The sequence below is a fragment of the Theropithecus gelada genome, chromosome 17, assembly GCF_003255815.1.
Source record: "Theropithecus gelada isolate Dixy chromosome 17, Tgel_1.0, whole genome shotgun sequence".
Taxonomy (NCBI): domain Eukaryota; kingdom Metazoa; phylum Chordata; class Mammalia; order Primates; family Cercopithecidae; genus Theropithecus; species Theropithecus gelada.
The window spans coordinates 76,904,569-77,167,678 of NC_037685.1; the positions used below are offsets into that span (position 1 = coordinate 76,904,569).

Below are 263,110 nucleotides of genomic sequence, written 5' to 3' on the forward strand. Positions count from 1 at the left end.
ACTTCCAAAAAAAAAAAAAGAATAACAGGAGATCCATGAAGTTTTTAAGAGAAGTAAATTGGCAGAAATGTCAGGAGCTTGGACTGAAAGCTTGCATAATCCATATAAAATTGAAAGAGGCCTTTGAACCCTCAAGTTTCTACCGGCAAGAAGCAAGATCAGAAAACTATTCAGCAGAGAACATAGGCTACCTTTCATGGAAAAGAATGAATGACCTAATGGGTAGAACCAAGGGCTCAGATATGGGAGCTGGGAGCTATGGAAACTCATTCTCAGGTCTTGTGTTCTAATTAAGGAACTTCCAACATTTGCCCTGATGGATTTCAGAATTGCTGTGGGTCAGGGACTCCTGCAGCCTCTGCCTCCTGGGTTCAAGTGGTTCTCCTGCCTCCTGTGTCTCCTGGTCTCTCCTGTTTTGAACGGGGTGAGTCTATAGCAGTCATCCTGTGTTTGTGCTACGATTGTATTAAGTGTATGTTGGAGAGCAGGTGGCAGATAACTTTTCTCTTTAGATCACAGGTCCTCAGATTGTGAGAAACTGTACTCAAGGAGCTGAATTCAAGGAAGTTGAGGAGTCTCTGCCATGCTTGGATCTGACTTAGATAACAAGATCCTAGACTGTGAGGTGGTGCTGTAAAGGAATAAGATTTTGGGGATCTTTGGAAGTGGTGTGTGTATATTGCATGTGGGAGAAATGTAAGTAAGTTGCAGCCAGAGGGTAGGAAGAAATAGGTCTGCAAATTCTTTAACATTCCCCTTTCAACAGGAAGAGATGAATTCCTTCCCGTTGAAAGTAAGCCAGACATAATGACTCACTTATAACAACAGAAAGTGATAGACACAAAAATGTGTGATTTCTGAAGCTAGACAATCAAAGGCATTGCCACTTACATCTTGCTCCCTAGGATCACTCACTCTGGGGGAAGCCAGACATCATGCTATAAGGACCCTTTTGCAGCTGTGTAAGAGGCCATGTGAAGGGCAGCCGACGTCTTCTGTCAATGCCAGCATCAACTCAGCATCAACTCACCAGCCATGTGAGTATGCCCCGGTGGGAGCAGATCTCCCAGCACCAGTCAAGCTTTCAGATGACTGCGGCTCTGGCCAATATTTTATCTGCAGTCTTATGAGAGACCTTGTTCCAGAGTCATGCAGCCTTATGACTTAGGGATGTATGGAAACTGTAATATAATTAGTGTTTGTCTTTGTGGCAAGTCATCAAGTTTTGGAGTAATTTGATGTGTGTGTACTGTTGATGAAGCAAATGAGTAATTATGTTGGTGTCATTGAAAGAAAGAAGTTACAGGTATAAGATGCATGAAGTGAGAAATACATATACTGTAGTCTTGAATTTGAATTGCAATGATTGCAGTGATGTATTTTATGTTAAGGAGGTGGAGGAGGTGGAGCAGAGGTAAAGGAGATGGAGGAGAAGGAGAAGAGAAAAAGGGAGGGAAAGGGGAAGGAAAAAGGGAAGGAGGAGAAGGAGAAGAAGATATGTTACTTAGTTCTGTCTACTGAAAAGACTTTTAAAAATGAGTACTGTAGGGCCAGGCATGGTGTCTCACACCTGTAATCCCAGCTCACACCTGTAATCTGGGAGGCTGAGGTGGGGTGGATCTTTGAGCTCAGGAGTTTGAGACCAGCCTGGGCAGCACGGCGAAACCCCATCTCTACCAAAAATAAAGAAAATTAGATGGACGTGGTGGTGTGTGACTGTAGTCCTAGGTACTCAGGACGCTGAGTTAGGAGGATCGCTTGAGCCTGGAAGGCGGAGGTTGCAGTGAGTGGAGACCGTGTCATTGTACACTGCACTCATACCTGGGTGACAGAGTGAGACCCTGTCTCAAAAAAAAAAAAAAAGAACACAGATTGTGGTTTCCATGTAAATTTTCCCAACAACAAACAAACTAGTTATCTTTGAAGAAGTGGCTAGTTCTAGGTGTCTGGAGCAGAACATGTATTAGATGAGCCTGGAGCATCCCATCACCACAGAAAGTAAGGAAGCAATTTAAAAAGACAAGGGAAAAAATACTAGGGTCTTGTGAAAGACTCAGAAGTGATCATGAAGAGGTTCTTACTTGCTGAAGATGGGACAATTTTGGAGCGTCATTAAAATGACAGCTGCAATGGATTAAAACACATCAAACATGTTTAAGTCCTTGCATTCATAATGATACTTAAAACCTAGCTTGCTTTGGATTATGTGTGGCACTTAATTCATTCATTGTTTTGTTAACTGGCAAACAAAGGGAATAAATTGAGCATTTATCCTGCCTTTCTTGTATGAACGGCTCCTTAGTATAATCAAATCATCAGTGAGAAGTTTTCTCTTGCAGCAGCATTCCAGTTAATAAATGAAGAAATAATGGTCAGATGAGAATACTTTTTGAGATTCCTAATGAAATAATGGTTCTGGGCAGTGACCCTCAATGGCTGCTGACCACACAGAGACAGACAACCAGGTACCGTGTGTCTCCCGGGAAACTTATCATCCCACTTATAAAGTATGCTTGCCAAAGTACCAAATGTGAATCTGATCCAACCTTTAGATTTAGTTACCATTTTTTAGCAAGTATAGGGGACAGAGGAACATTAGCAATGACAGCATGAAAATCCAACTAGCAAAATCCAGATTGTAAGGAACCCTACGGGAAGACTGACCCACTTTTTTAACAAATAAGGAACACATTGCAAAGAGAGAGAGATGGGGAGGGAAGAGAAAGAAATCATGTTTACATGATCTTCATAATGTGCAAAAAAGTCCAACATATATTAAGTTAGGAAAATTAGGATATAAAATTGTATTTATAAAAAAGTTCATCTTTTTTAAAAAAGAAGTATGCTGTACAGTATGAAAGAAAAAAATACAAATGTAGTAACAGTCATTGTCTTCAGGTAGCAGGATTATTGGCAATTTAAAAAAATTATTTTTAAAATCTGTTTTAAGAAGCAAATATTATTTTTGTAATCACGGTATTATATCCCTTTTCTAATAAGGAGAAATAGATAACTCGGTTTTAAAAATCAGTAAGAATCATACAATTTTAAAACACTCTTTTTTTCACATGATGGCCCCATCTATGCTTTCATCCATTGAGATTCTATATTCTACAAGAAAATTGACTAATCCCATTGGATTGTCATGTGTCGATGGGTCCCGTCTCCCTGGTAACAGGCATGTATTTTACCAGGGGTCTTGTGGGAAAGATCTGAATCCGAGGGAATGAATCAGGGCTCACCTTCTGGCTCTGAGATGGGAATGAGAAGTTCAGTTAGCCCTCATAGAACTGTTCAGGACGGTCAGCAGCTGAACTAGGAAGTCTGATTTTTGGTAGATAACAAGCAAAGGAGGCAAACAGCCTCCACACAGCCCGGTTGGGTGCAGATGGTCCACGAGCAACAAGTTTATTCTGTAACGTTGCCAAGGCAACAGCAGCTGCTTCTGGCAACAAGGAAGGCGGTGGGAGGGGGAAACTGTGGGAATAAAGAGGCAGATGATTCTGTAAATTTTTCCTAGGGAAATGGGAAAGAATATGATAAAACAGCAAACACTTTCTGGGTGAGCCTACTCCCCAGCACTTGATGTGTCAACAATGAAAGGCAAATGGTGTTTTTCATATTATAATCCTCCTAGAACCGAATGGGAGCCTAGGGGCTCTTGTCATGTTGTCATTTTCCCTTCCACGTCTCCAAACAGTGGTGGACAGGCTTCCTTACAGCTTTATCCCCTTGAGTGCTACAACACATTGATGTTTCTCTGTGACAGTTGCCGCGGCATCTATTCACATGGTTGAAAGATGCTTATTATGCTTTTACTTTGCCTGGACTTGAGAGGGAAGAAGAGAGGAAAGAAATAGCATTGGTCTTCTTCCTCCTCCTCCTCCTCCTCCTCCTCCTCCTTCTCTCCTCCCGCTCTCCTCCTTCTCTCCTCCCCTTGGCTCTTGCCTACAAATCTTTCTACCTGCAAAGGAAGAGGATGAAGTCAGAAGAATGCGGCGGCAAGGAGGGAGCGAGAGATTATGAGAGGGTGCTAAAGAAATTTCACCCAAAGGAGAGAGTGGCCAACAGGATCCCCTCCAGAAGGCAGCCCTGAGACGGCCACTGGGAACCTGTGAAGCTGGGTCAAGGGCTCTCTAGGCAGGGCAGAGGCCAGTTCTACCTGTAACAGGCCCTAGAGAAGGATCAGAGCTGGGCAAGAAGAGAGAGACATGGAAACAATCAGTGTGGAGAGGCTGAGCATCTAAATATTCCCACACTGGAGAAACAGAGTCCTAACACAGATATTGAGGTTACATGCAGCTTTTCACAATGAAAAGAATACCCTAATAAGAATCCTTGTATATGTATTTTGTTTTCTTGTCTGTAATTTTTTAAGATAAATTTCTTAGAGTAGAATCGCTAGGTACATACACATTTTTGAAGCATTTGCTATATATTTTCAAAGTGTATTCCAGGAATATTGTTCTGAGTCTCCCTCGGAACCTCATTTAGTGTGTTCAGAACCTGAAAGAGTCTTTGGGTGGTTTTCACTCACTCACAAGTAAGAGCATTTAGAGTCCTGCTGGTGCCCAGTTGGGACTGAATATGTTTTCAAATGCCAAACCACTTTACAGCAAGGCAGGATGGCATAGGGAACAAAACCTGAACTTGGGAATCAGGCAAGTCAAGGGAACCTGAATCTGAACCCTGAGCTCAGAGCTGTTCATAGTCACACATATGAGGCTAGAGGCAGGGAGCCCACCCGCTGGGGTCTTTCCGCTTCTATAGACAGGGGCAGCTGAGGCCATCCTCGTGGTGTTGGGCAGTGACTTAGGTGCGGTGTCTGGGACATTGCTAGGATTATCATTCTCACTGGAGCAGGGGAAGGAATGGAATTCACCTGTGCTTGCTTCCTGGACTTAAAAGTAAGTTTAGGTGAGGTAAAACCCTGACCAGGATGCTCTGTTACAAATTGGCACTGGACCTGTGTTAGGTATCTTCAGAGAAATAGAACCAACAGATAGATGGATAGAGAAGGGTTTGTGGGGAGAAAGAGAGAGAGAGTTAAGGAATTGGCTCATGCAGTTGTGGAGGCTGGCAAGTGCAAAATCTGCAGATGGGGCTGGCAGGCTGGAAACCTAGGGAACAGCCAATTATGTGGTTCAAGTCCGAAGGCTGTCTGTAGGCCAAATTCCCTCTTCTTCAAGGGAGATTAGTCTTTTTCTACTAGGGCCTTCAACTGACTGGATGAGGCCCATCCACATTAAAGAGGATAATCTGCTTTACTCAAAGTCTACTGATGTTAATCTCATAAAGAAAAGTACTTTCACAGAAACATCTAGACTGGTGTTTGACCAAATATCTGGGTACTGGCCAGGTTGACACTTAAAAATAACCATCACAGGGCCCCATAAAGCACTGTCTAAACATCAAAAATTCTCATCTCACATAAACCCTCTGTGAAGTCAGTAACCGTGACCCTAATAACTCACTCACACAATGAATAGGGTCCTATTGATGTCATTAATGGCATAGAGTAGTTGGGGCCAGACCTTAGATTTTCTTTATTTGTGCTTCCTTAGGAGGAAATAAAACAAAGGACAACAAAAGTTTGATACCGAGAATAATGTCAAAAAGGCAACTTCTTCCACAGATTTGGGGGTTCATAGATATTCATGCCAATATCTTACATATTAAATGAAAAAGGAAGATATCTAAAGGGACCACTGGACTCGGGACCAGAGTCTCCCTCTCCACTCTGCCATTAGGCCAGCCGTAGTGAAGTAGACCATCAGACCTACGCTGAATACAGTAGCAGGAAGATTTGCTTCAGTCATCTACATAAAAGTGCATGAGTTTTTATTATACTTGAATCTGGAAAAGGATTGAAAGCCGAGACCTTGCTGGGGTGATTTGATTTTCTTAGAAGGGTGATACTCTGTAAACTCAAGGTATTGCTTCCTTTTAAGACAGAAAAAAAGGAAAGAGAACTGAGCCCTGTATCTCTGAGGATGACACCTTGCTCTTTTCTCTCTTTGTTTCTCTGGAGCAAAATTTCACCAGGTCCTGACAGCCCATCTCAGTTATTCCCCCAGTTTATGGCTGCTTGCCCATCTTTCTTTGTTTGGTGCACATGAGAGGTGCAGAGCACTTTCTGTAACCTGCTGTCAGAAAAGCCGCATGTCCTGGTTGGAAGTCCAAGGGCAAAGATGATACCCAGCATTTTAAAAGGTGCCTCTCGTGGGTCTAGGGAAAGAGGTTCTCTTAGATTCTGTTGCTAAAAGTGTAAATGAGAACAATATTCCTGGAATACACTTTGAAAATATATAGCAAGTGCTTCAAAAATGTGTATGTACCTAGCAATTCTACTCTAAGAAATTTATCCTAGAAAAAATGATGGACAAGAAAGCAAAATATATATACAAGGATACTCATTAGAGTATTCTTTTAATTGTGAAAAGCTGCAAGCAACCTAAATGCCCAATAATATGCAGGATTGAATAAATGAATGACAATTCATCTTGAGAATAGAATATTATGTAACCGTTAAAAATGATAAAATGATGATATACAAGTGTGTGTCTGCTTGCAGGCAGAATTCCTGCAGATAGGAATATAATGAATGTATGTATATATACATTAAATCAAGTTTAGCCTAAAGCTGCCTCCTTACATATTTTAAATTCAGCCTAAAGGTTTTTCTCTACATAGTGAACTATAACCTATATGGGGTTGTAAACAGACTGCAACTTACTTTTGTGTCAATCACCAACTTTTAGCCAATCAAAAAAGGGGGCCAACTATTCAAACCATGTTCAAATAAGGCAAACACCAAGCCATAAGCAGTCTGGCTGTTTCTGTACATCACTTCAGTTTTCTGTCTGTCACTTTTCTTTTTCCATCCATAAATCTTCCACTGTGGGGCTGCACTAGAGTCTCCCTGAGCTCACTCTGGCTCAGGAGGCTGCCCAATTCATGAATTGTTCTGTGCTCAGTTAAACTCTGTTGAATTTAATTTGGCTAAGGTTTTTCTGTTAACATTTATATGCAAAGGAAATTAGGTCATAAAATACTATATATAAAAATAATTTCATTAAAACCCACACACAGATTTTGATTGATATATACCAAAATATTTAGAATGACTTTCTCTGGCTAGTAGAAATTTGGCTGGTTGTTTTTATCTTTTTACTTATCTGTATTTTTAATTTTTCTCCATTGAATTTACTCTTACGTGTATGTTTTAAAAAATAGGGGAAAGTGCTTTTCTTTTCTTTTTTCTTTCTTTTTTTTTTTTTTCCTGAGACAGAGTCTCACTCTGTCGCCCAGGCTAGAGTGCAGTGGCGTGATCTCGGCTCACCGCAACCTCCGCTTCCCTGGTTCAAGAGATTCTCCTGCCTCAGCCTCCTGAGTAGCTGGAATTACAGGTGCATGCCACCACACCAAGCTAATTTTTGTATTTTTAGTAGAGACGGGGTTTCACCATGTTGGTCAGGCTGGTCTCAAACTCCTGACCTCGCGATCTGGCCACCTCGGCCTCCCAAAGTGAAAGTGCTTTTCTTAGGTATTAATTGCTTGCTGTCCTATGACCTCCTTTCTCTGATTAGAAGGGCAGATGCTAGGTTTCCTTGAGGTCCGTGAGGGCATCCAGGGAGGAAAATTGTTCTCAGCATTATCTGTTATTTTTCACCTCCTGCTGGCATTTTAGCATCAACGTTGATGGTAACCTCTCAGATTGGTTTTCCTTGTCTTTTGTAAAAAAGAAAATGCTCACGGATACCAGTACCAGACAGCTCCTTGTAACGAGTCTGGATCACCTACTATAGTGAGTGAAGGCAGCCGGTTAATTCTAGGAGAGGCCCTGCCACCATGTTGTCATAAAAACAGCATCTCTTTGAGATTTGTTAACCTAAATTCATCAAGAAGGTTCTGGGGCTAATGACAAAAACAAACAAACAAACAAACAAAAAAACAAAGTCAGTAATATAAACAAAGGTAGTACTGAGAAACTGTGTGTGTGTACGCGCGCGTGCACACGCGGGCATGTGTGCATGTTTCAGTGAGGACAGTTGATTTCTTTTCCTCCTCTTTGCAGACCCTGAGACCTGATATTTTTAGTGTATGTAATGGCAGGGCTTGAAATGATGCTATTTCTTGATAATGCTGGGACATTTCACCTTGAGTGCTCATAGAATAGATAAGCTAGAAAACAGCCAGCACTTTTTCAGATTGGACACTGCAGAAATGTCAGCATATAATCGCGTTACCCTGTTCCTTTCTTGGACTGCTGACTTGTAATCAGAGATTTAGTCTCCTGACTGCACAAATGTTAAGAGTACTTGAAGTAGTCTCAGACTTTTAGAACCTGAGACACAAAGCAGAGGGCCAAAAGTCACTGTTTCTTAAAGAGTGAGTTCAGGTGGGGGCAGGAGGGGGTTGAAGTGGGGGGCAACACATTGGCCATACACCTGCAGTGTCAGATCAGCTTCAGGACCTGGTGGTCAGCATTCTCATGGGCTCCTTCCTTCTTCCATCATCACACAACAATGGAGATGGCAGGTTTCTTCTCTCGCCACATCTCTATCACCTTGGAGCACCTGCTAGCTTTCCCATGCAACTCTCTCAGGACATTGACCTTATCCTGCCTTGTGCTGAAGTGATATATAAATTCTTTTAAAACTCTTACTAGATTGAAAGTTCCCTGAGGGCACCAACAATTTCTAAATTGGCTTGGCATGAATGATATACAGCACCTAGCAGATATCTAGTTAAACAGAGAATCATTGCACGAAGGAACGAGCATTCATTCATTCATGAGTGCTCATTCATGAGCGGAATGAGCAGGCGCTCAAAATCCACTCACTTCCATCAACAGAGAGAACAAGAAGTTGGACCTCTTTAAGAGAAACAAAAGCTAACTTTTCACACTCCTAATGGTTCGGTGGTAGTGTGCGATTCTCCCTTGTTAAGGAAGGCGTTGTCTCTGACATCATAGCTTTGATGCTTTCTTACTCTTCCCCTCACAGCAGAAAAGGTGGACTTAGCAATGGAATCAAAAAAGCTCAGTATTCAAGGACCGGTTCTCCATCTGGGATCCTGCCTAATCAATTTCTCTTTGCACACCACTGCTAACAAGCTGCCTGGAGGTGGAGCAGCCTTAGTTTTTCCACTCACATTCCATTAAATAGATTCATAAAATCAGTTAATAGGTATTTATTATTCAATGATTATAGGCGCAACACCGAGAGGTAAAATACTAGTATTTATAGAATTTGGGACCAGCATGAAAGTAAAGTAGTTTGTCATAGGCTACAAGGAATAGTATAGATCATTTAATTTACCCCTTTCTGCAGAAAAGACTACAACCACCATTCCAAGGCCTCATCACCAACCTCTCCTCCTCCCTGTGCTTCTCTTCCTTCTCCTCCTCTACCTCCTTCTCTCCCTCAGTTCTTCTTGATCCTTTTCTCCTTTTCTTTCTTCTTCCCCTTCTCCTCCTCCCTCCTCCCCCTCCTTTTCTCCCCCTCCCTTTCTCCTTCAATCATCAGCCACAACCTTTGCCACAGGCCCTGTGTACAGGGTACTATGCTAAGTGTGTAAAATGAATACAGAGAACTGTTAGATTAATTTGTGTGTGACCTTGGAACTGTTTTACACTGTGGACTGAAATAGAGACCGTGTCTTCCATGTCTAAATGACACTCTAGTACTTTGTTGCTACTCTGAAGGTCATGCTAACAATAGTAATAGAACGCACCACAATTTGCCGGCCCCAAGCCCGTTTTCCTCTCCCAGGACCCAAAGGAACATGGCCAAAGGCCAGCTCTGAGTGTTTCTATTAAAAGTGGCCATGGCATTCCTGGTAGAGGCTCCTGGGAGAGTGCCTCCTCCTTGCATTCCTTCAAGAAGTGTGAGCTCTGCAAGTCCTCACACGCATCCACCGTTCCTCTACTCGCCGTTGCCCCATAGTTCATTCTGCAGTAAAGGAACTCCATCCTCCCTGCTTCAGATTTAAACGCAGCCTCACACATTGTACCAATCACCAGGCCAAACCCTCCAGGAGTCATAAGGAAGAAAAAAGATGCTTCAAAAAATGAGTTATACATGGCAATGGATTCATACGCCTTATGTAGCTCCTAGTTCCCTTCCGTTATGTTAATTCTTCCAACTCAATAACCAAATTTCCTTCCCCACCCACCACACACATTTTCTTTTTTTCCTGGTGAAGAAGCTGATTAATGCTGAAGTCAGAATCCATCTAATTTTGCCATGATCTAAGAACCAAGGCGATTGGCCTGAAGCTGCCAGGGACTATCTGAAGCCCACGTGAAAACCACCACCATGGTTTCAGCAGACTCTATTGGGGCTCCAAGGAGGCTGGTGGTTATGTGCTAGTTCTGTATTTAGGAGTTTTCTTGTGGCTGCACATCCTGGACAAATGCCAAAGTCATAATATAATCTATAATGGGTTATCCTAATATTTCCTCTTTGATCTGTCGCAACCTGCCTTTGCCCTGCCCCAGGGAGGTGCTGCCTCAGCCTGTTGGCATTACTCTCTCACAGTGTGTCCTGATTGCGTGCTTATTTATTATTCGATTATTAGAGTTATTGGATGTGCTCAGGGCTTATTACCCTCCAGGTACATTTACAGGTAGGACAGGAGAAAGCCACAGCAGCTTCATCTCCACATTTATCAATATGTGTGCTCCTATGGTGAAACATTGTCTTTGTTTAATAAAGCTTTGATGGCGTACTTCTCAGACTTGGGTTTTCCCTTTAGGGGGCTACCTAAAATGTATATTTGAGCCCTCTCTATCCAGTAGGTTAGAAACAGGCATTACTATTCAGGAGACTGGGCTAAGAGCCAATAGCCACGGCTGTTGGGGAGAAGGCCCCGAGAGCTAAAAGCCCCACCCTGAAAAGGAATATCTGGTTCTTGATTATGCCAACATTTGTGTTTCCTTTAGTTTCTGGTCTTTCTCTCTGAAACTTGTTCTTTCTCTAATTTATGAAAACACACACCCACCCCTGCAATATTGCAGTCCTATCCACAACACAAAGCATTAAACAGTTTTCCGGGGTGAAGGGAATGCGTCTCGTGTCATCTCAGCAGATCCTCCTTCGTGAACACTTTTGGAGGACAGAATGCTCCTAATTTTCTACATTACTTGTACCTGATGCAAAATTAAGGCTCTGAGTATATTCAGGCGAACTGCCCCTGGAGACTGTCTTCTCCCCTACATAAAAGGTGACAAAAGATTTGTAGTTTTGATTTGGTTACCCCTGTAAGATTTTTTTTTTTTTTTTTTTTTTTTTTGCTTTAAAAAGATTTGTAGAGAGCCAATAATGTTGCAGAACGCCGCCTTCCTACTTAGGAAGAGAAATACTGCAGTGAAAGGAATTTGAGAACCCAGATTTTATGACTCTGGCTAGAAATTTTCAGCGACTATGGAGAAAATAGAGAAGTGCGAGAGTGCTGTCATTTCTTCTTCCTCATTTTCTCCCATTGCTGCCCTTGTCCTACCAAAACCCACTCATACAATGAGGCCGGACTCTGGCAGCCCTGCCCTCGCTGCAGAGACCATCTGGAGTCCAGATGATCTCCTTGCCTCCTGGCAGCTCACACCAAAGGTTCTGACCCTCTCCACCAGCCGGGATTTGTCAGAATGACACGTGGTACTCTACCTCCTTCTGGTTGAGTGTGGGAACTGGGTAGCAGTTAACTCTGACCCTTCCTGGAGGGTAACACCTGGATGCGCCATCCACTTACCTTCTCAAAGCTTCAGTAGAGTGCGTCCCAAAGTACTCAGAAGCAGCCAGAGCCTCCCCTCCTCCAGTCACACCCTGAAGAAGGGTTTGAGACCAACCAAGGGCAGAGGCCATCTGATATAGCCCATGTGGGGCTTTGCTAGATGAGCCAGGGGGCCTGGAAATAGCACCCCACAGGCTCTCGCCCTGGCCTAGCTGGGTTCTGGAGGCTGTGTGGAAGTCACCATTTGCCGAACTTGCCCCTTCACCCCAGAACACTGTTCATGCCTCTTTGCTTGTATTGTCCTATTGAATAGGACGTATATTCAGTTCTGAACTTGGGAGTGTCCAGGAAAGCTAGAGGGCAGCAAGGCTTTTACTCCAGGGATCCTGAAAGGCATGAGACCATCCAAGCAGGTACCTGGTCTTTCTGATGTGGCTGGCTTGTTCTACCTTGGATCATTCTCAACCTTAAAAGCAATGCTAAGCCAGGCTCAGTGGCTCATGCCTGTAATCCTAACACTTTGGGAGGCCGAGGCAGGAGAATCTCTTGAGGCTAAGAGGTAAAGACCAGCCTGGGCAACAAATTGAGATCCCATCACTGCCAAAAAAAACCAACAAGCCAATAAGCCAAGCATGGTGGTACATGCCTATAGTCCCAACTGCTTGGAAGGTTGGGGCAGGAAGATTCTTGATCCCAGGAGGTCGAGGCTGTTGTGAACCAAGATAATGCCACTGCCCTCCAGCCTGGGCAACAGAGCGAGACATCGCTTTTAAAAAAATGCTAAAGCTGAATCACTGGAGAGGAATGTTCTGAGTAATCTAGGCACTGAAGGATTGTCTATTGTTCGCCCGTTGTCTACTGATTGTTTCTATTGCCACCCTGTTATCTGGCCAGCGAGCCGCCCTTCCATCCACAAGCCGTACCTTGGACATACTTTGCCAGCCACAACAGGACAGCACTGAAGAACAAAGTGCTCTTCACGGGATGCACTCTCCCAGCTCCATTTTCATCTCAACATTCCTTGTCTTTTGGATGCGCCTGCTACAGTTCTCACTCCTGCTGCCTCTGCAAATAGTTTCTGTTGCTTATTTCCTAATGATATACTTTGTCTCTTGGCAATACTGTTATTCCACCCCAGAAACACAGCACCTAAACCGTTGCATAGGGTCTTTTTTTCTTCTTCTTCAACTGTTTGAAAAAGATGATAAGGGCATCTGAATCTGCAATACAATAACCAGCAGCCACTTATTGGACGAGCTTCCTGGGGAAAAGCTCTGCTGTTGAAATGCAAATACCGGATCAAAACAGGTGAATCCCTTCTGAGAATAAGGGCTGCCCATGGTAACTGGGCTTCACCAAGTATTTCGGATTGCCTTTCTGAGCTAAGCAAGGAGGAATAGTGGTATTTATCATTAGTCTAAAGCAGTGTTCTTAAATTATACTTTGTAATCCATTAGTGGGTTCTGAAATCAGCTTAGTAGTTTATAACTAGCATTTTAAAAGGGGAACAAATAGAATAGGATTAAAATATGAGTGTACTTCTTATAATAAAGGTACTTTTCTTTGTGAAATTTTCATTTTAGTGTATCCACATACACACAGATATATGAATGTGTGTATTAGAGTAAGACATACCGTGTATTTCTGTTTATTTTTTAAACATTTTTTTTTTGAGACACAGCCTGTTCTGTCACCCAGGCTGGAGTGCAGTGGTGCAATCTCAGCTCCCTGCAACCTCCCACTCCTGGGTTCAAGTGATTCTCATGCCTCAGCCTCCTGAGTAGCTGGGATTACAGTAGTGCACCACCACACCCAGCCAATTTTTATATTTTTAGTAGAGACAGGGTTTCACCTCATTGGCCAGGCTGGTCTCAAACTCTTGACCTTCAGTGATCCTCCCGCCTCAGCCTCCCAAAGTGCTGGGATTACAGGCATGAGCCACTGCACCCAGCCTAACATTCATGTTTATTGTGAAATAAACATCCAGCAGCATATATACGATTTATCTATTTTAGAGTCTAAGGAAGCAGGAACCTGAATTCCTACTGCTATGATTGAGAACCAGAACAGAGCTGGTGCCTTAGAAGCCATCTCTGGACTCTCCTTCCCTCCCTTGCCTCCATCCCCTCAGAGGCAGCCATCATCCTAACTTTTATGATAATTCCCTGCTTTTCTTTATGATTTTACCACCCATGTATACATCAGGAAAAAGAGAGTTTTGTCTGGCCTGTCTTTGAGGTCTGTGTAACTTGTTCTTCTGAGATTTGCTTCCTCTGCTCATGGTGGTTTGTGAGATCTATCTCTGTTGATGTGTGCAGCTGGAGTTCATTCATTTTCACTGCGGTACAGCATTCCTTCCCATTATTGCACCACGATGTATGTGTCACTCCATGGGTGATGGACATGGAGCGTGCTCCAGATTGGGGGTTTACAAACAGTGCTGCTCTGAACCTTCTCCCTCATTTCCTTGGCATGCCTTTGAAGGAGTTTCTCTGGTTACACATGAGACAGATGTTGGGTTTGTGGACAGATACCATCCACACTTGTAACTCTCTGATTTGTCACTGGGTTGCTTAATTTCCATGTATTTATACACATACAAAGTTCCTCCTGTTATTGATTTCTAGTTTTATTCTAGTGTGGTCAGAAAAGATACTTGATATGGTTTTTCATTTTTTAAATTTATTAAGACTTGGTTTGTGGCCTCACCTATTACCTATTTTGGAGACTGTTCTATGCGCTGTTGAGAAGAATGTGTATTCTGAAGCTATTGGATGGAATGTTCTGTCAACAAGGACAACAGACAACGACAAGTACTTAGAAGAGAGAAATGTTTTGAGTCCTTATTTTTATGTATCTAACTTCTCTGAAAGCTCTAAGGTGGCTACATGTAGCCAAGGTACTATTTCCCTTCATTGAAAACAAAATCCAAGATGGAGTGAAAGCTCATTGTTATAAAGTTTCAGTGCCACAAAAGAAATAGCATTCGAATATAAGATTTTCTTTTTAATTCTCAGCAAGGCTGATACTTCTATAGAAGGGTGAGATGGAGCAATGGTGAGTGCACACCTGGACAAGGGAGGGAAAGGGGTTCTTATCCCTGATGCACGTGGGCCCTGCTGCTGTGTCCTTCCCCTACTGGCTAGGGTTAGACCGCACAGGCTAAACTAATTCCAATTGGCTAATTTAAAGAGAGTGACGGCGTGAGTGGTTTGGCGGGAAAGAAATGGTTCTACAGGGTGGAGAATGAGTCAGGCAGGAGCAGGTAGCAGGCAATAGGACTGAGTCAGGATGGGGCAGGTGATCAGAATGAGTCAGGGTGGAGCAGGTAGCAGGTAATAGGAATCAGTCAGGATGGGGCAGGTGATCAGAATGAGTAAGGATGGAGCAGGTGATTGAAATGAGTCAAGGTGGAGCAGGTGATTGAAATGAGTCAAGGTGGAGCAGGTGATTGAAATGAGTCAGGGTGGAGCAGGTAATCGAAAAAGGTTGCTTTATGAGGAAGTTAAGTTTAAAAGTAGAAGGCAAAGAATTGAACATACTGACACTGATTCTTTGAAAAGAAATTTAGAACTCATATCTAACACAGTGAAATAACATTCATTTATTCATTCGTCAAACATTCAATGGTCACCTAACCTAATTCTAACTTTGGAGTTCTTATTTCAATGTGTCTAACACAGAAAGAGGTTTCCTTTGGTGTGAGACATTCTCCTGGCCATGAAAAGAACAGTCTTGGGGAAGATGTTTCTTTACCAAGGTATTCTTAAAATGGTCTTAGAGTGTTCTAAAAGCTTTAGCAGTTCATGCCATAATTAATATATTCAGACAGATTAGTCACTTGCCAGCGTAACACTTGATTTCTCTAGCACTGCTAGAGGCAAAAAATCCTCAGTGTTCAGCAGACTTAATTAGTAGCCCGGAGTCACAGTTGAGATCATTTATAAGGCCAATGGACAAGATCAAGTGGCAAGGAGCACTGACCACCAAAGCCTGAGAAAATGTGTTATCTAGTGAAATAAAATGAGTTTCCATTTTACCAAAAGGGGCTCACTTTCAAAAGGCCAGTCCCTATTGAATAAAATGTATATTCAGTGAGCTACTCTCACTGACATTCCCACCACTTTCTCTCCAACCTGGCTCCACTCACAGAGCATGCCCTGACTTCCCAGCTGTGGTGCCCACAGCCCCTGGGCAGCACGACCTGCAGAGCCCCAGGCACGAGGCCGGAAGAGAGGTGTGCATGGCGCTGCCCTCTCTGGCTCTGTAACCTCTGAGAGCCACCAAGTCATGTTGACATGCTGAACCTGTTTCCTCAACTGAAAATAAGGGGTAATACATTTCCCCTTATTCCCTCACAGGGTTCTTCAAAGAGAAACTAAGATAATTGCTAAGTGTATCAGTCCGGGTTCTCTAGAGAAAATCCAGCTATATATGTTCAAGTATACAACTAATATGATATAGATATAGATATTCTATTAGCTATATACCATATGTATTTAAAATATACCTATAAAATATATATCACATATAAAGTATACATATGATAGACATAAAGAGATTTGATTTAAACAGTGAGGTTCTGGCTGGGCATGGTGGCTCACGCTTGTAATCCCTGCACTTTGGGAGGCCGAGGCAGGTGGATCACGAGGTCAGAAGTTTGAGACCACCCTGACCAACATGAGGTAACCCTGTCTTTACTAGAAATACAAAAATTAGCTGGGTGTGGTGGTGGTTGCCTGTGATCCCAGCTCTTCAGGAGGCTGAAGCAGGAGAATTGCTTGAACCTGAGAGGCTGAGGTTACGGTGAGCCAAGATCGTGCCACTGCACTCTAGCCTGGGTGACAGAGCAAGACTCCATCTCAAAAAACAAACAAAAAGAGTGAGGTTCACATGATAGTAGGGACTGGCAAGTCTGAACTTTGTAAGACAGGCTGGGAACTCAGGCAGGATTTCCATGTTTCAGTCTTGAGGCAGAATTCCTTCCTTAGGAAACCTGCTTTTGTTCTTAAGGCCTTCAGTTTATTGGATGAGGCTGCTATGGACTGAAATGTGTCTTCCCAAAAGTCGTGTGTTAAAGCCCTCATCCCCGAAATGATTACATTTGGAGACAGGGCTTTTTTTTTTTTTTTTTTTGTGGAGACAGTCTTGCTCTGTCGCCAAGGCTGGAGCGCAGTGTTGCAATCTAGACTCACTGCAACCTCCACTTCCTGGATTCAAGAGATTCTCCTACCTCAGCCTTCCAAGTAGCTGGGACTACAGGTGTGCATCACCACGCCTGGCTAACTTTTGTATTTTTAGTAGAGACAGGGTTTCACCATATTGGCCAGGTTGGTCTCGAACTCCTGATCTCGTGATCTGCCTGCCTTGGCCTCCCAAAGTGCTGGGATTACAGGCGTGAGCCACTGTGCCCAGCCTAGACAGAGCTTTTAAAGAGGTGAAGAAGGTTAAATGAGGTGAGAGGGTGGGGTAATGGGAAGAGACACCAGAGAACAGGCCACGTGAAGACGCAGGGAGAAGGCAGCCATCTGCAAGCCGAGAACAGGCCTCAGGAGAAACCAACCCTGCCACCATCTTGATTTGGACTTCCAGCCTCCAGAACTGTGAGAAAGGCCTTTCTGTTGTTTAAGCCACCCAGTCTGCATTACTTGGTTGTGGCAGCCCTAGCAAACCAATATAGGAGTCCACTCGCAAGTTAATGATTACCTCCTTTACTTAAAGTCAACTGATTGTAGATGTCAATCACACCTTCCAAATATCTTCACAACTTCTAAACTAGTATTTGATGAAATCCTAGGCACCACAGCCTAACTCCGCATTAGCAAACGCATGAACACTTCAGCAGCAAAATGTGTCTCACACTAAGTAAGATAAAGCCTATCATTAGCCTTCCTGACTTTGGGTCAGGTTTGGCACCAAATGAGTTACAAAACAATCATTGGTCTTTGGAGCTTGGAAGATGAGAATTAGATTAATTAAGTAAAAGATTAATTTTACTTACTTCATAGTTTTGACTCTAGTCAGACCTGCCTGCCCAAGTATACTGAAAGAGCAAAGTACTTTTATCCATTTCTAATAGTGATATAATGGCTGCCATTCGTAAATATGTAATACTCTGCTACATATTAAATAACCTTTTTCTCAGATATCTTTCAGAGTAATCCTGTGAGGTGCATGTTATGATGCCCATTTTATAGAAGAGGAACCTAAGCACAGAGAGGGAAAGTAGTTTGCCCTAAATCACACAGCTATAAAAAGGCAGAGCTGGGTAGTACATATGACCAGCTCACTGTGCTGCCTCCTCCCATGAGAGGATGTGTACAGAAAGAAAGTCTCGCTGTTCAGAAAACAGCGATAGTCCAGGCTCTGGAGCCTACATCATCACCACGTGTTCTCTGGTGTCTCTTCCTAGTGCCCCACTCTTGTCTGACACTCTCTTAAAGCCCTTTCATTTTGGTTTGTCCTCAGATAGCTGTGGGAAGAGACTCCCTAAAGATCTGGTGTGGACGCTGCCTTCCTCACAGCTCCTCAGTGGCTCCCCGTTAATTATTCCACACAGGCAGTGAGCCTCATCATAGCACTCAAAGCCCCTAGGACTTGGCCTTAACTGCTTGTTTGGTTTAGCAGCACCATATTTTATTGCTGCTTTCCAACTTGCATGTGTTCCACTGAACTGGAAGAACCTCCTCTCCCAAGAGCTGCTGCGGCTTCTCCTCTGAGGTTGCTGAATGAAGCTTGTGATATAGCAGAAGCAGGGAGGGTTCCAGAGTCCTACTGGCCCCCTGTTTCACCATCGGCATTAACTTCAGGAGTTATTTTCTCATTCTGAGCCTTTTTCCACTTGGAGGAGATGGGCAGAGTTGTATCTACTGCACAGAGTTGATGTGAGGACTCAGAAGGATATGGAACATAAAGCACCAATTGTCCTGTGTTAATATAAGAAGGTTGAGAAATACTGTTCTTTCTCCCCGACAGGGAGCCTGTGAGCCAGGCAGGAACAGGCTCATCCATGTCACGCAGGGTCAGTGTTTAGTGCCTCTGTCTTTGGCCAATGAGTGGCCTCACACCTCTGGCACATGGCCTCATTCACTCCCAGAATAGAAGAAGCCACCCGGTGGTTGCTGGCGCTGGTCCTCACGCCTTGAATCAGAGCTCCCCTAGAAAGGTCTTCCTTCTTTCGGCTCCTTTCAGTTACATGACTGACATGCTTTTTTCTGGCAGTAAAGTTGGGAATGAAACTCCACAGGCTTGGGAAACATTGAACGGTGTCTTGCTGAAATTGCTTTTTTTTTTCTTTTTTAATTTGAAGAAAACAAAAGCCCAAACCTTGCAGTGGAAAAGTCATTAAATAATTTACTGCATTTGCCATTTTAAGTGGTAATTTATTACAAACATCCTTGAAGCCTCCTTTACGACGGAAATTTTGAGACAGAAACAAAAAATGGCAGAGTAGCTATGTTTATATCAGATAAAATAGACTTTAAGCCAAAATCTGTAAAAAGAAACAAGGACATCCTCTAGTAACAAAGAGGTCAATACAGCAAGAGGTTATAACAATTGAAAAAAATAATATCTATATTCAACATTGAAGCACCTAAGCATGTAAAGCAGTGAACAGATCGAAAGGGGGAGATAGACTGCAATACACTTGTAGTCGGGTACTTTAACACCCCGTTTTCAGCAATGGACAGATCATCCAGACAGAAAATCAACAAAGAAACATCAGAATTAAACTGGACTCTAGACCAAATGGACCTAACAGATATTTACAGAAAATTCCATCCAACAGTTTCAGAATACACATTCTTCTCAACAGCACACAGAACATTCTCCAGGATAGATTGTAAGTTAGGCCACAAAACAAATCTTATCAAATTTTTTAAAATCATAATCAGAATTACATCAAGTATCTTTTCTGACCACACTGGAATAAAACTAGAAATCAATAACAGGAGAAACTTTGGAGAGTGTATAATTACATGGAAATTAAACAACATGCTCCTAAACAACCAATGGGTCAACAAAAAAATTTTAAAGGAAATTTAAAAATTTATTGAGACAAATGAAAACAGAAACACAGCATACCAAAACCTATACAACAAAAGCAGTTCTAGGAGGGAAGTTCACAGCGATAGACACTTACATCAAAGAAGGAGAAAGATCTCAAACAACCTAATGTTGCTCCTCAAGGAACTAGAAAAACAAGAACAAATTAAACCCAAGATTAGTATAAGGAAAGAAATAATTAAGATCAGAGCAGAAATGAGCAAAGTAGAGACTAAATAAACATTATAAAAGATAGATAAAATGAAGAATTGGTGTTTTGAGAAGATAAACAGAATAGACAAACTGTAAGCTAGACTAACAAAGAAAAAAGACGACTCAAATAAAATCAGAGATGAAAAAGAAGACATTACAACTGATACCACAGAAATACAAAGGATCGTAAAAGACTAGTATGAACAACTATATGCTAACAAATTGGAAAGCCTGGAAGAAATTAATAAATTCCTGTACACATACAACCTACCAAGATTGAATCATGAAGAAACAGAAAGCCTGAACAGACCAATAACAAGTAATGAGGTTGAATCAGTAATATTTAAAAAGTTTCCTACCAAAGAGAAGGCCAGGACCTAGTGCCTCCCTAGGGCCCATTCCATAAATGAGAAGTAGCCTTCCTCTAGGAGGCGGCCATGTTTTCTGGAATCGGGAATCTGGGTAGTATGAGAAGCCAGAAGCTCTCACATATTTTCTGGCAAAACGCAGTTGTCTAATGACTTTGCAATTCACGCAGTTGTCTAATGACTTTGCAATTCCATGGAGATTAATTTACCTTCAGGGGTAAAATATGGAGACATTTAGAGAGAAAACCAAATGCCGATGTTTTAAAGGTAGCCTGAAGCTTTATCGGTGTTGTGTGTGCATAAGATCCTGGTTCAAGGAGATTTGAAAAGACATTTGTGATTTGTGGGATTTGATGATTTTTCATTCTCTCACTGGCTTTTCAAAATGTACAGCAACTTTTTTCCTTGCAGAGCTCCAGTGAAGCATGTCGCTGTTGTTATTAATGAAAAACCTAAATGGATTTGTTTCTTAGTTTAATGCATTAATTTCATTCTACATTATTATTATTCCATCTGGTACAAAATCCTCAAGAATCCACTTGTGATCCTTTTTAAAAAAAAATTGCAGTAAATACATAGAACATGAAATGTACCATCTTAACCATTTTTAAGTATACAGTTCACTGGCATTAAGTACATTCATATCGTGCTATTTGTTACAATTTTGCCCTTCCTCCTACCCCCACCCTTACCAGTCTGGACTCACATAATGGTCACAGAAGACTCTGTTGACTAATTGCTATTTCTACTTGTCCCATTCTAACTCTATTGGAGGATATCACACCTTTGTCCTGTGAGGGTCTCTCCTCCATTTGAACAGTAATACCACCAAACGCTTTAATTTCAGCCAACCTCCCACAGAACCATGGTGAATAACATGTTTATCTCTAATTTGTAGTCATTCTTCTTTACACAAAGACTACATAAGAAACGTTATAAGAGGGGAAGGAGCCAGTGTTTATTGGATAGCACTGTGCTCCTTTTGTGCTAAGCCATTTACAGATCTCATCTATTTACTGTTTTCAAGTATCCTTTACCATAAGTGGTATCTCCTTTTAACAGATGAGAAAATTGAGACCCAGAAAGGTTAGGTAACAAGGTCACACAACTGGGATTGAACTCCATTTCAAATGAATCCAAAATCCAACATGGTACACGGGCTAAGAGAAAAAGAACTTGGAAAGACAGGAAGATTCTGGGAGAGAGATGGGAACAGTGAATGAGTGAGGAAGTGAGTAAAAGAAAGAGAATGCTGGTCTCCCTTTCTAAAATCAGCATCATTAACTCTGCTCTTGACAGCACTAACAGGGTCTTTAGCTGACTGGGCTGCTTTCTTAAGAAGAGTCCTCCCACAAAGGGCTTTGGGCCCTCCTCTCCCCCACTGGGAATCTGATTACAGACATCACAGGTTACTTTGATCACTGACATTCTTCTTCTCAAAGGATCACTCAGAGATGCAGGGAGAGTTTCTGATTCTGCCCCAAATTAAAACGTCAACTATTTGTCAAGATAGACTTTTCTTAACCAACAATCTCCAAGTATTGGAATGTCTCTGTCTAGTTGAAAATGCCCCCCCAGGGAGTTACCATGGCAACCCCTGTCTGCAGAATGGCAGGATCAAATCCTTAAAAGAGACTTCCAAATTGGTGTGGCCACTTGCAGCCAGAGGCCCACACTGGGTTTTGCTGTGGGTATCTATCTGATGATCCTAGCCTAAGGCCTGAAAATTCAGGAGTCAAACTCAAAGTTACTGAAGACATATGAAGCATCTCCCCCAGCCTCAGGGTCTTTATCAGGCTGTGCTTATTTTCCTCTGTCTTTGCCTCATCTTCCAAATTCAAAGTCAAACACTTAAAAGATTTATCTGTTATAGAAATGGACTGACATGCAAACTAGTGAAGAGGTAGCTTGCTCAATGAAGGTAGATAAAAGAAGATAAAAACATTTGAAGATTTGAAAATTGGAATTTGTTTTTGATAAGGGATTAAGATAATTTTCAAGAGATCTCAATAATTGTGCCTGTGGGTACTTTGTTTTGTTTTGTTTTTGTTTTAAAAAGTGGAATAGAAATGTAAAAAGCAAAGAGGTTTGGAATGCATAGTTTGACACAGGCAAGTTTCAAAATTATACACCCTCCAGCAAGTCAGTCTTGTGCCAGGTTTTGATAAGTGCTGTGATCCACCTAAAGTGGACAAACAACATACCTTAGCATTTAAAAGATGTACAAGGTCAGTTACCTGTGAGTGTAGGGTTTGTAGATGTGTGTAGAAAGATCTGTAAGTGTTACAGAAGCATTAGGCTTTCCAATCCTCTCTTTGTAATATCTTGTTTCATTGTTATTTTCCTTGGCTCTAACCACCCAGGAAGATTCCAGAAAAATCCATTCATCTCTTTCTTCCATCCCCTCTGCCTGATCTCTCTGGCCATCGTAGTCTGATGCCACAGCAGGAACAATGTAGACCCCTGCTATAAGGGACTCGGGAGCCCCAGACTCCTGGAAAATTCAGAAGAATGAAATACTTTTGTCATAGGATGGTGTATTCGTTTCCCAGGGTGGCTTAAAAAAAACCAAGAATATATTCTTTCATAGTTCTCGAAGCCAGAAGTCCAAAATCCAGATGTCAGCAGGATTGGCTCCTTTCGGAGGTTTGAAGGACATTCCTTTCTGTAGGTCTCTCCTAGCTTCCGGTGGCGTCTGGCACTCATTGGTGTTTTGTCTTGCAAATGGGTCATCCCGATCTCTGCCTCCATCTTCATATAGTGTTCTCCCTGTGTGTGTCTGTGTCTCTTCTCTTCTTCTTACACGGACTCCGGTCATATTGGATTAGGGTCTCCCCTAATCCAGCATGACCTCATCTTAACTCGATTGGTTACATTTGCAAAGATCTTATTTCCAAATAAGGTAACGTGCACAAGTAGGGGGTGAGGTTAGGATTCCTACCTATCTTTATGTGAGGCACAATTCAAACCACAGCATTTGGATTCCTCCTAAAATGGACCCTGAGACAAATATTTGAATGCAAATAGCTTATTGGTGAGGAGGTCTCAGAAAGCACTGGGAAGTAAGTGGGGAAATGAGAAAGGGAAGAGGAGGAATTCAACCAGTACAGAGTGCAATAACAAGCATCTGAGCACACAGCAAGACACCCAGCACCTGAGCACAGGGGCAGAGTCACAGGAGTCCTGTCGGCAGTAGACAGTCATCACGCCTGGGGGTAGTGAGGGCCGTGGACTACCAAGAATGTCCACTCCAACTTCAGGTGCTCAGAAGAGAAATCTTTTTTGTTGAGAATAAGATTTTGTTGTAAATCACCTCAATTCCTTTTTAAATGTTGGCAGGTAACCATTGTTTAATAAATTACAAGTAAGATATTTTACTCCAAAATCATTTTCTTCGAATATTGCCCAGCTATACAGCATCACAAATAATTTAAAATTAATAATTGCATTATCTGTGGTTTAAAATAACCTTGTCCCTATGTCATATCTTTCCATCTTCCCTGAGTTTGATTTTCAGTCCTATGCCTTCCTCACCCCAGTCCATGCCCATCCAGGTAAATTTCTATTCTGTCTTCAAGACCAAATTGTATCTCACCACTGACCATGAGCTCCACTCAGTCATCCGTACTACAGAGCCTTGCACATGGTAATTACTCTATAAGTGTTTGATGAATGAATGAATAAGTGAATCAATGTGGGATCACTGACTGTTCCAAGCTCTCCATCCCACACAACTTTAGAGTGGCACTCTAACGACATAACTGTGCAATTCGTTATACTTCAAAATGTGTCATAAACTAGGACATACTTTATATTCACATGAATACCTTGAAAATACTTACTAACAATTTGTTCGGGTGTCACTGAAAGGCCATTGCATGACTGATTTTTCTTCCTACAATGTGATTTGCTTTGATATGCCACCGCGTGGCTCTTTCCTCAGGGTCTGTCAGTATTCTGTTCATAGCTTCTTCTCTTCGACTCTATGTCTGCTTGCTGCCTTTCCTCCAAAGAGCCAGCCTGTCACCCATCATCTCTCAGCAGGCTGGAATCTTGGTGGTTCCAGAGCCCCAGTGTGCAGCAGCCCTGCTCTGTGTGCTGCAATTCCAATGCTGTCTTATGCAGGAGTGGGGATGATGTGAAGCTCTTTTGCAATATCATAATTCTTGTTTGGATTCTAATCCACACAAGATTAGCCTTTTCTGGATTTCTGTAGGAGCTGAGAACATCTAAAACACAGGCTATTTGTCTTTAAATAATCCAATTTTATGGTCATAAATTCACCTATGATTCTATGAATTGCAACGTTACTACCAGAACCGGTTCTAGAATAAACATCATTCCTGGTTTCAGCACCAATAACAATTTGTCAAGCACCAAAACAGTGTGAGCTGTTTTCCTTGGAGCTAGAGGAGAAGAGGCAACATCACCTTTTAAACTCGGAGCTTAAAATCTATTGCATTGGCATTTTCTACAGACATATTTTGAGCATCCACCCAACTATTTAATACATAGTGATTGCAGGCCTACTGCCCTGAGAATACAATGGTGAACAAGACCCAGTTCCCCAAGAATGTCTATAATGACAGTATTCATCATAGCCAAAAGCTGGAAACAATCCAAGTGGCCATAAGCAAATGAATCAATAAATGAAATGTGGTGTGTGTGCACACACACACACACACAACAGAATATTACTCAGCTATATAAAAGGATGATGTCCTGATATACATTACAACATGAATGAAGCTTGAAAACATATGCTAAATGAAAGAAGTCAATCACAAAAGGTCACTATATTAGTCTATTTTATGTTGCTATAACAGAATACCTGAGACTGGGTAATTTATAAAGAAAAGAGGTTTAGGCTGGGCACCTGTAATCCCAGCACATAGTGTGGATCACTTGAGGCCGGGAGTTTGAGACCAACCTATCCCACATGGCAAAACCCCACTGCTACTAACAAATACAAAAACTAGCCAGGCATGGTGGCATGCGACTGTAGTCTCAGCTACTCAGGAGGCTGAGGCAGGAGAATCGCTTGAATCCGGGAGGAGGAGGTTGCCATGAGCTGAGATTACGCCACTGCACTCCAGCCTGGGTGACGGAGTGAGACTCTCTCAAAAAAAAAAAAAAAAAAAAAAAAGAAAGGAGGTTTTATTTAGCTCACGGTTCTGCAAACTGGGAAGTTCCCAGGCATGGCACTGGCATCTGCCAAGGGCTTCTGTGCTGTCATAACATGGTGGAGAAGGTTAAAGGGAAGCAGACACATGCAAAGAGGGACAAGATGGGAGGAGGAATCTCACTTTGTAACAACCCACTCTTACAGGACGAATTCATTCCCAGAGGACAAATCCAGTCTCGTGAGAATGAGAACTAAGTACGCGAGAATGACACCAAGCCATTCCTGAGGGATCCACCCGCATGACCCAAACACCTCCCACTAGGCCCTACTTCCCAACACTGTCACATTGGGGATCCAATTTCAATATGCATTTTGGTGGAAACAAACCATATCCAAACCAAAGCAGTCACATATTAAAGACTCCCCTTTTATCCCAAATAGGTAAATCTGTAGCGACAGAACAAAGGGGCTGGGAGAAGGGCGGTATAGATAATGACTGCTTAAAAGGTACGGAATTTCTTTTTGGGGTGATGAAATTGGAGCTGGCTAGCAGTGGTGGTTGCACAGCAATATGAATGTACTAAGTGCCACTGAATTGTGCAATTTAAAATGGTTAATTTTATGTTGTGCGAATTTCACCAAAATAAACATAATTTTTTTAAGATCTAATTTTTATTCCTCACAGTGCATTATTTTCAGTTTTATGTCTGGAGTTGTATGGGCATCCAAAGAATCTGTAATGTAATGGAGGAGACAGACAACAATCTAGAAATGGAGGCAATAATTTCGATATCATTGAGAGCTTTAAAGCAGAAAGGTACATGAAAACTATTCATGGATAAAAGCTGGAAGAGGAATAATAGAGAATTTAGGTACTGTGGTGTTCATGCCTCATGCCTTAGCCCTTAATTAACAGAGGGTTTTCTTTGTTTTTTGTGTTTTTTTTGGCACTTTGGGTTTTTTAGCATCCACCAACCAAGTTGATGGAGGAAGAGAGAAATAAAATGATGATTGAGGCACAGATTCTGCCTGCCCTCAATCCCACCTGCTGTCCACTGACATTCTAATGAGGGAAAGAGACCTGCCCACAGGCAACTGGAAAATCAGGTAGAATAGTCAATGCTCTGGGAGGAAGGAGATATCAAGCTCGGTGCAAGCCCAGGAGGAGGAAGGGAAGTCATCTCCATCCAAGAGAAGGAATCACTGTCTACTCATGCAGGGCTGATGGTACATGCCAGGGCTCCGTGCCCCCAAGTCTGTTCTGAAAAGAAATTCATCCCGTCAGTAAAAGAGGCCAGTTACACGTGTGGCAAATGATTTTCTAGTTAGATCAGCAGCCTGCTGAGAATTTAGGACATGCTCAAAGTGCCGGCTTATTTTGGTCTCCTTCTTAGTTTTCTCTCCCCAAGAGTTGCCCATCTGGCTTCCCATATTCTTTGGGGTAGTATGTTGAAGGTGGGACGCATCAAGGACAAGGAAACCCTATTTCTGGGTTTTGCTGTCTGCCAGGACAGGTGCTCAGTGCTTCACTTACAGTATCTCTCACAGTCATCCTTTGAACTAGGGATTATGACCATCCCTGTTTTGCAGATGAGGCTCAGAAAAGTTCAGTGATTTGCTCAGATTCCACAGTCAAAAAGTAATGAAATCAGGGTTGGAACGAAGGCCTGTCTGATGGTCCAGGCTCTGCTCTGTGTACCTCACCCTACAGCCTCCCAGTTTGTCTAAGAATCAACACTATTGGGCATAAATCTTAATTAGGACAAGCTTTCCAGTTGAAAACATGAAAGGAAAAATTAGTGCGAAGCTGGAAATGTTAAGGACCAGTAGTTTAAAACATCATGCATAGCACAGACACTGTCCTCCCCTGGGTGACTGAGGCTGACTCCCTTGAGACCTTGGCTCTCCTTCCCACGATAGGGTCCAACTTGACATTCGGGTCAGGTTGCAGTGGATCAGAAGCCAGGAGCCTGGGGGAGGGGAGGGAGAGCCAATTCAGCCCTCAGCTAGATCATGTCTGACCTTTTAGTGTTTTTATTTTGTTTTTTTGTTCTGTTTTGTTTGGGGTTTTTTGAGACAATGTTTCACTCCCATTGCCCAGGCTGGAGTGCAGCGGCCCGGATCATGGCTCACTGCAGCCTAGACTTCCTGGGCTCAGGTGATTCTTCCACCTCAGCCTCCTGAGTAGGTGGGACTACAGGAGCATGCCACCACACCTGGCTAACTTTTTGTATTTTTAGTAGAGACGGGGTTTCACCATGTTGCCCAGGTTGATCTCGAACTCCTGGGCTCAAGGAATTAGCCTGCCTTGGCCTCCGTGCTGGGATTACAGGCATGAGTCATGGCATCTGGCCTTATTTTTTTCTTCAGAAGTTTTTTTTTTTGTTTTTTGTTTTTTTTTTTTTTTAGCATTTTTGAACTTGAACTCAGTGTTTACAATTCAGGAGATTTTACATAAATTGCCGATTTCTACCTCCTTTTGACAAGCCACATTGGGCCTATGCTCCTAAGCATTCCCCAGGAGTTGGGCAGCAGTGCTGCAGGTGGGTGGGCTCCCTTCCCCGCGGGACCTGCCTAGCTCCCTGTGCATCTGTGACCTTGGTTGCCACCTGAACTCACGCCCTCAGCCCAGAGCTGAGGCCTCAGGAGAGGCGTGATGAAGAAGGAGCAAATTGTATGCAGACCTGAGTTCACTCTTCTGTAATGAAAAGGCCAGAATTGACATTTTTAAAATTCAGTATCGTCTAATAAGAAAACTCTGTATTTACTGAGAGCTGTGCTTGTGAGAGCACCAGGCTTTGTACAAACATCACTCTGGAATGACAACGGAGGCTCAGGGAAGTGAGAAGGTGACTTGGACTAGGATCTCCATAGTTAAAAGAAACAGGCATAAAGGAAAAGTGGCCTGCTCCAGGCAGGATACAGAGAGGCCAAAGCATCATGACATGAATTCAAAGAACAAATCTTTGCTGAGCACAGACGAGTAACAGGCACTGCAGCAGGCGACGGACAAGACCGCCTCTGCCCTGCTGTGCCTCTGCCTCCCAGCTTTGGCGCTCAGTTCTCTATTCCTTGACCACAAAAGAGATGGGGGAGGAAGGCCGTCTCCGTCCCTTCCCACAGGTCCACACTGCTCTCATGTTCACCCTCTTTATCTCAGGCTCTTGCATCTGTGATCCTTGGTGCACCCTCGTCCTCCTGCACCTTGTCCAACAACTGGGGCCCTGCTCATCCCCTGGCCTTAGTCCAGAGACCACCTGCTCTGTAAAGCAATGACTGTATTGTTTTATATAAGTCTTTTTCTCTCCTCCCACTGGGCTGTTCCCTCCATGGGAGGAGGGAGCATATTTGATAGGGAAGCAGCTCTATTTTCCTGGCCATGTTTCCAGGCGGAAGGGCTTCCGCCAGAACATTCCTGCCCACCTCCCTCCCCCCAATATTAATTCCTTCTTTGCAGAAGAGTAACTGGCATATCTAGCTGATGAGCTGAAATGCCTGGTACACTGGGCTCTGCCCCTTCTCTCTGTCTCCAATCTGGCTGCCCGTGGAGGAGCCAGCGCATGCCCATCAGCCCTCAGCCTCACAGCAAGCTCCCTGGACGCACTCAGCCCTTCTGGGGAGGACACTCAAGTGGTCTGGCTCTGCGGTAATGGATTGGACAAGATTGTGAAGTAATAGGAGGTGGAACATCTAAGCCACATCCTTCAATCCAGTTTTTACCAGTAATAAAGCTGGTATTTCAATCTCCCTCCTTCAGACTCCTGAATAACTCTCCACTGGTTTCAAACTCAGAGGACGAAGACAGGAATGTGATTTCTTTCTCCCTTAGAACCCTACTAGGTTCTCCTTATCGCTTCCATCCTCATGACCAGCGCAGGGCCTGGTACATAATATATGTGCTCGCAATCTGTTGCATAATAAGTTGCTCAAAGATTCGGGGATGGGAGGCCCCTACTTTCCTTCCCCACTGTAGGAAAAGTGCAAAGCACACTCACTGTCATGCAACACTGGGTACGCGGGATTTCCAGGCAGGGGTAGGGCAAGGGTGGGGGAGGAGACACCTCCAAGTTTGATTGGCTGAGGCTGAAGTATGAGGGTCTTCTAGCTTTGTTAAGATTATCTATGAAATGGAATTCTTCCAGCCCAGGGCAAAGACCAGTAAGGAACTTTCTGTTGGAACAATAAAATTTACGTGAATTTGATTAAGTTTAATTCTTTTTTTTTTTTTTTTCCGAGATGGGGTCTCGCTCTGTTGCCCAGGCTGAGGTGCAGTGGTGCGATCTCGGCTCACTGCAAGCTCCCCGTCCCGGGTTCATGCCATTCTCCGGCCTCAGCCTCCCTCCTGAGTAGCTGGGACTACAGGTGTCCGCCACCACGCCCAGCTAATTTTTTGTATTTTTAGTAGAGACAGGGTTTCACCATGTTAGCCAAGATGGTCTCAATCTTCTGACCTTGAGATTCGCCTGCCACGGCCTCTCAAAGTGCTGGGATTACAGGCCTGAGCCACCGCGCCCTGCTGAAGTTTAATTCTTTTGAGGGAAATGGAAATAAAGGTTCAAGTTTTTCTTTAAAAAACACTCATCTGTCTAACTCAAAAGCAGCAAATGTTGAACACAGGATGTGGCCAGACTTCAAAAGATAACTCTCCTCACCTTTGTCTTCCTCCATCAACAGAGTCACAACAAGAGAAGCCCTGGCTGTAAGGAGATGAGAAACTTCATGGGGATGCCAGTGGCCAGAAGTCAGGTGTGAATTTTAATACGGCCCAGGGAGAGGAGATCACTGAAACTAGGAGAGTTTATATAACCCCCAGGGAATGACAAAAGTAAAAAAATGTTTGTTTGCTTGCTTGTTTGTTTAAAGCATGAAAATCACAAGGGAACATAATAGAGATCTGAAGACCTCCACCCACAGCACAGAGGGGCAGAATGTGGAATTTTCGCCAAGAAAGTAAACAGAAAAAAATGTGAAATTAAAAATGAATTGACAAAATAAGTAGCCCATAATCATCATATATTTCTGTCGTCTTGATGTTAGAGCGGCATTGACTCCTAGATCTAAATCTTCTGTGGGGCAGGGGCTGCCAAGGTTAGGGAGCAGGAGGTGGCAGGGCTGCTGGATGGAAAAAAGGTCACGCAGACAGGGACCCACTGATGAAACTCAAGTCTCTTCCAGATACGTTCCCACGGCTCTCTGCTCTTTTGGTTGTGGCAACTCTGTGTGGTAAGAGGTGGGGTTGCAGCTGATTCATGCCCAGTTCTAAATGTTGGCTTTGCCACTCATCCAGTTGTGATGTTAGGCAAGTCCCTCAGTTTCCCCACTTGTAAAATGAGGATAATTGCATCTATTATCTCAGAAATTGTTATGCAAATTATGTAACCTAAACTAATACTACGTGCCACAACCTAAGAACATTTTATCACCTTGTGGATCCAGAAGTTCCATCTTGTCAAAAAAAGATCCCCTCTTGTCAAAGACTTGTAGGTCTCTTAGGAAGGGTCAATTCAGGAAGTCCTAATTATCAATAGTACAGATTGCTTCCTCCCTCTCTCTCTCTGTCTACCTTGTGGATATTTTCAGTTTTTATTTCCCGGCTATCTTAGTCCATTCAGGAAGTAAGACCTTTCAGGATGGGCCACAGCGTAGCCCTAAAGTGAAGTACGATAACATGATAGTAATGCTTTCATTAATTGAGCTGTTCATCTGTTTCAGGCATGAGTTAACCCTCTCAACAATGAGAGAGACACTATTATTATTCTCCTTTTGCACATGAGGAAACTGAGGCCCAGAGAGGTTCTGTAGCTTGCTTCAGGTCCCACAGCTAGCAAGTTCTGTCAAGTCCAGCCCTGCTGGGCGTATGCCTTACCTTCATCTCCCTATGCCCTCCTCCCCCTCTCCCTCAACTGCATTCCTAGCTGGGACTGGGAGGAGAGTATAAAAGATACAAAGAGAAGCCAGTGGAAAGACCCAGGAACTCTGGGGTGGCCTCCCTGGGTCTCATCCTCCCACCACAACTGTGATCTTTGGCACATTACCTAACTACTCTCTGCTTCGTGGTCCCCTCTGCAAAACAGAGATATGGGCCTCCTAGGACTGTCATGAGAATTAAATGAGGTAATTACAGAATGTGCTTGCCAGGGTGCGTGGCATGTATTCAGCATTCAATAGATGTTGGCTCTTAGGATCATTGTTGGCTTTGTCCTCTCAAGGAGAGCAAGCCTAGAGGGAGAAAGAGAGAAAGAAGCAACAGGAGGAAGGAGGAGGGGAATAGGAGGAAAAGGGAGTAGGGGAGGGAGGAGGGAGGAGGTAGAGGAGGGCACTGGGCTACCCTTGATTGTTAGCACCCTGTAATCAGATCTTAGCAGACTCTTCTCTCAGAGATACATGGTGGTGATTGCTTGAATCTGCTAAAAGAAATAACTAGTGCTTGCAGTCACCAGATTAAACAGCTAATCATGGCTCTCCATCTGTGATTATAAAGGAGCGAAAGCTGCTCAGAATGGAAGGCTTGTTAGGTAAGAATTGAATGAGAATTAGTCACTTCTAGCGGCAAAACTTGCAATGAACATCAGAAGCTGTTGCGTCTTAGGCATGAATCAAGCAATGTCTTATGAAGTTTTATTCTTTTTAAGTATCTAAGGCCAAACCTCAAATGTCTTAAAAATGAGGACCCAGGATAGAAAATGAATCTAAAATATAGCTGGTTATTATTCAGTTCAAAAGACTAGCCTTTGGCTTCAGCTACTAATTAAAGTGTTTAAAATACTTTTTTCCTCTCTCTTTCTCTCCCTTGTGTATGTTTTTAGTTTTTATTTCACAACTGTCCTAGTCAGTTCAGGCTGCTATAATAAAGTACCTTAGACTGGGTAATTTATAAACAATGAAATTTACTTCTTATAGTTCCAGAGGCTGGGAAGTTCAAGATCAAGGCACCAGTGGATTCAATGTCTAGTGAGGGCCTGCCTGTTCCTCGTAGATGGCACCTTTGATGTGTCCTCACATGGTGGAAGGGTCAAAAAGACTTCCTCAAGCCTCTTTTATAAGGTCACTAATCCCATCCACAAGGGCTGCACTCTCATGACCTAGTCCACTCCCAAAGGCCCCATCTCTTACTACGAACTCACTGGGGATTAGATTTCAACACATGAATTTGGGGACCACGCCAATAGCAGATCATAGCACCAGTAACTCTGAGCTCACCTGTAGTGATTTCATTTCTCCCCAGGTCTCATCTGCAGTGTGTCAGAGCTTTGGCATCTGAGGAAATGAGCTGCCATATCTTCTGATCACCAGGTTTCTCTTGCTGCTCCGACTAGGGAGCAGAGTGACTTTCTTCCTCATCCTTCCCTAGTTGCAAGGTCATGGCGGAGGTGGGCATTGCTACTATTGGACGTGTCTGCTGTGGTGCCTGCCTGACCAAGCTCCCACTGCTCGCACCCATGGTGCACACCTGCCCCTGCTTCCTGGTCTCTGCTAACTGATTCAAAGGCAGGCACCTGTCCTAAGGGCTGTGATCATCTGGCTTACAGAGATGGGCAGGACCCATCCCTTTTTTTTTTTTTTTTTTTTTTTTTTTTTGCTCAGAAATTCAAACCAAGAAAGATGCAGTGCATTTGCCCACTGGTTGTAGGAATTACAGCCAAAAGGTCATGCAGCAGAGTCAGACCTTATTTAGGTGAAGAGTCCTGCTGGTGGCTCCACAGAGGAAAAACAGATGTGAAGTGTGTGGCTGCGTCCAGTCAAGGTGGAACACCAGAATAAAGTTTCAGCCCTGTGGCAGAGTCCTGTGGACCTAGAAAGATACTAAGGCATGGCTTGGGCAACAGTGAATTTATGTGAGCCAAATTTGAGTGACCACCCCAGGAAACATTTCGAAGTTACTTTGGGAAGTGCTCCTGAGAGCAAAAACGAAATTCAAACTTTTACAGAAAAAAAGCCAAACAAGAAGATGGGGCAATTACAAGAGTTGTTTTTCAAATATTACAATTGGTGTGATTGTATCTAAAGCAGGCTTGGAGTCAAGGGGTTGGTTGTAACAGTCTAAAAGGGCACCTGTGGTCAGGGACCGCCCAGCTCAGCAGGAAATAATGAAGGTAACAGCAGGTGTTTTGGCAGTTGCTCAACCAGGGGCTGTGATCTCCAGGGTCTAGTGTTCTCTACTTAAGATGTGCCTGAGGCTCAAGCTAAAATGGCCTCCTGGCTTCATTTTAGGTCCTTGACTAAACTTTTGCCCTCTTCCATCCTCTTCCGCCCTCTTCCACCCTCTTCCGCCCTCTTCCTCTGTCAGTCCCCAGATCCGGGTGAGTCCTCCAGTGGCTTGGCCTGATTGGATGGCACTATTCCTGTGGCTAGGATACTCCTCCAGACATGGGGAGGATTTCGTTCTGATGCCACTCTTCTCTTGTCTGCCCAAATCACTTCTACAAGACGTCATTGAATGCAGATTCCTGGCCTCGGAGCAAATCAGCCTGGCGTGGCCCTGGGTGTGGAGCAGGGTGATCAGTGGGAGCATGAGGCCATGGGGCAGACTCATGTGATCGCCCGTCTGCTGTGGGGTGGGTGTGCGAGTAGCTGCAACAGTGGAAACAGCTTCTAAAACAAGTGCTTTAGCCCCACTTACAGATAAGTGGCAAATGTTTCTTATTTCTGAACTTGCTTATTGGTGCCAGCATACACATTGCCATTCAACAGGTACTTTCTGAGTCCTCTGATGTTCGAGTCACTGGACTAGGTGGTAAGTGTGATTCAAAGATAAAATATTCAGGCAACTACTGCTCTAGACTTATAATTTGGAAAACAAAGGGCGTGTATTGCAGACATCAAGACAAAACGTGTTAATTGTCATAAGAAGAACAAATAAAATCCAACAGGCACTCACAGTGGGGCCCAACTACTTCCTTCTGAAAGGGTTAAGGGAAATATGGGGGCTGAGCTGACACTTTGTCTGGCTTCGATCATGGAGTAGGATTTGAAGGCTGCTGCAGGAGACATAAACAGAAAGCACTTCATGTTTAGCTGGAGAATAAAAAGCAAGAGAAGGAAAGAACTTCATCAAGTGGTAGGGGCAGATTGAGGGAAAATCCTAGGTGATGAAAAATACCACAGTGTGGAATTTGGGCTTTATTCTGAAGACAAATTTTGTCATGGAAGGTTTTTGAACAGAACAATGGAGGGCAGAGCCAGCCCTTGGAAAAATTACCAAAAGTTGTAGGAAGGAGAGAGGCTCCAGATGAGCATGAGGAATTTTCCACGTCTCACTGAGTTGAGGGGAGGGTTGGCGCACTTCCCCACCCTCGGGTGCCTCCATCTCTCTTCCCCATGCTGGGGTCTAAGCCACCTGACCATGTGCGCTTTTCCTCCATGACAAATGCCTTTTCTCTTCCTGATGGACCCCTGCCTGGCCTCCCTCCACTGTAAAACATTGCCAAATGGATTTAATTCAAATTCTGCATAATAAAAACTTAAAGTAAGGCAAAATAAATGGGAATGTTTTAAGTAACATGCTCTGGCATCTCATAAAAGCCTCTTAAATTGATTACAAAGAGAGCATGGTGTAGACTACAGAAAAAGGAGCATTTTATGGGAACTCTGGCAGAGCCCCAAAGTGGAGCTTCACTGTGGTTGCTGCAATCATAACTCTTCCTCATATCAGGTTTTGTGCTTGAAATGCAGAGCTCTGCACAATGAGTTTTCCTTCCATAACCAGGGCATATATTTAAAAACAAAACCCCACAGTGGTTAGCAATTCCAGACAGCTCTGACCAGGCACATCTCCGGCATCTAGGCTGCTGAAATCTTGAGGTCTGTTTTCCAATGATTGGGAAAACCAGGAGTGTAAAAGCATTATCCCAGTAGTTGGGAAAGATCTGTTTTTGCACCAGTCTGGCAGCCCTGGTGGGGCTGATTTTGCATGGTGCTTAGCCTTAAGCCTGGTATTCAGTACAGAGCAAAATGATGGCACTATGCCTGCCATTGGAAAGCTCCTCCAGAGATTGAAAAGACCCCCACTCTGGAATCTTCTCTTGTCTGCCCGATCCTATTCTACAAGATGCCAGTCCTGTGCAGACCCTTGACATCCGAGTAAATCAGCCTGGCCGTGGCTCTGGGCTTGGGGCGGGACTGACAAATGGAGCCATGAGGAGGATCCCTGTGTTCTGCAGTGACATAAGGACCACCTGATGGCCACACGATTGCTCTGGGAGTGGGGATACTTGGCGAGGCTTCCACTTACAGAAGCGGAAACTGGGTGTCCGACTACCAGAGAAGCTGATGTACTGCAGGTCAAACTGAAGAGGCCGATTGAGGTGTCTTCCATGGATGGTTCAGATTGGTGCTTACACAGTAACTAGAAGAAGAGGAGCAACTCCCATGGCTGGACTGTGCCCACACACTCAGCAGATACCAGTACACTTTTCTAAGTGTATCTATCTTCTGGTTTCTGTCTTCTTGGGAGATAGATCTGGTCCTTATAGCTAAACCAGAGGACATCTTTTCACAAAACTCCCTGTATTAATTTGCAGTATTTTTCCCCCAAAGGGTAAGATTCTTCCAATAAGTCTAGAACTCCTCTGCTTTCTCTCTCTTTCTCTTTCTCTCTCTCTTTCTCATTTGCTCTCACTCTCTCTTGCTTCCTTGCTCTTTCCTTCCTTCCTCCTTTCTTCCTCCTTCCTTCTTTTCTTTCCCCTCCCTCCCTCCTTCCCTTTCCTTCCTTCCTTCCTTCCTTCCTTTTTTTCTTTCTTTCTTTCTTTCCACATCACCTGGGAGTCTACTAAGTGCCACTCTTTTAAGGGCAGGGGGGACAAAAATGAACAAGGTCCAGTCCTGGCCTGCAGTGTTCCCAGTTCTGTGTAATGATTCTCAACCAGATGTGCACCTGGTCAGAGTCACCTGCTACACTTAAGAAAAAAAAAAAAAGAAAAGAAAAGATGCCTGAGCTCTACCCCAGATTGGAATCTTTAAGATTGCTGCCTAAAAACAGGTACTTTGAAAAAGTCTTCCTGTGTGTCTTTGTTATGTAATCAAGGAAAGAACTACTAGCCTGTCATAGAAAAGTAGTTACAACATTATATGGTAAGTGCTGGAATAGAGGTATGAACACAGAGATGTGTCAGCAAGGAGAGGACTATTAATTCAGTTAGGAGAGGGATGTGGTCAGGGAAAACTTCAGAGGTAATGCTTCAACTGGGTCTTGCAGGATGAATAGGAGTTTGCTAAGGGGTTATAGGGGCAGAGAAGGGAGAGTTCTTTAGATGCACACACATGAAAGGAAAACTGATTCATTGCAGGGGCTCCATGCAGTGTTGTGTGGCTGCAATGGAATGAGCAAATGGGGAAGGCTTTGGGGCATAGCCAGATGGGTTACTTCGGGCCAACTCATGCTAGTTTTAGAGATCTTGCCAACTCATGTGTATTTTCCCCTTATAAACCATAGAACAACTGTGAAGAGTTTTAAAGAGGGCATAATTGAATCACATTTACATTTGGAAAGGATAAACTAGGGGCAGTGTGATGAGGCTGAAGTAGGCAAGATCAACTAGGAAATTCTTTTTTTTTTTTGAGGCAGAGTCTCTCTCTGGCCAGGCTGGAGTGCAGTGGTGCGACCTCCGCTCACTGCAAGCTCCGCCTCCCAGGTTCTCGCCATTCTCCTGCCTCAGCCTCCCGAGTAGCTGGGACTACAGGCGCCCGCCACCACATCTGGCTAAATTTTTTTATATTTTTAGTAGAGACGGGGTTTCACCATGTTAGCCAGGATGGTCTCGATCTCCTGACCTTGTGATCCGCCTGCCTCGGCCCCCCGGAAATTCTTAACATGAATCCAATAGACAAATTCAGCATCTCATATGACCCATACCCATAAGGACAAGATGAATTCATCAGAACCTTTACAAATGTGTCCAGGTTCTTCCGTTTCCACTTATTCTCATGAAAATTTAATTAACAGTCAATTTTGTATCTCTCCATTACTCCATCAACTACACACACTTGGTGAGAGAAAAGGGTTTACAAGCCTCAACCAATACACTCACTGCTCTTCCAGTCCTAGGTCCTCAAGATTGCAGCAAAGATGGTGCCACTGTTCCTGAGCCAGTCAGCCACTCTGCTTCCTGCTCAGTATTCACCGAGTGTTTGTCGGTCAACTATGGCAGGTGATAGCCATAGAAATAATCAATGCCTTCATTTCGTGCAAAAGATGTTTTCAAGAAAGTACAAGCTTTCATTTCATGGTTAAATCAAGAACAGCTTGTTACATTTATTGTCTTGTGAACACATCCCCTATTTTATGTGGTTTTTTTTGGTTTTTTTGTTTTTTTTTTTTTTACCCAAAACATACGGAATTGATAAAGAAAATGCCAGTGAATGAAAAACTCAGAGGAATTCCCATAGAGCACACAATATTCATAAGAAGTTATTAAATAGCTCAAAGATCACTTTTAAATCAAATGCTTATCTAGATCCAAGAAGTTTGCTTGAATGTGCTTCAAAAAGCTGTATGACCTAAAATTAAAGCAAATATAAAAAGAACAAGTTAAAAACTTCAAATGAATGAGGTTAAAACCAACTCCAAGAGGAAAATTTTAAATGGAAGAGCAGATTTGTTTATGGGCCAACTACTGAATAAAACAACTAAAAATCTAAGGATTACACGTTGTGACTGAATGTTACAAAAGAGTGCTTTAGAGATGGCGACAGATACAGTGATGTTTATAATATATGCCAGGTTTGTTAATTGGGGTTTGTTATTTTGTACCCAGGTTGCTTATTAAATGGCTTTTTCTATGGTGAAGAACATGAAAAAGCAGCAAAAATGGATTGAAAATTGCCTGGAGACTTAAATTAGGCTCATCAGCCTAAATTGTGATTTTTATGTGCCTAAACAATGACGAGATCATCAGAGGTCAAAGCAAGCTGCAAAGCCCTAGAGAAGCTATTAACAATTTAGCATTTTCAGATAATGTGGAAATTTTAATTCCGTTTACCAAAGATACGTGCAGAAATGGTTTTCATGATGATTAAGACCTGTAACTGTAAAAAATGTGAAATTTATAGCATCATAAAATGGTTTGTATAAAATGCAAATATGCCAGCTGGGTGGGTTGGCCATGGAGGTCACAGTTGGGTTCCTGCCCGAGCTCATTACCATTCCAAGTTCAGCATGGGGATTGTTTGTTTTTTATTTTTAAAAAGGGCATGTTATTCTTAAGTAGCTTCTTTGATTATCTTTTCAGCATTGTGATGACCTCTTCAAATGGTGAACAGCTGTGCAAAGCAAACACATAAGCAAAAAGTATGTTAATTCAGGGAGTAAATTAGGGCATTTTCATATATTCTTGTGATTATAAAGTAGTATGTTCAAGTTTTAGTAAATTAGTATTATGTTATCTGGAATGCAAGAGGAGTGAGAATCACTGAGGTCACATGTTTATGGACATAAAAGTTGAAGGGGGCATAGAAAAATGCAAAATGAGGGAAAGTGGAAATAGAGAAAATGAAATATAGGGTTAAGGTTGAGATTCAAAGGGAAAGAGAAGGGAAAATAGATGACTTGGAGTTATTGGTTCCAAAAGTGTGGCAAGAGACAGCAGAGAAACGGGGCCTCCTGAGCAAACATGACTATTATTGTTGTAGGACCATCTCCTTAGTTCAGCTAAACACGGGGTCCTTGTCACACAACCATGAGAGATTATGCTTGCAGACACTTTGAAGGGTGAGAAAAATGGAATGTTTTAGGCAAAAAGGGAAACAGGAACTCTCAACAAAGCGAAAGTCCTGCTAGCTAGCTGGCTTCCCACCTCACAGATTGAATCCCAGGTGCTGCACTGGAACAGGAGAGGCCAGCCTCCCCCCATTCCCCTCTACAAACCTCATACATTTCAACAGGCACCAGTGAGCACTCCTCCCAGTGTGCAGGCTGGTTGGAGGTTCTCCAGTAACCCCTTTATACTTGACAGTCTCATTATCCCTTAGCTTCCATTGGCCCCATCCTTCAGTCAGTCAACAATTAACACATATTTATAGGCACTTACCAAAAGCTAGATGTCCAGGAGCAAGGAGGGAAAAAAATGGTTAATTACCTGGGATTAACTGCCTGGTCACAGACCCCTCTCTGGGAATAATCCCTCTCTGAGGTCCTGTGGAAGGGGCAGGAATTGGCAGCCTTCCAGTCATGGCTGAGTGGACCAAGGTCCAATTTAATGGTTGCAGGATGATCAGTCAGTTTCTCTCTGGAAAATGTGAACCGAAGACACTGAAACTCTGTTGGAAGTGGATGCTGTACCCATCTTATCACAGAGTTGGGGCCATTTGGAAAGGCGTTGAGGTAGTTCAGTTTGTTACAATGAACAAGTGAGGAGATGTCACTGACATGCATTGGGGGATGCAAAATATACACCAACACGTCAGACAATCAACTCAACAAAGAATTGTCCCACCGGAGCTGCCAATGGCACTTCCATTGGAAAAACACAAAGTCAAGGAAAGGTGATTTTTTTTTTTTTTTTTGTGGGAGCACAGGCATGGAGAGAAAGCAGGCTCTGAGAAGGGAGACAGTGAAACAAAGATGAGGGGGACCTCAAGGCTCTGATGGGTGGTGAAACGGCTCTGTTCCAGGCACTGCTCCTGTTGTCTGCAGGTCGGCTACTCCTCATGTTCTCCATTCTGTGGTGGTGTGAGATGTTACTATTACCTTCCAATAAGGCATTAAAAAAATTGACCTAGTTTGAATTGAATTAGTTTTTTGCAACTAAATGAGTCTAGACTTAGAAAAAAGATATGCCACAATCCCTTCCCCAACAAGCTTAGAACTCAGTGGAGAGACAGGACAGCGTAGGTGAACATCACATACCCTTACACAGCACCTCCAGTAATGAGGCTGGTGTGTCCTAGTGACAGAATTCGTTGTCAGTCTTTGCTTTACTGAAGGTAGCATAATAAGGGTGTCTCTCCGTCAATATATGGTTCAATACTCATGAAAAAATATCAAATATCTCCCCATTCCTGCAAAAAAAAAAAAGAAAAAAGATAAATAGTATATATACTTGGGTTGTGTGACAGAAAGGAGGAAAAGTAGATTTTGGGGAGGGAGTTGTTTGTTTTGTTGTTTCGGTTTGGTTTTCGTTTTGAGAAAGAGGTCCAAGCCCTGTTAGGGCAAGCAGCAGAGGGGAGAAGACCCAGCCAAACCCAAACTCTGAAACTCTGCAGGGTCCTGCTTCCCACCACCCCTAACCTCCAACCCCCAAGTTCTTGCACTTGCTGTTTCCTCTGCTTGGCACTGGGATAGGCAGCACTGTCTGCATACAAGCCAATTCTGGAAAAATAAGTATGTTTGCATTTCCCCCTTTCCGATGAAAATAGCAATACTGTGCACCACAAAAACAAAAATACAAATGTACAACCTAGATGATCTCACTTTATGTCATAAAGGTATGTCGGGGGAAAACTTGCACTATTTTGCTACACACATATTTAAATCTGAGTTTGTATCAGAAGAACTAACACGGAAGCAACTTTCAGATCCATCCTCCAGGAACTGGACTGTAGACTAACAGAACTCAATGGGTCCCGTAAGTAACGGCATAGTTGCTTGAAATGGTCCCCATTTGTACCTGCTGTGGAGCTATTAATAATTCCTCACCACCACCCACTCTAGCAATCTCAAAGGTGCCCCAATCCAGATGATACGGTCATACTAGCCATGAGGCCTGCAAGACTCAGACCAAGGAAACATGCTGAAAACCCAGGGAAGGAAGAGTCTTTGGCTCTGGAAGCAGCCAGGTATATCTTCATCTGGGTTGTTACTGTTGTTGTTTTTTAGATGGAGACTCACTCTGTTGCCCAGGCTGGAGTGCAGTGACACGATCTTGGCTCACTGCAACCTCCGCTTCCTGGATTCAAGAGAGTCTCCTGACTCAGCCTCCTGAGTAACTGGGATTACAGGTGCATGCCACCATGCCCAGCTAATTTTCGTAGTTTTAGTAGAGACGGAGTTTCACCATTTTGGCCAGGCTGATCTCAAACTCCTGACCTCAAGTGATCTGCCCGCCTCGGCCTCCCAAAGTGCTGGGATTACAGGTGTGAGCCATCACGCCCAGTTCCATCTGATTATTAAGAAAGATTTTTTTCCTCACTTAGAAAGCCTCTGACTGTGCTGGGGGCTGGAGAAACATCAGAAGTATCTGGCCCTTGAAGAGCTCCAATCTGTAATTCTTGGGATGTATCAGTGAGCAAAATGGACAAAGACCCCTCTTCCTGTGGGCCTAAATTCTAGCAGGAGGAGACGGAGTGAACCACATGCACAATAACTATGTAGTATATAATATGTGAGAAGGTGATAAATATCATGAAAAAATAAAAAATAGAGCAGAGAAAGGAGATTATAAGGGTGGTGAGGTAGGGAGATTCAGGTTGCAGGAGCAAATCAAGTAGTCAGGGTAGGTAAGCCCTTTTGAGATTTTATATCATTCAGCAATTAGCTCATTTGACGGTCCTATATTGCCAACAGGATGATCATGGTTTCCACGGTGCTTCTCAAATTGCAATGGCCATACAAATCTTCTGGGGATGTGGCTAAACTGGAGACTCTGATTTAGTAGGTCAGAAAGCCTGCATTTCTAACAAGCTCCCAAGGGATGCTGAGGCGGCCGGCTGTGAGACCACACGTGGGGCCGCGAGGAGCTACAGGGCAGGGCCGTGCCTCCCATCTCTGTTGTGTTTTTCTAAGCACCCCGTCCCCTGCGTGGTTGGAACGGGTGCTCCATAAATATGTATTGACTAAACGAACTGAGAAGAGTGACGTAGCATCGATGTCAAGTAGTATTAATGAATAGCGAAACTATGATGATTGACTCTGTTAATGGATTCCTTTTCGGAAGCAGGGCCTCATCACAATGACGTTCGTTTGCACTTCACTATAATAACATTTAAACCATACAGAATTAATTTAGTTTTAAATGGGGATGTCGTTAGTGCCCCTGAAAGATTTCTTGTCCTGGAATTTTAAATGAATTCATCACGAATTTAAATGTGTTCTCTCTACAGCCTGAGGGCTGGCCCTGTGCTTAGAAAATGACCCATCTAGTATAATTTGATGAGTGGCGGAATAGGCCATCTGCTCAAAAATACTTCCTCCTCTGACTCCAGAAAATTCAACGTTCTAGTTTCGCTTAATAAATCACAAATAATTTGATTGATAATCAGGTCAGTAAATATTTACACAACACTTACAACTTGCAAGAACCGTGGGTTGTAGAAAGACGAATAAGACAGTTCCTGCCTGCAAGGATTTCTCAGCCTGATGTGAAGAAAAGAAATAGCTATTTAAAGATGTGTGCGTGATACAAAGCTATTTGTTAGAACTTACGCAAAGGGGTAACTTTCTAGTTCCCTAGGCGTGGCAACCAATCACCAGGAAGTTTCTTGGAGAAGGAGATAGAGGGATGATACAGTCTGCCCCTGTGGGGACTTTGGAGTTAGCTATGGGTGCTAACTATGTGCAAATTGGGTACATCCCACGGAACTATTTCCCTCTCTAAGCCTGTTTCCTCATCTGCAAAAGAGTAATAATAACCTTCGCCTCCCTGTGTTATCTGAGACTTATTGCAATAGCATATTCAAAGCACTTAGGATACTACACTTTGTATAATGCCTCAGTAGACAGAAGACAAATGTTGGTTCCTTCCCCTCATCATTTCCTTGAATGGAATAAGCTGTGCACATCACTCCTTCCTTCATCAAAACTCACCAAGAATTCCCTGAGTCCCAGGTATCAGGTCAGATGTTAAGGTTAAGACGACAGATAGAAGCATGGCCCCGTCTTCACACCATCCTATGGGGTATCCAGAGAAGTAAAGGCACATGGCGCAGCCTGCTCAATGCCAGCACAAACATCAGGGAAGGATCCTCTGGACAGGCTGGAGCTGAGTGGGAGAGTCAGAGAGGCCTCCCTGGGAGGAGACACTGGAGCTGAGTCTGGAGGATGACCAGGAATTGGCCCAGAGAAGGTAGTGGGAAGATTTTAAGAGCAGGGAACAGCATAGCCAAAGACCCCCAAGCCAGGGAAAGCAAGCACCATGGGGGTGGGGGCAGTGGGGGCAGTTGGAAGCAGAGGTCAAGGGTAGGGACTTTGGTCATCCCTTGGAGACATTAGGATCTGAGGCTAACAGTGGGAGTGAGAATAGGAAGAAAAAGATGGGCACAGGAGACACCCAAAGAAGAGTAGACAGGATCCTTGAGGAAGGTGTCAAAGATGGCTCTGTTTTGCAGCCCTGCACCTGCAGATGAAAGCCTTTAACAGAAGAGGACTTGGGAGGGCAGCTGGCTTGGGCAGCGGCGATGGCCCCAGCTTCAGACCCTCTTCCCTCCCAGACCAGCCTCTCCTGGTTGCTGAGCTGACTTCGTGAGAACCCCTTGAAGTCAGGGCCATTCTCGTGAATGACTGCCATCCTTTTGAGTCTTCAGTTTCACCCTCTCTATTGCATTCTCCTTTGCCTAAAAGGATGGTCTATAGCATCCTGTCTTTAAAAATAAGCCCAAGTTCAACTGGGCATGGTGGCGCACGCCTGTAATCCCAGAACTTTTGGAGGCCAAGGCTGGGGAGGATTTGACACCAAGAGTTGGAGACCAGGCTGGGCAACATAGCAAGACCCCATCTCTAAAAAAATAAAATAAAATAACCCCAAGCCAAGTCTTCGCAAACCAGCTACCCCTTGAGTTACTGCTTTCTTTCTTCTTGCCACTTCACTGCAGGACTTTTTACAAGACAATCTTCATGCCTTGCTTCTACCTTCACCACAGGTAGAAGTTGCTTTTCATTTTAAAAGCAACTTTTTCTGTTTCCCTGTTTATAGGCATGACTCATAACTACTACAGAAATTTGGAAAATACGGAAAAATATAAAGGAGCAAGTAAAAGTCACTCATAAGCCACAGTACAGACATAACCACTGACTACTAATGTACAGGTTTCCTCTTCAGTCTTTTTCTCTATAGAGCTAGAGAAATAGATGGTAGGTGGATAGATTGACAGACAGACAGCTAGACTTTTTGCCGACTTTTTATTTTACAGATTTCTGAATATAGTGTTTTATACCCTGAAGTCTGGTTTAACATAATATTGTAATCCTAGGTGATTCAATATTTATAATAACGGTAACAGTTCACTGATATTTCATCTTTGATATTCAAATTGGATACTTGGGCAATTTTCATTTTCTCACAATTATAAATAGTGTTGAGGTAACTAACCTGATGTCTCCATCTTTGTCTATATTCTATGCCTAGAAATAAAATTTTGAGCCAAAGGATATGAGTTTTTTTATGTTTGTTTTGTTTTGTTTTGTTTTGTTTGACAGGGTCTTGCTCTGTCACCCAGGCTGGAGTGCAGTGGTCCCATCTCAGCTCACTGTAGCCTTGACCTCCTGGGCTCAAGCAATCCTCCCACCTCCTCCTCCCAAGTAGCTGGGACTACAGGAGTGTGCCACCACACCCACGCCTGGCTAATTTTGTCCTTTTTCTTTTTTTTTCTTTTGTATAGACAAGGTCTCACTGTGTTACCCAGGCTGGTCTCAAACTCCTGGACTTGGTGTCCCGAAGTGCTGGGATTACAGAGATGAACCACCATGTTCTGCTGTGGACATGCGTATTTTTGCAGGTCTCAGTTACATTGGCACATCAATGAATACTCTGTGAGCTATCTGAAGGGGCATCTTACCGGCACAGGTAACCATCCTGCACTCACTTGTTAACTCTTCCATCTAGCTTTTCCCTTTGTGATGGTGACAAAATTGCCACCTCTCCAAGTTCTCTGGTGATTTTCTAATTCTTGAATCCCAAAACCTCTTTTGGTGCCTTCTCCCTCTCTCGATCTCTCTTGCTCTGTCTCTGTAGGACTCCACAGCCTTATCTTCCCCTTGAAGTCCTCTCCTCCCTCAGCACCCATGACTCTCCACTGCTCTGCATCCCCAACCATGTCTCTGGTTGCTTCTCTCTGCCCTCGCCTCCTAGGCTACAGCTCCTCATGGGTGTCCCCAGCCTCTACCCCCCTTTTTTTTTGAGACGGAGTCTTGCTTCGTCGCCCAGGCTGAAGTGCAGTGGCGCGATCTCAGCTCACTGCAACCTCCTCTGCCTCCCGGGCTCAAGCCATTCTCCTGTCTCAGCCCCTCAGCTGGGACTACAGGTGCCTGCCACCACACCCAGCTAATTTTTGTCTTTTTAGTAGAGATGGGGTTTCACCTTGTTGGTCAGGCTGGTCTTGAACTCCTGACCTTAGTTGACCTACCCATCTTGGCCTCCCAACATTTGTTTGCATTAAATACATGAATGGCCCGTGAAGAAGCAGATGCTGCCCTCAAAGAAGTCAGGCCCGTCATAAATACACATGAGGTCAGTGGGGTCACAGGGGATTCAGCGACCTAAGTCAGGTGGAAAGAGTCTTTCACAGGAGCTGGCCGAGGGGAGGAAGGAGTACGGCTTGGTGAGGAGGAGGAGGAGGAGGAAGAAGAGGAGGAAGAAGAGGAGGAGGAAGAGGGAAGAGACACAGCAGACTGAGAAAGGAGATATGACTTTCCCCGCTAGTCCTCCAGGGCTGTCCTCATCCCAGCAGTCACCTGGGCAGGACCACTGACAGGCCACACCCTGGATGACTCCCTCTGGGCTGGGTCACTTGCTCTGCTTCTTCCCTCCCAATCCCACCGCCACTGCAGGGAATATGGACAGCTTAGCCTGGCCAGGGACAAGCAGCTCAGCCTTAGCAGAAGCACAGCAACTAAGAGAGAGGCCAGGACAGAGGCCTGTGAGGATGGCAAGGGGAGGCAGAGGGGAGCACTGAGTCACAAGCGGAAATCCCCAGGTCCCGAGCAAGTTGTGTGGCTTATGGTGGTCTCACCTCCCTGCCCCCCAGTTAGCTGTAGTTCAGGCTCAGGACAAAGTCTCACCGTGCTCTGTTCAGTGTTCAATCAGAAATAAAAATAGTAAAACCACATCTGCCATTCCTGGCAATTCTGCCACAATCCATGATGAGTCCTATTAAAACATCAGGAGCAGAAACAGCACCATCGATTGAATACAGAGATGGGGTGAGAGGCCACGTCCCTCTCTCTCCTCCCTTCCTTCCCATTACCTACAGCATTTTTACGCCAGAAGAGACCATTACTTAGAAAACCGTTTCTGTCATCCTTAGAACAGCCAAAAGGCTTCAACATCTTAATGGAAAGAAAATTATCGGTGTGATCATAATCAAAGACCTCAGCTCCCTGGGGGAACGTTAACCCTTCCGTATCCAGCCCAGCCTGCAGAGACAGCAGAGGTCTGGGATTCGCGGAGCTAACATTGAGCTTTAGACTCATTGCAAGGACTGAGGAGCTGCCTCCAGTCACTTAGCGAGCATCTCAGAGTGGCTTTGTCTGTCTTTTAAAAACTGGCTGTTCATTTTTATGGGAAAGATTTTATGCCTGCGAGAATTGTGAAGGTCTCAGTGTATCTCTCTTGCAAACATTAGAGCTGTGTATACGTTTTAGTTAGGCATTCATATTTCATTCATTTATGTAAAACTACTCTTGTGCTTACAGCCTGCCAGGCACAGTTCCAGAGGCTGGGGGTGGGTCCTGAGTAAAGCAGATAAGGTACCAGTTCCTCCAACTTGCATCTATGTGAGGATGCAGAGAAAAAACAAGGAGATAAATGAGTAAGATAATTTTAGACTGTAACGCACAGAAAATAAAACAAGGCTAGCGAGTGATTGAGGTTGGGAGGACTACGTTAGACAGGGTAACCAGGGTCTCTGAGGAGGTGACATTTGGATTGAGGCCTGGGCAGATAAGAAGCCAGCCAAAGTTGTGTGGCATCTTCAACCCTCTGAACTCCCATGTTCTCATTCTGTAAAGTGAGGGCATTGGGTGCCAGGTCCTCGGAGGGTCCCCTGCAGTGCCATCTTTCCACCTATAGAGGTGAGAAGGTTAGTTAAGCCTCTTCCGACCCTGACTTTGAGCTGTAAGTCCCTTGGCTCAAGTCCTTTTTGGAAGATACTGGTGAAGTTTTCAGGAGATCCTTGTTTCTTGTGAACAATTCTTAGGTGAGTGATCAGATTCAATGTCTGTGGGAAACAATATGACAACTCCTCAAAAAAAGAAAAAATAATAACCATAGAATCACCCTATGCTCCAGCAATTCCGCTTCTCGGTATATGCCCAAGAGAACTGAAAGCAGGGACCACACCTTGCACCTCAAGGTTCATATCAGCATTTTTCACAATAGCACACACGTGGAAACAATGGAAGTGTCCGCCAGCTGGTCAGTCTATGAATGAAATGTGGTGTGCCTGTCTACAGTGGAATATTCATCACCCTTCAAATGAACGAAACTATGACACGTGCTACAATATGCAAGAACCTTGAAGACGTGCTAAGTGAAATTAAGTCTGACACAAAAAGATAAATATTTTATGATTCCATTTATATGAAGAACCTAGAATAGAGGTAACTAGGGGCTGAGGGGTGGGAAGAATGGAGCATTATTGTTTAATGGGTAATGTGTTTCTACTTGGGGCATAGAAAAGTTTTGGAGATGGATGGTGGTGATGGTTGCACAGCAATGTGAATATGCTGAATACCACTGAGTTGTGCACTTAAAAAATCATTGGAATGGGTGAAATGATGAGTTTTGTGTTATATGTATTTTATCATTGGGGAAAAAAAAAGCCAATGGGAGATAGATCAAGCAGAAGCAGTGACAAGCTCACTCTTAGATGTTAACTAAGATGTTAGATGTTTAAAATAGACTGGGTGGTATGTGGAGGCCGAGGATCATGCCAGGTTTCTGAGGCACCTGCCAGCCCTCTAATTCCACATGCCTGGCTGTCACCTCCAGGGCAGACCTAGCAGACACTGTCAGAGGAGGAAATGGCTGGAACCTCTGAGTTGGGCAGGGCTGGGAGGAAGACGAAATCTGCACCGAGTCCCTGCTGCTCCAGCGCACCAGCCACACAGGCTGGGAAAAGAACCACTTGCCCCTGCTGTCACTTCTGGGGACTGGTGTGGCTCTCCGGGAGAGGAGGTCAGCCAGGCCACTGAGCCTAGAAAGTATGGTGAGGGTGGCAGGGTCCCTGGCTGCAGAAGCAGATCCTCCAAGGTGAGGCAGATATGCAGATCGATGTGAGGTAGGTGTGGCCCTCTGGGAATGTGTTAAAAATGCCAATTCTCGAGCCCCACCCCAGACCTTCTCAAATTATTTCACTTGTAAAATGGAGACACTCTACTCAGTTTGGTAGTTCTGTGTTTTTAGCTAAACTGTAGTCTGCCTTTGCCAGTCTTGCTCAGATGTCAACCCTCTGTTTGGGCTGATTTGCTCATGCTGGGCTGAATCACATAAACCCTGCCCCACCTTGTCTTCAAAGGATTTAGTGCAGCTTTTGAATTTATTCTTTCAACAGTACCAAGAGCTCTGGTAGCAGGCACGGTGCTGGGCTCTGTAGATATTATGGTGAATAAGAGACGCATATTTCCTACCCTCATGGAGCTAATGGCTTGGCAAATGAGTCAGACTCTAAGCAAGTCATCACACAAACAATATATTGACGAGCACGGTAATAACTGCTGAAAAGGAGTTATTCTAGGGATATGAGGTTCTGTAATAGGAATCCTAACCACTTGGATTTTCTTTTTTTGCTTTTCTCCAAATTCCAAAGCTCTCCATCTTTTCTGTGAGTTCTCCAGACAGTTACTACTGCTATCATTACCATTATTCCAGAGACATAGACATTCTCATTCACTCTATCAACTGCTGTCCCCAGAGGGCCAGTTTGTACCATCTTCAAGCTGTACTTCCAGTACTAGCCACGTGTGTAGATCATGTGAAATATAGCTGGTTCAACTGAGGATCTGATGTTTTAATACAACTTAATTTAGCATAAATTTAAAAACGGAGGCGGTAGAACGTATTTTTCCATTAAACACACTTTATTATTTTGTTAGGGCCACATTTCACTTTATCTGTTGACAATTTAGTGTCCACCTGCACTCGGACGTTTTTGCACACTATTCATAGCAGCAAAGACATGGAATCAACCCAGATACCCAACAACAGTGGATTGTATAGAGAAAATGTGGTACCTGTACATCATGGAATACGATGCAGTCATAAAAAAGAACAAAATTATGTCCTTTGCAGCAACGTAGATGCAGCTGGAGGCTATTATCCTAAGCAAACTAAGGCAGGAACAGAAAACCAAATACCACATGTTCTTACTTATAAGTTGGAGCTTAAACATTGGGTATACATGGGCTGGGAGCAGTGGCCCACGCATGCAATTCCAGCACTTTGGGAGGCTGAGGCTGGCGGATCGCGAGGTCAGGAGATCGAGACCATCCTGGTTAACACAGTGAAACCCTGTCTCTACTAAAAATACAAAAAATTAGCCGGGCATGGTGGAGGGTGCCTGTAGTCCCAGCTATTAGGGAGGCTGAGGCAGGAGAATGGCATGAACCTGGGAGGCGGAGCTTGCAGCGAGCCGAGATCGTGCCACTGCACTCCAGCCTGAGTGACAGAGCGAGACTCCGTCTCAAAAAAATAAAATAAAATAAAATAAAATAAAATAAAATAAAATAAAATAAAATAAAATAAAATAAAATTGGGTATACACGGACAGAAAGATGGTAACAATAACACTGGGGATTCCAAGAGGTGGGAGCAGAGGAGGGGAAGGGTTGAAAAACTACCTATGGGGTACTGTGTTCACTATTTGGGCTATGGAATCATTAGAAGCCCAAACCTCAGCATCACGCAATATACCCACGTAACAAATCCGCACATGGGTATACTAAAAATACTAAAATTAAAAATAGAAATTAAAAAATACTAATGATAATTCTAATGAGTAAAACCAGAAAAATGACAATGAGCGTCTTTAATATATTTATTTGCCATTCGTGTATCTTCTTTGATGTCTATTAAAATACTTTGTCCATTTCTTAATTGGGTTGTTTAGTTTCTTACTATTGATTGTAACAGTTCTCTGCATATTTGGTCACAAGTAGTTTATCAACTGGGTGTTTTAAAAACATTTTCTTCCAGTCTGTGGTTTATCTTTTCATTATTTTATTTTACTTTTGGGATAGAGACTGCTCTGTCACCCAAGCTGGAGTGCAGTGGCGTAATCTCGGCTCACTGCAACCTCCACCACCTGGGAGCAATTCTCGTGCCTCAGCCTCCTGAGTAGCTGGGATTACAGGCATGTGCCACCATGCCTGGCTAATTTTTGAATTTTTAATAGAGCAGAGTTTCACCATGTTGCCCAGGCTCGTCTCAAACACCTGGCCCTCCAGGTGATCCTCTCACTTGGGCCTCCAAAGTGCTGGGATTACAGGTATGAGCCACTATACCCAGCCTCTTTTCATTATTTTAACATTGTATTTCACAGAGCAGATAATTCTTTTTTTCTGTATTTTTTATTTTTATTATATGTCTTTATACATTCACAGATATTTATAACAGTTTTGTGAGGCAGGCATTAATATTCCAGTTTTACAGATGAAGAAACCCAAATCACATATAGAATATGTGGTAGAACTGAAATTAGAACACAGGTTATGACATCTAGTCTAGTGCTGCTTCCATTAGACCTCAGCTGTTTCTAGAGATATCACACATTCATTTAGAAGAGCAATATCATCATCTCAGGGTAAAATAACGCAACACAAATTTATATTTGAGAGAAATATATGAGCAAATTATAAGAAGATATTGGTATCACCATCATCATTCTATTAAAATGAAAAAGGAGTTAAAAACCAGATTTACCCATTTGAATTTAAGTCACAATCCCTGACTTAATTGACTTGTAGTTTGAACGTAAATAAGAAGTACTAGCAATGATAGTGTGAGGAGATGGCTGTAGAAAAGGTAGGAAGAAAAATAGAAGTCATATTTGAATGCCTACTTAATATATATTAGTTAGATGATATATATATTTAAATACATTTTTATTATAGTCATCATTGTAAGGGGACATAATTTAATCTAACTGGTTTTAAAATCTAGATTGTGGTGCTCACGACTAAATCTGACAATAAATCAAGAAAGGACATGCACATATGTAATAAGTATGGCAAAATGTCACTCCATCTCTCTTCTAAAACTGTTCTTATTCTTTTTGTTTCTAGGCACTTGGGATCCAAATTTAGCAATTGCTCCTATGTCTAATTCTTACTTACTATCTGCTTTTTAAATCTTTTGTAAGGCCATCCTAACGGGCATTTTTGATAGGAAATGGTTTTTTCTTTTTTTAAGCAAAACTATACTGAGTATATCCTCGATTTAAGTTTCACTGGTAGTTGTAGAGGGTTTATAAAAAGATACACAAGTGCCCTCAAGTATGTAGTTTTTTTTCTTTTTTAATTGAGATGGGAGGTTAAATTTTTGTATGTGAAATATATAGTACATAAAACAAACATGCATAGCATCATATCATGTATAGCTTATTATATAAGATATAGAACAGGAAAATGAGTACTTTATAGATTCAAATCAGGTATCGATGGCAGTGGCGGCCTGTCTGGGATGGCCATGACCATGATGCTGGCTGTAGTAGGGGAGGCGCTTCTGGGGCTGTCACTGCACAGAGCCTATGGGGGCCAGGAGCAGGCAGGAGCCCCACCTTCCCGGGCACAGCTGCAGCCGCCCAAGTTGGTACTGCAGACCCGGGCCTCCCTGCGCTCTTGGGGGCTGGAAGCAGGTAGGAGCCTGCTCTCCCGGGTGCAGCTGTAGGCTTAGAAATGTGTGCTCCCACTGCCCGGCCTCTCCCTGCTCCCTGCACCCACCCTGATCTTGGAGCGAGGTTGGGGCCAAGCCCAGATGCTGCTGGAGCCCGGCTGGGTGTGTGCACACCATGGCAGCACTGACACCCCAGCCCCCTGCCGCCTTGACTCCCTCACAGAGCAGATAATTCTAATTTTAATAAAGTCTAGCTTATGAAATAAAGACAGGAAAGATAATTTAGTGTGCAGACTGAGATGTGCTGCAATGTAAAGACACACTGGATTTCAAAGTCTTACTATGAAAAAACTGTAAAATATCTTATTAATCATTTTTATATTGATTATATGCTGATGCGATAATATTTTTAATATGTTGGATTACATCTATTTTAAAATAATTTGTTTCTGCCCCTTTTAATTCCGTTTATGGCTCCAGTGGTATTTCAATTATATGTTGGACAGGAGACAAGAAAATCTCTTAAACAACATATGACGCCAGGGTACTGTGATTTCGTGCTTGCGGTGTGGTAGGAATGGCGTGGGGGGATCTTCTGCCTCCAAGTCACTGTAGAAAGGTCAGGTGTTTATTTCCCTCCTTCCTCTTCTTCCTGTTCCCCAAACACCATGCTCACAGTCCTGTGTGATGGTGTTGGGCTCTTGCCAGGTGGAAGGTTTGAAACCACCCGTCCTGAAGAGCATCCACTCCCTCCATTGCCATGTGGCTGCAAGTTCTCTTCCTAGAATAAAGAAAGGGGTTTCCTTGCTGCCACCGCAACTAGCCTGAGGCTGGCCTCCCAGGTCCAGGCATAAGAAGGAGCCTCTCTGTCTCCCTATCCTTCCTGCAAAGGCCGTTGGTGACACCACTTGAGAGCTCAAATCAGATTCAGGCTAGGATATCCTGAAGGCTGAGGTGATCCCTTTAATACATTAAGCTACTTTAGTCCCATCTTGATCTGAAACCTGCAGACGGATGGTGTCAGTAGATATAGCCAGACTTAAGAACCTCATGAAATCCTAGCGTGCTGGGGAGGGAGGTAGCTATGGCTCATGGGCCTGGATTTTGTAATGTGAGCTGGCTCTGAGATAAAAACAAGAGAACCATAACTGAAGGAAGACACCAGGGTCTGGGCAGATCGGGCTTTGGGGGACTCAAAGCTTAAACAATTTGAAGGATCTGCTTTAAGAAAATAATACACAAGTGTCTTTTATATATATATAAAAGATAATATATATTATATATTATAGATAATATATATTATAGATATATAGTATAGATAATATATATTATATTATAGATAATAGATAATATATAGATAATATATACTTTATATATTTTATATATACATACATACACACACACACACACACACACACACATATATATATATATATATATATATATATATATATATATATATAAAGTCTTGCTCTGTAGCCCAGGCTGGAGTGCAGTGGCACCATCATAGCTTACCATAACCTCAAACTCCTGGGCTCAAGTGATCCTCCTGCCTCAGCCTCCCCAGTAGCTAGGACTAGAGGTTCACACCACCACGCCTAGCTAATTTTTTGTTTTTGTAGAGACAAGGCCTCGCTATGTTGCCCAGGCTGAACTTGAACTCCTGGTGTCAAACAATCCACGCTGCTTGGCCTCCCAAAGCACTGGGTTACCATTCTCTATCTATATTTTTAAATTTTACAAAAATATCTGATCAAATGAACACATTTTTATCTTTCCTCTGGTGCTGTGGAAGGAGCCTGTGCAAGGGAGGAGCTGATTAGCTTCACCACAGGGCACAGGACTCCCCAGGCCAGCAGCAGCAGCAGCTGAACTTGTTAGAAATGCCAGTTCTTAGGCCCCACCCTCCAGACCTATTAATCAGAAACTCCAGAAGCCCAGAAATCCGAGTTTTCACAAGCCTTCCAGGTGGTTTCGATATCACTCAAGTTTGTGAACCAGTGACATAGTGGTTAAATGTGTGGACTCTGGAATAAGGCTACCTGAGCTGGAAGCCTCATTTTGCTTTTTATTATATGGGAGACCTTGGCAAGTTAATCAACTGCTGTAAACCTCAGTTTCACCATCTGTAGAATGGGGCAATAATAGCATTGATCTTAAAACGTGGTTATATGGATTAAATAAGATAATGTGTGTAGTGCTACGCCTAGTGCCTGCCATGTTGTATGTGCTTAATACATTATATACAAATTGAGTATTCCCTTATCTGAAAAGCTTGGAACCAAAAGTGTTTTGGATTTCAGGTTTTTTAAGATTTTGCAATATTTACATATATATGATGAGATAGCTTAGGGATGGGACCCAAGTCTAAACATGAAATTTGGCCAGCCGTTGTGGCTCAAGCCTGTAAACCCAGCACTTTGGAAGGCCAAGGTGGGCAGATCACTTGAGGTCAGGAGTTTGAGACCAGCTTGGCCAACATGGTGTATTTCTCTACCAAAAAATACAAAAATTAGCTGGGCATGGTGGTGCGTGCCTGTAATAATCCCAGCTACTCGGGAGGCTGAGGCAGAGGAATCTCTTGAACCTGGGAGGTGGAGGCTGCAGTGAGCTGAGATTGCACCACTGTACTCCAGTCTGGGCGACAGAGCGAGACTCCGTCTAAAAAAATAAATAAATAAACATGAAATTCATTTATATTTCATATGCACCTCATACGTGTAGCCTAGAGGTAATTTTACACAATATTTAAAATAATTTTGTGCTTGAAACAGTTTGTATACATTGAGCCATCAGAAAGCAAAGGTGTCACTATCTCAGTCACGCATGTGGACAATCTCGTTGTTTGGCATCACCATCATTCCGGACTCGAATTTATTGTTACCAGTAAGCAATCATTTTCTTACACTTATTCACACACAGACACTTAACAGTGAAAACAATGACATACCATTAACATAGTGAACACATAATGTGTTCGGGGTAACTCGGCCGCACAGTAGCATTACCAGAACACCTGCATCAGCTGTTACACCACAGCAACAGCAAGTAGCTGGCTTTCGGTCTCCACCTATGATGCTGTATTTTGATTAAAAGGCAATTGCAAACTGTATATATTTTTTTCAGGTGAGAAGAAACATCAGAAGCAGCTGAAGGACCAGGAAGTGGGTCCTCTAGGGAAGACAAGGCATTCTGCTGGATGGCTTCTTTAAATGTTGCCTCCAGAGCCATCAGCCTCATTAACAATGATTTTTGTCTTAAAAGTGTCTCTTTGATTTTATAAACTGACATGATTTTCTGTTCTGTTATAAATGCACGCTGCTCTAGTCCTGCAATAAGCTCACCGCATATTTTCACCCTGTTGTCTGTCGGCACTTTTCCTGCAGTATTAACGACTTTATCATCACTATTGTCATGATCTCCTTGATTCAGAACCATTTAGGCTATTTCACCATTGGTGAATGAATGAACAACTGGACCCCGATGATCGAGATTAAAAACTTCTTCAATATTCACTTCCTCCGGCTTACTGACAGATTCTAAAGGAAGCTTTTTCGCGTATATAAGGAAGGCAGACATCATTTTTCTCTCACATGACATATGGAATCCTTCAAAGTCACCACCTTATTCATCACCATCACTGAACACAGTCACAGATCTGAGACTGTACCAGGTATGCACCACCATGTCTTTAGTCACTGTGTTCCAAGCACTGGCAACAGGAGATAGGCATCCTTCATGCTCAACTCCTTTTGAAAAAGCTTCCACACCCATACCTCTGTTCACTGCTGCTAGCGTGCTGTTCAAGAAGGAGTTCTTATATTTATTCTTCATAGATCTAAAGTTACCCTGGTCACATGGCTGAATAAATGAAGTCCCATTTAGTGGAAAGTACATGGCATCAACATTGTTTTTGATGAGAATTTTCAGCTGGAGGATGAGCAGAACGGTTGTCAAGGAGTAACAAAATCTTGCCATTGTCATCTAATCTAGCTTCCCTGTAGTTGAGCACGAGCCACTGGTACAGAATGTTTGTGAAATTAACCAGAAAAGATGTCCCTGGTGATGCAGGTCTTTTTTATTAGCATTCTATTGGACTGGCAAGAAATTCAGTCCATGAAAACAGTGAGGATGCAAACTCGCCTACCACAGCAAGATGACACTTAATGTGTGCCTGCTGCATTAGCACATCCCAGCTCAGAATACTGTCCTTGGCATCTGAATTCCTATAGGGACTGTCTCATTACCTGGAGTCAGTGTCTTTATGGGGCCATATATGCCAAAACAGTGATATTTCATCAGCATCGTAGAGTTGTTCTGGCGTCAGGTTTTCATCAGCGATGACCTTGGCAACCTTGTCAATGAATTTCTCCACTGCTTTGTGATCAGTAGATGCTTTAGCACCACGACTCCTTAAAAACTTAATGCTGTATCTTTTCTCAAATTTCTGCACCCAGCCTGTTAAATACTCACAGTTCCCTTCAACTTTTAATTTACTGTGATAGATCTTTACTTGCTTCACGATCGGCGTACCATCATGTTACGTGTGTTCACTGCAACACTGATGAATACATTCCTTTGATACATGATCAAGTTCTCCATTTTCAGCTTTATGCATTATTTTTCTGTTTTAATGAACATCTGTTCGTCACTTTCAGCATAGAATTTCGTTTATCCTTCTGTTTCATGATGGTCATTCCAACACCGTAATCTTCTGTAAGATGTTTTACACTTACACTGCGGTCCAATTTCTCCAACAGCTTGACTTTCTGTGCTATGGATAAACATAGATGCGTCCTTTTTTTCTTATCTGTGTTCCCCATAGGGATATATGCAGGCCTTTTTAGCATTTTCAACAATATCTTTATTCCACAGAGCAGAGAATAAGCAAAACAGCACAGTGTGTAATGCACGTAGGTCTTTGCCCTATGTAGGGCATCATGGGCTGCATGCTATCGTTGCATCTGGCCTGCACACATGCCATTTTATTACACTTGGTGGGTGAGCTTGCATGGGGAATCTGGGCATGCGTGGAAAAGATACATCCAGACTAAAGGGAGCTGGGGGGTCTTTTTCCCCTTGGGGACGCTGAATAAACTGTTTGTCGTGCACCTGTGTTTTAACTGTGACCTGTCACATGAGGTCAGGTGTGGACTTTCCCACTTGTGGCATCGTGTTGGTGTTCAAAAAGTTTCAGATTTTGGAGCATTTAGGGTTTCAGATATTCAGATTAGAGATGCTCATCCTGTACTATTATTCTGCAGAGAGTGTATATGTAGTGTTGGAGGGAGGATAAAGGAGGGCAGATGTGGAAGTAAGAGGGGATCCTTGGGCATGATCAAAAAGTCGCTCAAATGTGATCAAGGTCTGCTGTGAAGCCCTTCAAACTCCCTCTTTTTAAGGGTCCTGGGCCAACCTTCTAAATTGACAACATTAGTACAGCTGATTTAATGCAACTTACACAGTGGGAACTCAGGGACCCCCTTGAAAACGCAGTGAAAATTAGGGACACCCCTCTAGAGGCGTACATACATATAACACACATACTAAATGACAGGCCACATCGTGGAAGCACTGCAGCCCCAGTCTGGAGCCCCTGGTTAAGAAGTCTGAGGTAAGCTGGGCATGGTGGCTCAAGCCTGTAATCCCAGCACTTTGGGAGGCCAAGGTGGGCGGATCACGAGGTCAGGAGATTGAGGCCATCCTGGCTAACACGATGAAACTCCGTCTCTACTAAAAATACAAAAAATTAGCCGGGCGTGGTGGCGGGTGCCTGTAGTCCCAGCTACTCGGGAGGCTGAGGCAGGAGAATGGCGTGTACCCAGGAGGCGGAGCTTGCAGTGAGCCGAGATGGTGCCATTGTACTCCAGTCTGGGGACAGAGGCAGACTGTCTCAAAAAAAAAAAAAAAAAAAAAAAGCAAAAAAACAACAACAAAAAAGAAGTCTGAGGTAGTACATGGTGGTCCCTTATAGTACTGAAGAAGGAAGAAAGGGAAAGATAGACGGAGGGAGAGTTGTTTGCTAACTGTTCAACCTGCTGCCTCTTGAGGGTAAATGTATCTGACATTAGCAGATGCCTTCTGAACTCCCAAATAAGGGCCTTTGATTGGGGGAATGTCAAGCATGGTGGCAAGGAAGAAGATTTGGGACAGGGGTGCATTTTAGCGTCTTTCAAATCACATCCCAAAGAATTTTCCAACTCTTCTTATCTGTAAGGGAAACTCTGTGCAGAAATGTTCATTATAAAGGCATTCAAAATCCCAAGAAGACCATTTAGTGGCTGGAGATTATCAGTGCTGATAGAAGCATAAATGTGGTTAAATCAGACAGACAGACAAGCCAGGGATGTGTGCATGACATATTAATTTTCAGCCTGTTTCTGTCACTCTCCCTGAGCGTATGAGGTCTGCGACACATTTGTGTTGTACTTAGCTGTCACCCAGCTGCAATTTGCACCGTTCCTTGGGGTCACACTCTGGGTTGACTGGTCCAGAAAGAAATTCACCGTGACAGCTTTTGTGGCTGTGGGCATTTCAAGTCCCTCTGATGATGTTACTTGGTTTGAAATCAGATTGGAAAGAAAACAGGAGCAAGTAAACAACACCTTTCCCCGAACAGAAAGAGAGATAATTAGAACATACTGGATAGCAGGTATCCATGAATACAGGAACTTTCAAAGGGCTTTCTCCAATATTCTGAACGTTTATCCCCTCTAAGGGTACCAAGCAAAAGAGGTGGTAGGGGAGCGTGCCCAGGAACAGGGCAGCCCAGCCTGTCTGACCTCCAGCGTGTTGTGCACCAGGGCTGCCCTCAGGCTAGTTCATGGGAGGAAAGTCAAATGTCAGGTGGTCACTGGTCTAGGCAATGAACAAACAGGGAGAAAGGAGACAAATGGAGATGAGAACCATCACCTCCCTGCCCCTTACACACGCTAGGCAGGCTTCCACGGCCTAATGATGAACCTGGAATAGTCACTCCAGCCTTCCTGACCCCGCAGCTGCCACTCTCCCTGACCCTTCATCTTTCCTGACACTGACTGTGAGCCTCAGCCCCACTGCCCTTGCTCGTGTGTGCACTAAGTGCTCTCAGGTTAGCCCTGCATCTGTTCCTTCAGCACTCTGTGGGCAGACCCACCGCAGACCACACAGCTGGGTGTGGTGGGTCACGCCTGTAATCCCAACACTTTGGGAGGCTGGGGCAGGAGGATCCTTTGAGGCCAGGAGTTTGAGACCAACCTGGGCAGCACAGTGAGATTTCATCTCTACCAAAAATTGTTTTAAAAAACTTAGCCGGGCATGGTGGCATGCACCTGTGGTCCTAGGTACCCATGAGTTTGAGGCAGGAAGAGTCACTTAAGCCCAGGAGTCCAAGGTTACAGTGAGCTATGAACACACCACTGCACTCCAGTCCAGACAACAGAGTGAGACCCTGGCTCTAAAACTAAAAATAAGTAATAAATGATTTTTAAAAGGTAATGGCCAGGCATAGTGGCTCGCACCTGTAATCTCAACACTTTGGGAGGCCAAGACAGGAAGTTTTTTTGAGCTCAGGAGTTTGAGACCAGCATAGGTAACATAGTGAGATCCCATCTGTACAAAAAAAATTTAAAAATTAGCCAGTTATGGTGGTGAACACATGTGGTGCCAGTTATTCAGGAGTTAGGTGGGGGGATGGCTTGAGCCCAGGAGGTCGAGGCTGCGGTGAGTTGTGATCACACCACTGCACTCCAGCTTGGGCAACAAAGCAAGACACTGTCTCAAAAAGAAAGAAAAATATAAAAAATGAAAAGGAATGAACTGGATTCATGTAGATCTATAGTTAATACTGACAGATTATAATGTCGAACCAACAACAATAAAAAAAGCAGCCAGGCACAGTGGCTTACACCTGTAATCCCAGCACTTTGGGAGCCCAAGATGGGTGGATCACTTGAGGTCAGGAGTTTGAGACCAGCCTGGCCAACATGGAGAAACCCCATCTCTACTAAAACAATACAAAAATTTGCCAGGCATGGCAGTATGCACCTGTAATCCCAGTTACTCAGGAGACTGAGGCAGGAGAATCACTTGAGAATCGCTTGAACCCAGGAGGCGGAGATTGCAGTGAGCTGAGATCACGCCACTGCACTCCAGCCTGGGTGACAGAGTGAGACTTCATCTCAAAAACAAAAACAAAAAAGCAAGTTGCAGATCAAACACGGAGACAGGAGACCCCCCTGTACTTGTTCTCTTAGCCTTTTTTTTTGAAATGCTTGAGCAGCAGCTAGCTTGCCACGTCCTAAGACTGTCTCTGATGGAGAGGGACTCCTTCGGCTATCTTCTGCCCAGGCCCCTTTCCCAGGAAGAGCACGTGACCATTGAGTCTAACCCCAGCCTCTAGAAGAAAAAGAAAGGGAAGGGGAATCTAGCTGAGGTGCTGGCCAGCCATGCTGGTAAGGTGCCCGGATGGAGCTGCTGCATTGGAGCCACAGGTACCTTCGCTTCCTGACCATAGCTAAGCCACTCGACCTTCAGAGCCTCTGACTTCGTCATCCATGAGGTCTAATTCACAGGACTGTTGAGAAGATCAAATGAGATAGCACACGCAGCAGCGCCTAGCAGATAAAATGTGCCAGTGCCCACCACCTCCCTTTTCTTCATGTTCTCCCAGGCGGTGGGAATGCAGCCACTCAGCTGCCAGTGGGCAGTTTGCGAGTGGGCCATGGGGTGAGAGTCAGGGCAGCCCACAGCCCCCGCATGCAGACACAAGCCTGAGGGGTCCCCAGCCACCACCCGGCCTTGCCTGTCTGCCCACTTTCCCCCTCCACTTGTTTCACTGCTCCCTCTTCATCCTTCCCCATCTTTCAATGAGGAGGGGGGAAAGCAATGTACTACTTACTGCATTCTATGGATTGTGCTCTGTGAGTTTCATTAACTAATTTAGTCTCAGTAAAATCACCATTTTACAGTTGATGAAAAGGGTATGGAGTTTCTGTAACTTGCTCCAAGCCCCAGGGATAGCAGGGGTAGGACCAGGCTTTACACTCTGGCAGGCTGACTCCGAATTCTCTGCTGTTAAACTTACTATTCTATCATTCAGAAGTTCTCAGAGTGTGGTCCCAGGACCAACAGTATCAGGGTGACCTAGGAAATTTTTTTAAATGCAAATTCCTGGGCCCCTCCACCACACCTACAGAAACTGAAGCTCTGGGATGTGACCCAGTCATCAGTGTGTCCCCAGGCCCTCCAGGGGATTCTGAGCACACTGAAGTTTGAGAACCTCTCTCCACTGTGTCTCCCAGCAAGCCCAGTGTCCCATTGTTTTCTAAGTTGAAAAACAAAAAATGAAATTGGCTACGAATGATAACATCTTGTTTTTAAGGGTATTGGTGGCAAATTGATGGAAAATATTGATGTGGAGGTAAAGAGTGAGGCTGGCTGGGAAAACACAGGACTGTCTCCAGGTCCTTGTTGAGAACGGAAAAGAATCATAGGCACCAGGGAGAAACCTGGGTCTCGAATGGGTCTCTTTCCTATTCCATACCTTTGACCTGCTCATGCAAATGTTTTCTTAAACCCTCTATTAGATTGCTGTCTCCCAGGCAAGGCTTTGATCATTAATAATGCAGTTCAGCACAAAAAGCCTGGAGACGCTCATTTTATTTTATGTTTATTCTGCTTCTTTCATTCCTCTTGACACAAAAGCCCACGCATATATATACATACACTTATTACCCTTGATTCAACCTTATATTTACAAAATCCGTTTCGAAAAATTTTTGAGCATTGGTGTTTCTCAGAGCTGTCATGTATGGATGCACAGGCTGTGCACTGCACAACTAGGAGGAGCCATTTACAGATGCAACCATGCACCTGGTCCCTGGAGTTGTGTGATGCTGTGGCTCTGCTGCTAGTGCTGTTGCCTCTCACCACCCTGACAGCTGACTTTCACTGGCAGTCTTCTCCCTTCCTGGTCGGCCTCACCTTCTCATCTAGGCCTTGGCCTTCTTTTTCTTTTCCAAGACTCTCCTGCTTCAAATTCTGGTCTCAGGACTGAGGGCTACCCGCGCCCCACACCCACTGTCCCCAGGGGCCTCTCAGTCTATACAATGTTGAACTTGCCTGCTCAGGGCTCCACAGGCTCTGGATTTCCAAGATACAGCACAGTCTCCTGTGGCCTCTCCGGTTCTTCACCGTTCTCAACTCCCCAGGGCAAGTAGGAAAAGTGAGACTGTCCCAGATGAAGCCACCAGGAGGTGATGTCTGGCTGCTACTAAATATTGTTAGTAAATGATGAGTTCTATTTATTTATTTAGAGCCTGGAGTGCAGTGGCGTGATTATGGCTCACTCTACCCTCAACCTCCTGTATTCAAGCGATCCTCCCACCTCAGCCTCCAAAGTATCTGGGACCACAGGCATGCACCACTATGCCTGGCTAATTTTCTTATTTTTTGTAGAGATGGGGTCTCACTATGTTGCCCTGGTTGGGTTTGAACTCCTGGGCTCAAGCCATCCTCCTGTCTTGGCCTTCCAAAGTGTTGGGATTACAGGTGTGGGCCACCACACCTGGCCAGAGTTCTTATGAGAAGCAAAAGCCTCCATGTGTCTGTGCTATAAACATGAATGGACACGTGAGCAGCCCATGAGAAGCATGTCCGGTCCTAGACAGTGTGAGGAAATGACATTCGTGCCTACAGTGCCTTTGCTAATCCCATTCTGTGTGTGTGGCGAAGGGCTGGGCAGGAGAGGGGAGATGATCTTACATGAGAACAGCCGCCCCTTGGAAGTTTGCTTCCCTGGCTTCACCTGGGAGCTCACGGCTCCCTTATGCGTCTGTTTCACATTTATTTCTTGCGTATCTAGGGGTTGTCCGAGTGTTTGCTTTTGGAATTAGAAGAGAGAATGTAAATAAAATATCAACTCTGGATATTATAGATCCTTTTGATTGGCATTTAAAACCCTTCAGCCACGTGCTCAGGGCCGATTCCCTTCATCCAGAGGCTGAGAAGTGCTGGCCATTCACCATGTTTGAAAAAGCAGGAACCAACCAGGCAGAGTGTCTCGTGCCTGTAATCCCAGCACTTTGGGAGGCGAGAGGATCACTTGAGGCCAGGAGTTTGAGACCAGCCTGGGCAACATAACTAGACTGCATCCCTACAAAAAAATAATTTAAAATTAGCCAGATGTGGTGGTGTGCACCTGTAATAGCAGCTACTCAGGAGGCTGAAGATGAGGAACCTTTTGAGCTGGGGAAGTGGAGCCGTGAGCCATGATTGTACCACTGCGTTCCAACCTGGGCAGCAGAGGCCTGTCTCTAAAAATAATAATAGTGATAAATAAGCAAAGTAAAGGGAAAAACAGAGACTTGCTTCTGTTATTTTCTCTGAGACAAGGTCACTGGTTCTAAAAGGCATTCTCAAAGAACCACTATCTGGGGCCCACCCCTCCCTATGTTTCTGTCTCTTCAGTATAAATTCTTCCATGGACAGAAAAGCATTTGGCTTTCCGTTTGGCTCACTGACCAGTTCTGCATCCTTAAGAAAACATTTAGAGTCTCTGAACCACTTGGTTTCATCCATTTATTTTCCACTTATAACGTGGAAATAATGAAAACAATTGCATTTGCCTCGTGGGGTTGTTTAGAGGAAGCCAGCAGAGGAAGCCAGCAGACTTTTTCTGCAAGGTGCCAGATAGTAAATATTCTAAGCTTTGCAGGCCATAATAGTCTTTGTAGCAACTACTCAACTGTGCCATATTAGGGAAAGCTGCCATAGGCGATACATCAAAGAACAGAGTCGGTTGTGTTCTAATAACAAAAACAGGGAGCGAGCAGAAATTGGTCCACTGGTGGTAGCTAAATCAAGCAGATGATGCAAGGAATATATATGAAAGTAAACTGTAAAGTGCCATCTAAAAGTGAGGGTGATGAGGTAAAGAGGCCACGCAACAGGCTCAGTGATATGGACTTGGTACAGACTGGACCTGTTAGCAGAAGGCTTGGCCTTTCTGCAGACCCAGCTCTCCTGAGAGCCTGAGAGAGGTGCACTTGGGCCTAGGGGAGCTGGATGTGCTGGCCGGCAGGGGGACCTTCTTGTCCAGTGGTTTCCTTGGTTATGGAATAAGCATAAGAATGAACTTGAAGCTCAGGGCAGAAAGTGTCTAAATGAAGGTACCAAATGATCTATCAGAGCTTTGGCACCAGCTGCTTACAGCCATGGCTGGGAAAGGCAGTGCCCACATCTGGAGACCTTGGGGAAAGGTGGATCGGTCCATCATGCTGTGGAAAGAGGAGCTGCTAGTACCAGCCAGGGGAGGCAACCAGGGAGGAGTCCTCAGGCCCTTTCCAGACAATCCTGCTAATTTCCACAGAAGATGACAGGACAATTTCATCACCCCAGGCAGCATGAAGTCATGGAAAGATCAGGAGCTGTGGGGTGAGGTGGGCTCAGATCCTAGCCCCATTCCCAATTACCATATCATAAAGGTACAGTCTTCAATGGCACTTAACCACTGAGTAGAGCAGATTGCTTTTATGATAAGAATGGGCCTAGTCTGATCCGTTGAAGGCCTAAAGAGACCAAAAGGTGGAGAAAGAGAATTTGCTGTCTCTGCTTGAGTGTCTTTGAGCTGGGACATCAATCTTCTCCTGCCTTTAGACTTGAACTCAGATGAAGACTTATATACCACTGGCTCTCCTGCTTCTCAGGCCTCCAGGCTTGGACTGGAACTTACACCACTGGGTCTCCTGGGCCTTCATCTTGTTGACTGCAGATCCTGGGACTTGCAAGCCTCCAAAGCCATGCGAACCAATGCCTTATGATAAATCCCTTTGTATAAAGGCTCCATCGCCTGTTGTTTCTGTTTCTGTGGAGAACCCAGACTGATGTAAGCAGCTAACGTTCCTTGAGCTCTGATTTGCCAGATGCTGTGGTAAGTGCTTTCCAAGCAATTCTCAGATAACCCCTACCTCCACCAGATGAGAGAAGCACCATTATTATTCTTCCCTCAGAGATGGGAATGACCTTTCCTAAAATCACCAAAGTAGTGACTAGTAGAACTGGAATTCAACACTAAATCTGCCTGACTCCAAAATACATTATTCCATACCACTCTGGGCTCTCCATTTTACCAAAGCCCAAGGCACTGATCTCTCTTGAAACTGTCGACAACCTCTACCCAGCTGCTGGCCCACAGTCCCACCTGCTCTTACAGCTCTCTGTAATTCATTGACTCACCAGGTGTTGAGCGTGGACTAGTGTGCTCCACCATGTGCAGGGCCCTGGGTGTGTAGTAATGAGCAGTTGCATGTAGCTCCTGCTCTCTCAGAGCCCACAGGAAGGAGTCCTTCCTTCCAGGGAAGAAGATGAGAGTTGCACAGGCAATTACAGCCCATGCGATAAGGGATGGAGTGATGTGTAAGTACAGAGCATAGGAAACACAGAGCTATTTGGAGGAAGAGCAGCTGCAGCTAAAACCTGAAGAATGAGAAGGTGTTTAAGAAGCAAAGAATAGACTCTTTGGAGTCAAGAGGTGTATGAATGTGTTCAAGTGATGGTTTGTAATTCTATTAGATACAACTTGCCCTTTTCTGTTTTATATATATATATATTTGTAGTTGATGCTGCTATGTAAAAATATTTTGCTAAGGTTCCTTCTCAGTAGTATAATTTACCTATATACATAATTTAAAAAAAAAACAGTATAAAGTCCCTATTGTAATATAAAGGGGAAACAAAAGGAAAGTAGTTTCAATAAAATGATCGGCATCTCCATATGCAATCGCTCAAGCACAACCACACTAGTATAGTGAAGTAGGCAGAAGTTAGCACCTCTCAGTGGAATTATAGTGAATGTGATGGTCACGTGTTATGTTGGCAACTCAAATACCATAAGCAGCATTGCCAACATTGCTGTGAATTTCATAATGATTAACAACCTTGGTAATGATCCAAGTAAAACAAACTATAAATCTTTCTTTGATTTACATAGTTGTTGCATCCCTGGAAATCTTAACTTGTGCAAAAAGCACAAAACCCAAAAAACTTTGGGTTTGTATGTCCAATCGAGTTTGCACCCCTGTTTTACAGCCACCTGGGGCCCAGACAGGGACTGTGAGATTCAGATTATTATAACCAATTTTTCACCTATCTAATGTCTGTTGGGACATTCAAAATGATGCAGGTCATGGGATAATTCTTTTGTTGTGCTGGACTGCTTTGCTTTGACCAATGTGGGACTTTCACGTTCTTCATGCCCAACGCACTGTATGTGGTAGCACCTCCTCCAATCAATGTGACAAAGAGTCCCTCAGATTTTCCAGAGGGTCTTTTAGGAGTGGTAACTGCCCCCCTTTGAGATACATCAAGCTAAAGAAACTCTGAAGCAAAGTTGTCTAAAAAAGAAATAGAATAAAATAAATGAAACCATTGAAATTAACTTTAATAATATAATTTACGTAACCCAATATATCCAAAATTCTTTCATTTCATCAGCATAATCAATATAAAACATTATTAAAGATATTTTACATTTGTTGTACTGTCTTTGAAATCCAGTGTCTATTTTTCTGGGGGGAAGGGGTCAGGGTCTCGCTCTGTTGTCCAGGCTGGAGTGCATTCATAGTTCACTGTAGCCTCAACCTCCTGGGCTCAAGAGATCCTCCCACCTCAGCCTCCTGAGTAGCTGGGACTACAGGCACCTGCCACACTATACTGGCTAATTTTTTATTTTTTGTAGAAACAGAGTCTTGTTATATGGCCCAGGCTGGCCTCAAACTCGTGGCCTCATGCAATTCTCCCACCTTGGCCTCCCAAAGTGCTGGAATTACAGGTGCGAGCCATCGCAACTGGCTTCAATATGTGTGACTGGACACGTGTGTCACATCTCAGAGGAACCTGTTTCAGACACTCAGCAGCCGCAGGTGCTGGAGGCCGCCATATTGGATAGTGCCCCTCTAGAAAGTGTCTGGCCCCTTTCTTCAGCACAGGGCTTCTTTTTGAACACTCAGTTTCTCAGAACTTTTACAGTTAGGAAAATACAAACTCAGGTTTTCTACACAGGTACTTGGAAACCAACCTACAGACTGTGATCCCAAAATGCAGCAGACACACTTTTCAGAGCCAGCCACAAAGCCTGCAAATGCAGGACTACGTCACACTGCCAGCTCCCTGCTCCCAGTCACAGAGCTGTGCCGAGTCACAGTTAACTGCTGATAACCACACACGGCTGAGTGCTGGCTGCAAATTGAAGGCCCCCTTGAAAATGCTGGAAACAGATGTTCCGTAGACTCTGACCTCTCATCATTAATTTTAGATTTTAAATGCCTGTTAATTTCCCCCCTTTTATTGCTGAGCTCCACACGGCGGCATGCTCAATGTCAATGGGAGTATCCGTTGGGGACATTCCATCTATCAAATCCGAAGGTCACTGGAAATCTGGGTGCTGAGAGGAGGAAAGAGCGACCAGGAGCAAGGGGAGGAGGCCCTTGGGTACACAGGGTGAGGCTGAAAGAGCCTCCTCTGGCTGCAGCTGAAGCCTGAGCAGAGGAGATGAGCACCCACCTACCTGCCCTTGTCCAGTGCATAGAGAAAAGAAGGGGTTTGGGGAGGAAACATAGCTGAGTGTGAGAAAAATCAAAAGCAGTGATCTGAGGGGGTCTCACTCACTCCCCACATCTGACACCTTCCTTTTCCCATCTGATGACCTGAAGTGGCTTATCAGGAGCTAGTACCCAGCAAGAGACAACACGCAGACTTTGGAGTCAGAAAGACCAGGTTCAAGTTCCGTTCCTCTTATCTTCTAGCTGAGAGGCGTTGGGCATACACATTCACTGGGCCTCTGGCGGCTTGGGTCAGGAATGGGGATAAGGTCGCTCATTCAGCTTTATGAGAAGGTCACAGTACGATAGTTATAGTGCCTAGCACAGTGCTTGGTACACAGCAGGGACTTAATAAATACCCATTCATTCTCCCTTTATTGCCTCTTGTCAATGCCACAGTCGATGAGGATGATGGAATTGACAGTGGCTGGTGATGATGACTTTAGGGGTCTCCCAGAACCATCCTCCAGGAAATGGAAGATGTTTTGAGCCCAAACCTTTTAGGGGAAGAATTAAAGCAACCTCCTAATTAGACCAGAGACTCCAGCACTCCATCATGGGGCCTAGGCTGCTCTCCGGCTCAGGAACCTTTCACGGCGGCCCCTGCTAGGTGGCCCTAAGGGAGATGGGTTCTTGATCATTCAGTCCCTCTAAGCCCCCGAGCCACGAGCTCACCCCTTCCCACAATGAAATCACTTCTTATTTCAGGCCTCCAGGGCTTTCTTTTCTTTAAATGGTTTGCTAAATTGCCCTAGATTGGGGTTGAGATTTCAGCCAATTTTTGTGAAGAAACGTGATTACACTTTGTCAGTACTTGAGAGAAAACAGTTTCCTTCACAAAAGGAGGACCTCTAGGGCTTTTAACTTTCCTTCTATAAGAAAGAAAAAAAGCCCTCAGCAGCCTATGGAGTCTCAGGCAAAGCTCCAGAGAGCACCTCAACTTTTACATTGTCATTTTTACCCTTGGAATTTGACCCACTTCCTGGGGAGGACAATCACTGCATCAGAGAGAGTCCACGGAATCCCAGTCAGCCCTGAGAGTCCACCGAATCCCAGTCAGCCCTGCTCCCCAGCCCGGGTGAGCTGGGGAGGGCCTGCCAGTGCTGCTGGCAAGAGGACCTGACTGCATGGACCTTGGGTCACCTTTCCTACCTTCTCCATTATTGATGAGGTCACTTTCCTCTACAGAACTGAAGCCAGAGTAATAGCAGTTGTTAGAACCCATGCCCTACACCCTTGCCCTGCAACTGTGGTCCTGCTTTTAGTATTTGCACCCCCTGTTTATAGCCACCTTGGGCCCAGACAGCGACATGAAGCCAGCACCTCCAGGATTTGTAGGAAATGATCCGCTTTCCTCCACTACCAATTACTAAGTCTCCTCACATTCCTTACTGGCCAGGAGGCTGATAGACAGATGGATAGGAACCCAGTCTTTTTCCTCTCTGTTTGCTGAGATCTGTTTTAAGGTTGACAACCCATTCAAAAATATCTCATCACTGCTCGGTGTCCTGATTAGTATTCTACACACACATGTGCAAGTTCACTCCCACACACATACACACACACACGCATACATGCATTCCCACACGCATGAACACACATGCACGTGCATATGCACATGTATACATACATATTAAAATCAGTAAAAGTCAAATAAGAGCTATAGTTTAATCATTAGTATTGTACCAATGTCAGTTTCTTGGTTTTGAAAGAGTTGGGTGAAGGGTACATGGAAACCCTTTACACTTTTCAGCAACTTCTCAAATGATTTCAAAATAAAAAGTCTCTCCCAGAAGTTCCCTCAGGTCCTTACAAAAATTAAGCAACTGAGCCTCAGGTCCTGTTCTGACAGCCAGAGTTCCCTCTATGGAGCTGCGTGTCCCTTTTGAGCATTTACTAAGAGGCATTTTCCTCCCTGGGCACCAGAAGATGTCCATACTCATTGTGACTTTGGTTCTCGGCTTTGTGCCCTGTTTCTTTACCTATTTGGGGAAATGTTCATTACAAAATTGTTTTTTAATGGCTTCTCTTTTTTTCACCCTTGACAAGGGAGCATTGGGGGAAATAGGATCCCCAATGCACTCTGCCACAGCTACTTGGTTTCCCTGAGTTTCACACACAAGCTTGTGACAGCAAATTATCCCCTCCCCACACCATCCTGAGATCACTCAGCTTCTTCCCTTTGCTCTCCCTATGGCTGTAGCCTCTGCCTGGCACAGGACAGGCACTCAAGAAATGCTTTTTGAAAGATGAGTCCTAAATAGAATCAGGTAAGAACCAGAGACGCTGGGGAAATAACCTAAATCAGTTTCCTCCTCCTTTTGACCATTCAGTGACAATTGTGCCCTACATGTGATTTGTGAATGTCAGGGGAGACGTTTGTTTTTTTTGTGGGGGATGGCTAAGTTCAGTGTGAGCCCAGGGATTCTGAAGGCAGCCCTCCCGCCACTGGAAAGAGGCTACTCGCAGAACGAAGACAGAGAAAAGCAAGACCACAGATAGCCAGGGCTGGGGTGAAAAGATGGAGACAGAGAGGGGGAGAGAGAGAGAGAGAGAGAGAGAGAGAGAGAGAGAACTCTGAGGGCACAGCCCGAGCTGCTGGATTCAGCTGTGCTGAACTTTCCAAGTCATATAAGCAGAGCTGCCACCTCTCCCTCTAGCAGATGCACCCAGAGCAGCTCCTGCTTCCAGGACAGCCTGTGCAGCGCTGCCACTCCACAAGATCCCTCTTCGAACTGATCAGAATGTGTATCATCATCCAGTGCACCGGCTCTCCGTGCTGCATTGCTCATCCTCACACACTGAAACTAAACATGTCGAAAATGTCACAGATGCTCCAACAGCAAAGGAAATTGGCATCTAGAAAATCAAGCAGGGGAAGTGATCACAGAAAGCTACATTTTAAAGACTAAGCATCGTCAGGGGAAGCAGTGCCAGGCCGAGGGTGGCATGTGGGGAGGTACACAGAGCCGTGAGAGAGGCAGAGCGAGGCATGTGGGGGATAAGCAGAGGAAGGGCTGGAGGAAAGGCATATTGAGGAGCGTAAGGAGGACGAGGGCCAGGACTTGAGGGCTGAGGATGTGAAGTCCTGAGAGCTGCAGGGAGCTGCTGGGGAGTGTTAGGCAGGACGTCCTGTCATCAGAATTGAGTGTGGAAAGCGTTATTTTGGCAGCCGGGTGGGGGTTGTTGGGGAAAACTGTAGACGAGGACATCACCGTGCAATTCTGGGAAAATAGAGATGATGCCTGTGGCAGATGCTGGTAGGGAGAGTTTTCCTAGAGCTCCTGTTTTCTCAATAAAATGGGAGACAAGCTTATCAGCTGAGTGTAAGATGTAGGAGGTGTGGAAGGTTTGAGGAGAGAGGAGGCAGGGTAATTGAACCGTGCCAGACTCCTGAGAAGGCATGAAGGGATGGAATTCGTCACAGGCAGGAGACTGCACCCAGATGGCTGAAGGGCCGCCTGTCCTGGCACAGAAGGGTGCAGGAAGGCAGGTGCAAAGGGAGGCTAGTGTGTGTAGAAGGAGTGGGAGACACTTCTTCTTTGGGGTCTTGGGTCCTGTCCTCACTAGTGTCTTGAGTTTGCACAATGTCAAGGCACCCCCGTGGTGGGGCAATGCTGATGGCCACAGAGCATGGCCTGCACTGCTTGGTTTTATGCTGGAGGGTTTTTCCCAACTTCCAGTATCGGGAAGAAGAGGCTGGAGATTCTGTTCCTGCGCTCCCAGGAGGCCCTGGGTTTTCCTCTACAGGTTCCTCATCAACCCCAACCCAGAGGTCTGCGTACTGAGGAAGGCCATCTCTACTACACCAATAGAAAACAAAACAATGACAATGACAGTTAAAACCCCGAAGCTTCTATTGCACCCTTTAGACTTATGAAGGGAAGCAACTAAGGTGATTCATCACACAGGGCAACCTGCTATCTCCACCTCCAGATATAAAGAGGTTGGTTTGACTGCATATTCCACCCCAGCAGGCTCTCAGCTGAGACTTCGGCAGAAGCTTGGGCTAAAGGGCCTCTCCTGGCACTGACCTAGGTGGTGGAATCTGGATTCCAGCATCACTTGCACAGAGTTTCTATTGTGTTTTAATATAGTAAATGACAATTTTTTTGCTTATTTTGTACCCTAAAATGGAATTCAATGGCCTTGCTGATTTGAGTCCATCAGCTTGCCTTGCTTTCCAAAGCCCCATTCTCTCCCGTCTCACCCCATCCCACAGGCAGTGTGTCTCCTCCTTCCTAGCGCCCTTCACTGTTGGCTCTTTGTTCCTTTCCCTTCATTTCCTGTCCAGTGTGTTCAGCTTCCTCCTCTCTTCCCAGTTCCCCAACTCCCAACCAAGGCCCCCTGCTCACCCCATTTTCTTCTCTCATTTTTTTGCTTGAAAAAGGCTGAGGTCCAAGCACACAAGATTTTCACGATGTATTTTGTGTACAGACACAAATACAATTAAAATGAAAGGCCAGCTCACCTATGTCTTAGTCAGCTCGTGCTGCTGCAGGGAAATACCATAGACTGGGTGACTTGGACAACAAGTGTTTACTTCTCACGGTTCTGGAAGCTAGAAGTCTGAGATCAGGGTGCCAGTATGGTTGGGTTCTAGTAGTAATGTGAGGCCATGTAAGGCCATAACCTCTTCCTGGCCTTCTTCGGTGCTTGCACACAGAAAGGCCTCTGTCTCCTCACTTTATATGGGCATTAACCGCATCACGAGGCTCTGCCCTAGAATGCAACCTAATTACCTCCCAAAGGCCCCATCTCCAAATAGCATCACATTGGAGATTAGGGTTTCAACATCTGAATTTTGGGGAGACACAAGCATTCTGCCTATAGCATCCTGATTCTGGAGGTGTTGTCTGGAGGCAGTGGGGTTGGGAGAAGGGTTGGTCCTGGAAAGTTGGAAAAGACATTTTCCCAGGTCTGCAGCCCAGACCCACCAACCCATGACTGCCACAGTCAGGGGCAGGGTTTTTGTTCTGATGACACTGACGGTGTTCAGAAATCCCCGAAATATCAGTCAGGCCCTGGCATGAGAATTGATAAAGGATTCCATAAAGGATTAGGCAAAAGCTGGAGGTGAGAAAAAAACGCCAAAATCACATTTCTCGACCTCTCTGGAAGTGAAGGAGCTGGAGTCTCATTTGGGGGAAGCGCGAGGCTGAAGGGTGTTGTGTCCACAGGTTCATTCCATTCATGAAGGAGCGATCCCTTGCTGGGGCCTCTTAATATCAGAAGCTTCATTTGACAAGCAAAGAAAACACACAGGACGTCTCTGTAACCTGTAAACGTGCGTATAAAACACAGGGCAATGGCTGTTTGAAGAGGGAGCAGAAAGCCCAGTGTGGCTCTTTGGATAATTGAAGAAACAGGTGTGCAAAAGTTTCTTTCACCAAAACCAGGACCATTCCCACAAACGTGAGGCTCACATATGGGCTGCGGCAGGTATGTGAATTTATTTACGAAAGTGTGTAAAAAAGGCAATTGACACAATCTCTCTGCAACCCCTGCGCCAAGTCAGTGTTCTGCTTGTTTGAAAGGCTAGTCTCAGTGAGAACTTTAAAAAGGTTATTTGGAGAAACAAAGAGAAATGGGGTGTTGGGAGGGGCTGCCGACATCCATCAGAGATTAAGCAATTTCTCTCCTTTTCCGACATTGGCCTCGGAAAAGCCAACACTGGTCATCAGGCTACTTTGTGCAGAATCTCTGAGGCTATGTTGAGCTGTCAGTGACTGCTAATCAGATCCTAGGATGTGCTTTCTCTTTTCTATGCAAGGTAAACCCTACATGCCAGCAACGCACTTTGAGATTATTCTTGCTCTGAATTATAGAAATGCATGCTTAGGGTACATGCAGCAGAGTGCTTTGATTAGAAATTTAGATAACTGGTAAGAAATCACCAGAGGGAGATAGAATCTGGCCAACAAATTTCTTCTGGATGTTGAGTCACTCCTTATGCTAACAAGGTATCTTCATTAGTTAATGGGTCTGTCCAAAGAACTGATAAAGCTGGTTAAATATTGATCATTTGATCAGTCTTATTTAAAGAACTCAAGGGACTGGGCTAATTGAGATGTCTTTTCTGAATGTGGAGAAGGACAGTTTAAAGTAGCAATGCCAAAAAAAAAAAAAAAAAGTGTAGTAAAAACAAGGACCATAAAAAAACAGGGAAGTTTGCCATTTGTCTTCAAATTGTAACTAGATGCTTTTTGAAATTGCTTCTAGTCACAAAATCATTTTATAAAGTTATTGAAATGTGAGTCACTAATGCTGATTTTTATTTATCTGTGGCTCCTAAAACTTCAGACTTAATTTTTTTCCCTCTACAGAGAAATAAATAAGACTGCAAAACAATCTGTTGTTATAGCTGACTTCATTAGAAAATAGGAGTTCTTTAGAAACATTACCTAACCCAAGCCTTGCAATGATCTTGTTTGATATTTGTATCTTTTTACAGCTGAGGCATGAAAGGGTTAGTTTGCCCCACACATAGCTCTAATCCAAAAAAACAAGGATGTAATCCCAGTCTCTCAAGTTTGCCACGCAGAGTGTTATTTCTAAAAGTATACACTGACCAGAGCCTGGCAACCAGTTCCCTTTTAAAGGAAGGAACGTTAAGACTAATATCAGACTTTTGAATGGCAATGTTTTATGCCAGAAGGTTAGGGGTAGCAAATTTAAAACACCCAGGGAAAGAAAATGTGGGCCAAAGACTATGAATGTAGACGAACTGATCTTCAAGTATAAAGGCCACAGCCAAATTGTTATGAACATGTTAGAATTTAGGGAATATTGTACCCCCGATCCCTTCCTAAGGAACTGACTTGAGAACACACTTGGACCAACCAAAATGACTGGTGAGACTTACTTGCCTACAGAGCTAATATTAAATGGGAGAATATGGGAGACGGTGTAGTAATAATTGCACACTCTGATAATGTTTCTGCAGCCCAACCATTAAACCGTGGAGAGAGAAGGTGGAGAGTGCCTGTATATGGAAAGAAGAAAAGCTAACTTCATGGCTTTCTGGTATTAACTGTGAGTAAAACAATATTATAGTACTTCAAATTAGATGCTAGAGAACAGGGAAGAGAGGGGAAAGAAAAGATGACTTGCTATGTATGATCAGATTACTCAAAGGAGGGAATTGATAAGATCCAAAAGGAGGGACTGAGAGTGTTACATAAAAGCAGTCATATAGGCCGGGTGCGATGGCTCATGCTTGTAATCCCAGCACTTTGGGAGGCTGAGGCGGGTGGATCACCGGAGGTCAGCAGTTTGAGCTTAGCCTGGCCAACATGATGAAACCCCATTTCTACTAAAACTACAAAAATTAGCTGGGTGTGGTGATGGGCACCTGTAATCCCAGCTACTCCAGAGGCTGAGGCAGGGAGAATTGCTTGAGCCTGAGAGGCTGAGGTTGCAGTGAGCCAGGATGGTGCCATTGCCCCAGCCTGGGCAACAGAGCAAGCGAGACTCCATCTCAGGAAAAAAAAAAAAAAAAAAGGCAGTCATATGAAGGTCAATTTCGGACTAAAACACAAACCCTCCTGTTGTCCCTGCCTAAATCTCATGTTGAAATGTAATCCCTGATGTTGGAGGTGGGGCCTGATGGGAGGTGGTTGGATGATAGGGAGCAGATTTCTCATGAATGGTTTAGCTCCATCCTCTTGGTGCCATCCTCATGATGGTGAATGAGTTCTTGTGAGATCCGGTCGTTGAAACGTGTGTGGCACCTCCCCCTCCCCCTTCTCTTTCTTGCCCTTGCTTTCACCATGTGATGTGCCTGCTTCCCCTTCACCTTCTGCCATGATTGTAAGCTTCCTGAGGCTTCCCCAGAAGCCAAGCTGATGTCAGCACCAGGCTTCCTGTACAGCATGCAGAACCATGAGCTAATTCAAACTCCTTTTTTCTAAATAGCCCACTCTCAGGTATTTCTTTATAGCAACACAAGAGTGGACTAATATATTCCCTAAGCATGAAAGATGTATCAGAAAGAACAAATAAAACAGGAGGCCACATAACAAAAAATAGGAAGTGAACTATATCAATCATATCAGTGCAAGTAAAGAGACTTCACTATGAAAACAGTTTCAGATTGGCTAACAAAGCCAAATAGAAAATTATGCTGTATTTAAGAAGATCATCTGAAACAAAGAGATTCACATAGGTTAAGAAATAAAAGGCTGACTGCTGGGAAAAAAAACCAAATCATTTTTAGTAATCGTATTATTGGCAGCAGTGTGTGTTGCTATCACGATTCTGAGGTTGTTATGTGAGTTGCTGTGAGGTAAAGGAAACGAGCAGTTACAGTGATGCTGCTGGGAAGCAGAATTTTTTATTTTTTAATTTTTTTGAGATGGAGTCTCACTCTATTGCCCAGGGTGGAGTGGAGTGGCACAATCTCGACTCACTGAAACCTCTGCCTCCCGGGTTCAGGTGATTCTTGTGCCTCAGCCTCCCAAGTAGCTGGGATAACAGGCATGTGCCACCACATCTGGCTAATTTTTGTATTTTTAGTAGAGATGGGGTTTTGCAATGTTGGTCAGACTGGTCTCGAACTCCTGATCTCAAGTGATTCGCCTGCCTCGGTCTCCCAAAGTGCTGGGATTATAGGCATTAGCCACCGCGCCTGGCTGGAAGCAGAATTTTTAATGTGAAAGAAGGAAGGTACTGGTGTAAGATAGAAGATTTGAAGTAAAAACCTTATAGCTCTGAATTACATTATACCAGTTGTATGGGTATTAGCAAAGACTCTCTTCTAACCAAGGCTTTAGTCAGGCTCTGAGTTCTTTCTGACTAGGCCTGACCTTGGGTTTCCCTCTCTGTCCTTGTAGAAACCGATTGAAGCAAGAATCCTGCTGAGTCTGTGTATAAAAATCCCCCACCCTTGGCATCTGACCACCCTCGTTATCTAATCATCCTGGCTTGCCTTCAGGAAGAATCCTATGGAGACAGTTGGACCAGAAGCCCCTTTTCCTTGATGTTTGCTCTCAGTTATTTTCCATCCACTGAGCCCCGCTCTGAGCCTTGGTTAAATCCCACTTGTTCGTGTTGGAGTCGGAGTTGAGTCCAATCTGAAGACTCTGTTGCAGTGGTCCTTCTACCTATCACCGTGGCCCCCTGGAATAAAGTCTTTATCCATCTTTAGCAAGCGTCAGGAATTAGCAGAATTCACAGTGTATTTTATTTATCCAGAGAAGTATTATGTATTTTGTAGTTCAGTTCACTGAATTGGCCCACAAATAAGACCGTGGTCTCTAAAAAAAGAAACAAGGATCTTTGGGGAAATGACTAATTCCACATCTTAGGCAAGAAATGTGCAAAATGATTCTGAAACATCTTCTAATACTAGGAAATAGGGAAGCTATTTTTTTTAAAGCTGGATTGTGTCAATATGTTTAGGAGTCCATTTGAAAAGGTTCTTATTGGCCAGAGATTATACAGCTGGGGCATCTGTACGAATAATAATGGCAGTGGATTGAAGCAAATCAAAAATGTGTAAATCTGCGAGTTTTTAATTACATATATTTAAAAAACTCAACTAACTTCAGGGGTGACTGGTAAGCAGAGGGAAAGAATAAGTGTTTATCTCACCTTTCCAGTATGAACTGTGTCTCACAACAACCAAGCTACCGATGAGAAAAGTTTCTCTTTTTAGGAGGCTTCCAGTTTATACATGGAGAAAGAATGATGGAATCAGACTATTATCATTTTGCAACAGCTAACAAAATAGTGGGTGCAGACAGTAATAGTCAATGGCTACTGACATCACAAAGAGACAATCCCATTATAGGCTTCCTTTTGGAATATATAACACCAGCATGAAATATTTCTGCCAAATAATCTAACCTCATTGTATTCAAGTCTCTGCTCCTTACAGAAGCTCTCTCTTTATCTAAATTGGGAGGCAGCTGGGAATTTGGATTGAAGAGGAGGACTGGGAGGGCCAGTTAGGGGTAAGAGAGGAAACAAGACTAACTTCAGAATTTGAAGGACAATTTCACAAAATGAATCCTTTAAAAATCTGGATTTCTCTTTGCAACACTGGTTTTGCTTTGATGAGAGCATATTGATGCATGAAGACTTCATGTCATCTTGGTTGAAAGCACGCTTTAAAGTTCAATAGTCACAGCCGTTTGACCTTGAGCAAATCACGTTATTGTTGTGAACCCCTGTTTCTTCATGAGAAAGTGAAGGCTGATAATATCTTCCTTACAGGTTTATGAGAAGCTGATGAGATGCAGAACAGGAAAGAGCTTGGCACATAGTCACTCAACCAACAGCTCCTGTGCTCATTTCTCAAGTGGCTGAGGGTAGTATCCCCTGACAATGTTGCCACATTCAATTTGCAGAGTGCTTCAGAGTGAAAGTGCCATTAGCAAACTTGAATTTTGTTGTGAGTATTTGTCCTTCTTTCAGTTAAGCATCTTTGAACATCCTTCCTATGCTTCAGGGGATTCTCCACCTAATGGATCTGTGCTTCCCCAAAATCAAGGAAGAAACTACCTTCCCAGCCTCCCTCTGCAGCTGGGGCCATGTGATCAGGCTCCACCAATCAGAGCTGCTACAAGGCACTTTGAATTCAGCAGCCAGAGAAGGAGGAGGCAGCTGCCACAGTCTCCATTCTGCTGAGGGAGGCAGCAGTACCAGGGCTCCTCGTGGGAACATCTGGGCTCTGTATATAAAGGGTGAGATGCAGAACCCTTGCCCAGAGGCATAGTGGTGCCCACCACATGGGACCAATCCTGCAGTGGGGTTTGGGCCCTACTCCTGGTTGCATAAATTCAAGCCTGGTTCTCCAGTCCTCTAATGTCCTTTCATAATTTTTTTTTTCAGCTTAAACCAGAAAGGGTAGTAGTTTTGCTGACCCTTCTTTATTTCTTTATATATGGCTCCTCTTTATTAGCCAGGATAGGTGTACTGTTGTAACAACCCCACATCTCAGTGATTTAATACACCAACCAGGTGACTCTCCTCTGAGCAGTGATTTGAGGTTCAACCCCTTCCACCTTGTGAAGCCACTGCTCTGGAAAGTCTTAGGGTTTTCTGCTGCATTCTTGGTTGGGTCTAGACAGTTTATGAACAAAGAGAAAAAGTGTAAAGGCTTTCATGGGAGTCAGTAGGTGCTGGACCTGGAAAATTGCATCCATCTTTCCACAAGGCAAGTGGGTGAAAGGCGTAGGCTAGCTGTGTGCCCAAGAAGAAGAAATGGCCAGCCCCATCACTGTGGCCTTGGCTAAGTCCATCCAAGCACTGCTTTCCTTGTATCAGGAAGGTCTCCCTCATGGTTCACTCCAGTCCATAATAAGGATTAAAATCTGATAATGTGGGCACAAGAGCTTTGTGAAATGTAAAGAGCTACACTGATATAAGAGATTATCACACAAATGTGGATATCACTTGCAGGCATGCTTCATCTTACAGCAATTGTTGGTCAAAGTCTCTGGATAATCATCACCTGAATTATATTTTTAAATCCTAAACCATGTCAATTAAAGCAAATCTAGGCCTAAGTAAGGGAAGACTTTTTTTTTCAAAAAGAAGGGGATTTTTGCTATAAGGGAAGAAACCATTGCAATAGGAAGAACACTCTGATCGTATGACCTGAAGCATCAAAAGTCAAGAAAACGAGGGCTTTTCTTTCACAAGAAAGAGCAAACAAAGCAAGAGAGGAGAGATGTGGGGACTTAGAATGGATGGTGTGATGGGACAGTTGGTTAGGAAGTATCTTGTCTTGTAATCAGCTGATTCTCAGGAGGGGAAGTCAAGGAGGGGTTGTTCCTTGTTCTTTAAGCTCATGGGTGGGTCAAGATCCAGGAGCTTGTGGGGAGTGATTAAATTTTTCCTGACTTGATTAAATTTTTATCACATCAAGTCCATGGGTATTTAATCCGTATTGGTCAGTGGGGACAAACAGTTCAGCAAATCATTTGTGAGAAAATAGAGCATTCCATGGTTTGTGTCCCCCAAAGTTCATGGTGTTGGAAACTTAATCTTCAATGCAACAGTGTTGAGAGGTGGAACCTGTAAGAAGTGATTAAATCATAAGGGCTTAGTCCTCGTAAACGGATTAATCCTGTTACTGAGAGAATAGGTCATTGAAGGAGTGAATTCTTGAAGAAAAACAAAAGGATGACTTTAGTCCTTTTCTTCTCTTGCTCACTCTTATGCTCTCTTGCCCTTCCACCTTCTGCCATGGGATGGCACAGCCTGAAGACCCTTGCTAGATGCTGGAGGCATGCTCCTGGACTTCCCAGCTTCCAGAACTCGGAGTCAAATACATTTCTGTTCATTATAAATTACCCAGTCTGTATTAACTTTGTTATAGCAACATAAAGTGGACTAAGACAAAATGGGAATTTGGAGGATCCACGTCTGGCCTTATCACAGGTAAACGAAGTCGTAAGTCTGTATGTCTTATCTAAGTCATATGGGGAAGGGTGGTTCTTTGTAGTAAGCCACTTTTGCAACACAAAAGTGTGAGACTCAGGGAAAGTTCAACATCATTAGCTGAATACTGATAATTATATAATGACTATAATAATAGGAAGGTAAGACAGAATGACATCCCTAGCTAACCAACTGATATCAGTACTTAATTTTCATTTATCCAATCTATTTTAATATACCATAGTGCTAAGTATTAGACAGGGTATGCCTCTAACACAAACTGCAACGTGTATAGGACAATAATATTTGAGCTATGAAATAAGCTAATGAATTACATTTCAGTGTTATTAAAAAAGCCCTGGGCATTTGGGATCTTCATTCAAATAAAATATTTCAGCCTACTTATGGATAAGATTAGGTTGAAGTCTTTTTGATTCAATATAGATGTTTTTAATTCACAGTTTTCAATGTTTAAAACTGTGTCCCATGCACATGTATGTTTATTGCGGCACTATTCACAATAGCAAAGACTTGGAACCAACCCAAATGTCCATCAGTGACAGACTGGATTAAGAAAATGTGGCACATATACACCATGGAGTACTATGCAGCCATAAAAAAGGATGAGTTCATGTCCTTTGTAGGGACATGGATGAAGCTGGAAACCATCATTATGAGCAAACTATCACAAGGACAGAAAACCAAACACCACATGTTCTCACTCATAGGTGGTAACTGAACAATGAGAACACTTGGACACAGGGTGAGGAACATCACACACCAGAGCCTGTTGTGGGGTGGTGGGAAGGGGGAGGGATAGCATTAGGAGATATACCTAATGTAAATGATGAGTTAATGGGTGCAGCACACCAACATGGCACATGTATACATATGTAACAAACCTGCACGTTGTGCACATATACCCTAGAACTTAAAGTATAATAAAAAAATAAATAAAAAATAAAACTGTCCAACTGAATAAGTCTTAAAGCAGCTCATCTACCATGTAAATATGTATGTACTTAGATTTCAGAGAGTTCATTATTTAAACTTATCTTTTAATGTGTTTTATGAACCTGTTGTTAAAGTCATTAAAGTCAGTTATTACTTATACTCAGCAGGTTCATTTCAATTCTTAGTATTTAAGCTGTTCTCACAGTTAAAATACCAAAAAGACTTACTCAACATTATGCATCAACAGCAGGAAAAAACATTTTCATAAATGAAAAAACTTTCAATTTATGCATACAAAACACTTTCAAGATCAAGAAAATGCCTCCTACTCATCCTATGTATCATAAACAAAGGACTTTTTTCTTCCCACACAGAGAGATAAAGAGGAAAGAAATAAATTCCCACACAGTTTTTGGACTGGGGGTCGGGGAGACAGAAGAATGGTATCCATGGCCCGTAGTTCTCAGTCACTATGAAAACAGGCATCTCTGCCTAACCTGGGCCTAAGTAATGGAAGGAAGCCCAGACTCAGTTTGTCAAGGAGCAGAAAAATCCACTCTTCCTTTTCACCAAGTGAATTGAATCATACAGTTTCCTTCCTTGCATGTACCCCCACCCAAGCAACAGAGTCCCTTTATGTTTTTGTAAATATTTGGTCTGTCTGACATTTCACGGGGAGAGGAAGATGGTAAAGAGGCCCAGGGACACATGCTAGGGATCAGTTAGTTACCAGTATCCACGCAATGCCAGTGCAAGCCATAATCAACTGAGGTCTGGGTGATGCTCTCTCCCTGAATGTCACGTGATAGGCCACTGCAAAGTGAACAGAACTTCCCTAACTTTAAACACACACATGCAACTCCCCGCTCTGACACGATCTTCCTCTAGTTTAATTACATTGCATTTTGGATGAATGTATTTACTTATTTTAGAGACAAGGTCTTGTTCTGTCACTTAGGCTGGAGTGCAGCGGCACCATCATAACTCATTGTAGCCTGGAATTCCTGGGCTCAAGTGATCCTCCCGCCTCAGCCTTCCAAATAGCTGGGACTACAGGCATGCACAACCATGCCCAGCCTGTGTATGGAATGTTTTTTAACATAATGGATTCTTGACAGAACGATGATACTATTGGTATCTGCTATTTCCCATCCCCTCCAAAGTCTGCCTGTGAAAGATAAGTGCCACAAGTTTAATTTATGCTGCACCCTGAGGAGTCTTGATCGAAAATAAAAGTCAGTATCTATTTAAGAAATGTAATATAAAATTCTTTCCCAAAGGAACTGGCAAAGAGTTTCAGGAGATATGGTAATAATATGTCACATGTAGCCACTAGAAATGTCATGAAGTTATTTTGAAATTATCAGCTACCCTTTTAAACCTCAAAATGACTAAAAAAGCTTCTTGGTTGGATGGTTCATTTTAATAGGAAACCTGTCTATATTTGCCCTTTAGGGAATTCACATTCTTTGTGAACAATCAAATTCAGGGATGAACCCATTTAACATCCTCATTAGCACAATACACAGATTAATTAAGCAATCATCTTTCTAGCACTGCTTATCAGTGGTTAACAGGTTTGCCAGTTAACTTTCTGAATCTCAGCCTGTGTTTGTGAACGTCCCAGGCAGCTGGTTAACCATAGTAAACATTTTGACAAAGCTGATTGCTGCCTTCAATTGGCCATGATTTGTAACGATTGTAATAAATTCATAAATATTGTGCTGGAGACAGCAGTGCACAGGAAAACAATTGGTGTGTATCTGTGGAGGATATGAAACAGAGCAAGAAAGCAGCTAACAGCCGAGCTGTGATCACAGCCACATATGTAAAAACTGTATTATCGTTTTAATTTAAAAATAATTTTTTTGTTTTTAATTATTTTGTTCTTTTTTTCCCCATCACTACAGATGAAACTTAATTGTCATGGAAAATGATGCAGAGAACTGAAGTCTAGGAATAAGAAAGTAAAAATTAATGAGGCCTAAGAAATTTTTAATACCTATATTTACATCTTAATATGAAAAAATAGCTATCCTGAAAGAATGAAAGCTTGAAGTGGATTCAGCTAGAACCTGATCAATTTTAATAATTCCATCACAAACTTCCTCTGCCCTTAGTTAAAGGAATAAATCCAAAGAAAAAAATATGCCGTAAATTCTATGACATAGTAGACAAATTTTACTTCATTCACAGCTTGATTTAGGGAACATTTGAGCGTTCCCCATTTTCAAGTGAAAAAGCTGTTTACTGGAACAGCGTAGGAGAGGGGACTAAAAAGATCAATTAGAAATGGCCCCTGAATTCAAGTGGATTATCCTGTTCAAATAACTACATGGGAGGCTGTTAGACTAAGGTGGCTCCAGTGCCCTCGGTTCCTAAGTGAGCAAACTGAAACCTAACTCAGATTTTTTTTTTTTTTTCTGAGACAGAGTTTTGCTCTGTCTCCCAGGCTGGAGTGCCATGGCAAAATCTCGGCTCACTACAACCTCCCCGTCCTGGGTTCAAGCAATTCTCCGGCCTCAGCCTCTCAAGTAGCTGGGATTACAGGCACCTGCCACCATGCCCAACTAATTTTATGTATTTTTAGTAGAGACGGGGTTTAGCCATGTTGGCCAGGCTGGTCTCGAACTCTTGACCTCAGGTGATTCACCTGCCTTGGTCTCCCAAAGTGCTGGGATTACAGGCATAAGCCACCACGCCCAGCCTCTAACTCAGAATTTAAAAGGAGATGAAATGTAGGTTCCGCCAATCACAGACAGCTAACTGGCATTTAGTTACATTGTCTTGAACCTCCCACTGGGATAGTTCCAATAAGGTAATTGCTCAAACTTAACCAATCAAAATGTGTCTTTGCTCAGCGTCTGCACTGGCCCTCTAGAAGCTTTCATTGCAACCACCTCAGGTGGTGCCCCAACCACTTCTGGTGTGGAACTGCCTGATTCAGGAATCACTGTTTGCTCAAATAAACACTAAATTTTAATATGCCAATGCTTATCTTTTACCAATAATATGGAAAATAAGCTGACACCTATACAACCAACAAAAGTCCTAATTTAGGAGATGTGATGTCGTAGAGACTGTAATAGTCCAATGTACTGTAGAGGCGTGTTATAACAGACAAAAACAAAGTGTGGAGAGAACAGTTAATTTGGAATGGGAAGAGAAAGTTTTCATTGAAAAAGTGCCAAGAATGTATCTTGAGAGGAGTGACAGAGAAAGTCATGGAAACTTAAGATACAGCCCAACCGTCTTACTTTATAAGTTGGGAAAGTGACACTCACAGAGGTTGATTGCCTTAAGTGTATATAACTTGATAGTGGCAGGGCCGCAGCCAGAAACCAGGTCGATCATATCTGTATTTTCGGATAATTTACAGATGTTATTCTGGGTGCAGGGTAGAAAACAAATTAGGAAGAAGGGGCTGAAAGTGTCCAAGTAGTAAGCAACAGCTAAGCGACTGCTGAATGGTCCAAATGAAGAAATGACGAGCTCTATCTGTCTATCTATCTATCTATCTATCTATCTATCTATCTATCTATCTATCTACAATCATCTATCTATCAATCATCATCTATCTATTCATCCATATCTTCAGTATTAACCGATTTTTTTTTATCATTTTGATGCCTTTTATTAGTTTCCAAACTCAATGTACTTTACAATTAGAATTATCATTCATATTCGTTTCATACAATTCCGAGGCTTTTTATCACACTTTAGGGATCAGAAATAAGGTGTAATTCCCTGCTTCCTGCCTGCATGTGCTAAGGAGGTATCCTGTAAAAATGGAAGGGCGTTTTGCCCTAACTCTTTTGTCATGCAAGAATGAACTAGTGCTGGGTTAAATTAATTGTAGATAGATTGTGGTCATATAGTTAAAGGCAACTGAATGCAATTTATAATGCTTAATGAAAATCTCATTTTGGGAATGTTTAAAAGAAAATGATGCAAACCTATACTTGAACTGTGGCTGTGGGAATATACAAATTGGTGAAGTGACAGCACTGGAAGCTGACTGGATTAGTTTGCTAGAGCTTCCCTAACAAGATACCACAGACCAGGTGGCTTAAACAACAGACATTTATTTTCTCACAGTTCTGGAGGCTGGAAGTCCAAGATCAAGGTCTCAGCAGGGTTGGTTTCTTCTGAGGCCTCTCTTCTTGGCTTGTAGGTAGCAGCCCTCTTGCTGCTCCTTCTTCATGTGCTCATCCCTCGGTGCACAGCGTGCCCCTTGTATCTCTTCCTTTTCTTATTAGGACACCAGTCACATTCATTAGGGTCCACCCTAATGGACTCATTTTAACTTAATCACTTCTTCAAAGACTTTGCCTCCAAATACAGTTAACTTCTGAGATAAGGATTAGGACTTTAACAAATGAATTTGGGGGGCACAATTCAGCCCATACTACTTCTCTACAAAGAACTGGTAAGATGGAAATGATGGCCACAGATATCTTGCATTATATAGTACTTCACAGTTTACACAGCAATTTTCATGTTTATATCATTTAATTTGAGTAGATTTTTGTTATTTGACTCAGTTTTTTTGGATATAGAATTCTGCTGCCAGTTAGAGTTTATATAGGGTGATCAAGGGATGCGCAATGGGAGATGCTCAAGTTATAGTCTAGGAGGCTTCAGGTCCCAGCTATCCTTCAGATTCAGCTTATTTTAAAGCATCTACATAAACAGACAAATGTAAAAAAAAAAGTGTGATTTAAATGTCATATCTAGGCCGGGTGCAGTGGCTCACACCTGTAATCCCAGCACTTTGGGAGGCCAAAGCAGGCGGATCACCTGAGGTCAGGAGTTCAAGACCAGTCTGGCCAACATGGTGAAACCCCATCTCTACTAAAAATACAAAAATTAGCTGGGCATGGTGGTGGGCGCCTGTAGTCCCAGCTACTTGGGAGGCCGAGGTGGGAGAATCACTTGTACCCAGGAGGCGGAGGTTGCAGTGAGCCAAGATAGTGTCACCGCACTCCAGCCTGGAACAGAGCGAGATTCAGTCTCTCTCTCTCTCTCTATATATATATGTATTCCTTACCTTTTCCGATAAAGGAACAAATCCAGTTTAAAAAAACAAAAACAAAAACAAAAACTAAGCTAAAGAAGGCCTAACTGGGGCTGGAGGATCCAAGACAGCCAATTCACACGACTGTTGGCAGGAGGCCTTGGGCCTCTCACTACACGAACTCCTCAGGGTGGCTTGAAATGTTTTCATGACCTAGCATCTGGGCATTCCCCAGAATGAATATTCCAAGAAACAAGCCACCACTTAGGCTCTCAAGCCACATGCTTTCACCTCTACCATTTCTACTCGTTAGAAGTTGGTCAAGTTCAATCCACATTCAAGGAGAGGGGCCCCTAATTTTATGTACCCACACATACGCTCTACGTTAGTATCAGGAGAAAATCCTGACCCAGAAATCCTACCCTGCATTAAAATCTGTCTGTGATGCAGAAGGGTTTGAGAAGCAATTAGAGGATTTCCTTAGTCAAAATACTGCCCTATTCCTCTTGCTATTAAACAATGAGACCTTTTCCTACCCTGTACTCTAAATGGTGCTCTCAGCTCCTGACAAGGAAACAAACACATCTTTGGCATGTCGCTGAGCTATTGTATGTCAGCTTTCTGTTTAAATCCTAGGATTCTCTACCACCTGCTTACTTGAGAGATGAGGAAGCCAAAGTACAATGGCTTGACCGAGTCATTCTGCCGGTTTGTGGCAGAGTTAGAATCAGAACTCGCTCTGGATTCTGGACTACTATTTAGCTTTATGAAGTTGGCATCAACAGGCCTTAACTGGTACCATTGTTTCTCCTTACTTACGTTTCTCTGAAGTTATGGAAGACACTATTGGTTGGTTGGCAAAGCTAACACCTATAACTCAACTCTCATCCCTTCTGGTCATTTCTAATAAGGGGGCTACAAAAGCGAAATGCTCAATTTGCCAGCCTCCTTCACTTTTAGAGGTAGCCATGTGATAGTAATTGTAAAGGAAATGTGACTAAAGAGAGAATATGATTCCTACCTACCGGGATAACATCATATAACTTTATTTCATAAATCACATTTATGTGTTTGGTTTATATTGATACCATAATCCCAAGTAGTAACCCATTATAGGTGTTCATCTAAGAATGCATCCTGATGGAACTATCCAACCTGAGGATTAAAGTGACCTTTGGATTGAATTTTAGCTTGGAAAGAACTTTAGTAGGAACATGCTGCATACGTCTGTTTTTCTTCTATAAATTGTATAGAAGCAACAAAAAGACTGTAAAAATCTCCATAAAGTTTGTTTCCAGTGAATGTAGGAGATAAGATACAATCTTCAGATGTCAAAAAAGACATAAGGGCTGCCAAAACAGCTGAGATTTAGCAGAAGTAGTATGAGGAGACAGTGAAAGGAGGAAGTGCAGTAAGAGTTGAGAGGTACCAGGTAGTAGCAAATCTCAGCAAAAAATACTGCTTTTGAATGTGAGGGTTACTCTTGAAAGGCAAAAGCTATGTCCCTTGTTTGGAACAATCAATTAGGAGCAGAGAAGAGCAAGATTGGCTGTGGAGGTCCTCCTGGACCTGGTTTGGTTCAGGGGAGGAGAGGAAGAAGGGCCACCTACACAAGCAATCACAAGGAACCCTATTTACAAGAGCCAGCATGCTTCTATGACATCAGCAGAAAAGATGAAGCATGTGTGTGATGTCTGGAAGGCTACCATGGCTGATTTCCTGCAAACAATGGTATATTACAAGTCATTCAGTATTAAGTAAGAAAAAGGAACTGCCATAAGACTGATACAAAGATACTCTATTAAAAAACTAAGAGAAATTAGCAAAAATTAACAGATAAACAATATTCACCATCTGAAAAATTTCACAGAAGAGATGAGTATTGTTCTGTGACATTTCACCATGAATAGGCTGGGCATGGTGGCTCACACCTGTAATCCTAACATTTTGGGAGGACGAGTCAAGGATTGCTTGAGGTCAGGAGTTTCAGACCAGCCTGGGCAACATAGGGAGACCCTGTCTACACAAAAATGTTAAAAAAAAATTAGCTGGATGTGGTGGCGTGTGCCTGTGTTCCCAGCTACCTGGAAGGCTGAAATGGGAAGACTCCTGAGCCTGGAGGGTGGAGGCTGTAGTCAGCCATGATCGTGCCACTACACTCCAGCCTACGCAACACAGATGCTGTCTTAAAAAAAAAAAAATTCAACATGAATATTAAAATCTAGTGATTCAATTGCCTCCATGAAGAAAGTACACAAAACAAGAAGCAAGAAGGAAGAGATGATGAAATCACAGAAAGAAAAAATATGAGCTCAGGAAAGGAGTTATAGAAAAAGAAAAATACACACTGTAGGAAACCAAATGACGTACAGGTAATAAAATGGAGAAATACTAAAGCAATGAAATGGAAGTAAAGAAAAAAATTAAACTGTTTTGGTAATGGGAGACTAGATAATTCAGAACAACTTCACACTAAGAACTGGAGAAGCTGGACAAAACATTTATTTAAAAAATTCTGCTTGAACACTGATAAGTCAGTAAGATGACGAAAAATTCTTGGGCCAAAATTCAGGAGAGAGATACCCAGGGGTGAACCTGACATTTGGGGTCAATTTTGCCCAGGTGCCATTTAAAAATCTGGAAAAGAGACGGAGGAACTGTTCGTAAGTTACGATGTCCTCTTGGGGAAGGCAGAAAACATTGGCACATGGGATTCACCAAGAATGGAGGCTCTTATGAACCCTTGTACTTTGGATCTAGACCCCAAAGGCTGAACCCTGGGAATGACAGTGACCTACAAGTGCCCATACATAAACTGCAGTCAAGACGCGGTCATCTGGGGGACTCAGATCGTCTTAGTTCCTAAAACTGGATTAAGATGTTTTCAGTCTGACAGTGATCCCAGAAGCAAACAAAACTTGCGTCTGGACAATAGCATCTTAGACCTCAACTTTTTTTCTACAAACAATTTTGCAAACACTATTTTGGCATAGTGAAAGACAACCAGGCGTAAGAGTAGAGAAGAAAACATGAAAATGAGCCAACAGAAACAACACACAATAGAAACAGATTCTGAATTGGCATTAAATATTGGAATTGTCATACATACGCACAGAAGTTCATTAACAAGTCTAAAACTTGGACATTTTGAGCAATAATGAGTTATAACCCATGAAATAAAATAGGAATCCATGAATTTATACTGACATAAATAAGTGAATAAAGTAGAAAAAAATGGATAAGGGAATTCCAGTAAGTGTAGAAAAACAGTGGAATTAGAAAACCAGCATTTGGCAAGCACTACAGCAATACATATGAAATACATAGGGATAATTGATTAACATTAACATCGTTTTCTCTTGATGTTTACATGGTGTGTCTTTTTTCCATCCTTTTACTTTTAAAGCTCGCTATGTTTTAGGTCAGTCTCATAAGCAACATGTAGTTGTTTTTCTGCAGTTTGATAATCTTTGTCTTTTAATTGGATACTGAATCTGTTTTCATTTAACATAATTTGTGAATACATTTGGGCTTACATTCATGTTTTCTATTTGTCTCACCTGTTCTAAATTGCTTTTTTCTCTTCTGCTTGCCTGTTTTGAGGTTATTCAATGCCTTTTATCCTTTCATTATTCCTTATTACTTTTGCTTTCAAATGAAATTCCAACTTCATACATTGCCTGCATATTCTAAACTTCAATTATCTGAGCACCAGTAATTTCTGTCCTATTTCCACACTACCTGACTACTTAATTTGTTCAGTTATTAACATTTGTTCTAAAAGGAAATGTTATATTGCCACAGTAAACTAAAACAATCAGTACCACTTGCCATGGAAAGTAACTAGAACGTACAGAAGAATTTGTTTTATACTCTACTGTGGGAACCACTTCCATATTCCACAAGGCTTTGCCAAGATATATACCTACACCACCCCAAACGGTAGCCACTAGCCACATACAGCTATTTAAAAGTAATGACAAAATTTTAAAACTCAGTTTCTGTCACACTGGCTACATTTCAAGTGTTTAATACAAGCCACGTGAAGCTTGTATTGGCCATTTTTTGGGGGGCAGCACACTTACAGAATATTTCCATCATTGTAGAACATTCTGTTGAACAGCACTGTTCTATACCTTCTCTCTAGCAACCCCCACCCCCTCCACCCACTGCTAAGCCACACTAGTATTTTCATCTTGGAATTCACCAAAACTCTTTTCCTCGGCCTTTGCATACCCCCATCGCTCTGCCTGAAATATACTCCTCCCCCTTTTGCTCTTTGCTAGCTACTTTTCATTTTTTAGGACTCATCTCATACGTAAGACCTTCTTGATAATCTGAAGTAGTACCCAACTCCCAATGGCTACACTTATTTCTCATCTCTGCCATTTGGTTTTTTCTTTAATTGCAATCACTGCAATTTACATTTTATTCATGTCTGTTTACTTCCCGTTTTTACCTAAGCTACTCCAATTGTACTTCTATCACAGCATAACCAGGTGGTGGCTATTGGTTGTAATCTGAACACTCTGGGAGACTGAGATGGAAGGATTCTGAGGCCAGAAGTTCAGGATCACCTGGGCAACATAGCAAGACCACCGCTCCCCACTATCCCCCCGCTATTTTTTGTAACTTGAGACAGGGTATCATTCTGTTGCCTAGGCTAGAATGGAGTGGCGCCATCACAGCTCGCTGCAGCCTCAACCTCTTGGGCTCAAGCAATTCTCCTGCTTCAGCCTCCCCGAGTAGCTAAGACTACAGGCATGCGCCACCAAACTTGGCTAATTTTTGTATTTTTTGCACAGATGGTATCCCACTTTGTTGCCCAGGCTGGTTTTGAACTCTTGGGCTCAAGCAATCCTCCCGGCCTTGGCCTACCAAAGTGTTTTGTTTTTAATTAGCCAGTTATGATGATGTACACCTGTAGTCCCAGCTACTCGGGAGGCTGAGGTGGGAGGATCCCTTGAGCCCTGGAGTTGGAGGCTGCAGTGAGTTATGATCCCACCACTGCACTCCAGCCTGGGGGTCAGAGAAAGACCCTGCCTCTGAAAAAAAAAAAAAAAAGAAGGGCTGGGCATGGTGGCTCATGCCTGTAATCCCAGCACTTTGGGAGGCCAAGGAGGGAGGATGGCTTTGAGGCCAGGAGTTTGAGACCAGCCTAGGCGAGACCCCATCTCTATAAAAATAATTTAGAAAAGAAAAACATCTGAAAGAAACAGCGCAATAAAGTTGAGAAATTATGTTTACAGATGCATGTAGAAAGTTATTTAATACAAATATTTCACCATTTAAACTTGGATTCTCCAGAGTGTCATTCAAAATACTCAAATGGAAAGATCAACAAAATTAATGAATAAACAAAGTTTATTGGAGTTTATTAAAGAAAAATGATAAAATAAGGCAAGTCCTAGATCAGATTTAAATAAAATATTTAGAAAGATGGCTATATAATTTTAGCTAGGAAAATCAGTAAAAGGGAATATCCTTAAAAGTGGGAGGGGTTCATATAACCTTTTAAAATAGCAAGTTGAGGTGTAAAAGCATCATCAACAATAGTATGTATCTTAATCTTTACACAATTGGACAGTGAGGAGTAAAGTGGGATACTCTACCAATGCCACATATTTTCAAGTTAGTAAGTCATAAAATCCTAATGCAGTCATGGGTTAGGATGGTGAGGACAATCTGCAATTACTGGTCAGAGTGAAGTGAAGTGACAGGTCAGATTTTTTAGCATATCAAGTTACTACTTAGGTATGCTTACAAAACTTTCTTATATAAAGTTGGGTATTGTTAGTAGACCCTTTACTAAATCGTGAGGATAGCTACCAAAAAAATCAAACAGCTAATTATGTGTTAACTCTCATTTATTTTGGATTGCAGACATACTCTTGCCCTTTATCTATTTAGACAATTCCTTATTACCAGCAGCTGGAATCCAATTGTGCAATTATGGCAACTGGACAGACTTGAGCCATCAGTTATGAGATAGATGACCTTTTAACTGTACTAGCAAACAATTTATAGACTGGGAGATTGTTTTTTGGGAATACTAGTTTAACTGAGACTTTAATTATGGTCCAAGAGCTTTTATGAGAAATTCAATTAAAAATTTTGCTTTATAAAAATTTTATAGGTGTATGTTACTAATACTGAGAATGGCTGAATTAAAAGAAAATGAGACTGAACAGTACATTTCCACTGGAAACATAAAGCTCTGAATGCTGTGACTGAGTGAACAAAGGAATAGTTCTAAATTTTCTTTTGCAACATAACAAAGATTTCAAACTGAAAGACAACATGTTTAACTGAATGACAGATTTAACTACATAGTTTTCATTCTATAAATAAATAGCTTGTGAAATATCCCTGAAGTCAGTGGACAAATGGGGAAACCATTATTTTTGTCATATTCTACAATTCTGAGAACTAGGATTAGAAATTCTAGGACTTTAAATCTTTGTGCTACAGAGAACACTATTATCCACTAAAATCAGGAAGTGGCTTCCTAAATAGTATTCATTCTCTGAGGTCATACTTTTTTTTTTTTTTTTTTAATTCAAAACACTTAGTAAAGGAAAAGGACACAAGGAAATTCTGATTAAAGTTTTCTCCTGCTCTGTGTGCAATTATGCATGCTTTCAAAGTCATTTGCAAGTAAGACCATTTCCTTTGGCGGCTATCTTGTATAAATTAACTTTACAACATATGTTTCTTGAACAGAAACTCTGCACCACCATCATTATGTTACCTATAGAGACAAAACTATTAACACAAGTAATATAGGCTTACAATTATAACAAAAACCTGTGAGAGGGCATGATAAAATTAAATTTTGATTGCCTTCTTTTATTATTATCACTGCTACTGTCTGCTCACAAATTCTGTGGCCAGAGTCCATTTCAAATCCTTCTAAGAGTCCACTTCATAAGTTAAACATATACATACAGAACAAAGCAGGTATACTGTAATTTTGAAAAGTAAATCTGTTTTACATAGTACAGCTGGAGGCAGTTTAATATAATCAAAAGTTATAGCTCTAAAAAATATGACAGTACAATATTAAACCTCAGGTTATGTTAGGTTTGTTAACTCTTGGTTTGCTTTGAGTAATTTTTTTCTTCAAAAGCCACATTCCAAGAAGATGCCTTAAGTATCAACAAGCTACATTTGAAGTACATCAACTCTGTTTAAAGCTATCCAACAATAAGGACACAAGCAGTAAAATATCTGAAGCATGAAACATGTAATGTTGATGACTGATGTTTTAGAACATCAGGAATAAGATTAATGAAGAGCAAAGTAAATCTAAAACAAGGAAAGGGAAGTTACATTTATTAAAAATAAAAATAGTACACAATCTCTGATAACAAAAAAAGCATTTAGAGTCAAAAGACATCCAACATACATTGTAACAATGCACACGTATTAATTAAAAAAAAGACCCATGAAATAATTTTTTAAAAACTTTCAAAAGGAAAAAAATATTTTGGCTTCCTTCTGCTAGAGATTCGCCTACAAACATACCATGTTAGCTAGACCAGCATTCCCTTTCACATGGTCTGTACACATACTCACATACTGTACACATACATGTGCTCACATACTGCACAATGTGAGCAATTACTTTGATGAACACATTGTTTTTGAATACAACTGTTGGTTCTGTATGGATGATCCAGACATAAATCCATGGTTCCATTTCACAAAAATATTCATAGGCTGGAAGAGCAGTGACAACCATTTCCCAAAATCTTCAGTTTTAACAAAAGGCGCAGCATAAACTACTAAATCTAGATGTTTTCACATTATTTTGCATGAGTGTCAAGGACTATGTAAAAATTAACGTAAAATCTTAAGTTAGCCAAAACGAGTGTCTCTAAAGATCAGAATTCTTCGCTCTTTTAGCACGGCTGATAAATCTTTTCTGCCTTTGTCACTAATGCTTGTCAAACCAAAAAACTTTGCAAAAGAATATGCACTGCTGAAGGAAGACAGTACCAGAAATACCATATTGAACTTCGGTCTTAAGACACACACAGTTCCTGCTGGATACTGGACTGTGAAAGTTTATTATCTTCAGTCTTTTCATTTCCTGGGGCATGGCAAGTAGTCTTCCGCTTAAATAACCGAAGACTCAATCGAAGTAATTCATTGTCTACCATTGGGGCATTCGTGTAAGCTTGTTTTATGGTGCCCTATTTGAAGAAAACAAAAACAAACTTTAAAAAAGATGTACATTATTAGTTGACAATAGGAAAGATTAACCTCTACCCAAAATATCAAAGTTATAAGAGTATTTCATTTTGGATATTAAATTAAATCAGCTTTATTGGATTTCAAAGCAAAATCAGAAAATGTGTCTGGGCTCAATGAATCTTTGAAAACAAACTTTTAGAGGGCACCTAGTTTAACCCCTTGCTTAAAGTAGGATCCTCTCAACAATTTCTGACAGGTAATCAACCAGTTTTTACATCATCATTTCCAATGACAAAACAAACAAAAAACACACTGCACATTCTGTTGTTGAATGGCACTATTTCTTCCATGTGATGAAATGAAAGCTCTTCTATGGTGCTACACTGTAATTCAATCTTACCTCTACTTGACAATCCTTCCGTTCTACGAAGATAAGTGTCATGAGTTCCTTCCTCACATAGTTTTTCCTTCTGTAAGCCCAACATTCTATTCTATACTCCTTACCAATCTTTCAATGTCCCATAAAAAGTGAGCTCGAGAACTGAATAAATCCTTTAGAAGACAGCTAATCATACAGTATGCTGAAGAACTACTACCTCCCTTATACTAAAATGTGTATCTATATTATTGTGACTTAAAGTTACATTAGCATTTTTTGGAAAGTTATTGTCACAGAGAAGGGACCAGGGAATGTTACAAAATACGAAACAAAGAAAAGTGCATACTGAAATCAGAGGGCAAAGGGGAATGACTGTAGTGATTCTGTCAAAAGTAATCTTGAACCAGACCTTTAAGTGAGGAAAACTTGATTATATAGTCAAGACGTGTTTTAAAAATCGCCTGTTCCTCATATTTGTTTCCATTTTAATCTTTGGAGATAAACTCATTCTTCTGTTTTTTAAAAATTGAATCCCGCCTACCCACTGCCCTAAATCTGAGTATTTTTCTTTAATGAAACTTCTCTTTAGGAAAGTTACATAGTCAAAGATAATTCTGTTTTCCTAACTGCCCCTAAGTAAAAAGCTAGTGAAGTTAACCATTTTATCATTACTCTAAACTTTCTAAGCAAAGAATCACACCAACTCTCTTTTTGTCATCCAGGTTGAGTATTCCTCAACTTAAATGCTTTGGACCAGAAATGTTTCAGATTTTGAAATTCTTTTGAATTCTGGAATATTTGTATTACATTTATGTACCCAGTTGAGCATCCCTATCTAAGAATCCAAAATCTGAAATGCTCCAAAGAGCATTTCCTTTGAAGGTCATGTTGATCCTCAGAAAGTTTCAGATTAGGGATACTCAGTCTGTACTACCCATGCCCACTCATCCACTACCCCAAATACAAATCCCAGTTTCTTTTGTTTTTTTTTTTTGAGGCGGAGTCTTGCTCTGTTGCCAGGCTGGAGTGCAGTGGCGTGACTCGGCTCACTGCAAGCTCCGCCTCCCGGGTTCACGCCATTCTCCTGCCTCAGCCTCCCAAGTAGCTGTGACTACAGGCACCCGCCACCATGTCTGGCTAATTTTTTGTATTTTTAGTGGAGACAGGGTTTGACCGTGTTAGCCAAGATGGTCTCGATCTCCTGATCTCGTGATCTGCCTGCCTTGGCCTCCCAAAGTGCTGGGATTACAGGCGTGAGTCACTGCGCCCGGCCAAAAATCCCAGTTTCTTAGCTTCAGAGAGTCTAAAATGTTTTCATCTTGGGTTTACCAGATTTCATTAACAGATCTCTTCCAAATCTAATTTCTATTTCTTTTACTTCTCAATCTTTTTATTCCTCTCAAATACTTATATAGGGTCACTTCCCTTTCTTCCAACTTTGTACATTCTCATAAATACTACTCTCATAAATATCCTCACTGCTCTAAGAAATTTTTTTCCTTGAGTTTCAATTTAAATAAATTTTTGTAATATGTTTGCTTGTTGAAAACTTTTCACAAAAAACGTTTAACAGAAATAGAATATCTTAAACTTTATTAAAACAAATATTCATTAATACTATTGAAGTAAAATAAAGTGTATTATACTTTTTAATGGCATGCTTCCTTTTACATGTGTAAAAGATTAGGAAACTAAACTCATAAAAACATAGGATTGCAATCTCAATTTAAAACAACCAAATGAAAAATAAAACAACCAAATGAAAAATTCGCACTATTCACTTTGTATTTTTTCCAAGGAAATAACAGTACCTTCTCATTTTTAACAAGCTGCTTTCGAATTGCAGAATCCCGTCTGAAGCATAACGCCTTACAACATGGCCCAAGATTACTAAGAAGACTTGCTCTTTCTTCTTTTCGTAGTAATGCGGCCATATTGAGAGCCCCCAATTCATGTTCAAAGAGATTGTCTGCGTCTTTCAAAAAAAAATAAACATGCATTAAGTTTTACTAAAATAGAAAAGGGTTACCCACTACTTAACTGAATATTCTACAAATTCTATACTTTATTAAAATTAGCAACATTGGTGAAAATTATTTCATATTAAAGGCAATATATTCTCTGTGAAGCACCTTCAATATGTAGTTATGTTGGTAGTCTCAAACAAGAATAAATATTCTGATAGCCACTTTAAATTTACTTAAAATATAAGAAAAGCAGACTGTATGTAGATCTCGAGGTAGAGCCCAGGGAATTTTTTTTTAATTTTTTAAAATTTATTTATTTATTTATTTTTTGAGACAAAGTATCTCTCTGTTGCCCAGGCTGGAGTACAATGGCACAATCTCGGCTCACTGAAACCTCTGCCTCCTGGGTTCAAGCGATTCTCCTGCCTCAGCTTCCCGAGTAGCTGGGATTACAGGCATACACCACCACGCCTGGTTAATTCTTTTATTTTTTATTTTTAGTGAGATGGGGTTTTACCATATTGGCCAGGCTGGTCTTGAACTCCTGACCTCAAGTGATCTGCCTGCCTTGGCCTCCCAAAGTGCTGGGATTGCAGGCATGAACCACTGCCCCCAGCACCAGGGAATTTATTTAAAGAATGTTTTTAAAGGATGTTTTAAAGAGACGTTCAAGAATCACTGAACTCTAATTCAGTATACTGCTTACCATCAACTACTATTTAGAGTTCTAGATTTCAAGACTTTATTATAGCAAGATTCAAATGTTATAACAACATTCAAGTCTGTGACCTCTAAAAAAAATAGTTAAGAAAGTGATTAAGTGTTAGTCAGACAACCTGCAAATTTTGTCCTAGATTTGGTCACCATAAAAACTTAGGACAATATATTAAATTAAAATCACTTAGTTTTAAGTCACAACATGCAAGGTAGGGGAGAAAACACTGAACATACAAAAAAAAAAAAAAAAAAAAAAACCCAGAAGAAGAATTAAGGAAAGATATAATAAAATATAAAGAGGTTGGGTTAAAAATAGACACAAAGGAAATCAAAATAACAGAACAGGACCAGTCAGTAATCCAAATAAGTAAGAGTCGGCCAAGAGTACGAAAGACAGCAGGTATTGCCTCTATTCATACAACACGATCAAGCAGGTTACTTTTAGAACCCACAAAGAAAAGCAGTAGACACTTGGGTAAAAACAAAAGACACATTTTACTGAGAACAAAATGGAGCTGCATTACATAGCTGATTTCAATTTTCTGGGCTGCAAAGTGTAAGTATTGAGATTAGATAATTAACAAGAAACCAGTCTTATGTAATACACCTAGTCAATAGGTATGTAACCTAAGAAAGGTGTAAATAAATAGAAAAGCTCGAAACTAGTTCTCAAACACTGGAGTCTATCAGGACCAGCTGAGGAGCTGTTTTAAAAACATCCTAGGCTCTACCACCAGATTTGCAGAATGAGAATCACCATAGTTGGACTAGAATACCTTAAGGGAAAAAAGGGGCAGTTTTTCAGATGATTCAGAAATACCAATGTTTGTACCAACCAATCATATAGTCATATATGCACATGACTAAAAAACGAAAACATTAAGTACCATTCCACTACAGATATAATATAAAAGAAATGCACTGAGCCTACACCCTTCCTTGAAAATTGTTCATTAGCACACATTTCTGTTTATTGGGATCCTTATTTTTGGCTTTCAAAATAGTAGATTACAAAACACACACCTGCAAACCTCCTCAGGGAGTATATAACATGGCTAAATTTCTAGTCTCTTCATAGTTGTGAACTGAGCAGCACCAAATTACTCAAGAAACAGACTAAATGCATTCTTAACAGTTAAGCTCAAAAGAACTTAACCAACAGAGAGTAGAAGATTAATAGAGGCTGGGAAGGGTAGTAGGGGTGGAAAGTTGGGGGGATGGTTAATGGGTCAAAAAAAAAAAAAAAAAAAGAATGAATAAGACTTAGTATTTGATAATACAACAGGGTGACTATAACACCCTGTTGTAAAAACTGTTATTGTCAATAACAATTTAATTGTACATTTAAAAATAACTAAAAGAGTAACTGGATTGTCTGTAACACAAAGGATAAATGCTTGAGGGAACAAATACTCAATTTTCCATGACATGATTATTAACACATTGCATGGCTGTATCAAAGTATCTCATGTACCCCACAAAGATATACACACCTACTATGTACCCATAAAAATTAAAAAATAAAAATAGAACTTAACCTTAGTGCAATTAGAAAACTTATACAAAAGCAATTTCAATTTCAGTACACTTGTAAGTTTTCTGCTTTAAGCTTTAGTTGTTTCTTTTAAAAATTATATGTGAAGTATGATTATGTTTTCTTTCATGTTGGTACACTTGAATAGACCAAATGGAATAGAAAAATCATTATCAGTTATTTCATAAATATTTACTGAATACCTACTATGTATGTCAGGCACTTTTCTGGGCAATAGCAGAAAATATAGATAGATAATTAGACCCTGGATACGGCAGCAAACAAGACAAAGTCTTTAATCAAGATTCAGTTCTCTAATATAACCACCATAGCAGCAAAAAATAGAAGAGGTCTGATTGTCAAGCCACATCACCCCACCCTTTACAGTGTATATTTTCCTTGTTTAGGTTAAGTCATCATTAAGTAAGGGCCGAACTGTATTTCATGGGTAGCAAAATCAAACCAGATTTTAACTTGAAATGCCACTAGCAAAAGTCACGGAAACAAATATCTTTAGAGGTGGGTAAGATTTCAGGGGTTTTATTCCATCACTTTACAAATTAAATTGAGGCTCACAGGAGTTACTTGCTTAAGGTCACAGAACCAACCAAACAAGACAAACAGAGTAGGGCAAGAACTAAGTCTTGGGTCATTTTTCGGTTAATACACGTTCACAATTATAATTTATATGTAGTTTGTACATGTATACTCTAGGTTTACTGGGCTATATTAAAATAAAAAAATTTACTGCCTATGCTAATAGATGAAAGGAAGGGCATGAATTCATAAAACTTGTAACACAATTTTTTTTTGATAAAATTTAATACTAACTAAACTTTTACGCCCAGGGACATGATATAAAATTGTTAATGTTGTTGCTTTTACCTTTTACCCTTTTTCCTTCTTTTTACCATCTGCTCGTCCCTCCCCATTAATAAACTATTAGTAAGTTGCAAAATAAACTAAGGTAGGTACTAGATGAGACAGAGACTGCGAAAACCAAAACGAAACAACCCCCACCACCAGAATCCATAAGCTAGATAATCTGGAATAACTGAAAATTGTTGCAGTAAGGTCAAAAATCAGTATGATATTTTCAAAGTAGCAGTTAATATTTATTGGGTATTACTATATGCCAGGAACTGTTCTAAGTGTTTTGCCTGTAATAACCGATTTGCTCCTAATGACCATAGGAAGTTGGTGGTATGATTATTCCTAACTTACAGATGATGACACTAACACACAGATTAAGTAAGCTAGTAAGTGGTGTGCCTACCGAAATCCAGATCATCCAGCCTTACAGACCAAGCTCCTAACCACTTTGTTAAAGACTCAACCTACACACCTGCATTTGGGTAGGTGTCTAAGGGGAAAGGGCTGCCAAAATACCCAATTTCTTTAGACATGAAAAATATGTAGTCTTTTTTCCTGGCTCTATTTCATTTAGCCAAGGGCAAACCACTGAGCACTTTGATATTGTAATTTATTGGTTATTTATTTTATTTTATTTTGAGACAGGGTCTTGCTGTCACTTAGGTTGGAGTGTGGTGGCTCAATCATGGCTCACTGCAGCCTCAATTTCCTGGGCTGGAGCATTCCTGCTGCCTCAACCTCCCTAAGCAGCTGTGACTACAGACATGCTACACCACGCCTGGCCTGTTAATAAGTAATTTTAATACAAAAAGTTCATTGTACTCTTTTTCCAACTTTTCTGTGGGATAACTCTTCTCAAAATAAATTTTAAAGAGAAACTTTGACCATGAGGGTTAAATAATGACTATAAATGATTTCTCAAAAAATAGTTTCTATACAGTGTTAAGTGCTACATTAGAACAGATCACAATCCTCTTTAGATGGCACCTTAAATGGTTAACGGACAGCATATAGTTAAAGTAAAATGAAACTACCTTTCGGTTTTTCTAGAAGTCTCTGACATGTTTCTTTGACTTTGGCAAAGAGTTCAGAGCCTGCCAACTTTTTAGAAATCCCGACTCTCAGCATAACAGCTCCAGGTGTGAATTTTAAGAGTGCAGCCCCAGGCTCTCGTGGTTCTTTTGGATGCTTTGGCATAAGACCAGACCAATCCACATCTATCACATCTAAGGGATCTGTAAAAAGTTAAAAAGTAAGATTTGTTTTACACCAAGAAATAGCAGTCTTGTTATCTACATAGAAATTTATATAAATCAAGGAAAACACAGAAAACATTAAATGAAAAGTACTTTAAACCAAAAATGTCCTATTCTTAAAATAAAAGCCTTCCCATATAATATTCAGAATCTAAGGACTCTGACAAATAAAAAACCTTCCCACCAAAAGAAAACAGGCGACCCAACCCACCCAAACGAGTAACTCATTTTAACTCTATGGGAGATCCCCAATGAAAGAACTCTATTGACTTCACTCAGATTAGGTCTAATCTTTTGAAACTTGGTACCAGAATCCTTTTAAGGGTTAAATCTAGGAGTACATGTGTTTGCAGTGTGAGTACACATACATTTTAATTTTTAAAAACAACTATTTCATTATGAAATCTCACAGAGAGTGACTATTATTAACACTGAGAGCAAATAATCCATCCACTGAGAAGGAACAGTTGAAGAAATAATGTTCTACTTAGAAATACCTAATACCAGAAAATAACAAAGATAACAATCATACATACCTTCTACATCAGTAGAAAAAATTACAAAACATAAGAGCAAATTAAAATAAAAATTTCATATTTTATATAATCAAAGAAAAGATCCTCACTGTGATTTAAAAAAACTGTTAGTAACGATCAGAAGCTAATTGGAATGATTCAAGAGGAATGTTAAGGGATGTTGCTTCATGGCATAATCATTAGAGTGAGTTCTGGTAACACGCAAAGTACTGTGAGTCAAAATAATTACCAAATTTAGAAAATTGATAGAGGTATATAGTGTTCAAATACAATTTCAACTACTGTAAATTTTTGACAGGTTGTTTAAAAAGTTGGCTTATGTCACCACAGTTGTGAAGCTTTGTACAATATACCTACCATGTAGAAAGAACATTGCTAGACAATCAGTATTTGTTTAGATTCCAAGTCATATAATATGATTCTTAAATTCTGGAAAATAAACTTTAGAATTTTGCTATTTTAAATGAGGGCCTTTGTAATTCACAGACAATGCCTACTTAAAAATAAGCAGGCATATGGGCTATAATTTTCATTTTATTGGCCTTTCAACCTTAAGTAAAATATAAAGGGAAAAATTATAAGTGCCCTAGGTCAATTTTTACAGAGTAGAAGGTAAGAATACTCTAATACCATATAACAGGTAACTTTCATGTTTAACCACCTCTGCAAAGTTACCTGGCATCTTCTCCTCATCCTGTTGGTCCTCCCTCTTTTCTGCATCACCTGCCAGAATTTCATCTAGTTCGTCATCACTGATTGGCTCGTATCCTTCTCCAGCACCAGAGCCTAATGAATGTGTATCATCTAACTTGGACTCGTCATCTCCTGCTAAATAGACAGATTAATTTCAGATCAAAGGCAATGTTAAAGGGAGGGGATGACTAAATCAAACCAAAAGGCAGAGGGTACACACATTATAACAATGCGAAAAACATCTTTTTCATCAGAAAACTACATCTCTTAATTATTCAAATACTTGACAATATCAAAAGAAAACATAAATAAAATTTAATTAGGTAAATTAAATTTTAACAGCAAGAATACAATCTGGACAGCAATTATCAGAACAGGTTATAAGATCACAATTATGACAAATAAAAGCTACTACTAACATACTAATGTTGATTGTGTGTTGTGTTAATTTTTGATAATTTAAAACTTTAAAACTCAGACAAATCTAACTTCAAAAGATTTTGAAGTTACATTTTCAAATTTTCACAATTTATCTAAAGTAATTTAAAAACTTGCAAACTTATTTCAAAAATTTACTTGAAGCTTAAATCTTAGTTCATATTATTTAGCTCATTATATAAACTTTACAGCAGTGAGGTAAAAATACAAGAAGTGCCATTAATTCTCTCTCTACATCTCAATTCCTCCTCCCTATCTCAATGATCTTATTCACTGACGAACACAATTTTTAGAAGAATGCTTTAATACAATTAAAAATAACTTTGTGAGTACCACTAGTGTATGTTTTTTTTTTTTTTTTATTTTACCAACTTTTTTCAACCACCTATGCTAAACTTTGTCTCTTGGTGAGTTAGTTGTGAACTTAATCCTAAAATTACAGAATACACTTAACGTTTATAATCACTAGCTGACCATACATTTCACTGAATCTACAATACTAAGTTTCAAAATGTAATCGTATGCTTTATGGGTATGAATTTGCAGCAAATAAAACATAAGAAGTTATAAGACATTTCTAGTCATTCTAGTGATTTTCCATGTTATTAAATTCTATAGTAATCTCCCCATATCCTCACTAAGTCACTTCTAAGGTAACCAATTTTAGTAACTTTGTCATATAAACATACATCTAAACATAAATGCACATAATAGGATTTTTCATTTTTCAAGGTGATCCAACTCATTTTCCTACTTTAAGTGAGTAAAAACTTTACATCACATAGCAAGGGATTCAGTTATACATTTCTATGCTATATTGTCTGTGATCATAACTAGCAAATTATATATTTTAGAGATGAGGGATACTGACTTTAATCACAGAGAGCTATGATAATGATTAATTCAATTATATTCAATTATATCCCAGGGTTGTACCACGCTTCATGATTTGATGCTATTTATACTCAAAATTGAGATGAAAATGTAATATGAAGAGATGAATTTGAAACAGTAAGTGCCTCGAGCAGAGAAGGCTTCATCGAGAAAATAATGTATAAATTGGGACTTGAAGTTTGAGTAAGAAAGATGAGATAAAAGAAAAAGGTCTATCAGGCAATGGTATGAGTGGTACAAAGAAGGGCAGAGAATGGAAAGGCACAAGTCAGCTTGTCTAGTAAATGGGGGCTGAAGGGTAAAGAGTAGAAGCATGGAGAGTGAGGTTTCACACAGCTGGGGCTGGCTCTGAGTGAGCCAAAAGGTTGACATGGACTTAGCGTTCCTATTCTAGGACTGGGGAGTACCAGTGGGATTCTAGTCAATCCGACATTAAATACAGTTTCAGGTAGTGTTATTGTTTTATATATTTGTTCTAAACTGCCCTAGAAAATAGGGATTCACTAATAATTATCTGAATCCCTCTCTGAACTAAGAAGTCATTTCAATTTTTGTAATCTTATTTTTTTAACATCTAAGAAAAGGATGTGATGGTTATTCTTCAACATCTATACGCACTGCATCTAAACAATCTTTTACTTCATTTAGGTTTATGTGAACCAAATCTGCCTTAATGGTAGTAGAGGGGACCACATTAAAAAAATATATATATATATATGTCTGTATCTCATAGGTCTTTTCCTTCTGATATCTACTTCCCCTATAAAAGAATGGAGAATGAAGTCAATGTGCCTATTAGTGGATGCCCTTTCAAAAGAAAATAGTTGTTTCCCATGAAATCTGAAAAGAAAGAAAGCAGTATCACCGAAAAAGAGGTAGCACTCACCTTCCAGACTCTCAGTTCTCTCGGATTTATTTACGTCTTCAAATCCCTGCACAGATCCCAGATCTTTATCCATTCTCTCTTTATCCAAGGCTACAGAGTCTCGCGAAGTGCTTTCTAGATCCCTTTCATGTTCACCTTCCAGTTTTGCTTCACAGCGTTTCACAGACTCTATTTGAGAACTCTCAAAAGTTCTGTCTCTGTCTCTGTCCCTGTCCCTTTCAACAGAATCAGAAATTAGTCTCTCTCTTTCCCTATCCAAGTCTCTCCTTTTGTCTCTTTCTCTCTCTCGTTCTCGTTCTCGCAATCTATCTCGATCCCTGTTGCGTGGCCAATCTTTATCAGCATCTCGGTCCCATTCTCTCTGCCTTGTATCTCTCCTCTCTCTCTCGCGCTCTCTATCGTGTTCATATCGATCTCGCTCTTGAAGCCTGTCTCTGCTATCAAATGACCCAGATCTTGAATGGACCTGTCGATCTGACTCTGGAGAACTTCTTCTTGAACTATGGCTTCTTGAATCCTGGCGATCTAAAATAAATATACCATGTACAAAGAGTTATTAGCACACAATAAAATAGAAACAAAATGCTTCATTTCAGGATCCTTTAAAACATAATTTACCTTTTTCCATATTCTATATAATTTTCTATATTCCATATTATCTCTATATGTTCTACATATTTCTATATTCTACATATATATTTCTCTCTATAAATATCCATATAAGTCATTCTAAGAAAAATTCCTCTCTCAAAGTTCTAATAAATTTAAAAAACGTTTCCTTGTCTATTTCCACTATAACCATAAAATATCTTCCAAGAAGTACATAAAATGATTAGGCATTAATAGAACTAATCACTCCATTATTTGATCTCTTCCTACTCCCCTATCTTATTTTCTGTGGTCAAAAGAGGCAGCCTTGACTGCATGAAGAATAGCAGGAAGGTTAAAATCATAGGCACTGATAAGGGACTTGAACACATAAACCCTTCCACCAAGACATACTACTAAAATTCTGATACTAAACTGATTAACACTATTGTATGTATTTCTATTATAATGTTGGTATTAATGTGATAACAGGTAACATTTCGATGGGGCAGCTAAGCTTTTCTTTAAAAAGTTCCATAAAATTTAAGGCAACATGTAAAGTAACCAATTTAGCATTACTTTAGAATTAAAATACGTATAAAATATACTAACCTATGAAACAGTGACTAGATCATAATTCAATTTTATTACCTGAAGAAGTACTTCGACTGGGTTCTCCACGCTTTAACTGATCAATCCTAGATTTTCTCTCTCCTGTGATATCCAGGCTTTTTGTTTTTTCTCTATCTCTTGAGCCACTGTGCAGTACTCTCTTTCGACCACTTTGGTCATCTCCACTTCGATGGGCAGAATCATTGGATGGGGAGCGAAGACGACCAGATGTATGACTACGGTTACTTCGATTGCTCCCAAGGCTGCTGCTCCTCTTTTGATCCACAGGTTTGCGATGTGGTGCATCTTCTATAGTCACATGAGGTGTCTCTACTTTTTCCATTCGTGTTCTGTGGCATTTTCTGTGTGAGTCTTCATTGGCAAAAGTATTATTGGTGGTACTGGTGGGGGTGGCAGAGGTGGAAATGGTGATGGAAGATGTGCTGAAAGAGGTGGTGGCAGCAGCAGTAGTGGAAGCAAGAGTTGCAGGCGCAGTTGTAGCAGTGGCAGTAGCCACAGGCGGTGGAGGAGGAAGAAGAGAAGATAGAGGAGAAGGGGTACTACCAGGAGTAGGGGCGGTGGCACTATGCTCTGCTTCTGTCACCTCTGTACGGTCAGGCACATCCTCATCAGACCAGTCACTGAATGCTGTATCTTCTTTTTTCTGGGAGTCCTCTAGAATACCATTCTTACCATTGCACATTTCAACCAATTCCTCTTTAGTTGTTATAGGGGGAGTCCGTGGGCCTCTTTTCTTCTTACTTTGCTGGGCTGCTTCTTCATCAGAAATATCAGAATCACCTTTGGATTTTTTACGTTTTTTTTCAATGCTTTTCTTTTTCTGTCCTTTTTTCGGTGAAAATACTTGACCATCTTCAGACGTTGTCTCTATGTTAACCCTCTCTATTCCAATATCATCATCTTTCTTTTTCTTAATTGGTTTCTTTTGAATTTTTGCTTTCTTCTTGTTTTCATCATGAGCTCGATCAGATGTCTCTCGATCTTCAGACTGGTGGTGTCCTATAATGTCCTGTGCACGCATTCTTGAGCTTTCCAGGATTTCTGTCTGTTTATCTACAGAAGAAACTTTCTCCTTGAGTTCCTGTTCTTCATAGCGCCTTGAACTCTCTTTCCTTTCTGGTTTACGATCTTCCTCTTTCCATCTACCCTGTCTGTCTTCTGAGAGGTGCGAGGGACTAAGAGAACGAGATTCTTGAGGTCGTACAACTTGGCTCAAGAGTCTGTGCTTTTCATCTATATAAAAGATAAAAGCAATCACACTCTCACCAGGTTAATAACCACTGCATGGTACAGATAAATTATAATAAGCCAATCTCTCCTCACACCTATAATCCTAGGACTTTGGGAGGCTGAGGCAGGTGGATCACGAGGTCAAGAGATCAAGATCATTTTAAAACTTTTAAAATGACAATAATTTTAGCCAAAATAAAAATATGGCTTTACTATAAACAGTAGAAAATGACAGTACCCTAACACACACTTTAGTCACAAAAGGAGATATTTAGAGACAGCAAAGCAAGACAACTTTTTAAAAATCTTAATTCATCAGTTCCTACTAGTATGAAAGGATGGTTTCATGGTTTCAAACGAATATGAATATAGAGAGACAGAAAACAGAGTCTGCTTACTTTTATCATCTCCACTGTTGTAGGCATCACTGTCCGGAGAATGTTCACGCCGGCGCTTCGGGGACTGTCTAGGGCTGGGACTCCCTTCATTTCTATAGCGCTTCCTAAATTGGGCAAGCAAACACAACTTATAAAATTCTAGGGGGCAAAAAGAGATTTCTTTGTTTTTACTAGTATCTCTTTACTATAACTGGAACATATAATTGTAGAAAAGCAATATTGCCAGAGGTGTATCATACAAAGGATATTCAGTGCCTTTAATAAAAATTCTTTACTTCATTTGCTAAGAATTGTGAACTTAAAATACACGACATTTCTTCTTCTTCATTATACATGTAGAATACTCAAGTGAAAATTGCCAGATTTAAATACTGCAAGGCGGTAACATGCAGCACAGAAATCAATATATTAATGTACCCTCTAATACAAACATTCAGCAATTTTGCATTCTTATGATATAAAAATGCCTTACGCTGCAGAGCTGAATGAGAAAACCTAATATTGGCTTTGAAGTAAAAAAGCTATGAGTTCAATTTACAACTACATTAGTTATTATGCAGCCTTTAGAAGGTTCCTTGAAGTCACTGAACTTTAGTTTCCTCATCTGAAAATGGGGGGGTGGGGCTGGGGGGGTGGGAAATGAGAGTCCATCTCATAAAACTGCAGTGAGGAATAAATTAGTTATGTCATAAACCCAGAGCCAGATACGTTGTGGGTATACTGTAAAATCAGTTCCTTTTCCCTTCTTAGTTGAGCTTTAAATGAGTAGCGTTTTATATCTCTTGGGTACTTATTCTAGTGTTTTCTGCCATTTTCATCAAAATTTGACTACCTGTTTTTTCATTAATATTGTTTGTTTATAAATACTATGGTCGAAAGTTAAGAAACATACTGTATACACGGACCAATGGAACAGAATAGAAAACTCAGAAATAAAGCCAAATGATCTTCAACAAACCATACAAGACGTAATGGGGAAAGGACACCCTATTTACTAAATGGTGGTGGGAAAACTGGCAAGTCACATGTAAAAGAATGAAACTGGATCTCTCTCACCTCAAACAAAAATCAGCTCAAGATGGATCAAAGACTTAAATCTAAGACCTGAAACCATTAAAATTCTAGAAATTAATACTGGGAAAACTCTTCTGGACAATGGCCTAGGCAAAGACTTCATGACCAAGATTCTAAAAGCAAATGCAACGAAACCAAAAAGAAATAAATGGAACCTAATTAAACTAAAAAGCTTCTGCACAGCAAAATAAATAACAAAGAAAACCCATAGAATGGGAGAAAATACTTGCAAACTATGCATTCAATAAAGGACTAGTATCCAGAATCTATCAGAAAGTCAAACAAATCAGCAAGAAAAACATAAACAATCCCATCAAAAAGTGGACAAAGGACATAAATAGACATTTCTCAAAGAAGACATACAAACAGCCAACAAACATATGAAAAAAACGCTCAAAATCACTCATCCAGGGAAATACAAATTAAAACCACAATGAGATGCTACCTTACTTCTACAAAAATGGCCATTAAAAAGTAAAAAACAACAGTAAATGTTAGCATAGACATGATGAAAAGGGAATGCTTATTCACTGCTGGTGGAAATGTAAGTAAGTACAACCTCTATGAAAAACAGTATAGAGATTCCTTAGAGAACTAAAAGGAGATGTTTGATCCAGCAATCCCACTATTGGGTATCTACCCAAAGGACAAGAAGTCATCCTATGAAAAAAACACATGCACATGTATGTTTATAGCAGCAAAATTCACAACTGCAAAGATATAGAACCAACCTAAGTGCCCATTGGCCAATGAGTGGATAGAGAAAATGTGGTATATATACACCATGAAACCATGGAATATTACTTAGCCATAAAAAGCCATAAAAAAATGGAGTATTACTTAGCCATTTTGTTTTCTTAAAAAAAACCAAAACAAAATAATGTCTTTTGCAGCAACTTGTTCTCACTTGTAAGTGACAGCTAAGCTATGAGTATGCAAAGGCATACAGAGTGATATAATGGGTTTTGGAGACTCAGAACGGGGAGGGTGGGAGGAGAGTGAGGGACAAAAACATACATGTTTGGTACAATGTACACTACTCAGGTGAAAGGTGCACTAAAATCTCAGAATTCATCCAGGTAACCAAAAACCTCTTGTACCCCAAAAACTATTGAAATAAAAATAAAACAAAAACATTGCAACACATGTATATCCTAGACAGCTCCTTTATATAGATGAGCAACCATGTGGAGAAGGCCCCAGGTGTAATATGACAATTCACAGGCCCAAGCTTGTGTACTACTTTATCCAAAGCTCCTCTCCCATCAATAACTGGCCTATTTCCCCATTTTTCATATCTAATGACATGCTATGACAAGAGAATGGGGTGAAAGTGACACTGTGCAGATGTGAAGAGGATTCAGGAGGCCTTGCCGCTTCAGCTTCTGCCCTCTTGCTATGTTTCTACCATCACATGCAAAGCAGAGTTTAGACTATTGAAGTTCAGGGGGTCAAGTGAAGGAGAAACAAGATGTCCTATTTGCCAGACACATGAGACAATCCTGGGCCTCCAGGCCCAGCTGCATTGTCAGATGGAATGTTGATACATGAGTTACTCCAAGTGAGACCAGCAGAACAACCACTCTGTTGAGCCCAAGAAAAACTGCCAATCCACAGAATCATGAGCAAATAAATGGTTGTTGTTTTAAGCTACTAACTTATGTGGTGATGTGTTACACACCAAGAGATAACTGGTAGGCTGGAATAAAGTGAAAATTTAAAACATGAGAAAAAGTTATTTCAAGGAAATACCTAAATAAACACAATTAGAGTAAAATAAAATACGGCAATTTGGCAAACCTTCTACATAACAGCAGTTAAAAAAAGTGCTGGATAAACTGAACTACTGAGATGACAATACAGTTAATGAAAGATTAAGATATTAATCTCACATAGTTTCTGTTATAGAGTTATTCAACTTCTAAATTTCTGGGGTCATTGTCAACTCTTAGATTGTCTAACCATGAAAAACCAGAAAAACCTTTGCTATTATAAGCAGATATCAGAAGCATGAAAAAAATACAGTTTGAGTATCCCTTATCCATGAAATGCTTTGGGTTTTGAATATTTGCATTGTACTTACTGGTTGTGCATCCTTTATCTGAAAATCTGAAATGTTCCAATGAGCATTTCCTCTGAGTGTCATGTCAGCGCTTAAAAAGCACTAGATTTTAGAGCATTTCAAATTCTGAATTTTTGGATGTGGGATGCTCAATCTGTATTAATGAAAACATAGGACTGAATAAAAGATAAATAACAAAGATTTCAGAATTTTAATCTTAGAAAATAAAGAGGTCAAAAAGTGGGGGATAGGGAGGGCAGGAATATGTACCTGTGCCTCCATGTGTTAAAAAAGATATCTCTGAAGTTTATGTTCAGGTAAGATTGTTCAAAATATAAGGACAGGGAAGCAGGAAAGTAATCCAGGGGGTGTACTACAGAAAACCATGGCTGCAAATTAAAGAGTAGCCAAGACCTAAGGGAAGAAGGTTCTACTTCTGTGCTGTGTTGTTTGGCCCTAACCATAACCCACAATAGGGAGGATGAAAAAAGCCTGAAGTAGGGAGCCTGTATTCACCCTGTGGCAAACGAGCTGGAGGTAGGAGCAAGAAAACTGAAGATACGTAAATTATTTTCTCAGTATGTTTTGGCAAGGTAAACCAGTGTTTATCCCAGTTGGAGGCAAAAAAGCAGTTAATTCTACTAAATTTTGTTTTGTACCCATAGAACTTCAAAATTGACCAATCAGAGTCTAGAATTCTCATGAACACTGTGATCAGCTTAGTCAATTACTGTCTCCCCATCAACTAATGAGAGCCCCAACACAGAGAGGACTGCAAAGCTGACAGGGACAACTCTGGGGCCATCTTAGCCATCATTTGGAGAAAACCTTTCTGAGACTGAAATTAATACAGAGGGAAACTGGAGAGACGGAAACTGCTAATGCTTTGTTTGAGAATCTGGATATAGCCACATCAGAACAAGCAAAAGCTAATCTCCAACTTCCTAGATATTTGAGCAAATAAGCTCTTTTTTGGTTAAAAGGGGGTGAGCGGGGGGGAATGACCTCGATATATGAGATGCCCAGAACACATCTTTTGACCCCAAAGAACTACTCCACAGCACGAGAAGACACTTCCTTTTCTCTCATCTTCGAACCATGCAGTGATTACAAGGATTCCCTCAGTTCTAAAACATTGTCAATGCTTCCTGCAGCCTGGGGGTAGTGACTCCATAATTACAAGCACATAAAATTCATGAAGGATCATCAGAATGGCACAGGTGATATCCCTTGGTGACTAGTCTAGGTGATGTGATGGGATACAAGTTCACTGATTCCTGTCTTAATTTAAAAATTGCTTTTTCCAGACAACTGAAAAAACTTTTTTTTTTGGAGACAAGGTCTCCACCCAGGCTGGAGTGCAACGACATAACCTTGGCTCACTGCAACCTCTGCCTCTCAGGCTCAAACAATCCTCCCATCTCAGCCTCCCAAGTGGCTAGGACTACAGGCATGCGCCACCATGTCCGGCTAATTTTTGTATTTTCTGTAGAGATGGAGTTTGCCATGTTGCCCACTCCTGGCCTCAAGGAATCTGCCCGCCTTGGCCTCCCAAGAAGTGCTGGGTAAATAAACACCAGATACATATAATAACTGACTGATAATTATTCTTACTTTGATTTTCTTTCATCATGTCCATCTCTTGGATTCCTATCTTCTCGGATCTCTTCTCGCTTTTCTCTGCGGTCATCTCGTCCTTTGTCTTTGTCTTCCCAATCCCTCTGGCGTTCTCGTTCTTTATCCCTTTCTCTCGCTCTTTCTCGTTCCCGTTCTCGCTCTCGCTCTCTCTCCCGTTCTCGCTCTCTTTCCCTCTCTCTTTCTTCTCTTTCTCGTTCCCGTTCTTTTTCCCTGTCTCGCTCCCTCTCTCTTTCCCGCTCTCGATCGTGGTCTCGGTCTCTATCCCTTTCACGATCTCTCTCTTTTTCTCTTTCTCTCTCTCGTTCCCTAGCACGCTCTCTTTCTAGTTCTCTCTCTTTTTCTCTTTCCCGATCCCGTTCACGTTCCCTCTCTCTCTCCCGCTCCCTGTCTCGTTCTCGTTCCCGATCTCTCTCTCTAGCCCTTTCATCTCTTCTATCATCCACTCTGTCTACTCTTCGTTCCTCTCTTCTTTCATCACGCTCAAGCTCGTCATTCCTTCCCTGATGTCGAATTGGTGAGCTTGGTCTTTGATCTACAATGAAAATCAAGTTTTGTCAGTGATTAATTTGACAGATAACCTATTGGTAAGACAGCATGGTAAATCTTAAATTTTATCTGTGTATAGGGTCACACTGGCAACAAATTACAAACCAAGTAGCATATTTAATTTTAACTGAATATCCAAGTAACAATCACCCCTAGACCTTAAATTTTTTAAAGATAATTTTTATTTGCCCTCTAACTACCATGTTTCCTGCTCCCCGTCAACCCCCTTCCCCACTCCCACTGATCCACCTTTGATCTTTCTCTGCATGCTCCCTACCCTACCTCCAGCCCACTGCTCCAACCCCACTTTCTGCCATCTCTACCCTTCACCTCTGATCTTCTCTGTCCCCCCAGCAGGACCTGAGAACACTGGTGGCAAAGGATAGGGGCAGCAGGAGGTGTAGAACATAGGAGCTGAAGGAAAAAAAAAATTTCCCTCGTAAGTCACACCTCTAATTTCAGGCCAAAATATATACAAATCAAAGTGCAGCTATTATGTGAGGAAAATATAGTGAACAAAACATATGTCAGAATTTGTTGCTGCAATATCAATCTCTTATCATGAACTGTAATATTAAGGGTACTGATGTCTAGCAATCTTGAAATAAATGTAAAAAGTATTTCATATTAGTGATATATATTTGTAATAACCAATTACTAATAAATTAGAAGCTTTACTTAATTATATAAATGACTACTCAGATGAAGAGCTGTTTTCTTAAAATGTTAACTGATAACCTCATCACATTTTATTTAAATTTTTTCCATGTACACACAAATCACATAAACAGAGTAAATGAATGCATGCTGCCCAAATACCCCGTTGAGCAGAAAATTAGTCTGGGATAAAAAAACGTATACGAGGATGGCATGAACTTTTTCAAAGAGATAGCCATTTTTCAAAGCAACTACTGTGGTCTGATCTAGGTTACTGTAATGTTTCCATTTACATACTATATATCTACTGGTTGTTCGATAAAGATCATATTATAATACGGCCAACAGGTTGGTAAGTGGAACATTTAACATCAACTCATTAAGCAGAATAATTTTAGGATGTTTCTAGGAAGGGTTCAATATGGTATTTTGGATTTCCCTTCCTAATTACTGATTAAAAAGACAAGTTCTACCTATCTTTACTATTTTAGAGGTTATAGACCCAGATACAAACGATCATAGCATTTTAAAGCAAAATCAAAATGAAATCCTACACAGTCGCTTCTCCCCCTTTCTATTTAAAAACAGAAATTATGCTCCAGAGTTGTCTTCCCAATGTCACAGAGATGGTAGATGCATTAGAAGTCAGTTTTCTTAAACGCTTTTACTTTTGATGAAACCAACTGAAAGTAGTTCTTCTGTATCATACTTTGGATTCCTAGAATGCTATCTACCCATCTTTTGTATTGTCTGAATTCCTAGTTTGAAGGAGTCATACCAACATCATAATCATTACAAGATAACCTGAAACAAATTCAATACCATAACTTATAGCAAATCATACTTTAAATTTCTAATTACAGCAATATCAGCAAATAGACTATTCAGACATGCTTTTATGAGAGATATAATTTTATTTTCCCAACCAAAATATCAATGCTTTCTTCAAAGGAAAATGCAAAGAATATAAGAACATCACTTTCATATGTCGAAACTATCTTCCCCTATCTTTCCCCCAAAATGTGTTATTCAAAGATGTGCTTCTACTTACACATTTCTTTATTTTAATAAACGACATACCAATTCATTAAAGCTGATAATCTCTGAGTTATCTAAGTCTCATCATATCCAAGTACCATCAACTTCACTTCTAAAATATTTCTTTGTTCCTTTCTCTGTCCCCACAGATATAGTTATTAACTCAGACCTTGATCAGGTCTTCTTAGATGCCTATGTCATCAACAGTTTAACTAATTGGTATCCTTGTTTTCAATCTTTCCCAACATCCTTAATATGTTTTTGATGAAAATTATTTCTTCCAACTGCTTAAAAGCAGTTATCTTGTAGGCAGTGAAAGGCAATTAAAATCAAATTTTTAGCCTGACTAGGCTAAACTTAGGTCATTTACTACCTGGCCTATAGTCTTTCATCAGTCCTTTTCTCTGGCTTCTTTTCTACCTTGCCAATTATAGCATACTCTGACTCCAATGTTGTAACATAATTCCTTACTACTCCGAAGCACATGTTTCTTTCAGTCCTGGTGTCTATACATGCTGCACCCTCTCCCTGTAAAGTGCTCCTTCTATAGCTTCCTTTTATCCTTCAGGCCCTAATTCAGATGTCACTTCTTTAGGCAGCTTTCTTGGAATTGCTCAGAATTGAGTTTGCTCCTTTGTCTTCTCACAGAACTTTTATATAGAGTAGTAGCATTTATCCTACTTTGCTTTTTTGGGTGGGGAGTTCTTCCCTCTCCCCATTAAATTCTACAAGGATAAGAATTATTGTACCTCAAGTGCCTAGCAAAGTGCCTAACATGGGTACTCAACAAATATTTGTAAAATATTCATTAGCCTCCAAAATATTTTTTTATTTCAATCATACATCTGATAATTATTGAAGTAGTTACAGTAAAATTAAAATAGAGAACTGAACTCAGAAGACCTGAGTTTGAATTCCAGCTCTGGAACCTACTTCTCTATAATATTGTAATCTTACTACTCTTAGATCTAATCCCCAAAACTCTGAAAACATGAATTATTTTATCATACCTACACTTACAAGGATATTGTAAAGATTAAGTCGGAATAAATGTAAAGCAATTATCAGAGTTCTTGGCACCTAGCAGAAGATCAATACATGTGGTTGAACTAACCATAAGATTGAAACCAAATGGTACTACTGAATTCAGGCATGAGATGAGAAAAATCTGAGCAAGGATATGAAAATAGAAAAAAAGGAAAAAAGAGATTTTAAAAAAAGCATCACCAGTTCTAAAAGTCCTAGGGAAGAAATAATTTCAGATATCAAAACAGAACATAGAAACTCCAGCCCTATCTGTAACTAAGGAAATTCTACATATCTTTTAACCAAAATGCATTAGGCTTACCATACAAACTCAACCCAATCAATTCTCCTACTTCTGATCCTATCTATGCTCCCAAAAGTAGACGATGCCTTAGAAACTTTATTATTCTTCCACTACTAACCAATCAAGATATAATATTACCTCTTTGATTCAGCCCATAGTAAAGTATCAATATTCAATTCTCTGGGCCATCAAGTTTCATGCTATATTAATCTAGGCATTATAGTGAACCTTACTTCAGCCAAGGTTAGTAAGACCTTCATAAAATTTTTAATGTTTAAAGGCCCGAGTAAGTACAGAAACAAAAGCTTGCCAAAGAAGGTATTTACATCCTTCTTAAAAGTGCTTCCTAATCTTGCTTCAAAATTGATTTAAGAGATCATCTGATAGATGAACAGAAAAAGTTTTGGCTTAAGACATATAAGAATGCAAAATTAGCTAAAGCAAATACCATATCTTCTCAGGATAGAATACAAATAAAATATTTCTCTAAACAATCCCTAGCCCTATCATTGGTGTTTTTTTTTAATTTTTTTATTGCTCCTCTCTGAAAGTCCTTATAAAATTCTATTGATCACAGCGAATGAGTGAGTAGCCAGGATACTCAGATGTGAAGTTTAGGTATTTCTTGAATCAGAATTGCCTGGAATGGAACCCAACCATCTACATTCTTTAAAGGTTTGTAAGCTATTTGGTTAAGATGAGAGACACACAGCAGGGCACCCAAGTTTTTGCACTTTGTTGCCAGTAGGTACTGGCCACTAGCTATTGACATAATCCCTCCCAAACCATGTGAACAAAGATTATATGAGTATATATAATAGTTTCAAGTGTGTCATCAAGCACAAGCCTTAAAATATATTTTACATTAAATAGTAAATTGGTAACTGTTTTAAAAAACAATTCACCCAATTGATATTGTTCACTATTTAATAAAATTGTTTGACAAACCTCTCTCTCTGTTGTCGCGACGGTCTCGCTCTCCATGTCTTCTCTCAAAGGAAGAATCCCTTGCTTGATCTCTGTTGTCTCTTTCAGGATATCGGTCTCTTTCAGGATAGCTACTTCGAGTTTCCCAGCTGTCATGATAGTTGCTATTACTACTGTGACTATCAATTTGAGAACCTCTTGAGCTTCGACTTCCTAAACAAAGGACAGTCACACAAATGTTTACCCCATACACTTTATTCAACAAATTTCATCAGTCACAATCTTTCCTCCTAAAAACCACTAATATATATATTTAATATTCCAAAGTGTGGTAATCCCTCCTGAAAAGAGTATCAAGCAATGAATCAGAACAACCAAGGTGTCCAATGACTGACCTGAGTAGACAAAGTTCCAGTTTTCTCTATCTATATAAAAGTCATACGATAAAATCATAAAATTATAAGATTCATTAAAGTTAACCTGTCCCCCCGCCAAAAAAAAAACTATTTCTTCATATCTCATTCACAGATATATAAAAATAATGAAAAAAATGGGTATATATTATTGCTTAAATACAGTTTACAGTGAAAACATTCCAACATAGAACACCAAGGTTAATGACATTAAATTGTATGTGAAAATTTTCATTAACAGATGTGGGAAACAGACATTCACAGTGGCTTTGTTCATAACAGCCAAAACCTGCAAAGTACACTAATGTCTTTCAATGGGTGAACAATTAAACAAACTGTGGCACATGCATGCCATGGAATACTATTCGGCAATAAAAATAAATGACTGAAATATGCAACAACTTGGATGAACCCCAAGAAAAAATTATGCTGCGTGAAAAAGCCAATCTCAACAGGATACATAGAGCATTATTCCATTTATGAGACAATTACAGGATAAAGGACACGTAAGAGGCTGCCAGGGGTTGGGGCCGGGGGCCAGGCGAGAGTTGTGGCTATAAGGGGGTAATAAAAGGCAATCTTAGGATGTTACAGATGAGTATCTTGACTATGGAAATGGGCTACACATATGATAAAACTGCATAAAGCTACATACAGACACACACCCAAGTGCATGTATACTGGTGAAATCTGAATAAACTCTATGGATTGTACCAATGTCAGTTGTTTGGTTTTGATACTACACTATAGGTAGGACGTTAGATGTTAACACTGGAGAAGTTGGGAGAAGGATAAACAAAGTTTCCCTGTACATTTATTTGCAATCTCCTGTGAATTCCTAATTACTTCAAAACAAAATGAAATTAAAAAACAAAACAAAACAAAACCTTTTTTGAGCAGGGAGGGTTAGGAGTAGAGAAAGAAGCAGTACTGGGGCTGTGATAATTTAGGAATATCTGGCAAAAACAGACAGAAACTCTGAGGGCCCTGCCCTTAACCTCATAGAATTACCACAAATCAATCTTGACAAAGATGAGTTCACTCCAAACTTAAAAGAACATATGACAAACTAACCCACCCAAAGTCAGAATCAAAAAGCACTTCCCCAAGATTTAAAAAACAAACAAAAACACAAAGAATATAAATGTAACAGGCTTTTGAGACCTAAAAGAATTACAGCATGATTCTATGGGTATTTTAATAATCAAAATAGATATGAAAAATATTTTAATAATTAAAGACCAGGAAGAAAAAATGTAAAACATTTTTAAAGACTACAAAAAGGCTACCTATAACATCTAGGAATGAATGGGTTAACCATCAAATCAGACGCAGCTAAGAAAAAACTGGTAAACTAGAAGTTAAGCCTGAGAATATGACCTAGAGGCAAAACAGATGAAGAGATCAAAAATTTGCAAGTTAAGAATGAGAGAAGATACAATGAGGAGATTTAATGTGTCTAAAACTATATGTTGTTTAGAGTTACATTAAAAAAAATAATAATAAAGCCTGAAAGGATGGAAAAAGATATATCAAACAAATACTAACCAAAAGACAGCTGCCAGCAAAACAATCTTCAAGAAAAATACAGGCTGAATGCCCTTTATCTGAAATGCTTGGGACTACAGGTGTTTTGGATTTTGGAATATTTGCATTATATTGATTCAGCATCCCTAATCTGAAACATTGGAAATCCAAAATACTCTAATAAGCATTTCCTCTGAGTGTTATGTCAGCTCTCAAAATGGCTGTTGTCAGAGTTGCTAGTGGCAATAGTTGAAAAAAAAGAAAATACATTAAAAAGTTTGAGATTTTGGAGAATTTCAGATTAGGGATGCTCAACCTGAACCTGGCATAAACAGTCATTCTATAATGAATAAAGAAATAAATAACTCATCTTATGTGTACCTAAGAGCAAAGCCTCAAAGTATTCAAACAAAAAAATGATCAAACTATAAGAAGAAATGAACAAATCTACAAATTCCACAATGATAGTGGAAGACTTAACTCACCTCTCTGTAATGACAGAACAAGCAGACTAAGAAAAATTACATGTAGATTTGAAAGTGTAGTTAAACAAACTTTATCTTAGAGACACACTCTGCATTCAACCATTACAAATGCAACTCCCTTGAAAGCATATGTAGAACACTTACAAAAACAGACCACTGAGCCACAAAATAAGAGTTAACAAATACATTTCCCAAAGAACTGACTTTCAACAGAGTATTTTCTGACAACTAAAATGGGGTGAGAGAACTTAATCCTTAACGCAATAAAAACATCTGCAAAAAATCCACAAACACCATACTTAGTAATAAAATGCCAGCAACAATCCTTTAAAATCTGAAACAAAGCAAAGCCCACTCTACTTATATTTAACACTGTATTGATAAAGATGCTCAGCAGGTTACTGACAGAAAATTAATAATCAGAAAAGAGCCAAATCAGTCTGTTCCTAGGAACATTTGTTAAGACAATCTAATTAGATCAAGAAAATACAGCAACATCATTTAAATGTAAGATTAATATACAAATGCCAATTACCATTTCCATGTACCAACAAAGCATTAGAAAATGTAATGTTTTAAGAGACACCATTTAGTGACATACGTACACAGTTATTCACTAAAGCATTGTCTGAAAGAGATGAAGATTAGAAAACGAAAATACCCAGTAATGCAGCACTTGCTGACTTTATGGTATATTCTACAATAGATAACATGTGCCAAAAGAAGAAAATAGCTGTTTACCACAAAGAAAGACATGAAAGATATTTTTACTGGTTGAAAACAGTAGGATATAAAATAGTACATAGATTTTTCCACTGTTTTTAAAAATTATTTTTGTAAATCCAGAGGGGAAATCAAATGGATATTTATTTGCTCGCGTAAAATGTTTTTTGGGAAGAATACCTACAAAGCTGGCAAAAGAGTGGTCAGGGTACAAGGGAGGCTTTTCACTATATGTCCTTTTATATATTCAAAATTTTGAACCATGTAAATGCATAATTAAAAAATTTTTTTATCTTACAAAATGTAAAAGCACTATTTATAATGGCAACAAAAATAGAGGATACCCAGGGAAAAAAAATGTAACAAATATTGGAAATATTATAAATTAAGTTGATGCATTTGAAATAAAAATCCAACAATTTTTTATGAAATTAAAAACTGTTTTCTAAAATTGATATGAAAAAGTAAAGGGTCAAGAAAACACAAGGCAGCTCAAAGAAGCTAAAGGACCCTCAACACAAATATGAAGCTGAAATACTGACCAAGGATTGACTAACAGACCAATGGAAAGAATAAAAGTGATCAAAGTTCTGCAGCAGTGTTTGGGGAGAGGGGAGAAAAGCAGGTGGAGGTAAAGAGAGGTCATGATAATTAAGTCTCAGCAGTTTGGAAATAGTTACAATATATTTAAGTCATTTGGGTGATGGCAAATACTTTTTATGAAAAGAAAAATGGCTCAAGATAATGACATGTGGCAGTTTGACAGGGTCTGAAGCAAGTACAAATACTGAAGAATACACAAATCAGTCATTTCTGATGCCAACAATTTTGAAAACCCACCACTTTAATTCTACTTTAATTTAATGAACATTTTATCATATTTATACCTATTTAAAAGAAAGTAACTTCCTTGTGATTCTACTTTTTTGTCTGATAGTTATTTTCTTAGTGTTCTACATTAATCAAGATGACAGGCATGACTGGATATAATTGGGGGGGTCTAGCTCAAGCTCCATTTATCTTCTGCTATTTTAACTAGTAATTCCAATTAGGAATTTATAAGGAAGACTATAAACTCAATTAATTAAAAATTACTGTGACAAAATGATAACGAATGTAAGAAACAACATATTAGAAATCTTAGGAGATGTTATACTTTCTATATAAGATATAGTTCATTGACAAGTCAAAAACCTTACCCTTTTCAGGTAACTCAGGAACTCTCCCCCTACTTCTGCCCATTCGGTCATTTCTAATTTCACTTCGAGACTCATTTCTGGACTCATTCCTTATTTCAGTACGAGAACTTTCTTCTCTCAAATGGTTTCGGCCATAACTCCGGGATTCTTCTGGATATGCATCCTCCTTTCGATGAGTATCTCGACCTTCACGGTCCCTGTAGTCATGGGCATCACGAGTGGACCGAGAATCTCTGGGATCACGGCTCTCTTTGGTATCTCTGCTATAATCCCTCATCTCTCTTGAGTCCCGAATGTCTCTGGAGTCTCTTAGTTCCCTTCGGTCCCTAGTATCTCTGGCATCTCTCCGATCCCGACCATCTCGAGGTTCTCTGTCATCTCTGTGGTCTCTAGAAGAGCTCTGATCCTGTTCATACTCTCGTTCTTCTCTTGAGTCCTTTTCTCTGTCTCGTTTGCCCCTAGTATCTATAATGCAATTTTGGAAATCGACTGTAATTGCCTTTACAAAGTTTCAGGAAACTAGACAACATATTTAATACAGAACTTTAAAAATTTTATTACAATGACAATTCATGTTCTTTGCAAAAAATAAGAAGCTAAAATCCCAAAGATAATTAACACTTGATAACAATGTTCTTCATTAGATAAACTCTGAACATGAATTTCCTCTGCCCCGACTTACCTATACTTACAGATCCTAAACAACTGAAACAATTAAGTTGATCTCCTATCATTGATGGCTTACTTTTTAGAAACCACTTTTAAATACAAAGACACCTCAGTTACTTGAATCTTTTCTGTCAACTATTAAGCTAGGTTAAACTAGACCGTATGTGACCTCCTCAAATGTACTTAAGTACTTGAGGGTAGCCTATGGTGAGTAAGCTAGCTGGTTAAGTGATACTGTTATTCACTCTCTTTTCCTGCACTGTTTAATGGTATAACACTCATGTGTGCAAGTCTTTAAAGCTTTCTTAGAGCACTTTCTAGCTGGGTGTGGTGGCATGTACCTACAGTGCCAGCTACTTGGGAGGCTGAGGTAGGAGGATCGCTTGAATCCAGGAATTTGAGTTCAGCCTGAGCAACATGGTAAGATGAGACTTTTTCTCTTTAAAACGAACAAACAAAAAGCATTTCATAGGAAAAAAAAATACTTTCACTTTTTAAAAGCTGGACTGAACGACACTGACTATCTGTAAAAACCATGTCATTTTATAATAAAGAAATAGAGACCCAAAACTTAAATGGCTTAGTCAATCCCATAATTTGGAAAGATTAGAAACCACTCTTTACATATATTTAGAAAGGGCATAAACTGATTATAACAAATCTGATATGAAGCCAAAGAATTAACAAGAGAACCTCAAAGAATAAATACTGCCCTTTTTATCAGATTCTTCTACAAGTTGCTCTTATACTCTGGAATTGCCCTAGTCTGAGGCTATTTTGGCAACTCTAGCAGCCTCATGCCCAAAACATTATAAGTTTACTTCCTTTTCTCTTTGTCTAGTGGCTAGGCCCACAGACTTTCTCATGGACCCAAACATCTTGTAACCACAAGGCCCTCAGACCCTCATCAATAACCTATCTCCCCCACCAATTCCTTTGTCCATATATCCATATCCACAAATCCCGTTTAAGGACAAAGGCAAGAGGCAAAGATCTGACATATCTCCATCCCTTTCTGTGCATAGCTTTCACTTCTACTCCTCCCCCAATACCAGCTGTGCCTGAAAATGTGTTCACTTAGTGCCAGATCTTTTTCTCATGATGTGCCCATCTGTCTTTACAAATACATCTAGGTACTGTATTTTGTTCTTTACCTACCTCCCTATCCTTCCACCAAAATTATCCGTATTTCAGAAAATGACATCTAAATAGAGAGGAACAATTTTTTAAGTACTACAAAGAACTTAAAACAATTATGGTTTGTTACGAGAAGAATCCCTTAATACAAGCATTTCTATGAGACTCAATTGCTTACTATTTTCCCTTTATTAGTATGTTTAATAATGTTAAGGGAGTTTTCATTCAATAAGAAGTCATTAAATATGTACTATATTCCTGGTCAACTCTAGTTGTTAAATATCTTATTAAAATTTACAGAAAGGTACAACATAAGAGAATTTTCCCATCTTACCAATGTTCCATAAATACTGCTGTGCTGACCTAGTCCCAAAATCATACACACACAAAAAAAATTCTATCACATAGGTGCTTTCCCCAGTCCCTGCTTATTTTCTTGAATATCATTCTCATCCGCCATTTTCTTGAACAAGAAAACCCGATTAATTATTGCTTGCACTGTTGATAGGAAGAGAATACTAAATTCAACATGTTTCATAGGAGACTGCTGTACTCCACTCACACAGAGGCGCTTAAAAGGCAAATTAAATATAAATGTTGTTGCAAGTAAGCATTTCCTGAGTACTTACTATGTTAAAAAATGAACACAGGAGAAGTTAGAAAACAGACTTAGTAAGTTAAATCTACAAAGACCAGAAGCTTAGACAAGAAGTAAAGAGAGAGATGAGCCGGGCGCGGTGGCTCACGCCTGTAATCCCAGCACTTTGGGAGGCCGAGACGGGCGGATCACAAGGTCAGGAGATCGAGACCACGGTGAAACCCCGTCTCTACTAAAAACACAAAAAATTAGCCGGACGCGGTGGCTGGCACCTGTAGTCCCAGCTACTCAGGAGGCTGAGGCAGGAGAATGGCGTGAACCCGGGAGGCGGAGCTTGCAGTGAGCCGAGATCAGGCCACTGCACTCCAGCCTGGGCAACAGAGCGAGACTCCGTCTCAAAAAAAAAAAAAAGAAAGAGATGAGAGCTATTAAACAGGCTTTATTGCCAGGTAACAATAAAATCTCAGCCTGAATAGGGAGTAGCAAATCCAAAGTTAACTTAATTCTCAGGGATACAGAAAGGAAAACCACTTTGCTCACTTCTTTATTATGACCTAGAAATTTGACGAGTTGGCTTGCAATGACCTTCTGCAATTCCCCCCAGCCTTCACTCCTTTATCAAAACACTTCTGATGCTTTCCAACTATGCTCCCTGATTTGTTGCTTTTCTTCCCTTCACTTCGTTTTCAAAAGACATTAACTCAGCAATTGAAATGGATGCTCTAAGGATCAGATGGCCAAAAATTTCCAGAACTTGAGAGTACTTACTCAGCAGAATATCTTTTATTATTATTATTATTTTTGAGCTGGAATCTTGCACTGTTGCCCAGGCTGGAGTAGGGTGGTGCAATCTCAGCTCAATGCAACCTCTGCCTCCCAGGTTCAAGCAATTCTCCTGCCTCAGCCTCCCGAGTAGCTGGGACTACAGGCGCATGCCACCATGCCCAGCTAATTTTTTGCATTTTTTAGTAGGTATGGGGTCTCACTGTATTAGCCAGGATGGTCTCGATCTCCTGACCTCGTGATCTGCCCACCTTGGCCTCCCAAACTGTTGGGATTACAGGCATGAGCCACCGTGCCCGGCTAGAACATCTTAACTAAAGAAAGCACCAGCTTAGCATAGCTGTAAATACCAACTTGTATATACCTAATAGCTTACATTCCCATGTTGTTAAGCATCTCCTATTGCCCTCAAGAATTCTAGTCTGTGTGTTACAGAAGACTTAACATAGCAAAGTCCTCCTCCATTTCTTATTACAACAATGAAGCTGGATATCCAATTTTTCAATTAAAAAAATCAAAGTAAAGTACACACCTTCCCTCCTTTCATGACGTCGATCATGAGACTGTGAAGTTCGTTCATGATCATGTCTCCCTTTCTCTCGCATTGGAGAGCGATGCCTTGGAGGACTCTGCTTTCTCTGAGGAGACGACAAAGAATGTGAAGGATAAGGAGAGGCAGAGCGTCGTAAAGGTGGAGTTAGTGTCCGCTGATAAGATGGTGAAGGAGTTCTTTTTCGACGAGGAGAAGGAGAATGTCTTTGAATAGATGATCCTGATTGTGAGGAAGATGAGTGATGTCTAGAAGATATAGGAGAATGATGCTGTCCTGCTGGGGAAGTAGACCTACAAGGAAAAACAGTAACAATAAAACATGTATTCCAGAACTTCATTTCTAGCCAAAGGAAAACCTTTAAAAACAAAAAAGTGAATGTAAAAGTATAGCTAATAACTCCAGGATAAATTTTAATTCACGATGCTGTAAAATTATAAGTAAGTCACTTTTTAAAGACGTGACTTAACTTTAAGTCAACCAGAAGCAACAGTTCAAGCACAGATACGTGGTGCTTTTCTCCCAGGCTTTAGTGCCAAAGTACACTGCATTTTCCAACATACACCATCTACCCTAATTTAAAGTATGGAATTCACTCTGATAATCTGACAGTGTGAACAAGTACTTGGAGGGAGAAAACCCACAAACTATGGCAAAACGTACTACTGAGATCTAGATAGAAAGTGGCTGTGAGAATGCCTGTAAATTCATGGCTACGGGAAAAGGGGAGCTAGCATCAGCTAAGGCAAACAAAAAGTCCACGTTGCTTGGGTTGACATTTAGGACGATGAAAGAATCCTAGAGTTAAGGAAAGGATAACAAAATATATACTGTCTTTAACTTAAGTAATCTGCCTTCACTGTGGGCAGCACAAACTGAGAGTTAGTTCATAGTTCGTGGTTCAACTAATGCCTCCTCTATTCCTTGCAAATCATTTTCTTTCACTGCTACCAGAGAAACAACACATAACCTCATGAAACAGATGTGATCATTAAGTGCATCTGAATCACTCCTAGAGTCTATTATGCCTGGGTCTTGTCCACACTTTTGTGCAATAACTAAGAAGCAGCAGCAAATAATGTTTAAAAAACATTCTAGACATGTCTAGAGAAATATATTCCTCAAAGCAATCATCTCAAGAGCTAAAAGCTTATTCAAAAACATTCTGACTTTTTTAGTCAAAGCACTTCTGTAATTATCTTCAGTGTCTATGATAAATATTATTTTAGTATGTACAATGATGGCACAAATCATTACTAATTCTAAACCAGTTTCTCAACCCTAGCACTACTGACATTTTGTACTGGGTAACTCTTTGGAGGAAGGGGAGTGTCTTGCACGAGACATATAGGATGTTTAACAGCATCCCTGGCCTTAACTCACTAGATGCCAGTAGCAGCTCTCCCATTCCAAGGTATGACAATAAAAAATTACTCCAGACATTGACAAATGTCCTCTACCAGGCAAAATCACCTCCAGTTGAGAACCACTACCTTAAACTATGTTGTTTATAAATGATGCCTTAGTAAACCTTCCATCAAAAAAAGGTTTCAATCTATAAACTACTTACAGTTTATAGTTATTTATATCCTACTACTCAAGGTCATGGCCAAGGTCTGATTTTTCACAAAAAAATTTATAACTTCTGGCATAAATGGGTTAACGGGGTCATGGAATATCTGGCTAAATGTTATTTCTGGGCATATCTGTGAGGGATTCCTAAAAGAGTCTGGCATTTGAATCAGTAAACTGAGTAAGTCAGGAAACCGATCTAATATATTAGGAAGAATTTGCAGAAAAGAATTTAGGCAAATAAAAATACCTTTGGGTAACAGTTGACTGAAATAAAAAGTCTGCTAACTAGAACACTACACTCACCTAAACATCAAGTTTTCTGTGACTTGATTAAAGCTTTATGCTTTTAATAAAATAGTGATTTCTTTCTAACATAAAAAGGTAGGCCATAAACCACTAAAATTTAATTGACTCTAAATAGAAATTTATTAACTTAACAGATAACATGAGTGGAAATACTCAATGGGTCTTAGTCAAATTTGGAAAACCATTTATGATCAATGCCCATTTAAATGCATCCTACTGAACAGAAAAATCACTGTAAGAGTAAAAATTAGAGTCAGTATTTTCTGGTGCTTTTCAATTTCAATTTCAGCTTCATTAGGTTCTAGTAAATTTTTTTATTTTTTATTTTTTGGGGGACAAGGTCTCGCTTTGTCACCCAGGCTAGAGTATAGTGGCATGATCATGGCTCACTGCGCTCTTGGCTTCCTGGGCTCAAGTGATCCTCCTGCCTCAGCCTCCTGAGCAGCTGGGACTACAGGCACATGCCACCACACGCAGCTAACTTGTTTTATTTTTATAGAGACGAGGTCTCACTATGCTGCCCTGGTTGCTCTTGAACACCTGGGCTCAAGCAATCATCCTGCCTTAGCCTCTTTAAAGTGCTGGGATTATAGGCATGAGCCACCATGCTTGACAGTTCTCGTCAATTTAAAAAACTAAAGAATGGTTCTCCACTGAACTGATATTTTGGTTACTTCTGAGTTTATTTCTGGGGTATACTTAAAATTGTTTCAAGAATGTCTACAATAGCCTTGAGTTATTAGTTCATAAAACTTAAAAAGATAAAACAGTTAATATATACTATCTTTAAAAAACACATTAGGATCCAATCATGTTTCTATTTAACTTGATGTCTATAGCATGGAAGAAAAAACTTCAAACTTAGGATAATCAAGCTATCATATTAAGGTCAGAACACTAATGTGTTGTCAAATAATGGCTTCAACTTTTTAACCATATTTTCTTCTTACTCAACCTTCACCTATGTCCATTCTGCACATATAAAAGGTATGATTCTAAGTAACGAAACTGTCTTGAAATCTGGTGAAAATTAACAGTACTTTGGCTACAGAGTATTACAGAGCTATAGTAAAGTACATTTCCACTTAGAATAGAAGTAACTTCAGATTAATTAGTCGTATGATTTATAATTGGCTGGTTTCTTATCTGAGGAAAAAGATAAGTCAAATTTGAAATTCAAATAAAGAAAAAAAGAAAGTTTATTTAATGAAGAGAAGCTTAATACCTTAAAACAAAAATCTGTATAATGTAAGCAAGAGCACTGTGATTTATTGTATACAGGGAAAGTTGATCTTTAGTCTGACTAGATTCCAATAAAACACTTTTTAGTGCTGCTATAATTAGGATATGATGTGGTGTGGAATGAGAATATTCAGGGTATATTTCATTGTGGGAAAAAATGTGAAAATTAAGAAATTTAAAAATAAAAACTCCTCTCATTCAAGATGCAAGTAGTTCACCTGCAAACTAATAGGCTTACCCCAGACTTACTTAAAAATATTAACACCAATTTTTCTCTCAAAAAATGGTTTCTATTTCTCAAATATGAAAATATGCTTACATAATGCAACTAACATTCCTATTTTAACCTTTAAAATCATGGAAAATGTATACATTTTCAAAAACCAAAGGTAATATGGGCACTACCAAAATCAACTCTGTTTTCAGTGATAAAATACAATACAACATAATACACATTTCACAAGTAGAAACATTTAGGTTCTATTACTTTACATACGAAGTTTATACTTATTAAATCACTTTAATTCACTCAACAAATATTAAGTGAGCACATACTAACCTCCAAGTATATTATTTTTGGCAATGAGGATACAGAAATGAAAAGAACAAAATCACTAACATGATAACAGTAATGACATTAATAATAGCAAGTAACATATATTGCTACTACGTGCATGACACTATTTTAAGTGCCTGTCATATATTAACTCACTTAATCTTTATGACAATCTAATAAGGTAATTGAATGCGATGGTTAATTTTATGTGTCAATCCATTTATGCCTAGTGTTCCATTATTGGAACACTAAGCTTGTGGGAGTTATTTATATCCTACTGCTCAAGGTCATGGCCAAGGTCTGATTTTTCACAAAAAAATTTGCAACTTCTGGCATAAATGGGTTAACTGGGTCATCGAATGCCCAGCTATCTGGCTAAAAGTTATTTCTGGGCACATCTGTGAGGGCTTCCTAAAACAGTATGGCATTTGAATCAGTAAACTGAGTAAAGCAGATGGCCCTGATCAATGTGTGTATCATCCCATCTACTGAGGGCCTGAACAGAACAAAGAGGTGAAGGAAGGTTACATTCTCTGTTTGCCTGACTGCTTGAGCTGAATGTTGATCTGCCCTTGCTTATTAGGTCTTATACGCTGACTGGAGTCAGCTTTTTACCTCTCACGCTTCTGAATTACACCACCAGCTTTCCTGGGTCTCCAGCTTGTAGTCAGATCATAGGGCTTTACAGCCTCCATAATTGCATGAGCCAATTCCTTAAGTAAATCTCATTCTAGACATATCTTCTATTGGTTCAGTTTCTCTGGAAAACCTTGACTAACACCTTGAGGGAGGACTGGAAACCAGTCTCTCTAGTAACAGAGTCTATGGCCTAGGGAGCAAACCAACAATGACAAAGCAAGACAATTTCTGCTAATTAATGTAACAAAGTTTATACAAAAGGACAACAAAACAGAACTGTTAGGTCCAAACAACCACAAAAAGTATGTGCTTTTTATTCTTAGAGCTTAAAAACAATCTACAAGTGTGTGGCAGGAATACCAGCTATTTGTCTTTTTCTAACCCGTGATCACAAAACACAAAAAGTACGTCAGGGTGACTACTTTAGGTTGCTTGGTAAGGAAAGGACCTTTACTGGAGGATATATTTGAGCCAAGTGCTGAAGATCTGAGGGAAGAGCTTTAGGATCAATAAGCACAAAGGAGGCAGGAGGGATCTTGATGTATAAGAATAGAAAGAAGCCAAGTGGAACCACAATTTATGAGAGAATAGAGTCTCATGAGAGAATCAGAAAGCAGGCAGAGCCAGATATGGGCCACAGGTCACGGTAAAAGTCTGGATTTTATTCTAAGCATGAGAGAAAGCACTGGAGAGTGTTAGGCAGGTAAGTGCCATTTAAAATATAACAAGATCTTACTTGTCTAAATAAATCTGTAAGATGAAAAAAGAAAATGCTTCTGTGTGATTTATTTTACACCTAGTAGCCTGCTATTCTTTTGCAGCAGGGTAAATACTCCCTGGAAAGTGAATCATTTCTAACTGAACAATCTTACAGAACTAGAAAGACCCTTGTCTGTGGGAATCTTTTAAAAGATCACTCCTCCATAAATACACAATGATACTTGTAACACAGATTAGATTTAAAAAAAAAAAAAACAAAACTCATACAAGTTCTAGATAACACAAGAAAATCTTCACTAAAGTACTAATAATTTTGTTCAGATTTCATTTTTGCATGCACAAATGCAGTATGGTTGGCTCCTGAACAACATAGGGTCACACTAACGTGAGTTTTCTTCTGCCTCTGCCAGCCTTGAGACAGCAAGAACAACCCCTCCTTTTGGCACTTCTCCGAGCCTCCTCAAAGGGATGATCTTTATAATGATCCACTTTCACGTAATGAATAGTAAATATATTTTCTCTTCCTTATGATTTTCTTAACATTTTCTTTTCTCTAGCTTACTTTGTAATAAGAATACAGTATATAATACAAATAATGTACAAAATATGTGTTAATCAAATGTTTATGTTATCAGTAAAGTTTCCAGTTAACAGTGGGCTACTAGTAGTTAAGACTGGGGGGAGTCAAAAGTTATACAAGGATTTTTAACTGTACAGGGGGTTGATCTCCCGACCCCTTCATTGTTCAAGGGTCAACTGTAATTTCAAGTTTCAATTAAAGAATAAAATATGTTAAAGATAACCCTTAAATTAACCCATCCTTTAATGCTATTCAAATCCAGAATAATTTAACAACTAATACTTTTATGAAACACGGTTCAAGATAAGAGCCTTACATAGACTTAGTCAACAACATGGCTTGAACTAAAAACTGTACCTACCAATGTGATCAAGGGTTAGAAAAGGACAAATAGCTGGTATTCCTGCCACACACATGTGGATGGTTTTTCAGCTCCCAGAGTAACAGCATCAATATTTAAAATACAATAAAACCCAAATACAACACACACTGGCATAAGACAACTGGCTCCTTCTGCTTGGTGGAACCAGTTAAAGTTACTACTTTCTGCTGAGGATAGGGTAGGGTGGCAAGAATATGAAGCAGAGGACCAAACCAGGCCAAGAAACAGCAGGCAATCCAGTTTTGGAAGAGGAAGGTGCAGAAGTCCCCGATCTGCATTTCCCAGACATAATACCTTCCCAGATCAGGCCACTGGGTGCCAAAGAAGGGAGATTTCTGAAATCACTGCCAATGGCCTGGAAGTCCCATCTAGTCACAGAAGCCAAAATTCTTCTCATGGTCATTTAACTACCAGTGGGGAAAAAAAAAAAATGCAACAACCTGGCACCAAACCACAGCCAGATTAGGATGGATTTTGACAGTGCAGGTGGGGGCTATTTTATTAATGTCATTATAACACAGCCCTACATTCTTTACAGAATTGACTCCATACCAGCTGCTACTAAAAACCTCTCTGAAAATACTTGAGAACAGCCTTCCTCAAGTCTCCGATTTCGCAAAGCATGTTGGACAAAAGCTAAAAGTACAATTATTTAGGGTCATAATCTCTTTCTAGATATGAGTTTCTCTCCCGAATTCAACAAATTTTCCCAACATCATACCTGCTGAAGAGAGTCCAAGCCTTGGTTAATTTCACTACAGGTGAAAGGCTTCTTTTTTATCCATTGTGAATGAATTGTTTTGATGTTTATAAAATGATTTCATTCTTAACATAAGCCTTTCATAAGCTTAGTGTGCAATATAATCATGTTTGGCTATATTACAAACCCCACATATTTGGAAACACTATTTCACACACATACACCCACACCCCACCACATTAGTCTACTTGTACTAGCAAACCTTTGGAAATACTTTTGCTCACTGCTGCAATACCAGCTTTAGAACAGGTACTCAAGTAACTGTTGGATGAATAAATGAATTAGCACTTTTACTTCAGCACACCTCCTCCTAGTAAGCTTTCTGAGGCCTCACCAGAAGCAGATGCTGGAGCCATGTATGTACAGCCCGCAGAACCATGAGCCAATTCAACTTCTTTTCTTTATAAGTTACCTTGTCCCAGGTATTTCTTTATAGCAATACAAGAACAACCTGATACAACTACTATCAACTAATAAGCAGATTTCTACATTCGGGTAATTGTGTTGGAATGATTGTTTTTTAATTAGCTATGCTCTGAGTACTATTTTCTCATTTGGCCACAAAGTCCTACAACCTAGCATTATGATTAAAATATATCACCTGTCAGTACAATCATACTGAAACCAAAATATCTGGCAGAATGAGCTACATGCAATTGTCAGATGATTTTTCTGATCATTGTCCAAGAAGATTTTGTGTTTAAACCCTTGTTCCTAAAATACTACTAATCTATTACTTTCCTGATTTGGCATGGGAAAGTATACAGAATATATACTAATATAAGTGAGTACACTTATAAAAGCAAGTATTACAGATCTACCAAAAGATCATCATAAATATTCAATTTAGGATTATCTAGACATAATAGGTTAGGAATATTAACACAGAGTATTCCCTTCAAAAAATTATCTTTCTGACTAAATACCTAAAATAAACTTAATTTCCCTTTGATTTACATCTCTTCTAAACAATTTACAGGAAAAAAGAATTAGTTTAGTTTGTTGGGTTCCCACCACAGTAGGCCCCGCTTACCTTTTCTTTTGTTTTCCCTGGTCAATCATAGTCCAAATATACTAATGGAAACTTCCAGAAATAAACAATTCATATGTTTTAAACTGCACACACTTCTAAGTGGCACAGTGAAATCTCCTGTTGTTCCACTCTATCCCAACCTGGACATGAATCATCCCTTTGTCCGGTAACCACACGCTGTATGCACTTGCTCACTGATCACTTTGTAGCCATCTCAGTTATCAGATTGACTTGCAGTTTGGCAACAACAGTAATTATGCAGTTCGAGTAACCCTTATTTTACTTCATAATGGCCCCAAGCGCAAAGAGGAGTGATGCTGGCAATTTGAATATGCCAAAAAAAAAAAAAAGCCATAAAGTACTTCCTTTGAGTTCTTAGGAAGAAAAACTGTATGCTGAGGTTGCAAAAATCTACAATAAGGAATATTCTATACATGAAATTATGAATAAAGAAAAAGAAATTCATGCATCGTACATACAAGGTTCAGCACTATCTGCCATTTCTGGCATCTACTGAGGGTCCTGGAATGTATTCCCTGAGAATAAGGGGGGTAGAAATAGTATTTTACTATTCTCTGTAAAGAGTAGGTCATGGAAAGTTTATTTTAAAAAAAAATTATGGGAAATTGCCATATTTTCTGAAAGCAGAATAATAAATCCATAAGACTTTTTCTCTGCATAAATGACTAGTACTCAGGTTTTCATCAACATTGCATAAATAAATCAAAGCTGAGTAAAGTTGGAAGACACTGATAACATTCATTTAAAAGCTGAAGTCTCCAAATTATTCAATTAAAAATTAACCACATGACAGAATTTTGTATTAAACTTACAAATACTCTGGGAAGAGTACATTTTTAACAAACTTGACATGCCAATGACAGTTTGGGAGGAAAGTACTCAAATCCTTGACATCAGGTTAGTGTCCTAGGCTTCAAGAATGATTCATGATTCTAACTTTTTTTGGAGAGGGGAAAAATCATGAACTTTTCTAGAAGGGTATGGGCACTCTCCCTCACCAAAACACATACACAGGCAAAGTTTTATACATAACTCAAGAAGCTTGTAGACCCCTAAAATCCACCAATGGATTTTGGGTTAGAGCACCTGATATAGAAGGTTGGACAATTGAGACACAATTATCTATTATGAGTTATGGATAATTCAGTAAGCATTAACTGTTACAACTTATTTTTGAATTTGGACAACTGAGTCACAGAGAACAGCTAGAAGGATTTAAAGTCAGAGGATCATGTAGCATTGTTGTATCTCCTATGCTATGTGTATGCACACCTATGCCACGTAAATGGGTAACTCAATAGAAAGCCACCCTTTAAGAAATGTAAGCAACTGCTTATATCCAGTAAGCCTAGTGGGTCATACTTGAAGGGGGGCAAAAAAAAAAAAAACCAAAGCCAAAACCCACATATTTGGAAACACTATTTTACAAACACACACAGACACACACACACACATACCCCATCACTATATTACTTCTAGTTGTACTGTCGGATGAATGAATTCGCAATTTTACTTAAGCACAACACCTCCTAGTAAACAAAATACCACTAATATGCCCATTATAACATTCAAAGTGTTTTTAAGGGGCATTTTTTTCCAAAAGGAATTTAGACACTAAAATTTAATTACATTCCTTATCAATCTGAAGACAGTGACAAAGATACTGTTTAGTTTTAAAATTAATACAGGTACACCTCAGAAACGTAGGTTTGGTTCCCACAATAAAGCAAATATCACAGTAAAGTGAGCCACACAAATGTTTTGGTTTCCTAGTGTACACACAAGTTATGTTTACACTATACTGTAGCCTTTTAAGTGTACAACAGATTTATATCTAAAAAAGTACAGGCCGGGAGCAGCGGCTCACACCTGTCAGCACTTTGGGAGTCCGAGATGGGTGGATCACGAGGTCAGGAAATCAAGATCATCCCGGCTAACACGGTGAAACTCCATCTCTACTAAAAATACAAAAAAAATTAGCCGGGCGTGGTGGCAGGTGCCTGTAGTCCCAGCTATTCAGGAGGCTGAGGCAGGAGAATGGCATGAATCTGGGAGACGGAGCTTGCAGTGAGCTAAGATTACGCCACTGCACTCCAGCCTGGGTGAGAGAAAGAAACTCCATCTCAAAAAAAAAAAAAAAAAAAAGACAGTACATAACTTAATTTTTAAAATACTTTATTTAAAAAAATGCTAACAATCATCTAAGACTTCAGAGAGTTGTTACCACCATTTTGTGGGTAAGGGTACTATCTTGATGCTGATGGCTGTTGACTGATGAGGGTGGAGGCTGCAAAAGGCTGAGAAGGCTGTGGCAATTTCTTAAAATAAGACGATGATGAAGTTTGTCACACCAATTGACTCCTCCTTTCAGAAAAGATTTATCTGTAGCATGTGATGCTGTTTGCTAGCATTTTACCCACAGTAGAATTTTCAAAACTGGAGTCAGCTGGGCATGGTGCCTCAAGCCTATAACTACAACGTTTTGGGAGGCTGAGGCAGGAGGATTACTTGAGCCCAGGAGTTCGAGATCAGTCTGGACAACATAGCCAGATCTCATCTCTACAAAAAAATTTTAAAAATTAGCTGAGTGTGGCGATGCATGCCTGTAAGCCCAGCTACTTGGGAGGTTGAGGTGGGAGGATCACTTGACCACTTGATGGGAGGCAGAGGCTATAGTGAGCTGAGATGGCGCCAGTGAACTTAAAGCCTGGGTGATAGCCAGACACAGCGAGCTGAGATTGCACCGGTGCACTTAAGCCTGGGTAACAGCGAGAACAAAAACAAAAAACAGCACGTACATACACAAAAAACAAACCTGGTGCTCTCAAACCCTGCTGCTGCTTTGTCAACAAAGTTTATGTGACACTCTAAATTATTTGGTGTCACTGTCATTTAAAATATGTTTCTAGCATCTTCACCAGGAGTAGATTCCATCTCAAGAAACCACTTTCTTTGTTCATCCATATGAAGCAACTCCTCATCCGTTCAAGTCTGATTTGAGATTGCAGCAATTCAGTTACATCTTCAGGATCTACTTTTAATTCTGGTTTTCTTGCTATTTCCACCACATTTGCAGTTACTTCTTTCAATAAAGTCTTGAACCTCTCAAAGTCATCCATGAAAGTTGTAACTGACTTCTTCTAACTCCTGTAAATATTAATATTTTGACCTTCTCCCATGAATGACAAATGTTCTTAATGGCATCTTGAATAGTAAATCCTTTCCATAAAGTTTTCAATTTACTTTGCCCAGATCCATCAGGGGAATCACTATCCATGGCAGCTGTGGCCTTATAAAATGTATTTTTAAAATAAGACTCAAAAGTAAAAATTAGTCTTTGATCCATGGGCTGTAGGGTGCCTTTTGTCTTAGCAGGCATGAAACTATTACTCTCTTCTTACATCTTCGTCAGAGCTCCTGTGTAAACAGGCACATCACAAACAAGCAGTAGTATTCTGAAAGGAATCTTTTTTTCTGAGCAATAGGTCTCAATAGTGGGCTCAAAATATTTAGTTAAACCATGCTGTACACAGATGTGCTGTCATCCACGCTTGTTGTTCCACTTAAGAGCACAGGCAGAGTAGATTTAGCATAGTTCTTTAAAATCCTAGGATTTTCAGGATGGTAAATGAGCACTGGCTTCACCTTAAAACCCCCAGCTGCACTAGCCCCGAATGAGAGTCAGCCTGTCCTTCGGAGCTTTGAAGCCAGGCATTGACTTCTCCTCTCTAGCTGTGAACATCTTAGATGGCATCTTCTTCCAATAAGGCTGTATCAACTACAATGAAAATTTGTTTAGTGTGGTCAACATCAATTATCTAGATCTTCTGGATAACTTGCCACTGCTTCTTCATCAGTATGTGCTGCTTCATCTTGCACTTTTGAGCTATGGAGATGGCTTCATTTGTTAAATGTCATGAAGTAACCTCTCCTAACTTCAAACTTTTTTTCCTGCAGCTTCCTTACCTCTTTCAGCCTCGAAAGAATTAAACAGAGTTAGGACCTTGCTCTGGATTAGACTCTGGCTTAAAGGAATGTTGTGGCAGATTTCAATTGTGGCTGCTTTGATCTTTTATCCAGACCACTCAAACTTCCTCCACATCAGCAATATAGCTGTTTTGCTTTCTTCTCATTCATATGTTCATTGGAGTAGCACTTTAAATTTCCTTCAAGAACTTTACCTTTGCATTCACAACTTAGCTGACTGTCACAAGAGGTCTAGCTTGCCACCTAAGTTTTCAATATGCCTTCGTCACTGAGCTTAATCACTTCTAGCTCTTGATTTAAAGTAAGAGACTCTTCCTTTTTACTTGAACACTTAGAGGCCACTACATGTGGGGTTATTAGTTGCCTAATTTCAATAACATCTTAGGGAACTGAGAGGGAATCATTGTGTGTCAGGGAATAGAGAGGCCCAAGGAGATGGTGAGAGACAGGGGACTAGCCAGTCAGTAGGGCAGTCAGAACACACACATTTGCAGATAAAGTTCACTGTTTTATACGGGTGCAGTTCACGATGCCTCAAAACAATTACAATGGTAATGTTGACAATTACTGATCACAGTCCACCATAAGAGATATAATAATGATGAAAAGGCTTGAAATATTTCAAGAATTACAGAGATACAAAGTGAACACGTTATTAGAAAAGTGGCACTGATAGGCTTGTTTAATTCAGGGATGTCATAAACCTTCCATCTGTAAAAATACACATCTGCGAGGTTCAATAAAATTGGTGCACCTGTAATTTCTTTAGACAGAGTAATAGAGACAAATGAAAATAACGGCCCCACCTAAGAACCTTGGTAATTAAATTAACTCTTCCTAAACCAAAATGTCTTTTTCCAACCTTGTCACATACGGCTGTAGAACTCCAGTGCGTGCAGATCAGCTATTTATATAATCTTCCAGTATCCCTAGCTCTGTTGTTTCATGTCTTTAGATGAAAACAAAACAAAATAAAACACCAAGTTCAGATTTGTCTACAAAAAAAAAAAGAAGAAATAAAAAAAAAAAAAAAAAAAAAAAAAAAAAACAGATTTGTCTACATACTAAGTAACAGGTGAGTCCTATGCATACCATTTAGGGATAAGCCAGGGAGAAAAACTGGAAAATAAAGGATCAGCCTGTGTAATATTCAAGTCCTCATAATACAAATGTTTTTACCATTTAAATGATAAACTACCTAGGAATAGGTGTTAAGAACCATCTCTCAGAGACTTCTTAGTCAAAATACCAAAATAAAAGTACAAAGAACCATTAGGGAAACCAAAGGCTTTACTGATAGAATGTCAATCACCAAAAACATTTACATGTACTTTTCACAAACACACCTGCTGGATTGAGTAAAATATAGAGTATAGTTTAAAAAAACATACTTAAGAACTGTGAAGGCTCTAGTTAACCATTCTCTTGCATGCCAAGAAAAACAATTAACAGAGTGGAAGAAAAAAAGCAACATATGGAATAGGAAAAAATATTTTAAAATCTTATCTCTGATAAGGGTTTAATATCCAGAATATATAACAAACTCCTAGAACTTAACAGAAAAAAAACCAAATAACCCAATTAAAAAATGGGCAAAGAATTGGAAAGACATTTCTCTAAAGATGATATACAAATGGCCGACAAGCACATGAAAGGATGTTCAACATGACTAATCATCAGAGAAATACCAATCAAAACCTCAATGGGATAACACCTCACCTCAATGAGATAAACACACCTATTTGAATAGCGACTATAAAACAAACAAAAACAGAAAATAAGTGTTGGTGAAGGTATGGAGAAACTGGAACACTTGTGTACTCTTTGGGAATGTACAACAGTGCAACTGCCATGGAAAACAGTATGGAGGTTTCTCAAAAAATTAAAAATAGAATTATCATATGATTCAGCAACTCTGCTTCTGGGTATATATACAAAAGAACTGAAAGCAGGGTCTCAAAGGGATTATTTACATATTCATTCTCATAGCAGCACTAATAGCCAGGACGTCAAAGAACCCAAGCATCCATCAAATGGATGAATGGATAAACAAAATGTGGCATATACATACAATGAAATATTATTCAGCCTTAAAAAGGATGGAAATCCTGTCACATGCCACAGCAAGAAGGAACCCCGAGGACATTCTGCTAAGTGAAATAAGCCTGTCAAAAAAGACAAACACTATGATTCCACTTATATGAGGTATCTGAAGCAGTTAAATTCACAGAAACAAAATAGGATGATAGTTACCAGGAGCTGGAAAAAGGTGAAAAGGGGGAGTTATTTTTTGATACATACAGAGTTTCAGATTTGCAAAATAAAAAAGTTCTGGAGAATTGTTTCACAATGTAAAAATACTTAACACTACTAAACTATAAACTTTAAAATGATGAAGATGGTACATTTTATGTAAATATAAAATTCAAATATAAATTGTAAAAGTTAACGCTTACTGAATTATCCATGACTCATAATAGATATTATGGGAATTATTAAAATAAATATACACACTATTGTAAACAAAACTAAAATATCCAATATGCTAATGCCCAAAATCTTCTGAAAAGTAAATATTCTATATTCTACAAAAGTTAATATTGTTAAAAACATACAATCCTACTTACCTTGGCTTGTCTCTCTTTTCTCTTTGTCTTTCAAAATCTCGTCCTCTGTCCTTTCCATCTCTTGCTTTTTCTTCTATCCTGTCTTTTACTTTGTATTTTTCTTTGTATTTTTTCCCCAGAGCAATATCTTCTGGTATAGGAGGGGGTGGACTAGGAGTACGTGGTCCTTTCTTTTTACTTTGGTTGCTTTTTGAATTTCTGAAGGTAACACAAAGCTATCATTAGAGGTTCAAATATGCCAAAAGGATATTTTTTAAAGTCTTCTTAAAAACAGCAGTGTTCCTTTATATTACTTGCCCTTTATTATTTTGTACACTACTAACCAATATGCAGAAGAAAAAAAACAGAAATGGGTGAAGAATTTACTTAATACTTATTTTGTTAACACTGCTTATTATTATATAACTTTAAAGGGGCAGGTTTCTGAGAAAAGATAGAGGTTAAATAGGAAGACACGTTCAGAAAAGATACTAATACAATGACCACTTAAACTATTTTTTTAGACATAGAAAAGTAGACAAAGAAAGCAAAAATTACCTATAATTCTACTACTCAAGGAGAACTATTTTCAACATCTTGAATATTTACATACTTTTGCCATATATCTTTCTCTGTCTACTCATTTAAACCTGGGTATTCAAATGCAAAAGAATGAAGCTAGACCTTTATATTGTACCAGATCAAAAATTAACTCAAAATAAAGACCTAAACATAAAAGCAAAAACTATAAAAATCCTAAAAGAAAATATAGAAGAAAAGCTTCATGACCTTGGACTTGGCAATGATTTCTTGGCTATGACACCAAAGGCACAGGTAACAACATAGCAAAAATAGACAAATGAGACTACATCAAATTTTAAAACTTTTGCATGTCAAAGGACACAATCAACAAAGTGAAAAGGCAACTTATAGAATGGGAGAAAATATGTGCAAATCATATATATATATATGGTCACCACTATTTTCTCTCATCATTGGAAATGGGTAACTCTACGTGTGTATGTGTGTGTGTTACACACATTCATGGAATATCCTATTACAATGTTTTGTAAAATTTTAAAATACTAAACATAGACATAGTGCAAGCATCTTTCTGTAACATAAAGTAGATTCAGGTGGCTCATGCCTATAATCCCAACACTTTGGGAGGCTAGGGGGAGGGGCGGAGGGGGTGGATCACTTGAGGTCAGGAGTTCGAGACCAGCCTGGCCAACATGGTGAAACCCTCTCTCTACTAAAAATACAAAAATTAGCCAGGCATGGTGGTGGGTGCCTGTAATCCCAGCTACTCAGGAGGCTGAGGCAGGAGAATCACTTGAACCCAGAAGACAGAGGTTGCAGTAAGCCAAGACTGCACCACCACACTCTATTCTGGGTGACAGAGTGAGACTCCATCTCAAAATAAAACTTTTTTAAAAAAGCAGATTTAGATATAATCATTTTCATTAACTGTATAGAATTTCCTTGAAAAAAATGCTCCAAAACTTTTTAAAACAATTTCATAGTTCTTCAGCTGGCTTCCAGGTTGTCATCGTTATTTAAAAAACACAATTACATCATCTACAAATGAAATACCAACCATTGTCAGTATATATTCATCATAAATCTTTGAATCTTGTTTAAGAAAATTTTACCAACTCTGAGGTCACAAAGATGGTCTCCTAAAATTTTGTAGTTTTGCCTTTCACATTTGTCTTTTATCTATTTGTAATTGATTTTTGGGTACAGACTTTGTTCTTTGCCTCTTTTTGGTAATTTAAGTAATTTTAAGTAAGTGGTATAACTTTGATCCCATACACATTCAACACTGGCTGTCTTTGCCTCTTAACAACAGTTTTATTGAATATAGCATTTTCATGTCAAAATCCTTTTACCTCAGAGCTCTAGTTAAAATATTTTGTAACATTTAACGTTGCAGGTAAGAAGTCCAAAGAAAATCAAATTTTTTACTATTCAGGTAAACTGGTTTTTCTGTTGGCATGCTTATGAACATTATCCCCTGAAAATTATTCACTGGAAAAAGATTTTCACTAAGTCCAGGTATTTTTAAAAAACCTTTTCCAGCACTAAATGGACTGTTTCAATCTGAAACTTCAAACTTTTTACTCTATTTCTTCTACTTTCATTTCGTAACTTTTCCTCATGACCCAAGTCTCTGCAGTTCTCTTTATTATACAGTTACTGTATCTCTTGGATCTCTCCTCCATGTTAGATTTCTCTGTCATTTCCATTTTTTCTGCTTTTCCAGGATCTTAAATCTGTCTTTATATTCATTAATTTTTAAAGTAGTATTCATTTTGCTAATTCTAAATTTGGCAATTTCATTGTTCTGCTATTTTTCGATTTATTCTCTTTTTTTGGAGATGGTGTCTCGCTCTGTTGCCCAGGCTGGAGTGCAGTGGCACGATCATGGCTCACTGCAGCCTCGACCTCCAGGGCTCAAGTGATCCTCATGCCTTAGCCCCCTGAATAGCTAAGAGTACAGTTGCATGCCACCATACCTGGCTAATTTTTGTGTTTTTGTAGAGATAGGGTTTCACCATGTTGTCCAGGCTGGTCTCAAACTCTTGGGCTCAAGTGATCTGCCCACCTCAGACCACTGCACCTGTCCTATTCTGTTATTTTCCATTTGAACTCTTTTCTCTTTTAAAATATTGTTCAGGCTGGGCGTGTTGGTTCATGCCTGTAATCCCAGCACTTTGAAAGGCCGAGGCAGGCGGATTGTGAGGAGGTCAGCAGTTCGAGACCAGCCTGACCAACATGGTGAAACTCACCTCTACTAAAAATACAAAAATTAGCCAGGTGTGGTGGCACAAGCCTGTAATCCCAGCTACTCAGGAGACTGAGGCAGGAGAACCACTTGAACCCGAAAGGCAGAGGTTGCAGTGAGCCGACTGCACACCAGCCTGGTGACAGAGTGAGACTCTCTCTCAAAAAAAAAAAAAAAAAAAAAAAAAAGTTGTTGTTCAACCTGGCACCAACCAGATCGATAAACTGGCTCATCTGATCTGGTAGCCCCCACGGAGGAACTGGCTCAGCACAAGAAGACAGCTTCGACTCCCTATGATTTCACCTCCGACTTGACCAATCAGCACTCCCAGCTCACTGGCTTCCCCCAGTCTCCCTGCCACCCCGCCACCAAGTTGTCCTTTAAAACTCTGATCACCGAATGCTCAGGGAGACTGATTTAATAATGAAACTCTAGTCTTCTGCAAAAATATAAAATAAAATAAAAATACAGTTGTTCAGTTTTTTTCCCATGATCAACTGCTTTTGTCCTCTAAATACAGTATCCTCACAAATTGCGCTAAACTTATAAATGAATTTATACTTTAAGTTTGTTCCTGTTTACTGTATTAACGTTTCCATGTAAGCCATCTGCTCAGAGTGTTCAGTCTGGTACTAGGTTTGTAAGTAGTCCTTTTCATACATATGGTGAGTTTTCACTATCTACTAATTTCACTATCTACTGATATTTATAAATGAGGACCCTAAGCCTAAATCCTAGAACTTATTTCCTATCATGCTGAATTCTCAAGTCCCAAGAGTTCTTAGTTATATATATATATATATATCTCGTGTATACATATATACACGATAGTATCTACCTCAAAATTGCTGGCAATATTTTAAAAGCACTTGACTCATAGTGAGCATTCAGAAAATGTAGCTTTCTTAGTCCTCATCCCTGTGTCTTATTATCACTGATAGAGTTAACCATGTAAACAAGTAGGAAATTACTAAAATATGATGACTAAATCTATTTTTCATCCTTGTCTTCTGCCAACAACCATATTAGTCACATATCTCATTGCATATTCATGAGATGACTCAATCTTCTTATGCACCCTAACAGATATGTGATAAATATCTTGTATTTCTGTATATTTTTCTACTTTAAAGATAAAAACGAATCAATAATTGGCATCTGTATCAAAATTATCTTTTAAAATTCATGATTAAACAACAAAGGAATTCATGACACAAACTATTTTTACATTATCACCTGTGACAGACTAGCAGAGTGTTTACCAAACTTTTCTTCTGAGTACAGTGGTAAACCATACTATCTACACTTTGTTGAAATTAAGCATGGCCAAGTGGCCAAGATCTGGCCAAAGGAATGTGAGTGGAAATGACGTATACCACCACTTCCAGGCCCAAATCTCAAAGGACTCTGATATTCCAGGCAATTGCAAACTCTAGAGCTAAATAACCTTACTACTCAGTTTCCATTTTTCTTTGTACATTCCATTCTTTGGTTTCCTTGAAAACCCAAGAAAGTGGAATCATGCTCAGAAGGAGCCGGGGTTACTCACTCTCCATGTATAGGACAGCCACCTGTCAATAAGAAACACTCATTTTGACTTGATGTGAGAAATAACCTTCTGTTGTGTTAAATCACTGACATTTTGGGACTTAGCTATAATCACAATCCAGATTATTCTAATATATTTACTAAAGTACAGAATTTCTTCACATTACCATCAAAATTATATGTGGTTAGAAAACACAATTACGTTATAGTGCTTTCCGACTGAAGAGGCCAAAACTGGTTTTGTGTATTCTGAAATCAACAAGATCTTCAACATTTAAAAAGTCAACTCATTGTTGTTCCAGTGCCACAGAGCCTACTTCCGACTTGTGGCAAAGAGCCCATCGGTCTACTTTTATCAGTTTTTAATCCTTTCTCTCTTCAAAACTATTATTTTAGATTAGCTTCTGACATACTTAATATTCTCTGTACAAAGAGCTATAAAGAAAAATTCACCTAATAAAAACTAAGATTAAAAGTGCAGATGGACAGAACAGGTAATATATTTATGATTTTAGATTATACCGTATCTCACATATCAGGACAAATCTTCCTATCAGACTATATCTCAAAATAAATGTCAAACAAAGAAAAGTGCCAGCTTTCAGGGAAAAGTGTAAGTTTTAATTTGTCAGTAATTATATCTTTCCATTCAATATGATAATCTAGTAAGACCAAGAAGTTTGTTTACCTGATTGTCACACCTCAGGTGGCTGACACTGGTTGAAATACTCCACTGAGTTTTAACTGAAATTCTAATCCTTACATGTGCTTAGTATGTTCTTAGTTGATAGCATGATCCAGCAATAAAATTAAAAGATGATTACTTGACACACTCTAGGCAATGTAAATTGCATAGCTAAAGAAATGGTATACTCAAAAAAAAAAAAAAAAAAGAAATGCTATACTCAATTCAGTATTTTCTTTGTATTTTTAATACACTGTTTTTCCAGGTCCTTTTGCTTTTATTATTAAATTAATGGTGCACCTTAAAGTCAACAACATAGTAGAATACAAGAAATACAGTAATTAAAAGAGTGCGAGTAATTATTTATGACAAATATTTATAATAGGATGAGTTACTAATAAAGTAGTAAAAGACTGTATTAAAAGATGAAACTAACCCTTTGTCTAAATAGTTATCAAAACTTTCTAAGAAAAGATTAAGTTTCAAATATTCTATAAACAGAACAGATAAGAAAAGGAAAAAAGGGTATTTCTAGTCTGCAGTTTATCAGCAAAATGAATAGAATTGAGGGAAAGTTACATAAATGGTTAGCCAAGAGGATAAGAGCAAGTGGAGTGGATGCTATCATTCTCTGTTCATTCAACTTCTTCAATATCCCTTTGCAGTATTTACTCAGTTACATGAACAAAGGAGAGGATCAACTCAACTTTACTGAGTGCCTTATTACAACACAAAGTTCTATGCCAAGTAGGCACTATGAGAAGACAGAACTATGAACAATCAAGATCCCAATCTTCAAGGAGCTTAAATTTAATAAAGGTTGTAAAACATAAGTCACAGCTGAAATATAATGCAACAGGCAATTAATATCAACAGGGAGGTACAAGCAAAATCTGATAGGTACATAAAGGGAACAGAACTTATGTTCCATAAAGAGAAATGGGAAAACTTAGAATTTGAGCTAGAGACTGAAGAATTGAGAGTAGAAGGGGTTAGGTAGGAGCAAGCTGGACAAAAACTACTGACAAGAAAGAAAAGACCAAAGTGTAAATGTCATTCTAAGGAATCCGAATTTCACTGTACAGAATGAAAAACCACTGAGTTTTACAATGGTATAATAAATTAATTGGAATTGTCCTTTTAAGATTTCTCTAACAGCATCTATAAAATAAATGGGTTGAGGCAGCTGAATGAGAATGTTTACGTGTGTGTGGGGCAGAAACTAAATAAACTCAATATAGTTAATAGGATGATATAATAATCTAGGCAAAAAGTTAAGTAGAGTCTGAAATAGGGTTAGTCTCTAGAAACTACAAGGAGGGAGATAAATATGAGTTTCATTACAGGTTCAAATAGGGCTTGTTAACTGATTAAATATTAGGTAGAAGATATTTTTAGTTCATTTTTTTATAAGATAAAACTAGGGTATGGACTTTAATTAAAATAAAATATAAATAGTTCAGAGTGACATTAAATGAAAATGTATCTTCTCCTTATTCTTAGTCTCTGAATATAAATGTTTCTATTTTTACTTCAGCTGGCTTCTACAGTAATTCTAATTTATAAAGAATTCAATCTACAGTAATTCTAATTTATAAAGAATTCAATCTCTTGATAACATATACAGAGACAAAAATTTTTTGTGTATAATTTATAGCAGTTTAAAAACAGGAAATAACATAAATGTTCAACAGAAGAGTAGACAAATTTATAATATAAATACCAAGATGAATGAACTAAGGTTATATGTATCAATATAGATAAATATAAAAATGTTGTGGCTCAAGCCTGTAATCCCAGCACTTTGGGAGGCCGAGGCGGGTGGATCACGAGGTCAGGAGATCGAGACTATCCTGGCTAACATGGTGAAACCCCGTCTCTACTAAAAATACAAAAAACTAGCCGGGCGTGGTGGCGGGCGCCTGTAGTCTCAGCTACTTGGGAGGCTGAGGCGGGAGAATGGCGTGAACCCAGGAGGCGGAGCTTGCAGTGAGCCGAGATCACGCCACTGCACTCCAGCCTGGGAGCACAGCGAGACTCTGTCTCAAAAAAAAACAAAAACAAAAACAAAAAAAAAAATGTTAAGTGAAAAAGCAAAGTGTAGAAGGTTATGATATATCCGTATTACAATTAAATAGATGAAAGCAATACTATACATTGCAAAACACATATTAAAGTATAAACACATGCACAAGTATCATAAACACCAGATTTAAGAGAGGAACAGGAAATGTATCTTTTATTTTTATTTCTTAAAAAATAAAAAGCTCTGAAGCATATGAGGATGTTACACAAATACTTGTTTTATTGTTCTCTATAACTGTCTTTTTAATTGAAACATTTCAAACTTCTTTTTAGAACAAAAAAGCTTACATTAAATATAAAATGTATTAAAACTACCCTTCTATAACCTACTAATTCTTTTTAGTATCACTTCAGAAAAAGCTATTTTCTTCTGATACTATTTATCATCCTACTGACCTCTGCTGGTCCAACAGGGGAGAAGATACTGCAGATGTCTTCCTATCTTTCTTGCTAGCTGAAGACGATTTCGGGCTTGATTTTCGCTTCGGAGATTTGCTAGACTTTCTTAGAGAAGGTGATGGGGACAATTTTGATCTAACCACTTCTGGTGAAACCTTTAAAAAATTCAGTAAGTCAATTCAGAAATTCCTCCACTTATGGTACAACAAGGCTTACAGTATTTTAGAATCACACCAAACTTCAGATTAAAATTAAATATTATTGCTGGGTGCAGTGGTTCACACCTGTAATCCCAATTTCTCGGGAGGCTGAGGTGAAAGGATTGCTTGAGGTGAGGAGTTTGAGATCAGCCTGGGTAACATAAAAAAAACCTTATCTCTTATACAAAAAAAAAAAAAAAAGCCAGGCATGGAACGTGCCTGTGGACACAGCTATTAGGGAGGCTGAGATGGGCGGATCCCTCGAGCCCAGGAGTTCAAGGCTGCAGTGAGTGCCATTGCACTCCAGCCTGGGTAACAGAGAAAGATCTCATCCCTACAAAAAAAGTTTGAAATAAAAATAATAAATTACAATAGCCACTATCTGTTGATATTAGTCTGACTCCTGAATCCATGATTTTAAGCAATATAACTGTTCTAACATATACCAGTTTCAATTAAGTAAATTAAAATCATAAAATTTCAAAATCTCCTCAGAAAAATCATAAATTATATTTAAAATAACTGTATCTTCACTTTTCAGAAAAGAAACAAGGTATTCTAGAAATAGCATGGGCCTGAAACAGACCTATGTAGATTCAAACCCCATGTTACATTAGCTGATGACTCTAGGCAACAAACTCTCAGCTTTGCTCACCTATTCAATAACACAAATATTTGATACTTATCTAACAGAATAACGTGAAGATTAAATGAATATATATGGAGTAGTACATATATAGTGGATTGATCAATATATCAGTATGCTAGTATAATTTAAGATGTAGCAAGAAGCTGCATTATCTGATCAATACGAATGCTGCTATTAAGTACTAACATATTTATTGCAATAAATAGCATACCTCCTTTTTAATGATAATTTCTTCTCTCTTCTCCATGTTTTCTTGCTCCAGCTTCATTAATTCCCTCTGTATCTTCTGACGCTTCATTTCCAATGATAATTCATGAACATAATCATAATTAATATCTCCATTGTCAGAATCTTTAAAATAAAATTGCATTACTGTTATAAACTAGCATAATTATCTATGCCAAAAATCATACAGACTTTTTTCAACTAATTTCTTATGCAAATCTAAATGGCAGAGTCTTTCATCAGAATGACATACTTCTAAAAGATAAAAGAAACAGATACCATTTCTATAAAGGATTAAAATCACCATGGTTGATTTCTTTAAGAAAAGCCAAATATTTTTAAAGTTTCTGGGTTTTCTGGAAATAGTTTTGGGTTGGTTGCAAGTTGGGTTTTTTTGTTAGGAGATGGACTTTTAAAAGACAAAAGGCGCTCAGTTGCATTTCTAAGTCTTAAAGATACCAAAACCTTCAATATTTCATGCTGTATATGATGTGACTCATTACCTCCTTGATTTTCCTAAAGACACACTACTAAAATACATCATTCAAACTAAAGTAATATTAGTACTAATGTGTACATAAACTAATTTTTAAGGATTTATAACATTTTCTTCACAAGTGATTTGTACTATTTCCTTAGATCACAACTGTCCATCTCAATGGATCTGATGCCATATTTCTATTTCCATTTAATATTTTCTGATAAAAAGCTATGAAGATTGGTTAAAAAATCAAAAAAGAAGAGTGGTGTGCAGATCTATTTCATTAAAATATGTAGAAGTTACTGGCACTAGCACCCAGCCCCATCACCCTCATCTGCCAGAAATGCCCAGGAGCCTAGAGGTGGGAATTTCATTGACCACGTTGGATTTGACTGATCACAAACTGAGGTGCCTTCTCAAGCTATACTTCTAGCACTTTAGATCATGTCTTAACCTTGGGTAAAGAAATAAAATGAAGAACTAAAAAACAACAAACATAAGAAGTCCTACTTGACTGCTTAAAACCCAAGAAAATGAACATTGCTGTTATATATTGCTCACATGCATTAGAATGACAACTATTCATCATTCATGCTTGGGGACTGAGAGGGTAACCATATATATTCACTCCCTTTGTGACTAAGCCTGATATACTACTCATCTTATGTTGAAGAACGATGACAATTTCTCAGCAAATATATGAAATAGGCTAAATCATGTTTTTCAGTCAGAAAGCAATTACTAAATAATTAAGGGCAAGTAGTTTTCACTAGATAAAATGAAGATACTGAATTTAATTAAGTGAATACTAGCTATCTCCAGTTATTATTTTGTCCTCTATTGAGATACTTTACATCAGTCAATAATAGGAGTCAATGATCTAGTTTGATTATGTTCTTAAATTCAATAAAATTCCATAACCAAACGCCCAGGTAAAACAAAGGAAAGAGTAGTTAATAGAGAAGAATGATTAACAGTGTTTCTGAAGGTACTGTGTTATCAATAACGCACTGCCAATCTAATAATTCGCAACTGGAAATATCACCAACACAGAACACATAAAAACCAGCTTTCAGTTCTCAATCTTCAACTATCCAACCAACGGGGAGAGGCCTGAGCAGTTAAAATATATGTCTAAGTCAGTCAGGCGCAGTGGCTCACGCCTGTAATCTCAGCACTTTGGGAGGCCGAGGAAGGCAGATCATCAGGTTAAGAGATCAAGACCATCCTGGCCAACATGGTGAAACCCTGTCTTTACTAGAAATACAAAAATTAGCTGGGCATGTTGGTGTGCGCCTGTAGTCCCAGCTTCTCAGGAGTCAGAGGCAGGAGAATCGCTTGAACCCGGAGGTGGAGGTTGCAGTGAGCTGACATCGCGCCACTGCACTCCAGCCTGGCGACAGAGCAAGACTCCGTCTCAAAAAAAAAAAAAGTCTAGTCAATGTAGTAAACATAACTAATATAGTTTGCTCAGAAGAAAAGCTCTCAGGTCTTTATTCTGAAGGTGCTTATTTTATGCATATAATGAAAACTCAGATGTTTTCCTAACCTGTAAGAGATGGACTACAAGACAGGCACATTGTAACTGACAGTATTTTGACAGCAGAAGAAAAAACAGGAAGTACAAAATCCAGGATGGAATTCAAAAACAAGAGTCTGAAGCAAGTTAATAGATTTAGAAAATGTCTCTCATGTAGCTTCAGGTTATCATTAAAATTTTGCCTTATAAAAATTGATTCACATAAATGATTCTAAGTCATCAGAAAAATATTAAGTATAATTAGAATGGTATATTTAACAAGGTAGATATTTTTAAGAATATACAACAGAAAAATATATGCAACACAAAAGAAAAGGTTATGATTCTTTCTATATAAAGAATTCTTACTAATTAACAGAACAGGCAAAGGATATTACAAGGCAATTCACAAAGAGAAAGAAATGAAGAAAGTATATACATATTTTTTCATGTATTTAGGAGCCTTTTTTTCTAATTATAATATTAATTGTTGGTAAAGGTACAAATAAAGGACATACTCATTCTCTGGTGGTAGCAATGTAAACTAGTACATCTATCTTGTAAAATTATTCGTCAATATGGGTAAAAGACTTAAGAACATCAATACTCTTTAATACAGCAACTTCTAGTAATTTATTGTATAAAAATAATCATAGATATATAAAAGGTTTATGTGTAAGGATTAAAAACTATAAATATTTGTGAATTGCCTTGTTATACCATTCGAATTATATTTAACCTTTTTCCAATGAATTAGAATCATTTATGCGTATCAGTTTTTAAAAGGCAATTGTAGCAATAACCTCAAGCTGTCTGAGACGTTTTCTAAATTTATTAACCGATTTCAGACACTTGTTTTTGAATTCCATTCTATATTTTGTACTTTCTATCTTTATGATACATTCTCATTTACTTTAGCAAGTCTTCAATAATTCTGAATATGCAGAGTAAAATATGAAATTTCCCTTATATTCCTCCTATGGCCATCCTTACTCCAGTGATAGCACTACTAACAGTTTAGTGTCATATGCATGAAAATAATGCTTTACATTTTTCCCTTTAACATTCAACACTGCCTTATAAACAAGGTCTTTCCAAGTCATAGAGTTCAACTATCTTCATTTTAACGCCTGCAAAGCATTTCATTAATATGATCACACTTTATCATAGCTTACTTAAAGGGTTTCCTTCTTAAAGACAGATGAACTGTTTTCAATATTTCGATGTTAAAAACAAGACTTAGATGAACATTTTGATATATACTTTGGTTCTACTTTGGTTCAAGTACAAGTATTTTTCTATGACATTATTTCTCAGACTACATTGCTGGACTGAAAATAACTATACTTCTATTTCTAGTATCACCAAACTGTACTCCAAACTGCTTTATCAATGTAAACCCTCACTTGAAAACATTAATATTCTTCACTTCTGCCAAACTGATGGGTGAATAATCCTATCTCTTTATTTTCATCAATATTTCCCTGCAGTAAGATTGAGCATTTATTGGCCATTTCTTTTTCTCCTGTGAGTTACCTATCCGATACATATATATTTTTACTCATTTTTAAACTAGGCTGTCTTTTTCTTATGTATTTGTAGAAACTCATTATGTCTATATAGTGTCTTTATTAATGCTTACACATGTTACATGTGTCAAGTATTTTCTTTTCACCTTTCATCTGTTTTTAACTTCTGCATTTTGTTACCCAGAAACTCCCAGTTTTATGTAATCAAATGTTTGTGACTTCTGGGTTTTATGCCCTATTTAAGGAGGATGTACTAACCTCCAAGATTACCAAAATACTTTCACACATTCTACTGCAATGATACTTCTGCTTTTTATGTTACTTCATTAGTCCTTAAGAACACATGCTGAGCAAATACAAGAAGTTTAAGGAACCAAATAAAAACCACAGACTTCGGAGTGGGGACTGGAAATATAGAGAGCAACCAGATAATCAAAAGTTTTACAGGCATAGTTAGAATTTGTACTTGCTCCTTAAGGCAATGGGAAATTAGGGAATTTGAAACAGGAAAATAAAATGAACATTCAATTTATTCTTTTAAAAGACTGTTCTGCAATTCATAGAGTGGGAGAAAATACTCACAATATATTTATATATCTGATAAAAATCTCATATCCAGAAAACATAAAGATTCCTCTAATTAACAACAACAACAACAACAACAAAACAGGTAACACAATAGAAGAATGGCAAACATTTGGAATAGACACTTCACAAAATAGGGTGTACGATGGTCAGTGAACATGTGAAAAAGTTTTCAACTTCATTAGGAAAATGCAAACTAAAACCACAGTAAGATACCACTACAAAATTTTAGAATAGCTACGATGAAAAAGGCAAAAATACCATATGGGTAACTAGTACAACCATTTTTGATTTGAAACTATCTACTAAAGAGGAACATATACATACTCAATGGCCCAGAAATTCCACTTCGAACCATAAACTCAAGAGGAATGGGTATGTGTCTGTACATGTTTACCAAAAAATATGTTTAAGAATAGTAACAGCACCTTGTTATACATAATAGCACCAAACTGGGAATTACTTAAATGTTCATCAACAGTAGACTAAATTATGGCACGTTCATACAAAAAAACACTATATAGCAATAAGAACTAATGAATGATATGTGAAATAAAGTACAATCTCAGATAATGCTGTTAACAAAAGAAGGTAGGCACAAAAAGAGTACATGCTGTCAATTCTATTTATATAGAGCTCAAACAGACAAAACTAATTAATGGTGCTAGAAATCAGGACAGCAGTTACCTTTGGGAGGTGAGGGTAAGGAGCAGTGACTAGAAGAAAACACAAGGAGACTATGGGAAAATAGTAATTTACTACTTACTGATCTGAGTGATGGTTTTACAAATGCGTTCAGTTTGTGAAAATCCAATGGTTTGGACACATGTATTGTGTATTCCTCTGAACATATAGTATACTTCAGTAAAAAGACTTTTTAAGAAAGATTATTCTTGTTTTAAAGTGGAGAATAAATTAGGAGACAAAACTATAAACAAGGGATGGGATTAGGAGGTTATTTTGGTAAAATAAATTTATAGACAATAAACAAATACCTTAAGAACGAGAATGTTAGGAGTAAATCAAGAGGAACAGATGGTTTTCAATGGTATTTGGTATATAAAACTATCTGGTAAATGCCTGCGTGGAGGGAAAGAAGGAGTGTCAGTGATGACTCTCAGGACTGTTGGTATCTGGTAGGAAAAGTGATGCCCTTAAGATACATAACTCAGATGGAGATGCCCAGTTGGTCAATGCTAAACTGAGAGCTCCAGATTTTGGAGTCACTACACATACGATGTTAATGAAGCACTGGGAGCATGATTTCATCTAGAAGAAAAAATTAAAAGTGAGAAAAGAAGATGGGTAGGCAATAGGAAAACAACCAAGTTTGCAAAGCTGTTCTTATAGACAAGTGATTCTCAGAGGGGGTCTGAGGATAGTGGGGAGGTCCCTGAGACAATTTCAGGAGTTCTACAAAATCAAACTACTTCTATAACACTATATTGTTTGCCTGGTGTACTCATTCTCCCATGAGTAGATAGTGAAGTTTTCCAGAATATGTGATGCGGTTAACAGGTGGAATGTAAGGCATGTAATGTAATGTAATGTAAGGCAGGTAAGAAAATCTACCTATCAACTATAAAGCCAGACATTAAAATAATTTGCAAAATGATGCAAAACACTGCCACCTCCTCACAATTATTATTTTTTACTTTGCAAAATAGTTATTTTTCATAATAGCGTATATTGGATTTTTATATGTCATTGTTAAATTAATGAATAAATACATATTTTAAAATTTTCTCAGGTTCATAATATGACAGTTATGGAAACATAAAATACACAAAGACAAAAGTTATTCGGGGGTTCTGAAAAAGCATATAAAAGTGGCCTAAAAACCAGAAAGTTTATAAATATACCAATTTCTTCTGAACCCAGCTAAAACTGTTATTCTGGTTAGAATGACAATGCAGAAGGTAAGTCTATGAAACCAGTTTAGTCTCACTATCCAGGGACTGGGGCACCTAACTCAATGCTTTTCAATATTCCCTCAACAGATACTTTCAAATCACAGAGATACACAATGGTCAAAACCTGTGCGTTTCAATCAAGGGAAAGCAAAAGAAATTCCTATTAAAGACATTTACACTCACCTTTTAGAAGAATTTCCTATATAAAAGGCTCTTGAAGTAAAATCACTGTTAAGTGCAAATCCTTGGGAATCAACATTTAAGGGGCAGACAGAATACAAGGAGTCTCTATGTAAGACTGAAGGGCTTGAACAGGAAGATAGAAAACTGAAGAGTGATAAATAGAAGCCAAAAGAGTCTTTTTCAAGAAAACAGGAGCTCTTGATGTGTCAAATGCTGTAGAATGGTTGTTTAAGATAGAAACAAGTATATCTCCATTTATTCAGCAAAGAGGAGGTCATTAGTGACTTTCAAAAGCAGTTTTAGTGGAGAGTTGGGTCAGAAAACTGAATAATAAGTATCAGGTGAAACAGTATCAAGTAGAAATAGTAAAGTACAGAACTGTTTTAAGAATTTAGTTGTTAAGTGGGGATAAGCAGGATAGCGACTAACAGTAATAGAGGGAGGAGTGTATCATAAATGAACAAGATTGCTGAGGTGGGAGGAAATTAGATCTACAACACAAAGGAATTATTCATCAACCTTATACAGCAGGAAGGAGGCCGTTTACACAGCATAAGAGGGAAGTAAAAAAGTTTAGGCAAGAATAAAAAATTAATTTGAAGGTGGGGTAGGAGGAAGTTGAGGGAATTCCTAAAGATTTCCATCATTTCTGCTTAGTAGATAGCAAAAAAGAGAAATGAAAGCATAGATTTATGGAGAAGGTTTGACATACCTACTATGAAGAAAAATAACAGACTTGGGCTTTTCTGAACCTTTCATATTTTCAACAATTATTAATTATTGTAACAACAATAGAAAAAAACTTAAAGATAAGAAGTATCAAATACATTTTAAAATGTTTTTTATGCAAAAAAAGTAAAATGAAAAGAAAGGATGCTCGGCTGTGTTAAGAGGTAATCCCTTAGTATTTAGGAAAAGTTAGCTCTCCAAACTTGAACAGTTATGGTTTATAATATTTTATTTAAATATACTAATTAGTTGGTGAAACCCCGTCTCTACTAAAAAATACAAAAAACTAGCCGGGCGAGGTGGCGGGCGCCTGTAGTCCCAGTTACTCGGGAGGCTGAGGCGGGAGAATGGCGTGAACCTGGAAGGCGGAGCTTGCTGTGAGCTGAGATCCGGCCACTGCACTCCAGCCTGGGCGACAGAGCGAGACTCTGTCTCAAAACAAAAAAAAAAAAAAAAATATATATATATATATATATATACACACACACACACACACACACTAATTAGTCAACTAAAATGGGAGAGTATAGCTGCCTTTATTGCTATTTTATAGAAGTGGTATTACGTTGGATTATGACATCCTGAGTAACCATAAACAAGTTTCCTATTTGTTCTTAGAAGCAATTTTTTAACAGCACTGTCCAAAGATGGAACAGGTTTCCTTTGAGTACTGATGTAACAATTACCAGAAAAATGTATTTATAATACTTTACAAGTGTTAGTCTATTAAGTCTTTAGAGCTAATTCTGAAATATAGTAGTTAATATTTTAGTCTTGTAGCTTCTCAGTTCTCTGTCATAAGGACTCGACTTGGCCCCGGTAACTCAAAAGCAGCCACAGACAGTATGTAACCAAACGGATGGACATGGCTGTGTTCCAATAAAACTTTATTTGCAAAAACCAGTGACTGGCCCACACACTCTAGTTTTCTAATCCCTGGTCTAAGTTTTCAGCTTCTCACTGAAAAAGTCGCTAAATTCTTAAGATCTTTAGTTTTGTCATCTGTAAGTAGAGTAACAAAGCTATTGAGATAATAAGACAATTATATAAATTACATTAAATTGTCCACCCCCATTCAATGCATTTAACAAATACAAGTTTTCTTTCTCTGTGTTTGGTAATATGACGTTATGGTACCCATCTTTCAGAACATCAAAGAGGTGGAGAAAACATTCAAGGAGTGGAAAATAAAAGCTTATTTGTTAAGATGATGACTCAAAAATGACTTTGCTCCCACCTCAGCTTCCCAAGTAGCTGGGATCACAGGCATGCACCACCGTGTCAGGCTAATTTTTTTGTTATTTTTTTGTAGAGATGGGGTCTTTGTTGCCCACCCTGGTCTCAAACTCCTGGGCTAAAGTGGTACTCCAGCCTTAGCCTCCCAAAGTGCTGAGATAATAGGCAGGAGGATTGCTTGACTCCAAGAGGCTAAGCTGCAGTGAGCCATGATCATACCACCATCCTCCAGCCTGGGTGACAGAGTGAGACCATGCCTCAAGAAAAAAAAAATTTTGGTAATTTTTTATTAATAAATCCAGGTCTCTGTCTCCATCTGATTTTGATTTCTTCTGAAAGATACAAATCAAACATTTCTTGGAAATAACTTTCCTAAGTCCTTAAGATTTAAAAATCTCATTTATAATATTTTATGTAAAACAAATTTAGATTTCCTTTTAAGCTTAGTGTTAGGAATTTTTAAATTTACATATGCAATACAATCCTGAAGGGCTGTAATGCTGCACAATAAAGTTCTAGAGGAAAAACTAGGAAGGGAAAATTAAAATATGCAATGCAAACCACTTTCCCTGCCTTTGTACAGCTACTATATGCCAGTTTTTGCCTTATAATTCAGTAAGATAAAAACATGTCAATAAGATGATTCTGAAACAAGAGGGAGATCACAGTTGAAAGGTGTTCTGAAGCCCACAAAAACTCTACAAAGTAAATAATCAATAATTCATCATTTAAACCAAGATTCTGAAACTCACCATCTCTATTAGTTTCCCATTCTACATTTTCTTCTTCACTTTCCGGAGTTCTCTCCTTAGTGATTTTTATGTCTTCCTTTTCCCTATGTCTCCCTCTTGAAGATTCTTTCTAAAAAAGTACGTACATACATTCAGATTACTATATTTTTAAAAATTATATGAGGTAGTTTATTGTAATAGAGAACATTTTAATTTCATTTATCTCTGTTTCATCAAAGAATCAGTTTTGTAAATAGTCACTTATCTACTAAGTAGAGAAAGTGACAAGTTCTAGTTGAGCACCACAATGAAAAAGACTATACTCCAACTATTTTACTAAAGAACAAAAACTTTGCTAAATAACAAAAACTAAAAGAGATATAGACTACACTATATCTATTTTACTAAAGAACAAAAACTTTAAATATTAAAGAGTAGCTAAGATGTGCAAATATGCAATGCAAATCTAATACTTTAACAAGCTTGTGACATTCAGCTACATACTAAGTTTCCATGTGAAAATTACTGGGGAAAAGACAGTTTAAAATGAATAAAATACAATGGAAGGATTTGTAAGTGATTATATTTTAAAATGACAAAAAAGGGATAAGCCATTCATCACAGACTTCTAAAAATAACTGATCTAGGACTTGTCATATATTCAAGTAATTGCCATTTTCCTAGACACCTAGGGATAAATCCAAACTCATTCAATAGTATTACAAAGGTTTACAAAAAGATATTTTACCCATTTTGATGAAACCAAATGGTATCTAAAACAGTCAGCAAATTAGTCCTCACTACTGCTGCTAAAAAACAGGTTTTACATTTTATTCCAGGTATAAAAGCAGCTCACAAAAAAGGACAAAATTAATTCAGATTATAAAAGTCAATTAAATGTCCTATTACATAAGAACTCCAAATCATATTTTACTAGGTGGTGAGAAAATAAAAGTAACCAGTGTTATGTAATTGTTATCTTCCAACACAGTAAAAGTCTCACTTTTACTAACATTATAAATACTACGAAAGACACATATACACAAGGATATTAAGTGCTCAAATTTCTTTCTGAGCATTACTAATCATAAAATTTGGCTGCTTAAAACACAAATTAATTTCACTTTGTAGTTTTCTTTTTAAAGAACTCTAGTATAAATAACTGCCCCTAAATTCTACATATTTAGGCATGAAGTCATATTGTAAATATTACTGACAAAATTTGTATTTGATTGCTGGTAAGACAACAGAGGCTGACGAAAATAATTTGTAAGTTATATGAGAGTAAAACCTGCCATGAAAAAAATGGTAAAGAGTCAAGAAAATAGAAATGGGCCTTTACTTGCACAGAAGACAAAAGGAAGAAATATAATTTATTTTTACTCTTAAAAAATTCTGTGGAACATCAGTGAAGAACTATCCTACATCCCAAACAATTTTTGAATGTTCTATGAATTAAACCCGCTATAAACAGACATTACTGAGTAACTATGCCAAAAATATTTAATAGGAGGTTATCTCCAAATTATTAAATAACATATTCTGTGCTTTCTGTCCACTTAAAAGTATGTGAAATCCAACTGCAAGTCTAGCTAAAAAGGGTGTCACAGCAGTAGTGCTAGTGCTGCAAAATAAATCTATAAATTTGTAACATTATTTTTTATCAGATTTAGAGCCAGAAATGTTGTATCAATAAATGTCATTAATGATATATGTAAATATTTCATATTTACCCTAAACATTAAAATTAAAATTTTTGAAATGTCCATGTTTTTCAACATGGACTAGCATCATGTTTTCTGATGCTACTCCCAGAGATCATATATAACTTCTATTATTAGGTACCAGAGACTGAATGCACGCTTAAACAGGTGATGGAATTTCAAGTTCTTACTTCAAATCATAATACAGGAAATTACTTTGGTAACATTTATTAAGAAGGTCTAGCTCATTTAAAAAACATCTTATTTCCTAACTTTCTCCACTTCAACAATGTGTATACTTGTTTAGGTATGTTATTCCTTTTATCAAATAAAGTTATTTCCCCTTTTCTCTTATATTCAAATAAAGAGGGTATAGTATTACTTGTCCAACGTAGTGTAGCACGGTCTACTATTCCACCTTGCTGTATTTCTTGAACAGAATGGCTTCTCATGTTCTCTTAAATCCAAACATATTAATTAAAAGTATAACCTATTGATTACTATGTGTTCTAAATTAGTCATCCTGGAACATCAAAGGGTTGAAATACTTGAAGAACTACAGTATTTTAGCCAAAACCCTTGGGACCAGATATTCTAGAGTTTAGATTTTTTTTTTTTTTTTTTTTTTTTTGCTTTTCAAAGCATATTAAGTAGTACTACTGTTCCAGTGGAGTTTGGAACAGTAGCCTGTGACCAAACATACTAACATTTTTGCAGCAAAACACAGAAATTCACCACTTTTACAAAAACCATAATTAAATTTATTTCAATTAAGACCAGGCCTTGCTCCTACATGTCTGTGCCTTAGGAAAAATGTTTGGTTTTAAGTTTCTTGAATTTCAGAAATGTAACACATGATTTTAGATGTTTATATTACTTTCATTTCCACTCTTATATGCACGTTTATTTCTTGAACATTATATGTGTGGGCAGATTATGTTTATCATCAATTTTAGATAAAAAGCAGGCATTACAAAGAATATGAAATAAAAAGGAAGTGTCAAGACTAAGAGAGTTCAGAACCATTATTAGTAACTAAGTTTAAAAATGGTTAGGAGCCTGTGTAAGTAATATAATCCAACCTCCTACTCTACGTAGAACAATTTTCCATAACATTTATATAGCTATAGAAGCCCTCTATTAGAAGACTCTTGGGCGCAAAAATCTTGGCTCTCTACTCTTGCACCCTTTTGTCCCATTTCCAGACAGTTCTAATTATTAGAAAATTATTTCTTATGCCCAGTGCATCTTTCTTAACCTCTCTAGAGGTTACACCTCTCTAGAATTTCTACTGATTGGGACTAGTTCTAACCTCTGGAATCATGCAAAACAAATCTAATACTTCTTTCATGTGCTAGACCTTTCCTCATCACTCTTACATCTTCTCTGGGCATACTAATCTGCCAGTGTGCTTCAATGAAATACGATACCCCAAATTAATCTAGTCTTGTCAGAACAGCATAAAGCGTACATCTTCCAACTCCCCTTAGAATTGAAATTATACTTGTATTAATGAAGTCTAACTTGTTTTTGCAGAGAAGAATGGAGCTTCAACTAAGAAACTATAATCTCCTAAACTATACAAATTTGAACTATTATTTCACATAAAATGAAGCCTATAAATAGGGTAAACTTCAGGCTAATAGTGAAATCATTAAATAGTGACTTACTAATAGTGACTTACTAATAGTGAAATCATTAAAGACCAAATATTCACTCTTGTTTTCATTTCTTACAGCTCCGCTATTCTTAATGTTGACTTCACATTAAGGTTTATTTCTTACCATAAGAAGCAGCAATCTGGGTCTCCTCAATGTATCTCTCTCACAAGCACAAAGAATTATTTCCTTCAGAGCAACCAGGCCAACTTCAGTCACATGGCCACCTCTGTATAAATAATTGCTATTAAGGTAATAGCCATAGGATAAACAGCTTAGGCCTGCTTCCTGAATCAACTGAACTAGCAAGGGGAATGGGATTATTATAACTGGATTTAACTAATCAAGGCCCAGCCATGAAAGTGGGATCAATTCCCCAAATCACAATGCTGATACAAAATGAAAAAATGGTGGAACGGGTTCTGGGGAATCCAAAGCGATATGCATGACACTTCATACTGCACTTCACTTCCTCATGGTACAATGCCACACTTTTGATAACTTCAACGGCTATAACAAGACAGAATTTCCAACTTAATAAAAATTTCTCCTTTACTATTCACATTTCCGACCCTTCTTCTAGGATCTTTTTCCATCTTCCTGATGTATATACTTTTAAACATTCTCTATTTTGTGAAGATCTGTTGGCAGTAAACACTCTCAATTTTATTTGAAAAAGGTCTTTATTTTATTCTCATTATTGAAAGCCAGACTCTGGTACATACTTTCGGTTCACAGGTTTATCTCAGTACTTTGAAAATATTGGCTGAGGCAGGAGAATGGCGTGAACCCGGGAGGCGGAGCTTGCAGTGAGCTGAGATCTGGCCACTGCACTCCAGCCTGGGCGGCAGAGCGAGACTCGTCTCAAAAAAAAAAAAAAAAAAGAAAAGAAAATATTATTTCACTGCCTTTTAGCTTCCATTATTTGTTACTGATGACATCCTGTTGCTTTTTTGCATGGGGATTTGTCTTTCTATATCTAGAGGTTTCTAGTATTTTCTCTCTATCTCTGATGTTTTGCAGTTTCATTATAATATTCTATCTGTGATGTACTGCACATCTTGTATCTGTAGATTTATGGTTCATCAATTATGGAAAATTCTCAGCTACTATTTCTTAAAATGTTGCTTCTCCAGCATTCTTTTTTTTTTTTCTTCTGGGTTTCCAATTAGATGTATATTGAATTTTCTAGGTATTTCCCCCATGTTTTCAAACCTTGTCAATACTTTCCATAACTTCTCTTTATGTGACGAATTCTGGAGAAATTCTTCAGCTGGCAACTATTGTCAGGTCAAGTCACTCTATTCCATACCAGTGCAATTAACTTTCTATGCCTAAAATCAACTCTACATTTATCCCTAACAGTTTCTGAGCTTCCTATATAACCACACCTCCTATATTGGATTTACTTACATCTTTCCACAATTACTTGGAGAAATTTCCTTTGAAGTTAATATATAAAAATTATCTCAGAACATTTAGTCAAAGAATGATTCAATTATTTGTATGTCAATAACATTCTCATCTGCCACTAATATTCACTTATAAACATCTATACAAATCTATCCATTACTAAAGTTATCATTCATGTAATAATTCCATATTTATTATATTGACATCAGAGGATTTTAAACATTCAATGTTTTTCACAAAACTTTGTTTTCTTCTTCTATCATCCATCTATCTACCTCTCTTATTGATCTTATCTATCTATCCTATCTATCCATCTATCTACTTGAGACAGGGTCTTGTTCTATGACCCAGGCTGAAGAGCAGTGGCACAATCATGGCTCACTGTAGTCTTGACCTCTTGGGCTCAAGCAATCCTCCCACCTCAGCCTCCCATAGCTGGAACTACTGGTACACACCATTATGCCCAGCTAATTAAAAAAAATTTTTTATTTGTAGAGACAGGGTCTCTCTATATTGCCCAAGCTGGTCTTGAACTCCTGGGCTCAACCAATCCTCCTACCTCACTCTCCCAAAGTACTGGGATTACGCGTGATCCACGATACTAGGTCTAACCTCTTCTTTTATTTTAAAAGAATAATGCTATTCCAAATCCTACTGCTCTAAAAATAAACTTAGTTATAGAACATTAACATTATCAATGAATTTCTGGATTTTCTTTGAGCAGCTCTAGAATTAATGTTAATACCAATTTTTCTTCTCTGTCATTTAGTGCCACGTGGTATCTCAAAATTATTAACAAGTGAAGCAACTATTAATTTTAAAAAGATTAGGGTTTCCACCTTAATGTTTTCAAACCTTTATAATTGGACACATCTGATTAAAGCTAAAGAAAAAAAACACTTTATTAATCTAGTAAAATGGCCCATTGTTGTGCTTTGGCCTGAAACGTTAGCCCAACAGCCTGCTCAGTCTATACATAGTTTTAGAATATATATACACCTAATATTTTGAAATTTTGAAATTATTCACAGATCTGCAGTTCCAGTTCCTTTCAATATTACAGAAACAAAGACAGTATTTTAGTCCTATACTTAATGAAGCTGTAGTTTATTTTGTTTATACTAAAGAAAAATACCCAAATAGGATTATCAGAAATTCTTTTCATGAAGTGCTCATATAAATTAAATTAGCTCATCTCAGAAAAACCAAGAAATATACAGATAACCAAAATAACATCACTTCTAAAAAGTATGAAAAGAATTAAAGTGAAAAAGAAATAGTTATTAATACTTCTGTATCTATGTACCTAATAATACAGTAGTGAAGAGCAGAAACTATAGGAGATGGAGTAAAAGAGACAGAAACCTACTAATAAGATACTTTAACATAATGTTCTCAAACCAAAATAGATCAAATAGAGAAGGATCTTAAAAATATAGGATGCCCAAAGAATAGATGTTTTATATATATTTATAGAACCTAAAAACCAAGAACTAGAAAATATACCTTTTTTTAAAAGCACGGGTGGAAAACTGAGAAAAAGTGACTGTCTTAGGCTACAAAGAAAATCCCATCAAATTCAAAAATATGAAAAATAACATGAAAGTTACTTTTTAAAAATCAAAAGAAAACACACATAAACACATAAAAAACAAAAGACCCTTCAACCTGAAAATTTTAAAACATTCCATTAAACAATTCTTAGATAATGGCTGAAATCCAAATCTAGAGAGGAGAATTTCCTGAAAATAACTGTCAAAGTTTGACATATGAGATCCATGAGATTCAGCTAAAGCAGTTATCTGATAAGAACTTACAGCATTAAAGAACATAAATAAAAATGAAAACAAATGTTCAACAAATTCAACAACAAGAAAAAAATAGGCAACTATAGAAGGAATTTAAAAACCCAGAAATAAATGTTAGAAAGCACAAAGAAGGAACTAATATACAAATGTAAAAGCTGATTCTCTGAAAATAAACCACTGGCTAACCTAAACAAGAAAAAAGGGAGAAAGCACAAATTCAAAATCCTAAATGATGAAGTAAAATAATCACATAAATGCTCAATTAGTCATGACTAAGAACAAAGCAAAATGAAAAAATAAAACTATGAGGTGTTTATTAATTTTTTTTTTTTTTTTTGAGACAGGGTCTAGCTCTGTTATCCAGGCTGCGGTACAGTGGCACAATCTTGGCTCACTGCAACCTCTGCTTCCTGGGCTCAAGCCATCCTCTCACCTCAGCCTCCCGGGTAGCTGGGACTACAGGCACACACCATTACACCCGGCTAATTTCTGTATGTTCTGTAGGGATGGGATTTTGCCATGTTGCCCAGGCTGACCTTGAATTCCTGAGCTCAAGCAATCTGCCTGCCTTGGCCTCCCAAAATACTGGGATTACAGGCATGAGCCACTGTGCCCGGTGAGATACTGTGTCTGATAAGATTTCTTTACATAACTCTATGCAAACAAGTTTGAAAACTTAGAAAAAAACCGGATAAAATTTCTAGAAAAATACTATTTGCCAAAACTGACTTTAACAGAATCAAAAGTCTACATCATTTTTCAAAGAAAAAATAAAGTCAGTTAAAGAACTCCTTCATAAAACACTACCACACCCAGTGGGTTTCGCAGGGGAATTTTACCAATCCTTTAAAGAGCAGAAAATCTAAATGCACTTAAAATATCCCAGAGTAAAGAACTGGGAATATTTTGTTATTATCTGTACTATAGATGAAGTAGTATAGTGCTGTTTCAAAGCAGACCTGAATTAGCTGTAAATGTCCACTGTAAACTCTAGGGTAACCACCAAAAAAAGTAGAAAAAAATAAGTATAATTGATATGCTAAAAAAGAATGAAGGAAGAATCACATAAATGCTCAATTAAAATCACAAATTTTTAACCAAAAAAGGCACAAAACGAGTGAGAACAAAAACAGGAACAAAGAACAATGGCAATGAAGAGAAAACAGTAACAAATCTTGTATATATTACTTCAACTACATCAACAATCACTTTAAACATCAATGGTCTAAACATACCAATTAAAACATAGATATTCTCAGAGTGGATGAAAAAACAAGACCCAATGGTATGTTGTCTACAAGAAACCCACATATAAACACATATATTAATAGATTAAAAGTAAAGGAATGAAGAAAGGTATACTATGCTTACACTAATCAAAAAAGAGTAGGAGTAGGTATATTAATTTCAGACAGTGTAGACTCTAGAGCAAGGTAAGTTACCAGAGACAAAGAGGAGCATTGCACAATGATACAGAGGTCCATTCTCCAAAAACACATAACAATTCTTATGTCTATGACCCTACCATCAAAGCATCAAAAAACCTGAGGCAAAAACTGATAAAACTGCAAAGATAAATTCACTATTATGGTTGAGGATTTAACATCCTTCCATCATAAATGGAAAGATTCAACAGGAAGTCAGTAAAAACATAGTTGAACTCAACAGCACCATCAACAAACTTGATATAATTGATTATAGATGGCTTTATCTAACAACAGCAAAATACACATTCTTCTCAAGCTCATACAGATCATTCACCAAGACAGATCACATTCTGGGCCATAAAACACACTTAACAAATTTAAAAGAAATCATACAACGTCTGCTTTCAGCCACAATGAAATTAAACTAGAAATCCGTAACAAAGATTACGAAAATTCCCAAATGCTTCAACAACACAATTTTAATAAACACATTGGTCAAAGAATAAATTGCAAAAAAATTTTAAAGTATTTTAAGCTAAACGAAAATAAAAATATAACTTATGACAATTTATTGGATGCAGTGAACACTGCACCCAAAGAGAAAGATGTTTATAGCATTGAATGCATATATTAGAAAAGACAACCAAAAATCATTACTTTAAGCTTCCACTTCAGAAAACAAGAACAAATTAAACCCAAAGTAAGCAGAAGAAAATAAACTTAAAAATTATAATGAAAAAAGTCAATGAAATCGAAAACAGAAATTCAATAGAGAAAAATTAGCAAAACCAAATGCTGTTTTCTTTGAAAAGATCAATAAAATTAATCAGCTTCTAACCAGGCTAATTAAGAAAAAAGAAAGACATAAATTACCAATAAGAGAAACAAAGGAAGGGATCTCACTACAAATCCCATGAACATGAAAAACATGATAAAGGAATACTATGAATAACGCATGACTACAAACTTGACAACCTAGATGAAATGTGCCAATTCTTGAAAACTACAGGGTGCCAAAACTCACACAAGCAGAAGCAAGCAATTTAAGTAGGTACATACCTATTTTTAAAATTGAATCAATAATTAATAACCTTTCAAAACAGAAAGCACCAGATAGTTTACAGGCAAAGTCTACCAAATATTTCTGGAAGAAATTATACCAATCCTCTATAATCTCTTCAGAGATAGAAGAGATGGACTACTTCTTAACTCATTCTATGAGGTCAGCATTATCCTAATTCTGAAACCAGACAAAGACATTACAAAAAAACTAAAGACCAATATCTGTCAAGAATAACAGAAAAAATCCTTATCAAAAATATTATCAAATTAAAAAGTAACTATATAAAATGATGGATATGGAAATCTGCTTAACTGAAGGAATCATTTCACTATGTATATTTGTATCATAACATGTTATGCAAATTAGATATAATTTTAAAAGTCAAACTTAATAAAAAGTTAGTGAATCAAATCCCACAATGTATGTACCACAACCAAGAAGAATTTATCCTTGGTATGCAAGGCTGGTTCAACATTCAAAAATCAATTAATGTAACCCACCACATCAAGAGACTAACAAAGAAAACTCACATGATTATATCAGCAGCTAGATGAAAAGCATTTGATAAAGTCCAACACTCAGACATAATAAAAACTCTTGGTAAATTAGAAACAGAGGCAAATTTCCTCAACTTGATCATCTACAAAAAAGCCTACGGCTAGCATCACACCTAATGGTGAAAAATTAGAAGTTTTCCTGCTAACATGAGAAACAAGGCAAGGATGTACCCTCTCACTATTCCTTTTCATCAAACTGAAATTTCTCAAGCTCATACAGATCATTCACCAAGACAGATGACATTCTGGGCCATAAAACACACTTAACAAATTTAAAAGAAATCATACAACGTCTGCTTTCATCTAATGCAGTAAGACAAGAAAAGGAAATAAAAATAATACAGATTATTAAGAATGAAGACCAAAAGTGTCCAGAAGACATGATTATCTATGTTGAAATTCTGAAAGAACTAACAAAAGAACTTCAGGAATTAATTCTTTTTTCAAGATCTTCCTATAAAGTTCAAGAACTTTAAGACTTCCTATAAAGCAATAGCAATCAAGACAGTGTGAGACAGGCAAAAGAACTGACAAATAGATTAGTTCAGGTTGCAGAATACAAGGCTAATATACATAAAACCCAAAGTTTTGTTTTAAACTCAAAGTTCTGATTTAAACCCAATCACTTTCCTATATACAACAGTAAGTGGAATTTAAAATTAGAACACAATACCATCTTCATCAGTATACAAAAAAATGAAATACTTAAGGATAAATCTAGCAAAATACATATAAGACATACATGAGGAAAATTACAAAACTGATTAAAGAAATCAAATAACTAAATAAATGAAGAGTTATTCCATGCTCTTGGACAGAAGACTACATATCTGTCAAGATGTCAGTTCTTCCCAAATCAATAGATTAAATGTAATCCTCACCAAAAAACCCCAGCAAGTTATTTTGTAGGTACTGACATACTGATTCTATATGGAGACCCAGAATAGCCAACACAATACTGAAGAACAAAGTCATGAGACTGACACTACCTGACTTCAAGACTTCCTATAAAGCTATAGCAATCAAGACAGTGTGGGATGCGCAAAGAACTGACAAAACAGATCAGTGGAAAATAATAACAGCCCAGAAATAGGCTCCCACAAATATAATCAACTGATACTTAACAAAGAAGACAAACCAATTCAATGAAAAAAGGATAGTCTTTTCAACAAACAGTGCTGAAACAATTGGACAACCAAATGCAAAAAGAATCTAGACATAGACCTTACAGCCTTCACAAAAATTAACTTAAAATGGATCCTAGATCTTAATGTAAGACAAAAAAACAATAAAGCTCCTAGAAAGTGACATAAGAGAATATCTAGATGACCTTGGGTATGGCAGTGACATCTTAGACACATCATCAAACTATAATCCATGAAAGAAATAACTGATAACTGGACTTCATTAAAATTAAAAGCTTCTACTCTATTCAAAAAAAAAAAAAAAAAAAACACCATCAAAAGTAGAAGACAAACCACAGACTGGGAAAAATAAGCTCAGAAGTGTTGGGAAGAAGCCTCCCAAAATCTGGACATCAACTGGCCCCGAAACTGGTCATAAACAAAATCTCTGCAGCACTGTGACATGTTCACGATGGCCATAATGCCCACGCTGGAAGGTTGTGGGTTCAGGGGAATGAGGGCAAGGAATACCTGGTCAGCCCAGGGCAGAAAACTGCTTAAAGGCATTCTTAAGCCACAAACAATAGCATGAGCGATCTGTACCTTAAGGACATGCTCCTGCTGCAGTTAACTACCCAACCTATTCCTTTAATTCAGCCCATCCCTTTGTTTCCCAAAAGGGATATTTTTACTTAATTTAATATGTACAGAAACAATGCTAATGACTGGCTTGCTGTTAATAAACATATGGGTCAATACCTGTTCAGGGCTCTCAGCTCTGAAGGCTGTGAGACCCCTGATTTCCCACTTCACACCTCTATATTTTTGTGTGTGTCTTTAATTCCTCTAGTGCTGCTGGGTTAGGGTCTCCCGGACAGAGCTGGTCTCAGCACAGAAGACTTATTCAATAAGGACTGTTATCAAAAACATACAAAGAACTCTTAAAACTGAATAATAAGAAAACAACCTGATTTTTAAAAATGGGCAAAAGACCTGAACAATCTCACCGAAGATATACAGATGGCAAATAAGTATATGAAAAGATGCTCAACAGCTTATCTAACAGGGAAATACAAAGTAAAACCACAAAGAGATATCACTACGCACCTATCTGAATAGTCAAAATTCAATTCACTGACAACAATAAATGCTGGCAGGATGTGGAGCAACAGAAACTCTCATTCATTGCTGGTGGAAATACAAAATGATATAGCCACTTTAGAAGACAGTTGGCAGTTTTTTACAAAACTAAACATATTCTTATCATACAATCCATTAATTACACTCCTATTTATCCAAAGAAGTTGAAAACATATGTCCACACAAAAAGGTGCACGGAGATATTTATAGCAGCTGTATTCATAATTGCCAAAACTTGGAAACAACCAATATGTCCTTTGGTAGGTCAATGGACAAATAAACAGAATAGCCACACTTTACACTATGGACTATGAGTAATAATAATGTGTCCACGTAAGGTCACTGATCTCAACAATGCACCACTGGTGTGAGACACTGATAGTGGTGCAAGTTCTGCATATGCTGGGGGAGAAAGAGTTACGGGAAATCTCTGTATTTACCATTAACTTTTGCTGTGATCCTAAAACTGTTATAAAACATAGTGGTTTTTAAAAAAAAAAAAAAAAAAAAAAAACACAGAAAAGTGACAAATAAAATTACCTGTACTCGATATCTTAAGTAAAAGGTTTTCCCTAAAATACAGAATTTTTAAAACAGAGAAGAAAAAAAAAAGAGAGAGAGAATATGGGCAGGGGATACAGTAAATTACCTGTAAATACATGAAGATGCCCAATCTCACTCATAAGAGAAACATAATTAAAACTATAATAACACTTTTTCTATGAAATTGACAAAAAGACAAGTTTGAAAACACATACTAACAAAGCAAAGATGAAGTCAGTTGGCTCTGTGTGCTGCTGGCAACAACGTAAATGTCATTATGTAGTAAGATTATATAGGCATTTACCCTTTGATACAGCAATCCCATTTCTGTAGATTTATATTTCCTTAAGACACAGACACAAAAATACAAAATAATAATTGCATATATTCCCTGTAGCTCTACTTTTAGTGGCAAGACTGAAATAACCTAAAATCTCCACTAATAGAAGACTGGCTGAATAATGTACCATACAATCACACAATGAAATACTACGTAACTATGAAAAAGCTTAAGATATAGCTTTACATACTGCCATAGAATGATCTCTGGTACAGTGTTAAAAAAGCAAGGTGAAGAAAAATGTATATAGTAATGCTACCTTTTATCTAAGAAACAGAAAAAAGATGATTATATATACTAATTTGTGTGTGCATATATAAATGTATGTAAATATTAAAAATATATATATATATATTATATGTGTGTTTTAAAACAGCAGAATTATCCAAAAACTCATAAATGTGGTTACCCATAGGGAAAAGGGTACAGTAATCATAGGACAGAAGTTAGACTTTTCTGAATGTAAAACTGTTCTGTAAATTTAGCTTTGAAATCATGTAAACGTTTTATATAATTAAAAAATGAAAGAAAAAAGAAATCTAAAAACTTTAAAATTACTTTTAATTATCTGATTATTTCAGTTAACCCAACTAAATATCAATTTGGCGGTTTAACCACATAGAGAAGACCGTTTCAAGTAACTTAAAATATACTAATTTGACTATATATTCCTAATAGACAGATTTAACAACATTATCCTAATAGGATATATCTTAAGAACTACATAGAAACCTTAAGTTGAGCTCAGTAATAACACTATTAACAACAATACAGTTGTTATTCTGAAGCTACTAAATGTAATGTAAGGTCAAGCAAATGAATAATGTCAACAGGGACCAGAATTTTCAGCAGAAGAGAAAATACATACAACTAATAAAATCAAAGTTAAGTAAAAGTCCTGCAGTCCAAATCTGAATTATTTGAATTCATGTCTGTTTGTTTTTAAAGAGAAGATCTATATGAATTTCCTAGATATACCTAATGAAAAGCCCCAAAGACAATGACTAATGTAGTGGTAAAACCTTGCAAGTACTCTCAGTAAAAGGAACCAAGTTTTTTGAGGAAAATGGCTGATTCCGCATATACAGTATGAAATACACAATGTGCTGGGAATACATGATCTTCATAGAAACAAAGAAACTACAGAGGATTACTAAAGTGGTGGCAAAACAACATAGGATATAACTGGACTTCATTCAAGTTGAAAGACATTTTGAAGGACACCACAAAGAAAACAAAAAGGCAGGCTGCACACTGGGGAAATGTATTTGCAATACATATATCTCACAAAGGATTGGTAAACAGAATATTACAAATTGGTAATAAGACTAAGAGCCTAATTTATAAGCAAAAGATATTAATAAATAAATAGCCAATACAGGATATACATAAGATAAAAAATAGCCAATAAACATATGAAAAGATGTTCAACATCACTAACCATCAAGAAATGAAAATTAAGACTACTATATACCCACTAGAATGGCTAACATGAAAAAGACCAACAATGCCAAGTGTTGGTAAGAACACAGAGAGAAACTTATTCAGTGAAGTGGAGATGCAAAATGGAACAACCACTTCAGAAAACTGTTCAGCAGTTTTTTATAAAGTTAAAAATACATATAAGACACAGTTCTACCCCTAGATATTTACCAAAAGAAAACTTGTCCACACAAAAACATATATACACATGTTGACAGCAGCTTTATTCATAACAGCTGGAGCAGCTTTATTCATAATAGCTGAAAACTAGAAACAACCCAAATGTCTATCCACTGGTGAATGGCTAAACAAATTTTGATATATCCATCTAATAGAAAATGAATCAGCAATAAAAGGAATGAACTACTGACATGCAACAATGTGGCTGAATCTGAGAAGTACTATGCTGAAAGAATCAAGACATGGGAATATATATGATTTCATTACAGTGACAGATCAGAGGTTATCAGGAGTGAGTTTGGGAGGGGACTGACTACAGAAAGGCATGAAGATATGTTTTGGGTTGACAGGTATGTTCTGTATCTTGATTGTGGTGGTAGTTACACAGGTGGCATATCTGTCAAGACTCAAACTGTATACTTCAAATGGGTGCATTTCAATGTTTGAAAATTATATTTCAATAAAGTAAATTGAAAAAAAAAGGCTCTGGATCCAATACAAAGATCACCCACAAGCTAAGGAAGGGGCATCTGGGCATAAAAATACTAATAGTGGAAATGGATTATAGTTAGAGAAATCAGTAAAAACTCATGGTTAGCTTAATACAGTTACAGATGGTCACTAGAAATATTTATATATACCAGTTAGTATACACGCATATATTTATTTGCTCTGCTAGCTGAGAGGTTCTAAAAGAAACAATACCCCAGTAGCACAAACACAGCTAATGCCCAGGTTTGGTTACTAATACCATTCTACAATAAAAGAAACCAGGGCACAAGCACATGCTCATTCCCTTGCTGTGTGTGGCAGTGTGCATGTGTCTCAGAATACCCATCCTTGGAATTCAGTCATCAGGCCATGAGGAAGCCCAAGTGAAGAGACCACACAGAGACAAACAGAGGCCTCTAGTGACAGACAGCATCGACTGCCAGACTGGTGAGTGAATAAACCTTCAAGTGCTTCCAGTACGTTAGCTGAGATCAACAGAAAAGACTTCCCTGCTGTGCCCTTTCTGAATTCCTGACAGAATTTGAGCATATAATAAATGGTTGTTTTACGTCAAGGAACAGCAACTGGAACAACTCTTAAAGCTATCAAAGAATACATTTGCATATCATACTAGGCTAAAACTTAAAAGTTTTTTCCATATAAAATGAAAATACATAGCTATGTTGGAAAATCACCATAATTATCTCTGTACTATATATTCATTACCGAATTTCTACCAGGTGGTAGATATACTATATCTCTATTTATACTCTTATCCTTCTAAGCCTTTTCTTTTGAAATAAACAAACAACACTCATTTGATCTATTTACCCCTACAGCGATCAGCTTCCTAAATTTTTACTTTGGTGACTTTCTACTATTTCTATTCTGCATTTAAACAATGCTTTATTATTTCCAAAGAATTTCATATGTACTTCTTCACTTGGTTCTCACCATAACTTGTGATAAACTGGGGCAGGTACATCTATCCTACAAGTTAAAAGACAAAGTCAAGAGACTTACTCAAGATATAGTTAGTAACAATATTAAGGCCTTCTAACTTAAAAGTCCTCCACTGCAGGAGTCCTGCTAATTATAACAGCTACAGTACTATCCCCTCCCCTACAGTCAGTGCCATTTTTTTTCCTCATCTAGCCAGAAATATCAAGAGGTAGAAAAAGAACAAGGTAAGGCCAAGTACAGTGGCTCACGACTGTAATCCCAACATTTTTGGAGGCTGAGGAAGGATGATTGTTTGAGCCTGGGAGGTGGAGGCTTCAGTGAATCATGTTTGCATCACTGCACTTTAGCTCAGGAAGGAGAGCAAGACCCTGTGTCAAGAAAAAAAAAAAAAAGAACAAGGTAAGGGATATCGGGGGGCAGTAAGAGAACTAAGGAGGCAACTGTGAAACAAAACTAATAATTGCATGGACATTCTAGAAGGCACAGTTTCAAGAGACAGTAAACTTCATACTAGAAAATTACATTTTCAATTCAGTATAAGACACCTGGAATAGGTTTAAAGTTGGATAATCGACTTGAGATCCACCTACAGACTGAGATCTAAAAAAGTAATTTGAGTGTAGTCATCTTAAATAAACTCAGGATAAGTATCAATTCTAAATCTTCTGTTTGAAGGTAAGCAATTAGGTTGGGGTGGGGTAGGAAACATAAACAAATGACAGAAATGGTCCTTTGAAAAAATAGTGGACAAGGGAAAGAGAACAACATCGTGAAGTCTCAAAAGAAAAACTGCGAGGTGGAAAAGAAAAAAAGCCTCTAAAAACGGCTTTTTCAGGAACCAGAAAGTTATTAAAATAGCAGGTTAAGAAAAAATATTTAACCAGTTGAAATAATTAACATTTAGAAAATTAACATCAGTTAAAATATTATTCCAATTATCATTTTTGTTTTGTTTTGTTTTTTTGAAACAGAGTCTTACTCTGTCATCCAGGCTAGCGTGATTCTCAGCTCACCGCAACCTCCGCCTTCCAGGCTCAAATAATTCTCCTGCCTCAGCCTCCTGAGTAGCTGGGATTATAGGCATGCGCCACCACACCTGGCTAATTTTTGCATTTTTAGTAGAGACGGGGTTTTGCCATGTTGGCCGGTCTGGTCTCAAACTCCTGACCTCAAGTGATCTGCCCGCCTCAGCCTCCCAAAGTGCTAGGATTACAGGTGTGAGCCACTGCACCCAGCTATCCCAATTGTTTTAATATTGTATATGAGGACGAATAAACAACAACAAAAAACTTAACACTTTAAAAACAAAGATCATGAAAAAGTTCTGGAAATAAATGGTGGTATCGTTTGCTTAACAGTGTAAATGCACTTAATGTCAATAAACTGTGCATCAAAAAATTGTTAAAATAGTAAATTTTATGTGTATTTTACCACATTAAAAAAATGAAAATAAAAACAGAGATCAATAAAGAAAAATAAACAGACCACTGCTCTTGCCCACTTGCTCTGACGTAAGACTTACGTAAGCAATACTCATAGGGCATCTCTAACTCCCAAACTAGGTATCTTCCCACGATGGCGAATTATCTAATTCTTTCTTGAATGCAGTCACAAAGCTTCTATTAAGAGATAAGGACGCTCTACAACACCTTTATGTCTCCGTCATCAATAAATGCTTGAATATTCTTCCTGACTATATTTAGGGGTCTAATTTTGCTTTCAAAGCTAATTTATCTTTTGTGCTCAAATTCCATAAAATAACAAGTCTCTGTCATACAAAATGAAAATACAATTCCATTTTAATCTGAAAATCTCTACTGATTAAATGCAACTATTTGCTACTGACTACCTCAAACAAGTCTCTCACTTTTCAGTTCCACTGTATTAAGTCTGATTCATATCACCTAGACCAGCCCTTTCCAATAGAAACATGATGCAAGCACTTAAGTAATTTTACAATTCCTTGTTGTAACATTAAAAAGAAAAAAGATAAAGGTAAAATTAAAATATTGATAACATTTAACCCAGCATATCCAAAATTATTGTCCTCTCAACATAAAATCAACATTTTAAAATTTGAGATATTTTACTTTTTTTTCATACCAAGTCTCTGAAATTCACTATGTATTTTATATTTATAGCACACTTCAATTCAAACTACCCACATCTGACACAGCACAGACCTTAGATCAGCGGGGGTTCTCAATCACGGCTGCATATCAGAACCACTTTCCATTAATTCAATAAGTGAACTTACTAGTTCCAGGGTCTGGAGGTAGACTGGTGAGCAAAACAGATCTCAGCATGTAAGTCTCTTTTCTCTATTGCTAAACTGTGAGTTTGGCACACAAGACCACTGATAATCTGGTCCTAATCTACTTCAGCCTTCATCTCACATCCACATGTTATCATTTTTATAACCTAGGCACACAGCTTCACAAGTTTCTCAAACACATTAGTCCTTTAAAACTCCTTACATTTCTTGTGTTGGTTTTCTCTTCTTCCCTCCCCTCTGACACCCCATCTATTCCTTCAACACCAGTCCAAGTGTCATTTTCCCTGAAGCATTCCCTGGTTCTCCAGGTAATTATTTACTCTCTCCGTTGTGCATTTTGCTCATGTCTTTCTGACATACTATCACATGCTACAGAATTACAAGTTATCCATTTATGAATCTGTCTCACTACAAGATCAGGAGTTATCAATCTCATAATTCAGACACATTGGAGTTGACATCAGTGACAGAGAAGAGGAGGAATTACAGCTAATTTGCTGAAAATCACACCCATTCTATCTTAGCTATGCCTATGTAATCTATTCCACAGTTGCCCTTACCTAACATAGGCCTGATCTTCCTACAGAAATTCATTACATGAAGATCAACAGTCACGTGTTGCAGCAGGAATGCACAATAAAAATGGTCAGTATCTGTTACCTGTCATATATAACACTAAAAATAATACCAGCTGGGCACGGTGGCTCATGCCTGTAATCCCAGCACTTTGGGAGGCCAAGGCGGGTGGATCACAAGGTCAGGAGTTCGAGAGCAGACTAGCCAACATGGTGAAACCCCGTCTTTACTAAAGATACAAAAATTAGCTAGGCATGGTGGCGCACACCTGTAATCTCAGCTACTTGGGAGGGTGAGGCAGGAGAATCACTTGAACCCAGGAGGCAGAGGTTGCAGTGAGCAGAGATCATGCCATTACACTCCAGTTTGGGAGACAGGGTAAGACTCTGTCTCAAAGAATAATAATAAACAATAATTAATACCCTAGTGTCCTAGTTTATTAACAGTTCTGTTTAAGTTTAGATAGTGTATTACCTAAAACCTGATCACTGTTGAAACTTACAACTCTATCCCTTCGGTATACACGATGCTCAGTGCCTTTGAGGGCTTTCTCATCTAGGGAAAGCAAGAATCAGGCTTTAAATTTCTTAACAAAATGCCAACTTTACTGTACTAACTTTATTTGATGAACATAAAAACCTTTATGATAAACACCACACTTACATTCAGTTATCTGTCAACAACCTACATCTCCAAGGCTGACGTTCATCTTCTATACGAGCCTAAAGACAATTTATATTAGAAAATGCTTTCCTTGACTGTTAAACAGAGCTAGTAATCTATGGATCAAATTTTATTCCAGGGTTTTTGCTGTTGTTGTTTTACCATTTAGCATTAGTTAAAACTTATTTTTTGCACATGGTAATGACATTTACTTTGCTTCAGGTGAGTCATGCTGATAAGCTCAGATATTTCCTATTATTACTTGAATATCTAGATAAATGTTTTAATAAACTAGATGTTTCTTAAATTTAAAAAAAAAAAAAAAGAAAATGCTAAGCGCCATTTCAATACCAGTATATACCATTTATTATGCACATGTCATCATGGAATAGTAAATCATTTACATGTATTTTCTTCACAGCAACACTGACAGCCAGCATTTCCATTTTACAGACAAGGAGACAAGAAGAGTTTAACAATTCCTAAAGTAATATGCTCTAAATATGGATTCCAGATGTTTGCTCCTTATACTCATAACAATTCATCTAGCAGTATGCTAGAGTCAGTCTGTACTGACTCATAAGAGCTGATTTAAATTTTTAGGAATTCTGGAAGTCACTGTTAAACACAGCCATGATTAAACAAATAAACTGTATTAAAAACAAAGGTAATAATTACTCAGAACTCATAGTAAATTCACTCCTGAGGTTATTTACATTTTGTGTGTTTATAATATACATAATGGGAACACTGTATATAATGTCACTTAGCATCTCTTCCCAACTATGCATCTGTCAGTGATGTCTTTGAAAACTTGAAACTCACCATGGTGGGCGAACCCAAGAAACCATGGCTTTCTTTTTGTCACAGTAGCTGTACATTTACCAGCAGACCACTGAGGCATCTCTTACTCTGAATCAATAGGTTATTTCAAAATGTAATACACATGCTTAGTCCCCAACCCAGAAATTCTGATTCAGTAGATTAGGAGTGGAATACTGGCATGTGTATTTTGAAAAAGATCTTCCCTAAAAAAGGAATTTTGATTAAAACCTCCAGCTGAGAACTACTTAAGATTTTTAAGATTGTATCACTGTATCACATTAGACATTAGAAAACTAAATACTTAAAACTATATTATAAGAAATAAGTTTCACAAATTATAATACTGTCAGGGCTTTTTTATCATGGGTCAAAAACAGCCGCAGAAAGCTTCTACATACCTTAAGTGATCAAGGAAGTTGTTGCTTATACAGTTCAGTAACTTTCATAAAAAGACTATAATAGAGGACAATTGGATATCCACATGCAAAAGAGTAAGGCTGAACCTTTACCACGTCATAAATAAAAATTAGCTCAAAATGTATCAAAGACTTAAATATAAGAGCTAAAACCATAATATGCTTCAAAGAAAACATAGATGTAAATCTTTGTGACCCTGGACTAAAAAATAGTTTCTTAGATGACATCAAAAGCACAAACAAGCAACAATAACAATAAAAACAAAAACAGGTAAGTCAGATTTCATCAAATTAAAAATGTATATGTTTTAAAGGACACCATCAAGAATGTGATGCCAACACACAGAATGGGAGAAAAGATCTGCAAGTTATATATACGATAAGGGACTTGTATCCAAACTAAAGAGAGCACTTATAACTCTATAATAAAAAGACAACCCAATTTTTTAAATGGGAAAAGGATCTCCAAAGAAAATATACAAACAGCCAATAAGTACACAAAAAGATGCTCAACATAATTAGAATCCAAAATGCAAATAAAAACCACAATTAGATTATCATTTCACACCCACCAAAATGGCTATAATCAAAAAGTTAGATAACGAAAGTGTTGATGATGATGTGCAGAAACTAGAACTTTCATATGCTGTCAAAAATGTGAAATGATACAGCCACTTAGTCTGGCAGTTCCTTAAAAGGTTAAACACAGAGTTACTGTAGAACTCGGCAATTTCACTCTTCAATATAAACCCAATAGAAATAAAAACATTTCCATACAAAAACTTGTACATAAATGTTCACAGCAGCATTATACACAAGAGTCAAAAAGTAGAAAAAGCCCAAATATCCATCACTGACGAGTGGATAAACAAAATGTGATATTATTAATACAATGTAATATTATCTGACAAAAATCAGGAACAAAATACTGATGCATCCCATACTGTTTCATGAACCTTGAAAAACTATGCTAAGTGAAAAAAGCTAGTCACAAAAGATCACGTTTTATTATTCCATTTATATGAAATATATAGGCAAATCTCTAGAAAGAGAAAGAGGATTTAGCAGTTGCCTAGGGCTGGTGGCTAGGAGGGCGTCTGCTAAAAAGTTTGGCATTTCTTTATGGAGCAATGAAAATATTCTAAAATTGACTATGGTGATGGTTCCACAACTCTAATAATATACTAAAAACCACCTAGGAGTACACTTTTAAGGAGTGAACTGTATGGTATGTGAAATATGGTATGATAAATTTCTAGAAAACAATTAGCTCTGGGAAAGATTTCCATTCCTGACAAACAATTGTTTTCTTTTATTCAATGAACTACATTATAAATTTTATTTATCTTGGCTTCACTGCCAACAAATTCACAGCTAAAATTTGTGGTCATATTTGCTTTCTTTTATCTCAACTTTCTAGTTCAGTTTGTTAACCCCATGTGTTTTGCTTTCATTGTTTTAATTTGTATAAGTGTTCTACTGCAAGCCACTTCAACCTTTCTTGGAGCAGATGTGATGGCTGGCTGAATTCCGGAAACTTAAAGATACTCATGATCCTCATCAAGGTACAAAATCCCTACTAAGTTCAGCTTGAGTTCTGCCAAATAATCCCTTTTATCTTAACTACCATAAAGAACTGAACCAATCACAGTTTTCCCAGGGGACTCTTCCCCTCTAAATTACATTATCCATATAGAACATTATAATGCCATATTACACATTTACCATATATTTAGCACACAAATAATATTTAAAATGAAACTTAAATTAACAAATTACTACTGAAGTTTAACTTGGTTTTGGGAAATTCAATCCTACCCTAACAGGTGAGGATGACTCCTCTGTATTTCGTTTCTGGGGCTCAGCGTCCACGTCTTGGCGCTTGTTCTTCATTCTTTCTCTAAGATCCCCTGTAGGTCTTTCTGGTGACCTTTGAACCAAAACAGAGAAACAAAACAAAAAACAAAACAAAACAAAACAATAGAAATCTATATTTATATATGAATAACATTTTATAAGAATGTATTTACAGAAATAACCTCACAAATCTCAATACACTTTTTCTAACTGACCTTGACTCCTAAATTTCTGAAAAATAATTTCACCTTAAATATTAATATGCAAAACATGAGCAAAACTTATAGTTTTTCTCCCAATAACATTAAAATTTATACGTTAAATTCCATGAAGTGGCAGGTACTGGTGATGTGAATAAGAAATTATATGTGAACTGATAAAAAGGAACTAATAGCTTGACTTGTTTACCTGTTAATCATATAAATATATTAGTTACATGTAAGAGCAAAATATAGTAGTAACACAATGTTTTAAACTACAAAGTTGTAAAATTAATCTACAGGTAGCAGCGTTATCATCTATACATGAAAGACATAGTAAGTATTACAAGAAATAAGTTACTTGTATATACATGCATGTGGTTGGATGTAACATCAACAACTGACAAAATAATTTATGTACTTTAAGTAAGAATCAAAGCAAATATAGGAGCTTTATAATTTTTCTTAAATTTTAAATTATTTCAGAATAAAGGATTCAAAGCAATTTTACAACAGTGATTTTCATATTCTGCTGTAAATTTTTTAACTAAAGGAAAAATACATATTTATACTCAACAGTGGTAAGGTTTTATTATTTATACTATAAATCTGACAGTATAAGGCTATGCAATTATTTTTACTATCAGTGGGGAAAAAACAAAGGAGAGATGGAAAACACACTGCCTTGAAAGACTATTTCTAGAACACCTTTAAACGAGGGCAAAAGAAGTTAAAGAATGCTCTATTCCTCTTTGACTACCAAAAAGTACTATATATAAAAAAGATATAAACAAATCACATAAATATTCACATCTATTTCAAGCAGTCATTGAGCAATCAAATCAATTCCTTGATTATATGAATACAAATCATAAGGTTAGTAAAGAAATAATTTGAGTTAATTCACTTTAAAGGATCTCATTGATGTTTACATGCATATTTAATAGATTTATATTAAATGTTTTAATAGTTAAAGCTAAACTTGAAACTGGAATCTCTTATTAAGAACCAGTACTTAAGTGCTCTAAATTATAATTATGATGTACATGTAAATCCTATGTGCCCCGGTTTCCTTTATATAATGAAACAGTTTAGTATGAACTTGTTTCTATCCTAAACAGCACCCATCAGAGTGAATGTTCTACACACAGCGAATTCTCAATGAATTACTTAAAAGTCTTATAATATAAACATATAAATAAGCATTTTGTAAAATACACTGCTTTTCTTCTCATCTTTGACTCACATTATGAACTATGTTTTTCCTCCCGACAAAAAAAAAGCACAAATACTAAAGAAATTATCAGATGGAAAAACACACACAAAATAGCAAAATTATAATAAATATCCTTTATTCTAAGTCTAGTAATGACATTACTTTTTCCCATTTTAGACAAATTTCTCTGACCATTTTTCTCAAAATGATTGCTTAAATAAAAATTCTGAGTCAGCTAATAAAATTCAAAGATACATTTTAAAATGTATTAAAAGTACAGTATTAATGAAAGCAAAACATTAAAATTATTGAAATAGTTTCACCAGGTATGTATCTACATGTATATATACAATTAATCACACATATACTACAAACACTAATTTTCCCACATTAACAGAAGTGACAAATGACAATCTAAATACAAATAAAACAGTATTCAGAATCACAAATAAACTAAAATGTACGATGTTTACGTGAAAAGGAAGTTGGCTAATCTTGAGGGTTTGAATTTTAAATTCTCCTAAACAAAATCTACCCATACACTACCCCAAAAAAATCACCCAACTAAAAAAAATTTCCAATTGCTAATGTTCAGTTTTTATAGTGTTGCTATGCTATAGCCAAAACAATCAGCATAACCAATTTTGGAACTAGGTAAATTATTTGTTTACCAATCAAGTTAAAACTGTTTCTGTGACAAACTCTACGTATATTACATCGTTAAACACCCTAAAATCATCATCATGAGGGAACCAAAAGAAAAATAAAAAGTCTTTATTAAGCAAGTTTAATCTAGCCAAGCCTTTATTAAAGGCAAAACGATGTTTGAAATATGGAGTACACTTATCCACATATAAATACATATTTTCATTAACATACTGTGATAAGGGATTTGGCAAATGTATTTTAACCTACGGAATTTGTGCAAAATTTGAATTCAGGACATCTTAAACAGCTAAAATTATACCCTATTTGAATTTTACTATTTTAAGAGTTAAAAATAGCCTCACTAAAAAGAAATTCAGATACCATGGAATTCTGCTGTCTTAAGCAGCAATTTAATACATAATTAGGGAGAAAAAAGTAAGCCATACACATATTACAAAAAGATCTATTGTCAAAACAAATAAATAATGAACAAATAAGTTAATTTTAAAGCAAACATTTTATTAATCTTGAAAATAGTAACAAAAAGATCTTGTCAATCTTCGATCACTGGTAAGACTACCACCAATATAGAAAATCTGACCAAATATATGGTTGTATTTCAGATTTTTACACTAGATAAATTACAAAAGTCATCTTCTAATAGTACATGAACAATTCAAAGTTCTCAGTTTACCTTCTATAATTGCTGCTATAACCTTTACCACGAGGTGAAGGGCCATGTACGAATCTACATGTGTTTCCATAGAGGCAGTTGCCAGTCTTCAGCCAGTTACGGCACTGTGTCTAAGAGACAGATATTACTATGTAAATTTCATATTGATTTCTGGAAAATAAGTGCTAGCAGGACAAAATTAAAACAAATGTTACCAAAATTCTAGCTAACTGTGATATATTACTCCCCAAATAATAAAAACTTCAGGAAAAATATATTAAAAACCCATAACCTTATCACCTTTTTCACTCTTTTTTATAAAACACACTTTAAAAAATTTACTGAACCAACATTCCTACAATAAAACAAGCTGTTCACCTTTATGATACAAATGAGCATTTCAATAATAGAATTCTAAGAGAACCCCTGTGACTATACTAGTGACAACTCACCTCTGCTGTACTGCCAGTGCTGGGTCCAAGCCTCTCAAATACACTGGGTCTTCGGGATGTGCTATCAGATATGGTCTTGGTATTTTCCACTGTGACCTTCCTTCTAATTTTTGACATTTTGTACTACTTTAACCAAAAAAGAAAGAGGCAAAACTGTAAAATTCTTCAGTTTTAAATAACTGAGCCCACAGCTTACAAGTAGATAAAACTATAGGTAACAGTGTAAAATTACAGGAGATTTTCCTTGGGAGATTAAAAAAAAAAAAAGGCATAGGAGAGGTCACAGGTAAACCGAGATAATCTCTTCTAAAGCATGCCTTACTGGTGAATTTATAACAGCTGTGAGATTTGTTGGCTACAATTGCACCTCTTCTGGGGAGTGAATGAATATGATCTCACACAGTGAAGTTTTCATAGTACAATCAACCTCAGAAGATATAGTACAAAACGTTTACTTTATAAAAGTTACTTACAAAAATTGCTTCAAAATTTAGTAACTCTATCCTTTAAGAAAAAGTTGTTAACCATCAAATGGTTAACTGAAAAAGTTATGTTATAGAAAATGGAAAATAAAATTGGGTGAAATTTTTGACAGCAGAAATTATTTTCCATAATGTAAGTGACAATAGTTATGTTCCAAAAATCAGGTTGAGAAAAATGAACGATATTTTAGTATTTTCTTTGACTTACAGAAGTCAAAGCAATCTGATCAAGCATATTTATTTCCCAGTAACACAAAACCAAACCAAAACAAAACTCAATGTTGATAAAAACAACTTTCAAAACAGGACAGATTGTAGAACTAGAAAAAGTCAAGATATTTCTATAATCTATACCATACTGACATAAAATTCAAAGGTGTTAAAAGTAATTAATAGACTATTTTACCACTATTAGTAATAAGAAAAAAGACAAATTGTAAAAATATTTTCATTTTATGTTATGTTTAAGCTCTGTTAGATTTGATGTAAACATAAAAATATTTTTTAAGGTCCAGGCACAGTGGCTCATGCCTGCAATCCCAGCACTTTGGGAGGTCAAGGTGGGCGGATCATGAGGTCAGGAGATTGAGACCATCATGGCTAACATGGTGAAACTCCATCTCTACTAAAAATACAAAAAAAAAAAAAAAAAGAAAATTAGCAGGACATGGTGGTGGTGGGCGCCTGTTGGGAGGCTGAGGCAGGAGAACGGCATGAACCCAGGAGGCAGAGCTTGCAGTGAGCCAAGATCACACCACTGCACTCCAACCTAGGCGACAGAGCAAGACTCCGTCTCAAGAAAAATATATATATGTGCATGTGTATATATGTGTATATTTTTTATATATGTGCATATATGTATACATATTTTTATACGTGTATATATGTATGCATACATATGTATATATTTTTATATGTATATATACATATGTGTATATATTTATATATGTATATATACATACGTGTATATACATATGTATATATACATACGTGTATATACATATGTATATATACATACGTGTATATTTTTATATGTATATATACACATGTATATGTATTCATATATGTATATATACACATGTATATGTATTTTATATATGTATATATATTTTTATATATGTGTATATATACATATATATGTAAATAACACATTCAAAAACTGAAACTATAGTAAAAATCTAATCCAATGACATAATTGGGTAATTCAACTAGTGATGCAAGTATCAGATAATGATAGTATGATATTATGACATTAGAAAACAATATTAAATTCTAGACCAAGATACAATCCAGAGCATACACTACTGTGGGAAGAGGGTAGAAACTGCCTCGCAAGGGAAAGGAAAAAAAACACCATACTATATCCCACTTTATACAAACTAAATATTAGTTGAAATCCTATCAATCATCAAAAGTTACTAGAATGAACCATAGTAGCTAAAAAAGTTTCATTTAGTCTCTATAAAGATCACAAATGTTCTTTAATGTGGTTTCAAAGTAAAGACATATTACTTTAAAGGAAATTAAATCGTGGTAGTACCTAATTGAAACAGCAATAAAAAATTATAAACAATGTTTGGTTCAATGAGGTACTTCAGCTCAATTTTTAAAAGAATCCAAAGAATAAGAACAACATTTGATAAATAAAAGGTGGTGCATCAAGGAAGGAAAATATGAAATAATATATGGTGATTTTAAACTAGAAAATCTATATTCTTCTTAATATAAAATGTAATAATTCTTTTGATATAATAGTAATTAATTTTTAATGATTTTAAAAAGAGAATTATGTCACAGTAATTATAAATTTAAGAATCAGTCGAGAGCATCACATAAACAATAATCGGCTGCAACACAAAATCACTTACATATTAATTGTTCTCCAAGTAAGGAACTACACACCATTCCTACATACTGGTGTTAACATTATAAGACAATCTTTGATTTAATTTTTCTTAGACTCATTCTCAGTCGAAATGTGAACATACAGAGAAGCTGGTAAAATTTCCTATGTCTATTTGATTTACTGAGCATAAAAAAACTGAAAGCTAAGAGAAGTGGAGCTGAGAAAGATCTAGAAAATGTAGAGCTTTCATTAACTGAGAAAAACACTTTTTAACAACATATATCCAAGCATGATTCAATAATAAGTAAATGTATCACACAATGTATAAGAAGTTTCAGAAAAACATAAAGTTTCATTATATATTGCTATATTAATATACAAATATACAGTGTATTCCTCAACCATTAATTCAATTTTTAAAACATTTCTTAATAAACAAAATTGAATAGGTTCCAAAATTTCCTTAAAGTTAAAAACAGGCACACCATCCCACCACACCGCCTCAAGTGCATTAACATTAATTTTTTATTTTTCCCTCCACTGTCACTGGAAATGAGTTAGTTCTGCCCCTAACATCTCTACTACCCCCAACATGCCTCCACTCCCAGCACAGTCTTCCTCAAAAATTTCAATGGTAATGGTTTCCAGTTAGGACAACAGGCTATTTATTATTGTACTTGGTATACTTAAAACATTGGTCATCTATCATCTCCTTTCTTTTTATTTTTTGAGGGTTCCAGGTATTAACTCTACAGTTTCTTTTCCTGCTCTGTACATCTTTCTTTTCCTGCTCATCTACATAGTAATTATCCCAGGAATTTCACTTCCAGCTACTACTGTACTGAGTCTTCCAATTTAGGGAAGAAATGAAATTAAGTAAAAACGTGGCAAAAAAAAAAAACCACACAAAAAACCAAAATGTGGCCGAGCGCGGTGGCTCACGCCTGTAATCCCAGCACTTTGGGAGGTCAAGGTGGGCGGATCACGAGACCATTCCTGGCCAACATATCGAGACCATCCTGGCCACCATGGTGAAACCCCCGTCTCTAAAAAATACAAAAATTAGCTGGGTGTGGCGGCACACACCTGTAATCCCAGCTATTCGGGAAGCTGAGGCAGGAGAATCACTTGAATCCGGGAGGTGGAAGTTGCTGCGAGCTGAGATCACACCCCTGCACTCCAGCCTGGCCACAGTGTGAGACTGTCTCAAAAAAATTAAATAAATAAATAAATAAATAAGATGTTCTCTCCTTTTTCTCAGAGTCCAAGAGTACCAGACTTTGCCCTGAAGTAGCACTGCATCGGAGTACAAGGTCTGGTTTACAGCAAGGTCCTGGACAGAACATTTAAAACTAGAATAATAATAACAACAATAATACACACACACGCACACATATATTCTTAATAAAATGTTCTTTAATGTGATATATATGTGTGTGTGGGTAAAACATCTGGTGAAAAAAGTAGAAACTGAAGATTTCTAACTGAAAGAATTCTTCTGATTATCCATGTAAAAACTTCCACAAGTAGTCAACAATAAAATGTCACTTAAATATTACTAATGAGACATTCATGAGGTTGAATAAACAAAATGCTTCATGCTTGCAAAGAACACAATATATAACTTTAAAAATCCCATTTGTCTAAAAATATATACATTATCTACAACAGAAAAACATTTCCTTTTTCATATATTAAAACTAAACGTTACCAACTAACGTGACAATTAGAATTTTCAATCCTATTTAAAACTTTGGGCCCATAAAGGAAAATGAACACCACAACAGTTAAAATATAGATTTTAAGCAGGGGAAAACTTTTTCAAATTATGTGTGAACAGGCCTGAACATGAGAAGTAAATGCTTCCAAGTATATGAGAAAAATTAGAAACAATAAGATAAAAATGTAAACACTAAAGTCTTTCCCATCATAGAGAACAGAAATCGAGGTCATACAAATAACTTACTAATTTACTCTTCTATGAAGGTTTTCCTCCATTTTTGTTTTCAAATTATTATTTGGTTTAAGTTGCCATCACACTTCCGCCCACACCATCAAGTCTTTCCCAAACATGAGCATTATCAAAGACAGTGGCACTAGTGAAAGTCTATTCCGTTATTTTCCTATTTCTCCTCTCCATTTGCAGAGTAAATGAATATCTGAAGTATTTATAATCTCTTTTCAATTAAAAAAGAAAATGGAAAAAGAAAAAGAAAATCTGGGACACAAAGTTTGAGTCTATTAATAAAGACACAACAAAAGAGGGTCTTAAATGGGAACTGCTCCCTTGCCCCGGGAAACTTAGAATAACACTGTACTCAGAGGTTCACATTATAATTATGGCTGAGAAAGGGGAAGCATACAAAAGGGTCTCTTCTTGAATAATGCCTCCAGGAGCTCAATTACTAAAATCTTGTCAATAAACACATATCCATTCCAGTATCTTCACTTCAATCCATAATTAATTATCTTTTTCATGTCTCATCTACTGCAAGCATAAGTGAAAGCATAACACTTTAATCTGGATGAGTAGTGGCATAATATTAGGAAATTTTCAAATAATTAGGCAATTAAAACCACACGAATGTACTAACTAGTAGGATAAATCCCTATATTCTGAATTTCTAAGATTAAAAAGGTGATACTAAAAATAAGATATCTTCACATTTATACTTCTTATTTTTAGAAAGAAAAAATTAAGTTTATTTGATGTGCAGTTTGAGAGAACTTTTTAAAAAGAACTTTCTAAAACGAACTTTCGGATTGCTTCCGTAAATTTAATACTAAAACAATTCCAAACGAAATTCCAAACACAACTGACAGAACTAAGCTGACTACATAGGAATTAGCAAAGCAACACTGTAGCACTATGCAGAAAAAATAATTTGTTAAAAAGACTGTGCACAGAGGACATCCCATGCTGGTAGCTACTCTAAAGTGAACTAAAAAGAACTGCAAACATACAAAAATACAAAAAAAAAAAAAAAAAAAAAAGGAATGAAAGACTCTGTATATCAACAGCAGTGAATGTTTCAACCACTACTAACAGCTGAAGAAATAGCTCCACCTCTATATGAGATGGAGTTGGGAGAGATGAGGAGATGGGAAGACTAACATCCACTGAAAATCAACTCTCTAAGTAAATGTAAGTTAAACAATGTGTTTTCTCTATGTAAATGCCAATGCATATTATAAATAAACACTGATGACTTATTACAATTTTAATAATTTGTATTGATGTTAAGATACATCCACTTGCTGGATTTTAGTATGTTGAATTCATATGACAAATATGAAAATCATATAAGCTTGCAAATCTCAAAATATGCAATGTTCATTTAGAATGACCAGTAATCAGGAAGCCAGTAAGAGGCATACATTTGATAAAACTGAATCCTACCAGATGCACAGTGAAAGCCTTAGTTTCACAGTGCAACTATTTTTAAAGCCACAAATTGTTACAAGCTTGCATCAACTTTGCTAGTCTCTAGTTGAAACTGACATCTGTTACAATCTACATAGTTCACTAAGAAAATAGAAATTATTTGAAAATCTATACATTGTATTCACAAAACGCTCCAATATATTGTACTAAAGCCAGCAATTTCAAATGTTACAGAACTAGACCCCGCTAACTGGCACCATATACCCATAGACTGAACTGCATTAAATATTCTCCAACGGTATCGCGGACTTTGAAACCCTGAGGTGTAAAGATATTTTCCAAACTTTTTAAACTACTTTAAAAATCCAAAAATCTTAAGAGACTTCATACTCCCAAGGTACTGCGAATTACCTGAAAGCCCCATAGTATAACCAAATACCTTAAGACTACCCTTCATTAACAAGATCTCACCAATATAATTCAAGTATTACCAACTCTGTATAATTTTCAAACCACATAAATTGCGTTAGCCTATTATAGAGAGATAATGCTGCCAGACTCTCTCCTTTCATTGCACTTTCCCACGTTTCTGACAGTTGCCAAAACTAACTACCTAAAGCATATGAAGATAAAGTAGCACTCAATTCCCAGGACCTAAATCGTTATCACTGCTGAGGAAGAAAAAAAAAAAAAAAAAAAGGCCAATCACAAGTAAGACGTTTTGCTCTAACAGATCTGGAACGCGTATAGAGGAAGATCTAAATTTAAGCGCAAATTGCTGCACTCTTCCATCGCACACACATACGAATACCACACAAAGGTTCCCGTGCTTACATCAAATGGTAACGAAGGGCACAGCCTATTGTCTGAGTCTACCTATCCCCCTTAGACAAATGCCAGAATCATAAACAGAGCGAGAAATTGTATCTGAGCACCCGGGGCTATTGCAGAGTTAAGGGTGGGATGCTCAAGGAAAGCTCAAAATCCCAGTGACTCAAGCGAAGATGGGGGTAACTGGGCCTCCACATTCCGGGTCCGCCCAATGCCTTTCCCCAGACACCCACACCAATTCACAGAACGCTTACTTCCTCCCCAAGCTCCCTTCGCAAGTGCAGTCCGGAGGCACCACCGCCGCCGCCGCTCCGAGGAGCGGGGAAGGCGACTCTCTGTCCCCGCGCTTGGACCCAGGAGGACGACGACGAGGAGAAAGCGGTGCGCGCGCGGCTCCCGGGAACCGGCCCTTGGCTAGCGAGTGGCCCCCAGGATGGCTCAGAAGCAGAACCCGCCCGCCGCCTCGCCAGGGTCAAGCGAAACTCGGTTGTAGGAAGAAAAACAACGAAGAGATTGTAGATTAAGAAAAGGCAACAAAAACACTACCAGGCCGCTAGGAGGACCGCCTCAAAACGCCGCCGGAAGTCAGAGGTTTGCCCTGTTCCTCTACAGACCCGGGCAGCTTCCGGCCGTCAGATTAGTCGTCAGTGCGCAGACACCGCCCTCCGTGGACACGCCGTCTAGGCGTAATGTCCCAGGCGAGGAGTGAGAGTGAGGCGGAACGTGGAAATAGAATCCCTACTCTGTGAGAGATGCTGGGAGAGGAAACTGGGAGCCCGGGAGAACTAAAATTCCCAATTAAAAGTGAATTTAAGTGAGTTTTCTCTTTTTATTACATAATTCCTTGCCATAAACTGCTGTTGTAAATGCGCAAAATGCGGCGTTTGTTGTTGACAGTACCTAGAGCCATTCATTCATTTGTTCAACAGTGTTTATTGAGCAGCTGAGCTAGAATGAGAGGCTATGTTTGTCGTTTTTGACACCCCTCCCCTTTCCGGGCCATCGCCTAATTACCGTGGAGCAAACGGAATGCATGGTTGTATTTCGGAAGGCACAAGCAGAAATTTATTGAAAATTTGGAGCAGAAATCTTTAATGTACTTCTGACCACCCTTCCTTTTATTGAGTAGGATCCAATGATCAGCATGAAACTTGTTATTAAACTTGCTTGAGATGGCTAGTCAGACGTCGGAAATCAAAGAAAAAGTAGGTAGCTAGACTTTTACAATTTTTTTTGAAAGGTGAAAAGACATGAACCCTTGTCTGCCTTAATGTCAAAGTAGCACTTATTAGGTTCTCTGACAAAACCAAGATATGGGAAAATCTTTTATCGAAACTACGGATAAAACTTAAAAATAATCTGATACAATGATTTGGTCTTGCTGGAATCAGTAAATTAAAATACGAAAGCAGAATGATAAAATCAGGGGCATTAAACATTCCTAATGACATGCCAAGCTATTTTAGAGACAGCGGCAAAAGCGTCTTTACAAGTGGGTTTGATGTAACGCTCAGGCAGCAAGAATCCGTATTTGCCCGTATCTCGAAGTTCAATTGTAAACGAATATTTGATGCCCAAATCATAGATCCAATCGTCCGCACCTCCAGGAGCTAGGTCTAAAAGAAGAAGAAAGAAATTTCTGAAATATAGATTTTTCAAATTAATTAACAAACTAGGAATTGTTTGATTTAAATGTTTGTTTGGATACCTTTAGATTTTTTTTCAGTTTTTAATTAATATAAACAATTTTACAATGAGTACCCTTGTTTATACATAATTGCTTCTTTGTCTCTTTAGAATATTTTTCCCTAGAATAGATTTGCTAGTCTAAGGCTTTGCACTTTTTGCAATTACGACATGTTCCCAAATGGACATCGAAAGAACTGAATTAATTTATACCTCCACAAGCAGGGTATGAATTTGCCCGCTTCCCCTTCCCATACCATCAATAGGAATTATGAATTCTGATAATTTTATGGGTGAAAAATAATATCCAACTGTCTTAATTTATGTTTTTTTTATTATCAGTTAGTTGCACATTTTGTTTGGCATATTTATTGGTAATCTTTATATTTCCTATCAATTGTCCTTACTCATTTGTCTACTTGGTTCATTTTATCAATTGCTTATAAAATCAACATTAATGTTATCAGTTTTGTTTGGCATGTAGACCTTTTTTTCTCCTTTCATTCATTTCTCCTTTCATAAGGAATTTTTTCTCCTTACCGAGCTTTCAACTTAGTTTATGCAGGGTTTTCATATGAAAATATATGCTGTACCTGGAATTTACTTTGGTGAAAGGCATATTAATAATCTAATTAATTTTTTTTCTAGGTAACTTGTTAGGTTTTCCAACCCCATTAATTGAATAATCTGACATTCTTTTTTTTTTTGTTTTTTTTGAGTGCTAAATTGAGTCCAGGATTATGGCAAAGTCTGACCCAAAATTTTAATTTATAATTTTAGCATCTATCTAGTACAGTTTGGGGAGCATCACATGAAAGCTACAATTGCCAGAAGACTTGTTGCAGTTTAATGCATGTTAACTAAAATGTGTACACATTTTAGTGTTCATGCTAAATACAGTTTTAACCTTTTTTGAGATGGAGTCTTGCTCTGTCACCCAGGCTAGAGTGCAGTGGCGCAATCTCGGCTCATTGCCACCTCCGCCTCTCAGGTTCAAGTGATTCTTATGCATTAGCCAACTGATTAGCTGGCATTACAGGCACCTGCCACCATGCCCAGATAATTTTTGTATTTTTAGTAGAGATGGGGTTTCACCATGTTGGCCAGGCTGGTCTCGAACTCCTGACCTCAGGCGATCCTCCCACCTGGGCCTCCGGAAGTACTAGTATTACAGGCGTGAGCCACCACACCTTGCCTCTTTTTGTTTTTTTTCTAATCATTAAAAAAAAAAATGGAAAAACCTGAATTTGGCCTTCAGGCTGTCATTTTCTGATGCCTGGTTACAGGTTTATTTTTCTGATCCTCTTTTCCCATCTCCCTTCAAACTTCAAAAGGGCAAAATCAGTGTGTCCTCCCACTGTGTGTAGATAGGAGTTACTCACTAAATATCTTTCAGCAAAAATTAATCAAAACTTTTTGTTAAGAGTGTCACAAGCTCTTGTATGTGTAATATATGTTAAAGACAATCAACTGTAATATGTTATGAGCTAATACTCTTGGGGGCAGGCTAACACTAAAAAATACTTGATGCAAATGGTATGCACTAGATTACTGTAGGGTACAACCTGCACAACCTTCCATGGTGGCCCTGGGCATCATACAAAAGTTTTATGAACTAGTTTCTGCTTCACTCAACTATTATGATGCCAATTCTGTAATTCCTACTCTATTGCGATAAATATAATTACTTAAATAGCATTTTGGCTTCTTTTTAGGAACTCATTTATTAATATAGCTTTGTTTAGCATTGTCATAGCTATTGTGCTTCTGTTCCTAATTATTACAATTCAGTTGTATTACATGTGACCCTATTTAATTCGGAAAAATTAAATACACAAAGAAAAACAGATCACACAGATTTCTTTAGTAGCTCAAAGTTCCCTAAGATCATAAGAAGAAATACTTACATAAGGTTTCTGAGCCACGGCCATGTGTATACCTGATATTTTTACTGGTTTTCTGAATAGCACGAACTGCTTCACTGGCTACTAGAGACTGGAAGCAATAACATATGGAATTTCAGTTAATGTGCAGCTTTGAAACATGACAAGTAGAAGTTTCCCAAAAAATCATACATTAATTTAATCAAAATGTACATGTAGAAAATCTAGATTCATCTAAAAGGCAAATAAATAAGATAAACAAATTAAAAATGTGCACTTTATGGCAATCACAATTGGGTGGCTTTAAACATAAACTATTTCAATATATTGAAATTTTAATTTGCAGAAAAAAATCGTATGCCTTTTTGGGAATTCATTTATTATGGAAAATGAAGTATAACTACATTTCAAAGGCTTAGAGGTACTCCATTTCTGAACAAAATTATCACCAAACTTTAAATCCAACCTCTCTAAACACACACATACACCTAATGCATGCATGATTCACTTCTTATCCTTCTCACAACTTCTATTTTCTTCTTGTGTAAAATGTCTAATGACTTCCACAGATTCATCAAATCAAAAAAGATTATGCCTCTGGTATGGAGCAGGATAATAACTAAGACCCCCCATTTGACTTCATTTTGTTCTAGCTTATAAAAATCTATTCTGAAGTTCTCACTTATCTGGAACTTTTCTGAAATTGGAACTAGCATCATGGTATACACTGTCATCTTCTTGAAAAACTCAGAGATTTATCAGTGGATATTATTTTATGCCATCTCTTTGTTCAAAACATAAATTTTAATGGAACCCCATTGTCTACAGAATCAAATACAAGTTTATCTGACAGTCACACCCCTTCAGAAGCCAACCTAATCTACTTTCTGATGGTATCACCCTCCACTTTTGCATCGTCTTACGGGGAACACCCACTTCTCTGCTTGGAAGGTCCTCCCTTCCCTGTCTGCCTATAGAAATCCTCTTTCAATGCCTGTCTGCCTATAGAAATCCTCTTTCAATGCCTGTCTAAAATGTAGCTGATCTTTGACATCAACAGCACTTTATTATTCATGGGTTTTTTCCCCCTTAATAGATTGTAAATTTCTCAAGGACAGTAACTACTTTATCTCCTCGCTTATCTCAGCATTTCTCTCTGAATGCATTAATGAAGCCATCCCTTGATATTCTAGTTAGGAGTTGTACTGTCTGTGCCACTTATTTAGTAGTTACTCTGTGTCACCTTAGAGTACAGCTGTTTGTAACATCTGCTAGTGGTTGAGCTCCCTAACCATAACACATTCTCTTAAAAGGCAAGATTTTACCTAATGCTTCTTTAAACATCCATTGACAAGGTATTTTACACATAATGGCTCTCAACATATATGTGTGCTGACAGTAATGCAAAAAAAAAAAAAAAAAAAAAAAAAAAAAAAAAGCATAATTAGACTAATTCTATTTCCCAAATCATGATAAATTTCCTTTTATTTCTTCAAAGATAATATTTTAAAAGGTGCTTTCCTTAAGAGTTTTCCTTTGAGAAGAAAAAAGCTCAAGTATCAAGTATGTTTATGTTCTAAATGGGCTACTTTCAGAAAATGCAAACAATTTTATATTTGTCATCAGCAATTGCTAGCTCCTGTAATGTGACTATATTTTATTCTGTTAAGAGAGCCAGGAAAAAAAATGTGTCACTAAGAAACAAGCTACTACCTAAAAATTAGTCCCTTCCCAAGAATGGGGCTGTTGATGTAACACTTCCACTGTCTGGAGAGCATCTGCAATGAGGATTTGTCGAAGCCTAGCTACAATCCTTCAAGAATCCTTGCATCTTTTGCCATCAACCCAAACGTACAGTATCTTGGGCTAAAAAGTGCTCAGGGAGTATCAAATTGTATGAGTCCTCTTTGAACTTCCTGTATTGTCCGTTATGTTCCAAAAAACAGACTCTTGCCTCAGTGCTAAAATTGGGGGTACTTTAATGGGACCAAAACCTTGAGGGTTCGGGAAGTCAGGGCATGAACAATTCCTGCTGCTAATCCCAAAACAATGAGTGTTGTGTTGAGACTGAATCTGTGGTCCGCTGTTGCAGGAAGCTAGTGACCACAAAGCTGTCGCATGATTCCATACTCATCCTTGCTTATACGGCTTCACATACAGATCAGGTCAAGTGGAATAGTTCCTTCCTAACCTTCAAAGAATTTGTCTGACATTTTCTTAGGAAGCCCATGTGCTAGAATAAAGTGCATGTTGTTAGGGTAAGGCATGTTCTTTACATTCCCTTAATGAACACTGACCCAGGGTGACTCTCAACAGGATCACACCATGATTTAAAACATCTATCATTTGCCTTCTAGAGGACAAAAATTTTCGCAGTTTTTGATTCTTCAACTAAGTGTTATTTTATTTCCAAAATGCTAATGAGAAAAATAATTAAGTAGCACTTACCAATTCCTCGTGGTCTTTGCTTTTGCTTCGAGTATAGGAATATGGAAACACTATATGCTGGGAGTATGAATGCATGCTGATGTATGCTTTAATGTGGTTGATATTTCTTCTCAAGAAATTAGCCACCGCCTTCGCTTCTGGTTCTGACTCAGGATAAAGTCCACAGTAGGTTTCCGAGCATGAGAAACTGGATGCACCTTCCTCTGCAGTGAAATTGATAAGGTGAAATTATGAGGGGATGCACATAGTTCTGTAATTTGTGGTTTTCCAGACAACGTATTCTCCTATCTATGTTGCAACATTTTTAGATGAATGGATTAGGTAGGGCTCTGCAAAGAACATATTTCCACTAAGTGTTGTTTATGTTTCTTTTGAAGTCAGATACTTATCTGCTCACACAGCTGACCTTCTAACAGTCATTCCCAGCACCTGTCTCCCTTGCGACCTTGAGAAAGTGGCTAAGAGAGTCTCAGAGATACCAGCCCTATCTCCAGACTTCTGGATATGTGAGAAAAAATAAACCCCATTTTCCTTAATCCACTGTAAATTTAGTTTTTCTGATATTTGTAGTTTTAAAGCTACCATTAATATAGCCCATAAAAGAAAAGCCTCACTTCACAACTCAGAATATGTAAGTCTGCCTTCAGTGCTACTTTTAACTTGCTAAAGTGGTTTAGTAAATAAAATGGGATGATGGTATTTGTTGCCAGACCAACGTTCATTCGTTCCTTTAATAGATTATAATTTGCATCACTTCAGATGGTACCCTGCCTTCCAATACTTCTCCCCCTGTCCCTAATTCACAAGGGTGAAGCTCCAGCATGCTGCATCTGACACAAGAGATTATCCCTTCCTGCAAACAGTTGAGGGCTCAGGATTGGGTCTGACTCTTGTGCTTTGCCAATCTGAATCCCTTCAAAGATAACTTGAAATCAATACTAAGAGTCTCATCTCAATCTAGCTGCTGTCTTGAACAGACACTAAAAATAGTAATACTACCAGCTGACGCCTGTGGAGCACATGCTATACGTCAGGAACTCTGCTAGGATTTGTGGCAAAAATTTATTCTTACAGCAGCCTGATGAAGTAAATACTGTTATTTTAGGAGATGCAATCTGGATATTCTTGGTGATAACCATTCTTCAAAATAAGAGGCTATACAGCATTATTGTTAAGCACCCAATTACTGGATTCTAAATCTTGATTTTACCATTTATTAGCTATATGGCCTTGGGTAAATGTTTAAAAATCTATCTGTATCTCCATTTCCTTATCTGCAAAATGGAAAAATTACACATTAAATGCTGATTGAATGAGGATTAAATGAGTTAGTTCATACAAAGTGCTTTGCACAGTGCCTGGCATGTAGTATGCATTTCATAACTATTGCTGTTTATCATCATCATCATCATCATGTGGACTGAGACCTGAAGGAAGCCAGTGTGCATCACAGAGATGAAAAGGGGAGAGAAAGGATTCACTGAGCGTCTCTAGGGCTCCAGGCCCAGTTCCCTTCTGTTTCTGAGTCCAGCTGCATCCCTGCCTCAGGGTTCCATGGGCTACTTACTATCCTTACAGAGCCTGCTTTTCTTATTTAAGTTCATTCTGCTTTCTTCCTGTTATTATACAAGCATAACATTAATATTTGTTAAAAAATTGTTTCCCTGAGAGGAAATGTGCTGAACATCTTAAGTCTTCCGAAGTATTTCATTTTTAACCAGTAAGGTGATTGGATAAACCATTTTTCATAGTTTGGTCACCCTTGAATATTCCTGCCCTTTTATGTGGTATATAATTCTAGAGAATAGAGATTATGTATTGGGTATGGAGGTCGGGGAAGACATAACCATTGAATAGAGAGGTGGTGCCCTAATATGAATCCTCAGACTAGGGTTGTTTAATAGAAATATAATGCAAGTCACATATTTACTTTAAATTTTCCAGTTACTACTTTAAGAAAAATAAAAAGGCCAGGCACGGTGGCTTATGCCTATAATCCCAGCACTTTGGGAGGCTGAGGCAGGCAGATCAGTTGAGATCAGGAGTTTGAAAACAGCCTGGCCAACATGGTGAAGCCCTGTCTCCACCAAAAATACAAAAAAAAAAAAAAAAAATAGCCAGGCATGGTGGTGCACACCTGTAATCCCAGCTACTTGGGAGGCTGAGGCATAAAAATCACTTGAACCTGGGAGGCAGACGTTGCTGTGAGCTGAGATCGTGCCACTGCACTTCAGCCTGGATGACAGAAGGAGACCCTGCCACACATACACAAAAAGAAATATGTGAGATTAATTCAATATTATAATTTATTTAACCAAATATGTACAAAGTATCATTTCAAATGTAACCAATATAAAAATTATTCTTGAAATATTTTATGTTACTTTTTTCATACTGGGTCTTCAAATTCTAGTGTGTATTTAACACTCAGTGTATGTCTCAATTCAGACAAGCTAAATTTTAAGCACTGGATAGCCACATGTGGTTAGTGGCTACTGTCCTGGACAGCCTCGGATTCTCATTCTATGACTGTCATCCTAGAGATTTCAAGCCATTTAGTGGAAAGAGCCTTGAAGAGGCAGGAAACTTGAGGTTGAAACTCTGCTTTACCATTAAGCAGTCATGTTAATTTGGGCAACTACTTCATCCATCTCAGCCTCAGGGGCCTCATCTGTACCACGAAGGAACTTGGGCCACTGGATCCCTCCAAGTTCAAGCATTATTTCATCTATAGACATGGAACCAAGCACGCTGTGAAATATCTATAATAGGCAAATTCATAGAGACAAAAAGTAGATAAGACGTTACCAAGGGCTGGGGAGAAGGTAGGGATGAGGAGATATTGCCTACTGGTAACAATAGGCAAAAATCTCTCTTTGTGACAAAAAATTTTAGGAATAGATAGTAGTAATTGTGAATGTACTTAATGCCACTGAATTGTACAATTAAAAATGGTTAAAACGGCAAATTTTATATTACATGTATTTTATCATAATAAAAAATAATTTAAAAAAACACTATAGTCTCCTAGAAAAAGAAGTAAAGGATTTTCCATTCAAGCCAGTTGCAAAAATCTTTGTAGTTGAACTCCGTGTTTTAGAAAATGTGTAGGGCTGTCTTAGGTAGTTTGAGACCAAAGGTTCTCATAATGTGCTCCGGTTATCAACTGAATTGCATCCTCCAGAAATTCCTGTGTTAAAGCCCTAAGCCCCAGTGTGACTGTATTTAAAGACAAGGCCTTTAAGGAGATAAGGTGAAATGAAGTCATAATCCAATGTGACTGGTGCCCTTATAGGAATAAAGAGAGACACCAGGAAGGTTTGTGTAGAAAGACAAGGCCATGTGAGGGCACAGAGAGAAGGCAGCTGTCTACAAATCAATGAGAAAATCCTTGGGAAGAGCTCACTCTGTTGGCACCTTGATTTTGGACTTCCAATCCTCAACTGTGAGAAAATAAATTTCTGTTGCTTAAGCCACCCAACCTATGGTGTTTGGTTGTAGCAGCCTGAGAAGACAAAGACACCCCTACAACCTACCCTCCACTCTCCTCTCCAAAACACACACACAAAATTGTAATACAGAGGAGCATCAAATGAGTAACTAGGTTTGATATGTCACTTCCTGTTAATAAGTGAGGTGGTTTTTAGATCCTTTATATAAAGAATCGTAGGGGCACATTCTAGTTGTAGGGATGAGAAAGATAAGATTAAATTCTTTTTTCTCACTGTCTTGCTTACATAATACAGAATACATACTGGAACAGTTGGTAATAAAAGGAGTTCCTTACAATTATTTTTTATTTTGGGGTTTTTTTTAAATTAAAAACCCATATGCTTGCTGCTTCTGTTTCTGTTTTTCACTCTTGTGATACTTAACAATATAGCACCATGCCTAAGAGGGGACTGAGACATTTCTTGATGACAATAACAGAATATATTTTGACTACTTGGCTATCCAAATTAAATAACACTGACTTCACCAAGAAACGTATTAGGTAAAATCAAGCACCAAAAGAGCTTGAAGATAAATAAAAAGTTCCAAAAAGGAACTGATAACCTGGGTTTATATCCCAGCTCTGCCACGTACTTGCGCGTACTTGCTACACGCCCTTGAGAAAGGGACTTAACTGTTTTCAGCCTGGGTTTCTCCATCTATGATTCGTAGATAATGAAATCTGGGAGATGAACTATGTCAATGGCTCAGCACTGAGTAACTGTCAGCTCTATTTATTCAGATTCTTTTTACATCGCTGCTGTTCCTGGGAGCCCCTGGCCCACTGTTAGTGCCACTGCACCTTTGGGCCTCTGGGAACACGAGTGGTTTCTTAGGGAGAAACCACTAAGTGATTCCCTGGAACCTAAGTCAGGATGAACTACTTCTTCCTCTGAGTTCCTACCAAATCTGTAGCTCTTAGAGCAACTAATTCATTCATGGACTTATTTAGTTAATATTTTATGAGGACCCTCCTTGTGCCAGGCACTGCACTAGGTACTGGGTATTGATTTCTGTTCGCATGGAGTTTCAAACCTAGACAGGGAAAAAAATAAGGAAATAAGATAAGTACTTTGTTGTGAGGTTTGGTTTTCTTTTGTTTTGGCAATCAGCTTTCCCGGGCTGAATGTTGTGAGGTTTTAATAGGTATTCTGGGGTTTTGATAAAATGTTTAAAATCATGAAATTTTACATTTTTTAAAGGAAATAGGCAAAATTATGTGCATAGGATTGTATAGGGTCCAGGTCTGGGAGGAAGAGGATGTTTCTGTGGGTACAGTAGCTTCTCTCTCTTATGGGCTCCATAGAGCCCAAAAATACAGATGTTGCATACTCCTTGTTAGGTTAGTTTACTTTCATAGCTGTTTCTGAAATGTAGTACTATGAAAAATAATGTTGAGTGGGTGGGAAGAAAGAGTGAAGTAACACCTACCCCCCTAAAAGCAAACTTCTTTGTTTTCAGGTTCAGGGAGTACATGTGCAGGTTTGTTCCAGGGATATATTGTGTGATGCTGAGGTTTGGGATTATATTGAACCCATCACAAATAGTGAACACAGTACCACGTAGGTACTTTTTCAACCCTTTCCCCTCTTTCTCCTTCCCTGCTCCTTTTTTGAGTCCCCAGTGTCTATTGTTCCCATCTTAATGTGTGTGTATACCCAGTGTTTAGCTTTTACTTATAAGTGAGACGATACAGTATTTGATTTTCTGTTTCTGTGTTAATTTACTTAGGACAATGGCTTCCAGCTGCATCCATGTTGCTGTAAAGGACATAATTTTGTTCTTTTTTATGACTGTGTAGTATTCCATGGTATGTATGTACCACATTTTCTTTATCCAATCCGCCATTGACAGACACCTAGATTGATTCCATGTCTTCGCTATTGTGAATAGTGCTGCAATGAACATCCGATTGCATGTGTCTGTCGGGTAGATCGATTCATTTTCCTTTGAGTATATACCCAGTGATTAGATTGCGGAGTCGAACAGTAATTCTACTTTTAGTTCTTTGAAAAATCTTCAAACTCCTGAAAGCAGACTGTTCTTAAATGCATAACTCAACATCACCTAATGCCTTAACTCAAATTAAGAAATAATAAATTCCCACTGTACTTTTTTATACTATTTTTAATATTATTATTTTTAAATTTTCTTTATATTATTTATTAAAGAAATTAAGAAAGTGAATAGTGAAAAAAAAGTCTTCAAACACTATAGAAGTAAACATTTACTTGTGCAATTAAAAAATGAGGGGTCCAGGCCAGGCACAGTGACTCACTCCTGTGAGCCACTTTGGGAGGCCGAGGTGGGCGGATCACTTAAGGCCAGGAGTTTGAGACCAGCCTGGCCAACATGGTGAAACCCCATCTGTACTAAAAAAGATACAAAAATTAGCCAGGCATGGTGGCATATGCCTGTAGTCCCAGCTACTCGGGAGGCTGAGGCAGGAGAATCCTTGAACCTAGGAGGCGGAGGCTGCAGTAAGCCAAGATTGTGCCACTGCACTCCAGCCTGGTCAACAGAGCAAGACTGTCTCAAAAAAAAGAAAAAAGAGAGGTCCTCCCCCGATCTCAGGTCTTTGATATTCTAATGATGAATGTTTTTGTTTATTAAAATAGGATCTTTAACTGTCACTTCTTTATTATTCCAGGATAATAGATTTTAGAATTTTGAAGCTAGAAGGAATCTTAAAGAACTGATTCAACTTTCTTATTTTAAAGATAGGAAAACAGGAGAGAGGAGAGGCCAAAGTGATTTTCTGACTCTGGCCAACATTGGTAGCATTACATTTACCTAAGCGTTTATCATTTAAATTATTCCCTGATTCAGACAGGCTAGCTCTGTATTTAATTTGAATTCATGGGCCTTTCTCTGTGACAATCACCCTTTCAGTGAAGAGATATTGCAAGAAATAAAGCCAACAACCTACCACACCAGTGTTTGGACGCAAAGTTCCTGTTCAGGTCTGTTCCGATGCAACGATTGTTCGCATAGAAAGAACGGTTCTTTCTCCACATTCGATTCTACATAAACAAAATACAGACAACCTGGGTGGCCACGTTCAGGGCCCAAGGAAAAACACGCATGTGAAAGTCCATGAAACCAGAGTTGCCTTTCTCTCCTTCAACCCCATACCTTGCATGGCTTCATCACATTGCTGTCGTTGTAATATTCCTTTGCATGGCCCCTATTGCTATCCGGGTTTCAATCACATCCACTCAGACTATTTTAGTTGAACCAAACAAAATGGTAATATTTGATCAATTTTGACTGATAAAAATAAAGATTTCATTTCATTCCACTAGGCTGCTTATTAGCCTTCTTGTTTAGTCTTGTTTCCTTTACATTAATTTTATGCACAGGGTCATTTTGAGCTCCTTCGAAGAAAAGCAAAATAACTTTGTGTCTCAACTCAACACTGAGTCATAAGTTAAAATGCTCTCTTTAGGTTGAATTCACCACTCCTCTTTCAAAGCTAGAAAAGGTGGAGATGTGAAGACACCTCTAATCTGATGACTTCTTCAATTGTACTGATTTGACTCTGGTTTTTAAATATAAAGCAAATTCCCTATTGGGTTATTGGGGCAAACCAGGAAAGTTTGGTCATGTAAAGAGTTGCACAGACTTTGTTTAAGTTCTGAGTTTGGGATGATGTAGCACCCTTTTCTCCTACTCTCACCAACCCTCTGCCAAGCCTTCCAGCCTGTTACCACTCCCAAGCCTGTGGTTCAGTGGCAACAGTAGACCCTGGGGATATCAAGTTCTCAAACTGTGGGAATTAGTAATAGGGTAATGATACAAAGAACAGTTGGGAAGTTGGAAATCTAAAGAGTGACTGAATTCCACTGTGATTCAGGTTAAGGTGTAAATATACTTTATTATCAGTTTACAGATATGACCATTTATTGGACACCAAATTTGTGTTAGGCATTATGCTAGGTAATTCTCATTTACTTAGTTTGGCATTTGCCCACCTCCACCTACAAAATTTTCAGTTACAGTATTCCTTTCACCAGAGATGACTTTTTCCTCAGTCTCCTGTGCCATGTCTATCTCTTCTGCATAAATTACCTCCTATATGAAATAATTCATGTGTAATTCCATATGTTTCCAATCATGCCAACTAATCTTCTTCCTCTTAGTATTTATATGTGCTACTCAAATAGGGTTTTCTAAATTTATATATACCTAGTTATGTTTCTATGTGCCCCTTTAAATTAGAAAGCATAGTATTTCATATTGCTTGAGTAATTTTACATGAATCACTATGTTGATTAACCAGAAAATACAGATCGAAGAGTATGTTAAACTACAAGATGGTAATGCAATTAGCAAATCCTGATAAGGGGAAACTCTTTTCTTTGACAAATAAATTGCAAGGAAAAACAAAAAACAAAAAACAGAAAGAGCAAAAGATGGAATGGGAGTCCGTGGATTAAAACAGAATTGAAAGACCTATAAACCAATCATAATGTAAGAGCCTTATTTGGATCCGGAATCAAAGAAACATACTTTTTAAAAAGTTATGAGGCCGGGCGAGGTGGCTTATGCCTGTAATCCCAGCACTTTGGGAGGCCAAGGCAGGCAGATCACAAAGTCAGGAGTTTGAGGCCCCCTGGCCAGTATGGTGAAACCCCGTCTCTACTAAAAATACAAAAAAAAAAAGCCAGGTGTGGTGGCAGGCACCTGTAGTCCCAGCTACTCAGGAAGCTGAGGCAGAAAAATCTCTTGAACACAGGAGGTGGAGGTTGCAGTAAGCCGAGATCGTGCCACTGCACTCCAGCCTGGGCAACAGAGCGAGACGCCATCTCAAAAAGAAAAAAAAGTTATGATACAATTGAAAATACTGGCAATATTTTATGGTATTCAGAAATGGTTAATTTTCAAGGTATAATTATACTGTAATTATTTTTTTCAGAATAATTTAGAAATGCATACTGAAATATTTATTGATGAAGTGATATGGTACCTAGGATTTACTTCAAAATAAAATGAGTAAGGTAGAAGTGGGTAGAGAGAATTCAGATGAAACAAGACTGGCCATGAGTTAATTATTGTTGAAGCTCTGTGATGGGTAGATAGAAGTTTACTACACAATTATGTGCACTTATATATATTTGACATTTTCCACAATAAAAGTTAAAAAATGTAATAATAAAGCCATTGTGCTTAGATCCAGACTTCTATGAATAATTCAATCTATATATCCTATATCTCCAAGGAGAGCATGATTTGTCTTCTTTGCCTTTTCTCCTACCTTTTTCCATGAGTAGTCATAACCATCCACATTAACCACTGGCATAACATAGAAATCCACATGCCTCAGAAGATTGGTATATTCCCCTATTATCCCATAGTATTCAGTTATCTGCAAATTAAATGAAGAATATTTAATTAGATCTCTTTTAAGTTCTTCTAAACTTAGTGTGTGTATGTGTGTGTGTGTTTTTTCTTAGTTTGTCATTTGGCATGTTTAGATTTGCAGATTTAACTTTCAGAAAGAGTGCTAATTCCTCAAAAGAACTGAACTTAGGGTACTCTGCTACAAAGTGGTGATAAATGCCTTACACATGGTGCAATCTTCCTAATTAATGAAGGCAGAAAATCGAACCATAAACTTCCTAAATTTTCCTTAAGAAATAATATTAACTCTTTATTGAAGCCATAGAGCCCACTACGAAGATTTAAGGAAACAAAAAAGTAGATCTAGTGTAGCTCCTTTTTCCGTAATTCATGTTCATCAGAGCTTAAACTACCTACCATATTTTAACCCCAGAGGTGATTACCTGATATTTGCTACATTGTCCTTAGAACTTGTAGAGCTCAAGTTTTGCTAGAATTGAGTGTGTTTCCCAAGCATTTGATCATCTAGCTTTAGAATTGGGGTAGCTTCTCCTAGGTACTGGCTATGAATTCCTGACAGACATCATCTCAAACTTGTTCCTCTCTACTTTAGAGTCATCCAGCTTAGCGGTACATATTACAATGTGATCCAATGGCCTCCAAATTTGGTGGCTGAGAAATTTACCCCAAAATGCCAAAATGTACAGGCAGGAGAACTATAAAGACAAATTTTAGCTGGTCAAATCATTTCACCTAGGACAAAGCTTTTGGTTTAAAATCTTAATTTGTGGCAACATTGCTGTATTTTAATTTAATTCACAATTAATTACATTAAATATTTAATTTGGCTTACAATTCAATAAATATTTAAATTGCCTTAAAGTATACTCATGGCATTGTTAAGAAATGTCTTTTTTATTATTATTGACAAAATAAAAACAAGCCTTTTATAAACTTTACTATTTTCCCTTTAAATGTTTAAAATATTATATTCATATTTCCCTAGAACAATCACAAGAGTCACATTAAAGTTCTTTGCCATGAAGAAATACTTATGAAATCAGAGAGAAAGGAAAGAAAAATGTTATTTTAAAATCTACTGTAAGTCAGAAATAAAAGGTTAATGAAAAGGAAGCAAAATTTGTAGAATGAAGGAAGCCATGTTTTGTTTTGTTTGTTTGTTTGTTTGTTTATTATACTTTAAGCTCTGGGATACATGTGCAGAACGTGCAGGTTTGTTACACAGGTATACATGTGCCATGGTGGTTTGCTGCACCCATCAACTTGTCATCTACATTAGGTATTTCTCCTAATGTAGCCCCCCACCCCTAACCCCCCAGCCTCCGACCCCCGACAGGCCCCGGTGTGTGATGTTCCCCTCCCTGTGTCCATGTGTTCTCATTGTCCAACTCCCACTTATGAGTGAGAACATGCGGTGTTTGGTTTTCTGCTCTTGTGTTAATTTGCTGAGAATGATGGTTTCCAGGGAAGCCATGTTTTAAATAGTTGAGCAACCAGTTAAATATATTTTTATGCTACAAATTTATAAATTTATGTTAGCATCACTTTTCAGTAATCATGTAGCATTCATTATTAGAAAAATATTAGGAGAGCCTGTTCCTTTCAAAATAATAAAGTATTTCTCATTTTCATTTCTACAACATGGCCTAAACTTTTAATAGATACAGCATGATGAGTTTCTTTTTATGCTTCATTTTTTAAATTTCCTTCCTACCTTTACCTCTGTCCGGTTGGATGGAAATCTTTCCACAAAAAGTTATGCTCTGAGAGATGACCAATGTTAGGCCCAGAACAATGTTACCTATTTCTTTATCTAATAGGTAGGACTCCAGACAGAAGGAGTGAGTGAGGGCTGAGATACAGTCTGTGCTGTGAGCCAAGCCACACCTTCAAGTGTGGCTATAGCTACAATGCCGGAGGAAGGGGTGCCCATTTTTTCTTTAACCGCTTATTGAGATATAATTTACATTCCAGAAATTCACCATTTTACAGTGTGAAATTCAGTGGGTTTTGGTGTATTCATAGAGTTGTGCAACCATCACTAGTATCTGATTTTTGGAATTCATCATTAAAAAATCCCCATGCCTATGCCCATTATAACTCACTCCCCTTTCCCTCCTGCCACTTCCCCATGCCTCTGACAATCACTAACGAACTTTCTGTCTCTGTGGATTTACCCATTCTGGACATTTCATAGAAATGGAATAATATATGTGGCATTTTGTGTCTGGTTTCTTTTACTTAGCATAGTATTTTCAAGATTCATCTATGTTGTAGCATGAATCAGTACGTCATTCCTTTTAATTGCTGATTGATATTTCATTGCATGAATATGCTGCATTTTGTTTTTCTGCTCATAAGTTGATGAAATTTGAGTTGTTTCCACTTTTTGACTATTATGAATAATATTGCTATAATCATTTGTAAACATATAGGTGTTCAGTTGTCTTGGGTATACACCTAGGAGTGGAACTGCTGAGTCACATAGTAACTCTATACTTAATCTTTTGAGGAACTTCCCCATTGTTTTTCAAAGTGGCTGAAGAAATTTTGCCTGACAATAAATAAATATTTGTTGAAGGTGCAATTTACCAACATGGCAAGTAACATAATTGAAATCCTGTCCTACTAGAGATGGTCTGCAATATACAATGATTTCACTTACGATTTTTTGACTTTACAATAGCACGAAAGCAATGCATATTTTGTAGAAACCGTACTTTGGGTACCCATGCCACCATTCCATTTTTCAGTTTTAGTGCAGTATTTAATACATGATATGGGATATTCATTTATATCCCATATCCCAAATTTATTATAAATTAGGTTTTGTGTTAGATGATTTTGCCCTACTGTAGGCTAACGTACGTGTTCTGAGCACATTTAAGGAAGGTTAGGCTATGATATTTGGTATTCGGTAAATTAAGTATATTAAATGCATTTTTTACTTAAAATATTTTCAGTTGTGATTGTTTATTAGGTTTATTGAGACATAACCCTACCATAAATTGAGAAGCCTCTGTGTAAAAGAAAAACAAGATGAGAATAGAGGAGAATGGAGAAGAGTGTAAGACTGAGTGAGTGATGAGAGGGTGGGATTGATTCCCATCAGCTGGCCTGTAGTCAATGATTACTCAACTCTTCCTCTCACTTTGCCTGGGGTGCACTCAAGCTTTGCCTTTAATGTGGCCCTAAACAACAACAACAACAATTCCTACCTAGGAATTAACCAGTGACCATTTGACAGATAATAAATTAGTACATAAAGACACATAGGTCTGTTAATGGGGTTGCTAAAAATATATATATATATATATAAGACACCCGAAGGGAAAATTTTAAAACAAAATGTTACCATTACAAATATATCAGAGAGCTGTCTCAGTTTTTACTCCAATCTCTACATATGTATGTATAGTTTGAACCATAGCCAATGACAATAAAATATTTATCCCAACAGTAGGCACTGTTTAGATACTCTCTGGAACCCAAAATTGTATGTCAGCCTAAACCTGCAACATTAATTTAAATTTCAAATTCCACAAGGGGATATTGAGCACCAATTATGTTGACCAAACAATATACCAGGTTATGGGGAACAAAAAAATTACTTTAGAGCTGGTCTCTGCCTTCAAAAAGCTAATAGAAGTGATAAGTTGGAAAAGCAGCAATTCAATGCTATTGATATAAGTATGATAATAAACAATGGCAAGATGTACAAGGTGGCTCAGAAAAAGGATGGTTAATTCTGTGGAGTGTTTGGGGTTGGAACTCCTGAAGAGCAGGTCAGGGGGCAAGAAATTGAGGGTTGGGGTGAATTTGTGATGGGACCAATTAGTTAGTGACGAAAGTATTCCTGGAAAGGGACTGATAAATTTAAAGGACGTAGATCTATGTAGGAACTACAAATCTACTAAAGTTGGGGGAAAAAAGCAGTCATAGTAGGGGTGAGAAATGAGAGAAGACAGGAAATTAAGAAGTTAGATTGCTAGATGGCTTCTTCTAACCCTCCTTGTTGCTGTCCATGGCCATATTCTGGCTCTAAGGAACAGCAAAACATTACTTCTGAGATCCAGAGGATGGCTACAGGAGAAATTTGCTAAAGAGGACTTGAGATGAGGTTTAGCGGAAGAGAGAACAAGGAACTGTGAAGATACGTTGTTAGGTGACTCTCACATATGGACTTTGAATTCACTCAGAATGATGGCAAGAGTTGGAGGAGAAAAAAGAATCATGAACCAGGTACCAGGAAATTATCTGAAGGTCAGTGCATGATAGCAATAAAATAAGAGTACAACCAGATTATGTAAGTTTCTGAGAAGAGAAGAATCACTGGTAGTGTCAAGACAGGAGAATGCTGATCCACTCCACCAGGCCTCTCAGCACATGGTGATGTGAAAGAAAGAGCAGCCCCTCTACTTGAAGGAGCCACCAGGGAGCAGTGTCCTTAGGTTATGTGTCACCCGTGGTGAGGAGGGACAGAGAGAATTCTGTGAAGGCCCTGAGGTTGTAGAGCTCTAACTTTGTGTGCAATTAGACGAGAGTTTTCTAGGGCAGAGGTTTGGCAGGAGATCAGCAGTGAGAAAAGCCATTTGGCAGAAAAAGTTCTTGGCGAGTTGTGATGGTTAACATATATTCACTAGGTCCTACGATGTGCCAGCCCCGGTGCTGGATTTTGGCTTGGTGATGCAGCCATGCAGAAATTGGTCTCAGCTCTGCCTTTGCAAAAAGAGAAGGATCTAAGTTTGCCTCCTGAGAGTATGTGAATGAGAAGCTTAGAAAGAAATGACTGGCCTCAAGCTTCTCAAAGGGTAGTGTAGTGGATTTCTGCTGAAACTAGACTATAAGATTTTTGAAATCCTTATTGAGCTGCAGAAAAGAGTGAGAGACTTAAAAGCTAAGATTTTACCTTGCCTTTGGATGCTTTAGTTTTTGAATATAAAACCTACCTTCACAATTGTTGAAAGGTAAATATTTTATTTTACTTTCCCTCTTCCAGTGCTTTAAAGCACTGAGAGTCAGATGATCTGAATTAGTTTTGGGCAGGCGAGAATGGAGTTTAAATGTCCATTTTGAAAGACCTTATTGATTATGTTTCTTTGGGCTACACAAATCAGGTTCACATTGTTGGAGCAAAATACTCAGCTATAAGATCTTTGGGCTATATTTTGTTCATCCTTGTATTTCCAGATCTGAAACATCATAGGCAATTTATAAATATTTGTGGGTTAAATAATTTAATCTTACAAAGATTCAGCAAGCGGCTTGGGTAGAGGGTAGGATATCTAATAGGAGGGCAGAGGTGTCAGGATGACAAGGGCAGTAATTAGGGACAACCTCACCAATATAAATTAGAGCCAATATGAATGGAGGTTTCTTCTTGGCCCTTCTCATGTTCAGTGATGGAATGGAAAATAAATGTTCTTACTCTCCTACTTTGTACCCTTCTCTGTTTATTAACTGCTGTTCCCTTCACTACCTAAAATAACCAAACTACTCAACTTGGGGAAGGTTCCAGATCATGATGTGACTGGGCTATGTTAAGGGTCTGATCAGTTGGAATCATCCTGTTTTGGCCAAGATAGTACCAATGGTGTTTGGGAATTTCCAGTAGACTCAGGGAGATTGCAGCTCCCATCCATGGGGGATGGAGGATGGAAGATTCACAGTGAATGAAGGCAAATAGAGATGTTGCATTTGTCAAGGTCCAGCAAAGGCAGAAACAGTTTTATCTTGATGTACTTAATAAGTGCCAATATCTTAATTTCCTAACTCATCTATTCTGTTACTATGTATCTGTGAATGCAAAGACTACAAAAATCATTATCAGAAAGACACATATTTTGAGTTATTTTTCCAGTGGCAATGATTCTTTATAGAAATCAATGTAGAGAACATATATGCCCATTTTATAGGATTTGAAGCATAATTTTTAGTGTTTTCATTTATCAGGGAGGTTAATAGTCATTATATCTTTTACCTTTCCAACATACGATTTGTCTTATATATGACTTTTTTGATGCAAAACCCTTCTTCAGGGACAAAATTCCCTATTATGACATATGAGAAAACATACTCTGTTTCACCTCTGTAATGTTGTGCTTATGTTCAATTTCCAAGGGTAAAAATGGCAAAAGATGTCTGGATAATTAAAACCAAAAGAGAAATAAATTAATTGGGCCCCAACTTAGATAATTCCTTCAGTCCTTTCCTCTACTTAGTCAACATATTATAATCAATATACTATTTCTTAATCATTTTTCACTGTTTAGCTCCAGGCAGAAATGTAAAAAGACCAACAATATTTTGGGTGATTTACATGCTTGAAGTCATGTTTTTCAACTCATTAATGCATAAAAGTCACCTGGGAAACTTGTGAAAATTGTAGATTCCCAAGCTTCATGATGTGACTTAGGAAAATGCATTTTAATAAACAGCCCAGTTGAGTCTGACACAGGTGATCTTGGGCACCATATTGAGAAATGTGGTTAAGAGAATGTGAATACTTACATGGCCTATGAACCACAAGCAGAAAGCAGGGGAGATCCATTCTCTGGCATGGATTCCACAGTCAATCCACATGGCATTTTTGGCTGTTTGTTCTTTTCCAGAAACCTGCTCAAAGAAACCCCAAAAGTAGCAAAAACAATAACAATAAGCTTCAGGATAATAACTTTCATTTATATAGTGCTTATATTTAATAGTTTCAGCAAATCTCTGAGATATGAATTGTTCTGCATTTCTTTGAAAATTCTCCAGGGAAATTTAAACAGTGGTGAGATTAAGTGACACTAGTTAAGGTAGCAAAGCTGGTGTGAATTGAAACTGAAGTTTGAAGCCAGGACTCTGATTTCAAACTTTTTATCCTCCCACAATTATGCAGTCATGTCAGAGCTGCATGTGGAGGTTTAGAAGAGGAGACCAGAGAACTAATGATTTGGGCTGTATCTTCATGCTTCATTTAGAGGTAAATGGGTGTGAATTGGATGGCAATCTTCCCTGGGAGGTGTAGAGACACACCAGGAGCAGAAACTCACTCAAGATTTTCCTCTGAGTGCATTTTTTTTTTTTTTTGGTGTGGATTATTTCTTTATTTCATACAAAAAGAAGCATACATCTAACTTCTCATGAACTGATTACCAGCAAATAAATCTAGGGACAGAGGCTTTGTTCCCAGTATGATGGACTAATACAAGCTGCTAACTCTGGAATAAGAATTGTCAACCTTTTCTCAATGATAGCCTTTGATGTCTTTAGAAGAATTATCAAGAACACCTCCAAAATTAATTATACTGTATTTGCCTTTAAAAGTGAGCTACAACACAATTTAGGGTATAGAGCAGTGGTCCCCAACCTTTTTGGCACCAGGGACCAGTTTCATGGAAGACAGTTTTTCCATGGATGGGGCAGAGGTGGGGTGGAATCAGGGGTTGGGATGGTTTGGGGATAAAACTGTTCCACCTCAGATCATCAGGCCTTAGATTCTTATAAGAAGCGTGCAACCTTGATCCTTTGCATGCACTGTTCACAACAGGGTTTGTGCTCCTATGAGAATCTAATGCTGCTGCTGATCTGACAGGAGGCATTGCTCAGGCAGTAATGCTTGCTCACTGGCTATTCATCTCTAGTTGTGTGGCCTCATTCCTAACAGGCCATGGACTGGTACCTGTCTGCAGCCCAGGGATTGAGGACCACTGGTATAGAGGGAAGGGAGAAGAGTGTTGTAAAATCTAACAAATATGTAGACTTGCAATTCCAAAACAAGAAAAAGAAAGAGTTAGATATTTAGATTGTCATTTGAACCACTCCAGGAGGTTTTTTCCTAACTTGGAGCTAGCAATATTTAACAAGATAGTAAATAAGAAAGCCCAATGGCATTGGCCACTAATCGTCAAATTGTATAGTCAGAGAGAACTACCTAGCTTATTCTACTCAATGTAAAGAAAATCTTAAGTTGTCTACTTGACCTTTCTAAGTCCTGGGCCAATTTTCTTGGCACTGGTTCTGGCACCGAAAAGTTGGCAAAATCCCAGAGACTCACATTATATGCACATCCTTGATCAAGTAAGAGTAGGACCAAACCATCCAGAATGCATGATTTTTCAACGTGTACAAGTTTCAGATAAGCATGTTCCAAGGACTACACACAGCATGGCTGAAAGCAAATGTCATGGGTGGATATGCCATGATACATGGATCCAGTCTGATTGACCAACTCAATGACCAAGGGGATCCAACGTTTCGTATGTCTGCCTTGAGTCTGCATTGCAAGTACTTGTAAACGACAGATTAAAACTGAGAAGTCCTAACCCAAAGTCTTATCTTTGAATAACTGGAAGCTCACCTATCACAATTTAGATAATGTTGGGATACTGTGCATAAATTATATGTTACTAAATTAAATGTACATTTTTAGTGACTACATTATTTTCCAGAGCTTTTTAAAAAGAACTTTAAGAGAAAGAGGTAGAAAACAGAACCATAGAGTTGTTTCCTAGTTCTGAAAACAATTGGCTGTGGCTATGTTCACTGACCTTTACTAAGGTCAATTTATTCAAGAGAGATGACATCCAATCCAAGATAGGTTAATCAACTTCTCTTCCATAACATTTTGCAACTGAAAATATATAACCAAATGGGTGGCAATTGGAGTAGAAACCATCATAATAACCCTACTGCAAAGGACTTCAGCCTTTTCCTGCTGTTCGTCCCTTGCTGGGATTTGTTGTCCTGCTCTTACTTTAGTTTCAAAAGTTGTACCAGGAAGTACTAACCAGAGCACACAGGTAAGAGAAAGAAATAAAAGGCATCTAAATGGGAAGGGAAAAATCAAATTATCCTTGGTTGTAGATGACACAATCTTATATTTAGAAAAACCTAGCCTCCACCAAAAAACTAAATTGCAGGTTATAAAATCAACACACAAAATCAGTAGCATTTGTATACAACAATAGCAGACAACCTAAAAGAAAAATCAAGAAAGAAATACCATTTACAATGACCAAAAAAAAAAAAAAAAGACCTGTAATAAATCTAACCAAAGAAGTGAAAGACCTACAATTAAGATCATAGAATACTGATGAAAGAAACTGAAGAGAATACACAAAAAAAAGAAAAGATACTTCATGCTCATGGGCTTCAGAATTAATATTGTTAAAATGTCCATACTACCCAATGGAGCCTGCAGATTCAATGCAATCCCTGTCGACACCAATACACTCTTCATAGAAAGAAAAAAAATCTAAAATTCATATGTAGCCACAAGAGATCTTGAAAATCCAAAGTAATGCTGAACAGAAAGAGCAAAGCTGGAGTACTAAAACAGCATGGTACTGGCATAAAAACAGACACATGGACCGATGGATTACAATAAGAGAACCCAGAAATAAATCCGCAGATTTACAGTCAACTCATTTTCAACAAAGCCACCAAGAACATACATTGGGAAAAGGACAATATTGTCAATAAATGGTATTGGGAAAAATTTTATTCATAAAATTCAAACTAAATCCCTGTCTCTCACTATATATATAAAATCAACTAAAAACAGATTGGACGTAAATGTAAGAGCTGAAACTATAAAACTACTAGAAGAAAACATTGGGAAAACAATTCAGGACTTTGGTCTCAGCAAAGATTTTTTTGGGGTAAGTTCTCAAAAGCACAGTCAACAGAAGCAAAAATAGATAAAGGGGATTACATCAAACTGAAAACTTGCTTCCGCACAGCAAAGGAAATAACAGAGTGAAAAGAAAAAAATGGGAGAAAATATGTGCAAGCTATTTAATGACCAGAATATATAAGGAACTCAAATAATTCAAAAGGAAAACAGAAATAATCCAATTTTTTAAATGAGAAAGGAATCTGAACAGACATTTCTCAAAAGAAGACACACAAATGGCCAGCAGGTATATGAAAAAATCCTCAACATCACTAATCATCAGAGAAATGTGAATTAAAACCACAATGCAATATCATCTCATCCCAGTTAAAATGGCTTTAATCCAAAAGACAGACAATTACAAATGCTGGAGAGGATGTGGAGAAAGGGGAACCCTTGTACACTGTTGGTGGGAATGTAAATTAGTACAGCCACTATGAAAAACAGTGTGGAAGCTCCTCAAAAAACTAAAAATGGAACTACCATGTAAGCCAGCAGTCCTACTATTGGGTATGTATCCAAAAGAAAGGAAATCAGTATATCGAAAAGATACCTGCACTCCCGTGTTTATTACAGCACCATTCACAATAGTCAAGATATAGAATCAACCTAAGTGTTCTTCAACATATGAATGGATAAAGAAAATGTACATATACACAAATGGAATATTATTCTGGCATTAAAAAGAATAAAATCCTATCATTTGCAGCAACATGGATGGAACTGGAGGTCATTATGTTAAGTGAAATAAGCTATGCAGGGAAAGACAAATACCACATGTTCTCACTGATATGGGGAGTGGAAAAAGTTGATCTCATAGAGGTAGAGAGTAGAATGGTGACTACCAGAGGCTGAGAAAAGAGGATACAGAGAGGTTGATTAGTGGGGACAAAATAGATAGAAGGAATAAGTTCTAGTGTGTAGTAGCACAGTAGGGTGACTAGAATCAACAATAATTTATTGTCTATTTCAAAATAGCTAGAAGACAAACTTAAAATGTTCCCATCACAAAGAAATGATAGATGTTTGAGATGATGGATATCTCAAATACCCTGATTTACACATTGTATGCATGTATCAAAACATCACACGTGGGGAGAGAGGGAGAAAAAAAATCACATGTACCCCAAAAACATGTACAATTATTATGTATCAATTTTTAAAAATTAGCATCAAAAAGCTGCACCACTTTTTTAATTTTTAATTTTATTTTTTTCAAGTCGTGGTTTTATTTTCTGTTACTGTTTGTCCACTAACAGAAATAGTGTTTGTCCAGTAACAGAAAATAAAACAAGGACTTGAAAACAATAAACACCACTTCCTTCATTTCATGGAAATGTTATAATGGCTTATCTAATGTCACATAAACAGAAACAGAGTTAATTCTAGAACTGGGGTTCATCTAGAACTGAAGCCTTAACCCCCAAGAGACTGTATTTGGAGATAGGGCCTTTAAAGAGGTGATGAACATGAGGCCCTTAGGGTGGGTACTAATCCAGACTGACTGATGTCCTTGTGGGAAGAGATTAGGACATACAGACCAGGACAAAACTGTATTATTAATGGGAAAAATAGCCAACCCCTAAATAGCCAGATATTAAAGTTGAGGAACACCTGTAATGCAAATATTTTCAGAACTCAAAGAAAAGAAACTCAAGTTTTAACAAACACCACTGGAGAATTAATCCCTCCCCTCACATGGAAAGATCAACGACTTTCCCCACAACATACCTTTAAAACATAAAGTGGGTGCTTCTCATAGGAGGATCCAATGTGGATTTTTGTAAGCATATCAGGATACTTCTCAGTTATAAGTTCTATCCAAGAATAGATCTAGCAAAATGGAAACCAGAGGTTAGTCACGAAGCAAGTTCAAAGCATTTCCCTGACCAAAGGAAGCAGCTAACTTCTTCAGAGAAAGGAAAACCTCTGTATGTGGAATGCATGAGGACCTAAAGCACTGATGGCGGGGGCTTTCTTCTGATGTTTAGGGAAATTAATAAAATTAAAGTTTTCATAAGTGTCAAGGTTTTGGGAAAGAGTGAAAAAGTGCTAAGATACTTATAACGAGGTAGGAAAAGTTAATCTTTAAACTATGGCCCCTGAAAGTTATGTTTAAAGTCATCACAATGATAACAAATTCTTATCATTCATTCAAAAGTTCACTTTTATATGGGACTTAAAAATGCACTTTTCAAGATGAAGGGAGCCCTGAGCACCGTCTTTACGCAGGATAAAAGGAAGCATCGCTGTTTCCCACTAAAGACCTGTGCAAGCACAGTGAGATTGGCAGAATGATGAGAGGCAAAGGTGGGGACAATCTGGAGGAAAAACAAACAAACTAACTCAGTTATCCCGGATTCTGGACCTCTCTCTTGGGTGGAAGTCCTGTTGTTTTTGAGGTTCTGTCAAGATAATAGGGGAAGGAAAAAGAAAAAAAAAATCTGACTTTAGGGCTGGCACCCACTTCAAAGCAAGCATTGCATTATTGTCTGCTTTGAGATTGCTGGGATTGAACTGGGTTATGTTTTAACGTGGACCAACTTTCGAGGGTCCATTCTTAAACTCTGATGCCTTCTGAAATGGAAACAATCAAATCCTGGCTTTATCTCTGGGAACTTTTCTAGAGGTGATTTCAAATAGCAATCCTAGCTGGTAAAAACTGGAGCACCATTTATCCCTGGGTTCTCTGAGATCACATAACCAGCCTGAGTGGTAGGTGTGAGTGGTTGTCCCCATGCCGAGAATTAAGGGCTCCTGCCCACCTGCCACCAAGTACTGATCCTGTCAGTGTCTGGGGTGTCAGAAATGTAACCATCAGCAATTTCCTAGTTGAAACTCCATTTCCCGTGTTACTCCTCTAGGCATAAATACACCTGAGAAAGCTACCACAAAAAAAATTAATTTATTCATTGATACTTCAGTAGATTTCCTCTAACACGAGAGGCTGTGTAATCTGAAGGCAGTTTAACCGACATGCTTTATACATTTCTCAAACTAAGCTCAGGTAGTAATGCAACATTCTTCGAATAACTCTTTTCTCTCGCCATGCTAAGAAGTAATTTTTGGCCATTTGTTTCTTTCTCCCTACACTGGATCATCTAAGATCTCCTGGTGTGAGTCAATGACAAAATAACCTGTGCTACCCACCAGGCCATCTTGTAGGGAGGGCTGATCAAGAGACCACTGATCAAAGGGAAAGAAGTACTTAGAGGAATTTTCTGGGAGCAAAATTTTTATGGTTCCTATGAACCTCTTAGAAAATAATAGGGGCCGGAGTGGAAAGAGAAGTACAAGATATTTTCTAGAATGTCATAGTTAAGGACTAAATGTTATACCCCTTTCTCCAATTCATATGTTGAATCCCTAACTCCCAGTAGGTTAGAAAGTGACTGTATTTGGAGACAGGGCCTTTAAAGAGATGATCAAGTCAACATGAGGCCCCTAGACCGGGCACAAATCCAATCTGGCTGGTGTCCTTATATGAAGAGGAGATTAAGATATACAGAGAGAGACACCAGGGATGCATGTGCACAAACAAAAGGCCATAAGAGGCTGGGCATGGTGGCTCATGCCTGTAATCCTAGAACTTTGGGAGGCCAAGGCGGGCAGATCACTTGAGCTCAAGAGTTCGAGACCAGCCTGGCCAAAGTGGTGAAATCCCATCTCTACTAAAACTACAAAAAATTAGCTGGGCGTGGTGGTGTGCGCCTCTAGTCCTAGCTACTCTGGAGGCTGAGGCAGGAGAATCACTTGAACCCGAGAGGCGGAGGTTGCAGTGAGCCAAAATTGCACTATTGCACCCCAGCCTGGGCGACAGAGAGAGACTGTGTCTCAAAAAAAAAAAAAAAAAAAAAAAAAGAAAAGAAAGAAAAGGCCATATGAGGAAGAACAATGTGAGATCACAACTACCTGCAAGCTGAGGAAGGAGGCCTCAGTAGAAACCAAACCTACTGACACCTTGATCTTCTAGCCTCTAGAATCAGGAGAAAACAAATTTCTGTGATTTCAGCTACACAGTCTGTGGTATTTTATTACTGCAGCCCTAACAAACTAATAGAGCCGTGAGCTTATTTTTTCCTCCTGTGTCATTCCAACTCTTTCCTGAAGATATGGTAAGAAAATATAACGTTTTTGAACAAAATAATTAAAATATGTTTTGACAAATATTTAAAAATACTTCTGTGTGTGGCATTCCCCTCTCCCCACCAAACTTATCACAGCAGTGACAGTTTCACTTTCTGTATTTTGCAAATCCCACCTATGCAACCTCTCTGCATCGAGTTTGCTCATGCAGTCCTGCTGATGGATGCTGGAGAGAGGTGGTCTAAGTTGGATAGATGTAGGAGAGATTAAAAAAAAAAGGGGGGGGTGCAATTGTAAGACCCCGTCAATCAACCAGGCACACATTCTAGAAGCATACTGACTTCTTGCTTAATTAACTGGGAAGGAGCAGAGGCTTTTAAAGATTATACACATAAAATTGATTCTCATTACCTAAGTCTTAGATGTCTTAAAAATATGGATATGGTCCCTAATAGTTTCTGGGCACCTAGTCAAAGATGACAAAAATAGTTATATTAGGCAACATAGGGGCATACTCTTATAAAAAGGCATCAAGGTATTTTTTACTACTTGGAGAATACCATATAAAAAAGAAAGTCCTCCTGCGAATTTATTCTTTCAGCTAACAAATATAGGGAAATGGCTTTTAGTGGATTATGTGAAAGCTTGCTGAGGTCTCACCTGCACATCAACACCTTAACTGAAGTTCCCTCTAAAAGGAGTGGAACCTGTAAGTACTGATATAAAAAAATCCAATTTCTTAAAGATTAGAACAAAGGCATTATTATTATTATTAGTTTAAATAGCTTCCTTCTAATGAATAAAATGCAATTAGTTATAGTGTATTAAATGTAAATGAATATATTCCTTTAATTCAGCAAGCTAATCTGGTAATTAGTAAAATTAGGGTGATGGTCCAAAGAGACATGATTAATTGGACTGGTGATTTTTTGGTGGCAGTTTTAATTAAAGCCCCTATTGTTTGATTTCTGTTGTTCCATAGCATAAAGTGTTACTCCCAGCAGTTAGAGATATTCTTAGCTGTAGACAAACATCCTGCAGTTTATCAAATATGATGCAATCTTCTCAGGGAAGATGACCACCATGTACTTGACCTAAGTGTGTGTGTGTGTGTGTGTGTGTGTGTGTGTGTGTTTTACCATCTTCTACCAGTTATGATCCTTGGATACTCCCCTGGTTGAAATAGCAATGCTGGTTAAATGAAAATAGTAGCTTTGAAGAGCTGTGTGATGGCTTACTTCATTTAGTGAGTGATACTGTTCATAGTACGATGCGGAGGCTCGGGGGCTGACTGTGTCGTTGGAAATCTGCTGTTGAATAAGATCTTCCACATCTGCCAGCAGGACACTAGGTGATGAAACAGAGAGTAAGCTAGTTTCCAAGCAGAGGGTAGATCTTCCCACATGGCGCATTGCAGGCACAGCAGGTGAGCACGAAGAAAAAAATCACTAAGAAACCTAATAAGCATTTCATCAAGGTAAAAGCACGATATCTCACATTGTGATAAACTGATCGACAAACCCTTTCAGTAGAGCCTACATGGGCACTAGAGAAAAAGTAGCTCCTATTAGGTATATTTTCAGAACCTCCATAAAAACCACCCTTTCCCACCATTACCAACATTACTCAATGGTGATTCTTCAGTGACTTTTATATGAACATATGGATTGATGTACCTTTCTTCAATCCAGAATATCACTGTATTATGCTGTTTTCAGTTAAAGAGGAAGAAGAAGCAGGAAAGCCTTTTCTTTTTTTTCTTATTTTTTCCCCATTGACCTGCACCAGATGTTCTGCAGAGCCAAAGAAATAGAACAGGAAAAGGGAAGTACAGGAAAGGCTTCTCGTTCAAGTTCTCTTCAGAGCACCACATTTGTTAACCAGGCAAATATTTTAACTGAATTCAGGCATTCTATCACCTAAGATGAACAAGTTGAAAGTTACCTGTCATACTAATAAAAGGTTCTTTACTTTTATTTGGGCCAATAAATAAAAGCCGCAGCGTCGACATCAGAAAGGTCTAAGTTTGACTCCTAACTCTGCCATGTTCTTTCTGATTTACCCTGAAACATTCCTTTATAAGTAAGGATATTTTTTCATCTATATAATGGGGATTGCATCTACTATTTGGGGTTAAGTAAAGATTAATAGACACAATGTCGATTAATAGGAAGGTTCAGCACACAGTTCCTGGAAAACAGGACACACCTGTAATATACTCTATAATATATTACTAATAATTAACATAGCATATTATCCAGGGGGCACCCATTGATACACAGAAGAGAGCATGGTCTCAAGGAAGGGGCCAGGCCACCAGGAAGGTACTGGCAGTTGGGCAGTGGATATGGAGAGGAGATATTAGACAGGAGACTCCATAGGAAGAAGGCTAGACTCTAAGCAGAAATTGCACCTGATACACTTTTTAAGAAAAGGAAATCATTTCTAATCCACATGGTAGGTGCTGTTTTTACCCTTAATATACAAAACTTGGGAACAGAGAGGTGAATAATTCCCCCAGGGTCATGTAGGTGGTCAGGGGCAGTGCCAGACTAACCCGAGATCTCTGCAGAGTCCAACCACCTGTTACACTTTTTAAAGCCAGACATTCAGAAATGGTCACTGTCTTTGTGAAGAAGAATTAGCAGAAGCTAAATCCCCTCCCACAGCTGCTTTTTCAGGAGATACCACAAAGCCTACCAAGGCAAATGACAATTTTGCTCCCTGAGTCTGGGTACAGAGTCGCCAGAGAAAAAAGAACTATGAGAGGCTTTACCAATCATTGAGTCTAACCTGCATTTTAGATAAGGGACCAAGGACATGAGGGGTTGAACCACTTATCCAAGATCACAGAGCTGGACCTTAGGCTTTATCACCAGTCCATTCGGTCCAGTCAGAGACTTCTATGCTGCCATGGTTAATACATTTTATTGTTCCAGGAAGCAGTTATACCATACCCTAGTCAAGTGCGTAGTAGGTGTTTATAACAGCTACTCAGTATGCATTGAATAGTGCCTACCTGCATGGAATTCCGCTCACATTTAAATGGGCTTTCACATTGTCGACATCAGATGAATTTACAAAAAAATGGACTTGTTTTTTCTTCGCAATAAGGTCCGCTGTTACCGGCTGCCAGAGAACAACCTACAGTTTAAGGGGCAAAGTTGATAAAATTAAAAAAGAGTTGTTCACATCATTCTCATCTGTAGCTAGAGCCATGACAGTTTTATCTATAAGGAGCATGAAAAGGACACTACCTGGCGCTGGTCCCCATCCACACACATAGTAATATAAACATTTATTTTGCAGTGAGCTTTTAAAAATTCCTTTCTATAACTCTAGTGGCAAAAAAAAAAAAAAAAGCAAGCCTTGGAACGTATAGGATAATCCATAAACATTTAATGAGACAATGAAGAATGAATGACTATATTCATGACTTAACTGTAAAATTGCATGTGTACATCAGATATTTGAAAGGAAACAAATTTTATCTAGAAAGAAAGTTGATTAAACATTGATTTTATTTAATAAAAATTTCGTGTTCTTGTAATTATCATGTCATTGTTCCTTTTTAAGAAAATGTGGCACATATATACCATGGAATACTGTGCAGCCATAAAAAAGAATGAGTTCGTGTCCTTTGTAGGGACATGGATGCAGCTGGAAACCATCATTCTCAGCAAACTATGGCAAGAACAGAAAAGCAAATACCGCAAGTTCTCACTCATAGGTGGGAATTGAACAATGAGATCACTTGGACACAGGAAGGGGAACATCACACACCGGATCCTATTGTTGGGAGTGGGTAGGGGGGAGGGATAGCATTAGGAGATATACCTAATGTAAATGATGAGTTAATGGGTGCAGCACACCAACATGGCACATGTGTACCTATGTAACAAACCTGCACGTTGTGCACATGTACCCTAGAACTTGACGTATAATAAAAATATATAATAAAAATATATATATATATCTAATTATGGACTTTATTTTTTCTCTCTTAATGTAATTTTTTTTTTTTTTTTTGAGACGGAATCTCACTGTCTCCCAGGCTGGAGTGCGGTGGCGCGATCTCGGCTCACTGCAAGCTCCGCCTCCCGGGTTCACGCGATTCTCCTGCCTCAGCCTCCCAAGCAGCTGGGACCAGAGGCGCCCGCCACCACGCCCAGCTAATTTTTGTATTTTTAGTAGAGACGGGGTTTCACCGTGTTAGCCAGGATGGTCTCCATCTCCTTGACCTCGTGATCCGCCCGTCTCGGCCTCCCAAAGTGCTGGGATTACAGGCTTGAGCCACCGCGCCCGGCCCTTAATGTGCTTTTTCAAGGTACTTTCATACTCATTTCCTTTGATAATTATAACACTTTGATATAGACTAGGCAGGTGTTATTATTTGCATTGTTCAGGTGAAGAAATTAAGGTTCATACCTAACATCTAAAATCGTACAGCTAGAAGTGACAGAACAAGAACTGGAATTCTAAACCTCTGATGCTTCCTCTTGTAGTATTTCCTCTTTACCATGATGTGGTGGTCGTGAATATGCACCACTCAGCTCTTCGGTTGAGAGAAGCACAGTTGGCTGGTGTTTTCAGTGGCTGCCCTGGTGACCCACTAGAAGCTGAGGCCATGTGGTTTCAGGGCTGCAGCCAGCCAATAACTGAGACCTGTGGAAGTGTTAATGCAGGCCCCTTCTTGGGAGATATGGGGTTCCCATAACAGGTGACTGGCTGAAGGACTCACCACTGAGACTGACCTAGCCCAGCCTTCCTTGGAACTGCCCTACCGTCTGAGATTCTCCACACAAAATGCTCCCTTCTGCAGAGGTGTCAGAGCTACAGCATGGTCTGATGATGCTCCCTGCCTTCTTCAGCTCCATCCTCTATCCTCCAACAGCATTCCCCTCATCACTTGCTCCTCCAGTCTGGTCTTTACCTCTGCTTCTTGGAAAACACTAACAAACAAGGAGCTATTAATTTTCTACCATGGTATTTTTACGGGATCCCTGGGGTCGCTTTACCAGCAGAAACCTCTGTGGTCAGTGGCGCCTTTGCCTAAGTTTTGCTCGGGTCCACTAAGCCCACTCAGCTTGGCAGGCTGTGCTCATCTCGTGCTACTGGCTTGGGTCCCATTCCTGCCAAGGGCAAGCTGAACGGTGAGGGGTGTGTGAGCCAGCAGGTGTGGGGTCCAGCTACTGCACACAGCGAGGCATGCTGGCTGCGGCAGGGTGGGCATCTTCTGGCTCCCTGCAAGGGTGTGGCTAGACCAGGTGTCCTGCAAGCAGCTTCCATGGCTGGCACCAGGGAAGGTGGTGGCACCCGGAAGTTTGGAGACGTCAGGAACCACAGAGCCCTAAAGAGGGTGTCATAGTCCTGCCTCGGGGAGCTCTTAGGTCTGAGCTCCCCAAAAGGCTGCAGCTCTTCTCTCCTTCTTGTCACCCACAATGTGGCAAACAAGCGGCGTATTTTAGCCCTGTTTGTGTTAGAGCTCTTTCAGCTCCACCATTTGGCAGGTTCCAAGTTCTTGTCCAGTGCCCAGGAACAATGAGGTACGTGAACAAGCGGAGGTGAGTGAGGTGAAAAGGAGCTTTACTGAGTGATAGAACAGCTCAGAGGAGACTCGCAGGGGGTACCTCCTCTCTGCAGCCAGGGTGTCCTGAGGAGTGTTAGCTCTCAGCAGAGAGGGGACCCTGGAGTGGGTGGCTCTTCTCTACAGCTGGTCCCTGATGTCTCTCCAGAGACTCTGGCTGGGTCTGGGGATTTTTATGGGCTTCAGATGGGAGGAAGTGCGTGCTGATTGGTTCATGGATGGCCATGGGCAGGTGTGGAAAAAGCACCATCAGCTCCCACTGTGGTCCACAGGACTGGCAACCTTCCTGGGCTTGAAGGTGGGGCTTCACCAGGGACCCGCCCTTTTCTGCCTAGGAGCCTGTCTGCCTCCTACAGCTATTTATGGCACCCAGACTTTTCCAGCTGAGGGGGCCTGCAGGCCAGTGCTGAGATGCCCTCAGCAACCCCCTTGGCTTCCCTCCTGTGCTCGTCAGTACCCAGGGGGCTAGCATGTCAGTGCTGCCCTGAGATGCACACAGCCAGTCAGGTTGTGACAGCACCTAGGTTCAGCCTCAATTTTGCTCCAAGATTGGAGTGAGCACCAGGAACTCGGAGAGGCCAGACAGCGGGAGCAGGCACTTCTGAGCCTGTAGGAGAATGGGGGGTCTTCTCAGAAACAGTGAGAGGGCAGAAATGCCTGGGTCCGCAACCCCAGCTGGGCAGCTGCAGCTGCGCCCAGGAGGGCGGGGCTCCTGCCTGCTCCTGGCCCCCAAGAGCACAGGGATGTCCAGGTCTGTAGCTGCAGCTGGGCAGCTGTAGCTGCGCCGGGAGAGCATGAGGCTCCCACCCTGCTATCACAGAAGGGGGCGGGACTTTCACCTCTTCCTGACTTCTGCTGGCTCCGTGGAACACACAGCCCCAGTCGTGCCTCCCCCGCTACAACTGGCCATGCCTCCCCCAGTGGCCACCACTGCCATTAATATTCTGTAATTTTATACATCTTTTCAATTTTCTACATCTTAGACATTAGGTCGAGATGGGTCCCTGGGTGAGAATTTTAATAAATGTACTCTGTTTTTGGTACATCCTTGGTTAAGAACCATTGTTTTATGAGTAAAGCTTTTATTTCTAAATATTTTAATTTCTGTTATTGCAGCATCTTTGTAAGTGCACACTTTAAATCCCAAGGTACTATTATGAAATTGGCTGGAAAGCCAATAGCACAAGTGAAGAAGTTTTGATCTGGGGAACCAACAAAGTCATGTGATTGTGAGAAAGGAGAGAAGGCTATGAGAAGAAGAGTTCATACCCGATACATATAAACCAGACAACATACAGGAGGAAACTCAACACCCAGTGCTTATACAAAATGAAACCAATATAGACATAAATTAGGGAGAAATTACCTCATATGTTGTAGTAAGATTCTGTAGCACTTGAACTTGCCTAGAGGTTCTAGGAAGAGCAGCTAGAACCTGGCCACTAGAGAAAAAAATAAAAGAGGATTTTGATATTAAATAAAGAGTAAAGATGGAATACATTATACTGTGAGGAGTTTTTAGGTAATTGCAAAAGGGAAACAAAATTTAAAATGTTATTAGGACAGAGTATCTCACTATAGACTCAGTGTAAAAAGAGAACGTATACTCTCAGTCTTTATGCTCCTAGGCAATTGCAAAATCAACAGCTCTCTTGACTGGGAGGTCAGTTTACAGAGTACTTACTTCTTTTTTCTTGTGCATACATGTGTGTTTTAATTTTAAAAATTAAATATTTGATGCATAAGGTAATATTTATGCCGATCCTGGTTTATTATATAATAAAATGAATGCCTGTGAACCCATCACCCCACTTAAAAAGTCCAACTTCCTTGACATCCTGAAGATCCTTGTGTACTCCTCTCTGCCCCACCCCCTTGCCACATCGTCAAAGGTATCCTCTACCTTAAATTTTGACTTTTGCTCATTCCCTTGTTTTTCTTTATAGCATGGATTTTTAAACACATGTATGTGTGAATTCTGAAACAATACCCTTAGATTTGCCTGGTTCAACTTTATAAAAATGGTATACCATATGTATTCTTCTGAATCTTGTTTTTCTCTCAGTATTGTATTCTCAAGATTATCATCTGTGTTGAAGTATCTAGCCATAGTTCACACGTGAAAGCATTTTCCTACAAGTGGAATTGCCATTTCATGGGATATGCACAGTTTTAATTTCATAGGATAGTGTCATATCAGTCCCCAAGTTTTTTGTATCAATTTATATTGTCAGTAGCAGTGGAAAAGATTTCCTATTGTTCTTCCTCCTTGCCAATACCTGATGCTCTCTGACTTTTCGACTTTTCCAATCAAATTTTTATGAAATGAAATCTTCTCATGATTTTGATTTTGATTTTCTGACTTACTAATGAAGTAGAGTTGTTTATATTTGATTATTGGCCATTCATATTTTTGCTTGTGTGTTATGTTTATTCAGACCACCTGCCCATTTTTTTCTAATTTACTTGTATTTTTGTAATAGTTAATTTGTATAATTTCTTTATATATTCTAAATACTAATTTCTTGTCAGTTATATGTATTGCAAATATCTTCTAGTAGTTTATAATTTGTCTTTTCTCTTTCTTGATGATGTGCTTTTTTATTTTTTAATCATTTCCTTCCAGGTTTGTGTGGTTTGTCTTTCTAGATATCTGGGATATAAAGATATTCTCTTATATTTCTTCTGTCCTTCCTATTTAAATTTTAAATTCAATTGAAAATTATTTGGTTGTGTGCAGTGTAAAGAAGAAATAGACTTTTGTTTTCTTCTTAGCATCGTTTATTATTATGGTTTTTTACATCATCGATATTTTCCCCAGGGATCCACTATGTCAATTTGGTCATATATCAAGTTTCCATCCTGTTTGGCAGAGAAAATGCTGGCACATCAACACCACTGCCTCTTCCTGCACACAGAAAACTTCATTACCCAGCCTTCCGTGTGGTTGTGTTGAGAGCTGGTGCCTGAGCGTCTGCCAATGGGAATGTGTGGGAGTGTCATAGGCGCCTAAGAGTAGGTGTGTCTTCATGTGCATGTGCTGCCTCTCATCCTGCGGCCAGAAGCGAAGAGCCCCTAATGTGGAGTTGCATAATGGAAGTAGCCAAGGTCTCCAAGTTGGAGGAGAGCACCAGGGAGAGTTCTATGACCTTCATCAATTAGTATTATGAGCGAGAAATTGCTCTGATCTGAATGTTTGTTTCCCCCCATAATTCATATGTAGAAATCCTAACCTCCAAGGTATTAGGAGGTGAGGGTTTTGGGAGACAATTAGGTCATAAGGGGAGAGGCTTCATGAATGGGATTAGTGACCTTAAAAAAGAGACCCCCCTCCCCGTTCCACCACGTGCATATATAGCAGGAAGGTGCTGTCTGTGCAGAAGACGGCCCCTCCGCAAACACAAGAATTAGCTGGTGCTTTGTCCTGAACTTCCCAGCCTCCAGAACTGTGAGCAATAAATTTCTGTTGTTTATAAGCTACACCATTTAAGGCAGTTTTTGTTATAACTGCCCAAATGGACAGAAATAACCCTTTATTGTGTTAAGTAAAGCTATTTCAGGTTTTATTAGTGATTGTAGCATAATCAAGGATTACCCTTGATTATGCAAGGGTTACCCTTGCTAATATAATGTGCTCTATTTCTTAGTTCTCTATTATGTTCTCTATTATGTTGATATATTTGTCTACCCATGAGCCAATATCACTCGTCTTAGTGATAGTAGCTTCATATTACATCATAATACCTTAGAGAACAAACTCTTGCTTCCCCTCTGCCCTGCCCAATTCTTTTTTCACAAGCCTCTTGCCTTGATCCTTTGCTTTTTCACGTAATTTTTAAAAATCAGCTGGTTATGTTTCATGAAAAAAATGGAATTTTCATTAGAATTATATTGGATCAATAGATTAATAATTTGGAGAGAACAGATATACTTATGATACTGAGTGTCATTTATCAGTAAATATAGGGAATTTGTTTATTTGTCTATTTTTTTTTTTTTTTTTTTGAGATGGAGTTTTGCTCTGTCACCCAGGCTGTAGTGCAATGGTGCAATCTTGGCTCACTGCAACCTCTGCCTCCCAGGTTCAAGCAATTCTCCTGACTCAGCCTCCTGAGTAGCTGCGATTACAGGTGCACACCACCATGCCCGGCTGATTTTTGTATTTTTTAGTTGAGATGAGGTTTCACCATGTTGGTCAGGCCAATCTCAAACTCCTGACCTTGTGATCCACCCGCCTCTGCCTCCCAAAGTGCTGGGATTATAGGCGTGAGTCACTGCACCCGGCCTATCTGTCTATTCTTTAATGCCTTTCCAAAAGTTTTATAATTTTATCCATATAATTTTTTTTTTTTTTTTAACAGAGTCTTGCTCTGTCGCCCAGGCTGGAGTGCAGTGGTGCATTCTCGGCTCACTGCAACCTCCACCTCCCTGGTTTAAGCAATTCTCCTGACTCAGCCTCCTGAGTAGCTGGGATTACAGGTGCATGCCACCAAGCCCAGCTAATTTTTTGTATTTTTAGTAGAGATGGGGTTTCACCATATAGGTCAGGCTGGTCTTGATCTCCTGACCTTGTGATCCACCCGCCTTGGTCTTCCAAAGTGCTGGGATTACAGTCGTGAGCCACCGTGCTTGGCCGCATATTTTTAAATTATGTTTTCTTCTAACAAATTTGCCTTTTCATTAGTAAATGATAACTTTTAATATGCCGCCTCTAAGCTCTTTTTTGCTGAGATATAGAAATAAAATTGATTTTTGGTGTTGATTTTCTATTCAGCTCCCTTGATAGTTTTGATAATTTTAGTGTAGATATTTGGGGCGATTTTTCTCTTTGCAATTAATCATTACATCTACGCATACTATTAGGTTGGTGCAAAAGTAAGTGCCTGTTTGCCATTACTTTTAATGTACTTAATGTACTTCTAATACATTCTGCTTCTTTAATTTCAATGTTTATAGAGCCCCTTTTCCCCTTCCTTTTTGTCTTGCTGTGTTGCCTGGGACTCTAGTACAGCATTGAATAGAAATGGAGATAAAATGCATGATTCATAATTTTTAAGAAAAACCTTATAATATTTTACCATTAGAATGCTTGTTTTAGATTTTTGGTAGACGCCTTTTATCAGTTTAAAAAAAACTCCTCGCTCTTTGTTATGAGTTTTTATGATGAATAGGTGTGGATTTTAAATGCTTTCTGTAAGATGAGCATATGGGTGTTCTGGCTTAATCTCTTAATGTGGTGAATTGTATCAATAGATTGTTTAAAAAGCAGACACGTGGTTTGTTTTCTCACCTTTGCTTTGTTGTATTTCTATTTTGCAACTCTTGCTAAGGTTGTGAGAATTCTTAGTGATTCCTACACAGCCAAGGCAATAGATTAATGTGACTTAACATGAATTTACTTTCCTTTCACATACCACTTAGGAAAGAATTTCTTAGTAAATGTCCTCATCTCTCTCTGCAGCTCTCCATCCAGTTTCATAGGTAAGTGATAAGGAGAGAAAGGAAGCAGTGAGGTGAGGGATTGTGGACTCTGTTAATGGCAATGGCATTCTTAGGTTTCCAGTATACCACTGAGTAACCTCACAAGAACTATTTTATTTAAATTAAAATTAAGCTATGTTGGTGGCATTTGCCAGCTGGGAGCCCATTTTTTTTTTAACTGAATGAGATTTTTCTTTTATTTTCAAACAAATATTGACCTTGAAATATGACGATAAATATATTTTAAATTAGAAAACAATGCTTTGCTTTCCTCTTGCTTTATTTAAAGCTAATCTTAGACTCTGCTTCCAGTTATACCCTCCTTTATGAAATAACTAAAAACCTGGATAAAATGCATGGAACAACAGCATTCAAGACATTACACAACAGCAACATGATGACTAAATGCAACATGTGTTCTGGATTGGATCTCGGAACAGAAAAAGGGCATTAGTGGGAAAACTGGCGAAATCCAAAAAAGTCTGGAGTTTAGTTAATAGTAAGATAACAATGTTGATTTCTCAGTTTTTACAAATATATCATGATAATGTAAGATGTTAACATTAGGGTATACTGGGTGAGGGGTATACAGTTGTATTACAATTGGCAACTTTTCTGTAAATCCAAAAATATTCCAAATAAATCACCTTATTTAAGAAACCATGTGCCAAGAACTCTGGAAGCACAAAAGAGGTTATGATAACTTCTGTTTGTCTTTATTAGCAAAGGCTTCATAGAAGGGATGTCTGGGTGCATAAGAATGTCTAAGAGTGGGTAAAGGCACAATAGCAAGAGATAAAGGGCATTGTTGGGAAAATGGCTCTTGTTCATTGTTGCCAAGTATAGGATACAGGTGTTTAAAGCAAGAGAAGGATAGCTAAACAGAAATGAGTGTGGGAAGTTATGTTCGTCCTCCCCTAGAGAAGGTCTTGAATGCATTCTGAGAAATTTGGACTTTATTTTGTAGGCAATTAGAAGTTAGAAAGGTAACATTTGAGCTGTGATTTATAAGGATAACTTTATTTGTTTTTTGTTGTTGTTGTTTGTCTGTTTGTTTTTGAGATGGAGTCTCGCTCTGTCACCCAGGCTGGAGTGCAATGGCGCAATCTTGGCTCACTGCAACCTCCACCTCCTGGGTTCAAGCGATTCTCCTGCCTTAGCCTCCCGAGTAGCTGGGATTACAGGCATGCATCACCATGCCCGGCTAATTTTTGTATTTTTAGTTGAGATGGGGTTTCACCATGTTGGCCAGGCTGGTCTTGAACTCCTGACCTCAGGTGATCCATCCACCTCAGCCTCCCAAAGTGCTGGGATTACAAGCATGAGCCACCACACCCACCAAGGATAACGTTAACAAGGGTGGCTTTATTTTGGAAATCCTTAGTAAAATATTCTGAATTCTGGAAATAAGCCTATGGAGACTTGATCATCAGAAGAGGGGAAAAATAGCTGGACTGAGAAATTTTATATCAATCTCTGGTACAAGTTTAGCATAAACTGTTAAACCAGTGATTAAAGACATATGTTCAAGGATATGTATTACGGCATTCATAGTAACAAAACCTAAAAACCATGTGAATGCTTAGCAGTAACAGAACTGTCGAATGTTGGTAGTGTCTCCGCATTCTAGAATGCTTTTCAGTCATTATAAAATATGAGTTTGATTTATAAAAGTTAACTTGGGGGCTTTAAATGACATATTAAGGGAGAGAAGCAAGATGTGGAAAACTTTATGAAATATGATCCTATTTTTGGAAAAAATAAGTTAGAAAGGTAAAGAAAAATTGTATGTGTTAAAAGCAAGAGAAAATTATACACAAATAAACAACACATTGTTAGCTTTGATTTGGAGGGTGAGAAATGGCAATTGAAAGCTTTAGTAAGTGGCAGGGGAAGAACAAATGAGATTCTTTTTAAAAGAAAGGTTCCTATAGTACCAATAGGAGATACGACATTCAACGAATGTACAATTATACACAGGGATGTATAACTGCATAGAGAAATGCATGAAAGGATAATCACAAAAATGTTCATATTTTCCCAGGATGGTGAAATTTCAGTGTTTTTCTCCCTGATTTTATGATTTTCTGTATTATTTACTTTTTAAACCCAAAAGAACTCTTATTCTTGTATTTATTCAAGAAAATTAAATTTAAAGAAAAATCTCCTTTGACTGTGAAAAAGCCACTAACAAGCTTCTCAGCGATGCTGGTAACCCTCTCATCTCACCAGCACATTCCTTATTGTTTTCATAAACAGAATGTTCTCTGGGCCCTTAGAGGAGCATAGTCACCCAGTGGGTTTTCTAGCCTTACATAGCATTTTTATTCTAGTGTGCTCCATCTCTTTTTTCACCATCTGCCACATTCGCTCTGACATTTCTAGTTCAGATGGTGCGGGCCATGCTTTCTCCAAGCTTCCAAAAACCATCCTAGCAGCATGTTTGTGCCACCTCTTAAGGAACTAACTAGAATGTTAAATTCTGCAGCATGGGTGAGCGCACCTCCTTTGGGGTATAGTCCCTTTCCTTTGCTAACATGCCCAGCACTTCCACAGCCAGCGTATGTTGTGACTACCCTAAGTTATTGGCTTCGAGGCCAGGAGGGGAGCTGGGAATAGATCCTGAGGGCTAACTATAGGACATGCCATTACAGAACTGAGCTCTCTGATAGCAATGGGGATGTTAAGATCCCTATATAGAGAAGCCAGGCAGGAGGGCTTAACCACCAGTAACAAGTTGGGCACAGTTATTACAATGAGCAGTAAGGTCAGAGTGGCAGCCAGAGGACCATGACCCTCAGAAAATTGTCGAGTTGGTTAGGAGAACACAGAGTTCTTAGGCACAAGATAGAAAAGCAGCCAACAAAAGGATTGCTCAGTCTTTACAATAAAAATAAATCAAAGCTGGATAATGAGAGAGGCTGAGGACAGCTATCCTAATCAAAAGTCATAATCCATTGCCTTTTTCCAGATCTGAGCTGTTCTTAGACCCAGAATTTCTTGCCTGAAGGAGGAGTCAGGTCCCCCCAAGGAAAGACCCTGCAACTGTATAAAAAAAGAATCTAAAAAGATAGTGACTTCTTTACTCCTTTCCCAAAGAGACCTATGGAAATTTCCTCAGGTAAGTCTGCACACTGGGGAAAGGGTAATACTCAAATATTTTCAGGTCAGTTGGATGCAGGGTCAATATCCAAGCTGATTTTGAAACCTGGGTATCTGGAGTCCTAGCCTAAGTCTAGCTCATAGGGGGTGCACCATGTCAATGGATTCCCCCATGATTATTTCCCTGGTCACCAAATGTATAATCGACACGAACATACTAGGTAGTTGGCAGAACCTCCACACTGTTTCCTTGACTGTAAGACAAGAGCTATCATAGTGGGAAAAGCCAAAAGAAAACCTCTGAAATTGCCTAACCTCCTAGCCAGATATCAAAATTTAAAAAGAAAAAAAAATTCATCCTTGGGGGGAAATGACAAACATCAGTACCACCCTTAAAGACCTGAAAGACGCAGGGATGGTAGATCCCATCAAATCCACATTTAATTTGCCATCTGGATCCCACAAAAACCTAATGGATCCTGGAAAATGACAGCAAACAATCAAACTCAACCAAGCAGGATTCTCAATTGCAGGCATAGTGCTTGATGTGGCATCTTTGCCGGGGTAGAGTCTTAGGCATATGGTATTCAGCTATTGCGCTGGATATGCCAGTCAGAAAAAGCAGCAGAACAGTTCACATCCACTTGGGACAGACACCAGTGTATATTTACAGTCTTGCCTCAGCTTTAATTAACTTTCTCACTCTCCAGCTGCAAGATGTGTACTTGATATAAGCCCCCAACTACTGTGCTCTGAAATCTGTCCCTGTGTTAGTGCTAATACCACATTTTCCACTGGCTGCTTGCAGCTAATAACTGAGTATGATGGGGATACTAAGGGAGGCTCTTTCTACAAAACTGGAAACTCTTCTGATGAGTTACTTTGGCTATAGGACCTTTTTTTTGAGACAGAGTTTTGCTCTTGTCACCCAGGCTGTAGTACAATGGAGCGATCCCGGCTCACTACAACGTCCGCCTCGTGGGTTCAAGCAATTCTCCTGCCTCAGCCTCTTGAGTAACTGGGATTACAGGCATGCACCATCATGCCCAGCTAATTTTTGTATTTTTAGTGAAAACGGGGATTCACCATATTGGTTAGGCTGGTCTCGAACTCCTGACCTCAGGTAATCCACCCACATCAGCCTCTCAAAGTGCTGGGATTACAGGCGTGAGCCACTGTGCCTAGCCAGGACTCTTTGTTGGTTTTGCCAAAACTTTCTTAGAACTGCACTATGACCTGAAATGTTCCCTACCCGCTTCCTTCCTTTCCTCTCTCCTCCACAGGGGTTAAGCTTGCATTGCAGTCTCATGGCTCTCCCAGCCTCCTCCAGCCCTCTCCCCATTTCTTGCACCTAAGCATTTTCCCCAACACACCTCTTGCACAGCTAATCCCATCTTGGTGTCTGCTTCTCAGAGGATCATAACTGACACAAGTAGGAAAAGGAAGTCTGATACATGGACAGTCAAGTTGATAGTGCATGGGTGCAAGTAAAAAATGAAGTGGACTGGGCACGGTGGCTCACGCTTGTAATCCCAGCACTTTGGAAGGCCGAGGTGAGGGGATCACTTGAGGTCAGGAGTTCGAGACCAGCCTGGCGAACATGGTGAAATCCCATCTCTACTAAAAATACAAAAAATTAGCTGGGCATGGTGGCGGGCACCTGTAATGCCAGCTACTTGGGAGGCTGAGGCAGGAGAATTGCTTGAACCCAGGAGGCAGAGGTTGCAGTGAGCTGATACCGCGCCACTGCACTCTAGCATGGGTGACAGAGGGAGACTCCATCTCAAAAAAGAAAAAAATATTTAAGGGGTTCTGCATTATGGACTCACTCGGGTGACCAAAAGAGAGCAGAGAGGGCAATCGTCCCAAATAGGCAGAGCCTCAGTGTTGCATCTCATCATACACCTTGTATGGAAAAGGTGTTTCCAGTGTTAGAATATGCAGGAATTCATGGATAGTGGCAAGTGACATGACTGGAAAACCCCTCAAGAACCTGGAATAAGAAATATTGACAGATTGGAGATAAAGAGATTGGAGAAAGGGGGATGTGAATGGAACTATGGGAGTAGGCAGAAAGTGTGAAGGTCTTTGTATCACTTATTAATGCCTAACCAGGAGCACCCACAACAGAATAGACATTAAACAACTGCATAAACAAAATGACTCAGCCAGTTGATGTCAGTCAGCCTGTGTCAACAGCCACCCCAATGCTGGCACAAAGGGCACTTGAACAGAATAGCCTGATGGCAGAGATGAAGTGTGCATGGCTCCAGCAGCACGGACTCCTCTCATTAAGGCTGATCTAGCTACTGTTGCTGCCCCATGTCTAACTTGCCAGCAACAGAGACCAAAGTTGAGCCCCAGAATCAGCACCATTCCTCAAAGAGACCAGCTAGTCACTTGGTGGTAAGTTGACTACATCTGTCCTCTTCCACTCTGGGTATGGGTTTGTCTCTCCTGCCCGCAGGGCCTCAGGCAAGCATCACCATACAAGGGCTTGCAGAGAGTTTGACCCACTGATACAAGAGCTCACATAACATCCTATCAGATCTCGGGCTGCACTTTACAACAAGGAAATTGCAGAAATGGGTCCATTACCATGGAATCTACTTAGCCTCTCACCTACCACAATACCAACTTGCTGCTAGCCTGATACTGCAATACAAATGGTTTGTTGAAGGATCAATTGAGGTGCTAACTTGGAAGGCAACATCCTCCAGTACACACTTTAAATCAATACTCATATGGTGCTGTGTCCCTACTAGGTAGTATACATGGTTCCAGGAACCAAGTTGGAGTGTTTCCGTTTACCATCACTCCAGGTAACCCACTTGGAGAATTAGTACTTTAAATCTACAAATATGGACTCTGTACTTTTAAAAGTTCTGGCTTCCAGAAAGCATAGGAAGAGTTTCTCTAAACTGAAAGCTGTTGTTCCTGTCCAGTCATTTCAGTTTCCTCATGTTGATGGATGATCAGGAAGGAGAGGAGTTACCAGGGGTTTTCTAGCCATGCAGGAAGGGTATTTGACTCCAGTCCTCAGAAGGACATTGAGGACTGCACTTACATACTGAATGTGGCATCCAGCTTAGGCATTCTGTAATATTTCCTCGTCCAAATTTGATGTATACAGACAATTGCAGCAGCCATGGCCCAAGAGGGCCCAGTGACTATGACTCAGATCCTGAAGGCTGAGGCTCTGGGTTGTCTCACCAGGTAAACCACCTAGAGTAGAAGCGGTGCTAGCAAAGGGTGAGAGGGAAACAGACTGGGCAGGGGAGAAGAGGAATGACAAGTATTGGTTACGGCCTCAAGACTAGCTATAACTGTGAAGGTTGTAGTTTATTTCACTAACTTTCCTCTTGTATGTTTCCTTTAGGAAGAGAGACCAAGCAGAATCCCAGAAGAGTTGATCTCAAAGCTTATTTTATGAAGAAAATTGACCTGAGTGACACAAAGGGTTGGATTGTAGTAGATGTCATGTTTTGCTGCCTAGATCTCCATCCAGGGATGAACCCTCATTTCCTCAGCTTCTTCATGTCCTCAGCTTCTTCATTTCCTCAGCTTCTTCATGTCCTCAGCTTCTGGGAGGGTTGGCAGCCGCCATTCTCACCTGAGTCCTTTTCTAGGACTTGCCCTTGCCTGCAGAGAGCTGTGTTGCCCAACTTGATGCCTCCTCCAAGGTACAATCCACACCCAGTGATTAATAAACAGGGGTTACAAAGGCATGCCTGCTTGCCCCAGTTTGGGACAACTTTACCAGGCCAACCCAGCCTCAAGGCTCTCTGCAGGAACAGGTGAGGCCATAGTTGTGACTACATCACAGTTCAATTTCTCCTCTGCCCAAGCCTCCTTCCTTCATTCCTCCACAGATGTTGATCCTGAGACTCCTTTCCAGTAAACTTCCTCCATGCAATCTTCATCACAGAGTCTGTTTCCTGGGGAAACTAACCTGCAACTGATACAAATGCCTGTTCTGTGAGATAAAACACTAAAAGTGCAATGCGAGTGGTATAAATATTCTGCTACAGGAATACAAAGTCAAATATCTTTTTTGGCTTAGGTAGTCAGAGAATGGAGATATTCTGAGTTGGACTTCTGAGATAGTGGGATTTGATAGGTGAAGTGGAGATGAGATGGCATAAGACTAACATAGGCAGAATTTTGCTAAATGAATTGGAGATGAAACATCATAAGTGCAGGTGCACAAGTAGAAAAGTAAAATCAGAGCTCAAGGAAGGGGAAGTGATCCAGCTGGGGGGAAACATGGGGCCTATATCGAGATATACCAGGAAATAAAGCCAGGACAAATGGCAGGGTAGGACCTGATTGTTGAGGGTCTTAAATGCTGGGGTCAAGATTATGGCCTTTACTTACAAGTTGGTTGGGCATGATTCTGGGAGTTTTAACAAAAGATGTGGCAAACTCAAAGCTTCCTTTTCATGGAAAGTATGGAGAAGTGGAGGTTCATATGATTAAATCACTGTAATTTCAGTGTGAACTTCCTAACAATTTGAGCTAACCATGAGATAGGACAACTTATCAAGCAATGAGCTCTCCATTATCTAAACAGAAGCTAAATTTCAAGTCCATGTAGAGGAAGTCTTGTGTTGACTAGAATATAAGATGTTTGGAGGCTGGGCGCGGTGGCTCAAGCCTGTAATCCCAGCACTTTGGGAGGCCGAGACGGGCGGATCACGAGGTCAGGAGATCGAGACCATCCTGGCTGACACAGTGAAACCCCATCTCTACTAAAAAATACAAAAAACTAGCCAGGCGAGGTGGCGGGCGCCTGTAGTCCCAGCTACTCGGGAGGCTGAGGCAGGAGAATGGCATGAACCTGGGAGGCGGAGCTTGCAGTGAGCTGAGATCTGGCCACTGCACTCCAGCCTGGGCGGCAGAGCGAGACTCCGTCTCAAAAAAAAAAAAAAAAAAGATGTTTGGAGGGACTTTTCTTCTTTTTTACTGGTATTTACTAACTTGGATATTTTGCTAAGTGCTTTACAGGTATTCTTATTTAATCCTCACAAGGCAGTATGGTAGATAATCTATTATATTGAAAATAATGGGCCCGGCACGGTGGCTCATGTCTGTAATCCCAGCACTTTAGGAGGCCAAGGCAGGTGGATCACCTGAGGTCAGGAGTTCAAGACTAGCCTGACCAACATGGTGAAACCCTGTGTTTACTAAAAATACAAAAATAAGCTTGGTGTAGTAACTCACACCTGTAATCCCAGCTATTTGGGAGGCTAAAGCACGAGAATCACTTGAACCCCGGAGGTGGAAGTTACAGTGAGCCAAAATCACACCATTGGACTCCAGCCTGGGCAACAGAGTATGACTAGGTCAAGAAAGAAAGAAAGAAAGACAGAGAGAGAGAAAGAGAGAAAGAGAAAAAGAGAGAGAGAGAGAGGGAGAGAGAGAGGAAGGAAGGAAGGAAGGAAGGAAGGAAGGAAGGAAGGAAGGAAGGAAGGAAGGAAGGAAGGAAGGAAGGAAGGAAGGAAGGAAGGAAGGAAAACATGCTGAGTAGACAGTATTAAACTAAAAAAAAAAAAAAAATCCTAATGTATTAAAGAAGGAGAAAAGTCCAAAAAGTAGTCAACAAGCAGAGAAAGAAAGAAAATATAAAGGTAAAAATGTATATTATCCAAATGAGGCCTCTTTCTTAAGAAGAAAAAATTAAGGAAATTCAAAAAATAAGTTAGGAAATAGTGAGTAAAATTATGAAGTTAAAAATTCACCAAAAATGTATTGATATGTCCAAGTTCAGCTTGTAGTGAACAGACTCTTCTTATGCGGAATTTGAGCAAAGTGCTAACACAACAGAGTTAGGTAATGGGATGAGGGTCAGATCACTCTATTTTTGGAAACTGGTTTCATGACTGCTTCCCCTTACTTAGTCATAGAGAGGCTATATAAAAAGCTATTAGAATGGAAAGAGGGAGAGGATTTGTGAATTTTTTTTTTTAGCAAGTTGTTATGGTTCTGTAATAAACCACCCTCCCAAAGGGATGAAGTTTCGGGGTGTACTCCCTTCACCTCAGCCTAGTAGGGGGATTTCCAGGAGAGAATGAGAGAGTTTAATGTTTCCTCAATTTACAGATGGAAAGACTGGTGCCTGATTTCTCCTGATAAAGCTAAACCTGCATGTGGCTGGTCTCTAGTTGGCTAGATAGTAGTTGTTAAAATGGAAAGAAACACTTAATGTTAGATGCCGTCCAATAGGACCACCTAAAGGGATGGAAGGTTCTCAGCAGCAAGAGCCCAGAGGTAGAAATAAGACTCGTAGGGGTGAAGGATGGAGTCACAAGTAAACACCTGGACAAGGAAGCATCTGTCCTGGTCCAGAGGCTTCTCCAATAAAGATGTCTCACACAACTCTAAGAAGTTAGAACTTGAGAAAAAGACTAACGAGAAAAAGAGTAAGGTGTGTGTGTGTGTGTGTGGAAGAGGTGAGGCAGTTGTTTTCCTGTAAATAATGTTAAATTAAACTAAATTTGGTCTGAGGATGCCTCGTAACTTGAGTGTCTACATAACAAACTGCAACCTAACTTAGGAGTATTTTTTTTTTTTTGTACTAACGAGGTGAGCCTCAGCCAATCACAGCAGCCAAGCTACAGCCAATCCCATGTGGCCAACTGATCAGCCCTTGCCCAGTAAGACAGCTGCTCACCTGTAACTACTCAAGCTGCTTCTGGACCTCATTTCCATTTGCTGTTTGTAAACGCTGCCTGCCCACCTAGCTGAGCAGAACTCTCTGAACTTCTTGCGTTTTTGAGGGTTACTTGATTAGAAAATTGTTCTTTGTTCAATTAAACTTTGCTAAATATAATTCGTTTAAAGATTTTCTTTTAACAACAAAGATGGAACTGACATTCTAATTTCTAAATTGAGGCTATTTGTATTTTTAGCAGGACCCAAGGACTGTGGCTTAACAGCAGGCTAAAAAGCCTTGAAATTTTCTAACTTGCCATGCAAGAGCAGTGATAGATAACCCCACTACGCAAAATGTCATGGGGCTAAGGGAGACAAAAATACAGCTGTGTTTCAATTGCGTCTCTGAATGATACAATTATAGCACTTACATAATAACCACTTGAGAAAAAAGAACAGCCTTACACCAAAAATAGAATGAGAAGTACAAGCACAATGAAGTAACAGGTCACTTTACACAAAAAGTAAAGTGAGGCTCAAAGGGGATGAGCAAATTGCCCAAGGCTGCACTAGTGGTAAGTAGCAGATCTGGGGCTCGAATCTAGATCCTGAGCTTTTAATACCTATGCGACACTTCCTCTGTTCCTTCCCTTCTGAGAATGCGATTATGTTCATTGGGGTGTATTCCCTACTATGGTTTACAGGGGAGGGTTCACATTTTCATGTTCTGAAAGATTATTTTGAATTTAAAAAGCTAAGATGTCTCTGAACAATGGAACATAGCCCAAGGCTGCAAGTTTGTTGTACACGTTACAGTGTTTTAAGGCCACTGGTGGCCTGTTCTTTGAGATGAAAACAATACATCAGTAGGAGCTAAGTGAAAGAGAGTAAGCTGGTCTCCAGGTACCCAGATAGTATGTGAAGTCAACAGAAGGAAAACTTCCTATGGTCTATTAATAATTCAGAAGCCCTTTATCCTCAACCCTCTTCCTTCTTTAATTCCTAAGTCTTCTTTTCTTCCTAGTTTCTCTTACTTCCTCTTTCCAAATAGCCTGGGCTGGCAGGCTGCATTTAGGTAATCACGGCACAATACAATCGCTGACTCTGTTTACAAGATTCTTGCTGGTATTTTATTTTTACCCTTTATAGTGTTTGGCTTTTAAAAGCAAATGAATAGGGAGTCATGATTTTTTGGCTGCCTTTGTCTTTGGCATATGACATTTATGCCTTTAAAACCTGTTGTTGTTGTTCCAGGGCATTTCACTGATGAAATTGATCAAAATGAACCTACGAATCAGCCACTAAGAGACTACATGAATAAAAACTGTTATTAGGAAAATGATCATGGAAAAAAAATTATAACAAAGAACAGGTTTAAGAAAAAGCCAGAGTGTTAGTTTTTTTTTTTTTTTTTTTTTTAGAAGGGTTTATGTTCTCAACACCAGCAATAATTTGTCAAAGTCTGAATTAGATTTCCTTTTTAGCTTCAGGAATAAGCCATTCCTGGAAAAGTGGAGCTCAGAAACATTTGCTACAAAAATTTATTTTTACTCACAGAAAGAATAATTTGCAATGTTATTTCTAGTGAAGGGATGGGAACCAGGATTCAGATATTCATCTGTCTACAATACTGAGGTCCTCCTACCTCCCCTACCCTACAAAGGGACCCTCGCAGTATACAAAAGTATTAAATATTTTTAGTGTGATATTCTTTGGTTAAAATATAGTCACATTCTCGTTCCTTTCTTCAAGCATAAGTATCAGTCAGATTTCAGAGTATAAGCTGAAGCAACAAATAGTAAGAAAACCCATGCATGAAGATATTTTCTCACTCGTTTTTTTACTATTTTATTTTTGGCTACTTCTTTTATTTGCATTATATTTAGTGTCACTAAGCTGCTATACACGTACTCATTTGAAGAGATGTGCTAAAGCTTTTGGTGTGTTTTGCTATTGATTATCCGATCTAAGAGTTTGGGTTACTCTATGATCAAGATGGCGGTCTGCAGTGAGTCCACCTGCCCGCCAACCTCTGCAACAGCCAGCTGAGGATACTCGCACTGGGCTGTCGCTGAGGCCATAATTAGATCTGCTAGGGGGTGAGGACCATGAAACTGGATCTCCAATCCTGAACCTCTCTTCCAAGCTACATTCCAAACCAACTGTTGCCTCCAACTCCCTTTGACTAAATCTGACCTCCCTTCAAACTGGCTCTCTTCCTACTTTCCAGATTTTATAGAGGCACTGCTGTGCAGTGCAGAGTTGAAATGAGGCTCAAGTGGGTTTGAATCCAAGCTCTACACTTACTGTTTGATCTTGGGCCAACAATTTATTCTTCCTGAGGCTCAGTGTCCTCCTTTGTAAAATGTCAGTAAAGATTCCTAGCATGTAGGATTTTGTGCATTTAAAGACATAACATTTCTAAGTGACTAGCTGAGTGCCTGGCACAAACACGGGCACTAAATAAGCAGAGATTTTCTTCCTTTCCCCTCACCGTCAATGGTACTGCCACTGTGTACAGTAGCCAAGTTGGACATGTTGATACCAATTTTTCTCTTCTCCCCCTTTCCCTTAATTGAAGCCAATCATCAAGTTATAGAATATTAGAACTAACAAGAACCTTAGAAATCCTGACCATATGATTCACCAATAAAATACAGAGAAAGACATTTCCGATCAATGCAGCAATCTTGACCCCCATGTCGATTAAATAACAATGATTATTTTATGACAGAATTTGTTGCTCGACATTTGACAATCATATTGAACAAAAGAAGATGAATCAACTATAATCAGTTCAGGGATCATGTACAAACACAGCTTCAGGCTCACAAGGTAAGATCTATTTTCCAAACTGTTGTCCTATGGTTATGTATGACTACGAACTTTTTTTTGGTGGTAGAAAAAGTGTCCCTGGTACATTCCTTTGCCCTATGTCTCTTCTTTCTTTGTCATTTACTAACATGAGGAGAGGGATCTGTCTCAAAGATAATTGAAGGAGAAAGCGATCGTAGAACCAAAACAAAGGGGAAAAATAAGATAATTCCAAAGGAAACAATATCAATGTTTTAAAGCCTAAAAACTGACTACTTAATAAATTACCTTACATGTACCCTGGAACTATTCGCTCCATGCATTGCATGAGCTCATTTGTGTTCTTCTAGATAGTTTATCCTGAGGGAGTCTACTAAGCAAAATAAGAATTAGATAATAGTTCTTTATCACACAACTTTTCTTCCTTTCATAGTCCATGCTAAATAATCATGCATGATCCAAACTTCCTATTTAACACTTCACCCTCTTCTTCCTCCTATGTTCCATGTACAAGGGGAAAATAAATGATCCATAGTTAACTTTTTTTTATGTGAAGACAGGAAGAATATGAATCATACATCAAGTTAGAATATAAATAATTACGTTTATAAAAGATTTAATTTCTTGAATCTTCATAGTCACTGGATATGTATATCATCCAACGTTCTCCCAATAATAAAACCAGAGCCAGGAAAGAAAAAAGACCCTGTCTTTAGTGATAGCCCATTATGCTAAAGTCTACTTATTTGTCAGGGCAACTTGGAAAGTTCTGGAAGACCTGGCCTTCAAATTTTACCGTTTTGCCCACCAACTCAGTGCACTGACTTAACACGACATGTGGCAAACAAGTGAGGAGAGTGGCCCACCACAGTCTAGGATTCTATTGGGTTACCTCTGAAACGCGAAGACATGCTGCTCACAGAAGAGAACAATGGGTACAAGGACTGCAAGACTGCAAAGCTTCATCCCAACAGCAATTTTCTGTGCAACAAATTTCTCTGAAGAGAAAGACCCAGATCATTGATTGCATAACAGCCTTCTTTACACACTGGTTAAAATATAATGGCATGTTCCCTCTTGTTCCTGTGGGTCAATCAACTTAGCTTCCATTTCCACTCCCAAAAAGAGAAATACTTTTGGCTTAGTTAGACTGTTGCTTGATAATTAAACACTCAAAAAGAGTATGATGAGAGTTGCTCTTAATTTAGACTATCTAGAATATGTGTAACTCCTTGGGGAAGATAGGGCCAAGAATAGAAGGATAGTAATACTGTAGGATCTTGTCTGGTTTGTTGCAGAACAATAGCTATAGAATATTGACTAATGGATATGTAGCCCATGTTGAGGGAGGTCTACTGTGAAGTAGTATAAATGTCTTCCCTTGCCTCTGACTTTTTCAACATTTTAAATTTATGAAGACATAAAAAGTGAGTTCCTCAAATGTGGCTAATCCAATCCAATGTTGAAGTGCAGTTTGTAAGGATGATTACAGGATCTCTGTTCAAAAAGATGTTTCCTTGATCATATGGAATGATGGGCCCACCCCCAATAAGAATACTATTTCATGAAAGCTGGTTCAAGCAATATAAGACATCAGGTCACTTTGAATCTCATTTATGTAAAGGTCACTATAATAGCCATCAACTAAATCCAGGCCCATCCCCTATAATCTTGAAAGTAGCATCGAATAACATTTTGTCTAGTATGAGGCCATATCCTACCCTCTGTAAGTGGGTGGAGCCCTCTTTCTCTACATTCCCATTGGTTAATGCATTTGAATGTTCTGGAAGTCAGGATTGGCAAATTTGCAAAATAAATCAGCCTGCCCACAATTAACTTCTAAAAAGAAATTTTTTTTTTTTTTTTGAGACAGAGTCTCACTCTGTAGCCCAAGCTGGAGTGCAGAGGTACGATCTTGGCTCACTGCAGTCTTCACCTCTGGGACTCAAGCAATTCTCCTGCCTCAGCCTCCCAAGTAGCTGAGACTAGAGGCGTGCCCCACCACACCCGGTTAAGTTTTTTTGTATTTTTAGTAGAGACAGGGTTACACCATGTTGCCCTGGATGGTCTCAAACTCCTGAGCTCAGGAGATCCACCCGCCTCTGCCTTCCAAAGTGCTGGGATTACAGGCATGAGCCAGCGTGCCCGGCCAGAAGAAAATGATTGAGATTTCAAACTTTTCCTTTTGAGATTCAAAGCTATTGAATATTTAATGAATTCAGGTGACCTCCACTGTAACCACTTTTTGTATAAGAAAGAAGAAATAAGAAAATACGTGTGTGTCCGCTTATTTGTGGAGAAAGAAACACAGGAAGGATAGACTAGAAATCAATGAGATTGGTTATCCAAAGGGGGTGAGTGGAAACAGAGTGGAAAATACAGGGTAGAAGAGACGGGGAGGGCCGCTTCTTTGGGTGAAGCTTTTTGAATAGTTCTGAACTTTAGAACTACTCTGAATTTTAGAACCATGTTGTTTTCACATATGTACTTAAAACAAGAAAACAAATTTTTAAAAAGAATACAAACAAAAACAAATGAACCTGTATTTCAAATGAATAACATAATCACACCGAAGGAGGGAGAGAAAAACCCAAGTAACTTTTACCTTATCTTTTTAACATAAACGGTAACTTTAAACAGTCAAAATAGTTAAAATATGCTAGTAAATTCTATCAATTTTTGTGCTAATTATTTTGTACCTGTGTTTCTTCTTTATTTTATCCTGTTTCCTCTCTGGGGAAACAGAAACACAGGATACAAAAGAAACGGACTGCACAAAAAATAATAAATTTTAAATTACATTTCTTATTGCTAAAGCAATCTCTTAAAAGTTCCTATAGCAAAAGTCTACAGGTGATAAAATCTTTTACGCTCTGTATCTTTAACGATAGCTTTCTTTTGCCCTCACCTTCAAGTACTAGTTTAGCTGAATGTAATATTCAAGTGTGACGGATGCATCATTGCTGTTTGGCGTTTCCTGTTGCATGGTAGGAATCTACTGCCCAGGCAGGTAATTGTTGTTCCCTTGCAGTTTAGCTGTCCTTTCTCCTTGGTGACTTTTAAGGGATTATCTTTATCCTTGGTGCTTCTCAGATCCATTACTCTGGTCTAGATATGGATTTATTTTTTATTATCTTGCTCAGTATACAGAATGTACTTTTGATCTGAGGATTCAGACATTTCTTCAGTCTTGGAAAATCATTTTTTTTTAAATTTATTTATTATTATTATACTTTAAGTTGTAGGGTACATGTGCATAACGTGCAGGTTTGTTACATATGTATACTTGTGCCATGTTGGTCTGCTGCACCCATCAACTCGTCATTTACATCAGGTATAACTCCCAATGCAATCCCTCCCCCCTCCCCATGATAGGCCCCGGTGTGTGATGTTCCCCTTCCTGAGTCCAAGTGATCTCATTGTTCAGTTCCCACCTATGAGTGAGAATATGCGGTGTTTGGTTTTCTGTTCTTGTGATAGTTTGCTAAGAATGATGGTTTCCAGCTGCATCCATGTCCCTACAAAGGACGCAAACTCATCCTTTTTTATGGCTGCATAGTATTCCATGGTGTATATATTATTTCTTCAGCTATTGTATCTCTGCTAGTGCCCTGTAGGGGCTCCTGTTGGAGCTTCTTGGTCTATCTTTCATGTCTTGTAACTGTCCTTTCATGTTTTAAAAACTCATCATCTTTGTCTCTGTATGCTGTATTCTGGGTGATTTTCTCAGCACTGTCTTCAAATCCACTAATTCATTCTTTGAGTCTAATTTAGACTACATAGTCAATTGAGGTGTTTTAAATAATTATCTCGATGACTGTATAAATCATTTACAGTTGGTTCTTTTGCATGTTTACTGATTTTGTTTTTATACCAGTATTTTAAAATATCATTTAAGATTTTTTTCAATTTTTTAGTGGATATGATTCATTTAGATCTCTCATTGAGAATCCTCAGAATACTTATTTTAAAGTCAGTGTTGCACTACTTTACGAGGTTAATTATATTTGGGTAAATTTATGTTCTGAGTATTGATTTTGTTAGCTGCCTTTATTGGTATTTGAATTCTTCTGTGATTTGGAACTCTGCAGGCTCATTTTGAGTAGCAAGTCTTCCTTCAAGTAGGAAGTCTTTCATTTCCTTCTCTCTTCCTCTATGCTTACTTCTCTCTGCTTGGCACATGCCTCCAAGAAGACCCTGTGCTTCCAGTCCAGAGCCCTGGCTTATACTGGTTTTTGGAGCAGATTTCAAAGATTCAGTCACCAAACAGCAATGACTTGACTTAATTACTGGCTTGGTTACTCCTGGTATAGTTACCTCTCTGTCTCATACTTACTAGCAGCTACTTATAAACCAGTCCTAGGGAAAAGTGAGCAGCATTTTTTTCCTTTGTATTAAGGTACATGCATTGAAATGCACAGATCATAAGCATACAGTTATATTATATATATATATATATATATATATATATATATAGTGAAGTGTTTGTTCAGATCATTTGCCTGGTTAATTTGATAGTTCGTCTTATTACAGATTTGTAGGAGTTATTCACATTTTCTAGACATCATTTCTTTGTCAGATATCTGTATTGTAAATATATCTTCCTTTGAGAAGTGCCTATCAAAGTCTTTTGACCATTTTGGAAAATTTAGTTTTTTGTCATTTTACTATTAACTTGTGAGTTATTTATATATTCAGGATGCAATTCCTCTGTCAGACATATACATTGTCAATATTTTCTGACACTTTGTGGCTCTCCCATTTTTTATTGATGTCTTTTGCAGAGCAGAAGTTCTTAATTTTGCCGAGTTCAATTTATCAATTTTTCTTTAACGGTTAATGCTTTCTTGGTCTTGTCTAAGGAGCTTTGTCTAACTCAATATCATGCAAATATTCTTCTTGAAGCTTTATAGTTTTGACTTTTACTTTTAGGTTTATGATCCATCTCAAATTAATTTTTGTGTATATTATGAGGGAGGGATTAAGGTTCTTTAATTTTCCGTATAGATATTCAATTGTTTTAGCATCATTTCCTGAAAACAGCTTTCTTTCTCCCATGGGATTGCTTTGCCATCTTTGGGAAAAAATCCGTTGGCTCTGTACATGTGAGTCTACATCTATAAGTTTGCAGTGATTTTTTTCCTCAAAACAATAATAACTGGAGTGCTTTTGTTTTATTTCTTATGTCTTTTTTCTCCTTATGCTCCAATTTGGATATTTTCTATTGATCTGGCTTCAAGTTCACTTATTCTTTTACCAGCAGTTCCAGTTTGCTGGTAAGTCCATTGAAAGAAGTCTTTATTTCTGATATATTTTTCATTTCTGACACTTCTATTTGAATTTTATTATTTTAGAGTTTACTTTTCACTGCTGCATTTCCCATTTGTTCACACATGTATGAACAAAGATTGTCTTTGAGCAATCTCTGCATCTGGTTCTTTTGACCATTTTCTCTTTTGAAGATAGGTCACTTTTTATGCTTTTTCATATACTTGTAATTTTTTATTGAATCACAGATGTTATGTATAAAAGGATGGTATAGACTAAAGTAACTAGCAGATAAGCCCAGAATAGGTCATCTATCTTCTCTCATGCCACCAGTGTGAAGGACTGGAGCCAATCTAGGCCGCAGTTGAGGTGGGTCCAGGCTTAGCTGTTATTTTCGTTAAATTTTATTTGTTATATTATTATAGCAAGATCATATTTCCTCTAGTCGGGATTGAGATCTGAGTGCCAGGAGGGTTTGTCTTAGTTCTCCTGCCCTGCCTGCACCCATCGCCAGGCCCAGCGCTCCTGCGCCATAGGAGGCGTCTCAGCTCTCCTGCTCTCCTCTTCCCCACCAGTAACCACAGGCAGCTGCTGCCTCCTATGCAGCATAAGGCTGAGTTCATTGTGGGTTTTCTCTCTGTTTTCCCGCCCTAACCTCAAACATCAGCAGTCTCTGAGCTTCAAAGAGGTCATCTCTCTCCGATCTCTTGACTCTTCCCCAGTACAGATGACCACTGTCTTGTTTTCAGTCTGGGGCTCAGAATGCTTTGGGATTTGCGATGGTTAATTGTATGCATGAATTTGACTGGGCCATGGGGTGCCCAGATATTCGTTAAGCATTATTTCTGAATGTGTCTGTGAGAGTATTTCTAGATGATATTAGCATTTGAATCAGTTGATAATAAAACAGGCACAAAGAAGGTAGACTTCATCTAATCCATTGAAAGCCTGAATAGGAAAACGGGCTGAGTAAGAAAGATTTCTTCTCTCCGTCTGGCTGACTTTGAGCTGGGATATCATTCTTATGCCTTCAGACTTATACTCAAACTGGAACTTAGACCATCTGCTTTTCCGGGTCTCCAACTTGTCGCCTGCTGTTTCTGGGCATTCTCAGCTTCATAACCATGTGAGCCAACTTCTTATAATGAATCTCTTTATGTACGTGTATACACACACACACACACGTTTATACATACATATATCTCCTATTGGTTCTCTTTCTCTGGATAACCTAGACTAATACAGAGTTGCTTCCAATGTCCCTGCTCTGCTGTCAGACTTTGGCAGACCAGCATGTCTGTGCCTCAGACAGGGCGTTTTCTGCTCTCCTGTCCCTCCCTCAATTTTGGTTCATTAGTTTCCTTTGCAGCATCAGCTCTCTGATGAGCTGCAAAAATTATGATTTTGGAGGTTGTCCAGCTTGTTCTTACTAAGGTAGGAACATTTGTCTGCAACTTTCTGTATCCTAAATGGAAGCAAAAGTCTGGCACAACTTTTATTGCTTTTTTTTTTTTTTTTTGAGACGGAGTTTCGCTCTTGTTGCCCAGGCTGGAGTATAATGGCACAATCTCAGCTCACTGTGACCTCTGCCTCCAGGGTTCAAGTGATTCTCCTGCCTCAGCCTCCCGAATAGTTGGGATTACAAGCATGTGCCACCACGCCTGGCTAATTTTCTATTTTTAGTAGAGATGGGATTTCTCCATGTTGGTCAGGCTGGTCTCGAACTCCCGACCTCAGGTGATCTGCCCACCTCAGCCTCCCAAAGTGCTGGGATTACAGGCGTGAGCCACTGCACCCAGCCTATTGCTCTTTTTATTCCAGAAGCTGGGAAGAATGTACTTGGTCCCTGGCTCTGAGCAGTCAGCTTGCCTGTAGCACCCTAGTATGTCTCCATGACGTACAGTGGCCACCACTGCCTGTCTCATGCCATCAACACCTGCCACCACTCTGCATTTACTTTCCATTTCTTACATCTGAGATTGTCTCTCATTTGCTCTCTTTGGGGTTTTGTCCTTTTATATCTTTTCCTCCAATTTTGTGTGATTGGGGAGAGGAGGGGAAAGTCTCATTAAACCTCAAATCTCTTTGAGTCATCTTGACTTGGAAATCACCCTCCCTGCATTTGTCTATGAATCTCTTCATTAGAGTAAATAGGATAGTTCTTTTCTTCTATATTTTTATTTGTATTCCTGTAGTTTGTTTTTCTCTGTGTCCATCTTCAATTGCTTTTACTTTCTGGTGCTTTACCTTGTGTTTCTCTCTCTTTTCCTAGTTTATTTCTACCTTCACATTTTTATATTAATCTTAATATAAAATAATATTAAATCTTAATATTTAACACATTAAATTAATCTTTTATATTAAGATATAAAATAAATTTGTTCAATTATACTTTGGAGGAAATGAAATCATTTTGGTGGTGGGTGGAAGAGGTGGGGCTAGCATTTGAGCTCCTTCTCCAAAATGTCCCTCCAGAGAACGAGACAAAGAGATGGCATTGGTGTAAATCTGACAAGATTTCCAATCCACTTCCCAAGTCACTCACTGTCTAAGTGACCTTAATTACTCACCTTCATTTTAGGTCTGAGTTTTGCTCTCTCCTTGCTTTTGCTATCCTCTATCTGTCTCTCCTCTCTCTTGCTCTGCTCATTCTAGTGATTGTTTCTTGGCTCCAAGCCTCACCTCTGGTGCTTCACTTTCCAAAGAGAAAGACCTGACATGATACGTAAGACAAGAATATGTACAAGGAAAAATAATTTGAACCCTTCCACTAAAAGTCAAACTCTCAAAGAACTTTTTACTCCACTCTATGCTTTTTATGACTTATACTAAAATAAAATGATCCACAGAAGTTAAAAATAGTAGATATGTAGAAGAAGATATCAATGAAACAGAAACAAATGCTGGGGTAAAGAAATAAAAAGAAACGCGCCATCAAGCCAGGGAAAGACCTGGAGGAAACTTAAGTGCACATTGCTAAGTGAAAGAAGCCATCTGAAAAGGCTACATATAGTATGATTTTAATTATATGACATTCTTAAAAAGGGATTCAGGTGGGAGGGAGGGAGGACTCAGTAGGTGGACCACACAGGATGTTTAAAGCAGTGAAACTACACTGTATGACATAGTAATGATGAACACATGTCATTCTACATTTGTTGAAACCCAAAGAATGTGCAACGCAAAGAGTGAATCCTGGGCAGGCATAGTAGTGTGTGCCTGTAGTCCCAGATACTTGGGAGACTGAGATGGGAGGATCTCTGGAGAATTGGCGGCCAGCCTGGGCAACATAGTGAGACCCCATCTCAAAAAGAAACCAAAAAAACAGTGAATCCTAGTCAAACTATGGACTTTGGTTAATCATAATGTGTCAATATTGGTTTAGCAAGTATTATAAATGTATCACACTAATACAAGATGTGAATAATAGGAGAAACTGTATGTGTGTTGGGGGTGGGTGAGTGTAGGGGAACAAGGGGACATATGGGAATTCTATCTTCCAATCAATTTTTCTGTAAATCTAAAGCTGCTGTAGAAAAAAATAGTCTATTAATGAAACAACACAAACAAAAACATGGCACTGTTAAAATCAGACAAAGCAAAATTAAGCTATGCAATGCAAAAAGTGTGACAAAGATCAATTGGAATTGACAACAGATATAATTAATACACAACAGTCATTAAACTTTATGAGTTGAAAAATACCTCAGCACCATAAGACAGAGTGAAAAAAAAAAGAAAAAAAAACAAATACCATTATCATATAAAGCAACACATGTTAGAAATATCAAGGAGAAATAAATAAAAACATAGGAGAAGACTGTAGCACTCTCCCATTTGTTTAGGACAGCTTAGACAGACAAAATGAGAAAATGGGAATGTATAGCCCATGTCTCAATGGGAAATAGATGCCTCTTTCCGCATAAACATTTGACCTTCACTTATCTTCCTTACTCTGTTCCTCTAAGAACTTGATAAAAGTAAAATGTCAACCACGTCTCTAGGCAACATTACTTTTAGTAGAATAACTCCTATTGGATAAATTGCATCTGGACTCAGGATAACCATAAATGATTGGGACAATTATTTGGGACATCATATCTGATTGGGACATCAGAGCTTTTGGTTCCCCTGAATGTGGTGATTCCTGTAACTCCATGTGCCTCCATAGGGAGCCTGAAAGTTGTATCTACGAAGTTATTACAAGATATTGGCCACCGTGGTACATGGAGCTGCTAGGCCAGGGTGATTCTTACACCGGCCTGATGTGGATCTTGTTGCTTCACACCTGAAACATCATTTGAGGAAGACTGGGAAGCAGTGTGGCTACTGCATGGCTGCTCCAAGAACTACTCCCCCGGGAGAGGAGCTCCCAACAGAACCTTGCTATCAAGCTTTGATTTCTACCTTACATACCTCTGAATAAACTGTTGCCAAATGAGGCTGTTGGAAGTCTAGTGAGTTTGAATGCCAGGTTGAACCTAAGAAGATTCCCTGGTGAGCATTGCAACGTGGCATACTCAATTTCATTAATTTGTGGGGAGTTTAATAAAAGTATTGTTTATATTGATGTGGGAAGGGTATAGGGAAATTACAAGGTATAGTGCAGTCTCCCAAGAATAGTAACATGGGGCACTGTAAAGATAGGGAAAGGAAAAGAATGAGTGACCAGAACCTGGTGACCGACAGAGCCACAGGGCAGGGCTGCCTGGCTGGAGCTGTGACTTACCATCGAAGGACTCAGGCAGTTCTTTTTTTTCTTTAGACAGGGTCTTGCTCCATCATCTAGGCTGCCATGCAGTGGTGTGATCATGACTCACAGCACCCTCAGCACACACCACCATACCTGGCTAATTTTTGTATTTCTATAGACAGGTTCTTACCAGGTTGCCCAGTCTGATCTCAAAGTCCTGGCAATCTTCTTGCCTGGCCTCCCAAAGTGCTGGGACTATAGGCATGAGCCACCGCACCCAGTCCTTAGGCAGTTTCTATTAATTCTGCAGGAAGAGAGCTGGGAGAATAAAAATCCTCACCTCATTTTCTTCCCTTCCTTTGTTCTCTTGCTTGAGCTTCCCATGGATGAACTCAAAGAATTCAGAAATTGAATGATATAAATATCAAAGTTAAATTAATAGACATGTATTGAACTTAGTTTTTAGAGTATGTATAATTTTTCCAAATTTCTCTGAAATTATTGCAAAATTTGATCACAAACTATAAGGCTACAATTTAAAAATACAATAAATTCCTAACTGTAAAAATTTTCTAGGTTAAATTCTTTGATCACAAAGCAGGCAAGAAATGATTGGTGGAACAAACTAAAATACTAGCTCCATGAATGAAAAGACATAGATGGATATGAGAGTAATGAAGAAGGAGTTAGCAGTGATGGGACTTTGTGATTGACTGGATATAGGCAATGAGGAATATAGTGAAGGAAAGATGATTTCCTGATTTCTGGCATGGGCAGCTGAGTAGATGGTTATGCTATAAACTAAGAAAGGAGAGAAGGATAGGAAGAGATGGGCCTGGAAGAGTATGGAGTTTGAGATGAGAAGAGAAAAGGGAAACTCTGAGGAGCACAGAAAGTTAAGCCACAAGTGAAGAAAGATGAGCTTGCAAGGAAGACCGGGTGATGACAAGTGGTGTAGGAGAGAATCCAGGTACTCTGTTTTGCTGAACTGAGAAAGACGGACATACAGATGCATATAAAGGCATATGGAGGCAGATACATTTATAGTTGAGAAAGTCGTGACATTGAGTAAGTTAGTGCTGATAACTTCTTAGTTAAGGAAGAGATGAGGTTATCTATACGGAGTAAGGAGGAATGCGGTGGTGCCGTTGCTACTACAGGGTGATACATCATCACTACTACTACTATTAATTATGGTGTAATACCTAAAACATAGTGTCTTGAAATAACAATAATTATCTTTTATCTCTCACAGTTTCTCTGGGTCAGAAATTTGAGGATAAGGTGGTGAATGATTCTGGCTCAAGGTCTCCCATATGGTTGTGATCAGTTGCTGCAGCCAGAACCGCAGAGGGCTTAGAGAATCTAGGGATTGGTCAGACGTCTCTTGTTTTATCTGGCTTTGAGACTTCTCCATGTGAGCTAATTTAGGCTTCCTCATAGCGTGGTAACCTCAGGGTATGTGAACCGTTTAGGGGTTGATGCTTCCAAGAACAAGTATTCTAGCAAGCAAGGTTCATCTTTTATGCTCTAGGCATGGAAATTACATAGTGTCACTTTCCCTAAAATGAGAAAGGATATAACATGTTTGGACACTACGAACCAGCATCACCTAACTGACATTAATAGACCATCCCATCCAGCAAAGGCAGAATACATACTTTTTCAAGTGTAGATGGAACATTCACCAAGGCAGATCATATTCTGGGCCATGTACAAAAACACTGAGAAATTTAAAAGGATTAAAATTACAGAAAGCATGCTCTCTGACCGCAGTGGAATTAAGCTAGAAATAGAAAACAAAAAATTATATAGGAAATCCTCAAATATTTGGAAATTTTTATTTTTTATTTTTTAAAATTGTATTTTTTAATCGATGAAAACGAATTGTATATATTTGTGGAGTACATAGTGTTGTTTCAATACATATAATGTATAATGATCAGATCATCGTAATTAGCATATCAGTCATCCCAGACATTTATCATTTTTTGTGTAGGGAATCTTCAATATTATCTTCTAGCTATTTGAAACTACATAATATATTATGGTTAATTACAGTTTTTCTATAGAGGTATAGAAATTAGATAACATACTCTTTTAAAGTCCATGAGACACAAAGAAAAATAATTAGAAAAATTAGAACATACTTTGAACTGATTGAAAATTAAAACACAACATACCAAAATTTGTGAGATGCAGCTAAAGCAGTGCCTACTGAAAAATATATGGGATTAGATACTTAAAAAGTAGATGTTAAACCAATGTCCTAAGCTTCTTCTGCCTCAAGCAACTTAAAAAAAAAAAAAGCAAGCAAAGTAAATCCAAAACAAGTAAGAGAACAATAAAGATAAGATTAGAAATCAATATAGTAGAAAAAAGGGAATTTTTTTTTTTCTTTTGTGACGGAGTCTCGCTCTGTTGCCCAGGCTGGAGTGTAGTGGCGCGATCTCAACTTCGGCTCACTGCAAGCTCCGCCTTCCGGGTTCACGCCATTCTCCTGCCAGTAGCTGGGACTACAGGCGCCCGCCACCACGCCCAGCTAATTTTTTGTATTTTTAGTAGAGACGGGGTTTCACTGTGGTCTCGATCTCCTGACCTCGTGATCCGCCCACCTCAGCCTCCCAAAGTGCTGGGATTACAAGCGTGAGCCACCGCGCCCGGCGAAAAAAGGGAATTATAGATACAACCAATGAAACAAAAAACTGGTTATTTGAAAATAGCAATAATATTGATATAGGCCTCTGGTCAGACTCATCAAGAACAAAAGAAATAATACACACACTACCATCATCAGGAATGAATTTGTAGGTACATCCCTACAAATCCTACGGACACTAAAATACAATAAGAAAATATTATAAACAATTTATGCTTATAAATTTGATTACCTAGGTGAAAAGTACAGATTCTTCGAATGATTCTAACTGTCAAAGGTCACTCAAAATGAAATCGATAACCTGAATAGCCCTGTATCTATTAGAGTAATTGAATGCGTAGTTTAAGATCTCCTTTCAAATAAATTCCAGACTAGATGGCTTCTCTGGTGAATTTTACCAGACATTTAAGAAAGAAACAATGTGGCCAGGCCTGGTGACTCACACCTACAATCCCAGCACTTTGGGAGGCCGAGGCAGACAGATCACCTGAGGTCAGGAGTTTGAGACCAGCCTGGCCAACATGATGAAACCCTATCTCTACTAAAAATACAAAAATTAGTCTGGTGTGGTGGCAGGCTCCTATAATCCCAGCTACTCAGGAGGCTGAGGCAGAATTGCTTAAACCCGGGAGGTGGAGGTTGCAGTGAGCTGATATCATGCCACTGCACTCCAGCCTGGGTGACAGAACAAGACTCTGTCAAAAAAAAAAAAAAAAGAAAGAAAGAAAAAGAAAAGAAAGAAAGCAAGAAAGCTAATTCCACACAAAATCTTCTCAAAAAATGAAAGAAGAGAAAACATTTCTCAACTCATTTGATGAGGTCTACATTACCCTGGCATGACACCAAAGTTTGATAAAGACATTTAAAGAAGAAAACTATAAACTAATGTCCCTCATATATATAGATGCAAAAATGCTTAACAACATTTTAACAAATTTAATTTAGTAATATAGCAAAAGAATAATACACTACGGTCAAGTAGGATTTTTCACAAGAATGCAATGTTTGTTTAATATTCAAAAACCAATTAATGCAATTCACCATGTTAGCAGATTAAATTTAAAAATCCATCTGAATTAAAAAGCATTTAACAAAATTCAATATTCATTTACAATAAAACCTCTCAGCAAGTCATAAATAGTAGGGAAATTCCTCAATCTGAAAGGAAGCAACTATGAAAAGCTTATAGCCATCATCAAACGTAATGGTGAGAGGCTAAATGCTTTTTCTGAAAGGTCACTAACAAAGCAAATGTGCCCACTCTCACTACTTCTATTTAACATTAAATTGAAGATCTTAGCCAGTGCACAATGGCAAGAGAAAAAGAAGGCATCTAAACTGGAGAGAAATAAGTAAACCTGTCTTTTAATCACAAATGACAGTATCACTTACAGAGAAAATCTCAAGGAATATCCCAAAAAAGTTAGTAGGGCAGAACTAATGAGTTTAGCAAATTTGCAGGAGACAAGAGCAATATGCAAAAATCAGTTGATTGGTTGTATTGTCATATAATAACAATAATCAAAGGAAAGTAAAGATTAAAATGCCATCAAAAGTGTGAACTTTTTAGGGGAAATATTTTTAAAAGTATAAGAGAAAAACTGGCTGAGAGAAATTAAGATCTAAGTAAAAGGAGAAATATACCATTTTCATCGATCAGAAGACAATTTTGTTAGGATGACAATTCTCCCCACATTGATCTATAGACTCAACATAATCCTAATCAAAATTCAAATCAGCATGTTTATAGAAATTTGAAAGCTTATTCTAAACTTTTTTGGGGAAACTGTCCTCCATGTGTCTCTTGTACTGCTTGCTACACATCTTACTTAAGGCTCAGAAGCCAGGCCCTGACCATTTCTTATCATGTTTGTTTCTTACAGTTATGTTTGCAGAGAGTAACTTTGAGGTATGAGACAATGTTTCACTCTGGGACAAAGAACAGGCTTTCTTACAGCTTGATATAAAAGAGATGAATTCCTTTTATCACGTCCAGTGTTCCTCTCCTGCAATGCAACCAACTGCATGTACAGGCATCCATCTGGGCCCATGTCACATCACCTCATGGGTCCTGGGAATGGGAAGCAAGGGAAACTGATGTGGATAATGCTCATAATGCTTACCATGTCATGGGTAATAGAGTTCTTTGCCATAGACCTAGGATTCTTGAGGTTTTTTGTTTGGTTTGGTTTTTTGGCAGCATCCATGAAACAGTAGTAATAGACTTAACTTGTTAGCTTCCAAATAGAGTAAAATCAAATCCCTGGCACAACAGTTAATTCAAAGTTCCTAAAGTAGCTGAAATTTTTTTTAAGTTGAAGCACTTGAATATTCTGGTTATAAAGCTATAATAATTAAGACAATATGGCATTGGCATGAGAATAGAGTCCAGAAATAGCAATCAATGGGACAGAATAGAGAGTCCAGAAATATACCCATACATATAAAATTAACTGATTTTCAACAATGTTATCAAGATAATTCAATGGGGGAAAGGATATTTTTAGCAAATGGTACCAAAAACATATGATATCCATGTGCAAAAGAAATTATCTGGAGCTAGACTTTAAACCTTATAAATAATTCAAGATGGATCTCAGACCTAGTGGTAAGAGCTAAAACAATAAAATTTCTAGAAGAAAACAGAAAATTTTTGTGACCTTGAGTTGGGCAAAAATTTTTAGGTAGGACACAAAAAGCACAAATCACAGGTGAAAAATTGAAAAATTGGAATTTACCCTTAAAAGTATCTTGTTCTTTCAATGAGATCACTTGGACTTGGGAAGGGGAACGTCACACACCGGGGCCTATCATGGGGAGAGGGGAGGGGGGGAGGGATTGCATTGGGCGTTATACCTCATGTAAATGACTAGTTGATGGGTGCAGCACACCAACATGGCACAAGTATACATATGTAACAAACCTGCACGTTATGCACATGTACCCTAGAACTTAAAGTATATATAAAAAAAAAAAAGTATCTTGTTCTTTAAAAGACACTGTTAAGAAAATGAGTATATGAGCCATGGGATGGGAGAAAGTAATTGCAAAACACTTATCAGTTAAGGGATTGTATCCAAAATATATAAAGAACACCTATAAATTAAGAATGAGAAGACAGGCCGGGCACGGTGGCTCAAGCCTGTAATCCCAGCACTTTGGGAGGCCGAGACGGGCGGATCACAAGGTCAGGAGATGAGACCATCCTGGCTAACATGGTGAAACCCCGTCTCTACTAAAAAATACAAAAAAATAGCCGGGCGAAGTGGCGGGCGCCTGTAGTCCCAGCTACTCGGGAGGCTGAGGCGGGAGAATGGCGTAAACCCGGGAGGCGGAGCTTGCAGTGAGCTGAGATCCGGCCACTGCACTCCAGCCTGGGCGACAGAGCGAGACTCCGTCTCAAAAAAAAAATAAAATAAAATAAAATAAAATAAGAATGAGAAGACAAATAACCCAATATAAAGTATGCAGAAGATTATACAGATATTTTACCAAATAATCAAATGGCCAGTAAGCACATCAGCTGTTAGGGAAATCATTAGCTGTTAGGGAAAATGCAAATTAAAACCACGATTTGCTACTACACATTCCTGGAATAACTAAAATGAAAAAGTCTGAGACTACGTAGTGGTGGTGAGAATATGGAGCAACTCGAATGCTCATATATTGCTTGTGGGGTTGCAAAATGGTACAACCAACCACTTTGAAAAACAGTCTGTCAATTTCTCATGAAGTTAAACATGCACTTACCTTATATCCCAGTAATTCTATTTCTAGATATTTACCTAATATAAAAACATTTGTCTACAGAAAGACCTGAGTGTCATAGCAGCTGAATGCTCAATAAGCTGAATGTTTGCGGCAACTTTATTCATAACAATAAAAAAATTTGAAACAATCCAAATGACCATCAACTGGGGAGTGGATGAACAAATTGTGGTGCATTCATACAATGACATGCTACTCAAGAGTGAAAAGGACAAGACCACGGATACATGCAACAAGGTGGAAAAAACCTCAAGGTGGAAAAACCTCAAACGCATGATGCCAATAAAACTAGCTGGTGCTAAAAGATTTATATTGTATGGTTCCATCTACATGACACCCTACAAAAGGCAAAACGACGGAGACAGAAAATAGGTTGGTTTTTGCCAGAGAGTAGAGCTGGTGAAAGAGGATTCACCTCTGAAAAGGTAAAGCAGAATTGATTTGGAGTGGTGGAAGTATTCTATATTTTGATTGTGGTGGTAGTTACACAACTGTTAAAATTACTTAGCAGTTACAAAACTGCTAAAATTCCTCAAATTTAACACTTAAAAGTTGTAATTTTATTGTATGTAAAAATAAAGAATGGAAGAACAAAAGAATGAGGAAAGGAAGGAAGAAAGGGCGGGAGGGAGGAAGAAAGGAAGGGAGAGAAAGACAAAGTTCTTCTCATTCTTTATCCCTCTTTGAGATGCCTCTCTGTGGATCCCGGCACCCCTACTAGGTAGCGAAAAGAACACAGAAGTTGGAGCTGAGGGATCCCACACCTAGCTGTGTAATCAGGCAAATCTCTTAGCCTCTGGAACTGCAGCTTCTTCTGTAACCTACCTCAGAGGGCTGTTGTGAGGATTGAATGGGGTAACATTTAAACTAACTGGCAAAAGCAGGTGCTCGATATATGAAAATTCACATGAAAAAGACGAACCAGGAAGGGAGTTGGCAGAGACTACTGTGTTCTCTGCAGGAGGCTTATCTAGTTCATCAGCACCTTGGGAACAGTTAGTCTTCCTCTGCTGCATTCTGAGAGTTAGGTGATGAGTCACCTCCTCAAGAGGCCGTCTAGTTCTGGCAGATCTATCTGATTGAATTGTGGACCCTGGGACTCAGCTAACTTGTTCTCCAGCCAATTTAGGAGGAGTAGCAAAAATAATATGGCAAGTATTTCTTGAAGAGCCCTAACCCTCTGTCCTTGTTAGTCTACCCTGTGAGGAGTGGCCTGTCTTGACTTTCTGTCATACTGGAGCAGCCTGAGACTAAGGGCAAATGCCATCTTGGCCTTGGCCGGCCACAACTTGGATAGGCAGGTCAGGCTTATTGTTAGGGAAGCTCTGAGAGTGAATTAATTTAATGCCTTTTTATTACGAGTTCAGGTGCAGCTCCATTTACAAGTTTTTCTTTCAGAATCATTCAGCCATTAAAGCTGCATAATCTTGGAAGGTTTTGAAGACACATAATTGGTAAATGTTTTTCCCCTTCACACGTTATCTCTCATGTTTATTCATGAAAAGTGAACCAGTCTTAGAATTTAAACAGTGTCTTGGGGTACCTGGCCTCCTGTATTTCTAAGGGGGAGGAAAGATGAGGCTATCCCAGAAGCCATTTAAAAAGAGGATTTAAGGCCTGAACGCAGAGAACTCAGTCCCAGGTACTAATGACCTTGCTTTGGCTAGCAAGACTGAGCCTGAGGCCCGTGGCACTAAGAGGGTTACCGGGTACCCAGACGGGCAAATGCCTGTTGATTGGATGGTTAAATGGTGAAGAAAGCAAAGCTTACCTGTGCAACGTGTCCATACCTTGATTCCTACTTCCTGAATCAACAGTGCCTTTTATTCTTCTGCCCAACTGTTAAGATATCCCACCTGTGCCTGCTCTTTGGAGCAGTACTCCAGGCTAGAGACCAACATTTCTCACACCTGGCCGCACATTAGAGTCATCTGGGGATCTTTTAAAACTCCGGCTGCCTTCGCTGCACATCTGATCAATTAGAGCAGACTCTGGTAGGGAGGAGTATAGGCATCAGCCTTGATTGAAGCTCCTGAGATCATTCCAATGTGCAGTCAGGATTGAGAACAGCTGGTCTACACCAGTTCCTCTTGAAGTATGGTCTGTAAGTCACAGCTGCAGAATCTCCTCAGATGTTTGTGGAAAATGCAGATTGCTGGGTTCACCAGCCCTATAGGCCCTGAGTCTCAAGGTGGGATCTGGACAATGTGTTTTAATAAGCTCCCCCGGTGATTCCTAAGCTTTTTGCTTGTCCCCCTGCTTCTTATGATATGGCCATTCTTGCTTCCCATCAGTTATCCTAGTCTTTCAGTTCCTCAGAGATATCAAGTTTCATTCATCCTCAGGATCATTGCATATGATAGTCGCTCTACTTGGAAGACGTTTTCCTCTTTCTCCTTGTTATTAGGCATTTGGCAGAGTCAACAATGATGATATTGTAACCCCAGTAAGTCATTGCAAGGTACATGTTTTGGGAGTTAAGAGTAGACACTGGAGGGCCTTGGGATAGTAATGGTTTACTATTTAATAAGTTCCCTAACTGTCACTGGAAGTCATAGAGAGATTGCTCCAGGGACGGTGAGAGAAAAACCAGTTTCACATAGGCGAATGTGAGGGATAAGAGGGAACACTTGAGTGACGTGGCACAAACTGGGTCAGATCCATTAAAAAGGCAGCCCTGGGCAGCTGGCAAGAGATCATGTCAAGAGACACCATGCAGGTGCCAGCAGGACCAGAAGATCAGATTCTCAGAGCGAGGGCCACCTGGAAGAGGGAAACCAAGGGAAGGGGCACAGCAAAGGGCAGAGCTGGGTGGTGGGAAGATGTGCTCAGAGAGAAGAGCCACTCTGGCCACCTCAAGTGAATACTGATGATGGGGAAACGTTCGTGGAAAGTTAATTCACTCTCTTGAGTCCAGTGTGAGTGAGAAAGTGTAATTTAATCTAAAGGAGTCTAATTTAGCCTTCCATCAACTGTAGATCTTTAACGAGACCTCTATTCTTCTAGGACAGTGTTTCTCAAGCTTTAATGTATGTAGGAATATTATCAAAATGCAGATTCTGATTCAGTACGTCGGGGGTAAGGGCTGAGATTCAGCACTTCTGACTGGCTCCTAGATGCCCCTGGTCTGAGCACTACACTTAGAGCAAGGAGGTTTGAACAATGGGACTTATAACAGTGGAGCCATGATGTAGACAAGTCCAGAAATGACGGCTGAATCATCAGTTTTTATGTTAGCTTCCACATACCTTTAGAATTAAGTGTTTGTGTGCATTCTAATTCTCTACATGATGTATGATAGAGTTCCACTAACCAAAATATATGTTTAAATGGAACTCTCCAATTCCAACTTGCCAAATAACATAAAGAATTCCTGTCATTTTACTGACCTGTCTCTGAGTTGCTAATGATGACCTGCAACATTGACTAGGTTACCTGTTTTTGTCCCTGACCTAAGGTGGGTTATTAAATGTGTGTAGATGTTAGGAACATGAGAAAACATTTACACAGTTTTCTTTTTGTCACCCATTCACAGGCTCAGTTGGTAAACTCTGTCTTTCAGAAATAGGGAGAAAGCATACTGAGTAAGAGCCCTCTTTGACAGCTTAAAATTTAATTACAGGAATTTTATTAGGAAACTGTCAAAGTGACTAGATTTCATAAGAGGATCGGTCAATGCCTCTAACTTGTTCTGAGCATCAGCTCTGCTTTCTGGATCATGAAATTGGCATGAACGTACTGGGCAAAACAATGCCGATTTCGCCAAGATAGCACTGCTGGCGTTTACTGCAAGCCCATCTGCACACTGGGTGGGACAAAGAACAGAGGTCAGTGACAATAGGTATAGTAAATGTAAGGAAGGTGGGCCCAGGGCTCATCCCAAGGACTGAGAGCACATGGAAATGTCTGGTGGTTTAAGCCTCAGTCTGAAATAGGCTGGTCTAAGGCAGGCTGGGAGTTTACCCCGTCTTTATAATGGAGATCACAACTGTGCTCCCAGGGACAGACTAGGGCTGTGTGTGTGTGTGTGTGCGTGTGTGTGTGTGTGAATGTGAGTCTAGGTGAACAAAATCACTAAGGTGACTGAGACTTTGAAAGGTCATTTAATCCAATGCATTGCATCAGACCAGCCCTGATGTCATAATTTCCAGACAGACAGGAATCCATTCTGTTCTAAATACTCTGCAGGTAAGTCTATTTCACAACTTATCTCATAATTACCTCTTTCTGTTCAGCATTTCCTACGTTCGGGAAACATTTGTTTATGATGACTATAAATCAATTTTTTTTAAAGTTATGAAGCTCTTATTAAAAATCTAGAAATGTGCCTGGCTCTCTGGGAAACATCTGCTTGAGTAAGGCCCTGTCCCTGCTCACTTCTCATTCATCACAACTGAGTTCTTCCAAAAACTTTTGTTGATTCTTCACTCGAATTCATTCTTTCCCTGAGCTCCTGTGATATTTAATTTAGAAATGTATTGCATTGATCACATTCTGCTTTTTATTATGGTTTATGTGTGCCTGCATGCTGGTTAACATCCTTCTTTAGACATAAAACAGAGAAGTTGGGATTGGCTAGAGCATCTGTCCCAGCTTACGGTTTTTAATAAAATAATTTGAGGAAACTTAAGAGGATCCATGTCTGACTACCCAGTGTGCAATATTTTTGCTAAAGCAGGAACTTGATAAGTACCTGTTGAATTAAAATTAACAGAATGTGCTCAAGAAGTGGGTATAATATTATTCATTGTGGCCTTATTTTGGGGACAAAAGATAAAACGACTTAAATATCTATTTAGAGGCCACTGGTTCAATGGAGTTTGCTATGCCTATATAGTAGAAGACTGTGTACCTGTTGGAAAGATTGAAGCGGGTCTGTATGTACCAATGTGAAACAACCTTCAAGACACGGTATTAAGTTAAAAAAATGGAATACCGAGTGATGTTTATGGTATGCTAATATTTGTTATAAAACAGATGTATGGGTGTGATATGTGCACAGAATATTTCTAGGATACAAAAGAACTTGGTAACAGTGGTTGCTGATTAGGATGGAAATTTCAATGCAGTCTAGCACAAATAGAAAGAAACAATATCTATAGCCTCTTGATGTATTGGGAAGACAGTGACCTCCTAAGTTTAGGCCAGGACAGAGCTACCTCCAAGAAGAAGTTGCTGGTAAAACCTGGACACAGAGCTTAGGCACAAAAGCCCAGCTTCCTAGCTGCTGTGTGGGTGGGTGGGTGGCTCCTCTGCAGGTCCAAGTGTGACCATGCCAAATCAATAGCCAACTTCTCTGTCATAGCAGCCCAACTGAGGAAGTTGGCTGCCTCAGAACTCCTCTGCATCCCCCCCACCGCCACCCCACTTCTTCCCAAGTAAGGCCCCACCAAGCTGGAGAGGAGACCTCGGGCACTGCTAATTCCAAAGATTCCACCTCAACTCAGTCTAGACATTGTTTTGCACCAATCTCTAAGTCTGACTTTTTTTTATGATTGGGTTGGGGCTCAGAAAAAAACGAAACCCCACGGTGTGGCACTTTGGAATGCAGAGTACTTCGAACTAAAGGAGACTGGAAAGCCTCCAAGGTAACCTCAGCAACAAGGTCTCCCTCTCTGACCTTCTCCTGCCCTC

At 39.1% G+C, this 263,110-nt stretch overlaps 2 protein-coding genes across 4 annotated transcripts; both read right to left on the reverse strand.

Moving 5' to 3' along the window:
• Positions 1-91,466: 91,466 nt before the first annotated feature.
• ZC3H13 (zinc finger CCCH-type containing 13) lies at positions 91,467-189,457 on the reverse strand. 2 transcript variants are annotated; one of them, XM_025364296.1, is made up of 20 exons: positions 189,085-189,425; positions 182,287-182,412; positions 181,856-181,965; positions 179,059-179,170; positions 156,614-156,722; positions 147,673-147,812; positions 146,610-146,767; positions 139,126-139,323; positions 124,680-124,990; positions 120,961-121,425; positions 116,635-116,826; positions 112,992-113,075; positions 112,092-112,647; positions 107,342-107,445; positions 105,732-106,946; positions 104,493-105,017; positions 102,257-102,409; positions 100,824-101,024; positions 96,510-96,673; positions 91,467-94,318 (listed from the first exon to the last, which is right to left on the reverse strand). In XM_025364296.1, exons 2-20 carry the CDS (start codon positions 182,401-182,403, stop codon positions 94,148-94,150), a joined length of 5,085 nt encoding a protein of 1,694 aa, XP_025220081.1. In that variant the 5' UTR covers positions 182,404-182,412; positions 189,085-189,425; the 3' UTR covers positions 91,467-94,147. The 2 variants fall into 2 exon arrangements, with proteins under 2 accessions (XP_025220081.1, XP_025220082.1); XM_025364297.1 differs by lacking the exons at positions 91,467-94,318; positions 96,510-96,673; positions 112,992-113,075 and having other exon boundaries at positions 99,190-101,024; positions 189,377-189,457.
• A 437-nt stretch (positions 189,458-189,894) lies between these two features.
• On the reverse strand, positions 189,895-242,121 carry CPB2 (carboxypeptidase B2). Of its 2 annotated transcripts, XM_025364341.1 has the most exons (11): positions 241,981-242,121; positions 224,404-224,479; positions 220,470-220,594; positions 218,689-218,797; positions 215,096-215,197; positions 210,214-210,318; positions 203,597-203,707; positions 201,269-201,362; positions 194,848-195,050; positions 192,424-192,511; positions 189,895-190,446 (listed from the first exon to the last, which is right to left on the reverse strand). In XM_025364341.1, exons 1-11 carry the CDS (start codon positions 242,052-242,054, stop codon positions 190,262-190,264), a joined length of 1,272 nt encoding a protein of 423 aa, XP_025220126.1. In that variant the 5' UTR covers positions 242,055-242,121; the 3' UTR covers positions 189,895-190,261. The 2 variants fall into 2 exon arrangements, with proteins under 2 accessions (XP_025220126.1, XP_025220127.1); XM_025364342.1 differs by lacking the exon at positions 203,597-203,707.
• Positions 242,122-263,110: the final 20,989 nt, after the last annotated feature.

What these genes read in the sequence shown, in the direction of transcription:
- ZC3H13 (XM_025364296.1), bottom strand. Translation starts at nt 182,403, where the DNA reads ATGTCAAAAATTAGAAGGAAGGTCACAGTGGAAAATACCAAGACCATA. An exon ending in ACGTCATGAAAGGAGGGAAG is followed by an intron (nt 121,426 to 124,679) that starts GTGTGTACTTTA and finishes ATTGCATTATAG; the next exon opens with ATACTAGGGGCAAACGAGAC. An exon ending in GAGAACTGAGAGTCTGGAAG is followed by an intron (nt 102,410 to 104,492) that starts GTGAGTGCTACC and finishes CTGTCTATTTAG; the next exon opens with CAGGAGATGACGAGTCCAAG.
- CPB2 (XM_025364341.1), bottom strand. Translation starts at nt 242,054, where the DNA reads ATGAAGCTTTGCAGTCTTGCAGTCCTTGTACCCATTGTTCTCTTCTGT. An exon ending in ATCTTACTACAACATATGAG is followed by an intron (nt 220,595 to 224,403) that starts GTAATTTCTCCC and finishes CTTAAACTGTAG; the next exon opens with GTTGTTCTCTGGCAGCCGGT. An exon ending in CCGTGGCTCAGAAACCTTAT is followed by an intron (nt 190,447 to 192,423) that starts GTAAGTATTTCT and finishes TTCTTCTTTTAG; the next exon opens with ACCTAGCTCCTGGAGGTGCG.